The 269,111-nt window shown below is 37.1% G+C and overlaps 20 protein-coding genes, 3 long non-coding RNA genes and 1 other non-coding gene across 39 annotated transcripts; 15 read left to right on the top strand and 9 right to left on the bottom strand.

Moving 5' to 3' along the window:
* Positions 1-18,750: 18,750 nt before the first annotated feature.
* On the top strand, positions 18,751-19,728 carry LOC149587372 (uncharacterized). Its single transcript, XM_089863640.1, has 4 exons — positions 18,751-18,815; positions 18,891-19,043; positions 19,204-19,327; positions 19,389-19,728. Exons 1-4 carry the CDS (start codon positions 18,801-18,803, stop codon positions 19,667-19,669), a joined length of 573 nt encoding a protein of 190 aa, XP_089719766.1. The 5' UTR covers positions 18,751-18,800; the 3' UTR covers positions 19,670-19,728.
* Positions 19,729-20,742: 1,014 nt separating this feature from the next.
* Positions 20,743-21,411, top strand: LOC149587373 (uncharacterized). 2 transcript variants are annotated; one of them, XR_016380370.1, is made up of 3 exons: positions 20,743-20,872; positions 20,973-21,095; positions 21,158-21,411. It is a non-coding gene; the product is annotated as an uncharacterized LOC149587373 (long non-coding RNA). The 2 variants fall into 2 exon arrangements; XR_016380371.1 differs by lacking the exon at positions 20,743-20,872 and having other exon boundaries at positions 20,960-21,095.
* Positions 21,412-23,575: 2,164 nt separating this feature from the next.
* LOC149587374 (ATP-binding cassette sub-family C member 1-like) lies at positions 23,576-40,607 on the top strand. The gene is made up of 25 exons (XM_089863571.1): positions 23,576-23,620; positions 23,744-23,920; positions 24,066-24,179; positions 24,246-24,383; positions 24,451-24,588; positions 25,331-25,389; positions 25,484-25,786; positions 26,163-26,337; positions 26,398-26,652; positions 28,277-28,480; positions 28,526-28,588; positions 29,785-30,000; positions 31,460-31,550; positions 31,661-31,741; positions 32,432-32,802; positions 34,832-34,999; positions 35,319-35,518; positions 36,409-36,514; positions 36,623-36,662; positions 36,729-37,174; positions 37,389-37,447; positions 37,568-37,864; positions 38,035-38,161; positions 39,657-40,426; positions 40,496-40,607. Exons 1-25 carry the CDS (start codon positions 23,576-23,578, stop codon positions 40,605-40,607), a joined length of 4,755 nt encoding a protein of 1,584 aa, XP_089719697.1.
* A 1,188-nt stretch (positions 40,608-41,795) lies between these two features.
* Positions 41,796-45,414, bottom strand: LOC149587375 (glycine receptor subunit alphaZ1-like). Of its 4 annotated transcripts, none has more exons than XM_089863615.1 (8): positions 45,197-45,414; positions 44,161-44,228; positions 43,567-43,811; positions 43,394-43,476; positions 43,195-43,329; positions 42,959-43,060; positions 42,735-42,866; positions 41,944-42,072 (listed from the first exon to the last, which is right to left on the bottom strand). In XM_089863615.1, exons 1-7 carry the CDS (start codon positions 45,237-45,239, stop codon positions 42,739-42,741), a joined length of 804 nt encoding a protein of 267 aa, XP_089719741.1. In that variant the 5' UTR covers positions 45,240-45,414; the 3' UTR covers positions 41,944-42,072; positions 42,735-42,738. The 4 variants fall into 4 exon arrangements, with proteins under 4 accessions (XP_089719739.1, XP_089719741.1, XP_089719740.1 ...); XM_089863616.1 differs by lacking the exon at positions 41,944-42,072 and adding an exon at positions 42,658-42,674; XM_089863613.1 differs by having other exon boundaries at positions 41,796-42,072; positions 42,735-43,060.
* A 5,119-nt stretch (positions 45,415-50,533) lies between these two features.
* On the bottom strand, positions 50,534-54,584 carry LOC149587376 (uncharacterized). Of its 3 annotated transcripts, XM_089863408.1 has the most exons (6): positions 54,270-54,584; positions 54,121-54,208; positions 53,900-54,061; positions 53,716-53,827; positions 51,065-51,309; positions 50,534-50,969 (listed from the first exon to the last, which is right to left on the bottom strand). In XM_089863408.1, exons 3-6 carry the CDS (start codon positions 54,047-54,049, stop codon positions 50,724-50,726), a joined length of 753 nt encoding a protein of 250 aa, XP_089719534.1. In that variant the 5' UTR covers positions 54,050-54,061; positions 54,121-54,208; positions 54,270-54,584; the 3' UTR covers positions 50,534-50,723. The 3 variants fall into 3 exon arrangements, with proteins under 3 accessions (XP_089719534.1, XP_089719537.1, XP_089719536.1); XM_089863411.1 differs by having other exon boundaries at positions 53,900-54,208; XM_089863410.1 differs by having other exon boundaries at positions 54,121-54,584.
* A 10,003-nt stretch (positions 54,585-64,587) lies between these two features.
* On the bottom strand, positions 64,588-69,720 carry LOC149587377 (uncharacterized). 4 transcript variants are annotated; one of them, XM_089863713.1, is made up of 5 exons: positions 69,590-69,720; positions 69,430-69,530; positions 67,022-69,370; positions 66,534-66,932; positions 64,588-65,130 (listed from the first exon to the last, which is right to left on the bottom strand). In XM_089863713.1, exons 3-5 carry the CDS (start codon positions 67,083-67,085, stop codon positions 64,631-64,633), a joined length of 963 nt encoding a protein of 320 aa, XP_089719839.1. In that variant the 5' UTR covers positions 67,086-69,370; positions 69,430-69,530; positions 69,590-69,720; the 3' UTR covers positions 64,588-64,630. The 4 variants fall into 4 exon arrangements, with proteins under 4 accessions (XP_089719839.1, XP_089719837.1, XP_089719838.1 ...); XM_089863711.1 differs by having other exon boundaries at positions 67,022-69,482; positions 69,556-69,720; XM_089863712.1 differs by lacking the exons at positions 69,430-69,530; positions 69,590-69,720 and having other exon boundaries at positions 67,022-67,945; positions 68,018-69,359.
* On the top strand, positions 69,403-69,921 carry LOC149587378 (uncharacterized). The gene is made up of 2 exons (XM_089863716.1): positions 69,403-69,653; positions 69,711-69,921. Exons 1-2 carry the CDS (start codon positions 69,403-69,405, stop codon positions 69,919-69,921), a joined length of 462 nt encoding a protein of 153 aa, XP_089719842.1.
* Positions 69,922-70,619: 698 nt separating this feature from the next.
* LOC149587379 (uncharacterized) lies at positions 70,620-71,644 on the top strand. The gene is made up of 3 exons (XR_016380379.1): positions 70,620-70,957; positions 71,014-71,362; positions 71,514-71,644. It is a non-coding gene; the product is annotated as an uncharacterized LOC149587379 (long non-coding RNA).
* A 1,263-nt stretch (positions 71,645-72,907) lies between these two features.
* On the bottom strand, positions 72,908-89,700 carry LOC149587380 (uncharacterized). Its single transcript, XM_089863715.1, has 2 exons — positions 88,951-89,700; positions 72,908-73,514 (listed from the first exon to the last, which is right to left on the bottom strand). The coding sequence occupies exons 1-2, from the start codon at positions 89,363-89,365 to the stop codon at positions 73,015-73,017; spliced, it is 915 nt and encodes a 304-aa protein (XP_089719841.1). The 5' UTR covers positions 89,366-89,700; the 3' UTR covers positions 72,908-73,014.
* LOC149587381 (uncharacterized) lies at positions 79,277-80,472 on the bottom strand. The gene is made up of 4 exons (XM_089863781.1): positions 80,036-80,472; positions 79,769-79,836; positions 79,464-79,610; positions 79,277-79,379 (listed from the first exon to the last, which is right to left on the bottom strand). Exons 1-4 carry the CDS (start codon positions 80,051-80,053, stop codon positions 79,277-79,279), a joined length of 336 nt encoding a protein of 111 aa, XP_089719907.1. The 5' UTR covers positions 80,054-80,472.
* Positions 89,701-100,423: 10,723 nt separating the features above from the next.
* LOC149587382 (uncharacterized) lies at positions 100,424-101,619 on the top strand. The gene is made up of 4 exons (XM_089863572.1): positions 100,424-100,860; positions 101,060-101,127; positions 101,286-101,432; positions 101,517-101,619. Exons 1-4 carry the CDS (start codon positions 100,843-100,845, stop codon positions 101,617-101,619), a joined length of 336 nt encoding a protein of 111 aa, XP_089719698.1. The 5' UTR covers positions 100,424-100,842.
* Positions 101,620-109,866: 8,247 nt separating this feature from the next.
* Positions 109,867-116,035, top strand: LOC149587383 (uncharacterized). Its single transcript, XM_089863663.1, has 8 exons — positions 109,867-109,950; positions 110,818-110,918; positions 111,087-111,220; positions 111,573-111,720; positions 111,780-111,865; positions 114,634-114,814; positions 114,876-115,033; positions 115,734-116,035. Exons 1-8 carry the CDS (start codon positions 109,920-109,922, stop codon positions 115,885-115,887), a joined length of 993 nt encoding a protein of 330 aa, XP_089719789.1. The 5' UTR covers positions 109,867-109,919; the 3' UTR covers positions 115,888-116,035.
* A 1,265-nt stretch (positions 116,036-117,300) lies between these two features.
* TRNAH-GUG (transfer RNA histidin (anticodon GUG)) lies at positions 117,301-117,372 on the top strand. Its single transcript has one exon. It is a non-coding gene; the product is annotated as a tRNA-His (tRNA).
* Positions 117,373-124,460: 7,088 nt separating this feature from the next.
* LOC149587385 (uncharacterized) lies at positions 124,461-126,519 on the top strand. Of its 2 annotated transcripts, XM_089863687.1 has the most exons (3): positions 124,461-125,136; positions 125,211-126,033; positions 126,097-126,519. In XM_089863687.1, exons 1-3 carry the CDS (start codon positions 124,633-124,635, stop codon positions 126,384-126,386), a joined length of 1,617 nt encoding a protein of 538 aa, XP_089719813.1. In that variant the 5' UTR covers positions 124,461-124,632; the 3' UTR covers positions 126,387-126,519. The 2 variants fall into 2 exon arrangements, with proteins under 2 accessions (XP_089719813.1, XP_089719812.1); XM_089863686.1 differs by having other exon boundaries at positions 125,211-126,519.
* On the bottom strand, positions 126,500-129,536 carry LOC149587386 (uncharacterized). The gene is made up of 3 exons (XM_089863685.1): positions 129,138-129,536; positions 128,226-129,062; positions 126,500-128,159 (listed from the first exon to the last, which is right to left on the bottom strand). Exons 1-3 carry the CDS (start codon positions 129,364-129,366, stop codon positions 126,574-126,576), a joined length of 2,652 nt encoding a protein of 883 aa, XP_089719811.1. The 5' UTR covers positions 129,367-129,536; the 3' UTR covers positions 126,500-126,573.
* A 272-nt stretch (positions 129,537-129,808) lies between these two features.
* On the bottom strand, positions 129,809-131,592 carry LOC149587387 (DNA-directed RNA polymerase III subunit RPC3-like). The gene is made up of 2 exons (XM_089863688.1): positions 130,083-131,592; positions 129,809-130,011 (listed from the first exon to the last, which is right to left on the bottom strand). The coding sequence occupies exons 1-2, from the start codon at positions 131,508-131,510 to the stop codon at positions 129,868-129,870; spliced, it is 1,572 nt and encodes a 523-aa protein (XP_089719814.1). The 5' UTR covers positions 131,511-131,592; the 3' UTR covers positions 129,809-129,867.
* A 1,043-nt stretch (positions 131,593-132,635) lies between these two features.
* LOC149587388 (structural maintenance of chromosomes protein 6-like) lies at positions 132,636-137,453 on the top strand. The gene is made up of 2 exons (XM_089863704.1): positions 132,636-132,856; positions 133,988-137,453. The coding sequence occupies exon 2, from the start codon at positions 133,999-134,001 to the stop codon at positions 137,230-137,232; it is 3,234 nt and encodes a 1,077-aa protein (XP_089719830.1). The 5' UTR covers positions 132,636-132,856; positions 133,988-133,998; the 3' UTR covers positions 137,233-137,453.
* Positions 137,350-138,601, bottom strand: LOC149587389 (uncharacterized). Of its 2 annotated transcripts, XR_016380376.1 has the most exons (5): positions 138,466-138,601; positions 138,282-138,401; positions 138,101-138,190; positions 137,574-137,663; positions 137,350-137,486 (listed from the first exon to the last, which is right to left on the bottom strand). It is a non-coding gene; the product is annotated as an uncharacterized LOC149587389 (long non-coding RNA). The 2 variants fall into 2 exon arrangements; XR_016380375.1 differs by having other exon boundaries at positions 138,101-138,401.
* A 2,934-nt stretch (positions 138,602-141,535) lies between these two features.
* LOC149587390 (integral membrane protein 2B) lies at positions 141,536-158,155 on the top strand. 2 transcript variants are annotated; one of them, XM_089863639.1, is made up of 7 exons: positions 141,536-141,758; positions 149,753-149,923; positions 149,991-150,266; positions 150,763-150,873; positions 151,730-151,880; positions 154,330-154,460; positions 154,552-158,155. In XM_089863639.1, exons 1-6 carry the CDS (start codon positions 141,681-141,683, stop codon positions 154,455-154,457), a joined length of 915 nt encoding a protein of 304 aa, XP_089719765.1. In that variant the 5' UTR covers positions 141,536-141,680; the 3' UTR covers positions 154,458-154,460; positions 154,552-158,155. The 2 variants fall into 2 exon arrangements, with proteins under 2 accessions (XP_089719765.1, XP_089719764.1); XM_089863638.1 differs by having other exon boundaries at positions 154,330-158,155.
* LOC149587391 (uncharacterized) lies at positions 145,094-147,350 on the top strand. 3 transcript variants are annotated; one of them, XM_089863325.1, is made up of 3 exons: positions 145,094-145,290; positions 145,495-145,642; positions 145,709-147,350. In XM_089863325.1, exons 2-3 carry the CDS (start codon positions 145,523-145,525, stop codon positions 147,257-147,259), a joined length of 1,671 nt encoding a protein of 556 aa, XP_089719451.1. In that variant the 5' UTR covers positions 145,094-145,290; positions 145,495-145,522; the 3' UTR covers positions 147,260-147,350. The 3 variants fall into 3 exon arrangements, with proteins under 3 accessions (XP_089719451.1, XP_089719452.1, XP_089719450.1); XM_089863326.1 differs by having other exon boundaries at positions 145,095-145,290; positions 145,495-146,411; positions 146,496-147,350; XM_089863324.1 differs by having other exon boundaries at positions 145,096-145,290; positions 145,495-147,350.
* A 1,624-nt stretch (positions 158,156-159,779) lies between the features above and the next one.
* Oseg2 (intraflagellar transport protein Oseg2) lies at positions 159,780-206,368 on the bottom strand. Its single transcript, XM_089863630.1, has 40 exons — positions 206,351-206,368; positions 206,125-206,214; positions 205,864-206,007; positions 204,510-204,622; positions 203,446-203,551; positions 203,291-203,370; positions 197,437-197,524; positions 197,079-197,317; positions 196,210-196,333; positions 193,405-193,500; positions 193,174-193,338; positions 192,369-192,422; positions 191,274-191,377; positions 191,117-191,202; positions 190,103-190,215; positions 188,347-188,412; positions 183,822-183,923; positions 183,040-183,176; positions 179,805-180,012; positions 178,955-179,206; positions 177,619-177,865; positions 176,691-176,811; positions 176,447-176,594; positions 175,143-175,232; positions 174,352-174,449; positions 172,658-172,910; positions 172,438-172,580; positions 171,376-171,534; positions 170,336-170,516; positions 169,105-169,214; positions 168,227-168,362; positions 168,063-168,161; positions 167,886-167,995; positions 167,661-167,811; positions 165,693-165,920; positions 164,252-164,452; positions 163,378-163,437; positions 163,211-163,309; positions 161,732-161,897; positions 159,780-159,991 (listed from the first exon to the last, which is right to left on the bottom strand). Exons 2-40 carry the CDS (start codon positions 206,161-206,163, stop codon positions 159,810-159,812), a joined length of 5,298 nt encoding a protein of 1,765 aa, XP_089719756.1. The 5' UTR covers positions 206,164-206,214; positions 206,351-206,368; the 3' UTR covers positions 159,780-159,809.
* A 922-nt stretch (positions 206,369-207,290) lies between these two features.
* On the top strand, positions 207,291-226,545 carry LOC149587393 (uncharacterized). 2 transcript variants are annotated; one of them, XM_089863637.1, is made up of 7 exons: positions 207,292-207,518; positions 207,681-207,916; positions 209,891-210,290; positions 213,198-213,474; positions 214,862-214,999; positions 215,066-215,226; positions 225,877-226,545. In XM_089863637.1, the coding sequence occupies exons 2-7, from the start codon at positions 207,699-207,701 to the stop codon at positions 226,108-226,110; spliced, it is 1,428 nt and encodes a 475-aa protein (XP_089719763.1). In that variant the 5' UTR covers positions 207,292-207,518; positions 207,681-207,698; the 3' UTR covers positions 226,111-226,545. The 2 variants fall into 2 exon arrangements, with proteins under 2 accessions (XP_089719762.1, XP_089719763.1); XM_089863636.1 differs by having other exon boundaries at positions 207,291-207,518; positions 214,862-215,226.
* Positions 226,546-230,249: 3,704 nt separating this feature from the next.
* Positions 230,250-232,811, top strand: LOC149587394 (uncharacterized). The gene is made up of 2 exons (XM_089863573.1): positions 230,250-230,351; positions 231,296-232,811. Exons 1-2 carry the CDS (start codon positions 230,299-230,301, stop codon positions 232,809-232,811), a joined length of 1,569 nt encoding a protein of 522 aa, XP_089719699.1. The 5' UTR covers positions 230,250-230,298.
* Positions 232,812-263,494: 30,683 nt separating this feature from the next.
* On the top strand, positions 263,495-268,438 carry LOC149587395 (uncharacterized). Its single transcript, XM_089863574.1, has 5 exons — positions 263,495-263,558; positions 264,189-264,419; positions 264,998-265,212; positions 266,000-266,292; positions 267,481-268,438. Exons 1-5 carry the CDS (start codon positions 263,495-263,497, stop codon positions 267,686-267,688), a joined length of 1,011 nt encoding a protein of 336 aa, XP_089719700.1. The 3' UTR covers positions 267,689-268,438.
* Positions 268,439-269,111: the final 673 nt, after the last annotated feature.

A 269,111-nucleotide genomic window follows, 5' to 3' on the forward strand; every position in this document is an offset into this window, starting at 1 on the left:
CTTTAGGGTCGGATACTTCTGAATTTGTATCTTTGGGGTCGGATACTTCTGAAATGGTATCTTTGGGGTAGGATACTTCTGAATTTGTATCTTTGGGGTCGGATACTTCTGAATTTGTATCTTTAGGGTCGGATACTTCTGAATTTGTATCTTTCGGGTCGGATACTTCTGAATTTGTATCTTTGGGGTCGTATACTCCACCAGACTTCATTAAAGTGGAAGTGGCGACTTTAATTCTTAAAATAACCATTAATAATCTAAATTTTTTAAAGGTTAATGGAAAGAAAGGTATAGCTTGTTATATTTCCTCTTCCCGCGGGCGCCGGCCTTGACTGGCTGAGGCTCCGCTCTGCCTCTACCGGTATTACGGTTATCACTGTTTAGGGTAGGACATCGAAGGGCTATTCACTCTGATTTTCATGTACGGTAAATCTAAATCATTTAAGCATTGTAAAAGATAGCGCTATTCACTGATTATTGTATGGTATAGAGGGGTTATTCACTCGTATGATGTGGCTACTATTACGAGCCCTTGGGCCGTCTTGTTTATTCATGGTTGAATTTTTCAGTTATTACTTAGGAAGAATCGAAAATTTATCAGCAAGTCGTTATAATCTTTGAAGTTTTCCGTTTGAACACGCTAGCATTTAAATGCCCCCAAAATGGCGAAAACAGAATTTGAAAATCTGGGAAATGATCGATATTTTAAATACAGGTAGAATTTGAATTTTCAACACTTCAATTATATCTTCGGTTTTAAAATTAATTATTATAGATACGCCGAAGAAACTCCAGTAAACTTTTCGACATGGGCGGTGAGTTACTCGACAATCAACATTCACTAACGGTGAATTCCTTTTCTTCGTGGAAATTAACATTTTAATATTATTTGTCAGGAATCGTGGGAGTCGAAGAAATGCGCGTCATTTTACAAAATCATGGAGGATTATTTGAAACGATCTCTCAACATAAAGTATTTTATCCCAGTACTCAGAGTTCGGTTCCTATAGTCCTCTCTCGTTAGGTCATATAAGTGTGAGAATATTCTAGAATGTGAATATCAGAATCAGTCTAATGGTTCGACTCGATTAATTTAAAATTTAAAAATAACTAAAAAATGGCGAATTTTCACATCTTTATAGTTTGTATTAACCGAAGAATATTGGTTTATTCGTTAAATAGTCGATTTATTAAATCAGGTTTCGGGTACTGATATACACTTTCAATCACACAAAATATTTATATTATAAAGTTTATTCTAAAGTTTAAACTAAATGAGTGTACTATGTATATTGTCAGTTATCCCCCAAAGACTAATATCAGCTGACTTATTGACACATCTGAATAATAGGTCGTTGATTTTTAGGTTGATCTACGATGGTCATAAAGTGAGTTTTTCCGATCTTTCTAAACTATATACGGCGCCATTGTTTTTCAACGTAGGTGAAAAAGAAATTACACCAAAATTTAAGAAGTGATGTACTGAAGTAGAAATTTGCAATGACTTTTACCCTGGTTTCAGAAAGCTAATATAATCGCACACACCGTGTCAAGTTCATTTTTCCATGATCAACAGGAAAATTTCAGTCCGTCTCCTGTCTTAGAAACGGCCAAGACGATTATCGTATCTGCAGCCCCGAAAAGAGTCTTACTCAGTTCCATGTCCTTCTTAAATACGAACAGTCCAGTAAATTTCCCTCATTTGTACATTATCTACTCACTAGATTCATTGAATTCCACACTTGCGTCATTTAGGTGGTAATTTTAACAGTGTCCACCGTGGTCCTTCTGTCACTATTACTCGTCATTTACTCCATCGTAACCAACAAATTCAGATCAATTCCCACCAAGAAAGCTGTCAAGAAACTAGCCCAAGAAACCCTGGAGAAAGTCTGGGAGAACGCGGCGCTCTTATGCGCTTAACGTAAGCAATAAAGTGCTCGTTCATGTTTCAAAATTATTCTCCATTAAGTCAGATCATACCGCGAGACAGTCTAACCCAATTTACAGAGGTTGTAAGAAAGATGGCGCTAGCGTCTAATCAGACTCAATTACGTTCCGTAGCGATTCCCATCGTTTTGCCTCACATCACTTGCCGTCTGGCAGCTTCGTCGTGGCTTATCGGAGTGACTTTCATTCTTATTTTCTTGGGGTGTTTCTTGCGTACGGAGTTCACAACGGAAAGTTACGTAAGCATCGACACCATCTCTGATTTGATACAAACGGGAATTCCACCTACATTCATGGAAGGAACCGGAACTTTCGAATATCTTAAAGTTTTGGTGACTAGACTTCTTGCAGTGAAATCTTTTATTCTTCTTATGTCATTTGTGTTTATCTTTAGGCAATCGAGGACCCAATTGATAAAGAATGGCTACACGGACTGGATCAGGAGAAACTGTTCACTACTTATATAGATTATATGAAGCTTGAAGGATATATTCGTATTCATTCTGGGGAAAAAGCTTTAATCGTAGGCGACAGTTATATAAATTGGATGATGGGAGAATTCCTGACTTCTGATTCTGAGAGTAAAGAATTCTTCGTGAACCAAGGAGGCCTTTACTTTTCGAAGAACAACCTTTACTTCGACTACTTTCACATTATTTTCAACACCTCTTGGTTGAAGAGCACACCACAAATGCACGAAAACCTCAAACTAAGGTCCTTACCTATTTTATAGTTGTACAATTAATAGACTTGACGTTTTTTACAGCCTTCAACCGTTTTTCGAAAGCCAAAGTTTCAAGTATATGGATTTTGAGGTCAATCACTTCATTGAACAAGTCAAGTGGAGAAGACCGTTGAAAATCCCGGTGCAATTGGACCTCAGTAGCGTCTTCGTTCCTTTCTACTGGCTCTGCATGCTGTTGTTTGGAGCAGTAGCCGTCTTCGTAACCGAAATATTATTCAACCAATTTGTTTAAACACAATTTATTATATGCCACGACATGAATCGGAATTACATTAAATAAATATACATTCATTTCCTCCGGCGCAAGACTAAAAATAAATTGTTTGCTGATAGCTACACAGTAAAAAAAGAACATTCGAAATTGAATTTTTCAGCGTTCAATACCTTGCCACTGTGGTGGTACGCCTTAGCAATCAAATATTAACGCCTAAAGTGGTATTCAATTGTACACGTTAAGGAAATGTTCATATTTGAACGCTAATATTGATATTCAAAAATTCACGCTAACGAAGCATTCGGATTAGGTCATTTTGGCATTCAAATATGATTGCACTAGCATTTAAACGAGAGCGTTTTGGCGTTCAAACGAGATCGTGTTTGGCGTTCAAACGAGGTCGTGTTTGGCGTTCAAACGAGGTCGTGTTTGGCGTTCAAACGAGATCGTGTTTGGCGTTCAAACGAGATCGTGTTTGGCGTTCAAACGAGATCGTGTTTGGCGTTCAAACGAGATCGTGTTTGGCGTTCAATCGAGATCTTGTTTGGCGTTCAATTGAGGTCGTGTTTGGCGTTCAAACGAGATCGTGTTTGGCGTTCAAACGAGATCGTGTTTGGCGTTCAAACGAGATCGTGTTTGGCGTTCAAACGAGGTCGTGTTTGGCGTTCAAACGAGGTCGTGTTTGGCGTTCAAACGAGGTCGTGTTTGGCGTTCAAACGAGGTCGTGTTTGGCGTTCAAACAAGATCGTGTTTGGCGTTCAAAGGTAAGCGATTTTGGCGTCCACGTGAAATCACTTTTGGCGTTCAAACGAGAACGAATTGGCATTCATACGTAACTGTTTCGCGTTATAATAGGATTGCATTAACAATTTAACGAGAACGATTTTGGTGTGATCAATTCACGCCATGGTCAAATATTATTTGCCCGTATATATACCCTAATTTAAGCCTCTATTCACCTAATTTACCTCATTTTAGTACCCTATTTACAGCATTTCAAGTGGATTTGACTATAGTATTTAACCGCTTTCCTCCAATTCTGCCGACCAACGCCGCAAATTGTCGGATTCATCAAATGGGACAAACATCTTGGGTTAAATGTTCCCAGTGAAATTAAATTACTAATTCCCGGGAACGGAAAGATTCTATCTTTTCATGCAAAAATCTACTTAACCAATAACGATTGAGTGGATAAATAAAATGAGCACTAAACCCAATTTTTTTGTAAAAGTTTTAGCAAAATTGATAGTTTACAAGAACCAAATAATTTTAAATTAAAGAAATGTACCTTTATAAGAACATTTCTTGATATTTATTTTCATTTTTAAGTCATATGCATCACATAACACTGCAAAGAAATTTGAATATAAAACGAGTAGCCAAATATTATTTCCTAACGTAATACATTGCCTATAAGAAAGACAGCAAATATTTTATTTTTAAACGCTGCCGAGGAAAAAAAAATTCTTATTATTGAAAAAAACCAGTTGGAAAAACCAAAATATTACCTCTCCGAGTCAAGAGGTCTACTTACAAACTTATTTACCTATATAAGGAATTATATCTCTCTTTTTTTTGATGTAAAAATTTACGAATTATTAAAGCTAGGTTCCCTCTTGACCGAAAATGACGACCGAAAACTTTAGCGTGCTGCGTCAAAAAAAGAGTTTTACGCAGGCCTTCGACGGCAAGATTTTAGTTTGGTTCACACATACGACCGAATTCAGACCAAAAGGGGCGGTCGGCAGTTAGTCACGTGGCACTTAAGCCTTGGCCTTTGATTTTCCCTTGGTGGTATCTTAATTAGGGAGCTTACTTCTACCAAATTAAGGTCAGAGATTCAAATCAAAGGTTTATTTCGTACAAACACGGCAATAGCGACTAGCGATCAAATCCGATTAGAGAATTCAAACTCAAAAATTCATAGCATGCAAAGTTGGAAATGGCGCTTTGGTCCCATTCGACAGAAGGGTTTTTTTGGGGGGGTCCCATTCGACCGAACGTAGCCAAAGGTGCGATTTTATTATAGTCCCATTGGACCGACATTCTATTGAACTGGAAGAAGACATACTGTGTGGTTTTGCATTAAATATATTTTTAATTTCACAACTTATTATTGTTAAAATAAATGTGAGTTGAAAATGTATTACTGCACTTATTTTAACTACGTTTTAATTACGGCGAACCTCACCTACCCTAGCCTAACCTAACCTAACCTACCCTAGCCTAACCTAACCAAACGTAACCTAACCTAAACTAACCTAACCCAACCCAACCTTGTTTGGAGGTAAAAAGATTATTTATATGAGTATTAAAAGCACGCCTCTTACCACGAACAATCTATTAGCAATAATAGAAATATTTTGGAAAAGATGTCAGATAATTAATTAGAGAATATTTTGGAAAAGGTGGCAGCTAATTAATAGGAGAATATTTTGGAAAAGGTGGAAGCTAATTAATAGGAAAATCTTTTGGAAAAGGTGGCAGCTAATTAATAGGAGAATATTTTAGAAAAGGTGGTAGCTAATTAAGAGAAGAATCTTTTGGAAAATGTGGCAGCTAATTAGTAGGAGAATGTTTTGGAAAAGGTTGCAGCTAATTAATAGGAAAATATTTTGGAAAAGGTGGCAGCTAATTAATAGAAGAATATTTTGGAAAAGTAGGCAGCTAATTAATAGAAGAATATTTTGGAAAAGGTGGCAGCTAATTAATAGGAGAATGTTTTGGAAAAGGTGGTAGCTAATTAAAAGGAGAATATTTTGGAAAAGGTGGTAGCTAGTTAAAAGGAGAATATTTTGGAAAATGTGGTAGCTAATTAGTAGGAGAATGTTTTGGAAAAGGTTGCAGCTAATTAGTAGGAGAATATTTTGAAAAAGGTGGCAGCTAATTAATAGGAAAATCTTTTGGAAAAGGTGGCAGCTAATTAATAGGAGAATGTTTTGGAAAAGGTGGTAGCTATTTAAAGGGAGAATATTTTGGAAAAGGTGGTAGCTAATTAAAAGGAGCACATTTTGGCAAAGGTGTCAACGAATTATTGGAACCAAACCAAAGCTAAACTAACCTAACCTAACCTAACCTAACCTAACCCAACCTAACCTAACCTAACCCACCCGAAACCAAAATATTAAAATTTTAATTTAAAATTTAAAGACATCTACGGAACTACATTAAGACTGTACTTGATTTTAAGCACAATTTGTTTACTAATTCTATATATCTCTTGCCTTGAAAGGAATGAAAGTGAGCGTTATAATTAGTATCACGAAACATTTACTTTTAATATTATTAACATACTTTTCGGAGATTCGAACCAACAACCTATCGCTTCGCAGTCCAACATCGTATCCACTACACCACCGAATCGCTGACGGCTACAGTGTTTCAAGTTATATTCATGTAATATTCATGTATTTTTTAGGGGCATATTCGGACGATTGGGATTTCGGTCCATCGGGAATATAGCCATTGGGCTGGAAATCTAAAATCATTGCGGGATATTCGGTCGAATGGGATTTCGGTCCATTGGGAATTCGGTTGAAAGGAACGATACCGAAATGGCGACTGGCGAGTTGAAACAAAACTCAAAGCGGCGATAAAAAACTCCCCTATTATGACGTCAGCAGAAGCTTCATCCCGAAACGAATTTTGATTATTTATGAAAATAATTTTACGTCGGCCTCTGCTTCAAAAACAGAACACTAATTCTGTTTCGGTCACGTTAGGCGGAAGATGTTTTACCGCAGAGGTACTTACGCAGTGTTTCCGTCGTGTTTTCGGTCAAGTGGGAACTAAGCATAAAGCAGTATTCCAAGCATAGAGAATATATAGTAAAGCAGATGACATTTTACATCCAATAAGAATGTGCCTTGGACACATGAAATCAGTCAACGGGGAAAAAACAGGAAATTAAGAGCATAACTTTTGGGAGAGATATAGTCTTTATGTGTTTAAAAGGCCCAGTTGTCTACGCCTCAACTGTTAACCCTGTATTCTCATAACTACATTCACAACTGGTTTTGCAATATAAACAATATTGTCTCGTTTCACCTCATATATATTCTTAGTTTGCCAACGCGGGTTTTAACGTTAATTATCAGCAAAGCTGATTTGTGGGTAGACGCAATGAAAGCCAATGTGCACCACAATAAGAATGAAAACTCCGAAGCTACAACCCAATTACGATAAGCCCTTTCAATGATCAAATTGCCACCATGGTCTTTACATCTGTTTAAAAAACTAGACCTTATTTAAACGTGTACTTAACTTTCGGTTCACTCTGAACCGTTAATGTCTCTTCAATACAGACCAGAAAATCAAAACCCATAATTTACTGAATCTCGGGTCTCAATTACTTCCTCTTTGGTTCACTAAGGCTATTACGAATAATACTTGATTTACCCGACGGAGTCAAGGCTTTAGCTTTCATATTGTAATCACTAAAGCAAGGACTATTTTATATACAGATGTACTATAGCTTAAAGTGTTAGAGTCACCAAAAATCGCTATTTTTAAAACTAAAAGTTTTTATTCCCATCTGAAAGATCAAATCTTTCTGATTCAGAATATCTTTTTATATAATGCATTATAATTTTTCAAATATTATTAAAACCCCGGCTTTCGGAACCTACTCGCAGAATTTTTTCAAACTATTTTGAAAGTTAAATTTCGCGGTACTCCATATACCCCTGGTGACGTCACGATTCGAGCGCGCGTGAACCGCGGAGTTGAACCGCGACTCCACGAGGCGGTGTTATAGCCAGAATTTGACGCGCGCGCGATGTTCAATAATTAGGCTTAGCTCTCGTAATGAAATCTGTCTCGCGCTGGTCAACCTCTTATGACGTCACCAGGGGTATATTTATAATTTATTCCGTCTTAATGAGGTATGTGAAATATCAATATTCTTTTTCATATTACAAAATGAATAAATTTCTATAAGACTTTTTACTTTGGATCTACATTTATTATAACCCAATTGATTCATATTACAAAATGAATAAATTTCTATAAGACTTTTTACTTTGGATCTACATTTATTATAACCCAATTGATGTTTTAAAACGAAAATTAGCCACTTTTCAAAAAACGTGGCACTAACACTTTAAGTAATATACAAACAGCCATTTCAAATAATAATATTAGAAAATGTCCTTGGAATAACAAAATGAAACAGAGCATTAAAGCCACAAAACTATTAAAGGCATCGTAAATACGAAAACTATTTCCACATATTCACTTTATATTATTAAAAAATTGAATATTAAGGTTCTGCCCCAGTAACACGAGTGTTCCGCGTTCGAGTCGGTTCGAGGTAGATTCGTCGGTTTATGGTCTAGTCGGTAGTTACGAATAAATTCCGACTCTTATCCAACTTCAGTTGCCAACTCCGCTTTGCAGTCGGCCGTGATAACAATAAAATAGTGTTGGCTGATTGTTGTATTTTAAGTCGGTTAATGTAATGAAGGATTAGGTCGGCTGCTCGACTCGTTACCAACTAACATGCGTTTCTATCAAATAAAAGATAACAATAAGGGTCTAGAGGTCGACATATCCGACGGCCTACCAATCACACTGAACATTTCAGATTTCGTTGTAATGAAGCTTCTTCCGCGTTTGAGTCGGTTGGAGGTAGATTCTTCGCTTTATGGCCTAGTCAGCACTTGCGACTAAAGTCCGACTCTTATCCAACTTCAGATCCCAGCTCCGCTTTGAAGTCGGACGTGAGAACAAACAAATAGAGTTGGCTGATAGTTACATTTTAAGTCAGTTGGTGTATGGAAGGATTAGGTCGGCTGCTCAACGCCTTACCAACTAACATGGGTTTTTATCAAATTTACAACAAGGGTCGAGAGGTCGACATATCCGACTACCTACCGTTCAATACTAATCATTTCAAATTTCGTTATTTTAAGCATAAGAAAATAATATATAGCTCTCTATAAGTATGAAACTCTCAATTTAAGCCATGTAAACAGCATTTTCTTCCATTGCAATTTGTAAAAAGTTTCTAATGCCACCTATTAAGAGCTTTTGGTGTTAAAAAGTTGAAATATTTGTTTAGAAAATTTTCAAATTTTATATCGTAATTAAATAGTTAAACGTCTTCAAATTATTATTATTATGATTATTATAGCTGATTAAGTACATTGCAAAATTATCATAATAAATTAATAGATGGCGCGAGATTTTGACGAACGAGGCTAGCGCCAACACTGGTACGAAGTAAGGAGTATCTTGTGTCTCTACTTGCGCGGCGATATTTCCCCGGCCCATCGTGCCTTTCGCGGGCACCTTAGGTGGCGGCGATGGTTTCGCCCCCCTTTTACTCGTAGTACCGAAACTTCTCCCACGGGGCATAAAAGCGTAAGCGCGCCAAATTTGGGAGCAAATGCTGTAGTATGAAAATGTACTACGTTTCACACTTATGGGGAGCTATATATTATTTTCTTATGTTTTAAGACAAATCAAAGATACTTGGATTTGTATTACAAACAAAACATAAAATAAAATTTTAGAATCAACAATATAGTGTAATATGTTTATTCACCTTGGTATAAATATAAATCTCTCGTTTTAAGTATCATTTTAAAGTAACATTAAAGAAAATGTTACAGTTTACGGCCTATTTTAGCTTTCCCTTAAATTTACATAAGCCTTTAAAACCGTTTCCACGGTTAACTCATTGCTACTTTGTTTTTATCGGAGGTAATTGCAGTGTGCACTAACGTTAAATGCACTCATTCATGGCTATCTCTACTTTTCGTAAACCGCCCAAGGTGCGGAATTCGGTCCAATGGGACCTCCCTTCTTTGGTGTCGGTTGAATGGGATTTCGGTCCAATGGGAGGGAATCATCAGAGACACACATTACCTACAGTAAAAGATCTCTAAACCGACCTTTAAAAAATTCTACAGCCGACCATTAACAATCCATCAAGCCGACCATAAACAATCCATAAAGCCGATTATGAACAAGTCGTAAAGCCGACCATAAACAAATCGTAAAGCCTACCATAATCAAGTCGTAAAGCCGACTCTAAACAAGCCAAAAAGCCTGCCCTAAACAAGCCATAAAGCCGACCACAAACAAGCCATAAATGCGACAAATAACAGTCGATAAAGCCGACTGCAATTAGATTAATAATCCGACCATAACCAGAAAACAAAGCCGACGTCTACTTTGATAATGTAAGAGCTGGCCACGCTTACTTTTCAGAGTCGGTTAAAGTGCTGGCAAAATTTCTATCCCGACCTCATTTTGGAAATCCCGAAATTTTTCCGTGCACGTTTGAAAAGGTTGGAAAACCGCCGGACCGACCCATTTTCGGGTAGGACATTTCGACTGTCAAAAGGAAAGTCTCCCGACCATTTTGCGGCAGTATAGGGCAGTGTCGGTTGAATCTCGAGCCGACTCCGTTGTCCCAACGTCGATTTTTCTACTGGGGTATAGTAAGATTCTTTCGAATCTATTTTGGATACTATTGTAAGTTTCCATCGGGTGTTCATATTTTGATACTAGAGTAATACTCCCTCGAGTCTCTTTTTGGACACTTTAGTAAGATTCCCTCGAGTCCCTTATTTGGACATTATAGTAAGACTCCCCGAGTCACATTTTCGGACACTATAGTAAGATTCCCAGGAGTGTCTTATTGGGATACTATAGTATGATTCCCTCGAGTTTCTTTTTTTGACACTATAGTAAGATTTCCTCTAGTCTCTATTTCGGATACTGTAGTAAGACTTCCAGGAGTGTCGTATTTGAATGCTAATGTAAGATTTCCTGCAGTCTTTTTTTTTGGACACTATTGTAAGTAGGGATGCAACGATTCGTAATTTTTCGGAATCGGCCGATTCGATGCATCGGTCTCTAAAAAATCGGCTTCGGCCGATTAATCGGCCGAAGCCTCAAGGTTATACGTTTTAGGCATTAGTATAGGAGTGCTACTTGTCAAAAATGTCTAAGGACAATAATCTGTCTGGTTTGGTTTCCGAGATACTAGTTCATTTAGTTCAACAAACATTTTGTCCATTCTTTCTGCTACAACTTGTTTTTGATTAGTTCTTTCTTTGCATTCCGGATAGGAAAAAAGAATTTTAAGCGTGAGTTTAAAGTTTCATTTCCTAAAAAACCCCTTTCCTTTCTCATCCTTTTAAAAACAAGAAGTAGCATTCAAGACTTCAAGTATTATTACTTTAAGTAAACAAGAATACACGCTAGAGACAATGACACCAAACACATTAGAGGGATAGCTGACAATAATAAAATGCAGACTGTGATAGAGCGACATTGTTTGTGGAACGGGTGGGAAGTAGCAGTGAGCACAAATCGAAAAGAGAGTCAAAGATAGAAGGGGGAAGGCAAACCATAACGGCCGGGCACCATGGCTCTCCCGCGCACCTACCTCGGCGCACAGCCGAGGAGTAAGACGTCACGTGATCCGTTGAGAAGGAAATTCAAAAAGGGTAAACCCGAAAATACGGTTAGAGGCTCACACTTGACTAGAGATCAGCATTCAGCGTGGTTACTGTAGCTTTGTAGTAACGTAAACAAACTTCTCTGATTTTTTCCTCTCTCGGTTACGCAATTGCGCATGTGCACCACGCTCTTTGAGAGCGATTGGTACTGGTAACGTTTTTGAAAGGGGAGCTGACGGAGAATTTCGTTAAATTACGTTTTTTGTTAAATTTCAAACTTGTTAGTTCCCTTATACTAGCTCAAAAGATCAGATCTAACCAAAAAGAGTCGGCCGAAAAAAATCGGCCGATTACCTTAGAAAAATCGGCCGATACGATTATTCGGCCAAGTGGCCGATTCTGGCCGAAGCCGATTCTTGACCGATGCATCGTTGCATCCCTAATTGTAAGATTTCATAGAGTCTTTCATTTGGACACTATAGCAAGATTCCCTCTAGTCTCTACTTCGGACACTGTAGTAAGACTCCCTGGAGTGTCGTATTTGGATGCTATTGCAAGATTTCCTCGCATCTCTTATTTGTATACTATTATAAGATTCCCTGGAGTCTCTTGCTTGTATACTATTGTAAGATTCCCTCGAGTCTCTTCCTTGTATACTATTATAAAATTCCCTGGAGTCTCTTGCTTGTATACTATTGCAAGATTCCCTGGAGTCTCTTACTTGTATACTATTGTAAGATTCCCTGGAGTCTCTTACTTGTATACTATTGCAAGATTCCCTCGATTTTCTGTTGTTTAATTGCAAATTGCAAAAAAAAAACAAGGAAAAAACTATGCTGGTATAGAAAGAATCTCTTTCCAATCTCAAAAACTAAGCCTTATTTGGTGAGATTAAAATGTGTCTCATAGGAGTCCTATAATAAGTCGCAGATTTGTGTGCTCAATCAAGTGTAGAAAGAATCTCTTTCCAATCTCAAAAACTAAGCCTAATTTGGTGAGATTAAAATGTGTCTTATAGAAGTCCTATAATAAGTCGCAGATTTGTGTTCTCAATCAAGTCTAGAAAGAATCGCTTTCCAATCTCAAAAACTAAGCCTTATTTGGTGAGATTAAAATGTGTCTTATAGGAGTCTTATAATAAGTCGCATATTTGTGTTCTCAATCAAGTCTAGAAAGAATCGCTTTCCAATCTCAAAAACTAAGCCTTATTTGGTGAGATTAAAATGTGTCTTATAGGAGTCCTATAATAAGTCGCAGATTTGTGTTCTCAATCAAGTCTAGAAAGAATCGTTTTCCAATCTCAAAAACTAAGCCCTATTTAGTGAGATTAAATTGTGTCTCATAGGAGTCCTACAATAAGTCGCAGATTTGTGTTCTCAATCAAGTCTAGAAAGAATCGCTTTCCAATCTCAAAAACTAAGCCTTATTTGGTGAGATTAAAATGTGTCTTATAGGAGTCCTATAATAAGTCGCAGATTTGTGTTCTAAATCAAGTCTAGAAAGAATCGTTTTCCAATCTCAAAAACTAAGCCCTATTTAGTGAGATTAAATTGTGTCTCATAGGAGTCCTACAATAAGTCGCAGATTTGTGTTCTCAATCAAGTCTAGAAAGAATCGCTTTCCAATCTCAAAAACTAAGCCTTATTTGGTGAGATTAAAATGTGTCTTATAGGAGTCCTATAATAAGTCGCAGATTTGTGTTCTCAATCAAGTCTAGAAAGAATCTTTTTCCAATCTCAAAAACTAAGCTCTATTTAGTGAGATTAAAATGTGTCTTATAGGAGTCCTATAATAAGTCGCATATTTGTGTGCTCAATCAAGTGTAGAAAGAATCTCTTTCCAATCTCAAAAACTAAGCCTAATTTGGTGAGATTAAAATGTGTCTTATAGAAGTCCTATAATAAGTCGCAGATTTGTGTTCTCAATCAAGTCTAGAAGCAATCCTTTTACAGTCTCTAAAACTGAGCCCTTTTATGTAAGACTAAATTTAGTCTCAAAGGAGTCCAATATGAAACCATTATATTTTTTAACAATTTTTGAGACAAGTTTGGTACCCAAATATCCTTGATCCTTATTTTAGACTTACTTTATACTAAAATAAGACTCTCATTTTGGTAAGGGATAGACTGCTTTTTAACCCTTTTCGTATTAACTTTAATTTGAGAAACAAGATTATCTTAAATACTAAAGTAAATATAATTAATATTAAACATTTTCTTCGTTAGTTGTTCGCCTTATTGAGCGTTACATCGTTTTAAAAAAGAACAATTTATCATTCTTGAGAGACTTGACTAATGTTGACGTTTGAAATGAAGCATACGACTGCTGCTTCGCCTTACTCAAATAGGTTGTATATAAAGAACTCGAATCGTAGCTGTTGATAAGAACATCGCATTTGCGTGAACCTTTGGAAAAAGACCCCGCCATTGGGAGGCTAGACGTTTCTCGTAACCCTAGCCGATCGTCGCTTATGTCTTAACCTTAACGATGATGATGGAGATAGTAGCCAGTATGTGGGATGGGCAAAAGACCGGATGATGGTGGTATTTAGAAGCCAGTGAGTACAGACTGGTGTCCATGTGGGATGGACAAAAGACCAGATGATAGTGGTGTTAGACAGACAATGGAGTAATAACCATTATAAGTGGAATACAATTTTCCAAATTTCAGGTTCGGAAATTGAGAACACATTTACCCCGATTTTCCAACTGCGAACGCGGTTCCCTGGGGTGTAACATCAGACAGACAGACAGACACCTCGAAATTTGAACCTCTCCGTGACATACGTCACGCGGAGAGGTAAAAATTCAATTTATAGGATGTGTGTATATGCACACGTCTAGTATTAAGAGGATCAAAGCTTAAATTTGGAACCGTAGGTATTAAATACACCTAACCTAAACTAAGTCTTACCTAACACTTACCAAACCTAACCTAAGCCTTTTCTAACCCTAACCCAACCTGACCTACAAAACAAGCAATATTTTGAAAAAGGCAGTTGTTTATTGTATATAAACTTAGCTAGTAGTTTTCACGATTATTTAGAGAGGACGATAGCCAATCAAACTTAGTTATGTAATTAATCACCCCGTTAAGCAAGTAATTTAGTTTACGTTTAGCCTCCATTTTCTAATAATATTTCGTAATTTGAGTCTGTGTGTGCTTGTGTTCCTGAAAAAATAGTCTGAGCCAAGAAAATCGACTTAATAATGGTAATGAATAATTGGCAAATTATTATGTTCTTGAACATCAAAATATAATAAAAATGATTTGTTGCATTATAATATTAAAATTTTGATTAAATGAACCTGGATTTTTACCATTGTAAATATTACACCCAAAAAACTCGCCAGGAATTGCTCCCGTGAACGCCCAAAAAGCTCTCCTTTGAACAGAAAAAAAGCTCCCGTGTGAACACTCATAACGCTCTCGTTAAAAAGCCAAAAACGGTCTCATTTGAATATCAAAAACAGTCACCTTTGAACGCCCATAATGCTCTTGTTTTAAAGCCAAAAACACTCTTGTTAGAACACGAAAAACAATCTCTTTGAACGCCTAAAACGCTCTAATAAAATACGTAATATTTTAGCGTATGCTTTGCATCTCAACAGTTCGTTAAATAAATTTAAGTGTGTGACGTTGTAGAGCGTTGTTGATTTCCATTTTTTTTGGTAATAAAATCAACAGCCTCTACTATAAATGAGATATTCACACGAGAAAAACATATTTGATTTATCCTAAATTTATTTCACTACTCTGTTTTAATTATCTTTTCGTGGCTGATATGCCATTACTCGTACTATATGGGGACACGTCTAAATTACTCTCTTTATATTAACTATGAAATGTACATTCTAAAATTGGTTTACAATCCGTTTTCTTTTCAAAAGTAACAACAAAATTAAACGAGCTATATGTCTTATTAAACCAAGATTTTACACATCGACTGAAGAGAGAATTAGGGCCCGGAGTTTATACTGGCTTGTAACGCTGAAACGGTTTGGTTTAGACCAAAACGGCTTAGGAAATTTCGACTCCAAATTTTGAAAGGAATATTCTCATATAAGGAAGACAAACATTTGTGAATCACCCTGTAAAAGACTTAGAATAGCGTTCAAATAGATATTGTAACCGAAAATAGAAACAACTTTTCATTGTTCAATTTTGACCCGCACATTATAGTGAAAGTTTAGACGCATTAGTGCGCATATCAACTTTTAAAGTTCACGCACGTGTAGCCTTGAACGAATATCGAACTACTTATATAGTGCATAGGAGTGTTTCTTTTCTTTTCTTTTTTTTTGAAGTAGTATCGATTGTAAATTAATAGCCACATCAAAGACAAATAAACACTTTGTAGCAAATATGGAGTGATTCCTTGAGACATGAAGTTTTGGTATAGTGTACATACTGAATGGTAAGTTTTGGTAACACACAAAAATCGGAATAAAACTACAAAGCAAGAAGTTATGACGCAAAAGAACTGTAACTAGAATTAGAAATACAAAAAAAATTCATTTTGAATTGTTCGGGAAAGAAATTTCAACATTTTTCATTTCAAATCACAGCTAAAATTTTAAGTCTCAAATGCTTGGATGGACTCGCGGGGTACGTATAAATTGCTATATTTTATTACCTACTTTGTTTTGTTTGTTGTACTTCGTAAAGAAAACAAGGATCGTTAGACAAAAATACTTAAAAATATATAAATTGCTTATGTCTAACTTCTTAAGAACTTTGGAAAATAGCTTGTGACACGCCACAATATTCACTCATGCCACAAATGAGAATAGAGTAACGCTCTAATGCGAAAGCACGGCAATTAAGTCCAAAAACGACTATAGTTTTGATTGCGTTGGTATGGTAAGGATCAATTCCTTCAACCCATATGAAATAAACATTGCGCCGTTACCAAATCGTTAGTACCAGAAGTCCAATAAATTAGCCTAGGAAGTAAACAATTACAATAGCTGGTATAATGTTTTGAATTCGGTGGTTTGTAATGATATCGACATTTGAAACACGATTATTCAGTCAAAGCCAAAGTTCCCTTAATACTTGTAGTAGGCTTCTCCGCAGTTTGATTAGATTTCTGTTAATAAAACGTAAGGATGGTTAAGCTCACTGTCTTAATCTGAAAGTATAGCTAACTTATCATCACTATCAGAAGTCCATTAAATTAGCCAAGGAAGTAAACAATTACAATAGCTGGTATAGCGTACGTCTCTGCTGGGGTAAGAACTCCTTTTATAACTCCTTAGATAGGGGGTTAAATTTTAACCCCTTTGCTAACGCTGTTAAAAATCTCGAGCTCCTATAAAAAAATAAAAATTGTTTTTTTCAATAGGTTTATGAAGAGTCACAAAAAACTAAATGACCTTCACTGTTTCAAAATTCACCCCCCCCATCCCTTCTCCTGATTCTGTGCTAGAGAAGGCTCGGTTTTACAGTGGGAGGGGGCGTTTTCAGGTCTCTTTAGAGATACAGCGTTCATTTTCAACCAATGTTTTTTTCTCTCTCAATAGGGCAAATTTTGGCGTATGAGTCGCACCTAAACCGGATATCTGAGAAAAATTATCGCGAGGTGGCGAATGTGTCGCCCTTCTTCAGTATTACTACACAAGAGAGGGGAGTCCCAAACCCCGCTTTTGGTTACTTCCCAGGCTATTTTAATGGACTTCTATTAGTACGCTTCAACTTGAGAACGAACCCAACTAGCTACGTGTATAGATTTCACTTCTTAATATACGGTTAAGATTGCATTGCTGAAATGAAATGTACGTCGAATAATAATAGGCCTACACAGCAGTCTATCGTGAAGTGAGTTTCAAGCATTTTGTTTTAAAATTCTTGCCACTCCACAATGAATATCAATTTTTGCTAATTTCAATTCCAAGTTTTTTATAATCTTTTAAATAATTTAGTAGATTTTGGGTAGACTTGAATATGACTCATGTTCTTTGTTACCAGTAATCACCATACATTCTGATTTAAATCGTTAACTGAAGACTATTTTCTACTTTATATTTAATGGGAAGTTTTATAGGTACAGTATCAGTGGTTATTTATACAAAAGAAAACACGATTGCGTACATGTTAAAGCTTTTAAGGTAATGCGTGAAAACATGAAAAGAAATACATGTTATTGAAATTAATATATTGGTCACACGAAAGCAAAATCGAACGAAAGTTCGAAAATAAACCTAAATAAAGTTCATTTCGGAAATTCGCTATTTACTTCTATTCTGTTGCAGTCATCGTGCTTAGAATTTAAACCAGATCCACACGAGTATACTTAATTAATCAAAAGAAGACATAAAGACAAAATGAACACCGAAATAGCAAAATACTACACAGCAGTCTTTCGTGAAGTGAGTTTAAAGCATTTTTTCCTTTTTCAAATTCTTCCCACTCTCCAAACAATGTTAATTTTTGAGTATGTCAATCCTATTATCTTTGAAATTATTTAGAATATTTTGTGTAAACTAGGCATGAACCGGTACCGATACCATATCGGTATCGGCACTGATACTCGGAGTTTCCCGATAGTATCGGATCGGTTGGTTTATGGTACTAAACCTGTACTTGTTTAAAATGCGTTAGATGATGCTACATGACATTTTTAATTTTTTTAGTAATGTATTGATGGTGATAATATCTTTTTTCTATGAATCATTTATATATATTTCTCATTTATATAAAAAGTACCTGAATTTGGTTTATCTAATAACTAATAAGCAAAAATAGCAATTTCAAAATATGCTAATATAAAACAAAAATATTTTATATTAGCATATTTTGAAATGACCAAAATTTTCGAGTTAATTATATTTTTTGCTCTCAATACTTCAATGATAAATAAACTAACAGTTACTAGAAGTATAAAGATAAAAGGGCCTCTCTTGGTTCAGTCTGGGAAATAAGGATATTTTTTAAACTAGTCCTAGGGACCAGTGACCCCCCCCCCTCTAGGGTCCGAAATATTAAACTGGTCTCCGAACTGGTCCCAGCCTTTGTTCTCTTATAGATTTGCAATTAATAAACTGGTCCCGAGGACCAGTAACCCCCACTTCTTGCATTAAAAAACTAGTCCAAGCAATTAATAAACTGGTTTTGGACCAGAGGAAGTGTGCTATTTCCCAGACTGCTCTTGGTTAAACTGCTTCCTTTTGTAATCTTCTTTGTGCCTGAATGCACATCGATTGAGCAAGAATTTGATACATGGTCTTTTTTATCAGAGTTCACCGCATGTTATTGTGAGTGACCAAGGAGAGAAAGCTGGCTATATTATAAATTTCCTTCATGTTCTGAAACGTTTTGACAGTATTAAGTAATCTAATTTGAAATCAGTTTTCACGTTCGTTTTTCAATCCAATAACCACATTTTACAAAATATTTTGGCAGCGTTACTATCATCCCCAGTACGGAACAAGTATGGGGTGCGAAAGTTGGTAACTCGTGGAATGGGGTTTTCGGCATGCTCCAGAGAAATGTCAGCCGTTGTGTAATTCGAAATAAGCGACCATCTTCTTCCTATTATAATTTAATGAACGCTTTCCTAACACAGGAAGGAGACTTTTCTTTAAACCCATTAATTCTGTCCAAGGATCGTTTCAACGCCTTCTTTACTTCGCACCCGTTTTTGATTATGAGGTCGCAAGTTTTATTCGGAACAAATCAATCAAACGGAAATGATATTTACTCTGTTGTTGACAAATGGGTAAATTAAAACTTATAATTTCTAATTAAAAGTGTTAAATAAGTTGTAATAGCTGATAACGGCACGAACTGTCGTAGATTAGACAGTTTAATATTTTACTTTGAAATTTGTGACCATACTAAAACGCGTCGAAAATTCCAATTAATTTTCATTAATGTAGATAGTTGTGGCTCTCTTTGGTCTGGCTCTGCTGATTTACATGGTAGGGAAACTAAGCTCCAAATACGGGAAAGTGAATTCGGAACTTGATTCCATGTTTTTGTTGCAATGCCTTCTGGGAACGAGTAAAACCTTTAAAAGGAACTCTTCGTCCATTTTGAAGTTCTAACCGTGTCTTCTCTTAAGGTCCTCAAGGTGTGAAGTGCGAAGGAGTAACTCGGTTTCTTTCTGTCGTGTGGAGCCTGTCTTCTTTCGTAGTATTGGTCTTCGTATCTTCGGAAGTGACATCGCAGTTTTCTAACAAATCGGAAGCCCTTCCCTTCGACAACATTGACGATATATTTCACTTTCCGGGTGCAGATCCTGTTCTAACGAAAAGTGACGCAATCTACAGTTTTATTCGGGTATTTTTTGAAGCAACGGGGTTTACGAACATTGCACTTCTAGAAGATAGAACCTTTCACTGAAGTGGCCTAGTCAAATGGACGCTCCATTAAATAAATGAAAGAACGAAAAATATCACCATTCCACAATCCTCCTCATTAGACAATTAATGGGTGTTTGTATTCACTGATACCATAAGTTTTTAAGATCTGTTCCATAATTATGACACTACCTATACTTTGTAATGACTGAGACTTATACTGAGAGCTATAGTTTGAGAACAACGCGAGAATCGACTACACGCGGTTTTACAGTCTATCTTCTGTAAGCCCCACCCTTAGTAATACAGCACTGTTTTTCAATACAATAATTTATTTCCACTCACCCAGTCATCGTTTAAAGTAAAAAGTAAAAAGTAACGTAACAAAAAATACAAATAAAAAGGTGAGCTTCCTCTCCTCCGTCAGCAGCCAAAAGATCTCTTCTTGGTCCCCGGCCCCTCCTTTTATAGACACAGGGTCTCGAGTCGGGTCTAAGGGTTCCTTCCCCCTTGACTTTTGGTCAAGGGGTTAAGTCTCTGTCGGGATTCCGACGAGGACAGTTGCGCGGTGCAATAGGACTTTCTTAGACCCCCTGATAGTTTTACAAGCGTATGCTCGTTCCGCTGCCACCCCAAGCTCGTTAATTTTAACGTTAGGAGGAGCAACGGCCTACCAGGGGTAACGCCATTTCGTGTTTGCGATATGGCCGTTACACTTCCTATTTAGTCTGTACTTAGCCTATGTCAATTCATGACAAGCTCTCAGAAACCAGTGACAAACATATGGAACATATCTTATGAACTTATACTGATACTTGTAAATTATCGATTGCGAAAGAAACTTTAGCATGTACAATATTTACCATGCATCAGGCTTAAAAATGAACAACTTAGAGGCTACTTGTTTTTCAATTCTCTAAACATCAAACTAAACTCTATATTTTTGTATGGTTTGGACCGTTTGGTACGAAAACACCATAGCCACCTGCCAACTAAACCTTTGTGGTAGGGTAAACTGCTTGACTGCTAGAAACTGCAAGGAAATAGGAATTTGGTTGTGGTACAGTTGAAAAACTTGTTTTTGTGAAGTCACGTCTCCTTCAATGCGCTTCAATTATTTTAAGAAAGATAAAATAATTTTGACTTACTTTTTAATTTTTTGTTTTAGAAAAATGCATTGACTAGCCCCGCCTTTGCTGAAGTAACAAAGCGAGCTGACGCGAACCCACATATGTGTTACCAAAAAGTGAGCAACTTGTTAAATAATGCCAATATTCACGCTGGAATCGAAAATCGCGAGAAGTTCATAATCTTGTCTGACACTGTTCTGTGGAATGTTATCAAAGCTAGATACGCCAAGACAGGAAATTGTAAAATGAAATTAAGCCAACCTTTAATAACAGCCTATACAAGACGATGTATTTTAGCAGAAACATTTCGCAAACCTTGATTGAGACAGTCAACAAAAGGTTAGTTTCCCCCTCTTAAGTTCTACGTTAATTGTGGTACAGTTAAATTTCCTATTTGTCAGATTGCGCCAGCTGACTGAGGGTGGTTGCTATGAGGACCTGAACCCATCTCTCAAAATGGAATGGCATCCTTGCCGGACAGTCGAAACACCGGATGCTTTCGTCGTAATCAACGTGCAAGCTTTTAAGGCCATTTTTCGCGTCTGTATCCTGGGCTTCTCCGCCTCTTTCATCGCTCTCTTTCTCGAAATATATGAGAACACGTTGAAAGTTAACATGTGTACATCTTAATATATCTATCGCGTCTTTGAAAGGAACTTTCAACGTGTCTAGATTTCAGTAGTTTACTGCACACTGTTAAAAATAATGGAACTAATTGGCACCTTTAGAGTTATTTCCTAATGCATCCCCAGTAGCACCCCTATCGGTGTATAAAGCACCTTTCCAGAGGATGTCAATACGCACCTTTGAAAAAAAAATATTTTTAACATAGTCCAAGTTTTCGTCAAAGTTCTCAAAGTTTGGCTCTTTTATCGAGATCACCTTTGACTACAAACCGAAATTTTTGTAGCGAGATTACGTATACGATGTGGCTTAATTATGGGCTAGATCATCTTGTATATTACATTTTCATTAAGTTCGTCTTTTCAAAATAAAATCCATTTTTTTTTTTCTTTTTTTGAGATTTTTGTACATAGTTGAAGTTAAAAAAGCATTACATATGAGCAATTTCAGTCCTATATTTTCCTATAAATAGACATTTATTTCTCCTAAAAAATCCTATAATTCCGAAAACAATTCCTATTCTCCCTATAAGAATTTTAAAAATTTGGCTTAGCTCCTTGGTTAAGTTGGTTTCGTCTTGGGAAAAATAATAATCGGCGACCCTGAGCATTAGAGAAATTAGAAAATACAATCAATAGCTACTTTTCGGGGTGTAAGACTACCTGATCAGTTCCGAATTACGTAATGCGCGTGAAAGTTAAGGACGTCCAAGGTTTTAACAAAAATACGACCGAACCCAAAAGATTTGAACTGGATTGAAATAAATAACCTTGCTGAAAGGCTCAAGCCCAGAATCTCAATTGCTTAATCTTGGACTGATTATCTTCCAAAGAATAGGAACCTCTATCTTGGCTTTTGGTATTCTATACAGCCTTCTCCGTTATCTGATACGTTGGCCTAACATTTCTTCACTTAATTTTAAATGAAGGCTCCATTTCATTTCAGATTAGGCTATATTGAGAAGGATAATTTTTACTCTTTTTAGTAATACATATATCGCTTATTATCAACGACGGCATATCATCATAAGATTATTATATATTCTTTCCTACTGATACTAACGGCAATCTTCCTCTAGAAAACGTACAGTTTATAAAAGGCTGTTGGATTTTAACGCCTGTAGTCTGGTATTTTGATATTCAATTCTAATGTAAATGAATTTGTTCTGAAATACACTTGTGTTTTGCGAGCCAGCTTCGATCAAGGTCTTGTAATGTAGAGTTTTACGGTTTTACGCTATCAACGTTACCAGGGGTAAATAACGAAAGGAGTTAGAGACGCTAGCTTCCGTAGTGTAGAATACAGTGGGACTTTCAAACGTAGACACAGAAAAGAGAAAACGCCTCGGTCACGCCGCCTATAATTCAAAATAAGTATGATATTTTGCAACCAATAGCGTGGCAGCAAAGATTCGAAAGGCATGCTGGGATATCGATTTTCTCCTGTCTGCTAGTATTCGTCTGCTAGTGTTCGTCTGCTTACGACTGAGTGACAATTAGGGTTAGAGTAAAGTTTATTCATTAAGGTGCACTTGAATTAGAAACAGACAACTTTAAAGTTGGTAAATTCCTTATTCGATAATGAAATGGAATTAAATGTCGTTTTTGCATCCTTCAATACAGTTATAGTTGTTTTAATTTCTTTAGTCACAGATACAGTCGATGATCCTGATCCCACAGTTCCCACTAAGCCTTGGCTCACTGGGCCGACTCTGTAACCGCGCACTTACGGCAAAAAGAGTTTGATCACATTTTGAGGATTTCCCCGGCTTCAAATTGCAAATTGTTGACTTATCTTTCTTCTTTAAATCGCTGTTTACTCGCGATTGAATATAATAATTATATTGGGTTGATTTATGAGACGACTTCACAACATCGACAGTTCGACACCCGCCATTTTACTTTACCCAGAATACCTTGCGATGCGAGATTTTAAGGCAAAACTTTTAAGGTTCTGCTCTTATTTACAATACAGTTCCAAAGATGGCACTACGTTAGTTACAAATTTTATGACGTTTCACGGTCCCACTGTATGCTACACTACGGAAGCTAGCGTCTCTAACTCCTTTCGTTATTTACCCCTGACGTTACGGTTTATTGGAAACATAGAAGTATTAGTTAGACGCTCGATAACATCACGGCGACTGGTTGGTTTAAAATATTCCGCAAATTTATTTTAGAATTATTCATCTTCAAATGGATTCATTTATTTTGGAGAACTTTTGCGAATCTAAATTTTGGGTATGTTACATGTAGTTTATTTACTTTACCCGGACTCTGATTATGGCATTTGATAGCGAAAAAATAAGGTTCAAAATTTTACGTTTGCGTTTAATTGTGGAGTGTGTACATTATTCTAAACAGGACACCAATTTAACGTGGTACGCGGATAATCCAGATTTTACTCCTTGTTTTCAAAAAACCATATTGGTCTGGGTGCCATGCGCGATACTATGGTTACTCCTCCCATTGGAAGTTGCGCTGATTGCCAATTCGGAACGGAGAAGCGTTCGCTGGTCTCATCTTTCTATTACAAAAGGTGTAAGTCCTTATTTAGCAAGGATCATAGGTGTACGGCACGAAACGCGCTGCAAAGGAAGACCGCCTTCTCGGCGCTAATTATTTATAGGCGAATGTCCAAAAAGTCCCTAAAACGTAGGTACTAGTATTGATTTTGTGTTTTCAGCTCTTGGTTTTGTTACTGGCCGCAATTAGCGTCTTAAATTTTGGCAAACAAATATACTACGTCGATTTTCAAGTTGTTGACAATCTGGCGATCGTTCTTCAATTTGGAACTTACGTAAGACAATTTAATTAAATCCGTATCTTAGGTTTTGATGAATTTAATTGATCTTGCGTGATGTAGTCCCTGGCGTTACTTCTCATAATTTACGGCAGAGGGGGTGGCACAATGTTGTCCGGAATCCTGACAATGTTTTGGTTCCTCTCAACACTAACAAAAACTATCACACTGAGATCCACCATCATGAAATACTATTTACAAGTAAGCGAAGGTTTCTTTTACATTTTACAATAATATTACGGCAAAATAAAAACGTGAAATATTTCAGAACGACAAAGATGACTATTTCGAGCTGGTAATTGAGTCAGTAATTTACCCTTTAGTAGTAGTTACCCTCGTATTACACACACTGAGTGACGCCTCTCCGCACTACGAAAAACATACGTACACAATCGAAGTCAAAATGGTAATACTCAATACATTTCTAAATACTATAAGTGTTTTATATATAGACCATTCCTGTAATGCCTTAGAAAAAGCAAACAGCACAGGGCCGGGCCGTTAGGGGAGTCAATTCCCCACGTGCCATGAAGCACCGCAAGAGGCAGTGTGAGCATGAGTCGACTAGCCTCCCGGAGGCGTGTAGCGAACGCGAGCCCCATCTGGCGTAACCTCTTGGCGCTAGGGAACTCTCCTAATATGGCGGCCCTTCCCCTGTGCGTTGGTTTCTCGGCAAGTACTTAATGGAATGGTCTATTATAAATTGGATACTGGTTACTAGCAGCTCTAGCCTTCTCGCGTGTCGTTCTCGATCTCAATCTATCTCTCAGTAAAGGTTCTAGTGTCTTACATATGGACAGAAATGTATACAGATAATGGGAATCGTTGTGCCCCATATATCCCATGTTAATTTCTATGCGGGTTTTGTGGGCGGGGCTCGAGTACTATCAGTCATGCCTCATAAATTTGATGTCTTTCTATCAGCGCTTGGTTGGGAGCTCAAGGTTGAACTAGCAGCGAGATAGATTATTCGCTAGGTAAAATTGGTCATTCATAATAATAGTCTAGCTCTTCCCACAAAATCCGCCTAGATACAATGAGAAAATTGCTACACGATAATACCTATTAGTTGTGTGTATTTCTGTTATGGAACTTGCCCACTTGATTTTTCTATTAAAGTTTTGTTTTATTTTGATGATAATGTAAAGAAATCAAGGGAAGATGACGCATCGTTTTGTTCTCGCGTGGTTCATTCGTGGCTTACCAGGTAAATATTTTCTCGTTCGGACGTTCTTATATATTGCTATATAACTTGAAGAAGTTTACTCAACGCGGCACGTGGTATTTTTAACGAATTGCAGCGCCCTGTGGAAAGGTTGGAAGAAAAACCTGGAGCCATCGGACGTGTACGACTTGAATGAGGCGGAGCGAGCGCTGACTGTCTCGCGCATTTTCGAAAAATACTGGAAACCCGAAAATGCGGCCAAAAGTGACGGCGATGAAATGGAAACGAAAAGATTTTTAGAAGAACGAAACAGAACCAAATATCAAAGAAAGTCAATCACTTGGCCCTTGTTGAAGACAATCGGGCCTTGCTTGATTGCTGGAGTGGTCTTACAATTTCTGTCCGACGTAGTGTCTATTTTTCCTGCCCTTTTGACAGGGTAATCAAATTCACTTTTTCAACAATATGAGGAACGTCACATTATAAGTGATTATTTATGGGAAAAGAAGAATATTAGATTAAATTGAAATAAAAGAACGAGATTGTACATGCTTCACTTAAAGCGTGAAAATAAATTCCATTGTTGCTGTCAGTTGGTTCTCTTCTCATACTGAAGCGTAGAGAAAGTACCAAGATAAACATGAGCAATATCATTCTCAGTTTCAGTGGGTCAGCTGTCTCAATCTTTTCAATCCTCTGAATATTCTTTAAAACTGATTCTAACAGAGGTTGATATTTCAAATGGTTGGCCACGCTGCAATGAATTAAGTAAACATTGGAACCGAGTTAACCAGTTTCCAAAATTATATTTCCAGTTCCATTATTGAATACTCTACGAGCAACGATCCTTTGTGGAAGGGGATTTTCTACGCTTGCCTTTACGGTCTGACCGGTCTTGCGAATTCTTTGTTTCAAGAAGGCAGCGCCATTTTCCACATAAAACTAGGACTGCGACTCAAATCCGCCACCATGCATGCTCTGTACAAAAAAGTAAGTTAGTATTACCGTGATAGTGCGATGGTAGTTCATTAATCAGATTTGTCGAAGCAGATATTTCGTTTGACGTCCAGCGATCGAAGTGACCTTACGATGGGTGAAATTTTGAACACGATTTACGTCGACACGAACAGATTCCAAATTCTGTCGCAACAACTGAGTCTTTTGTGGTCAGTCCCGGTACAATTAGTACTTTGCTTTGCTTTCATGTATCAAGAACTGGGTTATGCAGCCTTTACTGGCATTGTACCTATTTTCGTTCTTCTTCCACTGAACTATCTCTGCACCAAGAAATACAAAGAATTGCAGGTAAATTTTATCCAAATAAAATACCACTAGATCGTAATCGGAACTTTGCGCATAAATTATTTGGCCTTTGCTATATCTGCCCAACTGTAGACTATCTATTTCTGCCCGGGTTTGAGATGTTCCAAGTACCCGGGAACTTGACAACTACAAAGGATCGTCTATATCTGCCCAGGGTTCAGGCTAACGGAACCCGGGCAAAATAGCCGGCCCATATAGACGATCCTTTGAACTTGACAACTACAAAGGATCGTCTATATCTGCCCAGGGTTCAGGCTAACGGAACCCGGGCAAAATAGCCGGCCTATATAGACGATCCTTTGAACTTGACAACTACAAAGGATCGTCTATATCTGCCCAGGGTTCAGGCTAACGGAACCCGGGCAAAATAGCCGGCCCATTGTGGACTGTCTATTTTTGCTCGAGCCAGGCACATTTAGCTTTTATAAATATCTAGCTAATTGTACCCTAACCCACGGCACAATTAGCTTTTTTTATGCTATTTCTGCCTGGGGCCCGGGCATAAATAGACGCTCCGAAATTGGGGCGCAATCTCCAGTATAGAACTCATCAATAAAATGTAAACAGAATTTCATAATTAGTCTTTTCAAATAGTTTTCATTCGAAAAACTGTAAATGGGAAAAGCGAGGGTGGAAGGTATATTCCCTCCGGTGTCTAAGCACGCAATCCTGGTCGAAAGTAATTTAAAAAATCGCCTTTTACGTTCAAGGCTAGACAATAAACCAAGATGGCTCAAGATATTATAGAGCACTCGAACAAGCAAACTCCTCAAAATAGGCTCGAACTTGTTCCGTTCTAGATCGTAGTCACATTGCCAACTGCAGAGAAAGGAAACTCATTTAGTACAGCCAAGGGGGAGTAGAAATGTATTTGAATTGGGGGTGAACTTGAAACCTACACGGCAAGCCTAAACTCCTACATCAATAGGAGAAAAAGGGTCGAAGGTGGTTTATTTGGCTCCTTCTTGCCTTGACACTTGTGTTACGGTTTCTATATTGAGTTACTACCTTATGACCTCTCTTTGACACAATATGTACTGATTTCAAGTAAGCGTGGATGGCAAACCGGTAGCGGGCTTTCTTTCATGTACCAGAAGTATGTAATACTTCTCTTCGAGAGAAATGTACCACAGAGCAGGGTGGGTGTAACGTCATTCTTCCCAACATCAGAATTAACATTTGGAGCAAGGTTACTAAACCGAATCACATACGCTAAAAATAGTTGCCTCATCATTACTCTATTAGAGCTCGACTATTTGGAGGTTTGTGGGTTGATTGCTGGCTATTTAGTGCCAAACAATTTTAGAATTCACGTTACGGTGCGATGCCCATATGAAGTGTGATGAGCGCGAAAGCAAACAAAAAGGGTGAGCCTGGGAAGAATGACGTTATACATAACTAAAGTATTAAGAGGATACAGAGTGTCATCCTTCTTCTATTATCCCCTTCTGCTAATGCATATAGTTGTGAAGAGCAAGCTTTCTTGTAAATCCCTCTGTTTTATGGAACTAGATAGTTAGCTACGACAGGCGAATATTAACTTTTACTACAATATCCGACCGGCAAAGTTTCTGTGAAAGTTTTATTTAATCATCTTGTCTATTAGATTGAGCTGATGAAGATGAAGGACAACCGATTAAAAATGATGAGCGAAATCTTGAACGGAATCCGCGTCTTAAAGTTGTACGCTTGGGAGAGATCATTCCAGAGAATCGTTCTTGAAATCCGGAAGAAAGAAATTGCACTTATGAAGAAACAAAGCATCTTCCAAGGAATAAACATTTTTATAACTGCTCTGATACCGGTTTTGGCACGAACTTATATCATTTAAAAGAAGTTGATTATTATTACACAGGGTGTTTTTGAGAAGTCCATCAATAATGAAGGGGCGCGTTTACTGGGCCCAACTGAGTGGAAAGTATCAAAGAACATGGGGTGTACAACATTTGGTCACGGAGATATGGCCCCCAAATATTGGCCCCTAAAACAACTAAATATTTTACAATGTAGAGTAAAACTTTAATTTGAGTAACTAGCTTGTTTAGAACTAATAGACAATTTCAATAGCCTTCAATCTAAAAACGTTTTGTACCTTTACTCCGCAGAAGGGTTTAAAATGTGTAGAAATATGACAACGACGGATATGTCAAGCCAATCCCAAGTTTCATTGTTTTTGAAGATCTCCCAGCACCCATTACATTCGAACAATTTTTGGATTCATTGTTGGTTCCCTGTCAAGCCTTTAACATCACAGACTGCGCTCTTGCACACTAATTAGCTAAACACCATGAAACTTGGGATTGTCTTGACATTTCCGTCGTAGGCATATATCAGGAATGTATGGAGGGGTTGGAATGGCTAAGGTCAAATCCTAATCGGCGTGAAATGATCTTGGAAACAACTGGCGTGGCTTAATTTACGCTAGTGACGTCATAGCCTGACGTAAAAATCGTATTTACCACTTAAATTATTTTCATTCATTCATTGGCTGTCAATAAAACTTGTTTGCTATAATTCCCCACCCTCCACCCTAGGTCCTCTGCCAAGGCTGAAAGAATCGAATATGAACGCGAACGGTGGCGAATCAGCGCATTTAACTTTAAAAAATCTAAAAGGTCACTTCTGCCATGCCTTTTTTAACGAGTCATGACCTTCGGTATAGACAACTAAACAGACGTAGGGGTAGGAGCTACACTTCTAAAAAGCAAAAAAGGACTCGCCTTATGTTTCCACCATCAAGGGTACAACGAGAGCCCCTTTAGCCATTCCAGCCCCTCCATACATTCCTGCATATATTTATACACATTTCATACCCTTCTGCTCAGTAAAGGTACAAAACTGTTTTAGACTGAAGGCTATTGAAATTGTCCAATAGTTCTAAACAAGATGGTTACTCGGTTTGGGATCGTACTCTACATTGTTGGATATTTCCTTGTTTTAGGGGCCAATGTTTGGGGGGTCATATCCACGTAACCAAATGTTGTACACCCCATGTTCGTTGATACTTTCCACTAAACACGCTCCTTCATTATTGATGAGCATTTCAAAAACACCATGTATATTACTTGGAGCTGTGGAGGTTTTGATTCTTTGTGTTTAACAATTCGTCTTCAGGGCTTACACACTCATTTATACGTCCATATTTATTTCAAGTTCGTAGAGTTATTGTTTTTCAATTTTCAGATTACTTCACCGTGTTTCGCCATGTACATATTAATTGGCGACGATAACGTTCTCACCTCGAGGAAAGCTTTCGTGTCCTTTCAGTTGGTACGATTATTAGCGACGTCAATGCTTACGATTCCGGATTTAATAAATAACCTTGTTTTGGTAAGGAGGGTCAAAATACTGTTTGCTAATACTGTTTACCGTTAATCAAAGATTTAATAGTTTCTGGATTTCTGAAAAATTTTAATTGTTTTTCGTTTCTTGATACATATTTTTTAATATTATCAAAAGTATGTAGAATATGACAAATAATTTCGGTTTCCCACCTTTGTTTCGGTTGCACCTTATTAATTTAGTAAAAGATGCAAGTTTACCTCTAACCCAATCACAGACGGTATTAGCTACGTCATTTGGAAAAAAAGGTTTTATGGTCTTAGTTTATCGGGCGGGTGAAAGGAAAACCGAGTGATTTTTTATCGATTATTTTACTAATTACAGGGATAGATTTAATTTTAGAAGTAGGAATGGAGAACGGTTAATATTTACTTAACTCCGACGCATAGCTCAGTATAGAGCCCCTCCTTCCAACACGTAACGAAAATTTTAAGTTATCTTATAGGCTCACTTAAATTAGGTTTTTGTGGCGTTGCTGGCGGGGACGGCGAAAAATACGTAGTTCCTTTCTACCTCTATCGCTATGACCTCGCCTCTTCTTTCATACCCGTCCGTCCCGGGGAAAAGGTCCGAAACTTTGACGCACACCCAGATTACTCTGTTCTCCATTCCTACTTCTGAAATTTCGGTATTAGCTACGTCATTTGGAAAAAAAGGTTTTATGGTCTTAGTTTATCGGGCGGGTGAAAGGAAAACCGAGTGATTTTTTATCGATTATTTTACTAATTACAGGGATAGATTTAATTTTAGAAGTAGGAATGGAGAACGGTTAATATTTACTTAACTCCGACGCATAGCTCAGTATAGAGCCCCTCCTTCCAACACGTAACGAAAATTTTAAGTTATCTTATAGGCTCACTTAAATTAGGTTTTTGTGGCGTTGCTGGCGGGGACGGCGAAAAATACGTAGTTCCTTTCTACCTCTATCGCTATGACCTCGCCTCTTCTTTCATACCCGTCCGTCCCGGGGAAAAGGTCCGAAACTTTGACGCACGCCCAGATTACTCTGTTCTCCATTCCTACTTCTGAAATTTCGGGAGTATAGAGTCTTTTACAAAAGTTCGTTGCAAGAATACGAAAGAAATGCAAAGAATAAAATTTCACATAAAAAAAAATCCAAATAATGAAAAGCCAAGACAATTAGATTTATGATATCTTGATTATTAGATGAATATTTTTCCTCTTTGCAACACAATTCAGCAGAGTATATTACCGCTTCGTCATCAGTACGCGCAAAATGCGAGAAACCGCAGCTACAGCAAATTCCTACGACTCGAAGTAGGACAACTTAAAAGTTGCATATGACCTAGAACACTTTCACCTGCTTTATCGAGACTTTTGCTTTCAATGTATATACTTTTGATATTATGTATAATCTGATTATGATCGTCCTACTGTAAAATAGTTTCAAAATTATAGTTTTCTTAGTACGAAACATTCTTTACAGACACACGTCTCGGTAAGGAGAATTGCAAACTTGTTGAGTCGTCGGGAAACCAAGAATTACGTGGAGCGGGTGGATAGAGACGCCCGGAATGGTATGTCAATATTAGTTACTTGGAAAAACGAGATGTGTACTTTATTATTTCCTGTAGCTATTCCTACACTAACATATGAATTTAAGTTCAAAATTAGCTGTGGTCAAAAGGTAGAAGCGCGAACTTCAGCGCTGATATAGAGACAATTGAAGGAACTTCTTCAGAACTTAATCCATCAATACAGGGAATCGGTATAAACAGGGATTCATGTAATTTTAGAAGTAGGAATAAAAAACAGGGTATATTGGGCCAGCGTCAAAGTCCAGCGATAGAGGTTAAAAGGAACTTCGTAGTTTTTGCCGTCCCCGTCAGCAACGTCATCAAAACTTAGTTTAAATGAGCCACTAAAATAATTTAAAATATTCGTTACGTGTTGGAGGGAGGGGCTCTATACTGGGCTATGAGTCGGACTGAAGTAAATACTAACCGTTCTCTATTCCTACTTCTAAAATTAAATCTATCCCTGTAGTTAGTAAAAGAATCGATAAAAATCACTCGATTTTCCTTTTCACCCGCCCTTTAAACAAAGATAAACTAAGACCATAAAACCTTTTTTTTTTCAAATGACGTAAAGGCTAGCCGTTCTCTTATCCTGCTTCTAAATTTACATGGATCCCATGGTATAAACAGAAAACATGCTTATATAATTATAAAATTTATTCCCATGTTAGCTTAAAAGTAATTACGGCTTAGCACAGTAATGGGGTTTAGAAGGAAGCCCCGAAAAGGCTCAACCATCTCCTTTACAAAAAACTATTTGTACTATAAGCCAATCAACATGTCGTAATTAAAGAGGAAAGCATGAAATCGCAAATTACATCGCTTCCAGATATTTAGAACTCACAATCGGTCAAAGTAATTTTTTTCTATGATAATTCCAGGAATTGAGATTAAGAATGGAACGTTTCAATGGAACACAGAAGATCCGACATCGGTGTCTCTTCAGGAAATCAATTTGAAAGTGTCAAAAGGCTCGTTGGTTGCCATCGTGGGACCGGTGGGTTGTGGAAAGTCTTCTCTCTTGTCCACTTTTGTTTCCGAGATTCAGAAGGTAGAGGGGGAGGTGAGAGTGGCGGGAAGACTAGGATACGTCACCCAACAACCCTGGATACAGAACACCTCACTCAGAGAGAATATTCTCTTCGTCGACGAAATGGACCAAGAAAGGTACAACAACGTCATACGCGCATGCGCCCTACAACCGGACCTCGACCAACTACCAGCTGACGACGAAACAGAGATCGGAGAAAAAGTATGTAAAATTATGAGCCCATAATCGTCTTATTTAAGTGAACATCATTAGGTCTTTATTTGAACGTCTTCTGCCCCTTACGCAGAGTTTTACGTCAGCGCCTTATAGCGTTTTCCAATGGGGTGATCCGAGCTCTCATGGAGTGCTCCGAAAAAATATTCGTCTTTCATAGGGAAAAAACGAGCGGCTCTGAGACGGAGGCACGTCTTCCATTACACCAGTCGCTCCCTCCCGGTTTACTCCCGGATTTATCCCACCCACTCCGACTCTAGAGACGGAACGACCGAAATGGATCACCTGATGACGTCACAAAACCGCTCTGAAAAAACTTTTTTCTTTCATTGGGAGGAACTAGATCAGGTTCTCCGTGCAACGACGTGTCAACAAAAAACGGAACGATCTTGGAGTGATTCAAGGCAGGGTTGGCAAAAATCCGGCAAAAACTCGTTTTTGCCGGGACACGTGGCAAAAAGTGGAAAAAACCGGCAAAAACGGAAAAAACCGGCAAAAAGTGGCAAAAACCTTTTCCCTATTGAAATGATAATTAGAAATGCTAACTTTGGCTTTGTATTTGTCATTCGTGTTATTATATGTCTTCCAACAGCTAATATGTCTCAATCTTAATCAGTTTTATAACATTTATTGTGTTTTAAACGTTCGAGCTAAATCCACTTTAAACTTACAACTTATGAAATTTTGCTCACATTCCAAAGATCCGGGTTGCTTCGCATTTGATAACTAAACAATAATTTTTAAGCAGTTTCTAGCTTCAATCTGTTTCGAAAACTCAATATTAGCGACTTGAAAAAAATAGTGTTGAGCGAAAAATAAGGACTGATTTTTCATTTATTTGTATAACAAAGCCAAAACGTTCTTTGCCACGCGGTTTTTATCTCCATTTTATACTGAGAATGTAACCCACATCATAAACCTATACAATTATGATAGAATTTTGGACGTTTTATTTTCATTTCAAATCCGAATTTTTTTATTTTCAAAATTTAGTTCGTTATTTCCACATAAAGTGGAAAAAACCGCGGCAAAAAGGTTTTTGCCGCGCGGTTTTTACCTGGAAAAAACCAGGTGGAAAAAACCGCGGCAAAAACTAGTTTTTGCCGCCCGGTTTTTTCCAGGTAAAAACCGCGGTTTTTTCCACCCCTGGCAAAAACGTGCCAACCCTGATTCAAGGCGACCCTTATGGAAAACGTCATAAGAGAAATCGGTTTGCCAAAAATACAATGTGTTAGTGGCGGCGCCAAGCGGTCAAGTGGCCTCACTATCATGGGAGGAATTTTTATAGCGTTTTCCTTTGTGGAAGCCTGAGAGCGCTCCGAGATCGCTCCATATTTTCGTGTTACGTCATAGCTCTAGCTCGGAGGACCGAATGTAATTGCTCCCAATGAAAGAGAAAAGTTTTTTCAGAGCGGTTTTGTGACGTCATCAGGCGCTCCATTTTGGTCGCTCCGTCTCTAGAGTCGGAGCGGTTGGGTTCAATCCGGGAGCAAACCGGGAGGGAGCGACTGGGTCACTGTAAGACGCGCCTCCGTCTCGGAGCAGCTCGATTTTTTCTAATGAAAGACGATTTTTTTTTCGGAGCGCTCCGGGAGCGCTCAGATCACCTCAAAGAAAAACGCTATTAGTTTCGGGTCTTTCTTTTTAGTGTGGGCTTTTTCTCCCGCTACCTAAAACCTATGTTTTGTACAAGATTCGCGCTTTACTGTTCCACCCCTTACCCTACTGCAGTTTCTTTGTTTGGATAAAAAAGCGAAAGTCGAACTAGTTTTATACCATGTTTTTAGCGCGCATGCTCTTGTATAGACGGTTTTTGTTGCATAAACGCTAAACATAGGACAGTGACAGTCATCGAACGCATGCATGCGCGATGAACTACTATATAATGCCTGTTTCTCGGGCAGCCATAACCACAATGCGCTGTAGTCGAAAAACCTGGCTTTTCGACGTTTCATTCGTAGTTCCATAACTGGCTGCTTTCGTTAGTAATGTGTTGGTCACTATTTTCACATAATAGGGTATCAACTTGAGTGGTGGTCAGAAGCAAAGGGTCAATGTGGCGAGAGCAATTTATCGCGATGACGATGTTTATATCTTTGATGACCCTTTGGGCGCGGTTGACTCGCACGTGGCCAAACATCTCTTCAACGAAGTCATCGGACCAAATGGATTTCTTCGAAAGAAAGTAAATATCGCTTCTCTTAAACTTGCCATGAAAGTGCTAATCGACCATAAATGAGTGATCGACATGTCGTTTCGTTTAAATCTCGGTTGTAATTGAAAGTGATCAGTTTCATTACTGTGAAATAAATTATATCTCGTATATACATACATATAATTAAGCTGATCGATTTTGATTTAAATACGTGCAACTTCAATAACAGCAACTCGAAAAGTGAATAAAATATATTGATACTGAGACTAGCTATTGCAAATAACCCATTTGAGTCTTGCGCTTTTGGAGCTGCCTCTATTTGGTATTTGTTTGTTCTTTCGACAAATAGCAATTCAATCTCTTACAGACGAGAGTTTTGGTCACGCACAACTTGAGCTTCATCCGAGAAGTGGACGAAATCTTCTTCATGAACAACGGAAGAATTATCGAGAGGGGAACCTATGACGATATCATGAGTCGTAAGGGAATGGCCAGAGATTATTTCGCTCAGCACATGAGTGAGATGAGCAACGAGAATACAGAACCATCGTAAGTAAAATTGGGTGTACTTCGTATGAGTATTTCGCGGTAAAGCAGTTCTCGAATTAGCAACCGCGATTCCAAAAAAACAGCGGCGTCTGAACAGCCTTTTTAACAGTACAGTTATATTAGTTGGTTTCAAAAACTACCTTTTTTTTCACTAAGGGATCGTGTTTTTGCATTTTAAATATTGTATCAGGCTGTATCAGTTTACAATTCTCTGGTTAGGTTAGGGCGGAGCCTTCGGAGGCTCCGGTTTGGGTATTAAATCCCAATAGTATTAGCGGTCTAATGAAGTAAAGTTTCGTTTGGTTGTGTAAACTCCAATAACCAGGTTAGGCTTGGGTATTAAAATCCCAATAGTGTTTGTCAGGTTTGGTTTGGTTTTTCGTAACAAAGATATTTTAAGTCAGGTTACGTTCAGTTATTTGAACCCCAATAGTATTTTGTTCGGTTAGGTTAGCATATGATGATCTAGTTATACTTAATAGGTAAGGAAAAATGTACGATTAAAAATTGTTCAAAACTTGAGCTAAACACTGCTATTTCCCAAAAAGAGCAGCCGCTATTTCTAAAACAGCAGTTTTGATAAACGCTGTTGTTTTTATGGAATAGCTGTTGCTATTTTGGGAAATGCTCTCTTGTGAGATTACCCACCCGTTTTCCGAGAGTTGTTCTGTCAAGAAGAGCGACCACCGACAGGTAATGTTAGCTACTATCAAATGGCACACGTGTCTCACCGACAGATTATGGAAACACCCACAGAAATACCTCAAAATTGACCTCATACTGTAATTGTTTCGCTGGGTGGGGGCTCGTTAATGCTCGTCTGAATATACAGACTCCATGGTGTAATAAGCTTTGCTTATTTATGAATTTCGGTAATGCCATTTTTGTAGCACGTTAACTATCAAAGCTGAAAGATTTCGCCTTGCATCCCAAGGAAAAGTGTTAAATAAAGACGAGGCAAAACTCATCACAAAAGAGACTCTGAAGGAAGGAAACGTATGTGCTCTTTAATATTCGAGGGTAGTTTGGACTTTTCTAGGCTTCTTGAGAACTAATGCTCTCTACAAAAATTTTCCTCGTGATAATGTTCTTGCGCATTTGCAGATATCCGTATCACAATACAAACAATACTTTAAAGCCTATGGTATAACATGGTGTGCGATCATCCTTGTAACAACCTTGAGCGCTATAGTATTAAATTATGCGTCAGTTTACTGGCTGTCTCTGTGGTGCGCGAATTCCAAGGAAGATTTTATAGCAAATCCAGACTTAAAGGCAACCCGAATAGCTGTCTTATTCGTTCTGGGTCTAGGCCAAGCCATTGTGGCATTTTTTAACATAATCTTGAACGTCTTTCGCTGTGTACGAGCGGCGAACTGTCTACATGGAAAAATGCTCGACAGCGTATCCCGTTCTTCCATGTCCTTCTTCGACACGACTCCCGTTGGAAGGATACTCAATCGCTTCTCCCAAGATATCGACGCACTCGACCAGCAATTACCTTACACGTTAAAACAAAGCAGTTGGGGATTGATATTTTTAGTTGTTTATCCGTTAGGAATTGCAATATATTTACCGTTATTCATAATTCCCTGCATTGTTGTTGTCGTTGGATACCTTTTACTTCAGGTAGGAACCCGATTGCAGTCTCTATTCGTAAGTAATTATTCAGTATCACTCTCAATCGTTAATTAACGTGGTGAAACACTGAATTCGTATCGAGTGAGGAATAGCCACTTTTGATCTTTAATAATTCGGGAGTTGATTCCAGAGCAGAGCCTCCGTCCAGAGCTTTGAGCTCTTTAAATGAAACTATTGAAAAAAAGAGAGCCTAAAATATAAGCACGATTATTGTCGACATTTTCTGAAGTTAACAGACATTTTAGAAAATGTTTTGGAAAGGTTTTTAAGCAACGGGAAAGACGCCTTGTAATGTCCTAATTTGAGAATTAAACTCAGCACTATAACCCCGCGAAGTTATGAAAACTATACAATTCTTTAAATACTGAATCTATGAAAGTGTTTTGGCACTAATATAATTTATTACAGAAAGTGGAGCAACCATGCACGTCTTACCCGATGCGTGCTCGCGCCCACTCCTGAGGGATTTACTTCAAAACTCAAGATTTTATTATATCTTTCGCAGCGTTTTTTGATGTCGAGCAATCGTCAATTTAAGCGGATAACAAGCTTGAGAAATTCCTTCTTGTTTTCGCACGTGGGAGGTTCTGTGGCTGGCAGCACTGTCATCAGGGCGTGTGACGCCAGTGAGAACTTCGAAAGGCATTTCCTGAAACTGATCGACGAATGCACTGCCGCTAATTATATGATGAACATGGCGCAAAGGTAATTTTGTAATTACGTAATTAAAGCCTGGTTTCATTTCGTTTTGGAGTGATAGCATCTACACTATATTTTTACCTTTCGTTTGAACCTTCTGTGAATGCAAAGCAAAGCGGGCATTTCAAATCGCTACTCATATTGCTCCAAGTCAATAAAACGCAATTTCTTTCCAGATGGCTGGCAGTACGCTACAATATTTTGGGCAATTGCTTGATGTCCAGCACCGCAATTTTCATAATTGTGTGCAAAGGGTCTCTGTCAGCTGATTTTGTAGGACTGATCTTGGCTAATGCCGATCGGGTAAGCGCTACGAATGAAGACCAAACGAGTCAAATCAAAATCTTTTCCACCAGCAAAAATTTCTGCCCGTTTTTCGTCTAACCATAAGTTTATAAGATATGTTCCATAAGTATGTCACTACCCATACTTCGTAATGTTAGAGGCTTAATGAGAGCCAGTTCAAGAACAACGTGAGAATTAACTACACTCGGTTTTGCAGTCCATCCTCCTCTTTAGTCTTGACAAGGCCTCACTATGCGTCGCTTTACAAGAATCTATGACGTTTCATGACAAGCTCTCATTAACGAGTGACACACTTATGGAACATATCTTATAAACTTATGGTCTAACTCTATAGTAGCGTGATAGTGAAACGACTCTAAAGTGGGACGATACATAAAGGACCGATAGTTACTTAATTGACCAAGAGTATTTCAAGAATGAATTGTATGCAGTATTTTGAAACAGGGAAACGAATCAAAATATCACTGTACCAAGTTTAGCGACGATGTGATTTTAGGTTAGGGAAACCTACGGCCACCATTCTAGTACTTTTTTCCGTTAAGAATAGTAACTAGTTTGGCTACCATTTGGTATGTTTTCAAGAAAATGCTCAATAATCGTTTCGTGATGTAAAAAGTAAATAAAAGCCACGAAAAGTTTATTTCTCTTGGCGGCGCCAGCCTTCCGCATTGCAAAACATTATAATCGAACTGCGACTCGATCAACTTTTTTTAAATTTTTTTCCAGCCAGTTGCAGTCCTTCGGTTTTAGGGCGCTGCGTCGAGAAGTAGTTCTAACGCGGGCCGTACTGATACCTAGCTGTAGCAGGGTCGGGAATAAGAACAGGACACTGGAGATTGTGCAATAAAACTTTAAAATGTCCCATAATTTTTTTAAAAACTAAGGAGGTCACTGGACATTTTGACCAATAAATTTTCTGAAGTTTTGATAGCTTGACTATGAAGATGCGACACTATTTATGCACACGCCAGTGGACAATGTCCAATGAATTCTCCAGTCAAAAAGGGGGTCACTGGACACATGTCCTATAAGAAATGATTCTTATTTCCCGCCCTGGCTGCAGATATTAAAATGCAAAGACTATTTATATTTAAACATACTCTATACTCCGTTTCATCAGTGATAGATTTAAAGCAAAGCGCAGGCCCAGTGGATCCCTTACAAGTTTTTTTAGGGAACCGCGTTTATGAAGACCACTATTATGGAAATGGGATCCGCTCATACAGGCTTCCCACTATTTTAATAGAATGAAATATTATATATTATGAAAATATTACATATTTTTGGCATTTGCTTGATCCAAACTTTTTGTTAATGTATATACTTTTGGTGATGTCTTCAAGTCGTTCTCACGTTTTATATAGGAAAGATATTAAATTTTTAATCCAATTGGCAAAAAAGAGTTTCCCCTGTATTTCGAAACTAAATTGTGGGTGCTTTTCTGGCACGCTGAACAATAATACAGTACTAATTTAAAATATTGATCTCACAGCTTCTACAGGTGATCAAATTGTTTATCGCTGCCATTACGGGATTGGAATCAAATATCATCTCCATAGAAAGGGTCGACGAATACTGCCGTTTGGAGTCCGAGGCCGACTGGGAGAAACCAGAATCTCAACCCCCATCTGACTGGCCTCAACGAGGACAAATCATATTCCAGGACTACAGCACCAGATACCGAGAAGGATTGGATTTGGTGTTGAAGGACATAGATGTCAGGATTGAAGCTGGCGAAAAGGTGGGCGTGGTGGGGCGGACGGGCGCGGGAAAGTCGTCGCTAACGCTGGCGCTTTTCCGTCTCATCGAGGGGGTGCGTGGTCAGATCGTCATAGACGGAGTGAAAGTGGAGGAATTGGGCTTGTCCGATTTGAGATCACGGCTGACCATCATCCCCCAAGAGCCCGTCCTCTACTCGGGAACACTCAGACTCAACCTGGATCCCTTCGGTCAACAAGACGATCAGCGACTGTGGGCCACCCTGGAACTCTCGCATTTGAAATCCTTCGTTTCGTCACTCGAACAGGGCCTAGATCATCCCGTGGCCGAAGGAGGACAGAACCTGAGCGTCGGTCAGCGTCAGTTGGTCTGCTTGGCTCGCGCCTTGTTGAGGAACACCAAGATCTTGATATTGGACGAAGCGACGGCCTCTGTCGACATGGACACCGATGATCTCATTCAAGAGACCGTCCGGAAGGAGTTCGCCAGCTCTACCATCATCACCATCGCGCACAGAATAAACACAATCTTGAACTACGACAAGTAAGGCTACCTTCGTATTAAACCGGCTTAAAATTATTGGCTAATTTGTCGTCATTTAACTCTTCATAGGGTCATGGTTCTCGATCAGGGCCGAATTATGGAATTCGACTCACCACTTGCCCTCTTGAAGAATGAGCAATCAATGTTCTTCAATTTAGCGAAAGATGCCAATATACTCTAGATCACTTTAGCAACCAATGTTTTATACTTTACCAGTCTAACCAATAACCTTATCACTCTATTATTATTATAAGACACACAATAAAGTTCCCTGTTAATTAAAACGAATCCTTTAATAAACATTACGAAACAATTAAGACTTGCCAAACGAAGCTCATTTCCGGCACAATCGGATGAGTATATTGAAGCAATGACAAATATAAGTAACAGAAAGTGAGTCGTGATAAAACAGTACTAACTGGGCCCTTTTAAATTTTGGGGTGAGGGAGGAGATTAAACACCAGAATTTATTATTTTTCGTTGAAATCAACACGACAAGTAAAGTTTCTTTGTCACTTCTTCACAATGGCTGAAGTGGAGCTCAGTCGAGTTACTATTAAAAATATGGACAGCCTATGGCGCAATAATTGCTCAAATTTCATTGACTCTAAGACAAGGAATAGCAAAATATATATTGACCGTAGATTTTCTAGAAATTTTAGTCTGAAACTGATCATTTATGTCAATTTATAAAACACGTTTGATAAGTTTGCTCTACGCTTGAAGGGGCTTAAGAACCGTTGAATAATGAATAACGGATTATTTTATCCCTTTAACTAGTTGGGAAACCAAAATAAAAGTAAAATCGACTCACTTATTTTTCTGAACATACAACTATCGACATTTATTGTTAACCAACTACTGGCGTTAATTCTAGGAGAGTCGTAGTTCTCTTAGATAAGACTTCGTACTCCCTCTAATGTATAAGGATGGTTTTTTGATTGGCCGTAACTTTTTTCGAATTGTTTTTGCTGCTTTGAAAAAATTCCAGTGAACTAAAATTCGGGCCCTAATTTTGTGGTTAAAATTACAAAAAGATCCATATAATAGTTAATTTTATAAAAAAAATAAAGTTGTTAAGGGTGGTTTTAGAATCCATAAAATGAATCCGACATTTTGGGAAAAATACTATATTTTTCATAACATGGGAATTTTATAAAAAGTGAGGGCCGTCTCAGCAGGGAATAAGGGAAACTATTCATTCGATATGTTCGGGAACCATCTTAAATGAAAGAGAACAGTTCAAGGTAGTAAAGTAGAAAGTAATTAGTTAAACCTCGATTAATTGAAATATTTTGAAGAATAATCAAACTGTTGTATATTTTATTTCTTATTGAGAGTAAGCTTTTTTTAAATAATCAAACTGTTGTATATTTTATTTCTTATTGAGAGTAAGCTTTTTTTAAATAATACATCCAATAAATGCAAGTGAAAAGAAGCATAATAATGGGAAACAAAATTCGAGAAACTTTATCTACGGAGTTTCCGCATTTTGTTGGTCTCTTTACTATTTTGTTGCCTAGATCAAGGCGTGGTTTTGAATTCGGTGGTTTGTAATGATATCGACATTTGAAACACGATGATTCAGTCCAAGCCAAAGTTCCCTTAATACTTGTAGTAGGCTTCTCCGCAGTTTGATTAGATTTCTGTTAATAAAACGTAAGGATGGTTAAGCTCACTGTCTCAATCTGAAAGTATAGCCAAGTTATCATCACTATCAGAAGTCCATTAAATTAGCCAATTTAAAAGACTTCTGTCACTATCAAATTCCCTGAACAACGATTGCATATTAAGCGTAATCATTTTAGCACAATCAAAGGTAAGCCTTGTAAACCAATCACGCCAAGTGACCGACCCCTTAACGTATACTGGGCGTTAGAAAACCGGCGAACCGGAAAAAATCTTGGCTAATGGCCATGAATGGTTTCAGGAAATCTTGGATCTGGTTCACGAAGTTCTTACGATACTTATATAAGAGGATCTTGTATTTCTAAGTGCCGCCACCTGGATTTGTTTCTGTGTAGTCTATAGATTCGGGGCCCCCTAATCTTGACTTTATGCTTAAAATCATGGCAAACCATCGGACTGAGGGTTTCCCTGGCCCAACTAGAGTAGTCTGTAGCTTTGTCAGCCTACTCCATCCCTTACTACAGTACCAGACCACAGTGTGAAGTTGCATCTTCACACAATAGTGGCAGGTAGACAACGATTCTTCTGGTTTTATGTGCAGAGTGCAGTAACTGCAGTCCTAAGAAAGAGTGTCTCAAAAAGGCGAGATCAATGGCGTATGGTTGTGTTATGTACGTACAGCATTAGCTACGAGGTGTGCTATTGTGAATTCGATCAAGGTCATAAAGACTATGACTAGACAACCCAGTAGCCATACGTCGATGGCCGTCATGTAATCTAAGACCGGAAGTCCGCTTCTCGCCTGGACTATCTGAGTGGACAAAGTCAAGATAGAGGTTACCCCCAATGTCACTCGGCCAGGAACAGCATTCACGTCAAGGTACAGTGAGATCATGGACATACAGACAACGAGAAAAGAAGGAATGTAGATGTTGAAGAGACTGGCGCTCAGTGACCGTTCGAATAAAAAATTGGCGTGCAAGTACTCGATAACAACGGCCACTCCTGAAAAACCATAAGTTGAAAGAATTATCGTAGTAACTCTAATAGCTGTATTATGCCTTGGAAAAGTTTACGTTAAACAGGTCACGTTTGCTTTAAACGAGCACGAAGAGAATAAAATGTATAATATACATTACCGGGATATTGAAGTTCACTTTTGGTCCAAGGTAGTCTCTTAATGGCATAGTTTAAGGGCGTGTCTGTGTCGAGCAAAGTAAAATTGGAGAACTGGTCAGCCCATTGTAACAAAACTTCACTCTTTCTTGAATTAACTAATTAAATTTAATCAAAAATCATTTATAAATACAAGTTTGCCTTGCAAGCTGAATTACGTACAGAGAGATATTTGAATGGAGCAATTTTGAGTGTCCATGGGATAGTATTCGAAATCCATTGGACACGCTACCGATAGTTTGTACCTGTTAGAAAAATCCTTTATGGGTTAACTTGGAAAAAGATGCAGAATTTGTCCTCAGACATCTGTTATTACATTTGCGGTTTACTTTTACCTGCTTTTTCTCATAACAGAACTGACTCCCCTGTTAAGGATCAATTTGTAGAACAAGTTAGGGCCGGTGTTCTCGTAAAGCTTTTCCGCTTTAGTATTATGGAACATAGTGTCTGGTTTCCAAATGCAATTGATAATTTTAGTTGGCAATAAAACTGCTGCCCGCTTTATGCCCATTTCCGAACGCTGGTAAAGTAAATAGGCATCGTGCCAAAACTCGTACAAATCCAACTGGACTCCAAATTCCTAAAAAAAATTAGTACATTTTTTATTGATTTACTCATTACCCGATGCCTTCAAGTGAACGGTCCGCTTTCATAGCAAAAATCAATATTTCTCGAAAATATTGAGCTGTGACATTGAAATGGTTGTGCTTGGTCTGTGGAGGATACCTATCTTCAAAACGGTTGGATTGACTGAAAATATTTCATAGAACATTTTTGACTCGAAATCATTGCCAAAAGAACACCTCCCCCTTAATTCTGACATAATATACATTGCGAGTAATTACATCTTCAATAGGCCTAAATGACAGTTGATAATCGAGGAAAATGAATTTTTATTACTGAATCGGATCATTAAAAAATCTACTTACCATTCTTTCCTCGGATATTTCGTAAATTGCGTTTATTACTAGACTGATGTTTAGTTCGATAGCCGTTTCTGTTGGAAAATTTAAACCCATGTTTAGTTATACCGGCGGTTTCAAAAGCCATAGGATCAAAAGTAAATAGATATCAAAAAGTTAATAGCTTTAAGTCAATCATACCTTCCCGCCTGCATGCTATGTAAAATGAGTATCGAGTATCACGTGGCTTGCTTGTAACCAATAGGATGTTCGCATGACGTCATAGAAGCGACAAGAGATATTGGAAAGCAGTACAAATTACTGAGCATCATGGGAGTAAATTTAGGGCAATATCATTGGTAGCCGCGCTTACGTGATGGAAAATGGCGCCGTAGTAGTGCGGGTAATTGCTGAATTATGGTAAATTATATTAAAATACTAAAGTCTAAAACTGTAATTAGTTTCATAATGCCGCGTAAAAAACGATTTTAGTTTCGCCTTCGGTATCGACCTAGAGCAATTTTTATCTGAAACCTACGAATAATACCGCATACTCTTCCATCATGTTGCAAACAAAAGTTTTCAAACGTCCTTGGCTCTTCCAACATTGTAGTATTGTTTAACGTTCATCTTTCTGTTTCACGAATTCGTCATAATCATATTCCTTATCCATTTTTCATATTAATATTTTATCACATTCATAGGCAATCACATCTCACATGTAGTCTTCACAGATTTTGTACTAGGCCTAGGCTATACTGTCACAGTCTCAGAGCAGACAGCTGATTGAAATTACCTTTAGAACGCATGCGCGTCGATTAAACCTTCAACAACCCGCACTACTTTGTCTGAGCGGCGCGACACTAGATACGTTAGGTACATGTCAAGTGGTTCGCTAGGTGCTACGCCATTTGTGCACTGCCGCGGAATAGGAGCGGGAATCTCAACTTTCATAACGCGCCCATGCCGGGGAGATATTAACTTCTTGTTTATAATCTATTTACTTCTGATAGGATGGTAAATTTGTTTAAATTATTTTTCTCTAGCATTCGATATTTATTACCAGGCAGACTGAAGTTCATGCCTCCAACGCATTCTGATGGCATGTATGGATTCCAATCGAATCCGTTGCTAAATCTTCTTTTTGAGAAATTTTTAAAAATTATTTGGCTTTGACTGACTAGGTTATTATTGTAATACTGGGTTATTTAAACCTCTTGAAATTATACCAGAACAGAATTAAGTTAATCAACTACAGCATAAATATCAATTCTATTTTCTTAGTAACTTATTTATTATAAATCATGCTTTCATCAAAAGTAAATCTATTCACTTTTGTTTTCATGCATTTTCCCTTCGACATATTATAAATTTGTATTAATTTCTTGGTTCTAGTATGTTATCGGAGTATTTATTTGAATTAAATGCAAAAATCTCACCTATTTACAACAAGGAGTATTAGAATGAATAAGACTCCTTGAGCATAGAAAGTGTTGCATTTTCCTTTCATTGTTCCGCAGTACTTACTTGCGCGAAACCTCTTAAAAATATAAACGTTTTAGACTTCAGCCTAGAATCAATATTTATGTTTCCAACTTATGAGAACGGTCATTAAATAAAAGAAAATCTAGCCTCATTGTACACTCAGGCCCATCTAAACGCCGAAACTTAGCTTCTATTTTACCAGGAATGTATGGAGGGGTTGGAATGGCTAAGGTCAAATCCTAATCGGCGTGAAATGATCTTGGAAACAACTGGCGTGGCTTAATTTACGCTAGTGACGTCATAGCCTGACGTAAAAATCGTATTTACCACTTAAATTATTTTCATTCATTCATTGGCTGTCAATAAAACTTGTTTGCTATAATTCCCCACCCTCCACCCTAGGTCCTCTGCCAAGGCTGAAAGAATCGAATATGAACGCGAACGGTGGCGAATCAGCGCATTTAACTTTAAAAAATCTAAAAGGTCACTTCTGCCATGCCTTTTTTAACGAGTCATGACCTTCGGTATAGACAACTAAACAGACGTAGGGGTAGGAGCTACACTTCTAAAAAGCAAAAAAGGACTCGCCTTATGTTTCCACCATCAAGGGTACAACGAGAGCCCCTTTAGCCATTCCAGCCCCTCCATACATTCCTGATTTTACCAAATTAAACTCGAAAAACAATCGGAAATACATTAAACCAAAGTAATTTTTGCATTATTTCATTTAATTTTCGTGTAATTGGAAAATATGTTTGAAATTTTTTTCAGAATTTTTCAAGGCGAAAAGGACAAGACGCGGTTCGGCCAGGAAGTGACTATTCGGATTGCATCGTAATTTGATTAGTTTAACCATAAGTTTATAAGCTATGTTCCATAAGTATGTCACTACCTATACTTCGTAATGCTAGAGGCTTAATGAGAGCTAGTTCAAGAACGACGCGAGAATTGACTACACTCGGTTTTGCAGTCCATCCTCCAATTTAGTCTGTACTAAGCCTTTGACAGCGCCTCACTAGGCGTCGCTTTACGAGAATCTATGACGTTTCACCTACGTCACTTCATGACAAGCTCTCATTAACGAGTGACACACTTATGGAACATATCTTATAAACTTATGGTTTAACCAAAAGTATATAGATATAAAAATAAAAAGTAGACTTCGTTGAAACTTGCTCGCGTCGTGTAATATGAGAAGCCACTTTTATCTCAGAATAGTGTCGACCTCCCTCTGCGTATGATTACCTTCCCGATCGTGGCACCGGGAACAAGCCGTGAATAGGCTCATAAAGTAGCAGAAGCTAGCTCTATTACCAAAAATTAAAGTTTGGAATGCCAGCATCATGTGCTACTATAACCTATTCTTTCCCTATGGCTATGGTTTATTGGCCAATCGTTATAATAATACCCAATCGAACCGTTAATTGCACAGACATTCCTATATGAAGTGAGTTCAATATGAAAGTTTAAGGATTTGCAAATGCAATAGTATGATAATTTCGAGTTAATGATCTTTAAGGAAGGCAAGCGTTGTGATTTCACAGTTGCGTGTGTACTCTAAATATAATCGCCTTTCCTCCATTTAGAAAGGAAACATGGATCTTTACTCTATTTACCTTTACATCCTCGGGAGACTTACTTGATTTTGACTCAATTTCTCAAGTGATATTACGTCACAGCGCCACTTAATATCTTTTCTATACAATACAATATGTTACGAAAAAATACTGCTGCAAAAGAAGGTGCTGCAAGAATGACCTTTTCAAAAATGCATTTTCTTGACCAGATGTGACATTTCCCTCCATTTCCTGAGACTCTAATAGAATCATAGATAAGAGTAATATTTTAACCCAATAATTACCGAAAAAGTATATGTCGATACGATATTTCTTCCTTAGTTCCTAATGCAGACCCATAATAGGCTTAGAGTTATAATCGTAACAAGCAACCTAACATTTCTAATAGGGATGGCCGATGCCGGCTTAACCCGATAGTCGATACCCATCGATACCGATATTTACTCACTATGATCCAAAAACCCGATACTTCAACCGATACCGATATTTTTTGGTAGGGCAGTGCCATTTACATGTTTCAAAAATACTAAGAAATAATTTAAAGGGTAATTTCATGAATATTACCACTAAGTACAATGTTTAGAGGTATTTTCAAAAAACATCACGGCTTGTCTTTATTAACTAAAATATGCTGAGAGGCCCTTTTATCCTTATACTTCTAGTAACTTGAAGTTGATTTGTCATTGAAGTATTGAAAGCAAAACATTTCATTAATTCAAAACTTAAAATTATTTGTGAAACAAACTTTCATTTTTTTTGTCATAACGAAATATGGTGATATAAAATATTTATTTTTTATCAACAGTTTTATAGCTATTTTTGCTTACTAGTTATTAGATAAACTAAATTCAGGCACTTTTTATATAAATGAGAAATGAAATTGAGGGCGTTTGTGTTGTCGAGTTAAATTTCTAAAAATGTATAGTTAGCTTATCAATATTTATTAATATAATAAAGTTTTTACAAAGACAATAAAGCGAGGGGTCGGACGTTTAGGAAAAAGTGTACGGGATTTCGAAATCCAATTTGATTTCGCCGGATTTCGTCGGATTTCATCGGATTTCCTTTGATTTCATCGGATTTCGTTTGATTTCGTCGGATTTTGTTTGATTTCAGATTTCGGTAAAATCCAATGGATTTCATCTAATTTTGAGATTTTTCCCGTGATTCTGGCGGATTTTGCTATTTTCACCGTGATTTCGACTGATTTTGCGATATTTCCCTTGATTTCGTTGGATTTTGAGGTTTTTCGCGTGATTTCCTCGGATTTTGAGATTTTTCCCCGTAATTTCGTCAGATTTTGTGATTTCTTTTGATTTTGGATTTCGTGAATTTTGTAATGGATTTCACGATTTCTTTACTGATTTTGCTTCTGATTTTGTGATTTCGCTTCTGATTTCTATGTTGATTTCGTGATTTCTTTGTTGATTTCGTGATTTTTTTACTGATTTTATGATTTCTTTACCGATTTTGTGATTTCGTTGCTGATTTCGGATTTTTTATTTGATTTCGAAATCAGCATTGATTTTGGATTTCTTAAATTGGATAGCGTACGGGATTTCATGAATGACCGACCCCTCGCAATAAAGTCAAAGAAAATCGATAGGTTAACGGTTCCGTGAAATATCCGGTGAAAACCAGGCTTTAGAGGGAGCTATATATTATTTTCTTATGATGCCACTTTATAACATAAAACTTCAGAAAAGTCTTCTAACTTTTTTACGTTTTGATTTCTTTCGCCTAAAATTCACTGCTAAAAAGATTTCGAAAACCACAACGCATAATGCCATAATACAACCAATTGACAGATATTCAAATATGCTAGCCATCACTTGAACTGTGCTTATTCTAAAGTCATCTTTACTTCCGACAAAACTATCCGAATGTACCAATTTCAAATCACGTTCCCATTTATCCAAACATCCAGTTTCACGCAACATATTGATTCTGAAATGAAAAAGTCAATATACGTTAAAGAGAAAATTAACTAGAATCTTAAAAGCTGGGTGACTTTATTGGGGGAGTTTACAAATAAAAGTGGAAAGGTAAGATAAAACACGTGCGTCTAATTAGGGCTGTGCGAATAGTACTTTTTAAGGTATTCGTCGAATACCAAATAGCAGTGTTTTTGGGAGCCATCTCTCGGCTCGGAATAGGAAAATGACCAAATAATTTGACCAAATAGTGTGAAGTTCAAAAATTCGACCAAATTTAAATTTCTATAAAATATTCTACCAAATTTCAAATTTATAAAAAATGGGACACGGAAAGGTACTTTTGAACAGCTGAAAACTTATTTTTGAACGAATCAAAGGTTTTATTTTAATCAAAATTAGGTTAGCTGTCAATATATCCCTACTCGCTTTGCAATGTATGACCTCTTCAATGTCCATGATACTATTTTTTTTAATAGTTATACTGTAGTGACATATTATTAGGAAGTTCCATATAGTTAGCTTCGTAGCGAGAAGTTGATAATAACCATTACCCTTTAAAACATTTAATGGTTTATCCTTGTCTATGAACTTCTAAAGCCTGAGTGGCCGATTCTAGCTATAGCCTCCTAGATCACGCGACTCGGTGAACGCGAGTAATACTTAACAGCCAGTAGCCACGTCAGAATTTTAAGGCTGTGTCTACCAGGTCGCGTCATCTATGAGGCCACGGTCCAGCGGACACTATCACAGCGCCCATAGGGATAGGAGCATAACATTTATGTTCCTATCTCTATGACAGCACCCTCAAATTCACAAAATCAACAGAAAAATTCGAAAACTGGTTGCGAATACCAAATAATTTGGTCGATAGACTGTTAAAAACATTCACTTTCACATTGTTTTATCCGCTATAGAATAGTCGGTTTTTCGAGGCTCATTATTTGGTATTCTAGAATTTTGAAAACCATTATTCGATTCGTCGGTGCGAATAGTAAACGTCAATTTTGACCAAATTATTTGGTCCGACCAAATAGTAACGAATAGTCTGCATGGCCCTATGCGTCTTCCTCGGCGTATAATCTATTATTAGGGAGAACACCACATCTAAACATTGTTGGAAAAGGCAGATTCTCTCCGACTCCGATGTACAGAACGAGAAACTAACAAGTTGGGAAACCAAAATGAACCTCTGCGAGGGCTATCAACCCAATTAAGAGGTTTTTCTTAAATAATTAAATAAATATAATTCATATTAATTATTTTAATCGTCAGTATTTTACCTTAATTTTAGTTAAGTCGTTTTAAAAACGTTATTCCTGAAATAATTTTAAACATAGCTGTTGTAAACGTTTGACTTCTAGCAAACACCATTTTAACAATTTTTGTAAATTTGGGTTGGGGTATATAATGCGATTAATTCGTAGTAAATTATAAGAAAAGCCGCATTTGCGTGAACCATTTGGTGGAAGTCCGCTTAATATTTTGACATGCAACTTTTGATTTAAAAAAGTGCGCACGTAGCATTAGTGATATGAAATCATCCAAGTTAGCAAGCAAACTGACATTAAGTTGCTACAACGACATTTAATTCTTACGCTATAGCAAAATCATTTTCACAAATGAAATTTTTTCTCAGAGCAATGGCGACGTTTTCATAGTATAAGGTTTCCTTTAGCATATAAAAATTTTTCCAGTTGTTTTTGAGCATGAAAGCGATGAATGTTTTTTCTCCCGACAACGCCACTAGACGGCCTTGCTGTAATAACGTCATGAATTTATTCGGCTCGTAAACTAGAAAAACTTGCCTGAATGCATCCAAATGTTCATTCGACGAACCCTACGTTACAAAATTAAATACTTAATTAATATTTAAATAATTACGGTCTAATTACCAGTTACAAAAATTATCTTTTAAGATACGATGGTGCTCACCCATTTTAGCATGAGTTCATAGGTACTTGTTCCTTCTAGAACTCCGAATACCAGGTCCTTTCTTTGTAAAGCCAAAATTAGTTGATCATATGTGTTTATGCTGAATGATTTAGTAACGCTGCTTGAAGCGGTTAAGGCGCTTGCGTACTGATATGATAGAAATATCCCACAAAACACCCAAAAGCCGAAAAGTATAAAGTACGCCTTTTTGTAACGGCGAATGTTGGATGATTTGAAACTATAGCCTAAAGAACAATTTAATTCATTAAAATTGTTCTTGAAACTAAAAGGTTTATAAACCTCGTGTTACCACTGATTGTCCCAGGATTCTCAATGAAAGATTCTATCTTTATCTTTATTTATACTCAATCCGAAATCGTAATGCTAAACTCTATGGAGCTTAACATTATGAGGTGGAAAAAATTTTGCGAGTTAGACCCAGGGTTTCGCGACCAAGGGGGTACACTTTTTTCACAGCCTAACTTTACAGCACTGGCAAAGGCTGAAAAGGTATAGTATCTCATTTCTCGTAGTGTAAGGTTAACTTGGCCTTTTTGAATAGGTTTCATAAAATATTTTTAAACCACGCGCCAGCACGCGCTGCATTTCAATAAAAGTTTCAATTCAAATCTCGCGCTTAATGTCACCATTTTGATTCTCTAATTAAGTTCACGTGATTTTTTAAAAAATTTTGGGCCTATTTTTTGTCTTTCTAAGCCTAAGGTTAAATGACCACAAAGAAATAGCTGGAGAATTTTTATAATTTTCACATGGTTTCAACGAATATTTAGCATAGTGTGTTTTTATACAGTGCATTGTATTATCCGACCATTCCAATTTCGGTAGGATTGCACTATATCTATTTACATAAAATAACGGTCTTACCTGACTAATTAGACCATGGGAAGTTCAAATAAAATAGTTAAAAAATATTGGCCCGCCACAAGTATTTTTAATTTTTTTTCGAAAATTTCAAAAATTGCATGTTTTTACCGTAACTCCTGTATACCGTATTCCGCAATCAGTCTTGTAAAAACGTAGGGGTGGAGACTGCATCTTCTTAATTAATAGTCGATAATTTGGAAAAGGCGCATTATTTTGGCTGAAGGAACTAAATTTTGAAACCCATATCTAGGAAAAGGGGCACAATTTTTGGTGAAGGCACTAAATTCAAAAACCGATATCTTGGAAAAGGTGGCAACTAGTTGGATCTAACCGTAGCTAGAACCTAACCTACAAATTTTCAAACGAAGTTTTGGCCCAGTTCCGGCGGACGAATATTTTTTTAACTATTTTATTTGAACTCCCCATGGTCTAATTAATCAGGTAAGACCGTTATTTTATGTAAATAGATATAATGCAATTGTACCCCAATTTCTAAATGTAAGTTACGATTTAGTGAAATACAATATAATTAGTCTTTAAAAATTGGACGATTGAGTTTGACTATTCCAATACGTTTCTCCCCAAAAAGGAACAGATATTATCCAAAAACGAGTTTTGCTTCGCAGTCCTTAAAAACTGCATTTATACACAATCCTTGGTGACACTTTTTCAATCCCACAAAGGGCTAGAAATTAGAAATTATTATATGTATTGCAATTTGAAATTAAGTTTAATCGATATGAGAAATTTGCTTTTAACCGCGTAGTTCAAACATTTGTTATGATTAGAAATTTTAGAACAAAAACGGGTATAAATGAGGCGTTTTGGAACAAAGAGCTAAATCAAGGACGATTATGACTCGAGTTCGAATTGAACTTATTGAAGTTTAAAAATCATACAGGGTTTAACCACACGCATAGAGAACATTTAATCTGAATGTATGATAAATGTCAGAAATACGACACTGCATTTAAAGTCACAAATCATAATGACGGGTCTCATTTTAGGAGTAGTAAAGCGAAATTATAATCGAAATAAGTGTTCTTCTTACCTGTTCCACCCTGAAAAATTAAAATGCTAAAAGCTCATTTTGTACTTGTCCGCCTTAATTATTTGACATGGATAAGTTTTTACGAGAACAAATTCGTACGTGAAAATCTAAGCTCCGTTTATCTCGAAACGCCGCATTTATACCCGTTTTTGTTGTAAAATTTAAAATCATTACAAATGTTTGAACTACGCAATTAAAAGCAAATTTCTCATATCGATTAAACTTAATTTCAAATTGCAATATATATAATAATTTCTAATTTCTGGCCCTTTGTGGGTTTGAAAAAGTGTCACCAAGGATTGTGTATAAATGCAGTTTTTAAGGACTGCGAAGCAAAACTCGTTTTTGTATAATTTGTAACTTAATGGTTTGACTTACGAACTATGGCGTTTATGTTTATAATGGAAACTAGTGTTTATGCCTGTCTACGGTAGGCAAGGTAGTTAGTGTTCTCCTACACTGTAAGGGGGAGGGCTATGTCAAGACGGGGAAAACGGTTGGGGCTTTTAGAGTTATGTTTTTCACACATTTGGACCAGAACTTTGACTACATAGATTGTGACTAATCTCTAATTTATACCCAGAGTTTCAAACATTTACATCGTCATTGTCGTAAATCTTAAACAATAAATGGTTTAAAGACTTTCATTTTTAGGTAAAATTAAAAACACAGTGCACGAGGATTTTCAGTAATATTTTTCATTTAACTGAATTACCTTGCATAAAAACTCCGCTTAAAACGATTAGGACAGCTGTGGATCGATCTCTCGTTAACGTCGCCAAAATAAAAATGTAAAAAATAGTGCATAGAACCAAACATTGCCACAACTAGAATATAAATTTTTTTTTCGACATATGAGACATTTAATCAGGCAACTGAACTGTTCAAGTTTATTGAACCTTGATCGAGAATGGCTCCGTAAAAGACAGTTTCGTAAATTCCGTATTTTGGTACGATCTTAAAAAGAAAGAAACTCTATCCACAAAGTACGCTGGAGTGAAATCCACAATTTGCAATCTGTTTGGTGTCACTGACAACGACGCTAACATAATATCAGTTTTCTAAAGCAAAAATCTTAATTAAATTACTTAAACTGTCATTTTTGTCACAGTGTAGTTACATTTTCCCCAAGTTCTTCAATGAGAAGGTCGTAAGCTTTACCCCCGACATTACTCTGACTCAGCTCGGATCGGTCAAAAATGGTGTAGCTATATGTTTCGAATGTTTTACTTTATGTTTAATTAATTTCGTAGTTACGGAAATATTTACCTGAAGTTAAGAATTTCCGAAATGGCTAATAGAAGTTGGTATTCGTATCCCCTCAAGTTGATTAAGGTACCATCAGAAGATTTTTCAAATTGTAAACCGAGAGGGGTCTGCCAAAAAGATTGGGAGTATGTTACAGATTCCTAAAACAATTACCAGACTTTTCAGAGACTGTCAGTTCTGGATGCATCCATTTTTGGATGAGTTTTTCTCAACCATTATACTTCATAAAAGTACGTTCATAAAAGTAAACGCTGCAGTGCTTGAACTACCTGGTCGTACCATGGATATGTATAACATATTATGGACAACCAAAAACAAGTTGCGAAACCAAAATAAACCTCTCCGAGTCGAGACGAAATTAAGAGGTTTTTTTATTTTAATTGTCACTAATTTACCTTAACTCTAGTTAAATCTTTTTAAGAAACTTTATTCCTAAAATCATTTTAAACATAGATAATGTTGACGTTTGAATTCAAGCGTATGCCTCTTTTGAAATTGAAAGTAAATATCCATTACACCTTCGGATGTGAGACAGCTATAAATCACGACGGGGATAGGTCACATAGGAAAAAGGAATTATATTTCTCCAGAGAATTCTGAGAGGGTGGTAGCTCTCTTAGTTAAGACTTCGTACTGATATTAATGTATAAGGAGGGTTTTTTGTTTGGATGTAGTTCTTTTTTTTTGTATTCTAACTATTGTTTTGAAAACATTCCACAGAACTACAATTTGGGCCCTCAATATGTGGTTAAAATTTCAAAGAGATAATTAGTTTATTTTATAAGAAATAATAAAGTTGCTAAGGATGGTTTTCATCTCCATAAAATTAATCACAGATTTTGACGAAAAACTGGAAAATCTCTTTAGTAATAACATAGGAAATTTTCCAAACTTACACATTTTGTTCATACCCTTACAAAAATAACTGTACGTCAGATAGATTTGAAAACAGTCTTAAATGAAAGCCCCATATCTATAATTGGCGCCTTTTTTTTCATCAAGAAAAATTAAGTTTAAGTATTGTTTTTCATAGTTTTTATTAAATGCTCTGACTTAGGAGAAACGCCTAACTTCCCAACGTTTGGGCTTCCACCAAAGGTTCACGCAATTGCACTGTTGTTATCCGTAAATTCGATTAGAAACCTTTATATACTACCGATTTGAGTAAGGCGAAACAGGAGCCGTATGCTTCATTTCGAACGTCAATATTAGTTTAATAATAGAATGTTTAATTGTTCTTTAATAAAACGATGTAACGCTCAATAAGGTGAATAACTAACGAAGAAAATATATAAGATTAATTATATTTATTTTAGTATTTAAGTTAATCTTGTTTCTCAGCCCAAAATTAATACGAAAAGGCTTTAAAAGCAGTCTATTTGTTTGTCTGTGTCCGTCCGTTGTTACACTAGTCCGCCGCGTTAGCAGTTCGCCTTGTGTCGATGTGTAGTGAAATCCTACAAAACCTTAATATTTCGATTTTTCAAAATATAAAGTGAATATATGGAAATAATTTTAGTAATTTCACAAGGAGAATAGTCTAAGAAAAGATTATTCACCTTGTGGTAATTTTAACGCCTTTAGTAGTTTTGTAGCTTTAAAGCTCTGTTTCATTTTTATATTCCAAGGACATTTTTTAATATTGATATTGGAAATGGCTTTTTATATATTACTTAAGCTACACTACATCTGTATATAGAACAATCCTTGCTTCAGAAATAACAAGAAGAACGCTAAGGCTTAGACTCTGCCGGTTAAATCAAGAATTATCCGTAATAGGCCTAATGAACCAAAGAGTAGACAAATGAGGGGCCGAGTTGAAATAAATTTTGGGTTTTGATTTTCGTGTTTGTAATGAAGAGACATCAACGGTTCAGAGTGAGCCGAAAGTTATATACACATTGAAGTTATTATATTTAAATTTTATAACAGAAAAAAGCACCGGGATTAGTATAATATAAAAGAGTAAAGGTAAAAATGGGGTGTGAAGTACTATTTGAAAACTCTTGACTCCCTAATTAGGCCACACCTTTTTTAAGACCTTTGATTTGTCACTAAACAGTAAACACAATAATTAATTATTATATTAAACTATTTAAGAACAGTCTTTATACTTCTCAAAATCGTTTTGCCACAAAATCACATATTTGAATTAAATACTTGTTTTAATATTCATACCTGAAAAACACCGACAGAAATGTTGGTACCGCAAGGCATCTTTTTGTGAAACATCTTTGTTGCTATTTCTTTGAATGTAACATATTTTACGCAATCATCTAGCGATTGTAGAAGTATTGACGGAGTTCTTATTCATGCCGCAATTGCAAATGATTAAGCCCTGTGACAACAAAGAAACAGAATTCATTACACTGAGAATGAAATTTAATAAGTTAAAAGCATTAGAGTGGTTAAGAAATGTATTTCGACACGAGATTTGGTACTACCAAGTTGTACGCTATGTTTATTGTCAAGGCGATTACGAGAGTGTGACTGACGCATGCGCAGAAACTAAGGTGAAACATCGGAGTGAATAATTTAATAATAGTTCTCAAAACGGGTATAAACCTCGTCAACTCAATTTTCTTGTAAATTGTATCAAGTTTAGACGATCTAACGAACCTTTTTCTGTCCTATGAGATTCATACGCCTCAGCTTTTCTTATTTTTCAATTGAGTTTGAAATTGAATTGGGACTCCAATGAAGTAAATGTTAACCCCTTTATCATTCTACGTACGAAATTCTTAAAATCATGTACACTCCGTAATTTAGGGACATGTCAAGAACTATATTTTGAAGAAGTTGTTTTACTATTTTCTGGAGTAGTAATGTTTCTGTAATTTTTTGGACTTAACGGCAAAATGATATATTTCGATAACTTTTTTGTATGAGCAACTACAGCTTAAATCTTTGAATAACGGTTTCGGTTGTCACAGTTCAATATATTATAACAAAAAGCAAATTTTCGTGATATTTTGAGTAGAGTGTTTTAGGTGGTATACGGTGCTTAATATAGAAAGGCTTAGTATAGACACGAAATGTGTTCGTTTTTGGTTGATTGAGTGTAAGGCGTTACAAATATCGTGGCAAACATTATTGATTTTTGATAAAAGAAAAGGTTATTGTACTCAAAAGGTACATGGTGAATTGGATATTTTATGGCAGTTTATGACCGATATTATGATCTGAAATCTGACGCAACAATATTTTTATTTCTTTTTGGCTTGACGGTAAAACAATAAAATTAGGGGAAGGAACGTACTAATTCGTATTTCTCGGAGTCGTTAGCCAATGATTGTAAATGAAGGTCCAAAAACTCCAAATATTTATAAACATTTTGATTTTAGGCTCAAAACTTCTTCCCTAGTAGCACAAACGTAACAATGCAGTTGCTGCTAGGCGCGTGTTGGCCTGCAGCAGTGATGGTTCACCGCCAGGGTTGTTTGACTTAAATCAGTTTGATTTAAATCAAGCGATTTTTTAAAAAATCATTTGATTAAAATCAAGAATATATTTTTATTTTTAAAATATGTTTTCTAAGATTCCAAGAAGTAGTTTAAGAAACTCGAGAATAAACTTAACTAGAAAAGACCTAAAATTAAAAATAATCATGGTTTTGGTATATTTCAATGTAAGTTTTTCCCAGAACTCCAGTTTGTCTTGCTGGAAAGGCTAGGAAATGAAATAGCGGTCAAGCTAGTCTTTTTATACAAGCATTTGAATAGTAATAATATCCAATAGCTGCTTAAATGTCGTGATTATTTTGCTTTTGTTAATTTTGACTCAAAAGTTTTAATCTTGGTAATTTACTATCTATTTGTTCAATAAAAATCAAAAAAAATGAAATAAATCAATTAAAATAAAAAAAATCCGATTTAAATCAAAACAAATCGATTTTTTTGATTTTTTTGAAAAAATCAAAAAAATCAACAACCCTGTTCACCGCACTTTATCGAGTCGAAATGTCTTACTTAGCCCGCAATACGTCTTCTTAGTGCCGGGGAATGTCAAAGTAAGAGAAAACAGGCACTTTATGAACTGTAAAACGTCTGTCTCCCGTCTCCTACCCTTCAACTTGCCGTCTCTTACACGTCACTTTGGTGTTTCTTACTCGCCACCATGCCGTCTCTTACTCTTACCCGACACCTTTCCGTCTTTTACCCGACACCTTGCAGTCTTACCCGACACCTTGCCGTCTTTTACCCGACAACTTGCTGTCTCTTGATGCCTGCGAACGGCCTTCTATCCGCCAACTTGTCATCTCCCTAACGCCCAAACAGCCTTTACATTCATATTATGCACCTGGTAAATATTTTACCGCCAAATTTCAAAACAACGAGAGTGAAATGGTTCTATTGGATTCGTAGGTTTGCCTAGTAAAACGTTTCTTAAAATACTGCTTCCCGACCTAAATAACAGCGTGCAATAGGCCTTTTCCAATGATAATACTATTCATTGTTTATGTAGTGGTTTAACGGTAGCTACCATGCAAATGTAAGGATTCCCTACAATGGTACTGAAGTCCCATTCGCTGACGAGTATGCGCTCAACAATAATTTGGCATTGCTTAAATATTCCAGATTAACTCAATGATAGAATCATATCAAAGAAATTTAATAAAGGCTTTTGTAACTTGACTGGAAATACAAAATACGGCACATGTTGAAACCGTTTATTCATAATTTTTCTGAAATTAAAATTAAAATCAGAAGTAATATAGGGGACTAGAAGTATCGAGGCTACCAAATTCTTCACTTGGCGAAAGTGAATATTCTTGATAGCGGTTTCAGAATTTTTCCTCCAAAACGTGAGACGCTTGCGGCGGTGGACGGCCGAACTAGATTCAAGTACCCGCGTCCGTGTTTCGCGGCTTAAGGTGGAGGGGATGGGGGTAGGAAATTTTTTTGGAACTTGACCAATATTTTCTCTGTAGTGTAGGAGCGATGGAAGCTGCATAAAATCCTCAAATTTTGTTCCCTAGTGCCAGGATCTATTACCAATGCTAGAGCACTTAACTTCTTGTCCTTTATATTACTTCTGTTATAATTAATAAATTATACTTATTTCTAAGCAAATACACTTAATGTTGGACAGCGATGATTTTATTTTAAATTTGTATTCAAAATCTCTACTTCATTAAACAATTTAATAGCAGCCAAATCGTCTTTATTTTATTCCCTTTTTCATTCTAAGTATTGATTTAACACCCAAAAACTATCCTTACTACTAACCTTACCTTATGCAACCAAGAAAATACCGAATATATTGATTTTCAGTCTAATTGACCCACTTCAACAGAAATGTTAGGGGAAAAAAAAGCTTTTAGTCTGCAAACCTATGAATAAAGTCCGGACAAACTGATTTTACAACGGCATTTAAAAGTCTAGCACGAGGTTAGATTTCTGATGGCCTGACCTAAGATAATGAAGTTGGACAATGAAGCCTTTCGCTTGCATATATGGAATCAGTAAACTAGTTAGACCAAGAGCCAGTGGCCTGGATCTTACCTCATAAAGTACAAAAGGACTGACTATTGGAATGAGTTTAGTTTTGAAGCTCATTAATAGATTTGGCCGTCTTACGCGTCACAGCTGGGGCATTTGAGGGGGGCGGGGTCATGTTTGACCCTAATGAGGTATGATTTCTTATCTCATGAGGTACATGAATAAAAAAAAGGCAAATGATAGAGCTGGAAATGGCGATTCCAAATATATGAAATCTGACGTCATCAAAGGGGGCCATCAATAAATCAGACGGGGGTTAAAATGGTCGAATGAGGTATGAATTCATACCTCATGAGGTACATGTATGAATCCGGTGTTGTTTAATAGATCTGGTCGTGCTAAATAACAGAATATAAAATCTGACTGGAAAATACGCGGCTAAGGTTTAATCTGACGGCCTGATTCTTGCGTCAGACTATGACAACTTCGTGCCTCATAATGCTAGATTCCCACTCGACCGAAAAAAATCGGCGGAAATCACACAGCTGACGGTAGAAATTTTAACTTACGCCGGCGTAGACCGTTCACACTACGACTGAACGTATTTGGTTCACGTGACAGATTTCAGTGGCTTCCACAACATCTACTTCGCACTCTGAATTGGTATCTTTGTCCTATTTTTGCTTAGATCGTACAAGAGGGGATATTTTCTAGCCTCCTCGATAAAGTCTTCCTTATTAAAGTCTAATCTCTTTTTCTTTCCATTAGTTTCATTTTTATTTCTTGGTGGCATGTTTCCGATAAGCGTTGGTCAAAAAATGGCGGCTATCAATCGATCTCGCGTATGCGTGCGCTCTTGAAATTTATGTCGTAGTCAGTGGGTTAATTTCATTGCCTGAGACACCGGCGTAACGTCGAACACGACCAAAAAATAGAACACAACTTACTCCCGGCCGAGCGGAAATTCCGTCGGGCTCGGCGTAATGATTTTTCGGTCGAAACCCTTTCTGCCGGGCTTCCGTCGTGTTTTCCGTCGAGTGGGAATCTAGCTTAAATGTAGCAGGGGTTATATTGTAAAAGCAGCCCCACTGATGTCAAGTATATTAAACTTAACTTGTTAGAGCGAGTTGCCTCTGATTCTAACGAGGTAATGTGGTAAAATATTTGGGACTCTGATAAATGAGAAGAACTTAAATCGGCATCGTTTCTAAATAAAGCTATTTCAATTCGGGGGGTAAGGAGAGTTTTTGAAGCAAACGAAAGTACAAAAATACTATTACGACCTTAAATCTTAGAAAGCGGCCAATAAAAGTACAGCATGATTTTCACTTGGCGTAAATCACGACTTTTCGCCCGACGTCAAGCGACAACCGAATAAAAACATGGTTACGCTGGACAGAAATTACGTTGTGTGGCGATATTAGCTTTCTGTTTTTTCGGTCGCGTTCAACGTTAACGCTCTGCGCGAGTCAATCAGCAATTAGCTTGAGTCTTGACGTCATTTTCAACCTTGCGTGTTCGGAAAAAGACGTCCGCGGTCCGCCATGTTTTTATTTATTTCGTTCCTAATCGAGTCGGTTACTAGTACAAATCCCAGAGAATGCCGAAGTTCAATGCTGAAAGTTTTATTGAAGAGGTTAGTAACTATCCATATATTTGTGATATTTGACACAAAGATTACAAAAAAGAAAGACAATAGATGGGTCGAAATTGGTGTAATGTTCAGTTTATCTGGTAAGCCTTGGTTTCATTATTTGCGGGAACCACGATAAGTGAAAACGCTATAACGCTGGGCGACAACGTGAAAAACAAATCTGACGTTTGACGTCCAGCTGCAAAGTCGTTTTTTTCGGTCAAGTGAAAACCATGCTACACCACGCAAGGCAACTGTGAGAGTAAATTTGGTGTGACTGGCTGCTGCTAGAACGGAACTGACTCGAACTAACTGCTGTCGGACCTTTTACCCAGGATTCCTTTGGTTTATTTCGGAAAGGAAATTCATTAACTGAATGGTGACCTAGTTCCTAACTCTTTAGAAGAAACACCAGAAAATGAACCTCATGACTATGACGATAAAACCGTATATATTGGTTATCAGACTGATTCGGATGATGAACCAGATGACGTTTAAAATGTAACATTTTTGTATCTCTCTTTGCATTAAATAATTAGTGAACGTTAGAAGGTTTCATTGAATGAGTTTGAAATAAAATGGGCCTGTGTAGAGCTATATCAGTTGAAGGGGGAAACGTCACAGTTGGGCCTGCCAATAAACGGAGCCGGTTATCACCCTCCCTCCGTGCGGCCGTGGTAGAACTCTATGCTAAAGTTTGCGCACAATAAGGCACCTGGGCGGGGACTGGCGAAACCCTGCCACAAAAACTCTCCTTACCCCCCGAATTGAAATAGCTCTATTATTAAATGATGCCGATTTAAGTTCATCTCTATATCACTGTCCCAAATATTTTACCACATTACCTCCTTAGAATCAGAGGCAACTCGCTCAAACAAGTTACGTTTAATATACTTGACATTAGTGGGGCTGCTTTTACAATATAACACCTGCTGCATTTAAGGAAGATTTCCGCTCGACGGAAAACACGACGAAAACCAGGCAGAAAAGGGTTCGACCAAAAAATCTTTACGCCGAGCCCGACGGAATTTCCGCTCGACCGGGCGTAAGTTGTTTTCTATTTTTCGGTAGTGTTCGGCGGTACGCCGGTGTCTCAGGCAATGATATTATCCCACAGACTGCGTCATAAATTTCAAGAGCGCACGCATACGCTATATAGATTGATAGCCGCCATGTTTTTTTTTGTCGGAAACATGCCACGAAGGAAGAAAAATTTAACTAATGGAAGTAAATAGAGGTAAGATGTTAATAAGGAAGCCTTTATTGAGGAGGTTAGATAATATGTCTTGTACGATCTAAGCGACAATGGGACGGGGATACCAATTCAGAGTGAGAAATAAATGTTATGGAAACCACTCTTACCTGTCACGTGACCCAAAAATATATCTTTCAAACTCAAAATTCAGTCGTAGTGTGAACGGTCTACCGCCGGACGACGGCGTAAGCTAAAATTTCTACCGTATGCTGCGTGATTTGCGCCGCTTTTTTTCGGTCGAATGGGAATCTAGCTTTATGAGGCACGAAGCTTTCATGGCCTGACGCAAGAATCAGGCCGTATTTTCCAGTCAGATTTTATATTCTGTTACTTAACACTACCAGATCTATCAAACAACACCGGATTCATACATGTACCTCATGAGGTAAGAATTCATACTTCATTTGACCATTTTAACCCCCGTCTGATTTATTGATGGCCCCCTTTGATGACGTCAGATTTCATATATTTGGAATCCCCATTTCCAGCTCTATCATTTGCCACCTTTTTTATTCATGTACCTCATGAGGTAAGAAATCATACCTCATTAAGGTCAAACATGGCCACGCCCCCCTCAAATGTCCCAGCTGTGACGCGTAAGACGGCCAGATCTATTAATGAGCATCAAAACTAAACACATTCCAATAGTCAGACCTTTTGTGCTTTATGAGGTAAGATCCAGGCCACTGGCTCTTGGTCTATTGGCCAGCGTTGTTGAGCGCATGATCGAGTGGGCTATGGAGAGGTAAAAACTCTTGAGGCGACTCATTTTTCAGCCATCTCGACTCTGGCCTCCACCTTGTTGTGTGTTGTATCTGAACACAACCTCCCGTGCCTGCCAGAGACAAAAAAGAACCAGAAGTTTATAATTATAAACTTCAGCTAAAACGTTAGAATAGTTGATTATGAGGTATAAAAAGACACGCCTTAGTGTTGTTGATTTTTTTGATTTAAATCGGATTTTTTTGATTTTAATTGATTTATTTTATTTTTTTTTATTTTTATTGAACTACTAGATAGTAAATTACCAACATGAAAACCTTTGAGTCAAAATTAACCAAAAGCAAAATAATCATGACATTTAAGCAGCTATTGGATATTGTTACTATTCAAATGCTTGTATATAAAGACTAGCTTGGCCGATATTTCATTTCCTAGCCTATCCAGCAAGACAAAGTGACAAACTAGAGTTCTGAGAAAAACTTAAACTGAAATATACCAAAACCATGATTATTTTTAATTTTAGGTCTTTTGTAGTTAAGTTTCTTCTCGAGTTTCTTAAACTACTTCTTTGAATCTTAGAAAACATTTTTTAAAAATAAAAATATATTCTTGATTTTAATCAAATGATTTTTTTAAAAATATCGCTTGATTTAAATCAAACAACCCTCCTTACATCTCATAATTTAAGAAATCTGATTATTTTATAGATCGAAATAAAGGATAAATATTTTAAAATCATTTGAAAAGTGCATTTTACTTGAATTTCAGGTTTGGAACTAGAGGTTTTCTCTATTTGACAATATAAGTTGTGCTACGGTTTTTGAAAAGCATCGTAATTTATGTTGTGTCGTATCATACACTTCATAAAAAGAAGGTTTTAAAAAAGTATTCATTTGTTACTCCTCAAATTTATGGATACATTTTGAGAAGTAAGGGATGCTTCTAACTCTTGAAGTTTTTAAGTAATACTAGGATGGTATAATTTGATTTTCGAAAAATTAAAATATATTTTTACTTAACTATATTAAGCATATGCTATGCACTTTCAATATGCGTGGACTACCTTTTTGTTGTGAGGGTTTAGATTATTGAAATATTCCGCTTAGTTTTCTTCGAGTTTCATTTTAGCACTGGTTTAGACCACAAGACACTCCTTATATTCATAATATTTTAAGAAATTTTATTTTTTCAGGGGCGTTTTCATATCAAAGCAGTTTTCAATAACGATGAAAAATGCCAGCAACGTTTAGGAAATAAATCAAGTGATTTCACAAATAATAAATTAATTTTTATTTAAAAAATACAAGTTCTAACAAACTGGCATAAAGAACCATTTCTGATAAGGCTCGTTAAGGCAAGCCATTTGGTACAAGTGGGAATTTCCCGTATGGAGAGATAGGCATCTTCCGCTGAGTCTGGACATGATTTTGACACTTCCTTCACCGGCTGGGTCAATGTACCATTCTTGGGCTTGCGAGGTGGCGTTTTGAGAGTTTAGATGCACTATGGCAGTCTCGTTGAACAAGTAATCGCGCACTTCCATGTAGTAACCAGAATGTTTTGCCTTAATGGTGTAACTTCCGAAGGCGGTTTTCTCAAAACTGAACATCTGATGAGTTCCATAGGCGTATGGATAAATTCGACAGTGTTCTTTCAATACCTTATTAGGAGTATTAGCACTCATGGCTTGTCCGTTAAAACGTGACGTCAGAACGTAAAATTCCTCGGGGTTTGGACCAGAAATTTCGAATTGAAACCAAGTTACGTTTGTGTCCTTTGCCGAATACGATACGTACAAATCGTGGAAACCTTTAAAAACATTTATAACAATATTTAGCACTAGTTTAACAGTAAGGGACTTAAAACCATGAAGAAATTCCTGGCTACGAAGACACTAAACAGTCTTTATAGTACTATCAGGGATCCATGTAATTTTATAAATATATGCATCGTGAGGTTTTCATAAACTTTTTCTTACAACTATAATATCCAATAAAACGATTTCTAGGGTTTTTCATAAACTATTACTAAATATTAGTACGTTCTTTACAGCCTTAAAAGCTAGGGGTTCACGGATCCAACCTTCAAGAACTCACACAAACCACTTCGGAAACCTTTCTCTAGTGTTACTGGTATCAAATCTGCAGTTTGATCAAATTGGGAAATTAACTCTGACTACATAAAGAACAAACAAAAATACAAACAAACCACTTTCTGAAATAAATATATAATACTAGAATATCTATAAACCAAATAGTGTCAATAGGCGAAAAATTACCTATATGTCCTATTTAATGGGAAAGAAATGTGAAACGCGTCATTCAGGTTTTATGAACAAAATGAAGTATGCTAACAAAAACCGTTTAAATTTGCCCCATCTATTGCCACTAAGCGGAAACATGATGCGTTTTCCATTCCTTTTCCCAAAGAAAGGTCTTTGGGGTCATTTGAACGATTGGCGCTACTGAGTATATTCTTTATAAGACTAGCTTAGATACCCGTCGCTGCTTGAATGTTATACGGGAGTGTAATACAGAGAAATAGTTTCTAAACATTGAACTCAGAGTAATCTTCCGCTGGGGTCACTGATTTCAACCCTGAAGTTCGATAAAATTCTGTATCAAATTATGCCCGTGAATAAACAACAAACTAACCACTTTCTCAAGGGTTAGACCACACTGAGTGTAAAGTGTCAAAGGACATGGGTCAAAAACATTTAGTCTCAGAGGTACTGGGCCTCTAAAACAAGGTAATTGGCACACATGTAGAGTAAGAAATATCAGCCTGCCAATCTTGTTTGGAGAATTCCTATAGCCTCCAATTTAAGAAAGTTAATGAGCCTTTATCTAGCAGAAGTGTACTTTTAAAGGTAGAATTGTGTCGATAGTGAACATCATGAACAATACTTCTGTGCAACGATGTTACCGTGGTACGAATAAAAGGAACATTAACTGCAAACTCTAGTGCTACTTGAACTACATTTACATTACCACATCCGCTCTTACCCTCAAAGACAACACAGAAAGTACATGACTTTTCTGCTTAAAGCAATGATATCTAATTTTAACCAGTTTATCAATTCTACTAATTACCAGCAGGGAAACCAACACAACTCACGCCAAGAGGACACCTTGACTACGCGCGGAAGGCTTTAATTCCCTCTTGTAATTTCATGTATTTATGAATTCTACAGTAAAACGATATATTTTTACCTTTAACAGGAACGACAGAACTGTTGATAACTCGCATCAATTCAGAACCATCAACTTTTGAAACTTGTACCGTCGAAATCAATTTCCCATCTTCTCTGTCGATGCGGAATTCCAATTTATCTTCAGTGTTTCCTGGGTTATTGAGACCGACGCTGACTTTGGAGGCGCCCATCACTCCAAACTCTACGTTCTTCATGAGCATCATGTGGCCTGCGTTACCATTGCTGTACCCTGTAGCCGGAAAGGTCGCCACACTCGCCACTTCAATTCTCTCAAAAGCCGGTATGATGGCGGGAATCTCAATAGCAGTCTTCGATGGGACATTCTTCGTGTAAGTACGAGTACTTGGAGTGGTACTACTAGGAATACTTGATGGAATGGTACTAGCACTAATAACCGCTACGGTGAGAGCAATTGATATAGAGAAATACGACAACATTTTTGTTGAAATATTTAGGGTGAAATTTCTGATTTAATAATCGCCTTACCGTGCAACACGGTATTTATACGAATTGTCCTTTTTCTAATCTTTATCACGAGATCCGGTAACATACAATTTTAACAAGGTAAGGCCTTATCTCGAAGAAATATTTAAAAGTTTCTTAAGAAATGTCTGCTATACGTCATTCCTTTTCGCAATCGTTGTCTGCGTGACAAAAGAAATTTTGAAGTAGTTTTATCTTACGCATCCTAATCTGAAGTGTCTATTTAGGTAAATCAATTTCATTTAACGTAGATGTTTATCAATTATGACGTAAATACTTCAATATCATTAATTTCAAAACTGTTGCTCTCAACTTTAGCTTAAACATTAAATAAAATCTTTACTCTCCTGCTTTAAGCTGTTGGTTTTGTTTTAAAAAATATCCAACAATTACTCTACAAAGAATGCATTCGGCTCCGCCTTGGGCTGTAAATAGTTTACCAATTCTCGAGATGAGACGTTCAACTGTGAGAATCTGACGCACAATACGTCATTTTGATAAGTCTAAGAAGGAAAGGTGCGGAACAAAAATCTGCTTGCCATCTCACTTTTCGGTTCCTGCGCTGTAGCGTTTTGGATTACGATAGTGTGAAGAGACGTCATTGGATCAACTCGAATATATCTCTCGATATTGAGGGTTGTCTATCCTCAATTTAAGCATCTATACCCTCAGTTAAAGGGAGGGTGAAGTGATTTTTTATTGACTCTTCTACTAATTATAAGGCCATTCTGCATAGTAAAACATACAGGAAATATATCCGAATGATTTTAACATTCAATTAGGTTCATATTTTATGGATAATCTGAAATAAGGACCTCCGACCAATCGCGTAACACCCTGCCTTCTTGTTAACAAAATTCCGAGGGGTTAGGGTTAAATAGATTTGAAAACGATCTTAAATGAAAGCCTCATTTTCATAATTGGCGTCTATTTTTTTCATTAACAAAAATTTATTTGAAGTATTGTTTTTCATAATTTTAATTGCATGCTCTGACTTACGTGGTTTACCCTCAAACCGTGGATCTTCCGACTTTTTAGCATACGTTAAGTAGTGTAGAAAGCCACTCTTGGACTTTCGTCGTTTTACCGCGGATATAGTCAAATTGTTAGCGCAAATAGCTAGCTTAAAGGACATTTTTACCAATTAAAGTTAATTAAACCAAATTACCAATTAAAGTTAATTAAACCAAATTACCAATTAAAGTTAATTAAACCAAATTACCAATTAAAGTTAATTAAACCAAATTATCAATTAAAGTTAATTAAACCAAATTATCAATTAAAGTTAATTAACCCAAATTACCAATTAAAGTTAATTAAACCAGATTACCAATTAAAGTTAATTATACTAGATTAACGACTAAATATGGAAAAACTAGATTAAAATTTAACAAGTTGGGAAACCAAAATAAATATAATTTTTTTAGAAAATGTTAGCCCTCGTCTTGACTCGGAGATGTTTATTTTGGTTTCGCGGCTTGTTTTTATTAAAAACCGTGAATATAACCATTTCGCAAGCGTGTCCCTTCTTACATGGTTGTAAGGCTTGCAGCAGAAAAAACATTTAACCCTAATCTACTGGGTTTGAGCAGCAGATTTCGAGTAGCTATTTGAGTTATATACTCATGTTTTTCAAAAAAAAATTCAAAAAACACCTTTTACACTGTCTATAAACACCTTTCTGGCATAATTATACACCTCCATTAAGTGTAATATTTAACACCTAACAGAAATTAATAAACATCAATGGAATTAAAAAAACACCCAATTAGTCTCAAAAACACCTTTCTTTAAAGGGTATATAAACACTTTTTATGGTATTAATATACACCTTTATTCAAAGTGATTTCCAACACCTAACCGGATTTAAAAAGCACCTTCGGGAAGGTATTATTTCGCATCATTTTCAAAGGTGCGTATTGACATCCTTTGGAAAGGTGCTTTTAAACACCAATAAGTGTGCTACTGGGGATGGATTAGGAAACACCTCTAAAGGTGTCTCATAACTAGAGATAACATAATTATGTTCCGTAGCGATTCCCTACATTTTGCCTCACATCACTTGTCGTCTGCAAGCTTCGTCGTGGCTGATCGGAGTGACTTTCATTCTATTTTCCTGGTTTGTTCTTTGCGGACGGAGTTCACGGCCGAAAGCTACAATAGCATCAACACCCTCTCGGACTTGATCAAATCGAGAATTACACCTACAATAATGAAACCAAGCGGAACCCTCGTTTATTTGAAATATTTGGTAAATAAGCATTCCGGTGTTTAGTTGTCAATTAGTTTCACGTCATTTTTGTGTTTCTGTAGACAGCCCAGGATCCAGTTGTTCAGGAATGGCTGGACGCACTCGATGAGGAGAATATCGTTAGTATAGTCTAATGGACTATATGACGCTTCCTGGATACCTTCCGATTCTTTTCGGGGAAAAAGCTCTGATCGCAGGGGACCCCTATCTGACCTGGATAATGGGAGGATTCCTCAAATCAGATGCTGAGAGTAAAGAGTTCTTGACGGAAAACGGAGGACTTTACCTTTCTCAACAATATCTTGGCTTCGAGTACTTACACTTCATTTACAACACCTCTTGGGCGAGAAGCAGTCCACAAGTGCACGAGAACATCCAACTAAGGTTGGTGCGAATTTTATCGTAAAATGATGAAGGGGCTTAGCGAAAGTTTTGTTTCAGCCTACAACCGATTTTCGAAATGCAAGTTTTCAAATATCTGGATTTTGAGAAGTATCACTTAATTGAACAAGTCAAGTGGAAGAGACCGCCGAAGAGCAGGGTGGCCTTGGACCTGAGTAGCGTCTTCGTTCCTTTCTACTTGCTCTTCATGCTGTTGTCTGGAGCAGTGGCCGCCTTCATCACCGAAATCATCTTCAACCACTTTGCTTAATCGAAGTCTGCTTAAAATCAAAAAGCTTTTCCGCTTCGACATGTCATCCAGATGTTAATTCTACTCTAACTTCTAGGGGACATTTATCATGTACTTCAATTGCCACTGTGATTAAAAGTTGTACTTGAGTGTGAAGTTTACTATAGATTAACAACTTCATTATCCCCCTTTCCGTGTCTTGGTTTTTGTATAAAGGCTTCGATTTTGAAAAAGTGTCGATAACGTCAATATAACCAACCAATTGTAATGTTTACCCCATGCGAGGACATAAAATTTTCCAAATTCAATCTTAGAAAGGTTAAATATTCCCAAAGAAAATATGTTTTCGTTCATATTCAACTCTTTCTAACCCTGGTTTGATCAGATTCTCGGCATGTGGCGCAACAAAAAGTAATTATAAAACTCAATTTAACTTCTTTGTCCCGTCAAACTTCAAGATTTCCCTAATTATTCTGTTTTGTTTTTCAGTAATCTAGCAACAGGTTCATGTGTGGCAGAGTGCTTAACAACAGCAGTTAAAGCTCTGTTATCGGCGCATTTCCCAAAACTGCGTGTGATATGAGTCCAGAAAGACCCGATGACAAAACTGAACTCAAAGGCAATTACAAACTTCTCCCACGGGACGTAAAAGCGTAAGCGCGCCAAATCTGGAAACAAATGCTGTAGTATGAAAATGTACTACGTTTCATACTTATAGGGATCTATAAATTATTTTCTTATCATTTTATTGATAGTATCAGAAGGGAATAAGAGAGAAGGGACACACTTCATATCTCCATAATGCTTTACACTCGTAACAACAGTCTCACTAACCTCAAACCTACCCTTCACTGATTGGCTATCTAACTTATGCCTTAGCTGTGACGTCACATAAGAAGGTGACGTCTCGGTTGACGAATAAAAAGTAGTTTTGTTTACAACTTTACATTAAAGGAGATAAAAATGGCCGAATTTCATGTTGATAAACGAAATCAAGCTGTTCAATTAATTTCGATACACGGGTATTGAGAACATACCAAAATCAGATAATTTGAAGGTAATAAATAGATGAAAACTAATTATTCTGAATTAATATTAAAAAATACAAATTAGTTTCAATAAAATACATACTTGAGGTTATAATTACACAAGAATGAAACATCGACAGCCCTAAGCCTTTGGAGAATGAAAATCTAGCAGACAAATGGGCCGATACCGCGGAGAACTTAAAGAACTATTTTTGCAGTAAATTGGTTAAAAGCTGTGTACTTGCGCAAAGTTTTCGCGGTTTTCTTGAGGTTGGTCGGACTCTCGTTACCAAAGCAGGCTCTAATGTCTCCCTTCTCTCTTATTCCCTTCTGATAGTATTTTGAATTGGATAATTAAATTATCAGAGAAATTGTTCGGGAACTAAAAGGTTTTTAAAATCCCAGCATTACCATCAAAGGTTCTTTTTTCAGAAGTAAAAGAGTTTGTATTAAATGTGTTATATGTTTTTTAAAATCGAAATAAGACCCTTTTGCTTCTTTTTTTAAACTCAAAGAGGTTTATGCTGTTTGCTAAGCCCTTTTTAAACTAATTTAAAACCCTATGTAAACCCTTTTTTCTAACAGTAAACTGTCCTTCATTGTCGCATATAATATTCTATGGTGCTCCACACCTTGTAAGCACCTCGTCCGTCAACTTTTGAGTGGTGGCACTCCTGAGTGGAAACAGCTCTACATACTTAGAAAAGTTATCGACGACAACAAACAATTGGGTATTTTGCTTTTTCCTGAGGGGAAGTGGTCCCACTAAATCAACAGCTATGTAAGGTGACAATTTTTCCCCTGGTTTCTAAGTATCAGGATTTATCTTTTGGCACACGTTGCATGACTTCACGTAATTGACTACGTCATCATATAGACTATCCCAATTAACCAAGGAACGCACTCGCCACAACGTTTTCTCTAAACCTAAATGTCGCGCAGTTGGCCAATCGTGTAGTTCCTTAAGAACACTAGCTCGTAAATTTATGGAAATAACGGGTTTCCACGAAAGTGGATTTGACACTTTCTGAGTGTGTCGACATGCTCTTGACTCTATCAGTCGATATAGAATTTTATCCTCAACACGATATCTATTGAAATTTTTCCTAGCCTCTCGTTTGTTTGTTGGTAGCGCCCCCGTTTCAATATAATTTATCATGTGAAAAATTTTGTCATCCTCTTTCTGTACCTTTGCCAATACATCTTTGCTGCGTAGCTAGCTAATTTCCTTTGTGCCTGACACTACTCTAATTTTTATATTATCATCCTTTTGACTCCTCCCATTCGTCCTTACTTTCTATTTTATTTAACTCCTTTTTATTGTCGACTCTTGCGTTAGGAGTGTCTTTTTTCCACTCCCCATCCATTTTCAAAAAAAAAAAAATCATTTTTATAGTTGGCCTTTGATAACACACTAGACTGTCTGATAAATGCTCTTGTGTATTTCCTTCTGAGATTTCTTCATTTTCATATTGTTCCCTATCATCTTCAATTTCGGAATTCCTTTGTTCCCTTGATGCCCGCCAAGTTCTGTCTCTAGTTTCACGTCAATAAGACCCATTATATCTACACTGAAATTCTTTTTGACCAGCTTTACCGCATTTAAAACAAATTAAAGGTTTACGTTCAGTATTATATTCGCCATATTGTTTTACACCTTACTCTAAAAGCTTAATTTGTTTTTAATAGAATAGAATTGATCGCAACACACCTCTCATTAAAATCTCAGGACCTTTGGACCAGTAGATCCGAAAATATATTCAGTCTTAGGATAGGACCTGGGTGAGATAAGTGACGTAATGCGATATACATAGATTTGGGATATTTCTGTGAACCCTGAACTCCAATACCTTTGCTCCGATTTCTAACTGCGAACTCGGTCACGGACGACACGGACACGGTTACCTACACACACAGACAAACACGTCAGGTGTTTATTTCTCCGCGACTTAATCGTCAGTTATAAGTCATAATTTAAGAAATGTAATGTTTTTAATATCAAACCAGTTTTTTTATAAATGATACAAAATATTTCAACTGGTAGGGAAAAAGGATAAATGCGTAAATATTTAAAAGTTTAGAAATTTTAACAAACTGGCATAAAGAACCATTTCTGGTAAAGCTGATTAAGGCAAGCCAGTTGGTACAAATGTGCGTTTGATGTATTAATAGATAGGCACCTTCCCGTGAGTCTGGATATGATTTTGACGCTTCCTTCACCGGCTGGGTCAATGTACCATTCTTGGGCTTGCGTGCTGGCATTTTGAGAGTTGACATGGATTGGAGTAGATTCGTCGAACTTGTAATCGCGCACTTCCATAAAGTAACCAGAATGCCTGATCTTAATGGTGTAGCTTCCAAAGGCAGTTTTCTTGAAACTGAACATCTGATGAGTTCCGTAGCCGTATGGGTAACTTCGACAGTGTTCTTTCAAAACCTTATTGGGAGTATTAGCACTCATAGCTTGTCCGTTAAAACGTGACGTCAGAACGTAAAATTCGTCGGGATTTGGACCAGATACTTCGAACTGAAACCAAGATAAACTTGTGTTTTTTCCCGAATACGAAACGTACAAATCGTGAAAACCTTTAAAAAATAATTGTAATTAGCATTTTTGTTTTTGAAAACTTGACTATTTAATGTTTGAAATTTTTTAAAGAATGATTTTGAACAGAATGAAAGAGTTAAATTGTGAAGAAATATGTGAAAACCACTTTAATATGATTATATAAAGTATGAAAATCTATCATTTTGTATAGTAAAAAGCATATATATTAACACAAAAAGTCTCGATGAAGCTCGCGACAGAATGCCAGGTCATATTCGATTTCCCAACTTTCTACCTCCTTTTAATTTGCCATACCTACAGTTTCTAGGCTGCGTTCAACAACAAAACTACTGCGAAGTTCAGTATAAAGATAAGGCTCTAAAAGGAATTGTGAAACTTATAATAGTTTGTACCAGGAATGTATGGAGGGGTTGGAATGGCTAAGGTCAAATCCTAATCGGCGTGAAATGATCTTGGAAACAACTGGCGTGGCTTAATTTACGCTAGTGACGTCATAGCCTGACGTAAAAATCGTATTTACCACTTAAATTATTTTCATTCATTCATTGGCTGTCAATAAAACTTGTTTGCTATAATTCCCCACCCTCCACCCTAGGTCCTCTGCCAAGGCTGAAAGAATCGAATATGAACGCGAACGGTGGCGAATCAGCGCATTTAACTTTAAAAAATCTAAAAGGTCACTTCTGCCATGCCTTTTTTAACGAGTCATGACCTTCGGTATAGACAACTAAACAGACGTAGGGGTAGGAGCTACACTTCTAAAAAGCAAAAAAGGACTCGCCTTATGTTTCCACCATCAAGGGTACAACGAGAGCCCCTTTAGCCATTCCAGCCCCTCCATACATTCCTGTTTGTACAAGAGTAGAATTTTTTAAAAACCCGTCCTGGAAATGAATAATTTCGCATTGTTTGATAGACCCGTATGAGTATTGTCCCTGACCAACTAGTTTAGGACTTCAGAACCAGTTTTCGTAGTCATATACATGTATAGATAGCCTTCCCTCACTGGGAGGTGAATTTGTCTCGGTGTAGCTGCTTTCGAAAGTACATAAACATCGGTAACACCTTCAATATACCATGAAGTTGAAGGATTTAGTTTTTTGGTAAACGAAATATCGAAATTTGATACTACAAGGACTTATTTATGATTGTGTTGATTTGCTAAGATTTACCCCAAGAGATAAAATGTATGCTAAGCTAGAAATGGTCACTCTATCACGCGATTTTTGAATTTAGCAAGTATTCAAGTTTATGTGTTACTCTTTGTAACTTTATATTGTTTGCGAGACTGCATCGCCTTAGATCGTTGTTGGGTGCTGTACAAACGTAGCACATTAGAAACCACACGGAGTATTGCAAAATTATTTTTGCCCTTGTTTATAGATCGTGTTCAAATTATTAGTCGCTATTACAATTGACTTCACGAGACAGATGCGCAACGAAAGAATCTACCCCTCCAGCAGGGATAAATGAGGTAAGATGGATTGGAACTGATGACGGACGATCTGCGGCACCGTACGTAACTCCCCCAGTGTTCCTCGCGCACGCTCCTACCCTTCCGTAGGTGATACTTAGGTAGTGCCATTGTATTTGTATGAAAACTAGCTTCTGTTTTTAAGAGGATGCAGGGAGGACTTCGGTACCGTAGGTGGGGTACAAAGGCAACGTTATGGGAATGGGGGTTACTACTCCATATCCCTCTCTCCTTCAAGCCTCCAGCTGATTATTTCGTTGACGATACGATTAGCAACGTGACGTCAAAACAGGACGAGAAAAAATCGTTCAACAAAAAATCAGCTGTGTTTGTTGATAGTTGTTGAAAGCAGCCCTAGTAATTTGCGCTTACTGATGATGAAAGCGGTAACATGATTCTCTAAATTGTGGTGAACGAAAAAATAACTCTCTAAAAATTAAAGTGGTTTAAATCTAATAATCACAACTTTTTTTAGAGTTGATTGGTTTTAACTATAATTTTACGTTGCGTTTCCTAAGTAAGAGTTACGAACATTTGTAAATGACACATGAAATTCCCTAAAAATATTTACATTTAAAAACAGTAATTTCAGTTGTTCATACCGATGAAATGAACAAGAACAGTACGGCCAGAAGTTAAGCATAGGTCAACTAAGGGCAAAAGCTCGACTTGCATCGTCTACCATGCACGTTAATAAGGTGGCGACCACATATGAAGGTGGAAAACAAACTTTCTGTTATAGTACATATACTTTTGTATAACCAGGAATGTATGGAGGGGTTGGAATGGCTAAGGTCAAATCCTAATCGGCGTGAAATGATCTTGGAAACAACTGGCGTGGCTTAATTTACGCTAGTGACGTCATAGCCTGACGTAAAAATCGTATTTACCACTTAAATTATTTTCATTCATTCATTGGCTGTCAATAAAACTTGTTTGCTATAATTCCCCACCCTCCACCCTAGGTCCTCTGCCAAGGCTGAAAGAATCGAATATGAACGCGAACGGTGGCGAATCAGCGCATTTAACTTTAAAAAATCTAAAAGGTCACTTCTGCCATGCCTTTTTTAACGAGTCATGACCTTCGGTATAGACAACTAAACAGACGTAGGGGTAGGAGCTACACTTCTAAAAAGCAAAAAAGGACTCGCCTTATGTTTCCACCATCAAGGGTACAACGAGAGCCCCTTTAGCCATTCCAGCCCCTCCATACATTCCTGCCTACACTTATTTTGCAGACTTTCTGTAGGTGCCCCCGTTTGTTCGAATTGTACGTTAAATGATTAAAAATAATTGTTAACTCCAATTTAAAGAGCTGTTTTTATTTGTTGGTAGGCCTATCTTATCATATTATAAAGCAGTGAAATAAATTAAAATCGCCCTTATCAAAATATATCACTCTTTTGAAGGTTTCAAGTGATGTTAAAGTTCAAAATGTAATTCAACATATATTTTTACACTAACAATTACTACAAGAGGGGCTAAAGATTCGGTTCTATACCATTATCAGTTTGAATCGCTGCAGATTAACTTTGATAAGTGCAAAGTGTAATGGCAGGGAAAATGATAAGGCAAAACGGGGACCAGTTTATTCACAGTTTCGTTGTCACTAATTCCCTTAGAACCACATACTAACAAGTTGCATCTCGTCAAAAATATGTTTTGAAACGCATCAAAAACATACAAGATAACAAAAGCGTGCTTAATTAACTAAGTCTGTTTAAACTTATTGTTTGTTTAAACGTTTTAAACTAAATAAGAATATTAGCCTGGTGTGTGTGTGTGTAAATTATTGAAAATCCACTTTTAATTAACCTTCATTTAGTATTATTATATCCGTTAAATGTCTAATAAAAACCACGCTATTTGACTTAAAATTGTTCGATATTGTTAATATATTACTGAAATAAAACTGATAATGAAGTTGAATGTCCAAAAAAGTGACCGAAATGTTGTTAATTTACTAAAATATGGTTGAAAACGTCGTGAAAGGAAAACATTCGATAGAAAAGCAGATAAAAGTGTTGTTAGTCTATGACAATGCCTACCACGTTCGCTTCTACAAATCATGGAATTTTATACACCAACCTCAATATACATAGTTTATTTTTAAAAAACGTTGGTTCACAACTTACGAGATTATACACACTTGGTAGAATAATTCAAAGTATACAATAAACAAATTATACATAATTACACAAAATCATACAGAATTAAACGAAATTACTTAGAATGATTCCAAATTATATATATATATATATATATATAATATTTTAAGTTCAGTTTTAATTATTGGTAAGCCTATTTTAAATCGTTTTAGTTATTGGTATGTCTATTTTAAAACCTTATCTACTGCGTTCATACTCCCTCTCAAACCGATAAAAGAACCGATTATAGTTTTGACCAGGAATGTATGGAGGGGTTGGAATGGCTAAGGTCAAATCCTAATCGGCGTGAAATGATCTTGGAAACAACTGGCGTGGCTTAATTTACGCTAGTGACGTCATAGCCTGACGTAAAAATCGTATTTACCACTTAAATTATTTTCATTCATTCATTGGCTGTCAATAAAACTTGTTTGCTATAATTCCCCACCCTCCACCCTAGGTCCTCTGCCAAGGCTGAAAGAATCGAATATGAACGCGAACGGTGGCGAATCAGCGCATTTAACTTTAAAAAATCTAAAAGGTCACTTCTGCCATGCCTTTTTTAACGAGTCATGACCTTCGGTATAGACAACTAAACAGACGTAGGGGTAGGAGCTACACTTCTAAAAAGCAAAAAAGGACTCGCCTTATGTTTCCACCATCAAGGGTACAACGAGAGCCCCTTTAGCCATTCCAGCCCCTCCATACATTCCTGTTTTGACTCATAAGAGATTGAATTTCCATTTTCAACAACGAGGGGTGAACAAATTTGTTTAGAAAGGCAAATATTCCGTACTAATACCGTTTATCGAAAAGATATCACTCACTACCCCTCCATGTGGTGGTGTTGGGGTAAAGTCCCATAGTAAAACACAGCCGATAACGAAACTTCAACTAGAAATGATTGTATCATTACATATCGAAATTATTTGTAGAGATCCTTATCAACTCAAATCGTGGCAGAGTCCCATATCATCGTGATAAATGCAACGTTCACTGATAGGAAAATTTGGTGGGTAATAATATCGAAAGTGATGTAAAAGAAAAAACGGATTTATGGGAAAAGAACGTCGGAGTTAGCGGAATTCACTCCCCATCCTCGCATACTTTATTGAGAAACTTCGTCTGCTTATATTTTGACTCCACCCACAAATTCTGTATATATCTACTTCTAGAGATCGAATTTGTGGGTGGAGTCAAAATATAAGCAGACGACGTTTCTCAATAAAGTATGCGAGGATGGTACTAGAGGCTAAAGCTACGATCCGACGTTCTTATCCCATAAATCCGTTTTTGGTAAAAGTAATAAGACATAATTAAAATACGATTAAAGATGGTGGAAAATGATTAAAAACATGAAGAAAATAAGATTGAAAGTGACGTTAATGATTGAAAACATATACAAAATATGATTGAATGTAGTGTTAAATGATTTAGACAACGCAAAAATATGTTTGAAATTATTGAAAACATACTACGAAAGGTGACCAAGAGTGTTTTTTAAATGACTACAACATGGTCGAACAGACTGTTAAATTACTTTTATTACTTATTTGCTTTAAAAATATATATATATTTACTTTTATCCACCATTTAATGATTTAATATCAATTTTTAAAACATTTCAATAGAGGGTTTATCACCCACCTACGGACCCTTACAAACACCTCCCATTTGGATGGTTGTAGTGCTGGAGGGACGGCATATCCATCCTCCCCTCTACTCCACTTGACGATGAACTCCGCAGCATCCTCCCCATTCCTCCTCCTCCGCTTACTTCCGACAACGTCACCGTCCAGCTCCCGGTTCCCGAACAGGGGTGCGTTCAGTAACGCTCAACGGAGACCAAACGCGTTGAGCTCCGTTGATCAACGTGATGTCATGTGACTTATTAGGCTACTAAACGGTTTTTTGCAAACTTTGCGTTGTATCGTCTGCTTACACTTCATGGAAATGGATATGCGAGGACCTGCTAGCCGAAATAAGAGCACACTCTGACCCGTAACTTAGCCAAGGCTTAAGCTTTAAAACCCAATAACTTTTTAAGCTTCATAGATATAATCGAAAAAATTTCATAAAATAATTAACAGACACTATTCATTCGCATTCAGTCGCTGCTACACCGATTTTATAAATAGTTCCTAAATTATCCATCAAATTATCGTTCAGGGAGATAAGTTTCCTCCATTGCTGCTACGTCACAAATGCGTTGCTCAACGAAGTAATCGGCTCTTACAGCCGATGACTTCGATGCCTCTTCGCTTACAATCGTGACGTCAAACCGGAAGTTCCGAAAATCGTTCAGTGGCGAATGCGCATTCAACGGAGCCTCCGTTGAGCGTTACTGAACGCAGCCCAGGTATCCAATCGTGTGGTCTGTAGCCCTCGGTTGCACCATCACACCTTCAAGTTCACCACCCGGGATTACTTCCAAGGTGTCGAAGTAAATCTCCGGGCGGAGAACATCCATTACGGGGAGTCCATTTCGAATTCTGGTAATACAAATAAACGGAAATTTATGTTAGAAAATGTGAAGTATTATTACTTTATACGCAATTATATCATAACCAAATTCACCACCTTATGCTGTATGTTCTTATAAACTCTAACTTAAAATTAGTTATACTCGGGATATAGAAACTTTACGCACCTCTTAACCACAACACGACCAATCATTTCTTCGCGGCTTCGTAAATTTGTTCTTGGGGAAGGATGATACTATAAGAATAATATAATTATTTGTTATTACTATGTATGTCTATACAAATCTTGAATTTTATTCAACCCTTACATCCACACATTTATATGATATAATCGTATTATATTCATGTAAATCATACAAATTTAATAGTAAAGAATAGTGAAACCTCAGGGGATAAAAACTAGAACTTAGAAATATATACAATCAGGTACTGACATGAGAGGTGGTGTCCATTTTCCCTCGTGGTCGTTTATCTATTTTGCTGCCACAATTTCCGATCAAAAATACCTTTCGAGGTTCTCCAAACCCCTTTTATACACAATTAGCCATGAGCATACGTCATCAACTCGACTGTCCATTGGCTACAGGTATACGTCATCAGCCTGAGTGTTCATTGGCTATTGACCCAGTCTTTATCTCTCAGTATACTACCGCTGGAATCATGGTAGAATCCCGTATTGATAAGATAAATACAAGGTCCACTCCCGGGAAAATTTCGCAATGGTTATCCCTCACGTGGATCACTTACTTCGGCGGGAAGATTTGAAAATCTTAACCATATGTCAATAACGCCGCTAAAAATACAACAACATGTAAATGTGTTTGATATTGCTAACTTATTACTGAAATAAAACTGAAAATGTGGTTGAATGTCCAAAACATTGAAACTAAAAAGCGGTTGAAAGTGTCATGAAATGTCTATAATTCAGTTAAAAACACTAAAAATTGGTTAAAGTTTCACTAAATGTTCTTGAAAACTTCATCAAATGGCCAAATTTCAATTAAAAGTGACGTGAAATGATTAGCAATGCAAATAAAAGTTAGGTTTTACTGTTAAAATACACTTGAAAGCGATGTTGAATAACTTAAGTGTAATTGCCATGGTATTACTGTTAAGAGACTAAAAATCAAATTACATTTACGATATTGTTAAGTTTACCTTCATTTCTAGAAAGTGTGTCGCGGAGATCTTAGATTTTTCGGATAAAAGCAATAAACCGCAAGTCGAAAATTTTGTTAATAAATGTCTAAGACACAATTGAGAACGAAGTTCAATGACTAAAATCAAAACGTGGACGAAAGTGTTGTTAAATTAATAAAATACGGATCAAACTGTTATAAAATTAAACAATTCGATTGAAATTAATCTTAAATGACTAAGGAAATGGATCAAAGTGTGGTTAAACTACTAAAATGTTGTTGAAGACGTTTACAAATGACTAAATTTCAATTTAAAGGCGACGTCGAATGACTAGCAATGCAAATAAAGTTAGGTTTTTCGGTTAATTAACGTTTATTTATATATATTATTATATATTTAAGTCGAATAACGAAACGTTTACGAAACATTTAGTGAAACTTTAACCAATTTTTAGTGTTTTTAACTGAATTATAGACATTTCATGACACTTTCAACCGCTTTTTAGTTTCAATGTTTTGGACATTCAACCACATTTTCAGTTTTATTTCAGTAATAAGTTAGCAATATCAAACACATTTACATGTTGTTGTATTTTTAGCGGCGTTATTGACATATGGTTAAGATTTTCAAATCTTCCCGCCGAAGTAAGTGATCCACGTGAGGGATAACCATTGCGAAATTTTCCCGGGAGTGGACCTTGTATTTATCTTATCAATACGGGATTCTACCATGATTCCAGCGGTAGTATACTGAGAGATAAAGACTGGGTCAATAGCCAATGAACACTCAGGCTGATGACGTATACCTGTAGCCAATGGACAGTCGAGTTGATGACGTATGCTCATGGCTAATTGTGTATAAAAGGGGTTTGGAGAACCTCGAAAGGTATTTTTGATCGGAAATTGTGGCAGCAAAATAGATAAACGACCACGAGGGAAAATGGACACCACCTCTCATGTCAGTACCTGATTGTATATATTTCTAAGTTCTAGTTATTATCCCCTGAGGTTTCACTATTCTTTACTATTAAATTTGTATGATTTACATGAATATAATACGATTATATCATATAAATGTGTGGATGTAAGGGTTGAATAAAATTCGAGATTTGTATAGACATACATAGTAATAACAAATAATTATATTATTCTTATAGTATCATCCTTCCCCAAGAACAAATTTACGAAGCCGCGAAGAAATGATTGGTCGTGTCGTGGTTAAGAGGTGCGTAAAGTTTCTATATCCCGAGTATAACTAATTTTAAGTTAGAGTTTATAAGAACATACAGCATAAGGTGGTGAATTTGGTTATGATATAATTGCGTATAAAGTAATAATACTTCACATTTTCTAACATAAATTTCCGTTTATTTGTATTACCAGAATTCGAAATGGACTCCCCGTAATGGATGTTCTCCGCTCGGAGATTTACTTCGACACCTTGGAAGTAATCCCGGGTGGTGAACTTGAAGGTGTGATGGTGCAACCGAGGGCTACAGACCACACGATTGGATACCTGTTCGGGAACCGGGAGCTGGACGGTGACGTTGTCGGAAGTAAGCGGAGGAGGAGGAGTGGGGAGGATGCTGCGGAGTTCATCGTCAAGTGGAGTAGAGGGGAGGATGGATATGCCGTCCCTCCAGCACTACAACCATCCAAATGGGAGGTGTTTGTAAGGGTCCGTAGGTGGGTGATAAACCCTCTATTGAAATGTTTTAAAAATTAACATTAAATGGTGGATAAAAGTAAATATATATATATTTTTAAAGCAAATAAGTAATAAAAGTAATTTAACAGTCTGTTCGACCATGTTGTAGTCATTTAAAAACACTCTTGGTCACCTTTCGTAGTATGTTTTCAATAATTTCAAACGTATTTTTGTGTTGTCTAAATCATTTAACACTACATTCAATCATATTTTGTAGAGGTGTGCGGTTAACCGTTTCAATCGAATAATTCGATCGAATACCGAACCGAATAATTCGATTCGGTATTCGATTGGCCTATTTTCACTATTCGATTCGAATATCGAATACCAAACTGACTATTCGGTTAAAGTTCGACTACCATAAATTTAGGTTCTTGGCACTAGAGAGACCCACCTTATTTAAAAAAATATCATCCCAATTTTATTTGTCTCCCATAAAAACTACCAGCAAGTGCATAGGAATATTTTAAGAAATACTTGACCACCAATGAGGAGAGGTATTTTGAAATTTAGGAGCTTCTAAATGTTCTTCTCCTTGCTTTGTATTGACTATTGGCGAATATTAGGGTTACTACCCGATTAGCCGCGAATAGTAGGCCTAGTATTCGCGAATACTAGGGTTAAATATTCGCGGTTACTAGGCTTAACTATTCGCGATTAATCGGGAAGGAAAAAAAATTACCAAGGCCCAACTATTCGGTATTCGATTTGGAATAAACTATTCGATTCGGTATTTGATAAGGAAAGTTTTTTGGTATTCGATAACCGGTTCGATACCCAAAAAGTGGTATTCGCACACCCCTAATATTTTGTATATGTTTTCAATCAATAACGTCACTTTCAATCTTATTTTCTTCATGTTTTTAATCATTTTCCACCATCTTTAATCGTATTTTAATTATGTCTTATTACTTTTACATCACTTTCGATATTATTACCCACCAAATTTTCCTATCAGTGAACGTTGTATTTATCACGATGATATGGGACTCTGCCACGATTTGAGTTGATAAGGATCTCTACAAATAATTTCGATATGTAATGATACAATCATTTCTAGTTGAAGTTTCGTTATCGGCTGTGTTTTACTATGGGACTTTACCCCAACACCACCACATGGAGGGGTAGTGAGTGATATCTTTTCGATAAACGGTACTAGTACGGAATATTTGCCTTTCTAAACAAATTTGTTCACCCCTCGTTGTTGAAAATGGAAATTCAATCTCTTATGAGTCAAAACTATAATCGGTTCTTTTATCGGTTTGAGAGGGAGTATGAACGCAGTAGATAAGGTTTTAAAATAGACATACCAATAACTAAAACGATTTAAAATAGGCTTACCAATAATTAAAACTGAACTTAAAATATTATATATATATATATATATATATAATTTGGAATCATTCTAAGTAATTTCGTTTAATTCTGTATGATTTTGTGTAATTATGTATAATTTGTTTATTGTATACTTTGAATTATTCTACCAAGTGTGTATAATCTCGTAAGTTGTGAACCAACGTTTTTTAAAAATAAACTATGTATATTGAGGTTGGTGTATAAAATTCCATGATTTGTAGAAGCGAACGTGGTAGGCATTGTCATAGACTAACAACACTTTTATCTGCTTTTCAATCGAATGTTTTCCTTTCACGACGTTTTCAACCATATTTTAGTAAATTAACAACATTTCGGTCACTTTTTTGGACATTCAACTTCATTATCAGTTTTATTTCAGTAATATATTAACAATATCGAACAATTTTAAGTCAAATAGCGTGGTTTTTATTAGACATTTAACGGATATAATAATACTAAATGAAGGTTAATTAAAAGTGGATTTTCAATAATTTACACACACACACACCAGGCTAATATTCTTATTTAGTTTAAAACGTTTAAACAAGCAATAAGTTTAAACAGACTTAGTTAATTAAGCACGCTTTTGTTATCTTGTATGTTTTTGATGCGTTTCAAAACATATTTTTGACGAGATGCAACTTGTTAGTATGTGGTTCTAAGGGAATTAGTGACAACGAAACTGTGAATAAACTGGTCCCCGTTTTGCCTTATCATTTTCCCTGCCATTACACTTTGCACTTATCAAAGTTAATCTGCAGCGATTCAAACTGATAATGGTATAGAACCGAATCTTTAGCCCCTCTTGTAGTAATTGTTAGTGTAAAAATATATGTTGAATTACATTTTGAACTTTAACATCACTTGAAACCTACAAAATAGTGATATATTTTGATAAGGGCGATTTTAATTTATTTCACTGCTTTATAATATGATAAGATAGGCCTACCAACAAATAAAAACAGCTCTTTAAATTGGAGTTAACAATTATTTTTAATCATTTAACGTACAATTCGAACAAACGGGGGCACCTACAGAAAGTCTGCAAAATAAGTGTAGGTCTTATTGGATCTCATGTGGTGATGAATCTCGCGAAACATTAAACTATGGGTGTTGTCGTAGAGACACTCGGCCAGCCTGCAAATGTGCATAGCTTTAAACAGATAATGCGCGGCCATATCGTTTTTGTCTTTATAATTTTTTCTAACCGTTTTGTTAGTTTTAAAAACCATAAATAGACACATGTGAAGAGCTAAGTTTAGAACTCTAAAGTACTGGTATGGGCAATGAAACTCGTACCCTCCAAAATAGAATGTCCGAAATTTACACTTTTCTTCGTTGCGAGGGTGGCAACTCCCTAGTTCACAAATAGTTGGGTTCGCTGTTGTGTACATTTTGTGGGGTGCGAGATGTACAAAGTGTGCGTAGTAGGTAGCGTCTTCAAATTCTTTCAATTCGAAGCGATGGATTTTATTATTTATGATACATGGGAACTGTCTAGCATAAGTGTCTATTGTAGACCCTGGTGGTAATTGAACCGTAGTAGTTAGTACTTTGTACATTGCCAAATGTTTCAATCCGAAGTTTAAATCAGGCCCATTAACGTATAGAGCTATTTCAGAGGGGGTAATGGCTACGTCACCAATGCTATTTGTCCATAGAGAAACCCTCACAAAATGGCCGCCCTCTACACTCAAAGGCAGGCCCAATTTTCGTAGCAGACGAAATTTTTCCCCCACTGAAATAGCTCTATTGCAATATATAATATAATCTTCCGTCTCTATAATATACCCCGTTCGGTAAAGGATATATCACAATATCTTCTCCCGTAGTTTTTCCAGGTTTACCATAATCCTTACTCCATCCGATATCTCCAAATTCTTCTATTAATCTCAAGTTATTCCGTCTGACGGTGTTTTCTAAAGTAATGGATGGGCTTGTCCTATATTCAGTTTCCTGAAATGGTGCAGGAGGTGTGGTACCGGAAAGCTCGAACATGTTGAAGTTGTCCCTAAAGCTGTGCATGAAATACATTAAGAGATGAGAACCTCGACAAGGCTTAGCTATATTATTAAGAGAGAACATTAGTACTTACAATTTGACTGGGTTCATTTCTGTAGGATGACTTCAGGAGCAATTCTCTGAGGAGGACTTGAAGAGTTGTAGAATGTCTTATCCTCAAACTGACTTCGTCATTTATACTGTATTGTCACGTGACTTTCTTCTAGGGTATGATTGGATTCTAATCACGCCAACATGACGTTCTTTAAGATGGCTTATCGTGATGTTCTACCATGTAGAGTCAACATGGCGTTAAAAACCTCAAACCATGACAAGGTTTAGCGATGCGTTAAATTTTCTACTTCAATATCGGAGTTAATATGCCCTCGTATTTACAATTTATTTGTAGGCCGTGAAATTCATGATTTCTCCTGTCCTCGTGAGGAATCAGGTGCACTGTCGTATTCGAAAACTGCACTCTCTTTTCACCGTCTACTTTCATACAGTCGTACGTCGAGATCCTTCTTCGTCCTTTCTACGAACTTTGAGGCTGGAATGATTTTATGGGCTTTCTGGGGCGTCACATGTTGCAATCGGGTTCCTTCAGGCTTTTCCCGTGGCACACTTTCCGGGGTTTTACCCCCCACAATAGGTTTCACACATTGGGATTTCACTCACTCGGGGGATGTTTCATTCGCCATTTTATTAATACGGGGGAAATTAATGGCTCGAATTTTAATCTAATTAACATATTGAAGTGTCGTTTATTTCTTGCGTCATAATTGACCCTATCTTCATATGGTATTATATGCACTATCAGGAATGTATGGAGGGGCTGGAATGGCTAAAGGGGCTCTCGTTGTACCCTTGATGGTGGAAACATAAGGCGAGTCCTTTTTTGCTTTTTAGAAGTGTAGCTCCTACCCCTACGTCTGTTTAGTTGTCTATACCGAAGGTCATGACTCGTTAAAAAAGGCATGGCAGAAGTGACCTTTTAGATTTTTTAAAGTTAAATGCGCTGATTCGCCACCGTTCGCGTTCATATTCGATTCTTTCAGCCTTGGCAGAGGACCTAGGGTGGAGGGTGGGGAATTATAGCAAACAAGTTTTATTGACAGCCAATGAATGAATGAAAATAATTTAAGTGGTAAATACGATTTTTACGTCAGGCTATGACGTCACTAGCGTAAATTAAGCCACGCCAGTTGTTTCCAAGATCATTTCACGCCGATTAGGATTTGACCTTAGCCATTCCAACCCCTCCATACATTCCTGGCACTATGCATACTGAGAAGCGAACACGTTTCATTTCAAATAGAGTGTTATCAACCTTTGTCTATATTGGATTTTATGGTATATAACATACCACTACTATATTGATTTGTTTTTCTCCGAGATATCCTGTTATCTTATCAACATTAAGAAATTCATTTTTAAACTTTCACCACACTAGAATTGAACTGATTTGAATTCCAAGTTTTTATTTTTCTTCTAGATATCCCTTATTTTATCTTAGTGTTTGTGATAAAATTAAACTTCTCGAAAGTGCCAGCGACACTGGCGCCATCGACTCACCCCTCGCACCACCCGCACCACTCTGCACCACTTGCACCACTCTGCACCACTTGCACCACTCTGCACCACCCGCCACTTGCACCACCCTAGCCTTCCACAGTGCTTGGGGTGGGACTCTCTTATTAACCCTACTGACCCATATTGCAAAATGGCCTCTCTCCTTGATCCAACCCTGAAAAAACATACCTTTTGAGAGTAAGTATCATTATCTATGAACATGTTTATTATGAATATCGAACATCATTAGGCAGAGATCAGTTCTTATTATGGTACAATTTTGATTTGTTGCTTTTCCAACTTTGAAGAATTAAATTTTGCTAAAAATAATATTCAATTTGATTCACTTTGATTATACACGTCAATAATACAATTCCATATTCATAATTAACATCAGGAATGTATGGAGGGGCTGGAATGGCTAAAGGGGCTCTCGTTGTACCCTTGATGGTGGAAACATAAGGCGAGTCCTTTTTTGCTTTTTAGAAGTGTAGCTCCTACCCCTACGTCTGTTTAGTTGTCTATACCGAAGGTCATGACTCGTTAAAAAAGGCATGGCAGAAGTGACCTTTTAGATTTTTTAAAGTTAAATGCGCTGATTCGCCACCGTTCGCGTTCATATTCGATTCTTTCAGCCTTGGCAGAGGACCTAGGGTGGAGGGTGGGGAATTATAGCAAACAAGTTTTATTGACAGCCAATGAATGAATGAAAATAATTTAAGTGGTAAATACGATTTTTACGTCAGGCTATGACGTCACTAGCGTAAATTAAGCCACGCCAGTTGTTTCCAAGATCATTTCACGCCGATTAGGATTTGACCTTAGCCATTCCAACCCCTCCATACATTCCTGGTATAACTAGTAATCCCACAGTTCTATAGACCATTACATCAAATCCAGAAGAAAAGCAAGCACCACAGGGGAGGGCCGCCTACTTTGGTTTATTTCCCTCGCGCCTAGAGGCACAAGTGCGAGTTGTTTAACCTCTAGCGTGTAATGAAATCTGGCTCTCTCTGGCGTTGCCTCTTGTCGGGAGGGAAATAACCTGACAGGGCGGCCTCCCACCTGTGTGGTGGTTTCTCTGCGAGTAATTAATGGAATGGTCTATAGTAGCACAAATGAATATTAAAGGGAACCATTTGGATCCAGGTCGGTAACGTGATTCCGACCAACTTCAAAAATCCAATTAAAATTTGCGGAACGACACAGCTTAAAACCAGCTAACACAAACACTAGTCCCTAGGTTACGCCATTCTAACTTCCCCCTTGACTTGTCTGCTACAGTGTGAATCGCTTGATTCCGCTAATTTCAAAAAATTTTATTTAAAGAATGCATATTACACGCTCAACTATTAAATGGTTCTCAACGGACCTCCTTACTACATTAAACGGAATAACGACAACAGCTCTTTGGCCAATCAGAGAAGGGAAGGTAATTTGAGGTTGGAGAAAGTCATATTACAGCCCCTAAGCCAACTATCTCTTATTCTTCTCTTCTGATAGATGCGATTGTTTATTCAGCCCACATATACATTATAAATAATACAGTAAACACTATTTAATAATATTTTACCTTTAACAGGAACGACAGAACTGTTGATAACTCGTACGGCTTCTGAATCATCAACTTTCGAAACTTGTACCGTCGAAATCAATTTTCCATCTTCTCTGTCGATGCGGAATTCCAATTTATCTTCGGTATTTCCTGGGTTATCGAGACCAACGCTGACTTTACCGGCACCCATCACTCCAAACTCTACGTTCTTCAAGAGCATCACCTGGCCTGCGTTACCATTGCTGTACCCTGTAGCCGGAAAGGTCGCCATACTCGCCACTTCAATTCTCTCAAAAGCCGGTATGATGCCAGGAACCTCCACATCAGTGAAAGTACGACTTCTTGGGGTGGTAGTGCTAAGAATACTTGACGGAATAGTACTTGCGCTACTAACCGCCACTATGAGTGCAAATGCTATTGGGAAGTATGACATTGTTTCTGCTGTAATATGGACGGTTGAGGTGAAAATTCAAGTATACAAAATATTGGACCGTGCAACACGATATTTATAGGATTTCTATTTTTCTAATCTATTTCAAGTGGTTCGGTAAGTTACAATTAGACCATAATAAGGTCTTATCGCCAAGAAATATTAAAGCGATTCTTTAAGGGCAAGTCTCTTTTAAATCGTAAAATTTTAAAGACGCCATATAACATTTCTATACAGTATAATAATATTTTTTCAATAATTGCAAAATTTTACCTATTTAAAAGTTAGATATACCTAAAAGAAATTTCGCCCAACATAAAATCTTCAAAATTTCACGCTGCCGGAATGTGATGTAGAAGGTGAAAAGTGAATAAGAACTAAGGCTTAAGTCTTATATACAATGTTATTGTTAATCCTAGTTTGAAACTTTAAATAGACCAATTCGATGTAACTAAAGGCCATTGCAGACGATACAACTTTTGGACTCTTTTAGATGAGTCAACTTAAGAAAACTTGTTGGTACGTGTGAACTAAAGTTGGACAAGTTGATTCAGCAAATTAAAAATTTATTGCTGACTCAACTGGATGATTCAACGTTTGACCCATCCAGTTGAGTCAAAAGTTGTATGAAACTTTGCCTTGCATTTCACTTTTTGGCACCTACACGGTAGTCCTTTTATATCAGGAGAGCGGAAGCTACTTGGAATTGCACTTTTTCAGAAAAGTAACCTGGCCTCCTGGTGTAAATGGTATAAATTCTCCTAGTCTGAAAACTATGTATTGTGAGGGTTGCCAAAGAGACTGAAAGAAAGAAAGAATACGACTCGCGAGAGCCAACCTGTTACGAAATTATGACGCAGAAGGGGAAACAAAATATCTCCCAATCAATTCGAAATTCCAATATCACAATAGCCGGTTTTTTTTTTATTATTTAAAAAATTTTGTCTAGGTGAATTAATGATAATCGAATTTAACGAATATTTAAAATTGGATTTTAAAAGTGCATTTTATGTGAGACTTACCCTTTAAGAAATGACTGTTTAAACTAAAAGTAATCCTGGTCTACTTCATATTAAAAATTTTGAAGATGTTTTATCTGACGCGTTCTGATCTGAAGAGTCTAATACAAAATAATATAGTTAATTTAATGATAAATTTTATCTATTATGATTTAAAAACTAGAAGACCTATCAATTCACGTGATTACTTTGCTCAAAGCACTTGTTGTCAATATCTTAAAGATTTCGTGATTTAGGTTTTAAAATTTTAGTTTGATTTTGACAAACTTCCATAAACACTCGAGATCATACTTTACGTATAATCTGACACACAATACCCTCAGTTATAGTAAGAAAAAAATGTTTTCTTTTGGTTATGATTTGTCCAGTGGAGTTGTATTATTCTTTTGTAATAATGCCGAACGCGCATGATCAAAACTACTTTCTATCTTCTGAGATTTAGCAAAGCCAATTCATACGATTAAGCTTTCCGTATTCTATGAATTGCACTTGCAAACAAGTTGGGATGTAACAAGTCACGTAAAACATTTTACCTATATCTACCCAAATTAAGCGGTTTTTCTTAAATAATTAAATAAATATAATTCCTATTAATTATTTTAATCGTCAGTAATTTACCTTAATTCTATTTAAGTGGTTTTAAGAAACGTTATTCCTAAAATCATTTGAAACATAGCTATTGTTAACGTTTGACTTCTAGCGACACTTTTGTTCACAATTTCTGTAAATCACGTGTATATAAAGCAATTGATTCACAGTAAAGGTATAAGAAATGCGCAATTGCGTGAACCTTTGGTGGAAGCCCTTCTGTTTCTACAACCCAATACAGCAAAATTTCGTTACTTGACACCCGCTATGGCTTATTTTGAAACAAATGAAAAAATAAATTCTTTTCTCATTAAACTTTAATTATCTCCATAATGATGTCACAACTGTTTAACTCGTTTAAATTTTGCGAGGATTTCCAGTTTACCACTTGTTGATTCATTTGAGTCACATCATCAGTTTCAATTTCAAACTGATTATCTATATACGCCATCTATTCCCCCGGAAGAGGGATATCAAGAGAGATAGAGGGTTATGATCACTCTACAGGATAGGCAAATCCCTATCTCGGACGACAGCTTATTCTGTATATACTCTGTTACAACATCGATTGTCAGCACGACCAAAGCTAGGTCTCTATGTAACGTAGGTTTGCACGTGCTGTCAAGACACCAAAAATTTAAGGATCTTCAGGAATCAGGATTTAAAATGTCCGCAAGTTTTTTAGTTCGAGTGCACGGACCTCTATGCCTAATTTTCAAATACTTATGAAATTGCTTACAGCCTACTACACGTATTTGAAACTAAGGCCTAGAGGTCGGTGCACTTGAGCTAAAAAAGCGCGGATATTTTAAATCCTAAAGTTTTTGATCTCTTGACAGCACGCACAAAGCTAAGTTGCATAAAGAAATAGCTTTGCGCGTGCTGACAACCGATGTTGTAACAGAGTATATTCAGAATAAGCTGTCGTCCGAGATAGGGAGTTGCCTATCCTGTAGAGTGAAAACAATTTCCTCACGCGCATTCTTTATCCATGGTTATGACGTTGTCATATATGGGAAAGAAACCACTCTATTGGATGTCGTCAGCTCAGGCCACAGTAGCCACACAATTTAGATTCTAGAATCTAGACTACCAATATTGACGTCAAGGCCCTGTAACTAAGCCAATCCCCTCTCAGTACCATTGATTCATTACTAACATAAGTTTATAAAAGCGCTTTCGTAAGTATGACAATTTCTATCTTTAATTGATTTGCTTCTGCTTAAACTAAAATTACCTCAACTCGTAAGTCGTAACTGCCACCAAATAAAAATAAGGAACTCGGTACATCTACTTTCTTATAGACTTATTACTAGTCTTTATAACTACTACTAGTAATCTTATTAAAAAATTTCTTTCTTGTCATGTTTAATGTTTTCATAATAACAAAGGAGGTCGTTAGAAAATAGACACATCGTAAGCGATAAAAAAAATTTCAAAAATTAAAAATTGTTATTTGTTCCTTCTGTAGTATGGCGATATGTTTAACAAATTACACTACTCTGATAATAATAAAGCCGAGGATTGTTGCAAAATTAATTAGCTAAAGGGTAATGGATTACTTATGGTATTATCCAATGGAAAAACGTACAAAACGAAATCAAAATATTATCAAACAATTGCACAATTTTTATTTTCTGTTTTATTCTCGGTACATAAGAATGTCTGCTGCATGTTTTATCGAAAAGCAGCTTCTTGTGGCGCGCATTAAAAAACCTACAATTGAGAATATACGTTCCACCTCGGCAGAGGCTGGCGGCAACGCCAAGAAACTTCTTGCCAGAATAGCTAGAGTTGGAAAACCCTCCTCGTGACCTCTCCAATAATCTAAGGCAATGTCAGCCTGTAGACTTCTCGGTTGTAAAAGGTATTTTTCCAATTCTCTCATAGGGCTGCGTTCATTACATGGTACGGTGGCTTCAAGGTCCAACCTATTAAACGGCGAGTATGGCTTTGGTTCTGTGTCAAACCTTTGGGGGGATCCTACGCAGCTTCGAGTAAAACACTCTCTCTAATGAAAACATGTGCGCGTGTCTTTGTCACGCACTTGAAGTTTGGGTACAAATTTATCCATACTGGTTGTGTATAAGAACCTTAAGATTTGAAATAATAGGATACACATGACTTATATCCATGTCGTAAATTTATTTTATTAATGTTAACAGGAATGTATGGAGGGGTTGGAATGGCTAAGGTCAAATCCTAATCGGCGTGAAATGATCTTGGAAACAACTGGCGTGGCTTAATTTACGCTAGTGACGTCATAGCCTGACGTAAAAATCGTATTTACCACTTAAATTATTTTCATTCATTCATTGGCTGTCAATAAAACTTGTTTGCTATAATTCCCCACCCTCCACCCTAGGTCCTCTGCCAAGGCTGAAAGAATCGAATATGAACGCGAACGGTGGCGAATCAGCGCATTTAACTTTAAAAAATCTAAAAGGTCACTTCTGCCATGCCTTTTTTAACGAGTCATGACCTTCGGTATAGACAACTAAACAGACGTAGGGGTAGGAGCTACACTTCTAAAAAGCAAAAAAGGACTCGCCTTATGTTTCCACCATCAAGGGTACAACGAGAGCCCCTTTAGCCATTCCAGCCCCTCCATACATTCCTGATGTTAATTATGAATATGGAATTGTATTATTGACGTGTATAATCAAAGTGAATCAAATTGAATATTATTTTTAGCAAAATTTAATTCTTCAAAGTTGGAAAAGCAACAAATCAAAATTGTACCATAATAAGAACTGATCTCTGCCTAATGATGTTCGATATTCATAATAAACATGTTCATAGATAATGATACTTACTCTCAAAAGGTATGTTTTTTCAGGGTTGGATCAAGGAGAGAGGCCATTTTGCAATATGGGTCAGTAGGGTTAATAAGAGAGTCCCACCCCAAGCACTGTGGAAGGCTAGGGTGGTGCAAGTGGCGGGTGGTGCAGAGTGGTGCAAGTGGTGCAGAGTGGTGCAAGTGGTGCAGAGTGGTGCGGGTGGTGCGAGGGGTGAGTCGATGGCGCCAGTGTCGCTGGCACTTTCGAGAAGTTTAATTTTATCACAAACACTAAGATAAAATAAGGGATATCTAGAAGAAAAATAAAAACTTGGAATTCAAATCAGTTCAATTCTAGTGTGGTGAAAGTTTAAAAATGAATTTCTTAATGTTGATAAGATAACAGGATATCTCGGAGAAAAACAAATCAATATAGTAGTGGTATGTTATATACCATAAAATCCAATATAGACAAAGGTTGATAACACTCTATTTGAAATGAAACGTGTTCGCTTCTCAGTATGCATAGTGCATATAATACCATATGAAGATAGGGTCAATTATGACGCAAGAAATAAACGACACTTCAATATGTTAATTAGATTAAAATTCGAGCCATTAATTTCCCCCGTATTAATAAAATGGCGAATGAAACATCCCCCGAGTGAGTGAAATCCCAATGTGTGAAACCTATTGTGGGGGGTAAAACCCCGGAAAGTGTGCCACGGGAAAAGCCTGAAGGAACCCGATTGCAACATGTGACGCCCCAGAAAGCCCATAAAATCATTCCAGCCTCAAAGTTCGTAGAAAGGACGAAGAAGGATCTCGACGTACGACTGTATGAAAGTAGACGGTGAAAAGAGAGTGCAGTTTTCGAATACGACAGTGCACCTGATTCCTCACGAGGACAGGAGAAATCATGAATTTCACGGCCTACAAATAAATTGTAAATACGAGGGCATATTAACTCCGATATTGAAGTAGAAAATTTAACGCATCGCTAAACCTTGTCATGGTTTGAGGTTTTTAACGCCATGTTGACTCTACATGGTAGAACATCACGATAAGCCATCTTAAAGAACGTCATGTTGGCGTGATTAGAATCCAATCATACCCTAGAAGAAAGTCACGTGACAATACAGTATAAATGACGAAGTCAGTTTGAGGATAAGACATTCTACAACTCTTCAAGTCCTCCTCAGAGAATTGCTCCTGAAGTCATCCTACAGAAATGAACCCAGTCAAATTGTAAGTACTAATGTTCTCTCTTAATAATATAGCTAAGCCTTGTCGAGGTTCTCATCTCTTAATGTATTTCATGCACAGCTTTAGGGACAACTTCAACATGTTCGAGCTTTCCGGTACCACACCTCCTGCACCATTTCAGGAAACTGAATATAGGACAAGCCCATCCATTACTTTAGAAAACACCGTCAGACGGAATAACTTGAGATTAATAGAAGAATTTGGAGATATCGGATGGAGTAAGGATTATGGTAAACCTGGAAAAACTACGGGAGAAGATATTGTGATATATCCTTTACCGAACGGGGTATATTATAGAGACGGAAGATTATATTATATATTGCAATAGAGCTATTTCAGTGGGGGAAAAATTTCGTCTGCTACGAAAATTGGGCCTGCCTTTGAGTGTAGAGGGCGGCCATTTTGTGAGGGTTTCTCTATGGACAAATAGCATTGGTGACGTAGCCATTACCCCCTCTGAAATAGCTCTATACGTTAATGGGCCTGATTTAAACTTCGGATTGAAACATTTGGCAATGTACAAAGTACTAACTACTACGGTTCAATTACCACCAGGGTCTACAATAGACACTTATGCTAGACAGTTCCCATGTATCATAAATAATAAAATCCATCGCTTCGAATTGAAAGAATTTGAAGACGCTACCTACTACGCACACTTTGTACATCTCGCACCCCACAAAATGTACACAACAGCGAACCCAACTATTTGTGAACTAGGGAGTTGCCACCCTCGCAACGAAGAAAAGTGTAAATTTCGGACATTCTATTTTGGAGGGTACGAGTTTCATTGCCCATACCAGTACTTTAGAGTTCTAAACTTAGCTCTTCACATGTGTCTATTTATGGTTTTTAAAACTAACAAAACGGTTAGAAAAAATTATAAAGACAAAAACGATATGGCCGCGCATTATCTGTTTAAAGCTATGCACATTTGCAGGCTGGCCGAGTGTCTCTACGACAACACCCATAGTTTAATGTTTCGCGAGATTCATCACCACATGAGATCCAATAAGACCTACACTTATTTTGCAGACTTTCTGTAGGTGCCCCCGTTTGTTCGAATTGTACGTTAAATGATTAAAAATAATTGTTAACTCCAATTTAAAGAGCTGTTTTTATTTGTTGGTAGGCCTATCTTATCATATTATAAAGCAGTGAAATAAATTAAAATCGCCCTTATCAAAATATATCACTATTTTGTAGGTTTCAAGTGATGTTAAAGTTCAAAATGTAATTCAACATATATTTTTACACTAACAATTACTACAAGAGGGGCTAAAGATTCGGTTCTATACCATTATCAGTTTGAATCGCTGCAGATTAACTTTGATAAGTGCAAAGTGTAATGGCAGGGAAAATGATAAGGCAAAACGGGGACCAGTTTATTCACAGTTTCGTTGTCACTAATTCCCTTAGAACCACATACTAACAAGTTGCATCTCGTCAAAAATATGTTTTGAAACGCATCAAAAACATACAAGATAACAAAAGCGTGCTTAATTAACTAAGTCTGTTTAAACTTATTGCTTGTTTAAACGTTTTAAACTAAATAAGAATATTAGCCTGGTGTGTGTGTGTGTAAATTATTGAAAATCCACTTTTAATTAACCTTCATTTAGTATTATTATATCCGTTAAATGTCTAATAAAAACCACGCTATTTGACTTAAAATTGTTCGATATTGTTAATATATTACTGAAATAAAACTGATAATGAAGTTGAATGTCCAAAAAAGTGACCGAAATGTTGTTAATTTACTAAAATATGGTTGAAAACGTCGTGAAAGGAAAACATTCGATTGAAAAGCAGATAAAAGTGTTGTTAGTCTATGACAATGCCTACCACGTTCGCTTCTACAAATCATGGAATTTTATACACCAACCTCAATATACATAGTTTATTTTTAAAAAACGTTGGTTCACAACTTACGAGATTATACACACTTGGTAGAATAATTCAAAGTATACAATAAACAAATTATACATAATTACACAAAATCATACAGAATTAAACGAAATTACTTAGAATGATTCCAAATTATATATATATATATATATATATAATATTTTAAGTTCAGTTTTAATTATTGGTAAGCCTATTTTAAATCGTTTTAGTTATTGGTATGTCTATTTTAAAACCTTATCTACTGCGTTCATACTCCCTCTCAAACCGATAAAAGAACCGATTATAGTTTTGACTCATAAGAGATTGAATTTCCATTTTCAACAACGAGGGGTGAACAAATTTGTTTAGAAAGGCAAATATTCCGTACTAGTACCGTTTATCGAAAAGATATCACTCACTACCCCTCCATGTGGTGGTGTTGGGGTAAAGTCCCATAGTAAAACACAGCCGATAACGAAACTTCAACTAGAAATGATTGTATCATTACATATCGAAATTATTTGTAGAGATCCTTATCAACTCAAATCGTGGCAGAGTCCCATATCATCGTGATAAATACAACGTTCACTGATAGGAAAATTTGGTGGGTAATAATATCGAAAGTGATGTAAAAGTAATAAGACATAATTAAAATACGATTAAAGATGGTGGAAAATGATTAAAAACATGAAGAAAATAAGATTGAAAGTGACGTTATTGATTGAAAACATATACAAAATATTAGGGGTGTGCGAATACCACTTTTTGGGTATCGAACCGGTTATCGAATACCAAAAAACTTTCCTTATCAAATACCGAATCGAATAGTTTATTCCAAATCGAATACCGAATAGTTGGGCCTTGGTAATTTTTTTTCCTTCCCGATTAATCGCGAATAGTTAAGCCTAGTAACCGCGAATATTTAACCCTAGTATTCGCGAATACTAGGCCTACTATTCGCGGCTAATCGGGTAGTAACCCTAATATTCGCCAATAGTCAATACAAAGCAAGGAGAAGAACATTTAGAAGCTCCTAAATTTCAAAATACCTCTCCTCATTGGTGGTCAAGTATTTCTTAAAATATTCCTATGCACTTGCTGGTAGTTTTTATGGGAGACAAATAAAATTGGGATGATATTTTTTTAAATAAGGTGGGTCTCTCTAGTGCCAAGAACCTAAATTTATGGTAGTCGAACTTTAACCGAATAGTCAGTTTGGTATTCGATATTCGAATCGAATAGTGAAAATAGGCCAATCGAATACCGAATCGAATTATTCGGTTCGGTATTCGATCGAATTATTCGATTGAAACGGTTAACCGCACACCTCTACAAAATATGATTGAATGTAGTGTTAAATGATTTAGACAACACAAAAATACGTTTGAAATTATTGAAAACATACTACGAAAGGTGACCAAGAGTGTTTTTAAATGACTACAACATGGTCGAACAGACTGTTAAATTACTTTTATTACTTATTTGCTTTAAAAATATATATATATTTACTTTTATCCACCATTTAATGTTAATTTTTAAAACATTTCAATAGAGGGTTTATCACCCACCTACGGACCCTTACAAACACCTCCCATTTGGATGGTTGTAGTGCTGGAGGGACGGCATATCCATCCTCCCCTCTACTCCACTTGACGATGAACTCCGCAGCATCCTCCCCACTCCTCCTCCTCCGCTTACTTCCGACAACGTCACCGTCCAGCTCCCGGTTCCCGAACAGGTATCCAATCGTGTGGTCTGTAGCCCTCGGTTGCACCATCACACCTTCAAGTTCACCACCCGGGATTACTTCCAAGGTGTCGAAGTAAATCTCCGAGCGGAGAACATCCATTACGGGGAGTCCATTTCGAATTCTGGTAATACAAATAAACGGAAATTTATGTTAGAAAATGTGAAGTATTATTACTTTATACGCAATTATATCATAACCAAATTCACCACCTTATGCTGTATGTTCTTATAAACTCTAACTTAAAATTAGTTATACTCGGGATATAGAAACTTTACGCACCTCTTAACCACGACACGACCAATCATTTCTTCGCGGCTTCGTAAATTTGTTCTTGGGGAAGGATGATACTATAAGAATAATATAATTATTTGTTATTACTATGTATGTCTATACAAATCTCGAATTTTATTCAACCCTTACATCCACACATTTATATGATATAATCGTATTATATTCATGTAAATCATACAAATTTAATAGTAAAGAATAGTGAAACCTCAGGGGATAATAACTAGAACTTAGAAATATATACAATCAGGTACTGACATGAGAGGTGGTGTCCATTTTCCCTCGTGGTCGTTTATCTATTTTGCTGCCACAATTTCCGATCAAAAATACCTTTCGAGGTTCTCCAAACCCCTTTTATACACAATTAGCCATGAGCATACGTCATCAACTCGACTGTCCATTGGCTACAGGTATACGTCATCAGCCTGAGTGTTCATTGGCTATTGACCCAGTCTTTATCTCTCAGTATACTACCGCTGGAATCATGGTAGAATCCCGTATTGATAAGATAAATACAAGGTCCACTCCCGGGAAAATTTCGCAATGGTTATCCCTCACGTGGATCACTTACTTCGGCGGGAAGATTTGAAAATCTTAACCATATGTCAATAACGCCGCTAAAAATACAACAACATGTAAATGTGTTTGATATTGCTAACTTATTACTGAAATAAAACTGAAAATGTGGTTGAATGTCCAAAACATTGAAACTAAAAAGCGGTTGAAAGTGTCATGAAATGTCTATAATTCAGTTAAAAACACTAAAAATTGGTTAAAGTTTCACTAAATGTTTCGTAAACGTTTCGTTATTCGACTTAAATATATAATAATATATATAAATAAACGTTAATTAACCGAAAAACCTAACTTTATTTGCATTGCTAGTCATTCGACGTCGCCTTTAAATTGAAATTTAGTCATTTGTAAACGTCTTCAACAACATTTTAGTAGTTTAACCACACTTTGATCCATTTCCTTAGTCATTTAAGATTAATTTCAATCGAATTGTTTAATTTTATAACAGTTTGATCCGTATTTTATTAATTTAACAACACTTTCGTCCACGTTTTGATTTTAGTCATTGAACTTCGTTCTCAATTGTGTCTTAGACATTTATTAACAAAATTTTCGACTTGCGGTTTATTGCTTTTATCCGAAAAATCTAAGATCTCCGCGACACACTTTCTAGAAATGAAGGTAAACTTAACAATATCGTAAATGTAATTTGATTTTTAGTCTCTTAACAGTAATACCATGGCAATTACACTTAAGTTATTCAACATCGCTTTCAAGTGTATTTTAACAGTAAAACCTAACTTTTATTTGCATTGCTAATCATTTCACGTCACTTTTAATTGAAATTTGGCCATTTGATGAAGTTTTCAAGAACATTTAGTGAAACTTTAACCAATTTTTAGTGTTTTTAACTGAATTATAGACATTTCATGACACTTTCAACCGCTTTTTAGTTTCAATGTTTTGGACATTCAACCACATTTTCAGTTTTATTTCAGTAATAAGTTAGCAATATCAAACACATTTACATGTTGTTGTATTTTTAGCGGCGTTATTGACATATGGTTAAGATTTTCAAATCTTCCCGCCGAAGTAAGTGATCCACGTGAGGGATAACCATTGCGAAATTTTCCCGGGAGTGGACCTTGTATTTATCTTATCAATACGGGATTCTACCATGATTCCAGCGGTAGTATACTGAGAGATAAAGACTGGGTCAATAGCCAATGAACACTCAGGCTGATGACGTATACCTGTAGCCAATGGACAGTCGAGTTGATGACGTATGCTCATGGCTAATTGTGTATAAAAGGGGTTTGGAGAACCTCGAAAGGTATTTTTGATCGGAAATTGTGGCAGCAAAATAGATAAACGACCACGAGGGAAAATGGACACCACCTCTCATGTCAGTACCTGATTGTATATATTTCTAAGTTCTAGTTTTTATCCCCTGAGGTTTCACTATTCTTTACTATTAAATTTGTATGATTTACATGAATATAATACGATTATATCATATAAATGTGTGGATGTAAGGGTTGAATAAAATTCAAGATTTGTATAGACATACATAGTAATAACAAATAATTATATTATTCTTATAGTATCATCCTTCCCCAAGAACAAATTTACGAAGCCGCGAAGAAATGATTGGTCGTGTTGTGGTTAAGAGGTGCGTAAAGTTTCTATATCCCGAGTATAACTAATTTTAAGTTAGAGTTTATAAGAACATACAGCATAAGGTGGTGAATTTGGTTATGATATAATTGCGTATAAAGTAATAATACTTCACATTTTCTAACATAAATTTCCGTTTATTTGTATTACCAGAATTCGAAATGGACTCCCCGTAATGGATGTTCTCCGCCCGGAGATTTACTTCGACACCTTGGAAGTAATCCCGGGTGGTGAACTTGAAGGTGTGATGGTGCAACCGAGGGCTACAGACCACACGATTGGATACCTGGGCTGCGTTCAGTAACGCTCAACGGAGGCTCCGTTGAATGCGCATTCGCCACTGAACGATTTTCGGAACTTCCGGTTTGACGTCACGATTGTAAGCGAAGAGGCATCGAAGTCATCGGCTGTAAGAGCCGATTACTTCGTTGAGCAACGCATTTGTGACGTAGCAGCAATGGAGGAAACTTATCTCCCTGAACGATAATTTGATGGATAATTTAGGAACTATTTATAAAATCGGTGTAGCAGCGACTGAATGCGAATGAATAGTGTCTGTTAATTATTTTATGAAATTTTTTCGATTATATCTATGAAGCTTAAAAAGTTATTGGGTTTTAAAGCTTAAGCCTTGGCTAAGTTACGGGTCAGAGTGTGCTCTTATTTCGGCTAGCAGGTCCTCGCATATCCATTTCCATGAAGTGTAAGCAGACGATACAACGCAAAGTTTGCAAAAAACCGTTTAGTAGCCTAATAAGTCACATGACATCACGTTGATCAACGGAGCTCAACGCGTTTGGTCTCCGTTGAGCGTTACTGAACGCACCCCTGTTCGGGAACCGGGAGCTGGACGGTGACGTTGTCGGAAGTAAGCGGAGGAGGAGGAATGGGGAGGATGCTGCGGAGTTCATCGTCAAGTGGAGTAGAGGGGAGGATGGATATGCCGTCCCTCCAGCACTACAACCATCCAAATGGGAGGTGTTTGTAAGGGTCCGTAGGTGGGTGATAAACCCTCTATTGAAATGTTTTAAAAATTGATATTAAATCATTAAATGGTGGATAAAAGTAAATATATATATATTTTTAAAGCAAATAAGTAATAAAAGTAATTTAACAGTCTGTTCGACCATGTTGTAGTCATTTAAAAAACACTCTTGGTCACCTTTCGTAGTATGTTTTCAATAATTTCAAACATATTTTTGCGTTGTCTAAATCATTTAACACTACATTCAATCATATTTTGTATATGTTTTCAATCATTAACGTCACTTTCAATCTTATTTTCTTCATGTTTTTAATCATTTTCCACCATCTTTAATCGTATTTTAATTATGTCTTATTACTTTTACCAAAAACGGATTTATGGGATAAGAACGTCGGATCGTAGCTTTAGCCTCTAGTACCATCCTCGCATACTTTATTGAGAAACGTCGTCTGCTTATATTTTGACTCCACCCACAAATTCGATCTCTAGAAGTAGATATATACAGAATTTGTGGGTGGAGTCAAAATATAAGCAGACGAAGTTTCTCAATAAAGTATGCGAGGATGGGGAGTGAATTCCGCTAACTCCGACGTTCTTTTCCCATAAATCCGTTTTTTCTTTTACATCACTTTCGATATTATTACCCACCAAATTTTCCTATCAGTGAACGTTGCATTTATCACGATGATATGGGACTCTGCCACGATTTGAGTTGATAAGGATCTCTACAAATAATTTCGATATGTAATGATACAATCATTTCTAGTTGAAGTTTCGTTATCGGCTGTGTTTTACTATGGGACTTTACCCCAACACCACCACATGGAGGGGTAGTGAGTGATATCTTTTCGATAAACGGTATTAGTACGGAATATTTGCCTTTCTAAACAAATTTGTTCACCCCTCGTTGTTGAAAATGGAAATTCAATCTCTTATGAGTCAAAACTATAATCGGTTCTTTTATCGGTTTGAGAGGGAGTATGAACGCAGTAGATAAGGTTTTAAAATAGACATACCAATAACTAAAACGATTTAAAATAGGCTTACCAATAATTAAAACTGAACTTAAAATATTATATATATATATATATATATATAATTTGGAATCATTCTAAGTAATTTCGTTTAATTCTGTATGATTTTGTGTAATTATGTATAATTTGTTTATTGTATACTTTGAATTATTCTACCAAGTGTGTATAATCTCGTAAGTTGTGAACCAACGTTTTTTAAAAATAAACTATGTATATTGAGGTTGGTGTATAAAATTCCATGATTTGTAGAAGCGAACGTGGTAGGCATTGTCATAGACTAACAACACTTTTATCTGCTTTTCTATCGAATGTTTTCCTTTCACGACGTTTTCAACCATATTTTAGTAAATTAACAACATTTCGGTCACTTTTTTGGACATTCAACTTCATTATCAGTTTTATTTCAGTAATATATTAACAATATCGAACAATTTTAAGTCAAATAGCGTGGTTTTTATTAGACATTTAACGGATATAATAATACTAAATGAAGGTTAATTAAAAGTGGATTTTCAATAATTTACACACACACACACCAGGCTAATATTCTTATTTAGTTTAAAACGTTTAAACAAACAATAAGTTTAAACAGACTTAGTTAATTAAGCACGCTTTTGTTATCTTGTATGTTTTTGATGCGTTTCAAAACATATTTTTGACGAGATGCAACTTGTTAGTATGTGGTTCTAAGGGAATTAGTGACAACGAAACTGTGAATAAACTGGTCCCCGTTTTGCCTTATCATTTTCCCTGCCATTACACTTTGCACTTATCAAAGTTAATCTGCAGCGATTCAAACTGATAATGGTATAGAACCGAATCTTTAGCCCCTCTTGTAGTAATTGTTAGTGTAAAAATATATGTTGAATTACATTTTGAACTTTAACATCACTTGAAACCTTCAAAAGAGTGATATATTTTGATAAGGGCGATTTTAATTTATTTCACTGCTTTATAATATGATAAGATAGGCCTACCAACAAATAAAAACAGCTCTTTAAATTGGAGTTAACAATTATTTTTAATCATTTAACGTACAATTCGAACAAACGGGGGCACCTACAGAAAGTCTGCAAAATAAGTGTAGGTCTTATTGGATCTCATGTGGTGATGAATCTCGCGAAACATTAAACTATGGGTGTTGTCGTAGAGACACTCGGCCAGCCTGCAAATGTGCATAGCTTTAAACAGATAATGCGCGGCCATATCGTTTTTGTCTTTATAATTTTTTCTAACCGTTTTGTTAGTTTTAAAAACCATAAATAGACACATGTGAAGAGCTAAGTTTAGAACTCTAAAGTACTGGTATGGGCAATGAAACTCGTACCCTCCAAAATAGAATGTCCGAAATTTACACTTTTCTTCGTTGCGAGGGTGGCAACTCCCTAGTTCACAAATAGTTGGGTTCGCTGTTGTGTACATTTTGTGGGGTGCGAGATGTACAAAGTGTGCGTAGTAGGTAGCGTCTTCAAATTCTTTCAATTCGAAGCGATGGATTTTATTATTTATGATACATGGGAACTGTCTAGCATAAGTGTCTATTGTAGACCCTGGTGGTAATTGAACCGTAGTAGTTAGTACTTTGTACATTGCCAAATGTTTCAATCCGAAGTTTAAATCAGGCCCATTAACGTATAGAGCTATTTCAGAGGGGGTAATGGCTACGTCACCAATGCTATTTGTCCATAGAGAAACCCTCACAAAATGGCCGCCCTCTACACTCAAAGGCAGGCCCAATTTTCGTAGCAGACGAAATTTTTCCCCCACTGAAATAGCTCTATTGCAATATATAATATAATCTTCCGTCTCTATAATATACCCCGTTCGGTAAAGGATATATCACAATATCTTCTCCCGTAGTTTTTCCAGGTTTACCATAATCCTTACTCCATCCGATATCTCCAAATTCTTCTATTAATCTCAAGTTATTCCGTCTGACGGTGTTTTCTAAAGTAATGGATGGGCTTGTCCTATATTCAGTTTCCTGAAATGGTGCAGGAGGTGTGGTACCGGAAAGCTCGAACATGTTGAAGTTGTCCCTAAAGCTGTGCATGAAATACATTTAGAGATGAGAACCTCGACAAGGCTTAGCTATATTATTAAGAGAGAACATTAGTACTTACAATTTAACTGGGTTCATTTCTGTAGGATGACTTCAGGAGCAATTCTCTGAGGAGGACTTGAAGAGTTGTAGAATGTCTTATCCTCAAACTGACTTCGTCATTTATACTGTATTGTCACGTGACTTTCTTCTAGGGTATGATTGGGTTCTAATCACGCCAACATGACGTTCTTTAAGATGGCTTATCGTGATGTTCTACCATGTAGAGTCAACATGGCGTTAAAAACCTCAAACCATGACAAGGTTTAGCGATGCGTTCAATTTTCTACTTCAATATCGGAGTTAATATGCCCTCGTATTTACAATTTATTTGCATTCTAAAACATTGTAGGCTGTGAAATTCATGATTTCTCCTGTCCTCGTGAGGAATCAGGCAGTGGCGTCGCTAGGCCTTTTTTGGGGGCTATAGCCCCCCATATTCCAAACTTAGCCCCCCAAAATATCCTTAAACCCTACCAAAAATTGCTTTTAGTATCCTAAAATTCTGTAGCGATATATAAAAAATTATAATGACAGATTCGTTAATTTTCATCTCTGCAGAGATGAATTTCAATATCAAACAGTACAATTATGAAGAAAAAAACAGATAGAGACAAGTAAAATGTTTCATGTTCTTTCGAAACGAGTCCCAATAGTGTGGACTAAAAGCTAACCAAAACTAAAAATAAACTTAAGACGACTGAAAATCCTTCATAATCGGTTCAATTTTTATCAATAATAGGTTGTATATCTTTAAAATACGAATAATTTCACGTTGACACAAAATTACGTAGTTTTAACGGTCTACACATTATCCAATGAACCCATTATGCATTTTTTTTTATTAAATTCTTATAATAACTATTCTGCTCAGATTTAGCCCCCCAAATTTCAAACCCTAGCGACGCTACTGGAATCAGGTGCACTGTCGTAATCGAAAACTGCACTCTCTTTTCACCGTCTACTTTCATACAGTCGTACGTCGAGATCCTTCTTCGTCCTTTCTACGAACTTTGAGGCTGGAATGATTTTATGGGCTTTCTGGGGCGTCACATGTTGCAATCGGGTTCCTTCAGGCTTTTCCCGTGGCACACTTTCCGGGGTTTTACCCCCCACAATAGGTTTCACACATTGGGATTTCACTCACTCGGGGGATGTTTCATTCGCCATTTTATTAATACGGGGGAAATTAATGGCTCGAATTTGAATCTAATTAACATATTGAAGTGTCGTTTATTTCTTGCGTCATAATTGACCCTATCTTCATATGGTATTATATGCACTATGAACCCTGAGAAGCGAACACGTTTCATTTCAAATAGAGTGTTATCAACCTTTGTCTATATTGGATTTTATGGTATACTAGCTGTTACCCGCGGCGTCGCTCGCGTGTAATAAGAACTACCATCAAAATGATACAAAGAATGGGTAGATTTTACTGATGACTAATATTTTTGTAGCATCCTATATAGGAGCGAAGGCACTCGGCGTTGCCCGTCGGGACATTTTTTATTACTTTTCACGCGGACTTTATTCCACAAAGAAGGGTTTTTTAGTTTTTGGCCGCCATTTAAAAAGATGGCAACAAATCGAACCCAAAAGAGCATTCAGTCTGTCTATAGGTTAAAGGAAACCCGTGTACTAAATATCTGTGAAATCGGTTGAAACGCGCGGACTTTGTTTCATAGAGAAGAGTTTTTACATTTCTGGGCGCCATTTTTTAAGATGGCGGCGGATTGCAAAAATATTTCTTAGTACGCGCCTACTACTTATGAGTAACGTTCCTGCAAATTTTCAGCATTCTAGGGCAAGCGGTTTGGGCTGGGCGTTGATTATCTGTCAGTCTGTCAGTCAGTCAGTCAGGACTTTGATTTATATAGATATAGATAACATACCACTACTATATTGATTTATTTTTCTCCGAGATATCCTGTTATCTTATCAACATTAAGAAATTCATTTTTAAACTTTCACCACACTAGAATTGAACTGATTTGAATTCCAAGTTTTTATTTTTCTTCTAGATATCCCTTATCTTATCTTAGTGTTTGTGATAAAATTAAACTTCTCGAAAGTTCCAGCGACACTTTCGCCATCGACTCCCCCCTCACACCACCCGCACCACTCTGCACCACTCGCACCACTCTGCACCACTTGCACCACCCCTGCCTTCCACAGTGCTTGGGGTGGGACTCTCTTATTAACCCTACTTGGGTCCTCCAACATTGACGAAAACCGTTTTTGGAGGTTTTCCAGTTCTCCGATCGTTGAATTTTTTTGTTTCCACCCTGAAAACGTCTTGGAAAACGGTCAAAAGATCCCCTATAACGCTTGAGGAGAGTGGACCCATTGAGTTCTAATATATGTATTTCTAGAGTTTTTGTTGAATTTCCTCCTCGCGTACTCGGATTCGTTTAATTTCATTACTTTATCATTTGTCGTTAGGGCCATCTGTCGCCTTACGTGAGAAGCTTAAAAGAATTTCCCACGATTTTGCGGGAAAGCGCCCCGCAAAATCGCCGCAGCTTGAGTTTGAAAATTATGCTTAGGAAGAAGTAAAGCGCCAAATATGAAAGTTAGGTAATTGAAAAACAGTAAGTGGAACCTAATAAATAAAATTTGATATTTAATAAATGGAATATTGATCACTTTCTTATTAAATGCGTGTTTTTATGGGAATGTATGTTATTAGTTATTAAAGTAACACATAATGTGAAAATGTATTAAATTTAAAATGGGTCGAAAATGCTCAGTAGAAAAGTGTGGCAACACTGGTAGAAATAAAAATGTTTTGTGACATAAGTATATACGTATAGAAAATTAATAAATATTTAGATAGTTCAACCCTTTTTGAACTGTACGATTAAGATTCCCTACAAAAAATTCGGAATTATCAAAACAATGGTGTCAGGCCATTAATGGAATTGAATGGACTCAAAAAAAAGACATTTGCGGTGATCATTTTTGTCAAATTGACTATCACGGAAGCTCAAAAATACATATACTATCGGTTAATGCAGTTCCTTCTCTGTTTTTTCTCGAATCTAGCAATTTACTTTCATTATCATAGCGGTTTCTAAGCATTTCCTATCTATATTAAGAAATTATAGCAGACGCCATAGTAACAAATATGTGTTTTTTAAGTGAAATAGATGGCGCCACCACCCAATGATAAAGTTGTCCGTCCGTCCCTTAATTTCAAAAACGATGGTCGCGCGAGCGCGAAAACCCGCTATCCAAATAGAACTCTAGAAGGATATATGTTCTGAACTCAATGAGTGGACCATTGTCATTGGCCTTAATGGCATCATTTACAACTAATGCTTTTTCCCTCCCCCCCCCCCAAACTTCCCTTCTTTGGCACTGTCCCTTTCCAAAAAAAGAAGGTAAACATCCTTCTCCAGCCAGTTGCCTTCTTTAATTCTGAAGAGATATTTCTTCCCATAAAAAGAAGGATCACATCCCTTCTCGAGGGAGTACCTTCCGAATCTTAAAAGGGGGGTTCGCGAAAGCTAAAGCTCCATCCCAGGCATTTTTCGGTCTGGGGAAGGAAGGTAGGGTAGTAGGAAGGAAGTTGTGCCTTCTTTTACCCAATCTTCTTTTCAAAGAAGGCGCCCTTCAGCTTCTATAGTGTTGCCCTCTCTTCTACGGAAAAGAAGGGTTAGAAGGCGCGATGGCGCCCTCCTAAGGAAGATTCTTCTGAAAATTGCCACCACTGCATTTGGAGGGAAAATTCAGAAACCGCTACCAGAGGGCCAACCGTTGGTGTGCTATCAAGAATATTCACTTTCGCCAAGTGAAGAATTTGGTTAGCTCATTACTTCTAGTCTCATCATACTTCTGCTATTATCCACTTTCCTTTTTGTCTTCGTAGTGGTTTATAAAACAATTAGTATGCGGTCTTTACACGCTCAATGTTTTGCACAAATTAAAATTCATCATCTTATAAATTATTCCCAAGACTTTTCACCAATTGCTCAAATCTAAATCCATCATGATGTTGAATACCCAATATTTAGAAAAACAATCTTAAAACTTTATTAGACAAATACATTGCTTATATTCGACATGATATATTCAATAATATTTAATATATTTTTTGCTCAGTAAAAAAGTTGATGTTGAGTCCATAGACCGTGCACAGTTTCATTGTCCAAACATTACATATAAATACACAGACTTTAATATAATTCGAATGCGAAATGTACTTCCGTTGTTTCAATACCATTTTGAACAATAAAACTCGATATATCTGTTCTGTTTTTAGGCAAATATTGTCCAAAATTTACCGCAAATTATTTTCCATTTCCTAAAAAATAATGTGGCTTTTGAACTTTGAACAAGTGTTAGTCTGGATAACGTTTTTTTTTTAACTAAAACAACGGACCCAACGTTTTTTTTTTATTGCGCCAACTATTGAGTGTGTAGGGTCCCTTTCAGTTAACAATTAGAAATCGAGATAAAAAGTCTTGGGTAGCACTCGTGTTGTTTCCGTCTGTTATTAATTTCACATTCATACAATTGTCGATTAATTCTGATCCATGCGTGTGATAATGCGTTCCTGTACTAACTTCGAAAATCTTTTCTTAACTGAACTCTCTTTGGTAAATTATGTTGCGCACCAAACAAATATCATCTTGTTAATTATTACATCACTACCTGGTAAAATGGTCGAGAAACTGAAATCTACAATGAAAGGTAATGTAGTAAAAAACGATATAACTAAATGTATCTCGCGATGAGGCCATTTTCGTAATACGTCTCCCATATTGGTAATTTTGCAGCGTAATTATCAAAGAAAATTCCGCTTAAATATTATCTGAATGACCTATTTTTAGGGGGATTTAAACGCGTACTTTTAGGACCGTTTGTTGAAGCTTGAATTTCAGTTATTAAAGGGATTGAGAAGCTTCGTTTGAAAAACCTCTGATTTATATAACAAAAGATAGAATTAATGTCTGTGAATTCAAAAATATCAAACTTTCAATTCTCCGATTTCTGGTTATTTGGCAATATGCATTTGAAAATGCTTCGTATGAAATGATTTGAAACCCAAGGCTAAAACCTTTCCCGTAGGCTGACGTCACAGATATATTTTTCACATGAGATGGTGCCACTCTCTCTGCTATCAGACCCAGAGTTTATCCTGGCGAGAAGCTCGAGACGCTTATAAGATTCCCGCGGTTTTTTTCCTCGCGTCATAGTGATGTCGTCAAACGGGCGAACAAGCTCGACAAGACAAAATTATTATGGAAACTGAGTTATAGTGATTTTTCAATGGAAACTTTCGTTCAATTATATTAAAAACTTTATATTTTGAAAGTAAAGACTTTGAAAGTGTAACATAATACCACTTTCGTGGTAAAATATGATATGAAATTGTAAATCCCCATTCCCTTTGACAAATATTAGCAGACATTGATTTGCAGAATTTTTTTTTAATTTGTTTTAAAGACAGTAACGTTGTAAATTCTACACGTTGCACATTTAGCAGTAGTTGTTACTAACATTGATGTTTAAACCATTTCCCACCGTCAAATAAAATGACCCTTAATTGTTTTTCAGTTATACTTGTATCAATGATGTGTCTTGTCGATAATGCTGCTTATTCTGGGTTATTATACGCCGAGAAGGAATGTCCTGTATTAACAATGGAAACAGAAACTGTAAGTTACGAATTTAGTTTTACGTGGCATCGACAGGTTCTGTTGGGATTGACCTACTTTTGCTAAGATACTAGAGACCTTGTTTGAATGCGAAAAGATAGACGATTCTAATTTATTAATTGATAATTCTTTATTTCTTGTAACTTGGCCTACATGACTTTTACATAGGTACAAAAAGAATTGAAAGAACTTTATCTTAAATCAAGTACAATTTTTACGGAGCCATTTCACTCCTCAGTCTTAAAGCCTTGTGCATTGGGAAACAAAGCCTTTATATCCTCATATCACATCTTTAAAGCACGGTAGGAACGATTTTTAGCCCCATCGTTTGACATACATCTAAATGATGGAATATTAATTTCACCTGGTCTGAAGATGTATTCGTTAGTCTTCTTGAAGGGAGAGTGAAAAGTTGGAAATTAGGGTTATTTAGAGGGTCCGATTAATCATTTTAGCACTGTTAAAGGCAGCGCGTCGAGGGGCTATTCACTAATGAAAATTTTCTTTCATTGATAATTTTTATTGATGCTTTTTAAAGAAGGTAGGCCTTACAAACGATGGGGCTCTAATCAGGCCGGGGCCATCTTGTCGATCATAAAGTGGGAAACTTAAACTGAAATATCTCACTATATTTTTTTGTGTGTGTCTATTCAGATATCTTACTGCAAGATTAATTGTCGTTCGAGCATTGAAAATTATATTCAAAAACCTCACTCCTCCGTTTTTAATCATTTTACTATCAAAAGGGTGTGACTTCTTAAATTATACAATCAGCCAGATTTTAGTAATTCTGCCATTCAAGGTGATTATTAATGTGTAAGGGATTTCACCGCTTTTACTAAATTCTCTTTATCAATTCAGGGTTTTGCAATGACGAACTTCTTTGTAATGCCTTATCATTTTGTGAAGCGGTGGTCAAACTCGGCTATAGCTATACTGAAATCCAGGTAAAATGTTTTACAATTTAAATTAACGTTCTGATTTAACAATTTTGGGAAAGTATACCGCTAGAATTTAGAGTATTCCCTAATAACGGAAGTAAGATAAGGGACTAGAAGTATAGAGGAAACCAAATCCTTCACTTGGCGAAAGTGAATATTCTTGATAACACACCAACGGTTGGTCCTCTGGTAGCGGTTTCTGAATTTTTCCTCCAAAACGTGAGACGCTCGTGGCGGTAGACGGCCGAACTGGATTCAAGCACCCGCGTCCGTGTTCTGCGGCTTTAGGTTGAGGGAAAGGGGGTAGGAAATTTTTTTGGAACTCGACCAATTTTTTTTCTCTCTAGTGTAGGCCCGATGGAAACGGCATAAAATCCTCAAATTTGTTCACTGGTGCCAGGATCTACTACCAATGCTAGAGCTCTTTACTTGTAGTCCCTATCTTACTTCTGCTAATAATAATTGCTGTGGTTATGATAGTGGGAAATGGTGGTATGAAAATTGGCAAAAATGTTAAAATATTCTAGTTTCCTTGAGGCTCTCTTCGAAGCTAAACAATTAAAAACATATAGTTCATCAATTTCAAGAGCACGGAAAAATATTCAATCAATCAGTAAATCAATTTTTAGGGTTGAATTTTTGCAAGCCAATTTATCGAACTCCGTTGGGTGTAAATAAGAGAGAATTTATTTAACCAGAAGTATATAGTACTTTTCTTCGCGGGCTAAGCGTAACGTCATACTTCCCAACATCGGAACATTTGAAGCCAGGTTACTAAACCGAATCACATATGCGATAAATAGTTCCCTCATCATTACTCTATTAGCGTTTTTTTTTCGACTATTCGGCAAGACGTGCTTGTGGATTTTTGTCCCACCCCTAAACGAGGTTTGTGGGATGATTGCTGGGGATTTTAGAATTCACTTTACGGTGCGATGCCCATCTGAAGTTTGATGAGCGGGAAAGCAAAGTAAAAGGGTGACCCTGGTAAGAATGACGTTACATACCTAAAGGATTAAGAGTTAACAGTGTGTCATCCTTCTTCTATTATTCCCTTCTGATTTTACTAATTCAATCTAGATCTGTGATGCGAAACGACATTGTTCTCTAGTTACCGAGTTCAAGCTTAAGATATATTCTAGTGATGCCACGAATATTCGGTTACTATTCGGTATTCGGCCTATTCGGCCATTTTTTTCGTATTCGGTATTCGGCCGAATATTTCGTAATATTCGGCCGAATACCGAATCTCCAATCATGAAGGGAAAAAAACGGAAAAATTACTCAAAAATTATTTATTTCAATAACAATTTTTACTTGATTATTTATAATCAACCAGTGGTAAGTTGTGATGAATAAAAAAGCATATAGTGACACGATCTACTCGCAAATGAACCAAAAACCTAAAGACGCTATAGACGGGTCCTATAGTGTTAAAGAGAGCGCGTTGAAAAATCGTAACTTCCCCCTTTTCATTCCCTACTTCCCGAGTTTATCACGAACGCTGAAAGCTTCCGCGCAGGCGCGCTGTAGCAGAGGCGGTAGAGAGCGGATCTACACAGTGTATCCCTCTCTCTGCTTGCGCGCCAATATTGCGCAGAGCAGTAATCGCGTTACAGCTAGTGCCGAGAGGAGAGCAGAATTTTCCCACGTGACCCTACATTTCGCGTAGCCGTCTGCCTATTCAGCTCACCATTCCATACCCTTCTTCTTCCATGATGAGACCTGTTCCATTGCGGTCCGTGCGGGGGATGTACGTATTTTGCGGAACGGGTTACAGCTCATAACCGGTTTCGCACGAGTTGCACATATCTCACGCCCGAATATTCGGTGGCCGAATATTCGGTGCTTCGGCCGAGAGCATGGCCGAATATTCGGTATTCGGTATTCGGCAAAATCAATATTCGCGGCATCACTAATATATTCTATAATTGAATTTCAGAGATGGAGTAAAGATATATAGAGTATTTTACATTCAATTATCGGTTCTTCACGGCTTCCACGCGTCCCATTGAAATCGAAAAAATATGGAGGGCAGGCGAGTGTGTCATTTGTTGATTTAATATTTCAAAAATCAGCCATGTCATATCGTATGACTGCGCAATCTTGACCATCTTATCGGCGCTAATCGCTTAAGAATATGAGTCTAGGGTATACGTTAGTTTGATAAGAAAAACACTTGGTTTTAATATTAAAACCTTCATATCAAAATATTAAGATACTGGCTGTTACCCGCGGCGTCGCTCGCGTGTGATAAGAACTTCCATCAAAATGATATAAAGAAAGAGTAGATTTTACTGATGACAAATATTTTTGTAGCACCCTAGGAGCGAGGGCACTCGGCATTGCCCGTCAGCCCGTCGGGACATTTTTTATTTCTTTTCGCGCGGACATTATTCCATAAAGAAGGGTTTTTAAATTTTTGGCCGCCATTTAAAAAGATGGCAACAAATAGAACCCAAAAGAATATTCAGCCCGTCTATAAGTTAAAGGAAACCAGTGTATTAAATATTTGCGAAATCGGTTGAAACGCGCTGACTTTGTTGCATAGAGAAGATTTCTTACATTTCTGGGCGCCATTTTTTAAGATGGGGGCGGATTTGAAAAATCTTTCTTAGTACGCGCCTACTAATGATGAGTAACGTTCCTGCAAATTTTCAACCTTTCAGGGCAAGCGGTTTGGGCTGGGCGTTGATTATCTGTCAGTCAGTCAGGACTTTGATTTATATATTAAGGTATTTAACCATTTATCTCAAATTTCCATTGTTTTTTAGTGCACAGTGCCTTTGCTTCATCTTCATTTGCACACACCGGATTATGGTCTTCACTATAATTTTCATTTTAAATAAAACTGGTGTGTTCAGATTATGTGAAAGAATAATATCGTACTCAATATATGCGAGAAACAGCGGAGAACTTATTTGGAATCAGCTCTTAGTAGTTCATACCATGGAGGTATCATTAAATTCAATTAACTGTTTTAAATCTGGTTAGTAATAACGTACGAAATTCTTAGGGTATAAACTACGCTGAATTCTATAATTTGACCGAACTCTATTGTTTCGTGATGGAAATAATTCGTTCGTTGGATTATCTGGTGTTAAAGTTATGGTCAATTCTGAAGCGTTCCGTTGACTTCTTGAAAAATGCTCCATCCAAAATAACAAGTAGTTGGTGAGAAAACATATGAATTGATTAGTTGCTTGAAAATAGTTTTTGGTTAGTGTATTGTAAGTGCAGTTTAATCTGCTTTATTAAAGCAAATAGTAAAGAAATAGACCCGACTAACAAATCTTTAAAATTTTTAAAACGGCTCAGATCTCGTTCTCGGGTTTTGAGGCGAGAAAGGGATAACCTGATTGGCTTGATTTTTCCATGCGCAGAGCCTGTTTTACCCCAAGAGTCAGACTCTAATCTAATCCAATCAAAAAAAAATAAGAGATTTATTTTTGTCGCTTAACGACAGATCAACTTCGTTAGTCACGTGATCCTATCCCTGAGATGGAGACGAGACCAAGCCAATTTGTTTATTTGTTGGTTGAGGGTAGAAAGAGGGGATTAGTAGTAGTAAAAAGGCTTGGCTGCAGTGTTCTCGCTTTGAAAGTTTTCCTCTAAGCTTCCGGTGTGCGCACGCGTATATCTCTGCCCTCTTATTGGTCGAAATACGGTGAACCGGATATAAGGAGGAAAATATAACAAATAAATAAAAAAGAAAAGTGAGAACTCAAAAAATGCCTTGCCAAAGCTGCTAGCTTCAACTCCCCTCTTGGTATATTCTCTTTGATATCACTAACCAAAAAATTGGTACTTTACGATACTTTGTGGAAACTTTTTAGTAATGAACGTTTTCGTTATTCTCACTTCCAAATTTCAGGCTTGGGTATTTGTTCTGCAAAATCGTTATCTTCATATGGAATATAACAATTTTTATCATATTCCGTGCTTTAACAAAAATTTGGAAATTTACCAGTGTCCCCAATATTAGCAACATTGCGTATAACCTGAATTGTGACGCGAAAAATATGTAAAACCAAATTCACTTACTTCTCTTTCTCTTAAAAAAGCCAAAACTTAAAATAAGTAGTTCTAAAAATCATTCAAGAATTCAGTTTATATATTTATTTAAAAAGGTAGAAGTTAATCGATTGTTATAGCATTTCTTTCAACATCCCATAATAAAAATTAAAGGAATAGGTATACTTTTGTAAATATTTTAAAATAAATTATTAATTTTGAAAAAAAGATGTGTGTTTACCTGCCTGTTGTTCGTTGTTTTAGCCGTGTGCAATAGTCAAAGATATATGCGCCTGACCTCCTTGGGTGAAGCGCATACTTGGTGGCCAGCTTTTGGGCCAAGTTGGAAATCCATAATACGTTGGAACAGGAATGTATGGAGGGGTTGGAATGGCTAAGGTCAAATCCTAATGATGATCTTGGAAACAACTGGCGTGGCTTAATTTACGCTAGTGACGTCATAGCCTGACGTAAAAATCGTATTTACCACTTAAATTATTTTCATTCATTCATTGGCTGTCAATAAAACTTGTTTGCTATAATTCCCCACCCTCCACCCTAGGTCCTCTGCCAAGGCTGAAAGAATCGAATATGAACGCGAACGGCGGCGAATCAGCGCATTTAACTTTAAAAAATCTAAAAGGTCACTTCTGCCATGCCTTTTTTAACGAGTCATGACCTTCGGTATAGACAACTAAACAGACGTAGGGGTAGGAGCTACACTTCTAAAAAGCAAAAAAGGACTCGCCTTATGTTTCCACCATCAAGGGTAAACGAGAGCCCCTTTAGCCATTCCAGCCTCTCCATACATTCCTGGTTGGAATTTATACTTATCCATGGTTGCAAAAATAAAGGATAGCATTTCATGTCTCGTAGTATCGATACAGCTTCCGCTCCTTGGTTGATACTCCCTGTTCATTTTTACCATGTGCTAGTAGGATAAGTACTCTTAAAAACCGCAATTTAGTTTTTCAACAATATGAAGTGAAAATATTTGAAATATTTTTCGGAAGTTTGATGCCATTAGTAACTGTGTAGCTATGGCGCTTCGTTTCATTTCGATATTTTAAGAACATCTTTTGATATAATATTTGAATAGTGTTTACATATTAATTAAGCTATACTATAATTTACATATATAGCCTAAATGCAGATTATCTTGCTAGATTCTAAAGAAAGTAATGATAGTAATCCATATTTTCATTCCTTTCATTGTTGCGTTACCGGTTGAGATTGGAGGGAAAAGAAAAACACTCACAGCCAGGGCTAAGAAAAATGTTACTAAAATTGAAGTTATATACTGGTGTTAAGCTATACGACGGTCCGTCTTCTAAAAATTCTTTTGAGTGTTATGGTCATGGTTGATTTCTTTGGCTTTTAGAGGATTTGAGAATTTGCTAGATCTTCAGCAGCACCGTGTGTTCGCAGCCGTGATCGTATAGTGGTTAGTACCTTGCGTTGTGGCCGCAATAACCCAGGTTCGAATCCTGGTCACGGCATGAAGTTTTTTACCGTATTTTTTTATAAAGAATTGCCATGAAATCAAGCACAAATATTTTTACCCTCTTGATTTCATTTTAATTAATAGTAAAAATGTTTGATATAAAACATTAATTATTACAAAGATTTCGTGAGAATTGTACTTCCAAATAGTGTTTCACTAACAAAATCTCAGCCGTGGCGAGAACGTTGCGTTTTGATAGCAGTAATTAATATAAATTCAAGATGGCAACTCGTTAAAATTAAAGTAACATAATAATTTGATACCTCCATTTACATTTTTGTCCGTTTCCTTTCGTTGACAGGTTGTATGCTAGGCAATAATAAATTATAGTGTTTTTATCTCATATAATTATATTCTGTTTATTTTAATCTTTGTCACGGTACATTGTAAAAATGTTAGTTAAATATTGCTGTAAAAACGTTGATAATATTTTATTATTTCCCATAATATCCGTAATACTGATACGGATTGTAATATCGCCCGTAGTTCATCATGTTTGAGCTGTAATAATTCGGATAGTAATTGTTGTAGCCACCATAACCGTATCTGTTGTAGTTTTCGTAGTTGTAGTAAGGGTTGTAGCCGTAACCGTATCCATATCCATTACCCTCAATCAGTGTTGTTAAAGCCAGTAAAAGAACAAATAGCGCAAATGCCTGTTACGAGATTTTTGTCAAAAAAACAGTGTAAGTAGTATTGCAGCACTTCCCTTTTTTATTATTTGAAGAAAAAAGGTTAGCTAACATAACATTGTACCTTAAAATTTTCGAGAATCATAGCCCAATTCCGCACATTTTTTATGGCCCGTTTGAGCACTGTTTTTAATTTGAAATTTTAGTTCACCATTTTTTACCATAACCCATTTCTGCACAGTTTACAAATAAATCATTTTTATTTTCATGTTGTTTAGGTTAGGTTCGATTCGTTTAGGGTTATATATATTCAATGACCTAGTATCCAATTGGACTCAGAAACCAATTGGTTTCCAATTGATGGACCCCGGACACGTTAATTGGAAACCAATTGGTGTTGATTTGTATCCAATTGGACTCGGAAACCAATTGGTGTTGATTTGTATCCAATTGGACTCGGAAACCAATTGGTGTTGATTTGTATCCAATTGGACTCGGAAACCAATTGGTGTTGATTTGTATCCAATTGGACTCGGAAACCAATTGGTGTTGATTTGTATCCAATTGGACTCGGAAACCAATTGGTGTTGATTTGTATCCAATTGGACTCGGAAACCAATTGGTGTTGATTTGTATCCAATTGGACTCGGAAACCAATTGGTGTTGATTTGTATCCAATTGGACTCGGAAACCAATTGGTGTTGATTTGTATCCAATTGGACTCGGAAACCAATTGGTGTTGATTTGTATCCAATTGGACTCGGAAACCAATTGGTGTTGATTTGTATCCAATTGGACTCGGAAACCAATTGGTGTTGATTTGTATCCAATTGGACTCGGAAACCAATTGGTGTTGATTTGTATCCAATTGGACTCGGAAACCAATTGGTGTTGATTTGTATCCAATTGGACTCGGAAACCAATTGGTGTTGATTTGTATCCAATTGGACTCGGAAACCAATTGGTGTTGATTTGTATCCAATTGGACTCGGAAACCAATTGGTGTTGATTTGTTTCCAATTGGACTCGGAAACCAATTGGTGTTGATTTGTATCCAATTGGACTCGGAAACCAATTGGTGTTGATTTGTATCCAATTGGACTCGGAAACCAATTGGTGTTGATTTGTATCCAATTGGACTCGGAAACCAATTGGTGTTGATTTGTATCCAATTGGACTCGGAAACCAATTGGTGTTGATTTGTATCCAATTGGACTCGGAAACCAATTGGTGTTGATTTGTATCCAATTGGACTCGGAAACCAATTGGTGTTGATTTGTATCCAATTGGGCTCGGAAACCAATTGGTGTTGATTTGTATCCAATTGGACTCGGAAACCAATTGGTGTTGATTTGTATCCAATTGGACTCGGAAACCAATTGGTTTCCAATTGATTAACACTTCACGCGTCAATTGGAAACAAATTGGTGTTGATTTGTATCCAATTGGACTCAGAAACCAATTGGTTTCCAATTGATTAACCCTTCACGCGTCAATTGGAAACAAATTGGTGTTGCTTGGTATACAATTGACTCAGAAACCAATTGGTTGGACCCTCAGGGCCGGATTAAGCAATTTTGCACCCGGAGCCGAGATAGTAAGCGCCCCCTTAAGCCGAGAAAAAAAGAACAGTAAATGTTGCTGAGGGGGAATAGTCTTACTCAAAGCGCCCCCAACAAGCCTTGCGCCCTGGGGCCAGTGCCCCCTTGCCCACCCCTTTAATCCGGCCCTGTGGACCCTGCGAGGGGCTTGCCACTGGGCGAAAAAGTGTACAAGTGATTTCAGATTTCAAGAGATTTCAAATGACTTCAAGCGATTTCAAATGACTTCAAGCGATTTCAAATGACTTCAAGCGATTTCAAATGATTTCAAGCGAGTTCAAAGATTTCAAGCGATTTCAAATGATTTCCAATTATTTCAATCTGATTTCCAATGATTTCAATCTGATTTCCAATGATTTCAATCTGATTTCCAATGATTTCAATCTGATTTCCAATGAATTCAATTTCATTTCCACTGAATTCAATTTGATTTCAAATTAATTCAATTTGATTTCCAAAGAATTCATGTGATTTCCAAAGAATTCATGTGATTTCCAAAGAATTCATGTGATTTCCAAAGAATTCATGTGATTTCCAAAGAATTCATGTGATTTCCAAAGAATTCACATAATTTCATATGAATTCAAACTGATTTCATATGAGTTAATATGAATTCAATCTGATTTCCAAGGATTTCATATGAATTCAGTCTGATTTCCAAGGATTTCATATGAATTCAATCTAAATTTTTATGAAATCACAAGAATTACAAGGAAATCACAAGAATTACAAGGAAATCACAAGAATTACAAGGAAATCACAAGAATTACAAGGAAATCACAAGAATTACAAGGAAATCACAAGAATTACAAGGAAATCACAAGAATTACAAGGAAATCACAAGAATTACAAGGAAATCACAAGAATTACAAGGAAATCACAAGAATTACAAGGAAATCACAAGAATTACAAGGAAATCACAAGAATTACAAGGAAATCACAAGAATTACAAGGAAATCACAAGAATTACAAGGAAATCACAAGAATTACAAGGAAATCACAAGAATTACAAGGAAATCACAAGAATTACAAGTAAATCACTATCTAGCTAGCCTGGTAAATCACGGAAAATCACGAGGGGTCGGACGTTTAGGAAAAAGTGTACGGGATTTCGAAATCCCATTTGATTTCGTCGGATTTCATTTGATTTCGTTTGATTTCGTCGGATTTTGTTTGATTTCAGAATTTGATAAAATCCAATGGATTTCATCGAATTTTGAGATTTTCCCCGTGATTCCGTCGGATTTTGCTATTTTTACCGTGATTTCGACTGATTTTGCGATATTCCCCTTGATTTCGTTGGATTTTGAGGTTTTTCGCGTGATTTCGTTGGATTTTGAGGTTTTTCGCGTGATTTCGTTGGATTTTGAGGTTTTTCGCGTGATTTCCTGGGATTTTGAGGTTTTTTGCGTGATTTCCTCGGTTTTTGAGATTTTTCCCCGTAATTTCGTCGGATTTTGTGATTTCTTTTGATTTTGGATTTCGTGAATTTTGTAATGGATTTCACGATTTCTTTACTGATTTTGCTTCTGATTTTGTGATTTTTATGTTGATTTCGTGATTTCTTGGTTGATTTTGTGATTTTTTTTACTGATTTTATGATTTCTTTACCGATTTTGTGATTTCGTTGCTGATTTCGGATTTTTTATTTGATTTCGAAATCAGCATTGATTTCGGATTTCTTAAATTGGATTTCACGGGTAGCGTACGGGATTTCATGAATGACCGACCCCTCGGAAAATCACCACTAGGCCGCACTAGGCGCGGAACCGAGCGCGGAATTTTCCCACGGCCTGAGTCATGCAAACATCTTAAATATACTTCGGAATAGACCAATTTGAATATTATTGTGTAAAGAGAAACATGGACGTTGGGGTAATATTCGAATTTACCTATAGGATTAATACTAATTCACAATGATTTAACCAATATAGACCAAGATTTCAAGAATTCACAATGATTTCACTAAGAATTCACAATGATTTCACTATGAATTCACTATGATTTCAAGTATTCAATTTGAATTCAAAATAATTTCCAGACTTCATATTAATTTCGAAATGATTTCAAGATTGCGTTTTGATTTCGAAATGATTTCAAGATTGCGTTTTGATTTCGAAATGATTTCAAGACTGCGTTTTGATTTCGAAATGATTTCAAGACGATTTCTAGAATTCATTATGATTTCACTACGATTTCATTTTGATTTCACTACGATTTCATTATGATTTCACTACGATTTCATTATGATTTCACTACGATTTCAATATGATTATACTACGATTTCAATATGATTTCACTACGAATTCAAGAATTCACTTTGATTTCAAAATGATTTCAAGAATTCACTTTGATTTCAAAATGATTTCAAGAATTCACTTTGATTTCAAAATGATTTCAAGATTTTATTTTGATTTCAAAATGATTTCATGTCGAGTGTACACTTGATTTCACAAGTGGCTAGCCCCTCGGGACCCTGGACACGTCAATTGGACAGAAATGGTTGTTAATTGGTATACAATTGGACCCAAAAACTAAATTTCTCGTCAAGCCCGTTTAATTTTATTAATAATTTCTATATTTATTATATTAAGAAAATAAAGAGGGGATAAAATAAGTTATATTTGGCTTTAAGTTTATAAAAGAGAATTCACGGTACCTGAGAAATGCGTTTCATCGTCTGTATGACACTCTGGAACCGAATATTTCTTATTGAATTTGAAATTCTCTTTTGAAGATCTATCTAATTAGTCCGTTGCTTATATATTAAATATCAAGACCAAATGGAACAGAATCTGCTTTGTCATCATTTTTAAAAAGTTTCGTAACATTGTGAATTAGATGGGAGGTGTGATATCAAGGCTCAGTAAGCAACAACAATAATGACTCTTAAGAATTAGGTGGTTAACGTTTTATGTATTTTAACTAATCATTTAAAAATTGGTATCAGGGCGAAATTTTAATGAAAGAGAGAGTAAAATGAAAACTCGGCAAATTTTTTTATATCTCCGAATGATGTAAAGTTGCATCTTCAACCAATCGCCCAACGCCAACCCTACCAGCCTGGAACACTCTATGTGGCGCATTATGATTATCACACGTACTACGCACAATGTTCATCACACCTCATTGTAAATTTTACTCTACATTATGCGTTCCAAGGTTTTTTGAGGGGAGAAGCAACTTTTAATTTATCGACAAAATCTAAATTAATATTGATTTCCAGAGTGTTTCACAATACAGATTGGTCTTATAGAAAAATAATCGATAAAAGATTCAAATTCTTTTGCATTTCAGCCTTTCTTTGAAAGGAAAGAAGCAGGAAAATATTTTCTGGCTGAATAGTTTCATTCCGATAATGGCCTTTAAAAAATTCTAGAAATTTTTAATTACGAACTACAACAAAATAACAAAGCCTCAGCGGAAAATCCGAGGGTAAAAATGGCCCTGAGCAGATTTATAAATAGTGATACCACAATATTATATATTCAACATAAGACCACCGCCTTTTTGCCAGAGAATAGTTCTGAAAGTTTTTCTCGTAGAGCTTGTTTAGATACGCAATTGATCTCCAATGAGAATGGAGAAACACTAGCTGTTACCCACGGCGTCGCTCGCGTGTAATAAGAACTTTCATCAAAATGATATAAAGAATGGGTAGATTTTACTTATGACATATATCTTTGTAGCACCCTAAGAGCGAAGGCACTCGGTGTTGCCCGTATGCCCGTCGGGACATTTTTTATTACTTTTCACGCGGACATTATTCCATAAAGAAGGGTTTTTAAATTTCTGTCCACCGTTTTAAAAGATGGCAATAAATCGAACCCAAAGACCATTCAGCCCGTCTATAGGTTAAAGCAGGGTTGTTTGATTTAAATCACTGATTTAAATCAACAGATTTTTTAAAAAAATCATTAGATTAAAATCAAGAATATATTTTTATTTTTAAAAAATGTTTTCTAAGATTGAAAAAATCAAAAAAATCAACAACCCTGGGTTAAAGGAAACCAGTGTACTAAACATTTGTGAAATCGGTTGAAACTTGAAGGAGAGAGTAATGGAGTGGAAACCCCCATACCTTAAGCGTTGCCTTTGTACCCCCACCTACGGCACCATAGTCCTCCCATCATCCCCAGCGGTTAGGTAGGGTCGTGCCGGACGAAATCGTAAAGGACGCTCCCTCTATCTCAAAAATAGAAGCTAGTTCTCATTCAAATAAAATGGCGCTACGCGGCAGCACTTGGCAATCGCCTACGGAAGGGTAGGGGCGTGCGCGAGGTACACTGGGAGAGATATGGTGCCGCAGGTCGCCCATCATCATTTCCAATCCATCTGACTCCCTTATCCCTGGTTGAAACGCGCGGACTTTGTTGCATAGAGAAGATTTTTTATATTTCCGGGCGCCATTTATGCAACTTCTGCGACCGATTTTGCCACAAGGGACACCGTTTACAAGTTATGATTTTACGGATATTAAAAGAAATAAATGATCTCGTATTACAAAGTAATTAGCATTTAATTAGTCTTAAAAACGAGAAGTACTGTGCCGCCATTTTTAGGAGCGTCTGCTAGCCAGAACCCGCACGGGATTGATTCAACCAATCCCGTAGGGGTAAGGGGTTAAGGCTAGCAGACGCCACTAAAGCAATAGCAGCGCGGTAGTGCTAATTTAAGACTAATTAAATGCTAATTATTTTGTAATAAGAGAACATTTATTCTTTTTAACAATTTTCCTTTTATATTTTGAAAAAGGCCGTTCTTTTAAGCTAATTTTGTTATGTTAGCTACATTTTCCCTTCAAACGACACAGGCTTAACTTCGGCAGCGGGTGGCCATGTTTGGTATCGCCAAGAACGGATTCAGGATACCATAAGAACGTTGAAACAAGCCAATGCTGGCACCATGAAGTCATACTTTTCATAATATGAGGGAAGGGCCTATATTTTTGGGAATTTTCTAGCGCCCTCTAGAGTCTAGATTATCATTCATTTATTTCGCGTTTCCGTTTCCGGACGGAAAATGGAGTCTCCCAGGTCTAGGAGTGTCGGGATCAGTGTAAAGAACAAAACGGTTAAAATAATTAATGATGAAGTGATATATTTAAAAAAAATAGACCATAAAGAAGTTATTAAGAATGTAGAATTTCTATTAGAGAGCCAGATTTATCTGGATCAAAGTCAATTCAACAAATTTTTCAAACTTTGGCGTAAAACGCCAAGGCTTAAGGTGACAAATTCTGAATTATGTGATATTAGCCACTTTGAATGTTTAGTTATTTGCCTCTGGAAGACTTTAATTGATTTATATGAAAGTTCCTATGACGAAAAAAAGGCTTCCGATGTCAATAACCTGCACCTTAGATCTTCATGGCGCGAATTAATAATGTCAGACATTGAATCCAGCGTTTATCTTCATGAAAATGAAGAAGTGACTGAAAATCAATGCAAAGCTTCTGAAAGGAGGGAGCAATTAAATTCCATGTGGCTAATGAGCCTGGAAATGAATGATGCCCCCATATCAAAGGTAATATTGCATTAATATTAATAAACATTTCTTAAACTGCCAGATTATAGTGAGCTCTTAACTTTTGAATTTAGAATATGCTAGACGACTTTGCGATAGTGGTTAATGCTGTAGCCAAAGGGATATTTTCTACCCTTATATTGTGCCTGAGCTTAATAGAAACTTCACATGATGGTAGTGGAGTGGCCACTGAAAGTTGCACCGCAGAAATCTCCACAAATGTTCCTGACCAGTCTTTGGATTCTCGACTAATTCAGTTAGGGGGAGCCTCTCTAAAAAGTATTCATGCTCTATCAAAGAATCTACTTAGGAAAAATATCAAACAAAGAACTCAAGCAAGAAACCATTTGATGCTAGTCAGAGCATTTTCAATGACACAAAGTGAAAAACTTTGTCATCTTCCCCAAAGCCTACGACTAAGAGACAAAGGTTTCCTATATTTCTTGAAAAAGGTTTTTGACCCATTTCTGAGGGCTGTTGATTCCAAAATAAAGGAGAATATGAACAAAGGAAAACTTTTAATATTAGGATCAAAAGTAGCAGCTGTATCGTGCCCAAAAGTGAAGTATGACAACGATTTAGAGGCTCAGTTTATGAAAATAGCTGACAGTATTACTGGCGAAAATTCTCACAAGAAAACATTCTATCGAATGTTTATTTCCAAACTTGTAAATGCAAGATTTAATGATTTCCTTTTTGCGTCTTATTCAGAAAAAACCCCAAAGGGAGGTTTTCTGTTGCGAGACAAGTTGGGAACAATGTCAATAAAAAAATCTAGTAAAAAAATAAAAAAGGGAAAGGCTGTGCAAAAAACAAATGAAGTGTTAGTGATCACATCAAAAAATGCTGATTCCTGTGCTAAAAAAGTTATTGAAGGTGCAAAGCCAACTATACCAGGTCAGTCTGAATTCATTGAAGCCAAAGAGGAAGTTCCTAGTAAACAAGTTATTTCTGAACCAGAAAAGCCAACCGTACCAAGTGAGGCTGCTCATAAGAAAGACATGAACAAAGTTCCTATTAAAAAAAATAAGCAGAGAGCTCCTCGTAGAAAATGTGCAGTCAGAAGTCAAGAAACTCAGGAAGTAAATCAAGCCTCTACTAAAATGGTCCAAAATAAGGGAAGAGTGAAATCTCCAGCTAAAAGAGAACATGCCACCGTAGTGTCTAAAATTCGCACACCACCGCCTTACAAACCTAAATCAAAGAGATTAACAACAAAGCCTAAGAAATTAGATGATTATTATCATTAGAAAATGTGATAGCCTTAATTCTTGTGATAAACTATGGTTCCTCTGTTACTAAAATTTTAATGTGATCAAAAGCTTGTGATAAATTCTTGTGATACATATGAAAATAAAAGTCATTTTTGTTTCAAAGTAAAAATTAGTTTATTCATTAACTTTGCATAATTTTAAGAAACACAATTTTTGTCGGGAGTCAAGGGCTAAATTTAAGTTTTCGCCTTCTAACTCTTTTAAGTTTTGATTTTGCCACTGAAATGTGACAGCCCCGGTAATTGTCGTGTGTAAATTTCTGACCTTGTACCTCAATTTTCATAATGTTCGTTCTTTGCGCCGAAATATAGTTAGAGCCTGTGAGCTTTCCCCCCGAAACTTCTCTAAACTGCCCGAACAAACTTTCAATGGCACTACCATTTACCCTTCCTGGTATGATGCAATTATTTGGATGCTCTGTCAAAAAGTCTTGGGCCAACTCTTTAAAGCCAAAAACCATGACTCTCAGAAGGTCCCATGTTTGCCAGGACAGAAACACTCTTTGTTGAGGAGAATTGAGGTTTATATCAGGAAATGTGTCCAGTACGTCATTCAACCAATTCTCAAAAAAGCTGAATCCTTCACTTATAGAGGATAGTACTTCATGTTTTAAGTTGTCCATCCGGACCCGTTTAAGAATTCCTTCTTCGAAGATTTTATTGCAACTAAGGAGATATTCTCGGGTAGCAATAATTTCGTCTTGATGTGGAGGAGCAGGCTTATCATCAGGGTATGCAATCTCGTATAAGGCCACTAACATTTCCTCCTGTTGCATGATCTTTGACGGTGCTACATTTAATCGTGTCCAAGTATCCCTATCGATATAGCTCTTGTAAAGTTTGCGAACTCTTTTCGCCTTGTTCTCATTAGACCTTTTGAGGTCTTCATCATAGACGTGGCGCACCGCGTTCCATCCAAATTCCACTCCACAAAATTGAAAACCTTTTGTACCCAGAGGTCTCGATGCGTAAAGTGCTGAAACCATGCTCTTCAATTCATGGGATGGGCATATGATCCATGACAATCTTCGGAATGGCCAACATGGATGCTTAAACGACGCGGTTATACTGTGATCTCTTGATCCATCTTCCCTTGTAGCAAAACTAAATGAGCCTCGCTGTTTTAAGGTATGCTTAATTAAAGACAGGTTCGAGCTGGCGCCATCGCAAACTAGTGCTCTGGTCTTAAACCCATAGGAATGAAATGCATCTAACACGTCTAATAGGATGGCATAAAGAATGGGGTGCTTTATCGAGCCACTGGAAGTAACATATGGGCCAACAATATCAAATTTATATGACAGGTCACGCCACAGGAATTGAAGAATGTAATCTGTTGGGGCTGGCATATCATCTTCCACCATTTTGTAAACATCAATGAGCGATTCATATTCTTTGGGATCCAGTGCTAAGCCCGTTAATTCATTATTCTTGGCATTCCAGTGAACTTTTGTTATACAGTGGACTTCATCGAAGATGAGTATTCCTTCACCGAGTGGTTTGCGTAGTCCCTTTTCAACTTGTTCTGCTTGTATTTCTTCATATTTTGATTTTTGTTCTGCTAAATAATCAAAGTTTATTCCTGGTTTTTGTAGTTTGGCTCTTGTGAAATCTTTTAGAGAATCCTCGCAGGGAAGCTGTAGAATTTTGAAACTCCTTAGAGCTCGATATGCGGCAGGACTTCTAATATATATTGCCAATGCTATTCTGTACGTAATCATTGACCAAATGTTGCTAGTTTTCCCAGTTTCTAGTAGACCAATAATAAACATAATTATTAAGTACTCAGTTGGAACAAGTCTTAAAAAAGTCTTACCATTCCTTATTTGATCTTTAAAAAAATCTCCCATCTGTTCTTGGTGCACACGATCTCTGTCTCCCTTCCATGCTTCTCTTAGCTTTTTGGAAACGTTCCCGTTGTTACTTCCTTCAATAGCCTCAGTTAATTGGTTTGGAAAATCTCTCTCAATTATTTCCACAATTTTCGAAAGTTCTTTGCTTTGGTTTTCATTTAAAGGTACTTTCAGTTTTTCTAATTTCTGTTGAAGCTGTTTATTCCTTTTTAAAAGCCATTTCTTTTCTCTTCTTAAATTCTGAAATCTCTTCTTACGAGTACGAGGTGTCAGTGTTGATATTTTAACTCTCGAAGACACATCATATTTTGGCCTTTTCAAATTATTACTTTCGATGTCAATAGTACCTTTTCGTTTGACATATCCCTTTAAATTGCTCACATATTTTTGGCATTCTTGGCACTTTGTACTACTTTTGTTTTGGTTAGGCTTAATGAATGAACAATTTGGGGACTCATATCTCAGGAATGGTGATGTTCTTTTGACCAAAGTGGAACTATTAACCCTTACGTCACCATTTATAAATGCTTCCTCCGGTGATAAACCTTCACACACACGGCAATTTCCTTTTGCTGATACCTTATTCAGTAGTGGAAGTAGTTTTTCCGACACAAGAAATCCTTCCTGTGTCCATTTGATAACTTCAGGTACAAAATCTTTTTCTATGCTGAGTACTTGAAAACTGGCCCGCAATGATGAACCGCTGATAGTAATTCTAAATGGGTTTAGAACAACGTTTTGCTCACTCATTTCAAGAAAAGACGGATGTGATATAGCTGCGTAACTGTGGTCTTTATCAACTGAATAATTCGGTAAATCATTAAGACTTTACAAAATTGTTAAAATATTTGAAAAAGGGTCAAAATTTATTTTACCTTGTATATCAGTGCTAAGCCTTGCAATTTGAGGGAAAAATACGTGGTCGTTTCTAGTAATGACAACCGCAAAACTGCCTTCTTTGACATTATAACTCAAGCTAGTATTTAAGTCCGTTAGTTCAGAGGTCTCAATTGTGGTTTTTATAATTAATTCGACTAATTTAGGAGTTAGTTTAACACCATCGTTTAGATTTTGAGATGGAAAGCCATCCACGGGCACCTCCATTTTGAAATGTTAGAAAAAGGTCAGTCTTTGACCTTATACCCCACCGATGGCGCTAAAAACGGATTTTAAGGCGTTGCCCAGAAGGAAGGCGGGAACTGTTTTCGAAAGAAGTATGACTTCACGGTACCAGGGGATAATGCTACCATTCAACGTTCTTATGGTATCCTGAATCCGTTCTTGGTATCGCTTTGGTTCTATGCGCAAATAGCATTTGTGACGACACACTAAGGCTTCTGATATAACTCTATTTTGTTAGTCATGCATAATACTGGCAAACCAATACAGTTAATTTTATGGCAAATCGTCCACCAATTTATAAAATTAACGTTTAACGTATATGGCAAGTTTAATCAATATTAGTTTGACATTTTATTAGCATTATTGATTTGTCTGTACTACCAAGTTGTTTTTACTTTCTGAGATTTGAAGGCAAAAGAAAATATGCAAATTCAATCTTTATTTGGAAATGATACATGATAATGATGATATCATACAAAGAATTTATTTACAAATCTTTAATTGTAAGTAACTTTTTAACACAAACAGCGTATCATCCATTTGTATCTGAGACGAGGTAAGTTTTTGGTTAATTCTCTTTAATTTCGCCAGCTGTTCCCGTTCCGGTGGGGTAATAGTCTCTTTTACCTGAAAAATGAAAACACACTTTAATTTATTATTTGGTGACGAATATGAGGAAATTGCGTTAAATTTTATACGTCTTGAATATGGTCTTCAGGAGCGTTATCATTTTCTAGCTTGGCCAGAATAGCTTTCATAATTTTTTCTTTCTCTAATAGCCTTTTGTTGGTCTTAATTTCGTGAAGGTTGCGACATAAAGCGTTGAATATAGCTTGGTGTATCATGTAGATTACATTACGGCAGACTCGGTCCAAATCAACGTAAAATAGGAAAAATGTTCTAGATGGGGCAAAATCAGGAGTTTGGGGGATTTCTTTAATCATGATGAAATTTTCCTTCATCATTTTATACGTGAATTCCTTCGCGTCTTTAGGAGGGATTAGTGACTTGTCTTCGATTTTCTTTTGGTCCAAGTAAGGTTCCATTAGAAGCATACGAAAAATTCTAGCACATTTTGAACCAAATCGGTCTTGTACCGCGGCTGCTATATTAGCTTCCGTTAAAACCTTGAAAGCTTGACCAAAATCAACTACAAACATGCCACCAGTACGTTCGTCGAATCTCTTAAAAAAACCCGAAGCATCTCCGGTTAGAAGCGTTAAATATGAATCCATTTTCTTCTCAACATCGTGTAAATTTCCATCTTTTTTCATACAATCTATTATTTCGTAACGCGATACTGGGTTGGTTTGAATTGTTTTTGATGGGGTATTAACTTCGGCGCAACGTAATAACGCGCGTACAATTTCCCCAGCTGTAGGGTCGATTCGTTTACTGGCTAGCTTAACAACTTCTTGATCCCGAAAGAATTGATGGAAACGTTCAAAGTCTAACATCCAAAAAACGCCTGAATCAGGTTGGGTAGGGTCTAATTTGATCCGTTTATCTTCAGGTGGTTCGTCGTCACCATTGTCGTTTTTGCCATTAGTTTTGATTACACCTAGGTTTATTTCAACTAGAGCGTGAGCTCGATCTTCCGATACTTCAATATTAGGGCATAAATTATCTTCCTCCTCATCATCTTTCCAAGATTTAACTGGAGCGGGACATCTTCGTAGAAAATAGACAGAAACTAGTCTTTGAAATGTCTCGTATATCTCCTTCGGGGTTACATCTGACAGTCTTTGAACTACCATCTCCACTGTAGCACTCATTTGCAATCTCCCTGAACTTAGAATTTCCTCTACTATAATCTCAGCAATGTTTCCATATAGTGTTTTAGCGGCGTAAATGTACTTGGGGTAACGTACTAACAGTAAAACACTCTCGATACTTAATTGGTATTCGATAATAGCATTGTTTCTGTTGATAAACATAGCCAAGTTGTGATGCAATAGCACACACAGTGCTTTCTTGATTTCTTGTATAGAACATTTTACATCTCTTGATATAAATCGCAAAGATCTAGCACCCCATTTAGCGAGATATGTACCAACTTCTTCTACAACTTCTCCGTAATATTTTTTTAGCAAAATCGAACACAAATTAATTTCGTTGGAAGACATAATTAACGAAATTTTATCTGTCAAACGCTAAGCCTAACGGCTAACGCACGTGCGAAGAGCAGACGTCGCCAGACTTGTAAATAGGGGGTACCAGGCAGTCTGGGAAATAGCACACTTCCTCTGGTCCAAAACCAGTTTATTAATTGCTTGGACTAGTTTTCTAATTCAAGAAGTGGGGGTTTATTAATTGCAAATCTATAGGTTAACAAAGGCTGGGACCAGTCCGGAGAGCAGTTAATTATTTCGGGGACTAGGGGGGTCACTGGTCCCAGGACTAGTTTAAAAAATATCCTTATTTCCCAGACTGGTACCAGGACCAGGGAGGGAGCCTGTGACCAGGGCCGGAAATAAGAAACTTTTCTTATAGGACATGTGCCCAGTGATCCCCTGTTTGATTAGAAAATTTATAGGACATTGTCCACTGGAGTGTGTAAAATTAGTAGCGCTTCTCCATAGTCAAGCTATAAAAACTTCGGAAAATATATTGGTCAAACTGTTTAATGACCCTCTTAGTTTTTAACAAAATTATGGGACATTTTAAAATTTTATTGGACAATGTCCAGTGTCCTGTGCTTATTTCCGGCCCTGCCTGTGACACCCAGAAAACTCGCAGGACACCCTGAAAAAATATCTTTAGGGGGGTCGGGTACTACCCGGGTACCCTGAAAAATTCAGGGCGATGAGAACTCTCCCATATAACGACAGACCAAAACAGCTCTCATAAAAGAGTATAAAAAATAAAATGACGAATATTTTCTCTCATAACTGTGGCAGGAAAGCTCGGAATCCTTCCCTCCCTCACATTTTGATTTGGGCTTACTCCCTAGCCTCTGTTCCCTTCCCCCCCCCCTTTAGGCGAGTGTGACGCGGTTTCTAGGATCAAGAGTTCAAGACTCAAAAGTGAAAGTAAAAGTTAAAAATACGCGGCTTTTCCTCGACACCAAAATAGTTGTATGCCTCAGGATGATATTCACGTTTTTTTTTATTTATTTGCCCTTGTCCACTAAAAATTGGGCTTCAAGGGGGTCGTTGAATTTATCACTATTTTCAAGTCTGATGCCACCCGGCGCGGCCCGCCTCAGCCTGTGCCAGTCTGCCTGAGGAGAGTCTCCGAGTCCTCTTCACTCTTCAGTCCGACTCCGACATTGCGAGTCGGCACTCGTCAGTCATTTACTTAGTCTCGTCATGGTCTCGTTTATGTTTTTACCAGTTTATTTATGAGTTAAAACTTCAATTCTAATTTTATTTAAAACAAGTGACGCTAGTTTACATTCTATGGTTAAACTACAGTAATTTCAATAAGTAACAGCACCAAGGCCCAACGTTTAAAGCTGCAAAGCAAAACAGTGTAAGAATTTCAAAAATTTGGCGGGAATTGGGTTTTAGATTATGACCAGCTAAATGTGCGCTTGTTTTTGTTGTTATTTAGTTTTATCAACTGAATAAATTTCCCCCCTTTTCCAAAATTTTACTAAATTGGATATGTTTTAACCCCTAAATATTGCCATTTAACAAATTATTGCCAATTAGCTTGTTTATTGCCACCTTTTTCACAATATTCTTATTTTAGCTTCTTTCTTCCCTAAAAAGAGGCGCACTTTTAGCCACTCGAGTCGTCTTACATTAGCCAAAGAGGGTGGTCACCTTGGAAAGAGCCGAAGACGTGACAACTCTCTTTCACTGGCTTTAGGCCTATACTATTTTAAACCTAACTGAACAAAACCTGAAGTCTTGAACATGAGCATAAATATTGTATTTCAGTCTTCTATTTTAAAATTTATATATGACAATTGGACATCTATTCAAAGTTAATTTTCGATATGTGTATCTTATTTATTCTTAATGTATTGTTTTGTCCAGGTAACCTCTGTGGTTGCCAGTAGCTTTGGGTTAAATAAAATCTGAACTTAAAAATAACCAAACCTAACCTTACCTAAACCAAATCACCAGGCAGTAACACTATTCTGGTCAGATTGCCAAGGGTTGCCACAGTACCTGGAAAACCTGGAAAAGTCCGGGAATTTGAAGAAGGGTGTCAGGGAAATTGAATTGTCATAAGTCAGGGAATTTCCGGTGCATACTGACTTGAGAAAATGTGTAGTCACAGCCAACTTGGTGCACCGACTCAAATGAGGGACAATGATAATATCCTATAGGCCTACATTAACTGTTTCTGACACTTCCTAATAAAGTTTTATTAATTACTAAATAGTAGTTTCAATTAAAATCTGTGATTAAATTAGCATAATTGTAAGGAATTTTTAAAGGCTGCATTCTTACTTGTCTGTTAGTGTAAGTTTGAAAGTTGGTCAGCGAAATTGGCTTTAGATGGTCAGGGAAAACCTGGTAAAGTCAGGGAATTTTGAAATGAAAAGCCTGTGGCAACCTATACCCGAATTGGAATATAGTCTAGACTTCCCCCTCTTCTAGCCTTAATTCTTGTTATTCTAACCATATTTTTGTATTAAATTACACAGGTATTATCAAAATGAGTCCTAAACGTCGAGGATCGACCACTGATATTCCCGGAGCTAAAAAGAAAAAGAAAAATGATTCGCAAGTTGATGACACAATGACTGTAACCCCTCATATATCCCAGAGATTCACGGAGGAAGCGGAATCTGGAATCATCGAATACGTTGCCTTAGAGAACTTCATGTGCCACCAGAAACTTTGTTTCACATTTGGTTCTAACGTGAACTTTATTACGGGAAGAAATGGCTCTGGCAAGAGCGCGATTTTAACTGGGATAGTTTTAGGCTTAGGAGGTAGAGCAAGCGCAACCAGTCGAGGCCAAAGCGTAAAGAGCTTCATCAAAAGTGGCAAAAACTTTGCCTTTATTGAAATTGTTTTGCGTAATGGAGGTACCAACCCCTATCGACAAGAAGATTATGGTAACAAGATCCTAGTTGAGCGCAGACTTAGCTCTGACGGAACGAGCACGTACAAACTAAAAAGTGCCAATGGGAAAATTATATCGAACAAGAAAGAGGAACTAATGAAAGTTTTAGATCAGTTCAATATTCAAGTTGATAATCCAGTAACAATCTTGAATCAAGAAACGAGTAGAAACTTTTTAAATTCCACTGATAGCCGTGATAAGTACAAATTCTTCGCCAGAGCTACCCAATTGGAAGATATTGAAAACAACTACGCAATAGCGAAAAACAATCATGCCTTGGCTAATGATCGGTTGACTAAGAAAGAAAGAATTCTTCCGAATCTTAAAAAGGAAATGGAAGAGAGAGAAAAAGAGTGGCAGAATCACCAAAGCCTCGAGAAACAACGTAAAGATGTCGCGGATCTGAGGCTACAATTACTCTGGTCAATAGTCAAAGGAAAAGAGAAAGAAGTTGAAGCTCTACAAGAAAAGAAGGAAAAATATGAGAATGGCGTTGCTACTCTCGAAGCCAAGATTGAAACGGAAGAAGAGAATATCATCGCCGCTCTAAAAGAAAAGGATGAAATTGAAAACGATCTTAAGAAGTTGGATGATGAAATGACTCAACTGAAACCCCACTTCAACGATTTGAAGGCTCAAGAAACTGACCTTAAGAAAGATAAATCCACCAAAGAATTGGCAGTCAGAAAGATTACGTTGGAGATGAGAAACATAAATAAAGACAAGGTGGACCTCTCAAATAAAATTCAGCAACTGAAAGCCGCCGGAACTCAAGATTACACCGAAGAGAGACGTCGAAGAGAGATAGAGATTGAAAATTTGAGTCAACTTAGAGAAGAATTACAAGCAAAGTTACCAACCACTCAAAACGATTACGAGCAAGTAACTGGATCAGTCAAACATAACAAAGATGAACTCTTTAATTACCAACAAGAAGAAAGAAACATCAATAGACAGATTGAAAATTTGAAGAAAACCTTGGCTAATTACGAAGCAAGTCGTTCCAATAACTTGAGGAAGTTTGGAAGATATATTCCGGAAGTTGTTAATAAAGTGGAAGCCGCTTCTCAACGTGGAAAGTTCATAAAGAAACCCGTTGGACCCATTGGGAACCACGTTGAAATTTTAAACGCGGACTTTGCTTTGGCCGCTGAATGCTGCATTGGTGGAGTTATGACCGCGTTTTGTTGCGATAATATGCAAGACGAGAAAGTCTTATTAGAGATATTTCGTACAACAATTAGAGATGGCCCTAAACCTCCCATAATGGTTAGCAAGTTCGAAGATTACGTATACGATGTCAGAGCCCATTCCGTCAGGAGCAACGAATATAAAAGCGTTTTGGATACACTGTCAATCAAGAATTCCGTCGTTGCCAACTGCCTGATAGATCAATGCGAGGTTGAGAGCGTACTGTTGGTAAATGATAGCCCCTCCGCTAGGAAATTAATGTTGAGAAATCCTCCACCAAATTGCAAGATGACATTTGCCGGAAACGGAGATACTATTTATCCCGCTCCTAACTTTCGTTTCTATTCTTCAACAAAGAACCAAGTCAGATTCCTAACGACGACTGTTGAGGAAAATATAAATGAAATTAACAGAGAGATCGAGAACTTGAATGCCCAGAAACCTTCGATTCACGAAAAGATTAATCAAATTAAAGAAAGGATTAATATAGATACGAGGCATCACAAAGAGTACGAGGCTAAACTAGGAAAATTGAGGAAAGAAATAAATAGCTTCAATTTAAGAATTAACGAACTGAAGAACATTGAAGACCCGGAACCACCAAATTTCGCGTTATTAGAGGAAGATTTAGAAGGTTTAGCTTTGAAGCATCGGAATTTGGATGAAAAACGGCAAGAAGCGGACACGGCTTTAAAAGAAGTTGATAAGAAGTTGGTTGAAGTTCAAGCTGAGATTAAAGAAATTCGGGACAAGATAGACGAGTTCCATATTGTATCTGAACCTATCAAATCAAAATTCACCAAACAAGCCGAAATTTTAGGACAACACCAACAAAAGAAATCGGCTATCGTAAAAAAGCTGAAGGAAATCAAGGCAGCGTTGAAAACAATCGATGCGGACTTAATTAAAGCTAAAGCCGAAAGTAACGAATTAGCCGAAAGAACATTAACGATGGGCGAAAGAATTGAAACTGATAAAAGTACAGAGAGATTGGAAAGAGAGATTGCCGAGTTACAAAAGCATCTTGATCGAGAAGAAGCCAAGAGGGGAAAGAAAGCGGATGTTCTCAAGAGGTACCGGGATGCCCAAATTCATTATGACAGTGTTCATGTGCAAATTGATCAATACAAAAGATTGATAGATCGTTTGATGGAAACACTGGATCACAGACACGCTGCTTTTACAAAGTTCCGAAAAACCGTCGAGATGAATATAAAGTACCTTTTCATGACTTGTCTGGCAACCAGAAGCTATAAGGGAAAAATAATCTTCAATCATGAGAAAAGAACGTTGGACCTTTTAGTGCAGCCCACGGAAAGTGTCGAACACTTGAACAACGACATGAAATCACTGTCAGGAGGGGAACGCTCTTATTCCACCGTTTGTTTCATTCTCGCGTTATGGGACGCCATTGACAACCCCTTCCGTATTTTGGACGAATACGATGTCTTCATGGACATGGTTAATCGCAAACTCAGTATGGATATGATGTTAGCGACCGCCTCGGAAAATTGGGATCACCAATTTATTTTCTTAACACCGTTGGATATGCCCATCAATAATAACCTCCCAAACATGAAGATATGTAGGATGCCTGATCCAGAGCGTGGGCAGGAGTCCGCGTCTTAACTTTTTATGTAAATTTTATTGTTTTATTTAGTTCTAAGTTTTCATCATTCCATTAAATGTTTTGTGTTCATTTTATATTTATGGTTATTTTTTCAATATTCGAAATTTATTGATAATGCCACTTAATGGTTACAAAAAATATATTAAATTTAGTAAAGAGTTTAAATTTTTAAGCTGTTCTTTTTTTTAAAAAACTTGTGAATAAAATGTTAAACAACACATGTTTTGGTTTCAGTGCATTTTCCAAACTTTCCCTGTGAATAATAATTGGTGTTTTAAAAACTTAATTAATTCATAATTCTCCAAAGTTAGCTTATTTAATTTAAGACAATTAATTTTACCCCTTTGAAACAGGATTGAGAGGAATTAAAAAATTTATCATAGTATTTGGGTTTATCTTTTCCAAGGCAAACTACGTTGCAAAGTTGATACTAAATAGAAAAGTAATTATATTATCCTGAAGAAATTGGGAAGGGTTTTATCAAAAGTATATAGATATAAAAACAAAAAGTACATTTCGTTGAAACTTGCTCTCGCCGTGAAGTATGAGAAGCCCGCCTTTATCCCAGAATAGTGTCGACCCCTCTGCGTATCATTCCCTTCCCGACCGTGGCACAGGGAACAAGCCGTGAATAGGCTTATTAAGTAGTACCAAAAGTCAACGTTTGGATCGCCAGCATCGTGTACTACTTTCTATAAACCTATGACGTTAAGAAGCTCCTCCCCTATTGGTTAATTCGTGCAGGGGGTTGAGAGAAGGGTAGTTTGCTTCTCAATTTACATGTCGTTTACAGCCAAAGCCAGGGAATTACTAATGAAGTGTACTTTTTGTTTTTATTTCTATACACTTTTGGTTTTATGATCTTACAATGACTAAAACGAGGTTTTCTTCTTTACCCATCATTTTAAAACAAACATCCAGGGCTTCTTTGGTTATACATTGTCCTTTAAAACACGTCTTAGGTTTAGAGAAATAATAAATTTTTATCTTAACTCTCGAAGAATGAATTCCGAACGAAAGTTAATTAGAAATTGAAATTCAACTGAACCTAGTTTTTATTCTCTGCATTTTTCACGTCTTCATGACACGGGGCTCCGTTTGGTTGCTGAATGCTTGTAGATTTGTTACCATTTCCATCAATCAAACATACACTTGAGCACGAATCTCCCTTAATTGCAAAATTAATTATAAATAGACCAATTTTAATTCTAGAATTAATTTTAGTGGCTTACATATTCTCTATAATCTATTGTTTCATTTTGTTTTTTGTAGAGTTCAACGCATTTTTTCCGCGAATCTATTCTGCCTACAGTAGTTAAGCCTGAAAATAATTTTCTTGTTGCGTTTTAATCTTAATTTATCAACAAACCCGATCAAAACTTACCCCAAATTGGAATGATGCATAAAAAGAGGATTTCGAACTAATTATATAAGAGGTATTTTAATTAACCACGAGATAGTAGATGTAATACCGTTATTCGTGGTAATAACAATAACATCGTTAATTGAATAGGAGTATGACAAATATGAACTAAAACATTCATTAGGGGAAACATCTGCGCAATTATTGGGCTTGTATTTCAATACTAATTGATTTTTTCACTCTATATAAGGTTTATTATTTTAATTTTAAAGTAATTTGAGCTTTATTTGTTTATGTCAAATCGTGTAAACTTTGGTTCTGCGTTTTGTATGTTTAAATTTCGCGGTAAAGTAGGTGTGCTGCCATTTTTAAAGAACAGCATGCTGCATAAGTGCATTGCAGACTTGTAAATAGATTGAAGGTTCATGGATTGGTAGCAGGCAGACTTGTAATAGCGGGCTCCCGACCCCCTCGAAACCCAATTTGTTGGGGTACCCGGGGCTCCCTTGTGGACAAGGGTAAATAAATAAAAAAAAACTTGAATATCATCCTGAGGCATACAACTATTTTGGTGTCGAGGAAAGAAAAGCCGCGTATTTTTAGCTTTTACTTTCACTTTTGAGTCTTGATCCTAGAAACCGCGTCACACTCACCTAAAGGGGGGAGGGAACAGAGGCTAGGGAGTAAGGGAGCAAGCCCAAAACAAAATGTGAGGGAGGGAAGTATGCATTCCGGGCTTTCCTGCCACAGTTTTGAGAGAAAATATTCGTCATTTTATTTTTTATACTCTTTTACGAGAGCTGTTTTGGTCTGTCGTTATGGGGGAGAGTTCTCATCGCCCCGAATTTTTCAGGGTACCCGGCTGGTACCCGACCCCCTAAAAATATGTTTTCAGGGTGTCCTGTGAATTTTCTTGGGTGTCACAGGCTCCCTGGTACCAAAAACATTGGGCTTCGAGGGGGTTGGGAGCCCGCAGGGCTCCCGTTGAAATTATCACATAGCGAATTCCACTGACTGCTCTCGGTGCGCTCCCATGGAGCAATAAATATAGGAGACCCTGATTTAGCAAAAACAGTCTTTAACGAAGCCGAGAGCTACTTCTCCCATTTGTATGGCTCCATGGGAGCGCTCCGCGAGCAGTCAGTGGAAATCGCTAACAGTTTCTTGGAAATGAGCTTGGCTTACTGGCGGTATTTTAAGTACAGAAAAGCCCAATTTCGAGACAACAGTCAACCGTTTTATTTCCAGCTAAAATTTTATAGCGTTTTCCTTGGGGTCCTCGCGGAGCGCTCCCAAGGAGCAATAAAAATGGTAGTAGTAGTTTCCAGCTTCGTTAAACACTGTTTTTGAAGAATAGGATCTCCTAGTTTTATTCCTCCATGGGAGCGCTCCGCGACGACCCATAGGAAAACGCTATTAGATAAGCCCAATCTTGAAGGAGAGAGGAATGCAGTGTAAACTGGAAACCCCATACCTATAGCGAAGCCTCTTTACAGACTGTAGTCACTGTACTCCCGCCTACGGCTCCGTTGTCCTCCCAGCATCCTCAGCGGTTAGGTAGAGTCGTTAGTACCGACGAAATTGTGAAGGACGCCCCCTCTATCTTAAAAATAGAAGCTAGTTTTTATACAAATAAAGTGGGACTACGCGGCGGCAGCACTTAGCAATCGCCTGCCGAAGGGTAAGAGCATGCGCGTGATCGAGTGGGCCATGGTTACGAATAGTCTGCTCTGCAGAGTCTGCACGGCAGCACTGCACGGCCCTATTTCGGAACAGGCTGGGAAATAAGGATATTTTTTAAACTAGTCCTTTGGACCAGTGACCCCCTAGTGTCTGAAATAATTAACTGGTCTCCGGACTGGTCCCAGCCTTTGCTCTCCAATAGATTTGCAATTAATAAACTGGTCCCGAGGACCAGTAACCCCCACTTCTTGAATTAAAAAACTAGTCCAAGCAATTAATAAACTGGTTTTGGACCAGTGGACGTGTGCTATTTCCCAGCCTGTTTCGGAATCTCGCCTACCGCCTAGTCGCCTTTAATTCTTTGTTTTGTTCTCCGAGTAGGGCCGTGCAGACTATTCGTTACTATTTGGTCGGACCAAATAATTTGGTCAAAATTGACGTTTACTATTCGCACCGACGAATCGAATAATGGTTTTCAAAATTCTAGAATACCAAATAATGAGCTTCGAAAAACCGACTATTCTATAGCGAATCAAACCACTAAAAAATGAATGTTTTTAACAGTCTATTGACCAAATTATTTGGTATTCGCAACCAGTTTTTGAATTTTTCTGTTGATTTTGTGAATTTGAGGGCGCTGTCATAAATATAGGAACATAAATGTTATGCTCCTATCCCCATGGGCGCTGTGATTGTGTCCGCTGGATCGTGGCCTCATAGATGACGCGACTCGGCAGACACAGCCTTAAAATTCTGACGTGGCTACTGTTAAGTATTACCGGCGTTCACCGAGACGCGTGATCTAGGAGGCTATAGCTGGAATCAGCCACTCAGTCTTTAGAAGTTCATAGACAAGGACATAAACCATTAAAGGTTTTAAAGGGTAATGGTTATTATCAACTACAGTATACCTATTAAAAATAAAGTATCATGGAAGAGGTCATACATTGCAAAACGAGTAGGGATATATTGGCAACTAACCTAATTTTGATTAAAATAAAGCCTTTGATTCGTTCAAAAATAAGTTTTCAGCTGTTCAATAGTACCTTTCCCTGTCCCATTATTTATAAATTTGAAATTTGGTAGAATAGATTTATATAAATTTAAATTTGGTCGAATTTTTGAACTTCACACTATTTGGTCAAATTATTTGGTCATTTTCCTATTCCGAGCCGAGAGACGGCTCCCAAAAACACTGCTATTTGGTATTCGACGAATACCTTAAAAAGTACTATTCGCACAGCCCTATCTCCGAGCTCCGCCGTTTTCAATTGTCGATGATTGTGGCCCCTTGCGGAGTGATTGAGAAACGTATGATATTTATCCGACGTAGAAGCGCATAAAATAAATAGTTTTAGGTGGATTTAGTAAAATTTGACGAAATACATTTAAATTTTCGTCATGACCATCGTAACTCAGCTTTTATCTGACAAGAAGTATTCCAAGCAACAAGAACCTCTGGTCCAGGCGGAGGAACCGGTGAGTGACTGATAAGTACTAGTTGTTTACATTGATCGACATGGGACTTGGTTTTTCAAAGAGGAGGATGTACGATGTAGTAAAGAAGTTTTAGTTTTGTAATATTATAATATTGGAAATTATGTGAATCTGGTTGACAACAGCCTAGCCTAGCCATATCGGAAACTTGTAAAGTCCATAAAGGGGGAATTGTATTCCCCACCCCTAGTTTTCATGAAATTGAAGGATAGGTCTGGCACAGCAAGGGAATTATTAATAGGTAATAATTATACATATCCATGGACCTTTTAAAAACAGTCGTAAACGGGTCCACCGACCATTTCTCCCTTTTCAGCCATGCTGCATGAGGACTATGATAGTTTCTACGTAGCCCTAAGTTTCCCTAACAGTTGCTTTAAAGCTCAGCGCGGGTCCAGTGGATCTCCTACAAGTTGACTTTCCTCCTGAACTCCGGGTTTAGCTTGGCGAAGGCTAGTGGGCTTGATTTATAAGTGCACTTATAAATCCCGCCCACAAATGCCTCCTGCCTTTGCTAAGCCAAAACTGGAGTTTGTAAGGAAAGTCAACTTGTAGGGGATCCACTGGACCTGCGCTTTGCTTGAAGTTTAGGTGTAGTATTAGTATAGCCCTATCTAGTACTAAGATTGGGTGTTAAGTACAGGATTTGTATCATTCCTATTTACGAGGCCGACTTTGATAGTGGAAATATTTTTTAGTAAGATAGTAGTATTTTCTTAGACCAAGAAGCTAAACCGATGACTGAAAAAAAAGCCTATGGATAGCTACATTTTGACTAATCACAGTTTCGTAAGGTTTTACCACGGATAAAGAATGCGCGTGAGGAAATTTGTTTTCACGCTATAGGATCGGCAACTCCCTATCTCGAACGACAGCTTATTCTGTATATACTCTGTAACAACATCGGCTGGCAGCACGCGCAAAGATAGGTCTCTATGTAACCTAACTTTGTGCCTGTTGACAAGAGACGAGCCTCGAGCTAAAAAAACTCGCGGGTATTTTAAATCCTGAAGATCCTGAAGTTTTTTGTCTCTTGACAGCACGTACAAGGCTACGTTACACAGAGACCTAGCTTTGCGCGTGCTGACAACCGACGTTGTAACAGAGTATATACAGAATAAGCTGTCGTTCGAGATAGGGAGTTGCCTATCCTGTAGAGTGAAAACAAATTTCCGCACGCGCATTCTTCATCCATGGTTTTACTGTTTGTATTATTATTTTTCATAGCAAGGTTCCGCCTTGTGGGAACAAAATCCCCTGTAACGAGGGCAGTTTCTGCATTCAGAACTATACCCGTTTAAGCAAGGGTAGTTCTCGCATGCAGCAGGGTGGGAAATAAGGAATTTTTTAAAACTGGACATTGGGCCAGAAACCCCCCTGGCCTGGAATAAATAAACTGGTCCATGACCATTGACCAGTGAACGTCGTCTGCTAAACTTTAGAAGTGGATAATTAAAATAGTTGAGATAATGTCTGCAGTCTCTGGACTCTGGCAGAGGGGAGTGGAAAGGGTGGTTTGGAATGTAGCGCAACGTCGTCTGCTAAACGTTATCTAGGCAGGTCGATTTCCGGTATGATGCGTTTGTAACAGAGAGATTTTAGAACATGTGACCGGAAACTCGCCTACCCCGAAAAGCTCAACACGGTATCTTGTTTGGGCGTCATCGCGTTTAATAGAGTCAAATGGGGGGCTTTCCTCTCCCCTTCTAAATTCTCTCCGAGTCTGGTTACCCTTGAATTTTCTTAGTGGTCCCGTGGACCCCCCTCCGATTTAATTTATAAACTGGTCATTTGCCCTGTGCCACCGCCTTATTTCCCACGCTGGCATGTAGTGTGAAACTGTATTTAAAGTAAGACATTTGCCAACTCAAACTTCTGGAAAAGGCAGAAAGTTTTTAATACACCACTTCGACATTCTGTTGTGCGCATGCCCGATGCCCCGCGCTCGAAGCGCCTCAAGGGGAAAGACTGAAAACTGCTCTTTGTTACCCCTACTAGCAAAAGCGCAACCCCTCGCGGTTTTTTTCCCTGCCCATCTTAATAAGTACTAGTTCGCAGTAGCCCGCTGTGGCGCCCTAGGTAATGTCAAAGTGGTGTATTTGTATAAATGTATGGGGTATTAAATCGGTTTTGGAGGCCATAATATTCAAGCAGTAGATACAGACGTTTTTGTGAAATATAAAAATCGCTTTTTACTAAGAGGTTTCCGAGCACCAGAACCGCGTTTATCCTAATTATCTCTACAATATTTCCAAAATAAAATCCATTTTGGACTCTGAATGCGCTCAAAATAAAGGTAAATTATGTCACAAAAGCAACTTCCCCAAATCTTGCCCTCCCTCTCAAGCGGGTGTCTATAGTCGCCAGTCCAGTGGCTAACCAACAGCGACTTGGCAATTCGGGCTTAACTCCGCCCCCAGCGCCATTATGGTATGTTTTTTTAACAGAATGAAAGCTATATAAGCTCCTCCTCCTGGTATGTTTTTTAGCACTAGTGGAAGGTAGCCTGACGTTGCATGACGTAGTACTGCCAAGTCCCTACTCTACCATTTTAATATTTCCATTATATCTCTTTTTTTAACCATTTAAATTTTATCTCTTATTGTAAATATTTTTTATTAATTCTACTTTTATACATTGCTTTAGTTAATTTTTTACACAGCTTCACATTTTGTTTTCATTTAATCAAGAAGCGATATCTAGTTTACTAGGGAGAAGGCATAAAATCGCCACATTTCTAGCTTTATCTCCAGTCCAAACGTAGCCTGTCCGGAGTTAATTCCCGCCTCTAAATTACAACCAGCATCTCATTGGTTCTTGAAAACTCACGCGAATGACGAAAATTACGTATTTTCCGACTGAGGAGAGGCGAAATAGCCCGACCTCCTTTTACGTCCCCCCTTGTACTTTGAAAGGGCGACTGGGACTATGGCGCGCGATTACTTAGGCATCTTATACCTTCTCCCTAATAAACTAGATATCACTTCTTGATTTAATAGCGCACCGGCCTGTCAAGTAGTCGACTATTAACACCTAGATAAGAGGCCCATTTAATTATCCCTATTTTCATGTTGCATGTTTATTCTCTACTGGCCTCTCAAGTAGGCCACCACAAAAGCTTAGTTCAGAGGTCCGTGTAATAGACCAAGAAAAAAAATCCCGCCTGTAAGTTGTTTTTCCCTCAGTATTACTGGATTTTGGAATTTAAATCAGTTCGGTTCGGTTCATATTATTCTCGATTCTACTTGAAACCCCTGAACTACGAAGTTTTCATTTTATTATTTTTAGTTGTCGTCTGCTTAAAGTCCTCGTTGATATCAACCAAGGTCTATAGAGTTGCCGCTTCGCTAATATAGGTTTGCTCACGCGCCCATCTTTTACCTTCGAAAATTCGCGACTTTTATTGGCTGCCGAATATGACGTCTCCCGTAGACCTTAGTGAAGCATCGTCTGCTTATGTATAGTCTTTCGAGGCGCGAGTTGTGCAGCTTGTGCTGTATTGGCATCCTCAAAGGTAAATTAATTACTTTATTCTGATAACTTTTTTGTATGAAATATTAATGCTAAATTAGGAAGCTTTTAGAGATATTTGGAACTTGCTTCTTTAGTTTATTTGTATTAAGACTTAAGGGATAAGACTAGGGACTCGGTTCGGGTTGTTATAACTTATTTGGGTGCAAAACCAAAATACTAATGTGAATAAATTGTATATTTTTAGATTCATACATAATAAAAATTTATGAGCCATGCCTGGAACAAGGTGCGCGGTCGCGACGTGCAATAATAGCCTAGTTTTAACCAAAAAGAATGATAGTACAAAACATATTGTGTATCACAAATTTCCAAATGACATTCATAGGAGAAAGGTTTGGGCATTTAAATGCCGCAGAGAGGATAAATTCAATCCCATGACTAGTCATGTTTGCTCGCAGCACTTTAACGAACATGCCTACAAAAGGGATCTTAGGTCTGAGTTGCTGGGGATTCCTAATAAAAAGGAATTATTGGAAGACGCTATTCCAACTGAAAATTTGGGACTGAAAGGAAGTCAAAACTGTAAATCTACAGAGAGAAAATCCAGAGTGCAACGAAGAGAGGAGCGAGTCATCATTAACAATTTAATAAAGAAATCTAGTCCTTCTGCAATTGATAATCTCACGAATGAAGCAACTAATGTTCAAACTAATTGTGATAACATGGATCGTAGCCCTGATCATATGATTCCTAAACGTGATACTGTTGTTTTTAAACGCAAACCATGCTGTAAATGCGAGAGATTAGAGAAACAAAATAGAACATTACGAGCTCATTATAGCAAATTGAAAATTAAAGAAATGAAAAATGAGAAGAAAATTAAAGAATTAAAAATTGAACAAGCAATGAAGAGTGTAATTAGTACTGAAGAAGTAAAGAAACTCAAGAGAATGAAGAATGACAAAAGGAAAAAAGAAGAATTTAAGGAGAAATGCACCAATATTTTAAATGATATTTTCTCACCTAGTCAAATTAAGAAACTAATGGGGAAAAAAATGGTTATCTGGTCTGCCGATGATCTCGCACGGGCTTTTACTTTGCGATACCTTAGCAGAAAAGCTTATATGTTTTTAAAAAATGACCTGCGATATCCATTACCAGGTTTGTCAACATTAAGGCGGTATGCATCAAAACTAAATTTAAGACAAGGAATTTTACAAGATGTTTTAAATATTATGAAACTAGCTGGATCTAAAAAATCAAATATAGAAAAAATATGTGTCATAACGTTTGACGAAATGAAAATTTCATCGCAATATGAATATGATGTGAAAGCCGATCAAGTAGTTGGAAAACATAGTCAAATGCAGGTAGCAATGCTTAGGGGCTTATTTTCACCTTGGAAACAACCTGTTTACATTGGCTTTGATACCAAAATGACTAAAAAACTGTTGTTGGACATAATATCCAAAGTTCATGAGGCAGGGTATTTAATAGTCTCATCTGTCTGTGATATGGGGGGAGGTAACATGGGTTTATGGAGAGAAATGGGTGTATCTATCCATAAAAATTGGTTTCAACATCCCATAGCAACTGATCAAATTATTTATTGCTTCGCTGATGCCAAAAAATTCTATAAAAAATATGCCAATCTGGATTTAAGAGACTCAAGTCAGAGTGATCATTGTTATCAATTACCATCTTGGGCTACAATATTATCTTATGGCGGTTTAATTGTTCCTAGCTCTACTTTCTTAAAAGCAATGAATTCATTTGAAACCATTTTTCGTAATTTCCTTCCAAACAAAGTCCTCGCCAACGAAATAAATATTGTTAAAAACATATCCAATTCAATTCACCAAGAACATGAAACTTATCCTTTGGATTTAATCCATTCATTTGTCAAATTAAGAATTTTCATTAGAATGAAATATCACAATTCAATCAAGCCCAGCAAGACAGATTGTGGGAGAAAATTAGGTAAAAAATTTAAGAAAATTGTAAACTAAAGTTCCTATAATTGTTATAATTGGCTGGAGTTTTCAAATTAAGATCTCAAAACTCATCAATAGAAATAAAATTCATTTCATTGGAATTATACTTGGTTTAAATTTTTTTGGTCTAATGCATTGATTACTTATCACCGTTATTAAGTAATTGTAATCATTTTCCTCTTGAATTTAAAGAAAATCATAATAGGTACTGAACTATGAAGTTTGATAGAAGCATAAAGTTTCGGTTTCTGCCTTACTATTTATTAAAATGTGCACAATTATCTATGCCAAACCCTTTCTAATTATTTAATTTAAAAAATATATAAAAATTATGCCCTATAATTAGCGTTTTAAAAATAAATTTCATGGCAATTCTCATATAGTCTACCGTACAGAATCAAAACCGCGCGCGCTTGAGGTCTAAGGCTGACGTCACGTAAGGGGGGGTTGGAACAGACTCTAGAAATCGAAAATTTATCTCAGGCGAGCGAGCACCCGTTGGTGTATAGCTGCTTCAATAAATTTTCTATCAAAGTTTCAAGTAGGAGTAATAATCTAACGCGAGGACAGGAGATGCAGCTTCGCGGCAGAATAGACAACTTATTTATCTTTGTGCTTTTGAAGAACGCGTCGTCTGCTACTCATTCTGGAGTGAGATATTGAAGAAAAACTTGAAATATGTAAACTTCAGGCACAGACTCAAGCAGTGCAACCGTGTTAGGGGAAATACCTGTGGCATTCCCGAATGCAATAGCTACACATTTTCAAATAAAAATATAAGTTTTCATCGGTTTCCCAAAGAAGAACCCGTTAAAAACTGGATTTTTGGCATGGCGCGACCGATTTTTTAACCGACGGTGGCGCGAGCAGCTTGCCTCGTGAAGCGCGTGGTCGGGTGCGCTATGCCAGAAATTTTCTATCAAAGTTTCCCCTCTTCTCTCGTGTCGGGGGGGAAACCACGAAGAGAGAAATTTATTGAAAGAGCTATTGCGGCAAAAACAACTAATAGGCGAATATTTTTCTTGGTCCACAGTTCCGTTTTGCATGTTTATTCTCTACTGGCCTCTAGAGTAGGCCACTACCGACGCCTACTTGAGAGGCACCTAACATAACCTGGTCTAATCTCGTTTGAACGTAAAGACATATCTGTACTGGCCTCGCAATTAGGCCACTTAAGACCCCTAGTTAAAAGGCCAATGTGTAATTACTCCCCGATTTCATTTTTCCTTCTTATAGAGAGAGTAATGGCACCTCCCTGCCTTTGGCTACGTTATGTTCTATGAGAAATTAACATGTAGTGCCACTACTCTATTCACGAAAGGCTAAGTATGCGCCTCTTTTCAGAAAAATAGCAATATTTTGGAAAGGGCGGCAATTTATAAGACTGATCATATGGCTAGTCGGTACAATGTAGCAATTCATACTATTTTCTCCATCATAGGTTTTGTTTTTCCGCGTATTGTAAATACTACTATTTTTACTACTATCCTACTATAACCTTTCCTACTATGGAAAACGGGCTCTAAATAGGAATGAGCCCTGGAGGATTTCATAAATGGGCTCTTAAATATGCAAGTTGCAAATCTTAGCGGGTTTTGACATCTTATTTACAAAATGTTTCGTTTAAATATCGCATTCTGGAGTCTTTTTCTAAATTAGTCTGATTGTCGCTAGAAAAATGTTAGTACTGATAAAGTGGTGGATGATGAAGAATCACCGCCTTGTCTCGAAGATTAGTCCCTTGTTTTAAATTGGTTGTGTCACCAGATGAAACTCTAGATGGATCCGTGAAATAATTTTAGTTAATGCGAACGTTGCTTTTGGCTTCGCCTTCACGTCTTAATTTTCTGAACCACGTTATAATAAATATGTAGCAAAATCATTCTTAGTATAAAATCTGTTTAAAGGGAATGAGAAGCTTCGTTTGAAGAACCTCTGATTTATATAACAAAAGATAGAATTAATTTCTGTGAATTCAAAAGTATCAAGCTTTTATTTCTCCGATTTCTGGTTATTTGTCCGCAATATGCATTTGAAAATGCTTCGTATGAAATTATTTCAAATCCGCTTTTTATGAAAGGCTAAAACGTTTCCCGTAGGCCGACGTCACATATATATTTTTCACGTCAGATGGTGCCACTCTCTCCGCTATCAGACCCAGAGTTTAAGCTGACTGGCAAGAAGCACGAGACGCGTATAGGATTCCCGCGCTTTTTTTCCCCCTCACGTCATAGTGATGTCATCAAACGGGCAAACAAGCTCGACAAGAAAAAATTATTGATATATCGAAACTCAGTTTTCGTGATTTTCCAATGGATTTTAAAAATAGAAACTCTGGCTCAATTATATTAAAAACTTGATATTTTGAAAGTAGAGACTCGAAAGTGTAACGTAATACCACTTTCGTGGTAAAATACGATATGAAATTGTAAATCCCCATTCCCTTTAACAGTGCAGATGGGTGTCCTTAGTTTATACGAAGGTTAAAAATGAATACCTCTCCATTAGGTTGCGGTAAAAAATGGCGAGGAAGGCAGTCCAATCATGGTATCTGTTCGTAGCCATGCCAGAAGGGTCAGCTCAACAGCCACTGTCATTGTCTTTCTCACTGCACTGGTTGTCCTTTCAACTGGAATTATTGGTGGCATTTATTTGTATAAGCAGTTTGCTCAAGTTAGGGTGAGTTTCCGTTGTACGTAAAGCTTTTTTTACACCATTTGTAATTATACGCGGAACTTTTCTTTAGTTGAGGAAGTACCAGGCTTGGTGTATGGTTCCCATGCCAGCTGGATACGATGCCAACCAATTACACTTGACACGAAATCACGGTGGCGGATATCGGCATGAGGCTTTGAAGCAAAATGAGAAGTGGGGAGAGTCTAATGCGGATATAGCGTCCAAATACCCAAACTTCTTGGGCGAAAGAATTGAAATAGACATAGAGTATGAACAGTACGAACGAATTGAGGTTCCAGATTTTTCTCATGGGCGAAAAGGACGCTTTATTCACGATTTTTCTGTCGTAAGATATTATATTCATTAGAGGTGTGCTAGTCCTAATTTTTAGGTTGCGAGTCCCATTGCGAGTAGTGGAAAACTGGACTGGCCGAGTTCTCGAGTCCAGTTTCCCAGGACTCGCGAGTTCAGCGAGTGCTCAAAAAAGTCAAAACATTGTTAATCAGAGTCCTATGTGAGTTCATAAAAGTTTACAGAGTCTAATTTAAAAATAATCCTTTAATTACTAAAAATTAGTAACTAATGCTAAACGCATGATCGAGTGGCCTATGTTACTGAAGAAATGGACTAGCACGACAAAATTAGACTAGGTTTAGTTCAAAGAAGAAAAAAAAGACGCGCATAGTAGTGTTAATTACTAGCTTTTTTGAGGACTAGCGAGTACCAGCAAATTATTACTAGCAGAACAGTTTGCGAGTCCGTGTTCGTACTCGCATAAACTTGGTATTTGATCAAAATAGGAAAGGATAGGTAATTACTAATTTTGTATTTTCAACTTTCAGAACATGACTGGAATCATAGATCTGGAAGAACGACGCTGTTTTGTAATGCCTTTGAATCGCAGTATGGTTTTACCTCCTCATTCCTTGTTTGATCTGGTCGTTAAAATGAGAGTAAACAAGCTTTTTTAATGTTAACACGTGGTGTGAAACCAGCTACCAAATTGTTGTGAAATTATGACAGATTTAAAGAAAGTAGGATAAGCATTACGTATAACATGCCAATTGACGTATCATCCTTGCTGAAGATGGCAGGGTTGTAAACTAACACCATAAATTTATAAGACATGTTCCATAAGTTTGTCACTGGTTACTGTCGAGAGCTTGTCATAAAGTGACACTGGTGAAATGTCATGTATTCTGGTAAAGCGACGCCTGGTGAGGCGCTGTCAAAGGCTTAGGACAGACTATATAGGGAGATGGACTGCAAAACCGAGTGTAGTATACATACTTACGTAAATTATATGCGAGGGTTACGGGGTCAGGGAAACATCCATGATCCTGTTTAAAGCAAAGCGCGGGTCCAATGGATATATCCCCTACAAGTTGACTTTCCTTACAAACTCCAGTTTTGGCTTGGCGAAGGCAGGAGGCATTTGTGGGCGGGATTTATAAGTGCACTTATAAACCACGCCCACTAGCCTTCGCCAAGCTAAACGCGGAGTTCAGGATGAAAGTCAGCTTGTAGGGGATCCACTGGACCCGCGTTTTGCTTTAAACGTTTTTTAAGAGTGTGTGGAAGTTTTCTCCATACTGGTCCTAACCAGTTCGCAGCCCTGCCATTTCCCCATTAATCTTGGATATTTGTTAAATATCGCTGGAGAGTTCGATTTCTGGCTAGCACTTACCATAACGTCACTGATGTAAAATATCATTTTAAATTTGAGTTTCACAGCCTGATTTACTTAAAGTAGTTGTAAGAACAAGAAAAATAGTAGCTTTACCTATTTGCAATTAATTTTTTTTTCAGGCTGGATATTATGACGTTGACACTGGCGTTGTGCGAGAAACTACTAGAGTGGTCACACCTGCAGTTTCAGACTTTATTCCCCTAGGATACTACATAACTCAAGAATGTGCCACAATGCCAACATATTACTTGGAAAGAGTTCATTCTCCAGGTAACAACTTAATACTACGCATAGTTTACAGGCATGGAGAGTTCCTACCATTAACACAAGGAGACCAAGCGACTTAGAGTGTAAAATCATCTGCTATTTTACGCTCTAAGTTGCCTGGTCTCCTTGGGCAAATGGTATGAATCCTCCTTGCGTGTAAATTATGCATACAAGGGGATTTGTTTATTACTTTACCCGTATTTTGGTATAGTTTAGAGCTGTGCTAGTCCTAGTCCTCATTTTTAGGTTTCGAGTCCGAGGCCGACCCCTGGAAAAGTGGGCTCGTCGAGTCCTCCAGTCCAATGAGATAGACTATATGTATTATACCTAGAGTTCCAATTCAAATCGGCTTACCGCGAAACACACTATTTTTATCAAGCACATTTATCAAAACATGACAGCGCCATCTGTGAGCCTCTAGCGGAACTAATTACAACTTTTACTTGTTTATTTGCAATCAGAAACATCGTTATGATTTTTATTTCATCTATTTATTGGATTAAAAAGGACTATGCCAAGAGTTTTTATTATTTAACTCTCGTATTTTATTTAACACGTTTAAAAAACTATCTTGACAGCTTGTTACGCAGATTATAGCAGCAGACGGTAATAAAAAAGTTCTTCAAGTGATTAATAGGTGGCGCCACCCGTATTTGATAAAGATTCGTGCTCTACAAAAAAGTGTATCGCGAAACGTCGATCTCGAGATCCCACGGTGTGACTCTAGGTTTAATACATATATTCTATCTCATTGCTGGAGTCTAATTTTGCAGGACTCGTCAAGCCCATAGAGTCCTTGAAACATGGTTTCGAGTCCATAATTCATAATCAAGTCTAATTGGCCTTATTCCTGATCAACGCCACCGAGGCGTAGCGGCGGCTTTTGGAACTATAATAATACGGTAGCCAATTACAGGTGGCGCTGGAGTCGATGGACTCTGATGGAGATCTGTTATTTTCTATGTTTTGTTGATCTTTCTAAATCATGTGAATAGCCAAGGCTTAACAAGCGATATGGTTTCAAAAGTATTAAAAGTTGATTTTACCTTTCTTATTCTGTCTAATATTATGAAATAAGACTTTCGGAGTAAGTTTTCATTCGATTTTGGTCTATTTGGAGATTATTAGGTTAATAATAATTAGTTTAAACATGTTTTTTGAAGTTGAAGTGGTAATAATCAAAACATAGAAAATAACAGATCTCCATCAGAGTACATCGACTCCAGCGACACATGTAATTGGCTACCGTATTATTATAGTTCCAAAAGTCGCCGCTACGCCTCGGTGGCCTTGATCAGGAATAAGGCCAATTCGAGCCCAAAATTCTTCTTAGTCCAAATTTACAATTTGTTTAAAATATATTTACTGGTTTCAATTTTCTAACTGTTCAAAAACTTAAAATGAATAGTAATTTAATTTTATCTTTTTGAAATATGAAAATATTTTATTTATATCACAAACTGATAAAGTTGGCTATTAAAAAAAATTCGCCCTCTTTTAGTTAAAATAAGAAGTGTGGTCTACAATTCGTATTGCGCATGACAACTAAAGATATAGCTTAGCCTTTGGTAGTGTTGTATAGCGTATGTACTGACAAGTGACAATGCACCCAATGATAGACGTAGAGTCACGTGTTCAAGACCATCTAGGATATCTCTTGCTTATACAGTTAGCCTGCCTGTTTAAGTTAAGGCTCTTTCAGACGATGCAACTTTTTGACTCAGCTTGATGGGTCAAAAAGTTGTATCAACTTGCCCAAATTTTGAAGGGAAAAGTTAAATAAATCCTTCCTTTTCACACGACTAAACTTTTACCGCCTAAGCCCAAATGGAACTTTTTAAGCGCCACCTACCTTGGCACTTACGAAATAACCCGCGAAAAAGGTTTTATTGTAATTGATTTTGATTGGCTGGAGAAATGGATCACTGATCCAATTTTTCCTCGGCAACTTTTTTGGCGTCTATTCACACGATCCAAGTACTTGATTCAACTAGAGTTGACCCATCAAGCTGAGTCAAAAAGTTGGATCGTCTGAAAGAGCCTTAAGTTAGCTTCATTGCCCCTCGTTAAAAAATTGAATCGTTGAGAAAAATGGACTCTTCCAGCCCTAAACGGGTAATTTCAGGCTTTGACTAAGGACCCGGGTACCCGTTCGAGTCTTAGGAAAAACGAGTTTCTCGGACCCGGGTACCCGTTCGAGTCTTAAGTCTAAAAAACGAGTTTCTCGGACCTGGGTACCCGTTCGAGTCTTAAGTCTAAAAAACGAGTTTCTCGGACCCGGGTACCCGTTCGAGTCTTAGAAAAAACGATTTTCTCGGACCCGGGTACCCGTTCGAGTCTTAGAAAAAAAACTAGTGTCTCGGACCTGGGTACCCGTTCGAGTCTTAGAAAAAACGAGTTTTTAGAGTACCCGTACAGGCTTAGTATAGTTATAATTATAATTTTTCCACAGTATTCAAAAGAAGTTTGGGTTTGCAAAACTCGGCCGTGTTTGTGGAATTTGCCGGAAATAAGATAGCGGAATTGGAAATAATAAACCTCGAGATGGCGCCAGGAGCTTACACACTCCCAAAAAACTGAGCGGTACTATACCATATATATATATATATTAAATACAACTGTCTATATATATACATATCAATTCAACTACTTCTTTTTTACAACCATTTTTAAGGGTTCTTTATAAACTGCAGCCCGAGTAAATCTATATAAAAAAAATATAAAATAAAATATTGGTGTTATCTAAAGAAATCTTAGAAATACTTAGAATATTATTCAAGTTATGACACTTTCAGCGATAAAGAAGTTATTTTGAATATTATACCACCGATAATGAAATTTACTTATTGGGAATGTAAGTTCCAAAGAGCTTATTTAGCCACTTTAGTTGAAAAAGAACAAATGATTAGATTTTACTTCGTTTCCGGAAAGAAGGACCAAGCGCGGATTATGATTTCTTTTGCGTTCTGAAAACTATTTCTAAATTACTACGCTACACTCTCGTTAATAGAGGCTCGCGAAAAAGCCAGAGCTTTTACGGAAATCTATGGTTACCATTAGAGATGTGAAATTACCGTAATTTTTAAAAATGGTAATTTACCGGGTAAATTAGCGAAAAATTACTGTTAAATTACCGATTAAAATTTTGGAATAACAAAAATTACCGTAATTTATGGTATTTTATACTTTCACAGGCTTATTACCGCGGTAATTTACGTAATTTACTGGTAAATTACCATTTTAGAATTACGGTAAGATATAAATCGGTAGTTTAATAAATAAATAAATAAATAATAAATTGGTAAATTACCGATTAAAATTTTGGAATAACAAAAATTACCGTAATTTATGGTATTTTATACTTTCACGGGCTTATTACCGCGGTAATTTACGTAATTTACCGGTAAATTACCATTTTAGAATTACGGTAAGATATAAATCGGTAATTTAATAAATAAATAATAAATTGGTAAATTACCGGTAATTTGCGGACGGTAAATTACCGACTCGCATCTCTAGTTACCATTTAGTACTAATTTGAGTCTGATCACTGTATGTAGAAACAAAACTGACATAAGCGAATTTTCTGTTTTTAATTTGCCGATGTTGATACCTTAAAAGATACTAAATGCCTTAAAACAATACAAAATCAGAATCACCACCCTGTGGTAGGAAAATTGGAAGCAGAGGATGGAATATAATCTGAATAAAAAATACACCGTAAATGGATTCTCAGTACTTGAACTAAAGTCGTGTGGTAATTTTCATTATAAGTCCTTATAGAATCGGTTTAATCGTGTCCTTCAAATTTTTTGTCTTAGTTGTGGAATCAGTTATAAGCTAAATGTAACGTTCCAGTTAAAAATAATTTGTTTTCTGAGTTTATTTCCCCTTTAAAGGGCCTTGTCAGAGCTGTTGGGGTGAAGTCCGCCCTTAGTTCCGGGGAAAAAACACCCAGCTCTCTGGCCACCGTGGTAGCAATATGCTAGCCAACAGCTCTGGCCAGTCCATTTAACTACACTAATTCGATCCTAAAAAAATCTGTTTCCATTTAAAGTACACTAATTCAATCCTGTAAAGTTCAATTTCCATTTAATGACACTAATTCAATCCTGCATAAGTTCATCTTCCCTTTAAATACACCAATTCAATCCTGAAAATTTCATTTTCCCTTTAAATACACCAATTCAATCCTGAAAATTTCATTTTCCCTTTAAATACACTAATTCAATCCTGAAAATTTCATTTTCCCTTTAAATGCACTAATTCAATCCTGAAAAGTTAATTTTCCCTTTAAATACAGTAATTCAATCCTGAAAAATTAATTTTCCCTTTAAATACAGTAATTCAATCCTGAAAAATTAATTTTCCCATTAAATACAGTAATTCAATCCTGAAAAGTTAATTTTCCCTTTAAATACAGTAATTCAATCCTGAAAAATTAATTTTCCCATTAAATACAGTAATTCAATCCTGAAAAGTTAATTTTCCCTTTAAATACAGTAATTCAATCCTGAAAAGTTAATTTTCCCTTTAAATACAGTAATTCAATCCTGAAAAATTAATTTTCCCATTAAATACAGTAATTCAATCCTGAAAAGTTAATTTTCCCTTTAAATACAGTAATTCAATCCTGAAAAATTTCATTTTCCCTTTAAATACACCAATTCAGTCCTGAAAATTTCATTTTCCCTTTAAATACACCAATTCAGTCCTGAAAATTTCATTTTCCCTTTAAATACACCCAATTCAATCCTGAAAATTTCATTCTCCCTTTAAATACACCAATTCAATCCTGAAAATTTCATTTTCCCTTTAAATACGTGCAATTAATTTTTGTCTAATCTTGATATTTTGGATTTAAAAACTGTGAAAAAATATTTTTAACCAATTAAGACAAAATTAAAATTCGCTAAGAATAATCTATTTAAGTTCTAATTACAAAACCTGGCTCTTTAGGCACTTAAATCTGTCGGCGAAATTACAGGCTGTAAAAATATAAATCCCTGGTATCTTGCACGTACACAATCGCGGAAATTCGCGCGGGCCATCTTTTCTGATCAAATCTGAAAATGGTGATTTGAATCACTTTAATAAAGCTGCATGACCCCATTGTACAGGCGAATTGATCAGCGTTATTTTAGAGTTAGATTCCAAAAAAACAACACTGAAATTGTAACACAACTTCTGATTGTACAGTCCACCAATTAGTCAAGTAAGCTTGTGATTAGATAGTGATCGGAATTCAATTTGCGCCCGAGCATGCATGCCCCATTATAATTATTTTAAATGAATTCGGTAATTAGTCTTATTCCTGACCTGCGCCACCTACCCATAGCGGCGACTTTGAGAACTACTGTAATCGGCAAGCCAACCAGATGTCGCTAAAAATCTGGCGACGTCACTCAGCGTCTGACCAAAAATTAGCCCGCTTTATTTTATTTAAAGTAGCACGCCAAGGCTTATCGAGTAGCGCTACTTTAAAAGCTCCAAAAATGCCATAAAATAAAAGTTTTTACCTTTAGCTAAGTGTTGGGTATCGTCGACAAAGAAGTTCGGGGCCCGATTTAGTCCTATTTCATAATTCAATTCAAAAAATGAGCAATAAAGTGGGCTAATTTTTGGTAAGACCCCAAGAAAGTGCCCGTCAGTGACGTCACCAGATTTTTAGCGACATCTGGTTGGTTTGCCGATTACAGTAGTTCTCAAAGTCGCCGCTATGGGTAGGTGGCGCTGATCAGGAATAAGGCTAATTCAGCTTCCCCAATGGACTAACTAGCCTCAATCGAGTATTAACTAGCGCTGTTTTACTTCCCTTTGTTAATTCTAATGTTTTAATCCATTTTTATCAGTCCTTTTCGATTAAAATCATTTCTTTTGCCCGCAATTCTCAGTTCCTAAAATAAAAATGATAGTGCCAATTATACAATTAATTATTATTTATGTATCTTCGCAAACGCGTGGCTTTAATTTTAGCTTTTCCAATTTAAATAGCATGAATTAACATTATTGACTATACTTAAACACCAATACTTATACTGTAGATCCAAGTTGAATAATTGTATAAATTCTGTAATACTATAATATATCTATATAAGCGAGACCAATTATTTTTTAGAATTTGTCTATTACGTAGAATTTCTTTTTATTTATGAAGAAAGTTTTCGTATGATAGTTATATTCTAAAAAATAAATTATATAATTGTCTTTTAAAAGCTTTGATGTAAAAATCCTTTCAAATTTGACTGTCAATAAATAAAATGTTAATTTTGAATGTATTTCGATTTTACTGTGTAAGTTATTTCGTTATGTCAGCCAAGCATCTGGGCGACAAAGTTTGAGGGAGACTTGTCTGCAGGCCTACCATAAAGGTTCCAACTACCCCCTGTCGCACCATTGGTGGGTCACCCTGGTGGAGCAGAGCATAAGGCCTTATCGTCGCGGAGGGGTTCCGAGTCAGGTTTGCCGGTTCGGGTATTCCTTGGGTTCGCCATTGGTTCATTGCCCCGGACAGCGAAAGTCATGCTCGGCCACCTCGCCCTCACCGGTTGTTGCCCAGGGGTCTTTCCCGCTACTGGTAACCCTCTGGGGGTCGCAGATACATTCCTGGGCCGTATGGCACAGCTGTGCTCGGAGAGAATTCCGCCGTCCTCTCGGGCCTTCTGCTGCCTCAGTCACCAACTTCCTCCTGCCTGGGCTCGCTGCTGACGGTGTAACGCTTTCATCGCCTGCCGCGTGCCCTGCCCGTGGTTCCGCAGGTCTCATTGGGAACAATGCAGACAATTGACCGGGGGGGGGGGGTACTGATAAGGCCCACCACTAGGTGCAGCGCCATTAAGTGTATTCTGAATCTTGCAGGTGGTGACTTACCCCAAATCCACCATGCAGAGTCTGGGTCCAGTTCAGAGTGAGACAATCATACCTTGGTTACTTTTGTTTGCTGATACTCAGCGCATTGAGTTGAGAAAAGTACCACTAGAGTGGCCTTTGCGTTAACCTGCCTATTGGGGTACGTGGGAAGTTTTTGAAAACATCGGGACAGACGGACAGCTACCAAGTTTATCACGCGATGGTGTCGCCATCTCGAAGCCTAGATAAGAAATGTATAAATACATGTATTCTTGAAATCAGTCAAATTTCCCGCCTTTTCTTTTAGTTCCCTTGGTTGCACCGGGATGGCGCCACAAGCTCGTGATATAGTTAATTGGGCGGATGAAAGGCCACTCTAGTGGTAATTTTCTCAACTCAATGATACAGCCGCACTCGCACGCGCTTTCTCTACCCTGTATTAGCAGGGAATATTGTAAGAGCCACCAAGAAATTTCTTCCCATAGCCACTGACTGTTTATAAAGCAACTTTTGACTATGATTTAGTTCAAACAAATGCCAGTAGATGCCTCCATAAGCCTGCTTCAGTGCTTCACTAGCAAAAGCTAATTTTAGCTCCGCCCTGGTGGATGAGTTCTGATTGGTTCCTGCTTTTAGCAAGGCAAAATCTGTGTGTATAGATTAGCCAGTATGTTAGGAGTGCCCCAGAAGGCGACATTTGTTATAACGGTTGAAACTGCATGTGGGAGCATACTCTTAAAGCAAAGCATGGGCCCAGTGCATCCCCTACAAGTTGACTTTCCTTACGAACTCCAGTTTTGGCTTGGCGAAGGCAGGAGACAATTGTGGGCGGGATTGCCTTCGCCAAGCTAAACCCGGAGTTCAGGAGGAAAGTCAACTTGTAGGGGATCCACTGGACCCGCGCTTTGCTTTAAGTTTACCTTTTGAATTGCTGTAAAATTTAAATTTTCAGTCAAAAACATAATGACACAACTTTAATAATAACATTTTATAATACAGTGACATTTAAGACTAGAATAAGAAAATTTAATTATAACAGCAACTATGCAAGTATTGAATGCAATTAATTAAGTTTAATTGATTTCACTGAAAAGTATAGGTCATGGATGGTGTACCTCCACACCACTGGGTGATAAATTTCAATACATCTTGACATTCTGTGCTGTGTGATACTTTTGCCGCCATCAGAAATTTGTTCCAGTCATCCTTATTAGCTGCTTTATCAGCCCTTTTAAACTCCAGTTTATTTCTCAGTACGGGATAGCCTATGGTTTAAAAAGGATTAATGGCACTATTTATAGTTAAAGGTAACATTAGCTTCTTGGAGCGTCGTGCAATAAGTATACTATAGAAAGATGTACTCGGGGTTATGTGCGGTACATTCGGTGCATGTGAATAACAAGTCTGTTTCGGTAATTGAAAGTATGTCGTAAAAGAGTATACACTAGGCCTGTGGGAGTACCCGGTCCCGACAAGTACCCGGTCTGGTACCCGACCCGAAAACTTAATTTCTTAACACCCTAAACTATTCGAATATTTAAATTTTTCCGCTCATTACACGTGACAAGGCTTAGGACAATCGGGTATTGGTTTGGCACTGGCTTTCTTCTTCCAACAGAGCGATCTCAGAAGGCTTGGTGTGACGTCACCCATGCTATTTGCCAATAGAACCAAAGCGGTACCAAACATGGCCGCCCACTTCCACACGTTTAACCTAGGCACTGACGTTACAACTGAGATAGCGCTACTGGAACTGAACAAAACCACGAGTTTAGAGAAGAATGAAGTGATACAGCCAGACAGAAATTCAAGGATGAATTATTGCTACCCGAATAATGGTAGTTTAGTTAGGCTTAATTATTCGAGTACCCGTACGGATACCCGGCCCGATTGAAAATTTTTCAACTACCCGTACCCGACCCGAAGTACAAAAATCACTACCCGAACAGGCCTAGTATACAAACCAGTATTTCATTGAAAACCATGGAAAAATGATATCACGTGCAGGTTTTAGCTACACAATACAAGCTAAACTCACTGAGCGGAAACAAACGTAACTTTCACCATAGCCCACTTGATCACGCTGGCTGCACGCGCTATAGAAGCCCGCTCAATCGACCCTAAAAATGAGAATAACATAGGTTCGGTCTAAAATTCAAACCCGTCTGGTTTTAACATGGGCCTCTATGGGAGGGGACCCGTTTTTTCAACGTTTTTGACAATATTAGTGCATCCACTGGTTCAAATCTCTTGAATTTTTAATGAGACGTGTATTGAAAGGTTTGATATTATCCTGTAAAATTTCAAGTCTTCAGCTATAATAGTTTTTTTTATAAAAAATAAAAATCATCACTTAGTAGAGAATTTTGCCCCTTCAATTTCTCTACTATGTGATGATTTTTATTTTTTATAAAAAAAACTATTATAGCTGAAGACTTTAAATTTTACAGGATAATATCAAACCTTTCAATACACGTCTCATTAAAAATTCAAGAGATTTGAACCAGTGGATGCACTAATATTGTCAAAAACGTTGAAAAAACTGGTCCCCTCCCATAGAGGCCCATGATAAAACCAGACGGGTTTGAAAGTTTAGACCGAACCTATGTGACGCGCCGTATTCGCGAGTTAACATGTAAAAAAAATCGTTTGGACGGGCTTCTAAAGCGCGTGCAGCCAGCGTGCGTGATCAAGTGGGCTATGCTTTCACTAAGGAGCTGCTCTGATTTGCTTGTTAGTACAATCAAGTTTATGTTAGAAGACGGTTGCAACGGCTAGTTACTTTTATACGCGTCATGGCGTGTAAATTATCTTTAAACTTTTATCTTAAACTTCGCACAATGCACAGTTAACGGACACTAAGTACGAAGTATTTTACGTCACATGATTGGACAAGCAGGGTCCAGCCTTCCAGGGATCTGACATTTTATTTTTATAGAAAACATTTATCCCCTATTGTAGCGTCTTTATGCAAACACGCTTCTCTTGCCATGCTAAATCTTCACCTGTTATAACGCAAGGCAGAACTTTTGAAATGGCTCCGCCCCTTCCTCCGCCACCTATTAGAGAAGCCTCAAATATTCCTCTTTCATCAACAGACAGACTCTGTTCCACTTTTTGGTCCATCGACACTGCTAGGATCCATTCCCGGATTTCTTCTCTTTCGGTTTCCTGAGAAATCAAGTCTTTTATGAAATGAGACACACAAGGGTAACTCATCGAAATGGCACATTTTTCATTTCACTTATGCCAATCAAAACGATTAAGTTTAACATAAGGTAACCCTAAAGCAAATGTGGGCTCCTGTGACGTCCCTATTACGATGGCTAATCTTCTACCAGGGATAGATTTAATTTTAGAAGTAGGAATGGTGAACGGTTAGTATTTACTTCAGTCCGACTCAGCCCCTCCCTCCAACACGTAACGAAAATTTTAAATTATCTTATTGGCTCACTTAAAGAGTTAGTGCCATAATTTTCGTCATCCACAAACTTAAAATACGAAAAAATCCTTAAAAAAATCTAGTTTATTATGATATGTTTACTTTTGTATTTGGTTTCGTAGCAATTTATAAAATTGCAATCAAAGTATTGTGTTTGGAAAAGGCCTAGTTAAAATTTTGTTTCGCTTGATGACGTAGTAAGGAGAAATTTTCTCTCGGTGTCGCTCACGTGACGCCCGGTAAGTGTCTCAGCGCCGCGTTAAGCCTATATTATTCAGATTCGCGCGGCAGGAGTCTCGGGCGCTCGCGTTTGGCTTTTCCGGCAGATGCCGTGAGTGACGTAGCAAGGAGAAAAACCCGCCAAAAATCTTCTCCGCAAATTTGCTTTTGCCCCCAAATTTCAAGTTTTCGAAGTGTTTTTTCTGTGTTTTCCCTCATATTTAAATATTTATTAAGCATATTTTTGGAATCAGAAGAGTTTAAACTCTCAAAAAAGTAAGGTTTTCTTTAGATTTGAGATCATTTTTAAATCAGTTCGCTATTCCTTTAAACTACGTTTTGATGACGTTGCTGGCGGGGACGGCGAAAAATAAGTAATTCCTTTTTACCTCTGTCGCTATGACCCGCCTCTTCTTTCATACCCCCCCCCGTCCCGTGGAAGGGGGTCCGGGACTTTGACGCGCGCCCTGCAGATTACTCTTTTCTCCATTCCTACTTCTAAAATTAAATCTATCCCTGTTTTAACATAAGGTAACTTTAAAGCAAGTGTCGGCTCCTGTGACACCCCTATTACGATGGCTAATCTTCTACACATTTTTCTACCCCATGTTTAGTAACACAACAGGGATAGTAACTTAGTAAGTAATCTTCTACACATAAATTTTACCTTGCCACAGTGTTAATACTAGCCTTTGCTAAGCTTAGCGGGCCAGTCAACTCCACCCCTCGACAATGGTAGCATCTAGTGCCATTTGTTTAAACTAAACCACAGCCAGCCGAGACTCGCTTTAAAAGCACATATATACTAATTTTATTAACATACATTTAGGTATAAGTTCTCTGGAATAGGAACCTCATAGGGAATATCAGTGTTTTGTAAGTCAGAATGGTCCACAGTGTCCAACGACCCTTCTTCTATAGCCTAAATAAAATATAACATTGAAATTAAAAATAAAATTCACTGTTTAATACTAGAAAACCACCACTCACTTCGCACAAATCAAGGAAATGATTCCAAAAGACGAATGTCGTGTTATCCCATCCAACTTTCTATTTTAAAAATGAAAATCACGTGATTTAAAGAACTATTAACTAATTTCTCTTATAGAAAAAGTCTCCCACAAATCAAGGCACAGGGTTCATACAACTTTTGGAAAACAAATTCCCTTGAGATTTCCAGGTTTTTTTCCCCATATACTTCCCTGAGTTTTCCAGGTTTTTCCCGTATATGGAGTATCCTATGGTGCAAACGTTAACGAAGGAGGGGGGCAAATAGGACTATAACATACTCAGAGGACATCCCCGTATCTCCAGTAGAACCAGAGTTATGAGCCTCCAAATATAGTGTAATGTTAATCCTATGGAGGGAATGTTTACGAACATTTTCCTCAATTACTTGGCCCCTTTTTACCCGAATCTTAAGTTTTTAGTATGGTTGGATGGGGGGGGGGAAATAGGACTATAAGATACTCAAAGGACATCCCCGTATCTCTAGTACAACCAGAGTTACGAGCCTCCAAAGTTTAGTGTAATGTTAAACCTATGGAGAATATGTTTATGAACATTTTGCTTAATTTCTCGGCTCCTGTTTGACGCAAATTTCCCTGATTTCCCTGAATTTTACTAAAAATTCGAAATTCCCTGAGGTTTTTGTCAACTATTTATTTCCCTGATTTTTCCACGTTTTACCTTGTATGAACCCTGAAGGCATATTTAACACGAGTCTTAATTAGCTCAAATTAACCAACAAAAGATAGGTACATAAAGAAAAGGACAGAAAACTTGGCGAGACTAATGTTTTATGAATTTTTTCGTGGCACACGTAATTTTCTAAAGTGTAAAGATCGACTGCAGTAAGGCTTACTTTCGCCGCGAGTCCTGCTTCGTAAAAAGCTTTATCAACTGGTATGACGTCAGTATGACGAAGAAGTGAAATGGAGATTTTAGCTGCCTGTTTTTCTAACGTTTGTTGACTCAAACAAGCAGATCGAGTTGCGTAATAATGCACGATGGTCAGTAATTGGTCAAAATCTGCTTTTTCCGCTTCTTTGTCAATTTGTTGTGTCTGTAATATTACACGTTATTAAATAACGATAATCTACCAAATATCGAAAATTTTGCAAAATCTTTTAAAACAAATTTTTTTTGCAAATGTGACAAATGTTTTTGCAAATGTGACAATTTTTTTTTTAATTTAGCTCTAAAATATGGCTATTTCTATTTAGACCCAAGTTTTTGGACTTAAATAGCCAGATACATTATTTAGGTTCAAATTTTGGGCTTAGATATTGTGAATGATTTGGTAAGCCTAATTTTTGGGCACAAATAGCTGAAGTCGGTTTATGCCCAATTTTTGGGCGTAATTAGTACACCAGACATATTGGGCTATATAGGCCCAAAATTTGGTCTAAAATAGCTAATTAAAAGCACTATAATACTTTAGGACAAAACTTTGGCCCTAAATATTTGTCGCCATAAAAATATTGAATTATGCGAGATTATAGCATGATTGGTCTGAGGGGCTAATCACTTCCAAAAAATCTGTACACTCGATTTCAGATTTAAAAAAATTCCTAATGATTTCAGAAATTTTTACAATTTCCAAAAATTTCACCAAAATTTCAAACAAAGTTGGAAAAATTTCATGATTTCAACAGATATTTAAAAATTTCCATAAAAGCTTTATGAATTCAACTTATTTCGAAAAATTTCCAGAAATTTCAACCAAGATTTCCAGAAATTTCAACAAAGATTTCAAAATTTCCATAAAAGTTTTATGATTTCAACTTATTTCGAAAAATTTCCAGAAATTTCAACCAAGATTTCATAAAATTTCCAGAAATTTCAACCAAGATTTCATAAAATTTCCAGAAATTTCAACCAAGATTTCATAAAATTTCCAGAAATTTCAACTAAGATTTCCAGAAACTTCCAGAAATTTAAGATTTCGTAAAATTTCCAGAAATTTCAACCAAGATATCATAAAATTTCCAGAAATTTCAACCAAGATTTCATAAAATTTCCGAATTTCAACAAAAATTCTCAAAGATTTTAAGTCAGATTTCCAAAGATTTCAAGATTTCGATTAAGAATTCCAAGATTTCAATTAAGAATTCCAAGATTTCAAAATTTCACCCAAGATTTCAAAAATTTCAAGATGTTGGAAATCTGATTTCACGGGCGTTTGTAAACTCTATTTCGCAAGTGATCAGCCCCTCGGATTGGTCACCCTGCTTGCTGTCATAAAGCTACTCTTGAACTCCGTTCCATAATGAGAATAGTCAAAAACCCCAAAAGAAACGTACCACTTCAAAGAGAACATCTCTAAGGTCAGCCCAAGTCTTATAAGCACTGGCGTCATCGTTTCCACGCGTTGAAAATAGATCATGGGTGAGTCGCTTGTAAATATTGTAATTTTGAGTGTAGGCAGGGGCACCATGGTGAACGTACAACTGCAACGCTTCTTTGGAACGACCGTCTTTAATTAATTCGGACGCGTACAGAGCAACGTATTTGTGTAAAACCGCTTCGCCCTGTTCAATTTTATTCGTTGTAAGAGTACCATATACTTCAAAGGAAAAGTTTAAGGCGCTTGCTAAATAAGCATAATAGGGACTTGGCAATTCGGGCTTAACTCCGCCCCCAGCGCCATGTATAAGCCCCTCCTCCTGGTATGTTTTTTTACCACTAGTAGAAGGTAGCCTGACGTTGAATGACATAGTAATGCCAAGTCCCTATTCTGTAGAAATAAGTTAAAAAGGTAGTGCTAGAACGCGCGTTATTACAGGGGCTAACCGGCGCTGTTGGGGTGAAGTCCGCCCTTAGTTCAGGGGGAAAACACCCAGCTCTTTGGCCATAAGGAATGGCGTCGCCGTGGGGGGGGGGGTAAGCAATATGCTAACCAACAGTTTCACCCCCCCCCTTCACCCCAACAGCTCCGGCCAGCCCCTTTAAAGGGAATGAGAAGCTTCGTTTATATAACAAAAGATAGAATTGATTTCTGTGAATTCAAAAATGTCAAGCTTTTAATTCTCCGATTTCTGGTTATTTGGCAATATGCATTTGAAAATGCTTCATTTGAAATTATTCGAAATCCACTTTTTATGAAAGGCTAAAACGTTTCCCTGTTTTTTGACGTCACAGATATATTTTTCACGTCAGATGGTGCCACTCTCTCCGCTATCAGACCCAGAGTTTAGACTGGCGAGAAGTTCGAGACGCCGCGTATAGGATTCCCGCGCTTTTTTTCCTCACGTCATAGTTGATGTCATCAAACGGGCGAACAAGCTCGACAAGACAAAATTATTGTTGATATATCGAAACTGAGTTTTCGTGATTTTTCAATGCATTTTTAAAAATAGAAACTTTGGTTCAATTATATTAAAAACTTGATATTTTGAAAGTACGGACTTGAAAGTGTAACGTAATACCACTTTCATGGTAAAATATGATATGAAATTATAAATTCGCATTCCCTTTAATATTTAAATTTTTAATATAAATTTGGAGTTATTAAATAATGCACGAATTGTTTTATTATATCGGTCATTGTCATTAAAAAATAGAACGTAATAGCATTTATCATAAAGTATCCCTTCAAATTTAAGTATATTCAAAATATATTTAAATTATTTTAAAGAGTATGTGAATTTACAATTTCATATCATATTTTAGCACGAAAGTGGTATTATGTTACACTTTCAAGTCTCTACTTTCAAAATATCAATTGTTTAATATAATTGAACCAAAGTTTCTATTTTTAAAAATCCATTGAAAAATCACGAAAACTCAGTTTCGATATATCAACAATAATTTTGTCTTGTCGAGCTTGTTCGCCTACATGATGACGTCACTATGACGTGAGGAAAAAAAGCGCGGGAATCCTATACGCGTCTCGAGCTTTGTCCATGCTTCTCCCCTGTCTAAACTCTGGGTCTGATAGCGGAGAGGGTGGCACCATCTCGCGTGTGTGACGTCAAAAACAGGTAAACGTTTTAGCCTTTCATAAAAAGCGGATTTCGAATAATTTCATACGAAGCATTTTCAAATGCATATTTCCGAATTAACCAGAAATCGGAGAATTATAAGCTTGATATTTTTGTATTCACAGAAATTAATTCTATCTTAAATAAATCAGAGGTTTTTCAAACGAAGCTTCTCATACCCTTTAACTATGTCTATCTAGATGGCGCTGATGATTCGATTGAAGTACCATAGTGTGTAAAGATTGGTATAATTTTAAGCCAACTCTAATTATAATACCAAATATTTACCTGTTTTTCAGCCATCTCTAAACATTTTTTCCACTGTCTCTGTTCCGCGTAGCTATTCAACGCTGCAATAACATCAACGCTTGCAAGTTGCTCGGTTTTCCCTTGCGAACGCAGGAACGTTTTGTACCTTTCATCAACATACTCTTCCAATCTGATTCAAGAGAATTAATACAACAGCTAGAATATATCCTTAATTGAAAATCAAAGGTGTAGGCCTATACTTACGCTGGCGCTAGTTCTCGCGCTACTTTTTTAGCTCTACTCCAATCCTGTCCTTCCAAAAATGCATCAATCGCGTCTTTGACTGAATCAACGCTTAGATAATGTTGCGCTGCCTTAAATATTGATTAAATACTCATAATTATAAATTGCGTTATAAGTAATTAATGGTTAAACACTCACAGACGCGTGCTTGTTGATCGCGATTAAACGCGGTCCAACTTCCTGCACCACAGCCACTGCTCTGGTTGGATCGAGAAATTTCAAAGCAATTTGAACGGCCTGATTTAAAGAAAATACTAGTATACTTTAGGCGGTTATAATTTTTATAAACCATTTTTAATTACTTTAAAGTAAGCTTTTTCAATGACGTCATGATTCGATGTATTGGCCGCAGTGAGCTTTAAGTAACATTCCACAGCTTTAGCATGCTGCCCAGACTCTTCCCATTCTTGAGCTTGGCTCAGTACAGCTTCCATGTTTCTAAAACAATTTGTAGGAAAATGCACTGTTAAGTAATTGAACTCGTAATCAACATATTTTCGCTATATTTTACTGTGGCAAAGTTGCCAGTCGACCTATTACTTTAAACATAAGATTATAAGACATGTTCCGTAAGTTTGAAACTTCCTATACTTCGTAATGCTAGAGACCTACAGCTCGAGCTAATTCGAGAACGACGGAAGCGAGAATTGACTACAAGCGGTTTTACAATCCATCTTTTCCTATTTAGTCTGTACTAAGCCTTTGACAGTGCCTCAGCAGGCGTCTCTTTACGAGAATCTATGACCTACGTCACTTCATGACAAGCTCCAATTTGTAACCAGTGACAAACTTATGGCCAACATATCTTATGAACTTATGCTTTAAGCTATTGTATATTTTTTGCCAAAATTAAAATTATTGAAGTCGAACTTCTCGTGACTCTACAATTTTGAAACATTTTAGACCACTAACAAATTGGCCTCAGTTACCCAACATTTTTCTGAGCCTACCAAAAAATGTATCCCACTAAAATTGAACTCCTGAACAGTGGCGTCGCAAGGCCTTTTTTCGGCGGGCTATAGCCTTCCCAAATGTCAAAGTTAGCCCTCTCAAAATAATCCGTAAACCCTACCATAAAATTGCTCGTAGCCCCCTAAAATTCTGTGGCAATATAGTGTATAAAAATTATAACGATAAGTTCGTTAAGTTTCATCTTTGTAGAGATCTATGATTATCTTACCCAGAACCTCTTGAGGACATTTCTCTTTCATATTCTTCGTGCAGCATAGGAAGTTTTGAAGGAATATACTCCTTGCAAACGCGTAAAGCTTCCGGCCACATATTCGCTTCCTGACATAAAAAATTTATTTATTACTAATACATTTAATACAGTTTATATCAAGAACGCGTAGAGTAATGTCAGTTCTACTATGCAAACGTCATACCATAGAGTAGTGTCGGTAGAGGGGAGAGTAGACTGTGTATCCCTCCCTCCAGGCGCGCTTTTGTAAGAGGGGATACTGTAGGCGCCCAGTAGGGGGATGACACTTAGCTAAGAGATAGAAGGGTATGACGTTTGCATACGTAGAACTGACATTACTCTATTCTACCTCTTAGCTCAGTGTCATCCCCCCTACCAGGCGCGTACAGTATCCTCTCTTACAAAAGCGCGCCTAGAGGGAGGGATAAACATTCTACTCCCCTCTCTACAGACACTACTCTATACTTGGTTGAGAAGATTCGTCTGCTAATATTTATGTCACGTGTCTAAAAGCATACATTTCTATAATCTATATAGTTGCTGCAGACCGTCATAGATGGCGGAATGAAGTGACGCGAACCTACACTAAGTATGCTAGGACGGGGACAGAATATCCCGTGCCCTATGTTCTTATGGCCATGAATCCGTTCTTGTTTATACCAGAAGTAGGATAAGGGACTAGAAGTAAAGAGCTCTAGAATTGGTAGTAGATCCTGGCACTAGTGAACAAATTTGAGGATTTTATGCCGCTTCCATCGCGCTAAAGCTAGAGAGAAAAAAATTGGTCGAGTTCCAAAAAAATTCCTATCCCCTTCCCCTGAGCCTAAAGCGGCGAAACACGGACGCGGGTGCTGGAATCTAGTTCGGCCGTTTACCACCGCGTGCCTCTCACGTTTTGGAGGGGAAATTCTGAAACCGCTACCAGAGGGCCAACCGTTGGCGTCTTATCAAGAATATTCACTTTCGCCAAGTGAAGAATTTGGTTAACTCAGTACTTCTAGTCCCTTATCCTACTTCTGTTTATATGTATAGTATACGGCTTCATTGCTACCCCTAGCATGCTGGCTAATCCTCTAAACACTAATTTTACCTTGCCTAAGGCGGGAACCAATAACTTGTAAACGAGGGCGGGGTTAGAGCAAAAACAACCTTTAAGGGGCAACAACAGAGCAGAGCTTAATTGGCTTCAAATATAATTAACGAAACTGACCTTATAAAATTTTACAGCCAATTCGGCACGTTGGGCTCGAAGTAAAAGTGATTCCGCTTTGGCATGTTCCCCATTTTCAAAAGCGTATCTCGCTTGCCCAATTAAGACATCACTGACAGAGTCTCTATCGTACGACTCGGCCACTCTTTGAGCACTCTCCCAGTCTTGGTTATGAACGTACCTTCAAATTTGAATGTATTTAGAAAAGATCGTGGGTACACTTGAGCCATGGCCAACTTAGATTACCGGTGGTAGAAGGCCTGCCAGCTTCACTCGAGCCCCATTGTTAAAAAACGACTAGCAAAATCGCCCCTAGTTCCGACTTTCGCCGTTAGGTGCGCTACCAACCCAGTTTTCCTCCTAATGCTTTTTCTATGGGAAAAAAATCGGATGTGGACTCGGTTTTAGAGCATTTTTAATATATTTACCAATTTTTTTCGTGGCCGAATTTTAAATGAGAAGTCAAGTAAGTTCTAATCTATATTTTGAGACCAATTTCACAATTTTCCGTCCGTTATTTGACGAATAATCAACATTCAAAGTTGGGGTTGTTTTTAAGGCGGAAAACCTATTTCTCGGAAAACCTAAGCCTTGGTTCAACGGCGCCACTAAATTTTAATGTAAACTTCCTTCAGACCAAGGCTTAATTCGGAACGGCGCATTTCTCCGCCTTGAAAAGAACTCCAACTTTGAATGTTGATTATTCGTCAAATAACGGACGGAAAATTATGAAATTGGTCTCAAAATATAGATTAGAACTGACTTGACTTCTCATTTAAAATTAGACCACGAAAAAAATCGGTAAATATATTAAAAATGCTCTAAAACAGAGTCCACTTCCAATTTTTTTTCCATAGAAAAAGCATTATGAGGAAAACTGGGTTGGTAGTGCACCTAACGGCGAAAGTCGGAACTAGGGGCGCTTTTGCTAGTCGTTTTTTAACATGGGGCTCGGGTGAAGCTGGCAGGCCTTCTACCACCGGTAATCTAATTTGGCCATGCTTGAGCCTAGTAATTTAGAACTTTGTAAGATATATTACATCAAAACTGCTTCTTTTGGTTTGTTAGCCTTAATAAACTCTAATTCCGCTTCTTTAAACTTCCCTTCGTCTTCCAAGAACATGGCGTACTTCAAGTGGATGTCTGGTAGCTTATGCTTCATTGAAGTTTGAGCCAGATCAAAAGCAAACTCAAAAGCGCTAGAAGTAATAAAAATGTACTCGGACCAATATTTAGAATTATTTTAAGAGAAAAACAGCGTGAATGAAAAAAGGTTCCACGTGATTCCCAACAAGGGTTTGTAGGGATATATCTTTTGTTAGTTTTATATCTTGATGAAGAATATTTTTACTAAGAGGTGTGCGAATACACCTTTTCGGGTATCGAACCTTAAGGAATAATAAAAGCTTTCCTTATTGAATACCGAATAGTTAGGCCTTGGTAAATTTTTTACTACCCGATTAATGGCGAATAGTTAATCCCAATCCAATGTTCGCGAATAGTTAATCCCAATCCAATGTTCGCGAATAGTTAATCCCAATCCAATATTCGCGAATAGTTAGCCCCAATATTCGCGAATAGTTAATCCCAATATTCGCGAATAGTTAATCCCAATATTCGCGAATAGTTAATCCCAATATTCGAGAATAGTTAATCCCAATATTCGAGAATAGTTAATCCCAATATTCGCGAATAGTTAATCCCAATATTCGCGAATAGTTAATCCTAATATTCGCGAGTAATTAACCCCAATATTCGCGAATAATTAACCCCAATATTCGAGAATAATTAATCCCAATATTCGAGAATAATTAATCCCAATATTCGCGAATAGTTAATCCCAATATTCGAGAATAATTAATCCCAATATTCGAGAATAATTAATCCCAATATTCGGGAATAGCTAATCCCAATATTCGCGAATAGTTAATCCCAATATTCGCGAATAGTTAATCCCAATATTCGCGAATAGTTAATCCCAATATTCGCGAATAGTTAATCCCAATATTCGCGAATAGTTAATCCCAATATTCGCGAATAGTTAATCCCAATATTCGCGAATAGTTAATCCCAAGCGCATTAAAAAGAAATAGTTAACTAACCAATTTTCAGCTGCGTATTCAATTGCGCTTTCAAGCAAACCAAATTTGTTAAGTAATTTGACAGCAGAATCTCCTCCAAGACCTTTGGCCCATAAATAAGCCACTTGTTTAGTCGCTACCGGCCCACCGTGGTTCTTAGCAACCTTCAAAGTTCACAAATATTTAATTCATTAACAATTAAATTAGCTCTGCGTAAAAAATAAAAATTATAAGTAATTACTTTGTAAGCATCCTCCCACATTTCAATGGTGCGATACATATTAACAGCGGCTTTCCAATCTCTGGCAGAAAGATAATGCTGTTCCGCTTGTTGATAGTTGGCTTCACCTTCCAATTCCTTGGCTAAATGCAAATGCGTGTCTACCAACAGATCAGGATGATAAATTTTGACCAGTCGAACCATGTGATCATACTGTCTTAGCTTCTTATACATGGTAATAGCCAAATCGGGCTCATTTACTGAAACGTACAACCTGCAAGGACAATGTGCTGGTTAGATACATAACAGAAGTTTTTGATCTTTTGACCAGTTGATTTAATTCGCTATAGAATGATCAAAAACGCAAAATGAGTTGATTTTTACATAGCCTAAATGATCAAAAATAGTATGCGAGTTTGAATCCAAAAAACCCTAGGGTTTTATTGAATTTTACTCAACAAAAACTCACTAAATCAACAAAAACCCACTAAATAAAATCATAAGTTCAAGAGATATGTTCCATAAGTTTGTCACTGGTTACAAACTGGAGCTTGTCATGAAGTGACGCAAGTCATAGATTCTCGTAAAGCGACGCAAGTCATAGATTCTCGTAAAGCGACGCAAGTCATAGATTCTCGTAAAGCGACGCAAGTCATAGATTCTCGTAAAGCGACGCAAGTCATAGATTCTCGTAAAGCGACGCAAGTCATAGATTCTCGTAAAGCGACGCCTGGTGAGGCGCTGTCAAGGCCTAGTACAGGCTAAATAGGACGATGGACTGTTAAATTAACCGAGTGTAGTCAATTCTCGCGACGTTTTCGAACTAACTCGAGCTGTAAGTCTGTAGCATTACGAAGTAAAGTAAGTTCAAAACCTTTCTGGAACATATCTTAGAAACTTATGATAAAACCCATCACTAAAATATTAATTTTTTTTATGAATATAAATGCTAATATAATTTCTTTGTTAGATGCATAGTCTAAGATACATGTTGTTACAAATTTAAAAAAATTATTATTTAAATAATTTATTATTTTCTATGAAATATTTTTAATTTTTTATTTATTAAGAAGTCACTTTTGAACGACAACAACTACAATTCACTCAACAGTGGTGTACGAGTACTCGGTTCGAGTATCGAGCCGAATACTCAACTCGATACTCGACCAATAACAACATGTTCAATTCTCGAGAAAGGTTTGAGCAGCTTTTTAACTTCATTAATACTCGAATCCAAGGCTTACAATTTTAGCAGACAATAAGCTCATGATCATTGTTTTCTGGAAATTTACTTGATTAATACTCGACAAGTAAATATTTGGAACTCGACAAATACTAAAGAAAAAATGACCTAATCTAAATATTTGATACTCGATATGAAATTATTTTTGATACTCTGACTCTGCTCGAAACCGAAAAAAAAACGGGACTCGCACACCACAACTATAGAACCTGGTGGGCTGGGGTTTTTTTTTTTTAAATAAAATGCGGGATTTTTCGAATCCTGGTTTGTATTTCCCGAACATTCCTGCAAAATCTGACTGCCGATAACAGTTGTCAACATCTTGATCAACTTATGAGGGAAACCCCCCCTCTCATCCCAAAATAAAATCAGGAAAAAGTTCAAAAACTGATTCATGATTGCAAGGAAATGATTTGGCACGTTTTGTTAACATTTTTGAGAGTATGACGCTTGCCCACAATATTTTACATACTTTTCAGCTTCCCTGTATTTGCCCTGTTGCTCCAAGAGCTGAGCTTGTGAAACGTACATTCTAGTTACATCTTCAGGTTGAAGATGTTGACTGGCGATCTACAATAAGCAAAATAAGGATTTCGATACATTCACCAGCACTCGACTAAACAACAAAACTCGATTTAAAAATATTATTATTATGTTTCAGTTAATGCCTACGAAAGAAACTGTTTCTGGTTTGTTAAAGGGAGGGTGAAGTGGAAAATCAAGTGATTTTTTATCGATTCTTCTACATATTATAAAACCAGTCCGTGTAGTGACACATCCAGGAAATACGGTTTCCGAATGATTTTAAAATTCAAATTAAGTTCCGATTTTATGGAAAATTTGAAGTAAGGACCTCTGACCAATCGCGTAACGCCCTGCCTTCTTGTTAACTAAATTCTCGTGGCACGCTCCACGCCGAATGAAATTTATCACGAGATTTTTATAAAATTTGTGGGCGATGTGATAATCGTGGTGCGAGATGTAGAGCGTGCAATAGCAATTTTGTTAACAGCAAGGCAGGGCGTTACGCTATTGGTCACAGGTCCTTATTAAAAATTATCCATAAAATCTGAACCTAATTTGAATTTTAAAATCATTCGGAGACCGTATTTCCGGAATATTTCACTATGCAGACTGCTCTTATAATTGGTAAAAGAATCGATAAAAAAAATCACTTTATTTTCCACTTCACCCTCCCTTTAATGAAAAAAGAAGTGTAGTCCAATTTACAAAAGTAGAAACAAGAAATTTGCCCGAACGTACTTTGTGAGCCCTATCCCATTGGCCAGCCAAGTTATACATGTTAATTGCCTCGGTAGTCATACCACCTTCCATGTAGAAATGTTCCGCAAGCTACAAAATAGTTTAGTAGATCAATAAGTTAAACTAACAAATCTGATTTAATTATACCAAGAAGTGATATCTAGTTTATTAGGGAGAAGGTGTAAATTCGCCACATTCCCAGCTTTATCTCCAGTCCAAACGTATAGTAGGTCCGGAGTTAATCCCCGCCTCTAAATTACAACCAGCGTATATCTCATTGGTTCTTGAAAACTCACGTCAGCGCGACGCGAATGACGAAAATTACAGTCATATTTTCCCACTCTGAGGAGAGGCGAAATAGCCCGGCCTCCTTTTGCGCTCCCCACCTTGTATTTTGAAAGGGGGACTGGGACTATGGTGCGCCAATACTAAGGCATCTTATACCTTCTCCCTAATAAACTAGATATCACTTCTTGATTATACAGCACCGAAGTACATTGGCTTCTATGGGCGATTTGAAGTCGATAATGTAAAAACTATGATATCAATTGCGGTCCAGGCCAGTATTTAAAAAATATGATTGAAATCCCTGTAAACGGTGGCCCTGAGTGCAAATTGTCAAAGAAGATTTTCGTACAAAATTTTTGGAATGAAAATCCCTGACTTTTCCAGGTTTTCCATGACTAATATCCACAAATTTATCTGACCACTTGCAATAATTAACATACATGGCGAACATATATGAAAACCAATCTAAATTCACTTGAATCATTTTTGCTCGAGTTATTGCTATAAAAATAACTATTTCGTTCAAATTTAACTTTATCTCTAGTAAATCACAAATCTCAGACAATACATTTTCTGGTCACCCTTATACTCTAATCCAGACTTTAAATTTCCCTACAATATACTTTTCCCTGACATTTCCCTGACTTTTTAGGTCCATTTTCAATTTCCCTGACTTTTTAAGGTCCATTTTCAATTTCCCTGACTTTTTATGTCCATTTTCAATTTCCCTGACTTTTTATGTCCATTTTCAATTTCCCTGACTTTTTATGTCCATTTTCAATTTCCCTGACTTTCTAGGTCCATTTTCAATTTCCCTGACTTTTTAGGTCCATTTTCAATTTCCCTGACCTTTTAGGTCCATTTTAAATTTCCCTGACTTTTCCCTGACCTTTTAGGCCCATTTTCAATTTCCCTGACTTTTCCAGGTCATGTACGAACCCTCAGCCTGTTCGACTGAAAATCGGTCCATAAAACCCACTGTACTCCAATCCTACCACCCTTTTTTGAACACACACCTCATATTCACCAACAGCTGCATAATGTTGAGCTAGCTTTTGATAATACGGAGTGATTGCGGATGAGTCTTCAATAACTTCGATGATTTGCACTGCTTTCTTCCATTGATGAGACGCGATCGAAGCGTCTAGAGCTTTCACAGTTTTACTACATAAAAATTTATTTTAAAATTAAACTCCAATAGTTTTTAATTTTTTATATCAGGTATAGATTTAATTTAAATTAAATATTTATAAAGCAGACCCTGCTTCAATATAGTGATTGATAGCGGCATCTAGTTGTTTCAGACTAGCTAAATGATCTCCCCATTCTTCCTCAAGTTTCACCACTTCATTTGGAAAAGTCAATCTCGCTAGCTCAACAGCTAAACAAGAAATTAATTCCCTTTCTTAATCATGATTGTTAGCGGAAGAGCCATATCAGCTGCAGGGTTGCCACAGATTTTTAGTTTCAAAATTCCCTGACTTTTCCAGGTTTTCCATGACCATCTAAAGTCAATTTCCCTGAAAAATTTTCGAACTTAAGACTAACAGAAAACTAAGAATGCAGCCTTTAAAAAAATCCTTATTTATCATCAGCTTTGTACTTACATTTATGCTAATTTTAATTGAAACTACTATTAAGTTGTTAATAAAACTTTATTAGGAACTATCAGAAACAGTTAATGTCATTGTCCTGTATTTGAGCTGGTGCGCCTAGTTGACCGAGACTACACATTTCCTCAAGTCGATCGATTTGCAACGGAAATTCCCTGACTTTTACAACAATTTCCAAATTCCCTGACTTTTACAACAATTTTCAAATTCCCTGACTTTTCCCACGCTTTTTCAAATTCCCTGAATTTTTACACCGTTTTTCAAATTCCCTGACTTTTCCCACCCTTTTTCAAATTCCCTGACTTTTTACACCCTTTTTCAAATTCCCTGACTTTTTACACCCTTTTTCAAATTCCCTGACTTTTTACACCCTTTTTCAAATTCCCTGACTTTTTACACCCTTTTTCAAATTCCCTGACTTTTTACACCCTTTTTCAAATTCCCTGACTTTTAACACCCTTTTTCAAATTCCCTGACTTTTCCAGGTTTTCCAGGTACTGTGGCAACCCTGTATATCGCTCGCGGTAAGGCGCCCTATTATTGACGTAGCGGAAAATTTAAGATTGCAAATTTACCTCTTGGGAAGGCATTCCCTTTCTTATAACAATCCAAAGCTTTAAGGTTGTCATCAACTTGCTGAAAAAGATCACCGGCTGCTTCGTAGAATTCTCCTTTTAACAAACTATTAGCCACTCTTTGAACAAGAGCGTCATTGCTAGAGAGTGTGTGAACTGTTCCAACTAATTGCGCGGCTTTGACTGGAAGACCAGCCTTTAAGTACATACTGACAGCATCTTCGTAGTCGCCTTCCTTTTCTTTAAGCTACAAAACAAATATTGTGAAAAAAATCTCAAAAACATTCTTTCATAAGTTTATAAGTGATATGTTCCATAAGTATGACGTACACTTCCTATGCTAGAGACTTGCTGAGATCAGATAACTAGTTCGAGAACGACAAGCGGGAATTGAAGTCCTACACTCGGTTAATTTTGCAGTCCATCTAAGCCCTATTTAGTCTGCATTACTAAGCCTTTGACAGCCCCTCACCAGGCGTCGCTTTACCTCAAATCTATGACGTTTCACCTTCGTCACTTCATCAGTCATGAAAAGCTCCAGTTTGTAACCAGTGACAAACTTATGGAACATATCTTATGAACTTACGATTATTCTCGTGTTTAAACACTACCAACGAGATGTACAAGGCCCATGCACGCTCACTTCGAAGGGGGGATCCCTCACTCATATATTTTTGACTTGTGTGGTTGATAGATGGCGCTTATTAGTCTCTTTAATACACTTACTGATTAGGCTTAATGCACATGAAATCCCGCTGCGCGTTCCCTTGCTCGAGGTTCGAAACTTAGAGCAGACAGATGGCCACGTGAGGTTTACGTAATTTTTTTAGACTTAAACGCGCCTCTAGCGGAGACTCTTGGCGATTTAAAATCTTGGCGAAAAAATAAATAAATTGGCGCCCGCATGGGCCTTGTTTATCTCGTTGGTAGTGGTATAAATAATTAAGTAAATGCCGGCTCGTGTGGCGCCCCTAAACACACTGGCTAATCCTCTGCATGCAAATTTTGCCTTACCAAAGGCAGAACCCGTCCATGAGGGTGGAGCCAAAACTAGCCTACACCCCTCACTATGGGAGCATGCAGTGGCATTTATTTAAAGCAAAGCGCGGGTTCAGTGGATAACCTACAAGTTGACTTTCCTTACAAACTCCAGTTTTGGCTTGGCGAAGGCAGGAGGCATTTGTGGGCGGGATTTATAAGTGCACTTATAAACCCCGCCCACTAGCCTTCGCCTAGCTAAACCCGGAGTTCAGGAGGAAATTCAACTTGTAGGGGATCCACTGGACCCGCGCTTTGCTTTAAATTAACGCACAGCCGAGACTTGCTTTAAACCTACCTCCGCAGCTTTTCCCTGCTGTCCCGTAGTTAAAAGCCACTGCAAGTAGTTCTTTTTTAGAGTATCTAAGTCCGGGTGAGCTCTAGATTCGGCTAAGGCTACAGCATCTTCCCATTTATGAAGCCCTTGGTATAGTTCTATGGCTTCTTCCACCTTATTCAGTTCTAATAATATCCCTTCGGCAAGTTTGGGTTGTTTGGCTAAAATGGCTTTCCTGCATCTCACTTTATAGTGATCCATTCCGTCACCGCCCTGAAAATCACGGAAATAAAAAACATTTCCTCGTGAAGCATATCACTGAAATATTTCGGGATTATTACCACGGATAAAGAATGCGCGAGAGGAAATTGTTATCACTCTACAGGATAGGCAACTCCCTATCTCGGACGACAGCTTATTCTGTATATACTCTGATACGGCATCGGTTGTCAGCACGCGCAAATATATTTCTCTATGGAACGTAGCTTTGTACGTGCTGACAAGAGACCAAAAACTTGAGGATATTCAGGATTTAAAATATCCGCGAGTTTTTTAGCTCGAGTGCACGGACTTCTAGGACTTCGTTTCAAATACGTGTGAAATTGCCTACAGCCTTCTACACGTATTTGAAACTAAGGCCTAGAGGTCAGTGCACTCGAGCTAAAAAACTCGCGGATATTTTAAATCCTGAAGATCCTGAAGTTTTTCATCTCTTGTCAGCACGTACAAAGCTAAGTTGCATAGAGACCTAGCTTTGCGCGTGCTGACAACCGATGTTGTAACAGAGTATATACAGAATAAGCTGTCGTTCGAGATAGGGAGTTGCCTATCCTATAGCGTGAAAACAAACATTCTTTATCCATGTTATTACCATAGTGGCCGCGGATGCTTCAGCGATAGAGTAGGTTTCTCTCAAGAATCTAGCCTTTGCAACATCTCCAAGAGCAGCGTAGCATCTTTCAGCAACAGGTAATAGATCCATTGCCAACGCCATTGTTCCTAGAGTTTGCCACATTGCCGCGGTTTCTTCATTCAAATACCCGGATGTACCCGAAATAGATTCCAAGAAAGCCACCGCTCTAATATAAATTTGCTTTATTTACTAGGCGCAATACTGATATCAAAAGAAAATTATTTCTCTTAAAGGGACAGCAAAGAAGGCATCGGCGGGTGGGTAAAAATTATTTGGAATACGTCACGGACATCACGTGATGCCAAGATACAAAGGCTCCTCATGCAGTGGAACTGGACATCTAGTCCTTGTGTTTCGAGAGATTTCAGCGCCAATTCCATGAAATGGTAGTTTTCACAATAAAACAAACTAAGCTTCTTTGAACCACGCCTCTCTTCGGTCATGTGCCTCTGACGTATTTCAAATATTTTTTACCCACCCGCTGATGCCTTCTTTACAGTCCCCCCAAGAATGGGCCCTTTTATTTAATGACTGGTAGCATATGTTTATAGGATATGTTGCATGAGTATGACACTACCTATATTTTGTAATGCTAGAGACTTACAGCTCGAGCTAGTTTGAGAACGACAAGCGAGAACTGACTAAACTCGGTTTAGCAGTCCATCTTCCTATTTAGTCTATACTAAGCCTTTGACAGCGCCTCGCCAGGCGTCGCTTTACGAGAATCTATGACCTACGCCACTTCATGACAAGCTCCAGTTTGTAACCAGTGACAAACTTACTAACATAGTTTATTAACTTATGCAGCGGGAAGAAAAGACAGCTGGTGTCGCAGCAAACCAAGAACCCAAATAAGACCTGAGAATGTCGGCTTGGCCCCAGAATTCGTCCACAATAGCGGAGTTTAAAGGGGCTCATCGGCGCTGTTGGGGTGGAGTCCGCCCTTAGTTCTGGGGAAAAAACAGCCAGCTCTTTGGCCATAAGGAATGGTGCCACCGTTACAGTGGTAGCAATATGTTAACCAACAGTTTGACCCGCCCTTCGCCCCAACAGCTCCAGCCAGTCCCTTTAAACTTGCCTTTGCTAAAAATTGCGGGCCTGTCAACTACAACACCCTACTATGGGAGCATTTAATCAAACTAAATCACAACCCTGGGGACTTGCTTGAATGGGGCTGTTGCCTGTTTCTTCTCATCACCACCATTTTGGTAAGCTTATGCAAGAAGTAAGAGCTTATGAAAAACTAAAACAGTTATTCATATGTTCTCAGGCTTTATATGAGTTCTCACAGCTACTGTTTCATTTCCCATCAAAATAGAAGAATTATTACAATAAACAATATATTTACTTTGAGCGGAGCCTCCGAGATGATCTAGGCCCGTGCGTGTCGATTTTTATGAGGGGAAATATTTTTACCCTATATGTGTACTAGGTGGCGCTTTTATTACCTTTGCGAAGGGGGTCTTCCATAAATTGTCGTTGATATTTTAGGGGCCAATTAGCCAAATGGCTAAATTGAAGAATAGCACCTGCTCTTCCAAATTTAATAAATCATATACCAAAAGAAAGCTTACGCCTTCCTCTATTCATTGCACACCATAATACGCAGCGGCACATGGCGTCCGTTACAAAAAAATATATAAATATAGCTTCAAACATTCGAAGTTTCAGTGATCAAAGAATCGCATTTTTCAAAATACAAACCGCACTAAACCAAACCAAACCTAACCTTACCTAAAATAACGTGTAAATTATGTAAAAATAAAATAATTTACACGGAACGAATTTTGTTAAAATTGCCTTAAATCATACATTTTAGGTTAGGTTTGGTGCCTTAAGGCTAGCGCACACCTAACGTCATCGGACGGACCGCACGGATCGCACGCATCGGATAATTTTCTTCAACTGCGCACACTGAATTCGGAGCATTCGGATTTCCGAAATTCCGAACGCGCGTATGAGCAATTGAGAATGCGCGACGGAATACTCGGGAAATTTCAAACTAGGCTTAACATAGTGGCTAGTTGTGCGTGTTTTTTTTCTAGTAAAATCAGCATTTTTTCTGATTTTTCCCGTATTAAATTTTTTTTTTTTTTTTTTTTTTTTTTTTTTTTTTTTTTTTTTTTTTATTTTATTGATGCATTATTTTTGTTTTTTTAGTTACAACTATATGAGGCATCCTCCCAATGTGCCACATGAGCAATATTGCTCGTGCGTGGCTGGGAGCAGTAGCTTAAGAGATTTAACTTATTTAATTTATATACATAACAAATACTATTTCAAAATACTGGATTAGTAGACTCCGTACTTACCGGAAACACCTTTCAACTTGGAATAATGTGGTAAACCTAGCAAATTTTCCTAATCTTAAAAGAGCGCCATTTTATGTTTCATCAACACATAATCTGAGCATTCGTTGAGCGATTTTTGTCTTAGCTCCGTACGGACCATACGGATTGTATGCCCCTATCGGGAATCCTCGTCGGCATTGCCGACCTCCGATACGTACGATGCGGACAGATGAGCGCGTTCTCATTTGAAACAATGGTAATAATAATAAAATCCGATGCGTGCGATACGTGCGGTCCGTCCGATGACGGTAGGTGTGCGCTTGCCTATAAGAGGAAATTTTTTACCCCTTCATAACCTTTAATTTTTTAACCTTAAGTTTTTTATTCTTTCAATTCTTTGGCATGATTGTTTAATAAAGGTTTTCGGAAATTTTCTAAACCATTTTCATACTATCCGCGCTCTAACGTCTATGCCTTGCCCTAATATTGTAGCAATCGACGGGGTCACGAGGCTGAACTAATTTTTATTTTACGGTACTAAAAGCGCCACCAAGCGAGAAAACAAGGCAAACTAAATTAGTTAAAAAATATTCTCGCTTCGCGATAGGCATGGGTCTAGATCATCTCAGAGGCAATTTTGCACCCGGGGGCGGAGATAGTGTGCGCCCTCTTAAGCCGGAAAAACGGAACAGCAAATGTCGCTAAGGGGGAATAGTTTAACTCAATGCGCCCCCAACAAACCTTGCGCCCGGGGGCCAGTGCCCCCTCAGCCCCCCCCCTTTAATCCGGCCCTGCTCGGAGGCTCCGCTTTGAGTAGATCGGAAGAAAATGCTGCAACTCTGGTACTAGACAAATTTGGTCCCCACCACGAACAATCCACAAAACACGAACGACACACTTACCTTCCAAAATCTCCATCTTCAACAGCAGTTCCAAATTCAATCAGTTTTTCATCAAGAGGATAGCAAAGAGTATTGACTCCTTCATTGACAAGCACCTCGGTTTTTCCATCTGATCTATCCAAATCTACCACTTCACCCTGAATAAGTAAGGACCTTAAGATTTGCGAATTTACAATTTCATATCATATTTTACCACGAAAGTGGTATCATGTTACACTTTCAAGTCTCTACTTTCAAAATATCAAGTGTTTAATATAATTGAACCAAAGTTTCAATTTTTAAAATCCATTGAAAAATCACGAAAACTCAGTTTCGATATATCAATAATTTAGTCTTGTCGAGCTTGTTCGCCCGTTTGATGACATCACTATGACGTGAGGGGGAAAAAAAGCGCGGGAATCCTACACGCGTCTCGAGCTTCTCGCCAGTCTAAACTCTGGGTCTGATAGCGGAGAGAGTGGCCCCATCTCACGTTAAAAATATATCTGTGACGTCACCCAACGCGGAAACGTTTTAGCCTTTCATAAAAAGTGGATTTGAAATAATTTCATACGAATCATTTTCAAATGCATATTGCGGCCAAATAACCAGAAATCGGAAAATTAAAAGCTTGATATTTTTGAATTCACAGAAATTAATTCTATCTTTTGTTACATAAATCAGAGGTTTTTCAAACGAAGCTTCTCATTCCCTTTAAAAACAAATCTTTCCAATATAAGATCACTTTCTTGCTCTCTGTCTCAGGACTTGTATTACACGAAAAAAAGTCAATGAATAGTTACCTTTATTGGAATATTTGTCACTCTTGTAGGAGCTTCCATGTTGTACCATACACAGATATTGCCTCGATTTTGCGCAACTATTACATCACTATCTGGTACCCACTGTATATAGAAAATTTTAAAAACCATTACAGGCAAGTTAAAGCGTAATTTTTCATCTTATTCCTGTCGCGTCTAAGAAGTTACCTAAAACACAATCGTAATATGGTACTACTTTATTGCTTAAAACAAAGCGCGGGTCACGTGGTTCCCCTACAAGTTGACTTTCCTTACGAACTCCGGGTTTAGTTTATCGAAGGCTAGTGGGCGGGATTTATAAGTACACTTAAAAATCCGGTTGTCGGTAAAAAACCCAATGGAAAAAAAAGCCAATGGAAAAAAAGCCAAGGTAATAAAAGACAAATTTACGAATACAAAAAAAGCCAAGGTAAAAAAATTCACAAACGCGGTAATAAAAGCCAATAGAAAGAAAGTCAAGATTAAACAAGATGACCCAGTCATATAGTTTTTACCGCCTTCTAGTGACAAGAATTAGTATTACTATATGCATTATAAGATGACCCCAGCTAATTTAGCATTTCGGGTTTTTTTTTTCATTGTTTGTAAAATAGCATTCCTATTATGAATAAAATCAATCTAGTAATAAACTACAGTAACTTACTCATTAGGTTCATTTTAAACTTAACCTACAGAACTTTATCTTAATTAAATTACAGAATAATATTTTTTAAACTAGGGTCGGTACTGGTAAATGTGAACGATTCTATTTTTTCTTTAACATTTTGTAGCTAATTTTTGGGCGGCTTAAATTCCTTTTAAAAGGGCTCTATTTGTAGATTGAATATTGAGGATTACGATAAAAATGGTATGAACATTGTAGGAATACGTGGATGAAAGATACGAACCTATATACACACCAACTCGGACTAATCAACTTAAGTTGATGCCAATTTTAGGTGTTGCTTAATACAATACCATCGGGGAATAAGCTCTAGGAAGAGTTAAAATAATCCCACGATAACAAACCTTTAATCGTTAGATAGATCACGTTTTTCACTATAAAATTGATATTAATATCTGTGGTTTCGATTCGGAATTCGATTTTAGAGTTGGAAAAAACCAGGTAAAAATTCAATTGTTTCAAGGTTAATTAGAATCCTTTTTAAGCTATTTTACTAAAAAATAAAAGTAAAAGTTATAATATTAACTTTAAAATACATCATTGACCCAAAAAAGACTCAAATTTCGCGCCATTAGTAAGTTTATCAATTTAGCGGTAAGAGGGCGGTAGCTACGACTACTTATTGGGCGGGAAAGCGAGAAAATGAGACAGCTGTTATGCGAGGTATCGAAATAAATAGGACTTCTCAACAAATTATTGAACATTTTGACTCGGGTATTGTTTTTAATTATATTATCCTATTATCACTTATCACATCTGCGTAAACTTTAATCTAGGTGCATGGATTTAGGCCCTACGTAATGGTAGCTCCTTCAGGGTTGCCACGGAATTTTCAGAACCAAATTCCCTGACCTTTTTCTCAGATTTTCCCTGACCTTTTAGGCCGAAAAAGTGAATGTTTACTGCACGTTTCAAGTGGTTATAATTAAATAAACTCTCAACATTAAATTTTCCCATGTATTTGTTGCACCAATACAAATAAGAAACATTTTAACTATAAATAACAGTCTAAGAGAAAGGCGGTTACTTTACAAAAACAATTCTAGACATTTTTAAGGATTAATCTAGAGTTTTCTGTGTTGAGAGAGCATGAGGAGAAACTTTCATTACTCTTTCAATAAAGACTTATTCCCAGAAGTTTTACCCACTAAAATCAAATTCCCTGACTTTTCCCTGACCTTTTCGGCCCATTTTTAAATTCCCTGACTTTTCCAGATTTTCCAGGTACTGTGGCAACCCTGTCCTTTCCTAGGGCCTTTTTTATTCCTCCCATTTGATTATCATTGTTGTTCACATTTGGGTCCAGTGTTCATTCACTACCTCCTTCAGTATTTAGGGTCAGGGTGTTTACATTTACCAGCGATTGTTCACAATTGGGGTCCTCCGAGGGGATTGGGAAATAGGATATTGTGCAAAATTTAAGAGAGTTAAAAAGCTGAAAACAGCGAATTGTGTATAAAGAATCATATTTCATATCCTGAAAGTTTCTGGTGTCTAACGTTAGCTCCACGGAAGTTGTTCAAAGATTTGCAAAAAGTGTCCATAATTACCAGTACCAACCCTATAGTAACTTCCTCAATCGGTTAGTTTTAAACTTAACTAAACTACATCATTATTTGTAAAGTTATCATAAACTATAGTATCATGATAATATTAATTAAATTAAAGTATAATATTAATTAAATTAAAGTATAATATTAATTAAATTAAAGTATAATATTAATTAAATTAAAGTATAATATTAATTAAATTAAAGTAAATTCCTCAATTAACTTACTTGAAACATCATTATTTATAATTATCATTAATCTCACTCGTGAATTTATATTTATTTTAATCTTAATTAAATTACAGAATAATATATATTGAACTATTGTAACTTCCTCAATTTTAATTAAATTAAAGTATAATATTAATTAAATTAAAGTATAATATTTATTAAATTAAAGTATAATATTAATTAATCTACAGTGAATTCCTCAATTAACTTACTTGAAACATCATTATCTACCATTATGATCATTAATCTCACTCGTGAATATATATTTATTTTAATCTTAATTAAATTACAGAATAATATATATTGAACTATTGTAACTTCCTCAATCGGTTAATTTTAAACATCATTATTTATAAAGTTATCATTAATCTCACTTGTAAACGTGGACTGCTCGCTTAACTAAGTAGAGTAGCAGACGAGTTTTCAAGAGACGATATCATTGGTTAACTCATGGTGAACTTTGCCTGCTAATTCGTTTCTCTCTACATTCAAGACTGATAAGGTTTTAGGAAAAGAACTCTAAGCTTCAGACGTGACTTTGAGGCCGACTTAACGTCATATTAACGTGGTAGTGGGCGATTATTTAATTTCTCTCTCTTAGCGCGAAACGCCGCAAACGCGCCTAGACTCGAGATGGATTTCTATCCCAGCTTATATCTCATGAAAGCAAAGGTTTATATAAGCATTCTGTGGCGCAGTTCTAGCGTACCGGGTTTCCGAACCGTAGCGTTGACGTTGGAGCGTTCGAGTCCCGTTGGGGATTTGGAAATTTACGAAATAAAATAATATGAAGCTTAGCTACCCTAGGTCCATCTGTTAGCGTTTTAGAGCATTATTTATGAATTATGAATAAATTTGAATAAATTAACGCGAAAAGGCGGGGTTAAGACGCCCAACCAGCCGTAACATAGGATATAATGGGGGAAAAAAGGGGGTAATATAGGGGGGAAAGGCACTAAAAAAAGGGGGAAATGGGGGGAAAAGAGGGGGGAAAGGGGGAAAAAGTGGGGGTGAAAGGGGTAAAAGTGGGGGTAGTAAATCTTCGGTATAAATGCATTAGTTTTTAGCCATCAATAGATGGCGCTAAAAACTAAAAACCACAAACGTTAGAATTATATTTTATTATATTATATAATTTCAAGATTGAAAGAACATGGGAGTATATGGGTTTAAGATTTAAAGATTGGGAATGTTTCGATTTATTTACTTTTTTTGGACTTTTAAAATTTATGGAAGTTGTGAGATTGGAAATATTTATCAAGGATTAGAAAGATTTGTGAATTTTTAAAGATTTATCAAGGATTTATAAGATGGGATTTGAGAGATTTTCTGGGATTTGAAAGAATTTCTGGGATTTGAAAGAATTTCTGGGATTTGAAAGATTTTCTGGGATTTGAAAGATTTATCAAGAATTTATTAGATTTTGTGGGATTTGAAAGATTTGAAGATTTTTAAGATTTCCAGATTTAAAATCTTCTACTGTACGAGATTTGTAGGAGCGTCGGACCCCTCGGGTTAGCCACAATATAAGATTTGGACAACCTTACATATAAAATGAAATGGCTTTTATTTCCGTATTTTTCTCTTTTTTTACCTTGGCTTTTTTAACCTTAGCTTTTTTTACTGTGGCTTTTTTCACCTGGATTCAAAAATCCCACCCACAAATGTCTCCAGCCTTCGCCAAGCCAAAACTGGAGTTCGTAATGAAAGTCACCTTGTAGGGGAGCCACTGGACCCGCGCTTTGCTTTAAAGCCGTCATAAGGCCTCACCAAATGGGAGCTACCACTCCCTTAAAATATCGCCTTAAAGCAACTATTGGTTTTGGTTTAGTTTAATCAAATGCTCCCCTACTCGAGGGGTGGAGTTAACTGGCGCGCTAGGCCTAATGAAAGGCCTCGTGGACGAGTTCTGATTGGTTCTTGCCATGGCAAGGTAAAATTGGTGTGTGTAATAAATTAGCCAGCATGTTTGGGGCGCCACCGGAGCCGACATTTGCTTTAAAATCCGTTTCTAACACCAATGGGATGGTAAAATGTGATATATTGTCGGACTGAACACATACCTGAACAAATGAACAATGATTTAGCAGGGCAACCTGCTCCTGAGTTTCAACATCGAGCATAGTAAGCTGTAAAAAGATATTTCTTTACTGAAAAAGGAATTTCAGATTTTTTTTCTCTAGAATGATCTTGGATGGGAGATTTAGTCTGAAATGCAAACCATTGCGCGTCCAAGTTTTTTCAACCAAAGCATAAGTTCATAAGATATCTTCCGTAATTTTGTCACTGGTTACTGAGAGCTTGCCGTGAAGTGACGCAGGTGAAACGTCATATATTCTGGTAAAGCGACCCCTGGTGAGGCGCTGTCAAAGGCTTAGTACAGACTAATTAGGAAGATGGACTGCAAAACCAAGTTTAGTCTATTCTCGCTTGTCGTTCTCGAGCTAGCTCTCAGTAAGTCCCTAGCATTACGAAGCATAGGTAGTGTACCATAATTACCCCCATAAGTTTATAAGATATGTTCCATAAGTGTGTCACTCGTTAATGAGAGCTTGTCATGAAGTGACGTAGTTGAAACGTCATAGATTCTCGTAAAGCGACGCCTAGTGAGTCCCTGTCAAAGGCTTAGTACAGACTAAAGAGGAGGATGGACTGCAAAACCGAGTGTAGTCAATTCTCACTTGTCGTTCTTGAACTAGCTCTCATTAAGCCTCTAACATTACGAAGTATGGGTAGTGACATACTTATGGAACATATCTTATAAACTTATGTTACCCCTGATAAGTAAAACACGGCCGTTGGACTAATGTAACCGGCATTTTCACCCAAAAAACGAAGGAGGCGGCCTCTTGTAGTCATTTGAAAATGTAAATCGTCCCCGGAGGCTCATATTCAGACCTTCCCTACAAATATCTTGTAGGCCACGGACCAGTCTTGGTGTAATGGCGGCCTTCAAGCGCGCGAGTGTAGGCATGGTTTAGGGTTGTAACTTAAAACATTATTTTTGTTGCGAGATATTTTAAGCAATGATGGATAACGGTACTAATTCAGCAATTTATGTAGGTTAAATAACAATAATCATTAACACTTACGATATTTGTAGTTTAAGCTTCAGTGGCCTGTGCCCATTAGTGTAGCAGACGAAACATAAATGTTTACTTACTCAGAATTCTGACTGAGAATCTAAGAATTCTATCCATTTACCGAGATTCTATGTCAGATTTATGAGAAGCTAGAGGCACCCTTAGAAACGTCTCCCATTGGCTAAAAAAGTTGGGACAAAAAAGGCCGCACGGCGTCGCATATACCTAACTTGTATAGGACGCGGATGAACATGCTGGTTACATTAGTCCAACGGGCGTGTTTTACTTATCAGGGGTAATTATGGTACTTATGGTCATACTAATGGAACATATCTTATTAATTTATGCCAAAGCTATGATGTTCTAGCTTAGTACCCCGGTCAAAAGAAATCAATGATCAAAGCTAGCCTGAACTCAGGCTTTACTGCGTGCTTGGCGTCTATTGATTTAAAGGGACTCCCAAAGAATGCAGCTGCGGGTACGTAAAAATTATTTGAAATACGTCATAGTCACGTGACTACGGAAAGGCGTGGTTGAAAGAAGCTTATTTCGTCTTATTTCGAAAACAAGCACTTCGGGTATTGGCGCTACAATCTCGCGAAAACAAGTTAAAGTGAACAGTCCTTTAACGCGGAGTTTTTGTATCTTGGCGTCACGTGGTGCCTGTGACGTACTTCAAGTAATTTTCACCGCCCACCGAGTCGGTTTAAGGTCCAGAAAAGTTTCGCTTAGTTACCCTTTGTTGCTTATCCCTGAAAAGAAGCTTCTTCGAAGTTTCATTCAATTCCAACCAATCTATTTTAGAATCATGGCTGACTTGCACCAAAAGAATACCACTCACCAAATCAACTAAAAATGAAAAATAAATATAGGTGTAAGGTTGAACGAAGATGGCATAGCAGTCAGTTTAATTCTAATTCTATCTCGCATAGACAATTCCGATGCTATATAGACCACTACCATTAAGTTCATAAGATATGTTCCATAAGTTCGTCACTGGTTACAAACTGGAGCTTGTCATGAAGTGAAGTATTACATTGATCCTCGTAAAGCATCGCCTGGTGAGGCGCTGTCAAAGGCTTAGTACAGTCTGTACAGACTGAATAGGAAGATGGACTACAAAACCGCGTGTAGTCAATAGAGCTATTTCAGTGGGGGAAAAATTTCGTCTGCTACGAAAATTGGGCCTGCCTTTGAGTGTAGGGCGACCATTTTATGAGGGTTTTCTCTATGGGCAAATAGCATTGGTGACGTAGCCATTACCCCCTCTGAAATAGCTCTATAGCCCTTTTCGCATGTCGGAGGGTAAAAGTGGGGGAAAATGCGAGGCGCATGCGTGTTAGTAACAACGTGGATAAAATAGCAGACTACGGTCTTAGCCTCCGCGGATTTTATCATTATTTTAGAGGCATCAACTTTGCCATTAAATCTGATCATTTTCGACACATTTTCTTGATTTATTTTCTTAGAAATTTGGAAAAAAGTGCAATAAAATTAATTCAAGCCTGTGGTTTTTTTAGTTAGTTCAATTTTGTAGCATTGTTCAATTATTTTTTCATGATTCCTAAGCCTTTGCCGATGGCGTCGTCTGCTATTTTATCCACGACGACGTACGACAAGCGCATGCGCGCATAAATTTGCGAAAAGGGCTATTCTCGCTTGTCTTTCTCGAATAAGCGTTACTTATTATGGAACATGTCTTAGATAAAATTATGATATCGTAAATGAGGTATTGAATTAAGCTTCTTACCAACACACACAGTCTTCAGATCTATAAGATATGAGAGCTTCTTGTTATCTGGAGCATTTTTACGCTTTCTTTCATTCAGTCTTACACTATTAAAAAAAAAAAGAACAAAAAAGCATACTGATATCAAAACTCGCGTCAACAGTTAACACTGACTTACCTGATAAGATGAGGATTTACAAACTCAGTCCTAACAGAGCCCAAAACTTCATTACTTCCATATTCAATTAAAGATAATTCCCCCACATTGAAAACTAAACAGACCTATATTTTCCCATAAGAAAATACCGTCAATAGGTATCATAGGTTTATGTTCCATAAGTATGACGCTTGGTAATGCTAGAGACTTACAGCTCGAGATAACTAGTTCAAGAACGACGGAAGCGAGAATTGAAGTCCTACACTCGGTTAATCTTCCAATTTAGTCTGTTCTAAGCCTTTGACACAGAGTTCATACAACTTTTGGAAAACAAATTTCCCTGAGATTTCCAGGTTTTTCCCCATATACTTCCCCGAATTTTCCAGGTTTTTCCCGTATATGGTGCAAATGTTAACGAAGGAGGGGGGCGCAAATAGGACTATAACATACTCAAAGGACATCCCTGTATCTCTAATATAACCCGAGTTATGAGCCTCCAAAGTACAGTGTAATGTTAATCCTATGGAGGGTATGTTCATGAACATTTTGCTTAATTACTCGGCCCCTGTTTGTCGCAACCCTAAGTTTTTAGTATGGTTGGATGAGGGACAAATAAGACTATAAGATACTCGAAGGACATCCCCGTATCTCTAGTAGAACCAGAGTTATGAGCCTCCAAAATTGGGTGTAATGTTAATCCTATGGAGGGTATGTTTATGAACATTTTGCTTAATTACTCGGTCCCTGTTTGTCGCAAATTTCCCTGATTTCCCTGAATTTTACTAAAAATTCTAAATTTCCCTTAGTTTTCCCTGAGGTTTTTGTCAACTATTTATTTCCCTGATTTCCCTGAATTTTACTAAAAATTCGAAATTTCCCTGAATTTTACTAAAAATTCGAAATTTCCCTGAATCATCCCTGAAGTTTTTGTCAATTAATTATTTCCCTGATTTTTCCAGGTTTTCCAGGTTTGTATGAACCCTGTGACAGCGCCTCACCAGGCGTCGCTTTACCAGAATATATAACGTTTCACTTCATGACAAGCTCTCGACAGTAATCAGTGACAAACTTATGGAACATATCATAATAACTTATCATATGATGTGTTACACTTACATCTTCATGGTCAAAATAAAATTTCTCATTGCCACTAGCAGAGTTCCAAGGAACCTTCAATGTAAAAGGCAACATATAAACCCTTAAAATATATTAGTGTTTAATTTCTACCCACGTAAGGGTTTTGATAATTTTAAAGGGACTGCAAAGAAGGCATGGGCGGGTGGGTAAAATTATTTGAATTACGTCAGAGGCACGTGACCGAGGAGAGGCGTGGTTCAAAGAAGCTTAGTTCGTTTTATTTCCAAAACAACCACTTCATGGAATTGGCGCTGCAATCTCGCGAAAAACAAGGACTAGATGTCCAATTCCACTCCATGAGGAGCCTTTGTATCTTGGCATCACGTGATGACTGTGACGTAATTCAAATAATTTTTAGCCACCCGCCCATGCCTTCTTTGCAGTCCCTTTAAATACATGGAAAATGTGAAAATTGAGCCTAATAAGTTAGTTAGTTTTGTTACTTAAAAAAAACTAATATTTATCGAAAATGGCTGTTTTAAATACGTCACAAGCACCACGTGACACGAAGATCGAACGACTGCAAATGGAATGGGTTGGATCGAACATCTAGTCCTTGTTTTCGCGAGATTGCAGGATCAATTCCATGAAGTGTTAGTTTTGATATAAAACGAACTGAGTTTCTTTGATTTGAACCATGCCTCTCTTTGGTCACGTGCTTATGACGTATTTCAAACAGCAGGATTCTTCAGAATGGTCTATTTAGGCCTAATTTACTAAACTGTTAAGTAATGTTTCCGCGCAAATTTAATGATAAAAATATACTCGAGTATTAATTACATACTTCACTATTCCTATTCTTGAACAGGTCAGTTACGAGTAGCGTGGCTTGAGTCCTAGCAATAACGTACCGGTCTCTACCCAGTATTTTTATATCGGTAATTTCATAACCATAATGAGAGGTAAGTACACCTTTCTGACCAGTTCCACCTGATTCTTCAATTAATACCTAAAGATTTCAATTTCGTACACCATGAATGACTTCGTATGTAAATGAAAAAAGCATTATTCATACCTGGCTGGGACCCACATAGGTAACATCAAATTTATTGTTGTATACTGATTTTTTCAAGCTACATTCAAACATCTCGACACCACCACATAAAGTTCCCTGGCAGAAGTGATAAAATACATTAAAGTAATTAAGCCTCGGCTATGGTTTAGTTTAACCGAATTCCACTAGATGCTCCTTGGATTAGATACGACTACGTATGGATATGGCACTGCCCCGAAAACTTGACTACCGTTTGTCCCTTAAACAGGGAGCCATCTAGGGGCGGGGTAATGGGGAATTGTGGATTTAGTGTGACAAGCCTACGTCATGGGTAAATACCCTATTACCATGGATAAAGAATGCGCGTGCGGAAATTTGTTTTCACGCTATAGAATAGGCAACTCCCTATCTCGAACTACAGCTTATTCTGTATATACTCTGTAACAACATCGGTTGTCAGCACGCGTAAAGCTAGGTTTCTATGTAATCTAGCCTTGCGCGTGCTGACAAGAGACAAAAACTTCATGATCTTCGGGATTTAAAATCGTTTAAAATATCCTGAAGTTTTTTGTCTCTTGTCAGCACGCGCAAGGCTAGATTACATAGAGACCTAGCTTCGTGCGTGCTGACAACCGATGTTGTAACAGAGTATATACAGGATAAGCTGTCGTTCGAGATAGGGAGTTGCCTATCCTGTAGAGTGAAAACAAATTTCCTCACGCGCATTCTTTATCCATGCTATTAGCCTTAAAAACAACTCCAACTTTGAATGTTGATTATTCGTCCAGAGCTGTGCTAATTAATTAGTTAGCTAATTGAATTTCTAATTAATTAGCAAAATTTACTAATTGAAAATGGTAATTGAATTTTAATTACCTTAGTGCTAATTGAGAAGTAATTCTAATTAATTAGTATGAATCGGAAAGGTAATTATCTAATTAAAATTTAATTAGATTTAGGATTAACTAATTAGCCAATTGAATTTTCAATTAATCTTTTACGCCAATTTGTTGTAAAAAAATCGAGGAATTAACTCTTGATTCATCTATTTGAATATGAAAAAGCCTTATTATATCGATGAGGAAACCTTAGTGCTACTCTAAATTTTTCAGCTCCTCAAACATGAGAAATTTTGTAGTTCGCAACTGCCCCATGTCGAAATTTCAACTGTTTTACCTACTCGAATTAATAGCAGTGCGCATGTATTTACTACTCAGGAGTCCATTATAGGAACTGTGGCAAGAAAATGAAGAAATGAGACAAATTTTAACATGACGGAAGGCTCGAGGCTTGTCTCATTTTTCGAGAATAATTCATGGCTTCCGTACCCGTTTTTCAATGGCATTAAAACATTAAACTTTGCATTACCAAAGTACTAAATCCATGGGCACTTTTAAACTTTCATGTTTACTTATGGTTTCTTTTTTACCTTAATTAGACAAGTAATTAATTAGAAATTAGTAATTCTAATTAATTAGTTTGATAAATTAATGCCTAATTTCTAATTCAATTGAATTAGTTTCTATGTCTAATTGCTAATTGGCTAATTAATTAGTTCATAAATATTTCCCTAATTGCTAATTCTAATTCAATTAGTTGTCAGCTAATTAGCACAGCTCTGTATTCGTCAAATAACGGACAAAAAATTGTAAAATAGGTCTCAAATTATAAATTAAAACTTACTTAACTTTTCATTAAAAATTCGGCCACGAAATAAAATCGGTAAATATATTAAAAATGCTCTTAAACCGAGTCCACTTCCGAATTTTTTTCCCATAGAAAAAGCATTAGGAGGAAAACTGGGTTGGTAGCGCACCTAACGGCGAAAGTCGGAACTAGGGGCGCTTTTGCTAGTCGTTTTTTAACATGGGGCTCGGGTGAAGTTGGCAGGCCTTCTACCACCGGCAATCTAAGTTGGCTATGGCCAAGCTAAACTTGGAGTTCTGGAGGAAAGCCACCTTATAGGGGATCCACTGAACCCGCGCTTTGCTTTAAAGGGGCTGGCCGGAGCTGTTGGGGTGAAGGGGGGGGTCAAACTGTTGGTTAGCATATTGCTTACCCGCCCACTGCGACGGTGGCGCCATTCCTTATGGCCAAAGAGCTGGGTGTTTTCCCCCTGAACTAAGGGCGGTCTACCCCCAACAGCACCGATGAGCCCTTTTAAGGGACCATGCTATAATAATGCCTGGTAAGTTTGGCTAAATACACTGAATAAATAAAAAAAAATCACCAAAACCAGTCGCTTATTTAATACAGGCTCCCATATGAACTGAAAACGCACTGAACGTACGAGGCCTTACTCATAATGATTAGGCAATGACACCTATCCACCTCAGCGCTACTGCTTTAAAGCAAATGACGCCTCCTGTGGCGCCTCTAACATGGCAGCTACTCTTCTACCCACTAATTTTACCTCACCAAAGGCATGAACCACTCCGTACTCGTGGTCCACATGGGCGAAGCTAAAACTAGCCTTTGCTAAGCTTGTTTCAAAGAGGGTATAAAGAGGAGTTGAAGCTAGAAGCTTTGGCAAGGCATTTTGGGAATTCTCGCTTTTAATTTATATTTCCATCCTAATATCCGGTTGAAATGTATTTCAACATATAAGAGTGCAGAGAAAGATGCGCGCGCACACCAGAAGCTTACAGGAAAACTTTCAATGCGAGAACGCTATGTAGGAGCAGAAGCCTTGGATGTACAGCCAAGGCTTCTGCTCCTAGTCCTTCTTTGGCTTGGTGGATCAGTGAACCCCACCCCTCGACTATGGGAGCATCTAGTGGCATTTGTTTAAATTAGACCACAGACGAGATTTGTTTTAAAACTTACCGCGACAAGTCTAGAGCCATCTTTTTTCCAGGAAAGAGCTGAAATTGTGTAGAGATTCTGAATAACCTTCGCTGGTCCTTCCTCCCATTGATGTTTTCCTTGTGACCAGTTGAAGATTCGAAAACTGGTTAATTGAAATGAATTAGTATAACAAATATGGTCACAATTAAAAGACCACTAAATGCCTCAAGATGTCGCTACTTAGGAAACCAGGAATACATAAATCTCTTCTTCTTGGAATCTTTAAGGCAAGGCGCGGGTCCAGTGGATCCCCTACAAGGTGACTTTCTATACGAACTCCAGTTCGGGCTTGACGAAGGCAGGAAGGCATTGGTGGGCGGGATTTATATGTGCACTTATAAACCCCGCCCACTAGCCATCGTCAAGCTAAACCCGGAGTTCAGGAGGAAAGTCGCCTTGTAGGGGACACACTGGACCCGCTCTTTGCTTTAAGAGGCCATAGACCCCATGGTAATATCTGGTTGAAGGTAAGGGTTAAAACTTCGTTAAACCTCCCGCTCCTCCTTTGTAGCGCTTCATTTGACAATCACATGTATAGAACAATCGTTGACCCTAGGTTTATTCGTTTATAACACACAAAGAGAACTTGTCTACATTCGGATTCGACACTCATAGGTCGCGGGAGTCTCGGCATGCGTCAATATCTCATGCATTTTAAGTTAAATGTATTAATCATGACGTCATGGGTGACGGTTTCTACACCACGCCCCTTTAATTCAAGCAGAAAGGCACAAGTAGAAGAAATTTATGTATTCCTGATGAAACACATGACAGGCAGAAGGACTTCCCTCAACTGTCCTCGCTACCATAGAACCACCACCTTTTACGTCGCCCTAAAATGAACTCACCGATCATAGCTTCCAAACACGACACATTGTCCACCAGGACTACAGGCTGCCACAGTGAATTCGTGTTCGGTGACATCTCTGCTATAATCAAAATTTTGCATTTGCTTCCCATCTCGGTTGTAAAAAATTATTCTCTTATCGCATCCTCCCGCGACGATGAAGCTTCCCGAGAGACCACCCATGCTAGTTGACGGCCAGGCCATTGCGTAAGGAGGGCAGGTATGATTTATAATTTTACCCTAAAATAATTAAATTTTAAAGAAAGTATAAATGATGCCAATATGATGCCATTCTCCTTTCAATGACACATGGACTTTAATTGCTAAAACTATGCTGGACCTTTGGGAGTTTATATTACCTGACTGTCTCCAGATCCTTCATCATCAAAAAAATATCGAATGATAGATCCGTCAGCGTGGCCTGATAAAATGCCTTTTCCGGAGAGGCTATATCATATTAAAGTACCAGAATTAACTAGCAGAAGGGAATAATAGAAGAAGGATGACACTCTGTATACTCTTAATAGTTTAGTCATGAATTTATTTATTAACATGAATATATATGTGTATCATTAGCCTTTCTATCATGTTATTCAGGGATGGGAGGGACCTTTCTATTACATACGCGTTTAACGTCATCGCGGTAGCCAATCAAAATCGAGACACCTGGAAGTTCGAACAGCAGACGACCAGTTTAACAAAATTGTATGAGGGATACAATTTTCGGTTAGGTTCACCAAACTGCGTCAACTGAATATTAAAAATTAATGATCGCCGATACGTGAATAAATATCTCAACCCGATGTCCGAAAGTGATATTGATCTTTTAAAGGAAATTATAAAAAGTGCCTGCAATGTTTTTCCTAATCTGAAACTGAAAACTGTTGGTAAAGTGCTAAGCCTTGGCCATTATGAAAATGAATGTAACGGTTGAAAGTAAACTACTAACATTTTAAATCGTGACAATTGATGATGCTGGTTTTTCCCTGCTGTTGGAGTTAAATTAATGCGGTAGTTGATCAATTTACAAGCATAATTAGCCTTCCGCGTGACAAGAGCTTTAGCTTTAAAAACAAACCGCCAGAAATTCTCTGACGTCACTCAAACTAAGCCCCTCCCATCCCTGAATATGTAGTTTAACTAGTCAATGCAGATATATATTCATGTTAATAAATAAATTCATGGTTTAGTTATGTAACAATATTCTTCCCAGGCTCACCCTTTTCGTTTGTTCTCACGCTCAACAAACTTAAAGGGACTGTAAAGTTGTCGGCGGACCGTTGAATTTTTTTTTTCAAAAAAACTTACCCGACCCATCCTCCCCTCTCTTTTGATTGGTTGAGTGCCGCCCTGCTTCGGCGTTTCCCCGCGAGAGTCCGAGACCCCCGCTGCGTTTGCTAGTAGGAAAGACTTTCGTTTTGCTCACCCCCCGGGGATTGTGACGTCAATAACGACGTTTTCAAAAACAAATTCCAACGGTCCGCCGACTTCTTTAGAGACCCTTTAAGATGGGCATCGCGCTGTGCTAGGGTGAATTCTATAACTGTTTGGTACTAAATCCCCAGCAATCAACCCACAAACCTGATCTTGACGTGGGACAAAAATCCACAAGCGCTAATAGAGTAATGATGAGGGAACTATTTATCGTGTATGTGATTCGGTTTAGTAACCTTGCTCCAAATGTTAATTGATTCTGATGTTGGGAAGAATGACGTTACACTTACCCCGCATTGTGATACACTTCTCTCGAAGAGAAGTACTATATACTTCTGCTTAGTAGTGATAATTGAAGTGATTTTATTTTGTTTAAAACAAGTCTCAGCTGTGGTTTAGTTTAAACTAATGCCACTAGATGCCCCCATAGTTGAGCCAATGAGATAAAATATATGTATTAAACCTAGAGTTACAATTCAAATCGGCTTACCGCGAAACACATTGTTTTAATCAAGCACGTTTATCAAAACATGACAGCGCCATCTGTGAGTCTCTAGCGGAACTAATTACAACTTTTACTCGCTTATTTGCAATCAGAAACATCGTTATGATTTTTATTTCATCTATTTATTAGATTAAAAAGGACTAGAGTTTTTATTATTTAACTGGCGTATTTTATTTAACACGTTTAAAATCTTGACAGTTGTTACACAGATTATAGCAGCAGACGTTAATAAAAAAGTTCTTCAAGTGATTAATAGGTGGCGCCACCCGTATTTGATAAAGATTAATGCTCAACAAAAAGTGTATCGCGAAAAGTCGATCTCGAGAAAGTCGAGATCCCACGGTGTGACTCTAGGTTTAATACATATATTATATGTCATTGAGTTGAGTGGTGGAGTTGACTGGCCCGCTAAACTTAGCAAAGGCAACTTTTAGCTCTGCAATCGTGGGCAGGGCCGGATTAACCACTAGGCAAGTTGGGCAATTGCCTAGGGTCCGGATATCTGAGGGGCCCGTAATCAGCTAGTTTTCCAAAATTGAGAAAATGAAGAACCAAAAATATATTCCCCCTCTTTCTCTACCGAAACATAACGTCACTGACACCATGGAAAAGCCAGGTGAGATGTAACGGCAGCCTAAAGTTGAAAAACCCGTTACCCAAAAACATTATGGCAATTTATAAAGGAAGAAAGAAAAAGACTAAAAGAAACTTAAAAATTCAATGGAAATGTATTTTGAGAAGTCGCAATCCTCGGAGAAAGAAATTTCATTTTGAATGCGTGTTGTTACTGACCGTCATTAAACACTGGGGTTGCACTGTATGATTCCTTGAGAAGCTTTATTCGGGGTGGTCGTGATAATTTGAAATATTTTAAATAATTGCTCAGCTCACAAAAGAGGTAATTTACAAAAGTAACGAAGAAAGGGGAAAAAATACGTAAACGGTTCTTTGTTGAAGCCGCGGGAAAGAACAAGGCGACCCAAGGGTTGAGCTCGTAATAGTAGCCACATCGTACAGTACTTGACAGGCGTACAGAAAATTTGAGTGAATAGCCCTCGATGCGCTACCTTAACTGTTTTAAAACGGAGCCTCCGGGATGAACTAGGCCCATGCGTGTGGCGAAGCGAGAATATTTTTTTAACTAATTTAGTTCGCCGTGTTTTCCCGTTTGGGGGCGCTGATACGACCGAAAAATAAAGAAAGTTCAACCCCGTGACCCTGTCGACTGCTTAAGTATTTGGGCCAAGGTCGCGGATTGTAAGTATACGTTTTTATAACTCTTACTGAATTATTTTAATTGAAATAATTTATTTTGTTGTCATCAATACAATCTAACCGAAAGATTCAATAAAAAGTGAATAGCCCCAAAAACATTTACGTTAATTTTAGGATGAAACTTTTCTCTATCATAAAAATTTTATGACTGACCCCTAAAATATCAACGATAGTTTAAGGAAGACCCCTGTCACAACGGAAAAATAAGCGCCATCTATGGTGAAAATATTTTTCCTAACAAACTGGATATTTCCCCACATAAAATTTGACATGCATGGGCCTAGTTCATCCCGGAGGCTCCGTTTAAAATGATTACTTCATTTTTTACTTCTGTTATAATTATAATAGTGTGACACGAACGGAAAACGTGAGTACCCCTACGACGAGCATCCTTTAACAGTGGTTAAACGAAATACCCATAAATGCCCATTTAAAGAAGTAGAGAAAATGAGGGTGAATAACCCCTCGATGCCCTAACGAAAATAATAACCCTGAATCCTTACTTCAATAAATATTACGTTATAATTGTAATATTTAGGGCCAGAACCTATTACTTTCTTTTAAAATTCTTCTCGAAATGTGGGGAAATATACGTAACTTCTAATAATAAATAAACACTCCTTAAGACCATACTAAATATAACGTCGGAATATACTTCCTTTTGCTTTTTAAAAATTCCCTTCGATTTCTTTGGATTTTGAAATAGGGGAGCGGGATTGAAAGCGTGAAACCTTTAGTGTCGACGGGTGACAGGAATTTTAAAGAGAGCATTAAACCTTCCATTTTGATTAAGGTAACACCATAATCCTCTATATCGCTTTAAATATGTCGAGCGATCGTAAAACACAATTCAAAATGCTTAACCTTACTGGTGCAATTAAATGCAATGCTTAAAGTTACAATTATAATCCCCATGCTCTTAAAATATACGAACGTAAAAATCGCATCACCACAATTCTGTCCCATTCACTCTCCCTTAAATGATAAACGAAAAATTCTATACTGCCAAACGCGCTACTCTTTCACGTCTACTGGTGCTATTACTAGTATGAGTACGAGTACAAAAGGGCAGGCCAAACTAAGAGCCTCATCGTAGATGTACATCATACGATGTGGCTAAAAACGATGATAACACACTGAGTGTTATACGTCTTATGTAACAATCTAATGACAAATACTAAAAAACAATTTGAAGTTAACAAGGACACTGATGAATAGTTCAAACCTATTTTTAACATTATTGCCCCGATGAATCTTTCTCTGGAGCTTTCCAAGAATTGGCAGAAACGTATTGGAATGATTTAAATTTTGAAGAGCTTGAAAACGAACTGGGGACCGTCCATAAACTACGTCACACTACGAGAGAGGGGGGGTGGTTAAAGAAATGTGACGTGGTTTTTAGGGGAGGGGTCTGAGAAAAGCGTGATGAAGCGTGATTTGGGGGGACGGGGAGTCAGAAAATGCTTGTTTTCGCGTGACGTAGTTTATGGACGGTCCCCTGCTACATTTCCAGCATTTCGTGAAGAATGAAGAAAGCAAAAACCCAGAATTATTTCATTCCTTCATTCGTACCAATAATATCATTTCAACTTTTCGAAACTTAGAAATTATTTTGAGAATTTACTTGTGTTTGCAATGCAAGTGGCAAAAGATCCTTTTCAGCTTTAAAAAGAATGAAAAACTACTTAAGAACAACAATAGCCCAGGTAAAATTAAGTTCTTTATCTTTGATATATATTGAAAAGTATTTACTAAACGACTTCATAGACTATGAAGAGATAATTGATAAATTTCTTGAGTTAGAAAGAAAGAAATTTAACTATTGAGTTGAAAAAGAATTTTAAATACGCAGTTAAGTGTTAAGTCAATTAAAGATATAAAAGATAGTATGTCTCTTAGATTCTCTTAAACTGTGGTCTGTTGGGGGCTGGGGGCCCGGAACTAAGGCCTTGCCTAGGGCCCAAAATATTGTTAATCCGGCCCTGATCGTGGGCGATTTCTGATTGGTTCCTGATATGGCAATGTAAAATTGGCGTGTAGGAGATTAGCCTGCGTGTAAGGGGCGCCACAGGAACCAACATTTTCTCTTTAGGTAAACTTTCACTAGATGTAACCATGGCAAATCTTTGAAACAAATTTAAATCAAATTTTGGATCCTATTTGTGGGTACTCGCGAGCATGGATTAACTAACACTAGGGATTGTTCACTAACTGGGTTTCCCATGTATTGCTATCGCCAACTACATGTTCCGAATTATTCCTTGAACCCCCTCTTCATTCCCCCAATTTATTGGACCAAAACGGATGTAGATATGGCGCCATCTCTCGCCAAAATAAATCGTTTTTGCCCAATTTAGGCAGGATTTCTATTTTGACGTCGTAGAACACGTGATATTTGGTCCAATTTTCTTATAACTTCCTGTTAGGGATAGTAGCTGCTGCTAGGGGGCGTTTGGGACATGCATGCATTATCTTTTTGGGGGAACGAACTATCCCTAGCGTTAGTTAATCCATGTCGCGAGACTAGAGTCCTCAAAAAGACTAGTAACACTACTCGACGAGTCCATTTTTCCCATATGAGAGTAATTTTTTCTTCTTTGAACTAAAGCTAGTCTAATGTTTGTCATGCTAGTCCATTTCTTCAGTAACATACGCCACTCGATCATGCGTTTAGTATTACCCTTACCGAAAAAAAACCCTCTAAAAAACGTCTTCAGCCCAACCTAAGACGTGTTTTAGAGGTGGTATTTTCGGTAAGGGTAGTTACTAATTTTTGGTAACTAAAGGATTAATTTTAAATCAGACTCAAGTTTTTTGAACTCGTATAGGACTCGATTAACAATTTTTGACTTTTTTGAGGACTAGATGAACTCGCTAGTCCTGGGAAACTGGACTCGAGGACTCGTGAGTCCAGTTTTCCCACTACTCGCAACCTAAAAATTAGGACTCGCACACCTCTACAGTTAAGGATTGAAATGTCATCTTGAATTTAATCTCACTTTGAAACAACAGACACCACGTAAGATTCCGTCGCATAGAGAGTAGATGACTTGTTAGATTTTGCATTAGCAATCCGAACCTAAGAAAAAATTATTGTTTTTTTTTTGTTTTGTTATGATAATGGTCACATTGTATAAATGACGCAATGAATAACCTTTCCATCCGCAAGACCAGCGACAATCGGGCCCTCTAGAGGCCAAATCATGCAAGTAACGGCACTTTGCTGTACAAACTTGTTGCAAATTACTTTTTTCTCACCCCTAGAACAATTTTTTTATAAATATAAATTTATAATTGTATACGCGCCGAGGATTGAGAGGTTAACCAGGGTTCATACAACTTTTGGAAAACAAATTTCCCTGAGATTTCCAGGTTTTTCCCCATATACTTCCCTGAGTTTTCCAGGTTTTTCCCGTATATGGAGTATCCTACGGAGCAAATGTTAACGAAGGATGGGGGGGGATAATCAAAGAGCATCCCCGTACCTCTAATATAACCAGAGTTATGAGCCTCCAAAGTATAGTGTAATGTTAATCCTATGGAGGGAATGTTTGTGAACAATTTGCTTAATTACTCGGCCCCTGTTTGTCGCAACCCTAAGTTTTTAGTATGGTTGGATAGGGGACAAATAAGACTATGAGATACTCGAAGGACATCCCCGTATCTCTAGTAGAACCAGAGTTATGAGCCTCCAAAGTTTAGTGTAATGTTAATCCTATGGAGGGTATGTTTATGAACATTTTGCTTAATTACTCGGCCCCTGTTTGACACAAATTTCCCTGATTTCCCCTGAATTTTACTAAAAATTCTAAATTTCCCTAAATTTTACTAAAATTTCTAAATTTCCCTGAATTTTACTAATAATTCTAAATTTCCCTGAATTTTACTAAAAATTCTAAATTTCCCTGAGTTTTCCCTGAGGTTTTTGTCAACTATTTATTTCCCTGATTTTTCCAGGTTTGTATGAACCCTGTTAACTAACACGCAGCGCCTCTAGCGGACTGAATTGAAAACTCTTGGCGGGAAGTTCGCAGATCTCCATCAGAGTCCATCGACTCCAGCGCCACCTGTAATTGGCTACTGTATTATTATAGTTCCAAAAGTCGCCGCTACGCCTCGGTGGCGTTGATCAGGAATAAGGCCAATTTGTTCTTCTAAAATCCGCTAGATGGCGAACGCGGCAGTCCCCCTCGGCGCGTATAGTTTATCAATTCGTACCATTCTTCGCCAATTTTATAGACATAAATTATATTATCAGTCTGCCCCACAGCAATTTTACTAGAATCAGATGAAAATGCTATGGCTTTAACTGCGTAACTCTTCTTGCCATACTAAAATGTAATTCAAATGATTATCGTTACTTGAAAAGAGTTAAAAAAAAAGTAGGAGTAAGTGCAGTATACGGGCACTTTTATAAATTGAAAATAAAGTCGATATTCGTGTACGGCACCCTCAAATTAGAAACAATAAAAACTGGTTTGTTGGAAAATATTTTGGATTAGGTAGTATGACAATAGACTAGTGGCGGTAGAGAGGGGTGTAGACTGTGTATCCCTCCCTCTGGGCGCGCTCTTGTAAGAGGCGATACTGTACGCTCCCAGTAGGGGGATCGCACTGAGCTAAGAGATAGAAGGATATGACGTTTGCATACGTAGTACTGCTATTACTCTATAAGTACACTTCGTGATGCTTATAGAGCTAGTTCAAGAACAACGCGAGAACTGACCACACTCGGGTCTCGGTTTAGCAGTCCATTTAGTCTGCATTACTAAGCCTTTGACAGCGCCTCACCAGGCGTCGCTTTACCTCGAATCTATGACGTTTCACCTTTGTCACTTCACGAGTCAAATAGCTCTCAGTAACCAGTGACAAACTTATGGAACTTATCTTATGAACTTGGGTTCTGGTACTATAGGGACTTAGCAATTCGGGCTTAACTCCGCCCCCAGCGCCATTATGGTATGTTTTTTTTAACAGAATGCAAGCTATATAAACCCATGGATTAACTAACGCTAGGGATTGTTCACTAACAGTGTTTCCCATGTATTAATATCGCCAGCTACATGTTCCGAATTATTCCTTGATTCCCCTCTTCATTCCCCCAATTTATTGGACCAAAACGGATGTAGATATAGCGCCATCTCTAGGCAACATAAATTGATTTTGCGGATTTTAAAGATGGCGGCGCCCAATTTTAGGCGGGATTTTAAATTTGACGTCATAGGACACGTGATATTTGGTCCAATTTAGCTTAAAACTTCCTGTTAGGGAAAGTAGCTGCTGCTAGGGGGCGTTTGGAACATGCGTGCTTAATCTTTTAGGGTTAACGAACAATCCCTAGCGTTAGTTAATCCATGGCCTGACGTTGCATGACGTAGTACTGCCAAGTCCCTATTTGAAAAATAAAAATACTTTATTTTTTATTTGGTTTATAAAAATAATTTGGTACCAACTAAAGTTTTCAGTTGTTTCTAGCTATTTGGAAGGGCCTGACACACGAATATCAACTTAATTTTTGCATTTAAGAAATGCCTGGTAAACTGCGCTTGTTACAAAAAAGTATTCGTATTACTTTGGAATCTATTGGTTTTGTGGAAAATTTATCTTTTCTTTCTCCATGCTCATCAAAAAGCAACACAACACGATCTGAAGTACAAACGGCTAACTTGGTCCCACTCGGCGACCACGAAAGCGCAGACACTTTAGCAGCTCCATCCTAAAATAATTCTTAATTATAATTACCGCAAACTCCATTAGACTTTGATGTGCTTGACAATAAAATCTGATTCCCTCTGGGCACCTTGTTATTTTGGAAAATTTTGAATAAAATTACCTGAGCAGTAACAACTGTTTTTAAATGTTTCAAACGCATTGCTTATTATAATTATTCAGGGCATGAAACGATTTTCAAAGGAACGCAATTCTGTAACAAAATTATGACGTTCATTGTACCAATACGTATCACCCACCCTTCCACATGGCCTGTTCGAAGTTTCAAATAGAAATATCAACAAAGTTGCCATGGCAACCTAAGAATAACAAAAGGTCAATCATTATACCTAGGAGGAAAGAGTACAGGAGGGTAAATCAAAATGTGACCTAGCAGACATTCAGCGACTTCAACTAGTCCTTGGGACCAGTGACTCCTAATCAGGGTGGGAAATAAGGATTTTTTTAAAACTGGACATTGGGCCAGCAACCCCTCTGGTCTGGAATAAATACACTGGTCCATGACCATTGACCAGGGTGCGTCGTCTGCTCAACTTATGAAGTGGGTAATTAAAATAGTTGAGATAATGTCTGGACTCTGGTTACCCTTGAATTTTATTAGTGGTCCAGTGGACCACTGACCCCCCTCCGATTTAATTTATAAGAAGGTCCAGGCAATATATAAACTGGTCATTTGCCCTGTGCCACCGCCTTATTTCCCACGCTGCTCCTAATGTCCGTAATAACTAGGCCAAAAATTAATAAACATAAACTGGTTTTGGACATGGAAGTGTTTTATTTCCCTGACTGCTCAGTGCTCACCAGGGCTGGAAATAAGATAGCCAAAACCACCTCGAAAAATAACACCGGGGGGGGGCACTGTAAAAATGCTTTAAAAATTTGCTGGGCCAGTTTAAAGATTATAAATGCTTTGTGGTCTACTGGACTTGTGGCCACTTAATTATTAAAAGCGTTCTAAATGTTAACAATTTCAGTGGCCAATGCCTGAGAAGAAAAGCTTTGCTTTAAACTTAATGTGGTCAGTAGCCAAGCTGTTTAATTAAATAAAACAGGACACTTCCTCCAGAGATTGTATCATTAAAATCTATTGCCCAATTTAAGTTAGCACTGAATCAGTACCTCAAATTATAATGCCCCGTATCATGTGCCTAAGGTTTTCTCATACACCCTAGCTCGACATTCCTCCACAGGAGCAAAAAAAAAAGAGGCTTTTAATAGCTGAAATGCGTGATCGAGTGTGCTAATCAATCCAAAAAAAAAGGAAAAAAAAATACAAGCCAGTAGCCACGAGCTTCGAAGTTTCCCGCGCATTTAAAACGGCCCAAGTCCGCCATTCAATGATTCACGTGAGATGGATCTCATTCTCGTGGTATTCGATTGTTGACAACTTAAATTGTTTTGTATTAAGACTCAAAAGAAGTTGAAAATAAGAATCAACCATCAAAACAACTACGTAAAACTTTGAAGTGATAGTAACTCTATTTTATTCGATAAAAGGTAAGCATTATGTAAGGTCTCTATGACAAATTTGACATTTACTTCTATTAATATCCCCTTTTTAAAATGCATAACTCCAACCCCCCTTTTCCACCAAACTTAAAGTGGAAACCCCCCTAACCAAACGTAACTAACAGTAGTAATTTAAACTCTAATTTTTAGGCTAAAAATATATGCATTATGGAGTACATGGTGGAAGCCAATATTTCTCGAAGATCATTAAATGCATCTAGGTTTTTGAGCCTCTTGGATGAAAATGCTGAGGATTTTGATCTCCAACCTAAAGTATTAAAGGATCGGAACAGGAAAGAATTTAGCAGCAGTACACCCGTTCCATTGAAACTAACTAGGAAAAAGAACAAATCACCGCTTCTCTCTCCAATTGCTTCCCCACCAAGGTACACGAATGGTTATATACCAAGATGGGGCTTTTAAATTCTGCTCTTGTTACGTTTTACTCGCGCAAGATTATGTATTAAACTTGGTAATAACAAACACAGGCGCACATTTAGCCACTCATGATTTAACAAATAGCCATCGGTAACACAATTTACTATGAAATGTTAAAAATAAAATAGTTGTCATTGATAAAGAGGTACCGTGACAGTTCTTGGTCACGCCTCTTACCTTGGATCAGGGGACCATATTTGCAGTGATCAGCTACCAATATTGACTTATATCATGTAACTCTTGCCTTGCTATAGCAGTATAGGGAGCTATTAGCTCACCTAGTTCCAAAAGTAATCCAATAACATACAGTCCCTTAGTAATAGGGACCTGCCAGAGAGGTGTTGCTTAAGATGGTTCCTCCTCTTTCCACCAAAATGGTGGCAAACTACACAGTAAAAGACAAGTGGGGGAAGGCTTCTGATTGGCCAAGTGACGGTCTGACGCTTAGTGGGGGGAGATTTTCACCCCTTTGCCCACTCCCAACTGCAGTATTTCTGTATGAAGTAGGGTTCTGTACAGGGTTCATACAAACCTAGAAAAATCAGGGAAATAAATAGTTGACAAAAACCTCAGGGAAATTTCGAATTTTTAGTAAAATTCAGGGAAATTTGTGTCAAACGGGGGCCGAGTAATTAAGCAAAATGCAGGGTTCGTACGGAACTTGGAAAACTTGGATAAGAAAGGGATATGGAAAATAGGGGGGAAAACCTGGATAAGTCAGGGATATGGAAAATAGGGGGAAAACCTGGATAAGTCAGGGATATGGAAAATAGGGGGAAAACCTGGATAAGTCAGGGATATGGAAAATAGGGGGGGGAAAACCTGGATAAGTCAGGGATATGGAAAATAGGGGGGAAAACCTGGATAAGTCAGGGATATGGAAAATAGGGGAAAAAGTCAGGGATTTGAAAATTTTTCCCTAAAAATCAGTGATTTCGTTTGGTATATCAAACCATGATTGCTTCGAGCAATGCCAAATACGAGCCAGGTGTGATGAAGTGGGCTCTGGTAAACACGTACTTAAAATGGTCAGGGATATTGCTAAAATTTGGTTAGGGATAACCTGGAAAAGTCAGGGATTTTCAATGTAAAAATTTTGTACGAACCCTGAACTGTTCGTGAACATTCCCTCCATAGGATTAACATTACACTATACTTTGGAGGCTCATAACTCTGGTTGTACTAGAGATACGGGGATGTCCTTTGAGTATGTAATAGCAGAAGTATATAATACTTCTCTTCGAGAGAAGTGTACCACAAAGCGGGGTAAGTGTAACGTCATTCTTCCCATCATCCCTTAACATTTAGAGCAAGGTTACTAAACCATATCACATACGCGATAAATAGTTCCCTCATCATTACTTTATCAGCGTTTAAATATTTGGCAAGAGGCGCTTGTGCATTTTTGTCCCACCCCAAAACGAGGTTTGTGGGATGATTGCTGGGGATTTAGTGCCAAACAACTGTAGAATTCACCTTACGGTGCGATGCCTATTTGTAGTTTGATGAGCGGGAAAGCAAACTAAAAAGGTGAGCCTCTGAAGAATGACGTTACATAACTAAAGCATTAAGAGGATACAGAGTGTCATCCTTCTCCTATTATCCCCTTCTGGTAATAGTCATATATGCCCCCCTCCATCGTTAACATTTGCTCCATAGGATATATGGGAAAAAACCTGGAAATCTCAAGGAAATTTGTTTTCCAAAAGTTGTATGAACCCAGCTGTACCCTTAAAGCTGGTGTTTTTCATCTTCAGAACCTTTATATCCTGATTCTATACTTGGTGGCAGTCTTAGAAATTACATTAAGACGGCAATTAAACATTATTATTAGCTAGATTACAACTAAGAATAGGATTTAAAACGCTAGTTTAAATTAAACTCTAGGGGATATGGAAAAATAAGGTTAAATTTAATTTCAGGCCTCGACAAAAGCTAATGGAGCTGTCTCTACGAGCTAGAGCTGAAGCCAGAGCCGCTGCAGGTGCCGCTAAACCAACACCTAGCGTAAATGATCAGCCTCCAGCTAGAGAAACAACCGTATCTCCTAAACGCAGTGCCCAACGAGCTTTAGATAACTTGAAGGAAGCGGATGCTGATGGTGGCATTGCGAATCAAGAGCAGCCTGCTCGTAAAACTATGTCAAAACCAAGCACTTCGGCACTCCCTAGTAGACCTGTAGTGGTAAAAAGCAAAATCCCGGATAAAACTAAGCAAAAGTCAACCTTGAAAACCAAGGCTTCGAAAAATGATGGAGACCCCAGAGTGACGGATAAAGTTAAAGACAAGGAACCTCCAAAAACCAAGAGGTCCAAAGCTGAAGTTAGTGCCAATTTCATATATCTAATCAAAATTGTTTCGATTAGGGATGTCAACTTCCCTGAATAAAACCGGTTTTCGGTTAGCTGATTAATTTTAATGGCCGGTTTAACCTATCCTAAAAACTGGACAAAAAACCCTCCAGACGCCCCCATAGTCGAAGGGTGGAATTGACTGACCTGCTAAACTTAGCAAAGGCTTCTTTTAGCTCCGCCCTCGTGGGCGATTTCTGGCTGGTTCCAGCTTTTAGCAAGGTAAAATTTGTCGGTAGAATATTAGCCAGAGTGTTAGGGGCCACACAGGAGCCTAAGCTTGCTTTAAAATATTGTAGTAAACAGCACAATGTTCTCAATGACCAAAAATAGTTCCATATTAGATCCTACACAAATAGAATTTCATAACTCGGATTTTTCAAAATCCCTAAAATACTAATCTATAGTTAAAGGTTATGGTAACTAGAGAAATGTAAGGGGAATACCCGAATAACTTGGTCTCCTCCAGGTGGCTCTATATTCAGGTTTTTGTAAGGAGAGAGTATTTGTGCTCATAAGTCTAAGTTAAAAATGATAACGTCGGCCTTGGGTAAAAGCTAAGACCTTTAAATACAGATGTAATAGAATGGAGGTACAGCGCGTTGTTCTTTTAGGGCAGCGCCTCTAGCGCCACGCCGCGATCAATATTGAAGCTTTTTCGACTCAAGCCATAGCCATAACATGATCGAAAAGTTTCAGGACTCTCCCGCTATGGGCGATGTCATTAGAAGATCAGGGGTTTTGCCTTATCATTAGGGATGTCAACTTCCCAGAAAAAACCGGTTTTCGGTTAACCGGTATATTTAAATGGCCGGTTTAACCGATTCAAAAAACTGATCAAAAAAACCTGTTTTTAACCAGTCGTTTATGATAAGTGTTGAAAAATGCGTTACTGCAACGTAAACTCAAAGACCAAATACTAGTACCGAGTAGTTAGTACCAATAGATGTTAAGTAATGCCGTTTTCCATTGGCATTCTAGAATAGGCCAATGAAAAATTACTCGATAGATGGAGTAATTTTCTTGGAGTGAGAACGAAACTTCCTTTAAAATTGCATTATACGCATCTATGTCTCCTTTGATATTGCTCCATGGTAGTAGATTGTTAGCAGCCAACCGAAGCTAAGTAACATTAAGTGACGAAAAGGGAAAACTTTTAATTTTGTGAGTTAAAAAAAACCGATTCGGTTTTCGGTTTTTATTTTAAAAAACCGATTAAAACCGAAGAATTAAAAAACCGGTGCTCCGGAATTGAAAAAACCGGTTTTCGGTTAAACCGAGCGGTTTTTGACATCCCTACTTATCATTCCAGTCCATCTGTGTGAGGTGAGATGTATTGGTAATGATGATGGGCGACCTGCGGCACCGCAACTCTCAGATTGTACCTCGCGCGTAGGCGATTGTGCTTAGCGCCACTGTATTTGTAAGAGAACTAGCTTCTATTTTTAAGAGAGAGGGAGCGTGCTTTACAATTCCGTCCGGTACTACCCTGCCTAGCCACTGAGGATGCTGGGAGGACTACGGTGCCGTAGGTGGGGGTGAAGAGGCAGCGCTATAGGTATGGGGTTTTCTTCTCCATCCCTCTCTCCTTCAAGGTTTAATGGTCTTAGGTAAAAGTTACCCTTAAACAGGGTTCGTACGGAACCTGAATAAGTCAGGGATATGGAAAATAGGGGAATAAGTCAGGGATTTAAAATTTTTCATAAAAAGTCAGGGATATGTCAGGGATTTCGTTTGGTATGTCAAACCATGCTCCGAGCAATGCTAAATATGAGCCAGGTGCAGGGCTCCCACCATGTCCCTAAAATACCTAAAACCCCCTATTTTTTTTGAGGTCCCTAAACCACCATAGAATTGTGATTTGGTCCCTAAATCACCATGTTCCTAGTTTAATGTGCCATCAGCTTATAATATTCAACCCAAAGTCTAATTTACACATTTATATTTCTAATTTCATTGAAAAACGAAAAAAGAGTGATTGTTAAGTGTGATAGAATTGTGATAGATAAAACGTAGTAATGTAATAAACAAAAACTAAGTCAGTTTTATGATAAAATATTTTTAGAAATATCTGACTTTGTCATTTTGTGAAAACAGGGATAGATTGGTGAAAAAATAAGTTCATTTTGGTTCCTATTTGGTCGCTAGTTTAAAAAATTCGGTGCCTATTTCACCCTATTTCTAGCCTAAAAAATCCCCTATTTCCCTACTTTTTTTTAAGATTTTGGTGGGAGCCCTGCAGGTGTGAAAAATGGGCACTGGTAAATACCTTAAAGTGGTCAGGGATATTGCGAAAATTTGGTCAGGGATAACCTGGAAAAGTCAGGGATTTTCAATGTAAAAATTTCGTACGAACCCTGTTAAAAATAGACCCTTTTCAAAAGTAGGGCCTCAGTATTGTCTGCTTGATAAGACCCAAAGACCTTATAGATGGCTCAAAAGATACCAGTCCATCAAGTTCCGTTGTTTATAGCCATAGCTGACGTTGTTCGGTCCACATATCGGATGTTCCGTCTTAAGAAAAGAAATGATGGCTAATATTGTAAATTAACCTATACAGACCGATATTGATGTTACTCAATTATTTAACTTAAGTTCAGAGGGCTAAGTGGTCGTTTTCGCCCAATGAAACCAAGATCAACCGATTATTAACCGATTTATCGGTAAATTAACTTTGAATCAGTTATAGATAGTTAGGATGTTTGTCACCGATTAACCTAAGATCGGTGGGGCCCATCACTAGTTATTACAAAAGTAATTTAAATCTTTAAATCAAATAGTAATCAAATGTATTATTTAATTGTGAATTATGCGCTATTGTTGCGTAGGAGAATCTACCAGGTTCAAATAATTTTTACTCTTTATTAAATGTTTCTAGAATCGAACTGAAACTCAACGTAATTTGAATTCTCAAATCCCGAAACGAACTTCAGCTAGAGTTAGCGCTAAAAGTGTTGAACCGAATTACGCTGATGATTTGGAAATTGAAGAAGATAATAATCCATCGCCCAGGAAAAAAGCAAAGCCATCTACAGCTAGATCGAGCCAAAGAGGGGTTGAGGAACGGAATTACCAAGAAGATTTGGAAGATCAAAATGAAGATGGTCCATCACTCGCGAAGAAAGTGACCAGTAAGAAATCAGCAAGTGATAAAGGTAAGTTTGATCATGGCCAACTTAGATTACCAGTGGTAGAAGGCCTGCCAGCTTCACCCGAGCCCCATGTTAAAAAACGACTAGCAAAAGCGCCCCTAGTTCCGACTTTCGCCGTTAGGTGCGCTACCAACCCAGTTTTCCTCGTAATGCTTTTTCTATGGGAAGAAAAATTCGGAAGTGGACTTGGTTTTGGAGCATTTTTAATATATTTACCAATTTTTTTCGTGGCCGAATTTTAAATGAGAAGTCAAGTAAGTTTTAATTTATATTTCGAGACCAATTTCATAATTTTCCGTCCGTTATTTGACGAAGAATCAACATTCAAAGTCGGAGTTCTTTTTAAGGCGGAGAAATGCGCCGTTCCGAATTAAGCCTTGGTCTGAAGGAAGTTTACATTAAAATTTAGTGGCGCCGTTGAACCAAGGCTTAGGTTTTCCGAGAAATTTAATTTCTCCGCCTTAAAAACATTACTCCAACTTTGAGTGTTGATTATTCGTCAAATAACGGACGGAAAACTATGAAATTGGTCTCAAAATATAGATTAGAACTGACTTGACTTCTCATTTAAAATTCGGCCTCGAAAAAAATCGGTAAATATATTAAAGGAATAGCGACCTGATTTAAAAATTATCTCAAATCTAAAGAAAACCTTACTTTTTTGAGAGTTTAAACTCTTCTGATTCCAAAAATATGCTTGATAAATATTTAAATATGAGGGAAAACACAGAAAAAACACTTCGAAAACTTGAAATTTGGGGCCAAAAGCAAAAAGATTTTTGGCGGGTTTTTCTCCTTGCTACGTCACTCACGGCATCTCGCGAAAAAAGCCAAGCGCGAGCGCCCGAGACTCCCGAGTATACCAATGCCGTGCGAATCTGAATAAAATAGGCTTAACGCGGCGCTGAGACACTAACAGGCGTCACGTGAGCGACATCTAGAGAGAAAATTTCTCCTTACTACGTCATCAAGCGAAACAAAATTTTAACTAGACCTTTTCTAAACACAAAACTTTGATTGCAATTTTATAAATTTCTACGAAACCAAATATAGAAGTAAACATATCATAATAAACTAGATTTTGCAAGGATTTTTTTCGCATTTTAAGTTTGTGGATGACGAAAATTATGGCACTAACACTTTAAAAATGCTCTAAAACCGAGTCCACTTCCGAATTTTTTTTTCCCATAGAAAAAGCATTATGATGAAATCTGGGTTGGTAGCGCACCTAACGGCGAAAGTCGGAACTAGGGGCGCTTTTGTTACTCGTTTTTTAACATGGGGCTCGGGTGAAGCTGGCAGGCTTTCTACCACCGGTAATCTAAGTTGGCCATGGTTAGAGGATATTCAGGCAGTTGGAAAGGTCTTGAAGATATTTTTGTACGTCAAGGTGAAAACAGTGCCCGGCCAGCTATGAAAAACATTCGGAAAGACAACTCGGTTGGTGGTGGTGGTGCGAAAAGAATTTCGGTGGTCGCGGAACCAGGTTCTAGCGGTTATGTTAGCAATTTGATTTTGGATTCTGGAAGTGAGAAATCAGTATCCCAAAAAAGAAAGTTGTACTCCGGTGCAAATACCTTATTATTACCCCCAGAAAACGGTGAAGTTGAAAATGTTGTTGTCGCTGATGAACCTTTAGTGTTGCCAGGGAAGACGGGTAAGAGCAGGAGAAAATCGAATGTGCCAAAAAAACTGAATAAAGCCAAACCAGGATCTGGAGTTTTGAAAGAAATAAGACAACTTCAAAGATCGACAGTAAGTTCAAAACAATTCTTTATACAAACGTGATACAACCTCCATTTCTTCTCGCCTCCACTGTAAAAGCACTGCCTTCTCTAATACTAGGCCTTGCGATAGGAATAAAAGGGGGGGTTGGCAGTTAGGATTTCACAAATGGCGCTAGATGTCGCTTTTCTGAGGTTTTAAACTGGCGGCAAATTCAAAACTATGGGAAATTGTTAGCAACGACGAAGTGTAATCTGCTAAGTTCGGCTCGAAAAAGAAAGCAAAAAGCCGGTCAATTAACCGGTTCATGATGCTGAACGGTTTCCGAGTTCAAAAAATACTAGTTTGAATTTGGTTTACGTTTTGACACGTGTCAATGGCGTCTGCATGGAAATTTCAACCTATCACAGCCCTTAAGTTTTTCCCGAAAACTGCCACTGCCAATGAAATGCCTTAAGTTTGATTTGGATTGCCCAATGAGCGAGCTTGGGAGAGGTAGGAGGAGATTTCTTTGGCAGCTGAATTCGGACACAGACATTATAAACTCCAATATTTTAATTACCCACTTCTCTAGTTTAGCAGACGGTCTGCGCTGGACCAGGTTATTTAGTAGTTTAAAAAAATCCTTATTTCCCTTCTTGGTCCGCCATAAGCGAAAGACGTGACGTCATGCGAGACTGCGCAGTACGAATTTACTTTCGTCATCGCGAAAATTCACCTCAGAAAAGAGCCATCTAACGGTTACTAAGCGCAAATTCAAAGTGTCACATAAAAAAATGCTTCTGTCGTACATTTTCAAGGCCTAGTATTAGAGTTGGCAGTGGTAAAAGGATGGATAAAGAATGGCGTATTCCATTTACCCACACCAGGAGTTAATTATATGGTAGTTAGTTACTAAGAACAATTAATGCTTTTCCAAAACTCTTTTTTAGAACATATGGGGTTGAAAAGTCGAGAGGTGATGGATGACATTAGAGAGAACATTTTTTTTTTAAAGATTTTTTGATAACACCATAAATACATCACGTCAGAAGTCCATTAAATTAGCCAAGGAAGTAAACAATTACAATAGCTGGTATAGCGTACGTCTCTGCTGGGGTAAGAACAAGAACTCCTTCTAGCTCCATGGATGGGGGTTAAATTTTTCCCCTTTCCTAACACTGTTAGAAATCTCGAGCTCCCCTCTAAGAAGTCTTTCTTGACGTGAGCGGGGCGTGACTTCTTCAGCCCATGAACGCTGGATCTTTAAAGGGTAGATTGTTTGCTTTATAAAAAAAGATAAAAAAGGAACGGCCATGGTTGTTAAATAGATTTTTCATTAGGTTTATGAAGAGTCATAAAAAAACTGAATGACCTTGACTGTTCCAAAATTCACACCCCCCCCCCCCCCATCCTCTCTCCTGATTCTATGCTAAAGAGGGCTCGGTTTTACTGTGGAAGGGGGCGTTTCCGGTCCCTTTAGAGATCCAGCGTTCATTTTCAGCCAATAGTTTTTTCTCTCTCGATAGGGCAAATTTTGCCGTAAGAGTCGCACCTAAACCGGAGATCTGAGAAAAATTATCGCGAGGTGGCGAATGTGTCGCACTTCTTCAGTATTACTACAAAAGAGAGGGGAGTCCCAAACCCCGCTTTTGGTTACTTCCTAGGCTAATTTAATGAACTTCTGATCACGTCAAAATTCGAATTTAAAAATCATTCACTAGCCTCTGCTAGTATCAGCAAGATCTCATTCAAGTAAAGAGAGAACGTTCGAGTCAGTCTAATCCACTTCCATGAAGTCAGAGCATGGATTAACTAACGCTAGGGATTGTTCACTAACCGTGTTTCCCATGTATTGCTATCGCCAACTACATGTTCCAAATTATTCCTTGATTCCCCTCCTCATTCCCCCAATTTATTGGACCAAAACGGATGTAGATATAGCGCCATCTCTTGGCAAAATAAATCGTTTTTGCCCAATTTAGGCAGGATTTCTATTTTGACGTCATAGAACACGTGATATTTGGTCCAATTTTCTTATAACTTCCTGTTAGGGATAGTAGCTACTGCTAGGGGGCGTTTGGAACATGCGTGCGTTATCTTTTGAGGGGAACGAACTATCTCTAGCGTTAGTTAATCCATGGTCAGAGTTATCTTTGTTTTCTGGGAGGGGCCTAGTTTAAGTCGGTTTACCGCTCCACCTAGCGACCAGTAGCGACTCAAAGACAACAATGTTAAGTATTAGTATAAGATCCAGATTAATAACATGGGATTGGCCTACTTAAAAATATATTTATTATCAATCGGGGTAGGGACAGATGAAAATAACGTGAATTTTCTATTAAAATATGGTTATTTACCTGAAGTTTCAAACGTAAGCTTTGGTTGGTCTGGCACTTAAGGAATAACTATAGATAGTTTTACACATGGAGGATTCATACCATTTACACCAAGGAAGCCGGGCTATCTGGAGGACAAAAGCAGACGGGTTTTTGTTCGCCAGATAGCCCGGCCTCCTGGTGTAAATGGTATGAATCCTCCATGTGTGAAAACTATCTATTGTCTATTTCACTATTTACTATTCAGTCTATATTTATATCGACATAACCAGCACTATCAACTGTTGCTCTAATAAACATTTCTACTAATTCTGTTCAGCCTCTCTCACATGGAGATCGAGAACGACAATTTCGATAAATAATGAATGGATAGTCCACCAGGCGGTGTTAGTGTGTCGATAAAATGGCGGGATTTTTTTTTTAGGGAGGGGCTTAGGTAGTACTTGATGGTAGCGAAGATGAAGGTAAACTCGAACGTTCTCTCTTTACGTGAATGAGATCTTGGTATCAGACAAGATAGTATACAGATTGCTTTAGAAATATAATACGCCTCACTTCTGGATCTTCTTTAACGTCTCCACAGATTTAGCAAACAATCTGTACTGATCTGTCTTTTTATACATGCATATCAGTTGCGAGGCCTCGGTAAATTGGAAAAAAGAAATTCGAACACTAAAGCCTGGTTTTCACTGCCGAAAATTTCACGGAACAGTAAAAAAAATCTGCAAAATTTTGCGGAAAATTCCTTAAAAAAACGGCGGAATAACGTTTTCGCTCAAACTTGTAATATGAAGGAGTGCGAGCTCGTAGAGACCAAGGCTTACCAGTAATATTGAAAATGCACCTATCGATTTTCTTAGAATTTATTGTCTTTTTAAAAACGTTAATTGTTATCACATAAATAACGATTAAAGGGAGGGTGAAGTAGAAAATCAAGTGATTTTTTATCGATTCTTCAACTAATTATAAGACCAGTCTGCATAGTGAAACATTCAGGAAATACTTCCGAATGATTTTTAAATTCAAATTAAGTTCAGATTTTAAGGATAATTTTTAATAAGGACCTCTGACCAATCGCGTAACGCCCTGCCTTTTTATTAATAAAATTCTCGTGGCATGTTCCGTGTCGAATGAAATTTAGCGCGAGATTTGATAAAATTCGCGCGAGACGTGATAATCGTGGCGCGAGACATGGAACGTGCCACGAGAATTTTGTTAATAAAAAGGCAGGGCGTTACGCGATTGGTCGGAAGACCTTCTTTAAAATTTTCCTTAAAATCTGAACCTAATTTGAATTTTAAAATCATTCGGTGTTATTTCCTGAATGTTTCACTATGCAGAATGGTCTTATAATTAGTAGAAGAATCGATAAAAAATCACTTGATTTTCTACTTCACCCTCCCTTTAAGCCAAACGTCTTTAACAAATCGTTAACTATACATTTTTATAAATTTAACTCGATCACACAAACGCCTTCAATTAAAAAAAAATGGCGTCGAAAAAAAAAACCTCCAGAGCCGACCAAACCCAAGCCTATGACGTCACGCATTCGTCGATTTCTATTAACCACCGCTTTCCTTTCTGCAAAATTTTGCGGCAAGTTACCTCTGGCGTTTTGGGCCAGTGAAAACCAGGCTTAACACTTCTGAAAACTCCCCAGATTAGTAAATGGAATACTCTATAAGTTAATTTAGTGAGACCACAACGCTTTTGTCATGTTTACGTCTATAATGATGTATAACAAATAGAGCTCGGCATTTTTTATCTATTATCCACGAATTAGTGGATAACCGATAAAAGTTGTGGATATAATACGATTTAACACGCAATTTCTGTGGATAATTTTCGAGTGTGCGTGGATAAATATAAAATGAAGTGGATAATGGATAGATAATGCCGACCTCTAATAACGCAGGGTTGCCACGGGTCAGGGAAATCGTGGAAAAGTCAGAGAATTCTAAAATGGGCCGAAAATATCAGGGAATTTTAAAAATTTCAGCAAAGTCAGGAAATTTGATTTTAGTGGGTAAAATTTCTGGGGATAAGTCTTTATTGAAACAAGATTGGAAGTTTCTTGTCATCCTCTCTTAACACAGAAAACTCTAGAGCAATCCTAAAAAATGCTGTCTAGAATTGTTTATAGTTAAAATGTTTCTTAATCATTTTGGTGCAACAAATACATTGAAAAACTTAATGAAGAGAGTTTATTTAATTATAAGCACTTAAAACGTGCTGTAAACATTTGCACTTTCGGCCTAAAAAGTTCAGGGAAAATCTCAGTAAAAGTTCAGGGAAAATCTCAGAAAAAGTTCAGGGAAAATCTCAGAAAAAGTTCAGGGAAAATCTCAGAAAAAGTTCAGGGAAAATCTCAGAAAAAGTTCAGGGAAAATCTGAGAAAAAGTTCAGGGAAAATCTCAGAAAAAGTTCAGGGAAAATCTCAGAAAAGGTTCAGGGAAAATCTCAGAAAAGGTTCAGGGAAAATCTCAGAAAAGGTTCAGGGAAAATCTCAGAAAAGGTTCAGGGAAAATCTCAGAAAAGGTTCAGGGAAAATCTCAGAAAAGGTTCAGGGAAAATCTCAGAAAAGGTTCAGGGAAAATCTCAGAAAAGGTTCAGGGAAAATCTCAGAAAAAGTTCAGGGAAAACCTGGAAAAGTCAGGGAATTTGGTTCTGAAAATTCCGTGGCAACCCTGTTTTAAACGAAAGCGTGCTCCACCCACAGAAGGTTTTCATGCAAGAGACTTTGAAACCAGTCTGAATAGTTTTTTGCGAATGTCAAATATATTGTACAAAATAATTATAGTTTTTTCTCATGAAAGATTTGCTACAGTAGTACAGTTAGCAGCAATTTATACATTACGACCATATTAAGGCTGTTCTAAAAAGTTTCAGAGTGTCTTGTGTGAAAACACGCGGCATATTAAGGTATTTTCACCTTTGAGAATAGAGTTGGATGGAGAGGAAATCTCTATGCATACAATCATAAGTTTATAAGATGTGTTACATAAGTATAACACTACTTGTACTTAAATGCTAGAGACTTAATAAGAGCTAGTTCCATAACGACATGAGAATTAACTACACTCCATTTTGCAGTCAATCTCCTATTTATATTCTCGTAAAGTGACGCCTAGTGAGGCCTCGCGAGAATCTGTGACGTTTCACCCACGTCATTTTATGGCATTCCTTTATTAGCCAGTGACAAACATATTGAACATATCAATTTATGATCAAATACCAAAAAAACGGATTTATGTAGGAAGAACGTTGATGGGAGTGGCTTATAATTTCAAAACTCGCGCTCGCCATCTATCGGCCTTATTCTCGTATATTTTGGGCTTTAAATATAGATACATAAGGCAAGTAAATTATAATAATAACTTATAAATGTACTACAATAATAATTTTAGTACAAAGAAAGTGTTGTGGCGAAATGTTAAGCAGGGTGCTTAAGCGGGAGAACGGAGAGGTAGGACTTTTAAACCCGACTGAAAAAGTCTAAAAGCCTTTAATTAATTTTGGGCAATTAATTAAATCAAATGTGGTTCGGACTGGGTGCTTATTTGCGCAAGAATGTACGCAGAGACGAGATGAAATAAAACAAATTAACTTTAATTATTAAGGTAAAAAAAATACTTATTCGATTTACGATTTACATTGTTTGTAACGAAAGTTTCCCACAGGCGGGACAGAGAGGTTATTTGGACCTCTCGAGCGGAGCCTCCGAAATGAACTAGGCCCATGCATGTCAAATTTTATGTGGGGAAATGGCCATTTTGTTAAGGATAATATTTTCACCATATGTGTGTACGAGATGGCGCTTATATTGCCGTTGTGACAGGGGTCTTCCTTAAATTATCGTTGATATTTTAGGGGTCAGTCATAAAATTTTTGTGATAGAGAAAAGAGAAAAGTTTCATCCTAAAATTAACGTAAATGTTTTTGGGGCTATTCACTTTTTATTGAATCTTTCGGTTAGATGGTATTGATGAAAACAAAATGAATTATTTCAATTAAAATAATTCAGTAAGAGTAATAAAAACGTATACTTACAATCCGCGACCTTGGCCCAAATACTTAAGCAGTCGACAGGGTCACGGGGTTGAACTTTCTTTATTTTACGGTAATATAAGCGCCCCCAAGCGTAAACCACGGCGAACTAAATTGGTTAAAGAAAATATTCTCGCTTCGCGACACGCATGGGCCTAGTTCATTTCGGAGGCTCCGTCTCGAGTCAAGGTATAGTAGAGAGACTTAAAAGTGAAAGTCAGGGTTCTTCGTGGGTGAATTTTGGGCTCATCCCTATTGGCCAGAAATGCCCAGCTAAAAGTTTCAAAACTCCATATAAGGAGATATTTTTTTTGAAGAAAGCGAAAGGCGAGGTGTACCTAGCGCTTGACTGAGAGTCTCGCATTCCTGGCCACCGAGGAGCTAGAGCCCTCTCTCCTAAAGGGGTAAACCCCACGAAAACCGGTGACTCACTTTAAAGTGTACAGAATAAAGAAATGCAAATATAAAGAGTAAAAAAAAACGTTTACAAAATTTCGATACATTGAAAATAAAAATACATGCAAATTAGATTTTAAACATATTTAGAGATTAATAAAACATTTAGTGAAAATATCTTTCTACAGAAAGAAAATCCAGATACTTAAAAGTAAATATTTGAAGAAAGAGAAAATACTTAAAAGAAAAAAACATCAATTATATATATTCTTAACTTTAAAACTTAATTCCACTAAATCGGGAGTTATATCGCATTGTTGTCCACATTCCTTTTTTACCACGCGCAATTTCGAAATAAATAAATAAAAAATTATTTAACCACGAAAATAGAGAATGAGATTTTCGACCACTAGAAGTCGCCACATACAAAATTTGTGGGTGGAGTCAAAACATGAGCAGACGAATTTTCTCAATAAAGTATGCGAGGAAGGTACAGTACTAGAGGCTAAAGCCATGATCCGACGTTCTTAGTACATAAATCCGGTTTTGCAAATACTGATTAATGTAGGATAAATGTTGCAGAATAGCTCTAGCCTCTGGTACCATCCTCATATACTCAATGAGAAAATTTGTCCGCTTATATTTTGGCTCCACCCACAAACTTTGTATACCGCGACTTCTTGGGGTTTAAAATGTAATTCATATCTCTATTTTTCGAGGTTAAATTAATTATATCGAAAATGCCTGCAGCGGTAGAAAATCAAAAGCGGATAACAATGGAATGTAACTTTCGCTTTATTTGAATGAATTTTGTAACTGACGATTTCATTAAAGTTTCGTTATATCAGAAGTAGGATAAGGGACTAGAAGTACTGAGCTAACCAAATTCTTCACTTGGCGAAAGTGAATGTTCTTGATAACACAAGAACGGTTGGCCCTCTAGTAGCGGTTTCAGAATTTCCCCTCCAAAACGTGAGACGCTCGTGGCGGTAGATGGCCAAACTAGATTCAAGAAGCCGCGTCGGTGTTCCGCAGCTTTAGGTTGAGGGGAAGGGGGTAGGAAATGTTTTTGGAACTCGACCAATTTTTTTCTCTCTAGTGTATGCGCGATGGAAGCGGCATAAAATCCTCAAATTTGTTCACTAGTGCCAGGATCTACTATCAATGCTAGAGCTCTTTACTTCTAGTCTCATCCTAGTTCTGGTTATATATATTTGGCTTTTACGTTACGCAGCGCCACTGGCGTTGGCTCTGGAACGACTCTTACAGAGAGTGGGTAACTTACGAAGGTTTGCGGAATCACCGCCAGTTCGCCACCTGACGGTGATTCTGTAAACATTCGTAATCAAGTTACCACTCTCTATGGGAGTCGTTTGTAGACTCTCCGCCAGTGGCGCTGAATAGGATAACTGATGTTGCTTTAAATGTATAGTCTTTTTCGCTTAGTACTAACCTTGCATCCTACCAAAGACCATTAAACACATATGGACTTGAAAGGAGATACGGGTGTCGCGTGTTTCTTTTAGGGCAGCGCCTCTCTAGCGCCACGCCGCGACCAATATTGAAACTTTTTCGACTCAAACGATAGCTATAACATGATCTATGAGTCTAAACGATAGGGGCGATGCCATTATGATTAGATAACAGGGGTTTTACCTTATCATTGCAGTCCATCTTCGTTTTAATGGTCTCAGATTCTTCCTTATTCATCTTTGAAGGCCAATAGGTGGCGTTAGCGAGTTTTGAAATTACGAGCCACGTCTCCCTTATAAACCTACACAGTAGTCGAGGATGGGTAGAAATCCAACATTATTCTTACATAAAGCCGTTTTTGATATAATATAGCCTCTGTATGCTTATCAACGGCAACATCGTCCTCTTACCATTCTCAGCATTTCGATAGGGTTGTACGATTGAACCGCTCCCGGTATATTCAAAATAACCTAGTTCTCACGCAAATAAAATAAGAAAAATAAAATTGGTAAAATTCCACAACGCCGTAGCCCTTGGTGAGGTATTCTGGGATATTTTCAAGGCGCACACATGCCACACAGCCTTATAACTCTCCTTCAAGCTTTTACTAGTCTATTTTGCAGTTTTCAACCACAATACGTGTTTAATGTGAATAGAGTAATATTTCATTACTAAGGTACAAACAGCCCACAAAAAAATAAACATTTAAATTTTTTTATATATTTTAGTGTAAGCATAAAATGCCCTCTACCGCCAGAATTATAGTTATGTCAATCACTGCCTCCTTCATCTATCAATGCCTGTGCATGTATTATTTTCCTTTGTCAAAAGTGATATTTTAGTTCGCCACAGTTTCCCGCTAGAGGCGCTATTTCTCAGACCTTTTTATACTCGAATTCTAGCGAAATGACGTCACGTAAAGTTTTATTCTTTACCAAATTTGAATGAAATGACGGAGATACAGCGAAATTTAGGTATAACGAAAAGGCAATCCTATTTGAACTAAAGCCCTCCCTAAAACAGGGCTGCCACGGGTCGGGGAAAACCTGGAAAAGTCAGGGAATTTGATTTTAGTGGGTAAAATTTCTGTGGATAAGTTTCTATTGTAAGAGTAATGAAAGTTTCTCCTCATCCTCTTTTAACACAGAAAACTCTAGAGCAATCCTTAAAAATGTCTAGAATTGTTTTTATAAAGTAAATGCCTTTAAAAAATCTCTTAGAATGTTATTTATAGTCAAAATGTTTCTTAGTCGTTTTGGTGTAACAAATACATTGGAAAATTTAATGTAGAGAGTTTATTTAATTATAAGTACTTAAAACGTGCCGTAAACATTCACATTTTCGGCCTAAAAAGGTCAGGGAAAATCTCAGAGAAAGGTCAGGGAAAATCTCAGAGAAAGGTCAGGGAAAATCTCAGAGAAAGGTCAGGGAAAATCTCAGAGAAAGGTCAGGGAAAATCTCAGAGAAAGGTCAGGGAAAATCTCAGAGAAAGGTCAGGGAAAATCTCAGAGAAAGGTCAGGGAAAATCTCAGAGAAAGGTCAGGGAAAATCTCAGAGAAAGGTCAGGGAAAATCTCAGAGAAAGGTCAGGGAAAATCTCAGAGAAAGGTCAGGGAAAATCTCAGAAAAAGGTCAGGGAAAATCTCAGAAAAAGGTCAGGGAAAATCTCAGAAAAAGGTCGGGAAATCTCAGAAAAAGGTCAGGGGAAATCTCAGAAAAAGGTCAGGGGAAATCTCAGAAAAAGGTCAGGGGAAATCTCAGAAAAAGGTCAGGGAAAATCTAAGAAAAAGGTCAGGGAAAATCTAAGAAAAAGGTCAGGGAAAATCTAAGAAAAAGGTCAGGGAAAATCTAAGAAAAAGGTCAGGGAAAATCTAAGAAAAAGGTCAGGGAAAATCTAAGAAAAAGGTCAGGGAAAATCTAAGAAAAAGGTCAGGGAAAATCTAAGAAAAAGGTCAGGGAAAATCTCAGAAAAAGGTCAGGGAAAATCTCAGAAAAAGGTCAGGGAAAATCTCAGAAAAAGGTCAGGGAAAATCTCAGAAAAAGGTCAGGGAAAATCTCAGAAAAAGGTCAGGGAAAATCTCAGAAAAAGGTCAGGGAAAATCTCAGAAAAAGGTCAGGGAAAATCTCAGAAAAAGGTCAGGGAAAATCTCAGAAAAAGGTCAGGGAAAATCTCAGAAAAATGTCAGGGAATTTGGTTCTGAAAATTCCGTGGCAACCCTGTAAAAGTAGCGCGAGGCACGGGCCTTTCTAAAATAAATAATACCGTAATGAATTGAATCGAATCTCCGTGAGTCAATTTTTCTGCTAAGAATAAAGTATGTTCCATGTTTAAACTACCGCCATCTAATGTGATTTATATACCCTACATTGGCGACATCTATCGCAATATTTTTGCACCCTAAAGCTAGAAACCTTCAAGACTCGGATGTTTTTATCTTTTTTAACAGGATCTTTTGATGAAGAAAGCTCCGTTTTCCCGCGTTGTAAGGGAAATATGTCAAAAAATGGAACGGCCAAACCTTTTTTGGGCTGGCACAGCACTGATGGCTTTGCAAGAAGGTGCGGAAGCCTACTTGATTACTGTTTTCGAGCAATCTTACCTTGTGGCTCAGCACGCCAAACGTGTCACTCTGATGCCAAACGATATGAGATTAATAAGCAGGATTAGAGGTTCCGTCTAAATTAAGCATGCTTTCGTGTTCCCTTTTTTTCATTTGTAATAACCTTAAAATTTTTAAAAATTGACTTGTTTACTATAATTAAAGCCATTTATTGCGCTCATTTTGCGTGACGTACTATGCACGCCCAGTGAATTTCAGTTCAGTAACACAGAACCTTGTATCGCGTTGAAAGAGTCATGTGTATGAAAAATTTTATTTTACAGCAAAATGTATCAGGTGACCCAATATTATGTGGTTATTTTATTTAAAGGGCGGCACCGGAGGCTTGTGGGTGCACTAGTTTTTAAAGAAGCGTAAGCAAGTCATCTGTGCGTGTATTCATAAAAGTCCCGCAAGCCTCTGGTAGCGTTCTTTAAAAGGTAAATGCAAGTTGCGTTTGTATCATTTGAAACTGTAAACATTTTATTAATAAAAATAAAGTTTTGAACTGTTTTATTTGTTTAGTACGCATGTAAGAAAAATCTTAGCACTTTTAATTATCTGGTTATGTGATTTAAGCAGATAATTTGTTTGAGGTTTTACCAATGAGATAGAATATTTACCGCGAAACACGTTGTTTTTATCAAGCACGTTTATCAAAACATGACAGCGCCATCTGTGAGCCTCTAGCGGAACTAATTACAAAACACATTGTTTTAATCAAGCACGTTTATCAAAACATGACAGCGCCATCTGTGAGCCTCTAGCGGAACTAATTACAACTTTTACTCGCTTATTTGCAATCAGAAACATCGTTATGGTTTTTATTTCATCTATTTATTAGATTAAAAAGGACTAAAGTTTTTATTATTTAACTCGCGTATTTTATTTAACACGTTTAAAAAACTATCTTGACAGCTTGTTACACAGATTATAGCAGCAGACGGTAATAAAAACGTTCTTCAAGTGATTAATAGGTGGCGCCACCCGTATTTGATAAAGATTCGTGCTCGACAAAAAGTGTATCGCGAAACGTCGATCTCGAGATCCCACCGTTCCCTCGTTATGACTCTAGGTTTAATACATATATTCTATCTTATTGGGTTTTACGCAGCATGTGATATTCGAATTTCGTCAAAAGAGCTTTCCGAAAATCAGGAAAGTAATTGTGGGTTAAAAGTCAAATGGCAATTTTGGGCGAGTCATACGGCATCCACTCCCTACAAAGATCGCACGCGCAAAGCAACACAACAAAGAATTAACGCCAAAGTCCTCACAGTCACGATTATTCCGTTGATATGCGAGTGATAGGTAGGACATTTAAAACTTGTTTTTTTCCGAGCCCAGGAACCTTTTGGGGCAAGGCATGTTGCTTTAGGAGCAAAGTGATTATAAGACTGCATTGTGGCCCACTATGGACGGTGAATGGATCGGCCTAGCTGTAAGACAGCATCTGAGTTGGCACGTTATGAAATAACGGAGTTTTTGTAATAAAATAATTTTTAAAAGGATAAATTATTTACTTCAATATTTTAAAAATAATGCTAGCAGCAAAGGCAAGGCACCCGCCGTTGCGCGTCTGAACGGAGTCTGAATATTTATTGGCCTTCCATTTTAAAATATGGCGGCAAATCGAATGCCAGAGCCTTAAAGCAAAGCGCGGGTCCAGTGGATCTCCTACAAGGCGACTTTCAAGGAAACTGCTGTCTACTAAACTTTAGTCAGTCAGTCAGAACTTTGCCTTACATAGATGTGCATAGTATTTCTACAATGTCGCCTAACTAATTGCGCAACCACTTCTTAACATCAACCTTTTTTTAGTACTGCGAATGGTCCTGTTATTTTACCAGACTTTTTCCTCAACATTTCATCTGCTTTAAAAAAATCTCTACAATAAATTACGCATTTTTTATTTTACTGTAGATGTGACTAAAAAAGATGACATGACACACGCGCTTACAGTACTTTGATCACCGAATGAAGAAAGGTCAGTCGCGATTTGAGCTAATCCACTCATACGATTTTGATTAAGTGCGATAGTGTTAGATATGCCTGAATTGCGCAAAGAAATAGTCTACTCTCTGATTATGTGCTTTTTCTCGTTCCACATAACCATCGCGTGCTCCTTGCTGTTTTTGTCGATTTATAAACCTAATGTGGCTCCAAAACGAGCGATATTCAACCAATGCGTGGGCTCTTTTAGTGTCTTGAGCGCTTTCAGCTACCCGTTCATTTTGTTGGCCGCTAAGCCTTGTCGTGTGAGAGTTTTGCGATGGTTACTGAGTTTGATTCCCGCCATTGGATTCTTCTTGTCCGTGGCTGGATTGTATTTTTCCTTGCACGATCCATCGTACCAATATCAGTATCAATTGGCAGTGGTACACGCGTTCAATTTATTTTTAATGGTTCCTGCTATCGTCACGGCTTGCGATTTGTGCGTCAAATTCTCCTTGTTTTCCTGGGCATGACGTACTACTATTACGCTTCGGAGAACGCGTCAGGCCGTTATTACTGGCCGGTACAGAGACAAATAGAATTGCTTTATTATATACTTTTGTAATTATACTTAAACGAATATTTTGTAAACTAAATCGATTTAAAGTTGTAATCCAATAATTTTGGAATTGGTCACGGAAATCTTAAACCTAAATTCAATACCGCTGTAACTCAAGTACCTGAACAAATTGATTAATATTTGAATTTTATTTCAGTTTTTATACGATATTTGTCATGGAATTAAGTTAACAATTAAATGTCAAATAAAGATATTTTAAATTCTAAATCTAACTCAGAAAGTTCTTTGTTTGGATAATTGTAATTCATGCGTAGTCGCAATTCGTTAACTTATAATTAAGCATCGTTTTATCGAATTTCAAAGTTGTATAAAAGGTTACTTTCTAACAAGTTTGGAAAACCAAAATATTACCTCTCCGAGCCAAACTTATTTACCTAGATATGACCAACTCCATGCCAACGTAAACGTCATATCTATTGAACTACTTCCCAAAGCCGCACGATTTCCTTAACAGGTTCATGAGAATGTCGACACTCTTGACTCTTTCAGATTCCTTCGTTTGTGTATTATCTTCAATATTAGTCCGTCATCATCAGTCAAAACGTAGATAGACGCTTCGACTCTCGACTTTGACGAGTCCAGATCTGTTCTTCATTATAATTATATTCAATTCTTCAGTGTGAAACTCCTCGAATGATCAATTGATGGTTTCGATAAAGGTTTTGCAATAGTCACTGGAACGACTCAGGTCCAGTGGAACGTTAGAAATGGGGGAGGAATATTCGGAAAAAATGGCGCGCAGTCTACGTCAGACGAATCAGGAAGAGCGACCGCCATTTTTCCGTGTATCTCTCTCTCCCATTTCTAGCGTCCCACCGGACCTGAGTCGTTCCACAGTTGACGGACCGATATATCTCAGATTAAGTATCCTCCCCCGCCCCCATCATGCTTGATCCCACATAGGTAGAGATGTGAAATTACCGTAATTTTTAAATATGGTAATTTACCGGTGAAATTACCGATTAAAAATTTGGAATAACAAAAATTACCGTCTTTTATGGTATTTTATATTTTCACGGGCTTATTACAGCAGTAATTTACCGGTAAATTTTAATATTACGGTAAGCTATAAATCGGTAATTTACACGGTATTTGGTAAATTACCGGTAATTTACAAACGGTAAAATATTGAAGGCTAAAATAATTTTAGCAACATCTTGGTAAAACGGTCTTTTATGCCATCTCAGTGTTGTCACAATTGCGAGCACACTTATTTTAGCAAATGTCAGTCTCAAATCAATCCCACCATAAGGTGAAATGTTATGACGTAATCACCCGGTTTTTTCTCTTTTAATAATGGTAGTAGTTTTTTAAAATTTCATATTGGGATAGGCGAGTGTCATGTAAATACGTCACCTCCAACAAACCCTCCTTGATGTGGTTTTCCATGGATTGGAGTAGTTTTACAGATGAACATATAGTTTCCTTAAAAATGCATTACATTGCAGCTAAAGCTCCTTAAATTTTCCTCCATTTTTTCTGATTGCACCGAGCCATATTATTTCTACAGTACTCGCGTAAAATTATTTTAAAAAATATTATGGCTAAAATCGCTAGGTTTAAAAAGTTACTTTTAAAAGCAAGAGATACTTTTTTATGTCTGTTGAAAATTGATTTTCGTTCCGAAGCTACATTTTAGTCGTAATTTTCCTAGAGGATAGTTTCATTCCACACGTCGTTCTCTCAATTTGAAAATGTCACCACCCAAGAAAAATACCAAATATATTCATCATGGCTCAATTTTTTCGTAAGTAAAACTTGATATGATATATAAATTCGAAGAGATTACCATTGTTTGTTCTTAAGGTTTTAATGCGCAGTCACAATTCGTTACTGAACTTGACCCAAGATAAACCGCATGTCAGTGACAGTAGGGAATGGTTCTAGAAGCGGTTGGGTTGAGTTTCCCAAAATGGGGTGGTTGACTGATTCCTTGCCATTAAGCCTGTTAAGAACTTTCTTTTTAGAGTCGGGTAGTTTGATTTAAATCAAGCAATTTGTTAAAAAACCATTTGATTAAAATCAAATATTTATTTATTTAAAAAATGTTTTCTAAGATTCCAAGGAAAGGTTTAGGAAACCTGACTAGAAAAGGCCTCTAATTAAAAACAATCATGGTTTTGGCATATTTCAGTTTAAGTTTTTCCCAGAACTACAAGTTTGTCTTGTCACTCATGTGGTCAATTTTAACTGGAGTAAGATTCGAAACAGGCTAGGAAATGAAATACTGGTCTAGTTTATTGTACAAGCTTTTGAATATAACAATAAGAATAACTCTGTAGAAAATATCTAATAGCTACTTAAAGACATGGTTATTTTTTTTATGGTTAATTTTGACTCAAAAGATTTCAGGTTGGTGATTTACTAACTAGTAGTTCAATAAAAATTAAAATATAAAAAAAAAAATCCGATTTAAATAAAAAAAAATAATTTGATTTTTTTTTAAAAAATCGAAAAAATCAAAAACCCTGCCTTAACATTTAAGCTTAATTATTAAACCTCGCTTTTAAAGTGATAGTTGTAAAACTATTGGCTTCTTAAAACAAAACAAAAAATCATCATCATGCAGGTATTTCATACGAGTGGTCTCAAAGAGGGTTTTGTTTCTACATAAAAAAAATTCATACACATTAGTATTTACTTAAACAGACGAAAAATCTATACTAATTTTCGATCTTTTACGATGAACAGTCGAATTTTACGTCGCCAAAGAGACAAGCCTGTTGTGTCGACATCCAGTTGCGTCGACTCACTCGATTTTCATATACAACCGCATGATCCGATAATTCGTACAGTTGGTATACCGGGACACCCTTTAACGATCATTTCTGATAACAAAGAAAATTGTATGGAAAAAGTGATTACCACAAAGATTAAAGCACGGAAATTGTCACTGCCCCCGCATAAGGATGACTTCGATCTCGACAAGGAATTGAGACGACCGCATTTCCTGAATAAAAAGAAAGGGCCGTCTGGAATCAACGCTGCCAAACAATGCACTGGAAATACTCTTAAAAGGCCTACGTCACAGCTAGCAGCCCACGAGTCTCCTTCGAATCCGCGGGATATCTGCATTGAACGACCTCAACAATATACCAGGGTGTCTTCACTGGTACCTCAATTTCGTCATGAACCTCCCATAGTGTTACACACCGAAATACAACGAAAAATGGCTGAGCAAGTCTCTCTGGTGCCTGAAAAATGCACCAATAAAGCTTCAACGGTGGCTAAAATTTTAAATTCTCAAGAATTACTTTATAAACCCTCTCAAATAACGCAGAAAATCACAAACAAACCTTCCGCGGGGCCTCAACTACTTCCATTTCCACATCAGAAATTTACTACTAAAACTTCAGCGCGACTTGGGCCTCTGCCTTCTTTAAATCAACCATCTTACTCCGAAGCAAAACCACCAGTGCGTCAACATCCACCACCACCTCAACACAAAAGCATCATTTTACCTCAACAGTTTGACAAATCATCATCTGAACCGTACGTTGAACGAGTTGCCGGTCAGTACGTATTTCGCGAACCTTACGCTATTAGTAACTCAGTGGATAAATCTTGGTCAATCCCAGATTCCTCTAAATTACAAGGAATTCAGCTTTCCAAAGATCAATACAGGGTCATTCACGATTGCAAATTTAAGCCCGAACTCGAACCATCGGTTGCTAGACAGTTTAAGCGACGTTATCAAATGCGTTCTGGTGTCTCCAATTCAAAACTTAACACAATATCGAGATGCGAGTATTCGAAACCAGTTATCGTTGATCGTTTGAGATATTCGAAACCCTTTGACTTCCCAACTATGGCTGACCGTTCGAAATCACTGACATCTCTGCACACAGATTCCTGTTGTGAAAGTATTCTCACTGAGCCCTTAAAGAGCCAACTATCAAAACTTCCGCCGTTTCAAGCCGGGGTCCCGTACGTTGACGAGCGAAAATGGCCCAAGGCGTGGAACTGCAGACCACGAGTGCGCGCCAATGTGATTGATAAATCAGAAATACCTCTTCGTCGACCCAAAGTTACGCCACAAATACAAGTAGGACAACGCCAAACTTCCAATAATGTCTCGGAGGAACTGGAACCCATGGTAAGGGAGGTGAATTTCAAGTTACCACCAAGGTCTTCTTGCGGTATGCATCCAAACGGAGCCCAGAAAAGTCGGTCAATGGTTGATTTGCGATGTTCTGTTAACTTCTAAGATAAATATCAGGGAGATTTTAAAATGTAGTTCAGTAAATCCATCAAGAATTGGGTTTTATCGCGTGGAATGGGATTTGAAGCTCTTATCTAACGTCATATTCCACTGTACATAGTAAAAGTAACTTCTGTAGAGATTTAAGTCTCTATTCGATAAAACGCTACGTGATTTTATATTTTATTGATTGACTTAAATAATATTGGTGAGCAACTCTAATGCACTTACAAAACTCAAAATTACATATAAAACACACGATTATAACTGTTTAAATTTGACTTTATTACCTGATTTTAAGGTAATTTACCTTTATGGTATGTTGTATACATTTAATGACCCTTAATGATTTAAGTATTAATTTTCTTGGCTTAGAAATCAATTGTTTTAAATGTATTCTAAATTAACTACATGCCTTAATTGGTTCTGTATCATGATCATCATAAACGTATTAAAATCATTTCAGGTTTTAAACAATTTCTTCGTGCTCTTCTTTTCGGGAAAATTTGTTAAGCAGTATCATAACTTTATACGATATTTTCCATAAGTATGACACAACCTATAGTTCGTAAAGTTAGTCTTACTGAGAGCTTGTTCGAGAACGACGCGAGAATTCGGTTTTGCAGTCTTTCTTCTAAACCCCATACAACGCCTCACCAGGCGTCGTTTTACGAGAATCTGACGATTCACCTACGTTACTTCATGAGAAGCTCTCAGTACGCAGCGACACACTTATGGAACATATTATCCTATGAACCTACGGTCGTATAGAGTACGAAATTTCGATGCTCAGGCTGGAATTCCTGAAAGTCAACGAGAAATATTGACTTATTTGGGGAAACAATACGTATTCGAAAGAGTTCCTGAATTTTTATTTTTTATTCTAATTTTTGTTTGTTTTATTTGATGTACCTTATGCTTTTGGGGGGTTACACAAAAGCCGACTTGGCTTAGCGACCTGATCCCTCAGTTCGAAATAAATAAATAAGCTATGAAGAATTTGTAACTTCTACGGGCCGGAGAAAATTCCTAAACTTGTAGTATAAAAAGCACACCTTGTAACCTTATTAATTTATTTATTTATTTAATTATTGATTGAAATGAATAATAGCCCACGAAGTCAACAATGTGACGTGTAAGTGGACAGCGTATATAGATACAATGGTCAAGGAGAAAAGAAAAAATGCGATTGACATTATCAAATACTAAGCACAGGTTGTTGATTTTGTGTCGTATGCTGATAGGGTCAATGTTGAGCGTGGAGAGACGTTGAGCGGCTGGGTAGTTACTAATTTTATGCGGGAACTTGGAGTAAGCATTTCGGGCCTTTTGTAATAATTGGATATCGGTTAATAAGTGAAGGGACCAAATTAGTGAACAACAGTCAATGAGAGGAAGGACCAATGAATTGTAGAGCGTTTTAATAAGGGGTATGGAGCTGAAGTTTAAGTTACGGCGAATTATTAGTGCTGTGCGAGTACTCGATAAGACTCGAGTACTCGATAAGAGGTTTTCTGAGACTCGAAAAAGTTTCAAGTATCAAACCAAGGCTCGATAAATACTCGAACCTGCTTTTGGAAAACCTTCAACTCTGAAAATAGGATATAGTAGCTATAAGAATCTACAAGAAAGTCACGCTTATTGGTTAACAGACGCACATTAGTGCTCATTGGGTAGGTTAGATCATAATGCCAGTGCAATGTAGTAGGGTAGTAGCTCCTACCTGGTAAAATAGTGGAAGTAAAAGTAATGAAATACAGTTAAAGGCGCGTTTACTACTATTATTTTATTAAATTATTTATTTTTTTTTAAGTTTGGGTTAGTAATTTTCGTTTGGAACTTTGCGCGAGGTATAACAATGGCTACAAGTGACTTCGGTGAGGAATGAGATTCCGAAGAAGATATTAATGAGGAATTAAGTTAGATAAATTGAAAGGGAAGAAAACTAATACCGTCTGGGAATTGTTTGAAGTAGTTGTGGATGATCAAAATTACACCAAATGTCTATTATGAGAGCAATAAATTAACAGAAAGTGTGAAAATACTAGAAAATCAATTCCCAATTACCAGAGCTGTGCTAATTAATTAGTTAGCTAATTGAATTTCTAATTAATTAGCAACATTTACTAATTGAAAATGGTAATTGAATTTTAATTACCTTAGTGCTAATTGAGAAGTAATTGTAATTAATTAGTATGAATCGGAAAGGTAATTATCTAATTAAAATTTAATTAGATTTAGGATTAACTAATTAGCCAATTGGATTTTCAATTAATCTTTCACGCCAATTTGTTGTAAAAAATCGAGGAATTAACTCTTGATTCATCTATTTGAATAAGAAAAAGCCCTATTATATCGATGAGGAAACCTTAGTGCTACTCTAAATTTTTCAGCTCCTCAATTATGAGAGAATACTAGTACTAGTAGAAAATTTCGTAGTTCGCAACTGGCCCATTTCGAAATTTCGATTGTTTTACCTACTCGAATTAATAGCAGTGCGCATGTATTTACTACTCAGGAGTCCATTATAGGAACTGTGCAAGAAAATGAAGAAATGAGACAAATTTTAACATGACGGAAGGCTTGTCTCATTTTCCGAGAATAATTCATGGCTTCCGTACCCGATTTTCAATGGCATTAAAACATAAAACTTTGCATTACCAAAGTACTAAATCCATGGGCACTTTCAAACTTTTATGTTTACTTACTTTTTCTTTTTTACCTTAATTAGAAAATAGTAATTCTAATTAATTAGTTTGATAAATAAATTTCTAATTTCTAATTGAATTGAATTAGTTTCTATGTCTAATTGCTAATTGGCTAATTAATTAGTTCATAAATATTTCCCTAATTTCTAATTGGCTAATTAATTAGTTCAAAAATATTTCCCTAATTTCTAATTCTAATTCAATTAGTTGTCAGCTAATTAGCACAGCTCTGCCAATTACTCGATAAATACTCGAAACAAATTCGAGTACTAGAGACTCGGCTCGATTTTCGATAAGGGAAAATTTCAATACTCGAGACTCGGCTCGATTTTCGATAAGGGAAAATTTCAATACTCGAGACTCGGCTCGATTTTCGATAAGGGAAAATTTCAATACTCGAGACTCGACTCGAAACCAAAAATTCTAGGCTCGCACAGCACTACGAATTATGCCTGTCAAACTCCTAATAGACCTTTTCACCGGTAGAGCGGGGGTGAAAAGGGGGAAAAAATTTCGAGAGGTGAGCATGCGTAGAAAGAATGTTTGGGGGCAGTGCAGTACTTTTAACCATTCCTTTTGCCTTATTTGCTACGCATTCGAGTTTATTTTTATAAAACAGTGTTGTATTACTTGTTGTAAAAGTATTAATTGAACTTCCGAGGTGAAATTTATCAAATTCAATTGATAGACGTAAAATTAGGGCATTTAATGAAATTTTACTCACTAAATTGGGCGCCCGGGCTTACGGGCATTTATACACAGTGCTTTCGGCACGGCATCGGCGGACATCGCCGTCTATTCGCCGATGAAGCGGCGATCCCGTACCGTCGCCAAGGCTTAGTGAGTTATAGCGGCCTACTAATATCAATGCACCGTTTCCATTAGAACTTAAACACTTTATTTCTTAACATGATTTTAATTGTACTATCTCGGTTTTAAATACTAGGCATTTTATTTTAATATTAAATTTCAAAAGGTCTCCCATACGTCCATCGTAGTTTAGTTTACACGTTTAACTCCATAGAAGCGCTATAACTCATGCCCCCAAACATTGCAACTTCTCATGCGCGGCCCTTAATGTGAACAGGTCTATACGCTTGGAAATTTTTTTAGTGTGAACAGAGTTCCTGCGTGGAGTGCGCGCATCTTTCTCTGCCCTCTTATTGTCGAAACGATGAACCGGTGCGTTTGTTTTCCCGTTTAATTAGTATCATTAGCGACGTCTAAAATTTGTTAGTTTTTAAATATTCATTGAAAATACTGAGAGGGGGTATGGACATCTGATTGTAATCACGTTCTACTAAGAACTTAAGGTATATCGGTGGGCCATCTCACATATAACCTTAATGATTTATGAAACCTCTAATACTACATTAGCAAATAATAGTTAATAATACGATACAAATATCACCACACCTAGCCGCCTAATACGAAAGAATTTTCGTGACTTGTATCTTTGTCGGATCTCAGTTCTTTCACGGGCTCTTGGTATTATATGAATAATTATGTTTTTTCATAATTAAATGCACCAATGTTGTGCTTACATGGTGCATTATTACGACTCATAATCTGAATAATACGGCCAAAAGTGTATACTTCTAATACGGTGTTGATGCTCTACTCGGAAACTCATTAATTTTAGCTTTATAATGCATTATCAGATCGTATTCTAAATGTAATATATGAGAGGATTGCTCTTCAAGTTTGGCAATTTTCACGGACCTGATGGAAGAAACCATAATACAGGGTGTTCAAAAAAGGTGATAAGACCAAAGTGCAGTGGGTTAATTCTATGGGCAATTTTGAGTCGAAAATGTCCAACGACATTTTTCCCTCAGGGAAACCGTTACGGTTTTCATTTTTAACGGTTGACCCCATAAATGTAAGTAAGAAACTGAAACGCTACTAAAATCGCACATAAAATCCATTGTATTTCGTTTTATCTTACAACCTTTTGGAAATGACTGTATATTGAAACGAAATAATGACCCACCTTTGATTCTTTCGATTGCTGCAGTTTGTTTATACGCAACGTAATTACACAAACATTGAAACTTTCTCAATTTCGGAATCATGGTCTTGTATATTTATGTGGGATTGCTTTTTTGAAATCCATCTAATAATCAAATGCGAGCATTAAGGTTTGTGTTAACGACTTTTATATGGCTTTCCAGAGTCTGAATTGTGATAAACAAGAACTTTGATATCAACAACACTTGATTCTTTTATTCAAATGACTTTAGCTCTGTCGTCGATCGGATGAACGCTCTCATCTGTGATAGTCTTTCAAGTAGATCGTGACTTTCGACTCTTTTGCTCAACCAGTAAGATTCAACTAAATCATGATAATTCAAAACTAAAACTGCCACCTTTCCAACATATTGTCCCTAATAATAGTTTCCAAAATATTGGCCCTATTTATAATGGTACTTTGATAATTTGCGCTCGACCGCTCAATGTGAGACTCTTTTGGACCGAAAATGACTTGGGCAGCGTCACTTTAACAATTGAACCAATATATGACAGTATCCAAAAGAGATTGAAGAACAATTGTATTTTCAAGTCCTTAACTACAGCGTTCACGTAGAAGATAGCAACATGATCAACTCAGGGGCTTTTCTAACTTACTGCTCCACAAATGTACGACTCATTTAAAAGTTACTGCAAATAAAAAATAACTTTAATAAATGTCTAGATTATAGTAATGGGATTGTATGACAAAATATCACCCGTGGAAGTAGATGGCTTCCTAAAACTAGCAGTTGAAACTGCAATCAAGAAAATTAATCTGAAGTAAATACGTTGCTAATTACAATGACTAAAGGTCAGATAACATAACATTATTGTTCTTAAAAGAACGGTCTTTTTCTATAAATATAACAGGTAAAATATTAAAAAAATAAATGATCTCTTATTACAAATTAATAAGCGTTTAAACATTCTTAAAAACGAGGACCACAGCACTGCCATCGGTGTAGGTCTGTGCAAGCCTTGAATCTTTGTTTCGAGTATTTATCGAGTAATTGGAAATTGCTTTTGTACAATTTCCACACTTTCTGTTAGTTCATCGCTCTCATAATGGAAAATTTAGTGTAGTTTTGATGCTCGACAACTACTTCAAACAATTTCCAGGCGGTATTAGTCTTGGTTCCTCGTGATCAGGATCTCATTCCTCACCAAAGTCACTGCTATCCATTGTTATACTTCGCGCAAAGTCCCGAACGAACATTACTAAGCTGAAAAAAAAATTAATAAATAAAAATAATAGTAAACGCGCCTTTAACTGTATTTTATTACTTTTACTTCCACTATCGAACTAGCAAGGAGCTACTACCCTACTATATTATGCTGGCATTATGATTCAAACTACGCAATCAGCACTAACTTAGAGTGACTTTCTAACAGACTTGTAAATAGTGGGTACCAGGGAGCCTGTGACACCCAAGAAAAATCACAGGACACCCTGAAAAAATATTTTTAGGGGAGGGGGGGTCGGGTACCACCCGGGTACCCTGAAATATTCGGGGCGATGAGAACTCTCCCCCATAACGGCAGACCAAATCGCTCTCAAAATAGAGAAAAAATAAATTCCCTCAAAACTGTGGCAGGAAAGCCTGGAATGCATCCTTCCCTCACATTTGTTTTGGGCTTGCTCCCTTACTCCCTAGCCTCTGTTCCCTTCACTCCCTTTAGGCGAGTGTGACGCGGTTTCTAGGATCAAGTTTCAAGAGTTCAACACTCAAAAATGAAAGTAAAAGTTAAAAATACGCGGCTTTTCTTTCCTCGACACCAAAATAGTTGTATGCAGCATGCCTCAGTATGATATTCAAGTTTTTTTTATTTATTTACCCTTGTCCACTAGGGAGCCCCGGGTACCCAAGAAAATTGGTTTGGGGGGAGGGGTGGTCGGGATGAAATTATCACTATTTACAAGTCTGCTTTCTAATAGATTTTGTTAGAAATGCATGCTACATCTCATTTTCAGAAATAAAAGCCTTGCAAAAGCAGGTTTGATTATTTATCGAGCCTTGGTTTGATGCTCGAAACATTTTTTCGAGACTCAGTAAATCTCGTATCGAGATTCGAGTCGAGTACCCGCAGCGGCACAGCACTAGTTTAGTGGCGTGTACTAAATCGAACCACTTAACCCTAGGGGGATTGGTTGAATTCTCACAGGCCAAGAAAATTAAAGTTAATTAGTAAGTGGTTCGATTTAGCAGACGCTACTAAAGCAATGGCGGCGCAGTAGTCCTAGTTTTTCAGACTAATTGAATGTAAATTATTTTGTAATAAGAAATCTTATATTTCATTAATATTTTTCGTTTTACATTTAGAAAAATGTTATGTTACCCGAGCTTTTCCTTTAATTTTCTTATTTATATTTATTTGAAAGAACGTATAAAAATGAATATTTCAAATTGCACTAATTATATTTTATAATCTTCCAAAAAACATTTCAAAAATTATTATTTCACAATTTCTTAATGTTCACTATTGTAACTAATTTTCTTATTTATATTGATTCGAAAGAACGTATAAAAATGAATATATTATTATATTTTATAATCTTCCGAAAAAAACATTTCAAAAATTCATTCGTGGTATTTCACAATTTCTTAATGTTCACTAATGTATTCACAGTTATACTGGAATCTTAACAGCTGATGATTTTGATTATGGAGATATTTATGGGCCAGGAAATGCAACTGGAGTACTTGGTATACTTGCCCGAGGAGTAAGCGTTTTCAGAAACCATAAAAATTTGCTTTAGGATTTAATTTTTAATAATCTAATTATGGATTTTTATTCAAAGTGGTTTTTGGTTTGAGGTGGCCTTTACACGCTCAATGTTTTTGCTCAAATTAAAATGGGACATCTATGAATTTCATCATCTTACAGATACGAAATACAATTCGAATGCGAAATATTGTTCAATTGTGTATATATAAGTTCCGTTTTTCACGCAAATATTGTCCAAAATTTACAGCAATTGATGTTCTTTTTCTAAAACATATTGTGGTATAATATTTGAACATTGCGTAAATGTTAGTTTGGATAACGCCTTTTTTATTCTTTGTAACTAAAACAACGGGCCCCTTGTTTTCCCGCAAATTATTGAACACCATTCAAGGTAAATTTTGGACAATTTTTGCGTCAATAACTGAAAATATATATTGAATGAGTCTATTTATTGCTCATATGTTATTCAAACAATTGAAAAATATTTCTCATTCGAATAACATTAAATTTGTGTTTTTAAAGCTTTACATGTAATGTTTGGCCATTAAAAGCGTACCCGGTATTTGGACTCAACATCAACATTTTTATTGTGACCAAAATATTAAGAAAATCCCGTCAGGGATTTTCTATTTATACTCAATCCGAAATCGTAATGTTAAACTCTATGGAGGTGGAAAAATTTTTCCGAGTTAGACCCAAGGTTTCGCGACCACAGTAGCGTCGCTAGGGTTTGAAATTTGGGGAGGCTAAATCTGGGCAAACTATTTTAAAGTTATTATAAGAACTTATTTTAAACAAGATGGCCCAAGGGCTGGGAGTTAATAGTAGCCACATCGTTATCTATTTAATTAGCACATAAATAAAAAGAAAAACATTCAAAGACCCTAAACAAAAAATCAGACGTGTCCGATCCCACAGTGGTAGCGTGTCTTACTGCTGCGCCAGCCAGCCGGGTTCAATTCCCGGGTGCGGTGTGAAAATTTTTTTAATTAAAATAAAATCTCTAACTGAGCTCAGCTACCACTATTGGTTCCATTTAAGCTAAAATCTGACGATAACGAAAGCGAAAACCCCGGCCAGTATTACTACGGCTCGGGTCAAACTAAGAGCCTATCGTATACTACTATGTGGCTAAAAATTGCATAATGGGTTCTTTGGAAAATGTGTAGACCTTAAAAACTATCCATAAATTTGTGTCAACGTGAAATTATTCGTATTTTAAAGATGTACAACCTTTTATTGATAAGGACTACGGAACGGATTATGAAGGATTTTCACTCGTCTTAGGTTTATTTTTAGTTTTGGTTAGCTTTTAGTCCGCACTATTGGGACTCCCTTCGAAAGAACATGAAACATTTTACTTGTCTCCATCTGTTTTTTTCTTCAAAATTTTACTGTTTGATATTGAAATTTTTTATATATTGCTACAGAATTTTAGGTTGCTAACAGCAATTTTTTTGGTAGGGTTTTCGGATTATTTCGGGGGGGCTAAGTTCAGAATTTGGGGGGGGGGGGGCTATAGCCTATTTTTTGTCTTTCTGAGCCTAAGGTTAAATGATCACAAAGAAATAGTTGGAGAATTTTTATAATTTTTACACGGTTTAAACGAATATTTAGCATAGTGGGTTTTTAGACAGTGCATTGTATTATCCGACCATTCCAATTTCCAAATGTAAGTTACGATTTAGTGAAATACTATATAATTAGTCTTAAAAAATTGGACGATTGAGTTTGACTATTCCAGAACTAATTTATTCCCAAATAACGTTTCTCCCCAAAAAGGGACAGATATTATACAAAAACGAGTTTCGCTTCGCAGTCCTTGAAAAACTGCATTTATACACAATCCGCGACATTTTTTCAAACCCACAAAGGGCCAGAAACTAGAAATTATTATATGTATTGCAATTTGAAATAAAGTGTAATCGTTATGAGAAATTTGCTTTTAATTGCGTAGTTCAAACTTTTGTTATGATTTGAAATTTTAGAACAAAAACGGGTATAAATGCGGCGTTTCGGAACAAAGAGCTAAATCAAGGACGATTATGACTCGAGTTCGAATTGAAGTTTAAAACTTATACAAGATGTAACAACACACATATGAACACCTTTTCTGAATGTATGCTTTTAAAGCCACAAATCAGAATGAGGGACCTAATTTTAGGAGTAGTACTTGTAAAGCGACATTTTACTCGAAATAAGTGTTCTTATCTTTTCCACCCTGAAAAATTAAAATGCTAAAAGCTCATTATGTATTTTTTCGCCTTAATTATTTGACAGGGATAAGTTTTTACGCATTTATACCCGTTTTTGTTGTAAAATTTCAAATCATAACAAAAGTTTGAACTACGCAATTAAAAGCAAATTTCTCATAACGATTAAACTTTATTTCAAATTGCAATACATATAATAATTTCTAGTTTCTGGCCCTTTGTGGGTTTGAAAAAGTGTCGCGGATTGTGTTACACAATTTGTGTATAAATGCAGTTTTTCAAGGACTGCGAAGCAAAACTCGTTTTTGTATAATATTCAATATAGTTGAATAAATCATGTTAAAATTAAACAATATTTTTTTCCAATAAATTTTTGAGGTTTTTTTATTCAAAATATTGGGCATTCAACATCATGTTTGATTTTTATTTGCACAATTAGTGAAAAGTTTTGGGAATAGATGATGAATTTAATAGATGCCCCCCATTAAATTTGTGAAACGTATTGAGTGTGTAAAGGCCGCATTAAAATAATTTAAATAGGAAGCATTAATCAAAAACAGTGGCTTCAGAACTTAAGCTCTTACAATACAATAAAACATTCTAGCTGCACTTTTGAATTCAAAATGGTTTTTGGTTTAGTTTCAAGGCGAAATGTGTTTTAAAATAGAATAATTGAATTTTTTCGTTATTTAGGAAGCTGATATTGGTTTTATATTAAAAGAACCCACACACGCATACTATAATTACATCGATTTTACCAATGTTGTGGCTGAAGACGAATGGATTATTGTTAGCTCAAAGATGGCCGTGGAATTCGAGTCAAAGGCTTTTGCTTTGTTCACCATATTTGACAAAATGGTGAGAGAGTAAGGACGACAGGCCTACATTTTTACCTCTCCTAGTGACTAAGACGTCACGGAGAGGTATTACAATAGACATTTCTGTCTGTGTCTGACACCGCGTTCGCAGTTTTCAAATCGGAGCAAATGTGTTCGCGATATCCGGATCGCCTTCGCAATATTGACTTCTACTCCATTATCACAGTTACGGTTAAGATGGACGCGGCGATAGTCTACAGTTCCTAAAAGCGTCTAGCCTCCCAATGGCAGGGCTTCCACCAAAGGTTCACGCAATTGAGCTATTTCTTATCCCTTATCTAAAAAATTGTTAGAGGCATATGCTATAATTCAAACGTGAACAATAGCTATGTTTATGATTATTATATGATTTTAGAAATAAGGTTTCTTAAAATGTCTTAACTAGAATTGCAATAATTCTTATAAAAATACATTGTTTGGTTGCTTTCAGACATGGACCGCAATTGGAATCACCCTACTCATATTTCCAGTCATAAGAGCTTATTTAAACGTAACGTTTTCAAGACTGAAAGCACCACAAAAGACAAATGAACTTTTCGAACAAACATACCACGAAAATACATTTTCGTCTTTAGCAATTTTTCTTTCCCAAGGTTTGTTATTTTATGCAGAAATTTGAATCCTTACTTGGTGGAAAGGGTCAAAATCAGTTATTATGACATGAGAAGCGTTTATGTTGCCTAGATTATAGCATAGGTTTATAAGATATGTTCCATAAGTATGACACTACCAATACTTCATAATGCTTGAGTTAATCAGTGCTAGTTCGAGAACGAGGCGAGAATTGGCTACAATCGGTTTTGCAGCTCTTATTCTTATTAAGTCTGTACTACGCCTTTGACAGAGCCTCACCAGGTGTTTCACCTACGTTACTTCATGACAAGCTCTCAATAACCAGTGACATACTTCTGATTATAGTTAATACAATTGCACTATGTCATTTTCCACAAGGTTTCTAGTGAAAATATTTAAACATGTTTGACTTCCCCTGCCAAATTAAATAGTTTTCGGTTGCGCCATCTTGTGTTCAAGTTAGTCTCCAAGTAGGGTTAAGTGTGTTTTGACGTTTGTAATGTGTAAGGAGCTTCATTTCTATGTTATGTTTAAAGGTCTATTAGTAAATATAACTTAACAATGGAGATACAGCGAAAAAACTATCGAAAATTGCACAAAATGGGTCATTTTTGATCAATGATTACTCTTAAACGCGCAAGTGAATTGGGACGCGCTTTTCCTTAAAATGTAGTGCAAATGTTATACTACTGAAATATCTGGAAGGACATTTGCGGTTTTGGTTGGTCTTTTAACAGTTGGTGTTCCAAAAGCTAAAAAAAATGGGAATGAAATATACAAAACGTTAAACGACGCACAAAACATTCAGCTCCTTAATGCCAACAATAAGGGCAACACTAAAATTCAAGTTGAAACAGAATATGTTCATTAAACTTGTAGTGTATGTTGATATGATACAAACGTCAAAAGACACTCAAACCTACTAGGAAGTTAACTTGGACACAAGATGGCGTACTCGAAAAGTATTTAGTTTGGCAACATCCTAGAACTCAGTGGAAGTCAAACATGTATACATATTGTCACTATGAACCCTGTGGAAATTTTGCCAAAATATCGGCCCTTTTATAGCATGGAGAGGAGTTGCATGTGCCGACTTCTGGGGTTAAGAAACATTTCTAAATAAGATAACGCACTTAGGGTACGACGTCTTTTATGGATAATGGCACAATTCAGGATACAGAATAAATTCCTGTATTATAATACAGTCTTTTACATATCTAAACACGGGTTTGAAAGCACAAAAAATGTATGAAATGGACAAGCAGACAAAGGACTGGGTGATATCATCATCGGTTAACTCACTCAAGTGTTGTATTTCTATTTCAGCAACAACACTTTCGACGACCTCCGCTATCAGACTGGCTTTGATTTCGTTTATAATAGCTTGTTACATCGTATCACAGTGCATAGCTGGTAGTATTCTATCCAAGCTAACTCTACCACCCAAGGGACGTTATATTGAGGATCTAGAGGGTATTCTCAGATACCCGAACCTACCTTTTTGGATAGTTAAAAATACTCCCTCTGAAACGTTTTTCAAGGTAAACTATATCACGAAACCTATTGTCGTATAGGTAACCAAATGCTTTGAAAGTAACCCCATTTGCTATGGATGCGAATTCCCTTAGCTGGAGATTTTCATCAAAGGGACCGAGACTATAGGAAAATTTCTTATTACATAACATTACACCTTAAATAAACGGTTCTATTCTAAATATAAAATATAAATATAAAAAAATAAAGATCTCTTAAAACAAATTAATTACCATCTAATTACTCCTAAAAACGAGGACTACTGCGCCGTCAATAGTTTAGTGGCGTCTGCTAGCCGGAATCACTTACCCCTGAGGGATCGGTTGAATTCTCACTAGCTGAGACTGAGACAGAGGTAAGGGTATGGCCTGGTTTAGAGGTAATATTTATAAGACGCCACTAAGGCGGTGCAGTAGTTCTTGTTTCTAAGACTAATTAAATGCTAAATAATTTGTTATGAGAGATTACTTATTTTTTTTTAATATTTTCCCTTTAATATTTCGAAATAGGCCGTTCTTTTAAAGTATAATGTCACCTGATCTCTTCCTTTAAATTAACCTTAGGTTTAGAAAGTATATTGTTCGGTGTTTGAGTTCAGTTTGATGTATTTAGTTTTAAGAAATTGATGATGGTCTGCTGATTTTGGGTAGAAAAATGCTTAGCAGTTGTTATAGACGTAAAATTGTTCTTCACTTGAAGCGCCGAGTTAGATACTCTTTCCGAAGAAAAACATTCCGAATCTCTTATTGTATTTTTACTCCTCATACCTTTCTTTTAGAATTCAATAGACGGATTACCAAGAAAAGTGTTGAAAGAAAATATTGAGAGACACAATTCAATTAAAGTGCACGGACAAACACACTTAATCGAGGAACTAGACAATTTGATCAACAACCGACTAACTACAGCCTTTCCAGTTTATACAATTTTAGAGGCTACGCCGTTACTCGGTATGTGCGAAACCTCTGAGCAAAAAGTTCATATATCTCGCAAAAAAATCTTTTCCACTCCATTGGCGTTTCCCATGAAAAAGAACGGAAATCCATACATCGAACGTGCTTTTAAGAAAACGTGAGTTGGCTATTTACTAATTTAATGTTATTAAATCGGCACCCCTTTCGAAATTGGGGGGGGGGGGTGGACAATTTTTTTAGCATTTTACTAACATGTGAAGGACTCTAAAAACTTCGGCGGACCGTTAAATTTTCATTTTTTGGAAAAAGGCATACGACCCCCATCCTCAGAGTCATTGACGCCAGCATCTGATGCAGTGTTGTTCTTAGCAATTTTGGGAATGTACTTTTCTCAACTCTAAAACGTACTTTTCCAGAAATAAGGGGGGAAAAACGTACTTTTAACTTTCATCCCCTCCGAAACGCTTAGCGCGCCATCTAAGATACAAAATATCCCTGGAAAAAAAAATTCCAGGGAAAGGGTTCAAAGGGTACAAAAGAACGATGGGTGATTGGCTCATTTTTCCTTTTGGCTTTTTTTGTCATGCGTAGAGACTTATTTTTTAAAAAAGGAAGTGAGTTGAAAAATAAAACAAGGTGTCCGCCAGATTAAGTTCGTCCAAAAAAAGAATCAACTTTTTTAAATACTGAGAGATTAATTTCCTCGCCGTTATTCAAAAAAGCTCAAAACCGTCCCCCACAAAAATTAAAAAATACTTCCCATTCTAGAAATTCCAAAAAGTACTAAATAACTTACCAAAAATACTAAATGTATTTTTCGTACTCGAAATTTGAAAATGTACTACCAAGAACAACCCTGATCTGATGTAAAACGCGTCAGGGGGGAATTATTTCCTGGTTGTAGAGCGGTTCCTCACATCGGGCTTATCTCTCTTGTGATTGGTTGCGAGCCGTCTCGTTCCGGCGTTTCCTCTGTCCCCACTCCTCTCTGCGTTTGTTGGAACCGTCGACCGTAGCAATAGCAAAGACGCTGTGATTGGACCAATTGTATCATCGAGTTTGAAATTCAGATTTCAAAAATGTGCGAAAGAAACGAAACCATTTCAATCGGAAGGGGAATCAGAGTCATACTAGCTTATGCTAATGGCGTATAAACAGCAACATCAGAGAGTTCAATCAGTGAATTGCTCTGTTTGTTTGAAATTGGCGATGATGGAATAAAAATTTTAGTAAATTATTGCAGAGGTCGTTCCCACGGTGGACTTTGCAATGTTGTGCTTTTTCTTCTGTAACAAAAGGGAGCCAATCGGCTTCTTGCTGACTTCGTAACAAATTAATGTTAAATGTGACGTCACGCATGGAAGAACCCCTCTCTCCCCCCTTGTCACGGACCGTCACAATTTTAGAAAACCCTCTCCCTATGACAGTGTGACGTAGTTTATGGACGGTCCCTATGTCCGAATACTGAGGGTTTCCAACCCCCTTTTTTGCATCGAAGAGGCTTATTGTCATTCCTTTGATTATTTTCCCATTTCTTCGTTCTACACTCTAAGAAATGGAAGTGTTAAAAAGGTGTTAAAACGGTGTAAACACCGTAAAAACACCCAAAAGAGTGTTTTATTACCTTGAGTTTTTAGAGGCCAATTTAAAGTGTAAATTCGGTGTAAAATAACACTGTTAAAACACCGTTCGAAATTAAACATGAAAAATTATAATACTGCTGGTTTCTTAAATATGATCTTTCATTTATTTTTCATTGATGTTTTAATATTAAAGTCAATCCAAACAGTAAAAAAATATTGAAAAACGTACTTGTTAAACCTTTTTTAAAGATGATAATCATGAAAGAAAACAGTTTTATCCTTTAAATAAAATTAACAAAGAAATTGGTAATCTGGCGGTGTTGTACCTTCATAAAACTATGCTAAACGTGTTAGGCGACACTCTTACAGGTGTTAAGCGATACTCTTAAAAAACGAGACTAGGTTAGATACTGGCCTCACAGTAGGGCCAGCTTGAGAAGCCAAAGTGGGGCACTTGCTTTTGTGACATGTTTTATCATTATTTTGAGAAAAATCAGAGTACTAAATGGATTTTTTTGTAAAATCTGTAGTGAAAATTAGATTAAACGCGTTTCTGGTGCTCGAAAAACTCTTAGTGAAAAGAGATTATTAAATTTAACAAGAACGTCTATATCTACTGCTTGAATATTATAGCCTCCGAAACTAATTTAATACCCTATGCATTTGTACGAATTGAAAACTTTCTGCCTTTTTCAGAATTTTATAAACCCGTAAAAATGACTTTATACGCAACAACCCTCGCTTAAAGAGGTATAGTTCTGTATGTGAGAACTCTCCTCCCTATAGGTGATGAAGTTCTCTCAAGATGGAACCCTGCTATGAATATAGCATTGATTGCTAATAATACTGCGGAATGGCGGATAATCAAAATTTAATTAAACAGGTAAACCATGCTGGATATTTGAGTTATGCCTCGTGAGTGGTCAAAATGTAGCTACTATAGTGTTTTTTACGTCATCGGTTTTGCTCTTAAGTCTAGGAAAAGTACTAGAATGTCTACTACTATCCTACCAAAAAATCTCCCACTCTTAAAGGTGTTACGCGACACTCTTAAAGGTGTGAAGCGACACTCTGAAAGGTGCTATGCCGCACCCTTTAAGGAGTTGCACAACACTAATATGAGAGTAAAAATTCACTTTCAGTGCGATATAAGAGTTAAAAAGGTGTTAAACTGCACCTCTGTTGCAAAATTTTATACTTATCTTTGCCACCAATTGCTCAAATAAGTGTTATTAAACCCTTTCAGGGGTGTAAATGAACACCTGTAACGGCGTCAAATTTGGACCCATATAAACTACTTTTAAAGGTGTTAAAGCACACCCCATTTTTTTGAGTGTAAGTGTGATTAAATCCCTTCAGGGGTGTAAATGTACACCTGTAACGGCGTCAAATTTGGACCCATATAAAGTACTTATAAAGGTGTTAAATCACACTCCAATTTCTTAGAGTTTAGGGGTTTACTTCATTTAATAAAATCTAATTTCCTTTTCAGAATCCAGAGAATGTTCGAAACTGCTATATTATTTCGTGATCGAGAATTTAACGCGTGGGTTACTGAAGTATGCTTGGCAAAAAACAGATTAATTGAAGAGAATGAAATCAAAATAGAGTTGAAGAATATTCTGCTTGCAATCATATCTCTCTTCGCCTTTAACATTGTAGCCTCCGTGGTTTTAGCAATTGAACTATACAAACGCTATTGAAAGAACTTGGAATCTTCTTCATGCTAAAAAAGAATACCGATTTGATTTCGATAAAAATGTACCTTAAAAAATTGTAATTAATACAAATTACATATAATCCAAGCAAAAAGTATTTACGTTGTATGTAAGGTTTCCCACAGTTCAGTTATTTGTCGGTTCAGTTTAGGGACTAAACTGATTTGCTTGCTTCCGTTCAGTTTCAGTTTGCACATCTACAAACTGATCAGTTTTCAGTTCGGTTCGGTTTGTTTCTTAAACTGAACTGAAGAGATATTTAAGTACTCTTTCGATCTATCGCAAGAAACGATAGCAATGCGTTCCCGCATACATAAGTAGAACAATGGAAAACTGACGTCGTTTGGTATTGCATGCTGTATGATATTTTGGAGGATGTGTCGCGTAAAGTTACCTTATTAGTGTCGCGTAGAGCTAAATTATTTATGTCGCATATATTTAATTATGGGCTATGCTCTATCTTACCCTTTTCTCTCTCAGCCAGTGGGAATTCAACCAATCCCCTTAGGGATAAGTGGTTCGATTTAGCAGACGCCACTAAACCAATGGCGTCGCAGTAGTCCTCGTTTTTTAAGACTAACTAAATGTTAATTATTTGGTAATAATTGATCATTTATTTTTTTCAGTATTTTTCCTATTATTTTTAGAAAAAGACCGTTGTTTTGAGCCATAATGTTATGTCACCTGATCTTTTCCTTTACGTAATAGTTAAACTCTCTTTAGGGTTAAAGCCCGTAAATTCAAATCCAAATACGAAAGCTCTTGTTTTTTAAAGGCATCAATAGCGTACAGCATTAGCAAAATCTGCATGTTTCACTTTACTAACGCTTGTAATAAAATATTGTTTAGTGGGCTACTTAACTATGTGTAAATAGTTCTGGATCACTTTTTTGTGGAAGATGGTGGAGCATTAATGTATTTAAGATATTTTGTGTTAATAACTAAATGTATCGATAAAATCGTTACAAGCTAAAACTTGTAAACATTAACATCTTAGTTCTTGCGCTTTTAGGTATGTAAATAAATTATATTCGCAATAATTTACTTCAATCACAAAGTTTTAGTAAAGTACGCTTGCGGATTACAATGTATTTTTAGTATGAGCATTTAGTACTCAAAATGAACTCTCGAGAAATAAATTGTCTATTAATTAAATTATATCTATAGTTATTTTACTATGTTACTGTTTCAAAGAAAAATAATATGTATCAATGTTCCACAGAACTCTTAACAGTTCCTTTAATGAAGAGCTAATTTGTGTATTTCAGCCTATACGGAAAAATATTATTACTGTACGGATCGAAAACTCATCGCATAGGAAAATGTCATTAATTTTAACTTTATGATGAGATTGTAATTCTAAATGTAATAAAACAAATTTGTTTCTCGTGATATTTCATTATTTTTACGTACATTTGAAGGCAACCATACTTTCTGACCATTAGAACAATAGTCTCTACACAACATAATTACAACAACAATGAAAGTTTTCCAATTTCGGAATAATGGTGATATATATATATTTATGTTCAGCTCTGATGTCGATCGAATGAAAAAACTTATTAGTAAGCTTGCCAATATGATAAACATTGTAAGTTTTCGACAAGGCGCCCATAACAAGCTTTGTTGACTTCGATTTATGGATCAATAACAAACATAATGGCGTTTTCCCAAGGCCTCCTCCATGTGCGAATTACTCTTTCAGGTAATAAGTAAAAGGTGAATACGGATAATAAAACCTCGACTTAATCTGAAGAATATGGCCAAAGGTGTATACATCTAATCACGGTGTTGATGAACTACTCGGAAACTCGTCAAATCTGAAACATCCTTAATTCTAGCTTTATATGTAATAAAATAAGAGTATTTCTCTTCAAGCTTGGCAATTTTTGACTATATGATGAGATTGTAATTCTAAATGTAATAACACAAATGTATTTCTCGTGATATTTCCTCATTTTCACGACATTTGAAGGCAATCATACTTTCTGACCATTAGAACACTAGTCTCTACCAAAGAGAATATACCAAGAGGATCGGAAGCTTCAGCCTTTGCCAAGGCTTTTAAAATTGGTGGCTTTGAGTTTTAGGGAACTACATCCGGTTTCTCGTGATTGGCTTATTCGCTACACCTCTCATTGGTTAGAATATGTCGTCTGCATATCGACAAAACTTTAGAGCCGAGTCTTAGTGGTTATGTAGCTTGATTCTGAGGTGCTTTCAAGAAATTTAAAGAAGGATATTTGTTCATCAATGTGTTCTAAAATACCGTGGTTAAAGACATTTGATTTATTAACTTCCTCAAAGAACAATTCAATCCCTAATCTGTCTTCCTTGTAAGTATCATCACACTCTCTTTTAAGAAGATACCTTTGTTATTTAGGCAATTTATTTCAACATTTTTTAAACCATCCCATAGTGTTAAGGACATCGTTGACTGATCTAAGGAAGCTAACCCTACTTTAGCAGACTACGGAATAGACGACGCGAATTTCGCGATCACGTGACTCACCGGAACTAGAACCCTAAAACTCAGGGCTACCAAAAAATGCTAGAGCTTCCGCTCCTCTTGGTATATTCTCTTTGTCTCTACACAACGTAATTACACCAACAATAAAAGTTTTCCAATTTCGGATTAATGGTGTTATATACTTATATGCAAGGCTTTTTTCAAATTTAAAAATAAGCAAATTCGACCATTAAAGATTGTGTTGACGACATTTGAATTGCTTTCTAGACTATCGTGTAATAAACAGGATTAAAACGTGACTGTTATCAAGACTAGATTATTTTATCTAAAATTAGTTCAGCTCTGATGTGTCGATAATGCTTGTAGGAATCGGCAATAATGTGGAAAAATATTAAAAGTTGGGAATCTAAAATAAACCTTTAAGAGATTAGTTTAGCTCTCATGTAGATTGGATTAAAGTAATTATCAGAAGCATCGCCAATATGGCGATAATGCTAGAAGGAACAAGCAATCCTGGCCCAACTAGGGATCAAAAATTAAAAATCTTGAGAAGGAGAAACTACCGCCGCCCAACTGTAATATATGAGAGGATTGCTCTTCAAGTTTGGCAATTTTCACGGACCTGATGGAAGAAACCATAATACAGGGTGTTCAAAAAAGGTGATAAGACCAAAGTGCAGTAGGTTAATTCTATGGGCGATTTTGAGTCGAAAATGTCCGACGACATTTTTCCCTCATGGAAACCGTTACCGTTTTGATTTTTAACGGTTGACCCCATAAATGTAAGTAAGAAACTGAAACGCAATGCTAATCTAATTCCAAAAACACTCTAATCATAACTTGTTAACGGTGGCTCTTATTTTGACAACATAACAGATTTTCGACTAAAATCGCCCATAAAATCCATTGTATTTCGTTTGGTCTTACCATCATTTAGAAGTGCTTGTATATTGAAACATAATAATGACCCACCTTTGATTCTTTCGATTGCTGCAGTTTGTTTATACGCAACGTAATTACACAAACATTGAAACTTTCTCAATTTCGGAATAATGGTCTTGTATATTTATGTGGGATTGCTTTTTTGAAATCCATCTAATAATCAAATGCGAGCATTAAGGTTTGTGTTAACGACTTTTATATGGTTTCCCAGTCTCAAATGTTGATATCAACAACACTTGATTCTTTTATTCAAAATGACTTCAGCTCTGTCATCGACAGGATGAACGCTCTCATCTGTGATAGTCCTTCAAGCAGATCGTGACTTTCGACTCATTTACTCAACAAGTAAGATTCAACTCAATCATGATAGTTACGTAATATTTCAACTAACCAAAACTTTTGTCAAAAACTGCCACCTTTCCAACATATTGTCCCAAATAATAGTTTCCACCTTTTCAAAATATTAGGCCTATTAAAAATTTACACCTTTCTAAAATGTTTGCCCTATTAATAATGGGACTTTGATCATTTGCGCTCGACCGATCAATGTGAGACTCTATTGGACACAATAAACCTTTTTTAAAGCATTGGGTTGGTGCTAGTTTTTCCTTTCGGTTCAATGTGATTTTAAGTTCAATTAATTTGGAAAGAACCTTTTTTTTTTAAATTCGGTAGAATGGGTTTGCTGCCCTGTAGTATTCTGTCCAATGGGAAACGAGCTAATATTTATCACACTCTCAACTCGTATATTCCATCATTTTACTGGCCAAGTTGCTTTATATTCTGACTGCTATTGTACAAAACAATTTTTGTAAAACATTTTTGTCTGTTTCTTTTTTCAAGATGTTGGTGACGCAGGGCTAAAGTGAAATTTGCTATGTAAATACTTTTAACAACACTGAAATCAGCGTTATAGAAGCGTAATAAAAACTAGTTTCGATTTCGACTTTTCAATACAAACCGAAAATGACTTGGGCGGCGTCACTTTAACAATTGAACCAATATCTGACAGTATCCAAAAGAGATTTTAAGAACAATTGTAATTTCAAGTCCTAGTCGCTCTTAAGTACAGCGTTCACGTAGAAGCTGGCAACATGATCAACTCGGGGACTTTTCTAACCTACTGCTCCACAAATGTACGACTCATTTAAAAGTTACTGCGAATAAAAAAATAACTTTAATTTATGTCTAGATTATAGTAATGGGATTGTATGATAAAATGTCACCCGTGGAAGTAGATGGCTTCATAAAACTGGCAGTTGAAACTGTAATCAAGAAAATTAATCTGAAGTAAATACGTTGCTAATTACAATGCTTTAAGTTCAGATAACGTAACATTATAGTTCTTAAAAGAACGGTTTTTTTTTCTAAATATGACAGGAAAAATATTAAAAAATAAAGGATCTCTTATTAGAAATTAAAGAGTTACTGCCATAATTTTCGTCATCCACAAACTTAAAATACGAAAAAAATCCTTGAAAAATCTAGTTTATTATGATATGTTTACTTTTGTTTTGGTTTCGTAGAAATTTATAAAAGTGCAATCAAAGTTTGGTGTTTGGAGAAGGCTTAGCTAAATTTTGTTTCGTTTGATGACGTAGTAAGGAGAAATTTTCTCTCTTGATGTCAGGGTTGTTCCTTCGACTTTTGGAAAGGTGCTTTCCCCAATAGTAAAATGTACTGATCCAATGGAAGCTTTTTTCAAAATGTGCTTTTCCCCCCTGGGGGTAGGAAAATTTCCGTCCCCCCCAACAAAAAGCTTTTGGCGCCACCTAGTGGCGGAATTTTCGTCCCATAGACGCTAATGTTAAAAATGAAATTTGAAAATGTGCTTTAAACAGGCCAAATGTACTTTCGGTGCTGAAGATCTTAAAATGTACCGAAAAGGCACAATTGTACCACTTAGAACAACACTGCTTGATGTCGCTCACGTGACGCCTGTTAGTGTCTCAGCGCCGCGATAAGCCTATTTTATTCAGATTCACGTGGCATTAGTAGACTCGGGAGTCTCGGGCGCGCGCTTTTCCGCGAGATGCCGTGAGTGACGTAGCAAGGAGAAAAACCCGCCAAAAATCTTCTCCGCAAATTTGCCTTTGCCCCCAAATTTCAAGTTTTCGAAGTGTTTTTTTCCGTGTTTTCCCTTATATTTAAATATTTATTAAGTATATTTTTGGAATCAGAAGAGTTTAAACTCTCAAAAAAGTAAGGTTTTCTTTAGATTTGAGATAATTTTTAAATCAGTTCGGTATTCCTTTAATAAGCTTTTAATTATTCTTAAAAACGAGGACCACTGCGCCGCCAATGGTGTAGGTCTGTGCAAGCCTTGAATTTTTGTTTCGAGTATTTATCGACTAGTTGAGAATTGTTTTTCTAGAATTTCCACACTTTCTGTTATTTCATCGTCTCATATAGAAATTTAGTGTAATTTTGATCATCGACAACTACTTCAAACAATTCCCAGGCGGTATTAGCCTTGGCCCTTTTGAAACTAATTCCTAAAAAAATAATAAATAAACATAATAGTAAACGCGCCTTTAACTGCACAGAAAAAAACGATGTTTAGATTCTAAACGTTTTCCTAAACGGGAAAATGCAACGCCTTTTTAAACACGAGCCCAGCCTATACGCGTTTAGTTCTGAAATTTTTATTTTTCAAACGCGTATAGTTTGAAAATGTTTACGTTTCAAACGCGCATAGATTGAAAAAGTATCTGTTTCAAACGCGTTTAGATTGAAAAAGTATCTGTTTCAAACGCGTTTAGATTGAAAAAGTATCTGTTTCAAACGCGTTTAGATTGAAAACTTTTATGTTTGAAACGCGTTTAGATTGAAAACGATTATGTTTGAAACGCGTTTAGATTGAAAACGATTATGTTTCAAACGCGTTTAGATTGAAAACGATTATGTTTCAAACGCGTTTAGATTGAAAACGATTATGTTTCAAACGCGTTTAGATTGAAAACGATTATGTTTCAAACGCGTTTAGATTGAAAACGTTTAGGTTTGAAACGCGTTTAGATTGAAAACGATTATGTTTCAAACGCGTTTAGATTGAAAACGTTTAGGTTTCAAACGCGTTTAGATTGAAAACGATTATGTTTCAAAGGTGTCCTCCCATTGGATCGAATCCCATTCGACCGAATTCCCAATCGACGGATTTTATCTGAAATATGATTTAAAATCCCGCAGTTTGTGCGGTTTCTGTCTATTGGGATTTTTTATTAGGAATATTTTTATTACTTATAAGGTTATATAAGTTAATTTAGCGATAGGAACTTTCGTCTCACCGTGGCGCAGTGGAAGAGTATCGGACTACCGTGCGATGGCCCTTGGATCGATTCTCCGAAAGATATAGTAAACTACGTAATAATAGTTTCATGCAATTGATTATTAATTTCATTTGAACTTAATTGCAGTTACGTTAGACAGTGTGGGAAACTATTAGAGATGGGCCGATACCGATGCCATATCGGTATCGGTACCGATATTTGGCCTTAACCGATATATCGGTATCGGTTAAAAATGAACCGATATTTCTACCCGATATTTTTTGAAGAAAATAAATACTTATATTGAGAGTAGATGACGCCATAAGACCTAAACTCTGAGACAGCACAGTTTTTCATCTATTTTTGGATAACGTAACTAGTGCCTAAAATGGGTTTTTCGTATGATAAGCCAGATGATTTATAGTTTCAGGTACCGAAATTGGATCGAGAATCATCAATAGAGATGGGCCGATACCGATACCATATCGGTATCGGTTTGATATCGGTTTAATCGAAGGATCGGGTAAAATATCGGTATCGGTACGTATCGGTTTCCCAAGTATCGGATCATATCGGTATCGGTTTAAACTGGTATCGGCCCATCTCTAGAAACTATAAAGTAATAAAATACTATTGCAATAATGGCCTTTGAGTATTTGAAATATTTTGCGTAAATTTTATCAAAACTACGGTAATATTTTAGAGGATTAAGGTTAGGTCAAATCAGGTTAGGTTGGGTTGGGTTAGGTTAGATTAGGTTAGGTTAGGTTGGGTTGGGTTGGGTTGGGTTAGGTTAGATTAGGTTAGGTTTCGTTGGGTTATGTTTTGTTAGGTTGGGTTAGGTTAGGTTAAGTCAGGTTAGTTTACGTTAGGTTAAGTTGGGTTAGGTTAGGTTTGGTTAGGTTAGGTTAGGTTGGGTTTGGTTAGGTTGGGTTAGGTTAGGTTAGGTTAGGTTGGGTTAGGTTAGGTTAGGTTAGGTTGGGTTAGGTTAGGTTGGGTTAGTTTAGGTTGGGTTAGGTTTGGTTCGGTTAGGTTTGGTTGGGGTAGGGTTAGGTTATGTTAGGTTAGGTTGGGTTAGGTTAGGTTAGGTTAAATTAGGTTAGGTTAGGTTAGGTTTTGTTAGTTTAGGATTGGAAGTGGTAGGATAACCGATTTGCCATAATATTTTTATTTTCATTGAGTCCCTTGCATAATTAAAGCGGGCCTTTTCCAACAAATTATTTTTATAAAGATTCTGGAGCAATTAACGCTGCATTTATTCAGTTTCTTGAACAATAAATATATGCCTTTTCCAAAATATTGATTGTTTTACGGGTCATTTCAGGTTCTCTTTGATTCGGCTCGGTTACAATAGAGGCATCCTTTTAAACTTGGTATTTGACCATCACAGTATCATTATTTATATTGGAAAGTGTATTGATAGACGCAAGCTTAAGGACAAGGGTATTTTCTTTAAACCAAAAGAGGTACTTTTTTAATTCGGTTTTAAAATACGGCGTTAAAAATATATCTTTTAATAGCAATGAGAATTTTAAGATAATAAACCCGCACATTTTGGCTATATTCGGTCCAACGGGATTCGGTTTAATGGGATTCGGTTTAATGGGATTCGGCCCAATGGGCCAGCAGCGTTTCAAACGCGTTCAGATTGAAAACGTTTATGTCTAGCCCGCATGTAGTTTTCCAACGTTAATATACAGATGTTGTATAGCTTAAGTAATACTTAAACAACTATTTCAAATAATAATATAAAAATATTCTTGGAATATCAAAATAAAACGGATCTTTATAGCCACAAAACTACCAAAGGCATCGAAATTACGAAAAATATATCTATATATTATATTTTATTACTTTTACTTCCACTATCGAACCAGCTAGGAGCTACTGCTACTACCCTACTATTATCTGGCATTATGATTTAAACTACCCAATCAGCACTAACTTGCGTCTGTTAAGCAATAAGAGTGACTTTCTAATAGATTTTGTCAGAACTACTACATCTCATTTTCAGAAATAAAGGCCTTGCAAAAGTAGGTTCGAGTATTTATCGAGCCTTGGTTTGATACTTGAAACTTTTTTTCGAGACTCAGAAAATCTCTTATCGAGTCGAGTACCCGCACAGAACCAAAGAGGAGGGAAATAGGGAGAGATAATCGCTAGGGCAGCCGTGATCCATCCGTATTGAGGAGAGGGGAAAATTTGTGATACGCGGCGGCTCTTAACGCGCAACTTATTCGCGCACAGTTGATATTATTGGTTCTCCTCTCTCTGGCTACTACGTCACCAAAATTGCTCGGAAAGGTTTAAAGGTTGTTAAAACGTACGCTTTAAAAATAAAAAGCCGAGGCTTAAGTGAAATGATCAGCCAACTTAGAGCCAAGTGGGCTTTTTTAAGCAAAGAGTTATTTATTTATCAGAGGAGTTGGCACTTTTAATTTTTCAGTATAATCCTAACGATAGATAGTATAAGATTAGAGCCGTGTAATGTTTTAGGAAAATATTCAAAATATCTTACTTGTAAACATATAACACCAAATCCTGCTAATGGATCATTATCACCATTAGAAAAATGGCTTGAGCATACGAAATGATGTTTTTTAATTAAATCCGGAGTAAGGTCTGACCTGCCACAGTTATTTATCCATTTCACACATTGTTGATGTTTGGTTATAGGTTTTGGAAATGGTTTAAAAGTTATCCCGTTCATTTTTGGATTACTTGAATATCGCGTATTGCTACTACAATTCAAGTAGCAGCATTTTTTGTGGTAAACCATTTTAAATTACCTCTGATAAATAAACTTGACTGAACATTTCACTTAAGCCTCGGCTTTTTATTTTTAAAGCGTACGTTTTAACAACCTTTAAACCTTTCCGAGCAATTTTGGTGACGTAGTAGCCAGAGAGAGGAGAACCAATAACATCAACTGTGCGCGAATAAGTTGCGCGTTAAGAGCCGCCGCGTATCACAAATTTTCCCCTCTAGATGGATCACGGCTACCCTAGCGATTATCTCTCCCTATTTCCCTCCTCTTTGACAGAACTAGTTTAGTCTATGAAGGGATTTCCGCACTAAGCCTGTGGCTTGTTTACAGGTGGGTCCCTTTACATTGCATAGAGGGGTTTTGGCTAGCCCCTATGCCACAGCTAATTTAGCAGACACCACTAAAGCAATGGCGGCTCAGTAGTCCTAGTTTTTCAGACTAATTGAATGTAAATTATTTTATAATAAGAAATCTTATATTTCATTAGTATTTTTCGTTTTACATCTAGAAAAATGTTATGTTACCTGAGATTTTCCTTTAATTTTCTTATTTATATTGATTCGAAAGAACGTATAAAAATGAACATTTCATATTGCACTAATTATATTTTATAATCTTCCAAAAAAAATTCAAAAATTATTTCGTGGTATTTCACAATTGCTTAATGTTCACTATTGTATTCACAGTTATACTGGAATCTTAACAGCTGATGATTTTGATTATGGAGATATTTATGGGCCAGGAAATGCAACTGGAGTACTTGGTATACTTGCCCGAGGAGTAAGCGTTTTCAGAAACCATAAAAATTTGCTTTAGGATTTAATTTTTAATAATCTAATTATGGATTTTTATTCAAAGTGGTTTTTGGTTTGAGGTGGCCTTTACACGCTCAATGTTTTTGCTCAAATTAAAATGGGACATCTATGAATTTCATCATCTTACAGATACGAAATACAATTCGAATGCGAAATATTGTTCAATTGTGTATATATAAGTTCCGTTTTTCACGCAAATATTGTCCAAAATTTACAGCCATTGATGTTCTTTTTCTAAAAAATATTGAGGCATAATAATAATAATAATCTAAGCTTTTGTCTATGAAGGGATTTCCACACAAAGCCTGCGGCTTGTTTACAGGTGGGTCCCTTTACAATGCATAGAGGGGTGGTGGCTGGCCCCTATGCCACAGCTAACCGACAGCGCTCTATACTAACAATTACCGTTAAGTCATTAACCTCTGCAAGTTTTGATGGAAAGGAGAAACCGGGTTAGACCGCGGAGGAAAAATCCTTTCAATATTTGAACTTTGCGTTTAATGTTAGTTTGGACAACGTGTTTTTCATTCTTTGTAACTAAAACAACGGGCCCCACGTTTTCCCGCAAATTATTGAACACCATTCAAGGTAAATTTTGGACAATATTTGCGTAATTAACTGAAAATATATATTGAGTGAGTCTATTTATTGCTCATAATGTTATTCAAACAATTGAACAATATTTCTCATTCGAATAACGTAATTAAAGTTTGTGCTTTTGAAGCTTTATATGTAATGTTTGGTCAATAAAAGTGTGCCCGGTATATGGACTCATCATCAACATTTTTATTGTGACCAAAATATATTCAATATAGTTGAATAAATCATGTTAAGTTTAAACAATATTTTTTTTTCCAATAAATGTTTAAGGTTTTTTTTTTCAAAATATTGGGCATTCATCATCATGTTTGATTTTTATTTGCACAATTAGTGAAAAGTTTTGGGAATAGATGATGAATTTAATAGATGTCCCCCATTAAATTTGTGAAACGTATTTAGTATGTAAAGGCCGCATTAAAATAATTTAAATTGGAAGCATAAATCAAAAACAGTGGCTTCAGAACTTAAGCATAAAAAATTCTAGATACGCTTTTGAATTCACAATGGTTTTTGGTTCTAGTTCAAGACGAATGGGTTTCAAATAGAATAACTGGATTTTTTCGTTATTTAGGAAGCTGATATTGGTTTTATATTAAAAGAACCCACACACGTAAACTATAATTACATCGATTTTACAAATGTTGTGGCTGAAGACGAATGGATTATTGTTAGCTCAAAGATGGCCGTGGAATTCGAGTCAAAAGCTTTTGCTTTGTTCACCATATTTGACAAAAAAGGTGAGAGAGTAAGGACGACAGTCCTACATTTTTACCTTTCCTAGTGACTAAGACGTCACGGAGAGGTATTACAATAGACATTTCTGTCTGTGTCTGACACCACGTTCGCAGTTTTCAAATCGGAGTAAATGTGTTCGCGATATCCGGATCGCCTTCGCAGGCCACATAGAGCAATATTGACTTTTACCAGAAGTGGATCATATTACAGCTCCCTAGAAGTACGGGACGATATCACATCAGCATTGTCTCCCAGCAGTGAAGAGAAAAGGGTATATGCGAAACGCAGCGGCGAATTTGTGAACTAAACAAGAGCAATGATTTTGGCGCGAAAGAAATTTTTAATAAGCGGGGCAACCAAACGGAAGTAAGTGATAGCATAAGTTAATAATGCCTCTAAGTACACAAATACGGGTTAAAACTGGGCATCTTCCGCAGGCTTCTGTGACGTCAGAACTCGTATAGCGCTAAGATCCGAAGAGAGAAAATTTTGAAATTTCTGTCGCGGTGCAGCCACCAAGCGGTCGAGACGAAAAAAAATCATCCAGTGGAATAAAGGAGATTTTTACGTTTCGTATAGGCAGGCACTGGGGGGGGAACGAATTTTACTTGAGCAACCCCAAATCCCTCTCTCTCTCGTGAGATAGAGGCGGTTTCAGTCCTGAAACATTCTAAAAGGGATAAAAGAAACGCTAGGCTAGGCGGTACAATTTTGTATTGAAGTTGAGGTGATAAATGATACGGAGAGAGTATAGGGTTTCATTAAAGGGAGCCAGACAAACACTATTGCCATAGAAGTGGAAGCGATTTGTGTACTTAGAGGCATAATTAACTTATGGTGATAGCCAATGAGGAAAGGTTTGAGAGAGAAGAGCGCCGAAGGAAACAAGTTGTTCCATACATAGTGTTGGGTTGTGAAAATAATAGTGGAAGTCCACTTTATTTTTCCGACTTTAAAAAATTAATTGGCGGTCTATAGGTATTTTGCGCAATTTTCAAACGCTTGTGTTGGAAAGGAAATTAATATGAATTCAAATGATCAAAATAGCCTTCATCATCCAAAAACATTTTTCAGGCATTCCTAATACAGCACTGAGTTTCCACCGATTTAAAGGTTTTTAGCGCGGATAGTTGGACCGATTTATTACTAATTATAGCAAAAATAAATAGGATAAAAAGTGAGGGACTCTAGGGAGAGAAAGCCTTCCGCAGCGTGTGTTATGATATTTACGAAGCAAATTCTCGTTTTCTCTCTGGCGCTTTTGGCCGACCAATCAGCGCTCTCCTTTATGACGTTATCTTTCTGCAAAATAGTTCAGCGTTCGAGGATCTCTGGGATGCTCAAATATTTTTCGCCATAGATGGCGAAACCTTATTTTTCCTGCTACAGAGTGCAGACGACTGAAAATCGTACTGTTGTGCTCTTAACTAAGTCGCGTTAAGTTTTTGATAACGCAAGTATTGTTTAGTTAGTAATCCATTGGTAAAAAGAGTACTGGAAGCCCGAATAGTTTCCTGAATCTTCGCGTTTAGAGTCTTGAAATTGATCCTTCAAAACGTGAAATTGTCCCCACATAGCCTTTAAAATAGGATCCAGTTTTTCATTTTTAACTAAATATTGAATTATATCATTCCTTTTTCCAGATCTGTCTGTTGTGAAGAAAGTGTCGTTTTCATACTTGTCAATAATTGACGAAACGCTTAACCCTTGGCCTTGTATGGACATTTTATTTTTTTTCTAAACTACCCTAACACAAAACTTAAAAAGCCGTCTCCCGAGTCCCGACTCCCGTCCCGGGCTTAAGAGGCTAGCGGGCGGCTAGCTTACGACTTTACGCCGCGTGAACTATATTTACACTGCGCATTCGTATCCGTTACATGCAATTTGGTCGGGGCTTGTCGCTCGGTGCCAGTATTCATACGCGAGTCCCCCAGAATACCGCGGGGGGCAGGAAATATATTTCTCCGTGGCTCAGAGGCAACGAGAATATCACGTCGCCTACGTTTTCTATAGTCCCTCACTTTCTATCCTATTTATTTTTGATTATAGGTTACGTGCTCGACATAGAAATTTGTTTTCCTTTTTAAGTGTGACAATTTTTTTCAATGCTTTAACGTTTTCCGTTTGCGAAAGGTACTGGTCAATGTTTTTCAGTTTTACAAAACTAGGCCTTTTTCCTAATTAGCAAAAGAAAAATAAGCAATTCTAAATCAAAATTACAACGCGATAACATGTTTCACACTAATCATGATACTGACAGCGGTCTGACAGCCATTCCCATCAACCGGAATTTCCGTAGGCTAACGTAACTCCAGATCCGGGTTAATGGGCAAACTAAACTTGTGAAACTGAGCTATAGATCGCGGGCCTTTATGTCCTGGAAGAAAACGCTGTTTATAAAAGCATAACCTACGTCCAGTACTTATGGGGAGCTGTAATATGATCCACTTATGCTTTTACTCCATTATCACCGTTACGGTTAAGATGGACGGGGCGATAGTCTACAGTTCCTAAAATCGTCTAGCCTCCCAATGGGAGGGCTTCCACCAAAAGTTCACGCAATTGCGTTATTTCTTATCCCTTATCGGGAATCGGCCAACTTACATACCCAAAATTTCTAAAAAAATTGTTAAAGAGGCATACGCTAGAATTCAAATGTCAACAATAGATATGTTTAAGATGATTATTGAAATAACGTTTTTAAAAACATTTTAAATAGAATTTAGGTAAATTACTCACGACAAAAACAATTAATATCTATTATATTTATTTAAATATTTAAGAGAAACATCTTGAGAGGTTATTGTGGTCTCCCAAATTATTTTTTTACTGTTTGTGTAAATTTTGGAATCAATCATGTTCGGGTGCCATTGATCATAAACATCATTTTGGTGAGGTTTCATAGCAATCATTCATACCCCTTAGCGTTCACTATTTTGTTAGACGTAGATTGCAATAATTCTTATAAAAATACATTGTTTGGTTGCTTTCAGACATGGACCGCAATTGGAATCACCCTACTCATATTTCCAGTCATAAGAGCTTATTTAAACGTAGCGTTTTCAAGACTGAAAGCACCACAAAAGACAAATGAATTCTTCGAACAAACATACCATGAAAATGCATTTTCGTCTTTAGCAATTATTTTTTCGCAAGGTTTGTTATTTTTGCAGAAATTTATATTTTTACTTGGTGGAAAGGGTCAAAATCAGTTATTATGTCATGAGAAGCGTTTATGTTGCCTAGATATAAGCAAAAGTTTATAAGATACGTTCCTTAAGTGTGACACTACCTATGCTTCGTAATGTTAGAGACTTAATGAGAGGTTGTTCGAGAATGACGCGAGAATTGGCTACACATTTTAGAGCTATGCTGTACTAAGCCTTTGACAGCCCCTCACCAGGCGTTTCACGTACGTTACTTTATGATCAGCTCTCAGAAACCAGTGACGAAGTTATGAAACATATCTTATGAACTTATAATTATAGTTAATACTATTGGAAGTTGCATGTGCCAACTTCTGGGGTTAAGAAACTTTTGTCAATAAGATAACGCAGAATGGGGTGTGACTGTTATGGCTAATGGCGCAATTCAGGAGACAGTATAAATTCTTGTATTACAATACAGCCTCTTAGATATCTAAACACGGATTTGAAAGCATAAAAAAATGTCTGAAATAGAGAAGCAGACAAAGTCATCGGTTAAGTCACTCAATTGTTGTATTTGTATTTCAGCCGCAACAATTTCGACGATCTCCGCTATCAGACTGGCTTTGATATCGTTTATAATAGCTTTTTTCATCGTATCACAAAGCATAGCTGGCAGTATTCTATCCAAGCTAACTCTACCGCCCAAGGGACGTTATATTGAGGATCTAGAGGGTATTCTCAGATACCCGAACCTACCTTTTTGGATAGTTAAAAATACTCCCTCTGAAACGTTTTTCAAGGTAAACTATATCATGAAACCTATTCTCATAGGTAAGCAAATGTTTTGAAAGGAACCCCATTTTAATTCCCCTAGCTTGAGTTTTTCATCAAAGGGACCGAGGCTTAAAGGAAAATTTCATACATAACATTACACATTAAATAAACGGCTCTTTTCTAAATACAAAATCGAAATATCAAAAAAAAAAAATAAAGGATCTCTTAAAACAAATTAATCACCATTTAATTACTCTTAAAAACGAGGACTACTGTGCCGTCATTAGTTTAGTCTTGGTTTAGTGGCGTCTGCTAGCCGGAATCACTTACCCCTGGGGGATTGGTTGAATTCTCACTGGCTGAGAGAGAGGTAAGGGGTATGGCTTGGGTAAGAGGTAATATTTAGAAGACGCCACTTAACCAATGGCGGCGCCGTAGTCCTTGTTTCTAGACTAGTTAAATGCTAATTAATTTGTAATAAGAGGGATCATTTATTTTTTTTTTAAATATTTTCCCTTTAATATTTCGAAAAAGGCCGTTCTTTTAAAGTATAATGTTATGTAATGTTACCTGACCTCTTCCTTTAAATTAACCTTAGGTTTAGAAAAGTATATTTTTCGGTGTTTGAGTTCAGTTTGAAGTATTCAATTTTTAGAAATTGGCTATGGTCTGCTGATTTTGGGTAGGAAACTGCTGAACAGTTTTTGGTGACGTAAAATTGTTCTTCACATGAAGCGCCGAGATAGATACTCTTTCCGAAGAAAAACATTCCGAATGTCTTATTATATTTTCACTCCTCATACCTTCTTTTAGAATGCGGTAGAGGGATTACCAAGAAAAGTGTTGAAAGAAAATATAGAGAAACACAATTCAATTCAAGTGAACGGAGAAACACACTTGATCGAGCAAATAGACGCCTTGATCAACAACCGACTAACTACATCCTTTCCAGTTTCTACAATGTTAGAGACTACGACTATACTCGACATGTGCGAAACCTTTGAACATAAAGTTCATAAATCTCGTAAAAAAATATTTTCCTCTCCATTGTCGTTTCCCATGAAAAAGAATGGAAATCCCTATATCGAACGTGTTTTTAAAAAAACGTGAGTTGGCTAATTTTAAATTAATATTATTATATCGGCCCGCTTTTAAATAGGGGGGGGGGACAACTTTTTTTGGCATTATACTAGCACTTGAAGGACTGTAAAATAATCGACGGACTATTGAATTTTTTTTTGAAAAAGTCAAACGACCCCCTCCCCTAACAATCATGGTCGTCAGTATCTGATATAAAACGCGTCAAAGAGGGATTATTTCGTGGTTGTAAAGCGGTTCCTCACATCCGGTTAATCTCTCTTGTGATTGGTTGTGAGCCGCCCCGCTCCGGCGTTTCCCCAGTCCCCAGAGCCCGAGTTTGCTAGAACATTAGACCTTAGCACTAGTAAAGACGCTGTGATTGGCCCAACTGTATCACCTGCCGGATAAGGCGGAATAATACAAAAATATAAAAATGCCTTAAACACTATATGGCTCGGAAAGAAGGAAAGACTTTGCTTACCCTCGGGGATGTGACGTCAATAACGTTTTAAAAAAAATCAACGGTCCGCCGCTATCCCACGCCTGCGTTCTAGGCGGTTTGGATCCAGAGAGTGCGCAGAGATAGCTATGGATCAACCCCCATAATGTCCCGATACTGAGGGTTGCCTACGCTCTTTTTTACATCGAAGAGGCTTATTGTCATTCCTTTGATTATTTTCCTATACTTCGTTCCATTTATTCGGAAGATTGCCATCCCCACTTAACCACGGGAAAAAACTATGGTTTTCATACAGCCAGGCTGCCAGATATCTAGTGCCACTACCTGTGCAAAAGCGGTTAATGTGGTTTCGAGCACTGAACGCATACCCACTTCTTAGTGTAAGGGCTATTTCCCAACGTCAGCAGTTAAGAAATCAGTAACTATGAAAAACCTCTCTTGCCTTTTCTGGTGTGGTTTCATAGTTTGGAATACAAAAACTAGTACTTCAGCATTATTTCCACTTTCTCTGGAATATCTGATATTATTTGGTTAATCCTTGGCTAGACGGGACTTAACCAAAAGGTCGATAATAAAAACGAGTTGTAAGTTACAGGGATAAGACTTTTTCAAAAACCACAAAATAGTGTCTATTTTAGAAATAAATTTTTAGTCTTTGCCAACTGTCACAGTTTTCCTTTCCCCATTAATGGAAAGGTGTAGTGCTTCGTTTTAGAGGACTACTTCATTTAATAAAGTCCCATTTCCTTTTCAGAATCCAGAGAATGTTTGAAACTGCTATATTATTTCGTGATCGAGAATTTAACGCGTGGGATACTGAAGTATGCTTGGCAAAAAACAGATTAATTGAAGAGAATGAAGTCCAAATAGAGTTGAAGAATATCCAGCTTGCAATCATATCTCTCTTCGCCTTTAACATTGTAGCCTCCGTGGTTTTAGCAATTGAACTATACCAACGCTAATTGAAAGAACTTTGAATCTTCTTCATGCTAAAAATGAATACTGATTTGATTTCGAAATGAACTTCAATAATATTAATCCTTAAAAAATTGTAATTAATACGAACAGTAATTACGTATTTACGTTGCTTGTGATTAGTCCAACTTTTCATCTGACTTTGGATCATTACAGTTAAGTAATAGTTAAACCCTCAAAAGGGTCAAACCCATAAATCATAATCCAAATATGAAAGTCCTGGCTTTTTAAAGGCATTAATAGTGTACAATATTAGCGTCATCCGCATGTTTCACTACTGATACTTGTAGTAAAATATTTTTTAATGAGTTAAGGCTTCTTAACTACGTGTAAATAGTTCAGGGTCACCTTTCAGTGTAAGATACTTAACGTGAATCACTAAATGTATCAATAACGCCGTTACATACTAAAACATATAAACATTCACATCCAAGTTCTTGCGCTAAATAATTCTCTATGTTCACTTCAGTCGCAAAGTTGAGCATTTAGTACTTAAAATTAATTCCCGAGAAATAAATCGTTCGCCTTTCTAAAAAAGAGAAATAGAGTAAAATTCAACTGTCTGCCGACACTTTTACAGTCCCTTTAACGAAGACATAATTAGGGTATTTCAGCCTGCGTTGTAGATATTATTTCTCTACGGATCGAAAACTCATCCCATGGAATAATGTCATTAATTTTAACTTTACGATGAGATTGTAATTCTAAATGTAATAAAACAAATTTATTTCTCGTGATATTTCCTCATTTTCACGTACATTAGAACAATAGTCTCTACACAACATAATTACACCAACAATAAAAGTTTTCCAATTTCGGAATAATGGTGATATATATTTACATGGAACTTTTTTTCAAAGATTAAAATTATCAAATGCGAGAATCAAGGTTTGTGTTGACGACATTTCTAGATTATCGTGTGATAAACAAGATTTACATGTAAATTTCATCAAGACTAGATTATACTATCTGAAATTTGTTCGGCTCTGATGTCGATCGAATGAAAGTACTTGTTAGTAAGCTTGCCAATATGATAAACATTGTAAGTTTTCGACAAGGCGCCCATAACAAGCTTTGTTGACTTCCATTTATAGATCAATAACACACATAATGGCGTTTTTCCAAGTGCTCCTCCATGTGCGAATTACTCTTTCAGGCTAATAAGTAAAAGGTGAATACGAATAATAAAACTTCCAATTACTGCTCTATGGCGTTTCGAAAGCAATTTTGCTAGCCAGGCTCAACTATGCCTTCAAATCTCCCTTCAAGCGATTTAGAACTGCAATGGAAAGCAACATAAGGAACTTGCGCCTTATAACAAATTAACGCAAAAGAGCAAACTTTGAAGTCACCAATGTTGTCAATTGACTCCAGTCCCTCCTATGAGCTCGGTTTTCCGTTTTTTTTTTT

The sequence above is a fragment of the Phalangium opilio genome, unplaced genomic scaffold (genome assembly GCF_054372755.1).
Source record: "Phalangium opilio isolate 3A_F unplaced genomic scaffold, DU_Popi_V2 ptg001170l_1, whole genome shotgun sequence".
In the NCBI taxonomy this organism is placed as follows: Eukaryota; Metazoa; Arthropoda; class Arachnida; order Opiliones; family Phalangiidae; genus Phalangium; species Phalangium opilio.

Excerpts from the sequence above, each read along its gene's own strand:
- LOC149587372 (XM_089863640.1), top strand. Across the intron at positions 19,044-19,203 it reads ACTCTGTTGTTGACAAATGG|ATAGTTGTGGCTCTCTTTGG; the intron begins GTAAATTAAAAC and ends TCATTAATGTAG. Across the intron at positions 19,328-19,388 it reads GCAATGCCTTCTGGGAACGA|GTCCTCAAGGTGTGAAGTGC; the intron begins GTAAAACCTTTA and ends TCTTCTCTTAAG.
- LOC149587374 (XM_089863571.1), top strand. The coding sequence starts at position 23,576 with ATGGATTCATTTATTTTGGAGAACTTTTGCGAATCTAAATTTTGG. Across the intron at positions 26,653-28,276 it reads AGAAATACAAAGAATTGCAG|ATTGAGCTGATGAAGATGAA; the intron begins GTAAATTTTATC and ends CTTGTCTATTAG. Across the intron at positions 38,162-39,656 it reads TCTTGGCTAATGCCGATCGG|CTTCTACAGGTGATCAAATT; the intron begins GTAAGCGCTACG and ends TTGATCTCACAG.
- LOC149587375 (XM_089863613.1), bottom strand. The coding sequence starts at position 45,239 with ATGCCATCAGAATGCGTTGGAGGCATGAACTTCAGTCTGCCTG. Across the intron at positions 43,330-43,393 it reads CTCCATTCAAATATCTCTCT|TTAATTCAAGAAAGAGTGAA; the intron begins GTACGTAATTCA and ends AAATTTAATTAG. Across the intron at positions 42,073-42,734 it reads CACACCTCGTAGCTAATGCT|AAATCTAATCAAACTGCGGA; the intron begins GTACGTACATAA and ends TTTTATTAACAG.
- LOC149587376 (XM_089863408.1), bottom strand. The coding sequence starts at position 54,049 with ATGTTAGCGTCGTTGTCAGTGACACCAAACAGATTGCAAATTGTGGAT. Across the intron at positions 53,828-53,899 it reads CGGAGCCATTCTCGATCAAG|TTGTGGCAATGTTTGGTTCT; the intron begins GTTCAATAAACT and ends TTTATATTCTAG. Across the intron at positions 51,310-53,715 it reads AAGCGGAGTTTTTATGCAAG|GCTATAGTTTCAAATCATCC; the intron begins GTAATTCAGTTA and ends ATTGTTCTTTAG.
- LOC149587377 (XM_089863713.1), bottom strand. The coding sequence starts at position 67,085 with ATGTTACCGGATCTCGTGATAAAGATTAGAAAAAGGACAATTCGTATA. Across the intron at positions 66,933-67,021 it reads TATAAATACCGTGTTGCACG|CGGTTATTAGTGCTAGTACC; the intron begins GTAAGGCGATTA and ends CTCTCACCGTAG. Across the intron at positions 65,131-66,533 it reads TTCTGTCGTTCCTGTTAAAG|GTTTCCACGATTTGTACGTA; the intron begins GTAAAAATATAT and ends ATGTTTTTAAAG.
- LOC149587378 (XM_089863716.1), top strand. The coding sequence starts at position 69,403 with ATGGACTATATGACGCTTCCTGGATACCTTCCGATTCTTTTCGGGGAA. Across the intron at positions 69,654-69,710 it reads CACGAGAACATCCAACTAAG|CCTACAACCGATTTTCGAAA; the intron begins GTTGGTGCGAAT and ends GTTTTGTTTCAG.
- LOC149587381 (XM_089863781.1), bottom strand. Across the intron at positions 79,611-79,768 it reads GGTCGTGTTGTGGTTAAGAG|AATTCGAAATGGACTCCCCG; the intron begins GTGCGTAAAGTT and ends TTGTATTACCAG. Across the intron at positions 79,380-79,463 it reads GGATACCTGGGCTGCGTTCA|CGAAGAGGCATCGAAGTCAT; the intron begins GTAACGCTCAAC and ends CACGATTGTAAG.
- LOC149587380 (XM_089863715.1), bottom strand. The coding sequence starts at position 89,365 with ATGTCATACTTCCCAATAGCATTTGCACTCATAGTGGCGGTTAGTAGC. Across the intron at positions 73,515-88,950 it reads TTCTGTCGTTCCTGTTAAAG|GTTTTCACGATTTGTACGTT; the intron begins GTAAAATATTAT and ends TATTTTTTAAAG.
- LOC149587382 (XM_089863572.1), top strand. Across the intron at positions 101,128-101,285 it reads GGTCGTGTTGTGGTTAAGAG|AATTCGAAATGGACTCCCCG; the intron begins GTGCGTAAAGTT and ends TTGTATTACCAG. Across the intron at positions 101,433-101,516 it reads GGATACCTGGGCTGCGTTCA|CGAAGAGGCATCGAAGTCAT; the intron begins GTAACGCTCAAC and ends CACGATTGTAAG.
- LOC149587383 (XM_089863663.1), top strand. The coding sequence starts at position 109,920 with ATGGTCGAGAAACTGAAATCTACAATGAAAG. Across the intron at positions 109,951-110,817 it reads ACTGAAATCTACAATGAAAG|TTATACTTGTATCAATGATG; the intron begins GTAATGTAGTAA and ends ATTGTTTTTCAG. Across the intron at positions 111,721-111,779 it reads TAGTAATTCTGCCATTCAAG|GGTTTTGCAATGACGAACTT; the intron begins GTGATTATTAAT and ends TTATCAATTCAG.
- LOC149587385 (XM_089863686.1), top strand. The coding sequence starts at position 124,633 with ATGGAGTCTCCCAGGTCTAGGAGTGTCGGGATCAGTGTAAAGAACAAA. Across the intron at positions 125,137-125,210 it reads ATGATGCCCCCATATCAAAG|AATATGCTAGACGACTTTGC; the intron begins GTAATATTGCAT and ends TTTTGAATTTAG.
- LOC149587386 (XM_089863685.1), bottom strand. The coding sequence starts at position 129,366 with ATGGAGGTGCCCGTGGATGGCTTTCCATCTCAAAATCTAAACGATGGT. Across the intron at positions 129,063-129,137 it reads GCTTAGCACTGATATACAAG|TTGATAAAGACCACAGTTAC; the intron begins GTAAAATAAATT and ends CGAATTATTCAG. Across the intron at positions 128,160-128,225 it reads TAAAGATCAAATAAGGAATG|AAACTGGGAAAACTAGCAAC; the intron begins GTAAGACTTTTT and ends TTGGTCTACTAG.
- LOC149587387 (XM_089863688.1), bottom strand. The coding sequence starts at position 131,510 with ATGTCTTCCAACGAAATTAATTTGTGTTCGATTTTGCTAAAAAAATAT. Across the intron at positions 130,012-130,082 it reads CTGAAGACCATATTCAAGAC|GTAAAAGAGACTATTACCCC; the intron begins GTATAAAATTTA and ends TTCATTTTTCAG.
- LOC149587388 (XM_089863704.1), top strand. The coding sequence starts at position 133,999 with ATGAGTCCTAAACGTCGAGGATCGACCACTGATATTCCCGGAGCTAAA.
- LOC149587390 (XM_089863638.1), top strand. The coding sequence starts at position 141,681 with ATGACCATCGTAACTCAGCTTTTATCTGACAAGAAGTATTCCAAGCAA. Across the intron at positions 141,759-149,752 it reads TGGTCCAGGCGGAGGAACCG|GTTGCGGTAAAAAATGGCGA; the intron begins GTGAGTGACTGA and ends CCTCTCCATTAG. Across the intron at positions 151,881-154,329 it reads GGAAAGAGTTCATTCTCCAG|TATTCAAAAGAAGTTTGGGT; the intron begins GTAACAACTTAA and ends ATTTTTCCACAG.
- LOC149587391 (XM_089863324.1), top strand. The coding sequence starts at position 145,523 with ATGCCTGGAACAAGGTGCGCGGTCGCGACGTGCAATAATAGCCTAGTT.
- Oseg2 (XM_089863630.1), bottom strand. The coding sequence starts at position 206,163 with ATGCGTTTGAAACATTTAAAAACAGTTGTTACTGCTCAG. Across the intron at positions 169,215-170,335 it reads TGGCTGTAAAATTTTATAAG|GAAGCGAATATGTGGCCGGA; the intron begins GTCAGTTTCGTT and ends TTTTTATGTCAG. Across the intron at positions 164,453-165,692 it reads GAGATGTTCTCTTTGAAGTG|ACACAACAAATTGACAAAGA; the intron begins GTACGTTTCTTT and ends GTAATATTACAG.
- LOC149587393 (XM_089863636.1), top strand. The coding sequence starts at position 207,699 with ATGGAGTACATGGTGGAAGCCAATATTTCTCGAAGATCATTAAATGCA. Across the intron at positions 207,917-209,890 it reads CCAATTGCTTCCCCACCAAG|GCCTCGACAAAAGCTAATGG; the intron begins GTACACGAATGG and ends ATTTAATTTCAG. Across the intron at positions 210,291-213,197 it reads CCAAGAGGTCCAAAGCTGAA|AATCGAACTGAAACTCAACG; the intron begins GTTAGTGCCAAT and ends AAATGTTTCTAG.
- LOC149587394 (XM_089863573.1), top strand. The coding sequence starts at position 230,299 with ATGTCACCACCCAAGAAAAATACCAAATATATTCATCATGGCTCAATT. Across the intron at positions 230,352-231,295 it reads CATCATGGCTCAATTTTTTC|TCGAATTTTACGTCGCCAAA; the intron begins GTAAGTAAAACT and ends TACGATGAACAG.
- LOC149587395 (XM_089863574.1), top strand. The coding sequence starts at position 263,495 with ATGTTTCACACTAATCATGATACTGACAGCGGTCTGACAGCCATTCCC. Across the intron at positions 264,420-264,997 it reads AGCAATTATTTTTTCGCAAG|CCGCAACAATTTCGACGATC; the intron begins GTTTGTTATTTT and ends TTTGTATTTCAG. Across the intron at positions 265,213-265,999 it reads CCTCTGAAACGTTTTTCAAG|AATGCGGTAGAGGGATTACC; the intron begins GTAAACTATATC and ends ACCTTCTTTTAG.